Genomic DNA, 286,190 nt, shown 5'->3' with positions numbered 1-286,190 from the left:
TGCCCTGGTGGGGCTTCGTGGGCCTGGAACAATGCTTCTCCTTTTTCACTCCTCATGCCTTTTCTCACCCGGGTCAGGGTTAACATGGCATGGGCTTTTCTACTTGTGGGTGGCCACCGTTGTACCATCGGGGTGGTCCCTGAATACCCTGGGGCATGGAAACCCTACTCCAGGATGAAGGCTAGAGTAAAATTTGTAGCTCCAGGAGGAGCCAGGATTTGGAAGCAGAACTGTCATACACATGCAACACAAATCAGGGCCTGTGACTTGACAAAAGCACACAAAGCCTGTCCTCTCCCAGAGTGCCCAGAGAAGCCCAGCAGACCTTGGCAGCTCGGGTAGCCTGCCTTTGGGGGCCCCAGGGCTGGGCAGCCTGCCTGGCTTCTGGCCGACTGACCAGGCCACAGAGTTTTGCTCCATGCCAGCCCTACAGCCTTTCCGAACCTTGTTCCAGGAGAGCTCAGCCACACCAGTGTCTGCCAGACTCATGTCCACCCAGCCATGTGGGCGGCCCTGGCAGTAGGGGACGGGACAGGGTTTGTGCAAGGACATTGTGGCACCCACAGCAGGGTGTGGGAAAGGTGGTGGCTCACTTCAGGGCCCAGCCAGGAGGGAACCTGGACGTGGGGTGCAGAAGCCACAGCCTCAAGGCTGCCTCAGCTGCTTTTTCAAAGGCTACCTTCACTGTAGAAGCCTATTCCAGGCCTTCCTTTCCTATCTGCCCCTCCCCTGACCAGCCAGGTTGGGCACAGCCCTGCTTGTGGGCCCTGACACTCACCTCTATATATCAAATCTTTTTTTATTTTTATTTTTTGGCAATTTTTGGCCGAGGCTGGGTTTGAGCCCACCACCCACCAGCATATAGGGCCAGTGCCCTACTCCTTTGAGCTGAGGGTGCTGCCCCCAGATCTTTATTGACAACACATTTTGCAAGATGCCATATTCCTGCCAGCTGCTGGGGGAGAGGTAACAGATACAAAGAATGAGATCAGATCAGAAAGGACCTCAAAATGGCATTTAAATTTCTGCTTACCTCAGAACCCTCCCTATGCCCCCCAAAGCTCAAGTATTTAAGAAAGAAAAAAAAGTAAAACTGCTGCAATGGAATCTGGCGCAGGAGTAGGGCCCTGTCTGCTCTACCCTGAGGCAGACTCCACGGACAGAATCCAAACAACCCTGAGCTGGACCAGAGGGGAAACCAGAGAGGTGATGTGACCTCCCTGAGTAAGTTCAAGGCCCAGGCAGATTCAGGTTCAGGTCCAGTGCCCTGTCCATGGCACTGCCCTACCCTTGGGCACTTGTTTCAGAGATCAGCTGGGAAGATGAGGCCAGCTCACCAGGAATAAAACACATGCACACAGGCTGAGGAGAACAAGTGGTTCTAACTCAGAGAAGACACCATGGGAGAGAGACTGGGCCTAAGAAAGCGGGGGCAGGGCGGCACCTGTGGCTCAAAGGAGTAGGGCACCGGCCCCATATGCCTGATGTGGTAGGTTCAAACCTGGCCCTGGCCAAAAACTGCAAAAAAAAGAAAAAAAAAAAGAAAGCAGGGGCACAATTTGCCATAGAGTGTGGCAGGGGTGTGGTGGGTATTAGGTATGGGGAAGGAAGCAATTCCAGGCCCTGGAGAGCAAGAACTGCTATTGCCTGAAAAGAAATTGGCAATCCAATTCCAGGTTCTAGTCCTGGCTCTGCAGTGACAAGCCAAGGGTCCCTGGGCCAGTGGTCCCCTTCTCTGGCTTGTTTCCTTGCATGCAAAGGAGGAGGGGTGGGCTAGCTGGTGTTTCTGTGACTGCTGTGAAGCCTTTTCTCCCACAGGCTGGCCCTCACCTCCCTGCAACCCCAATGTCACCTCCCAGGACACTTCAGTGTGTGCCAGGTGGTTGGAATTGACACTGGGAGGGCACAGCAGGGAGCTGGCAGGCCCACTCCGCACAGGTGCCTGCCCAGAGCTTTAGGGAACTGACAGGCCACAAGATGGCAGGAACCAGGGCAGAACTGGGGCAGGAACTATCTCTCATCTGAGAAGTGTTCCTTCCACCAGACCTCTCTGGAAGCCCATCACCAGGAGAAAAAAAAGGCCAGGCCTTGAGGCTAGGAGGGCCAAGTTCCTTTACAGCCACAGCCTCAGAGTTCTCATTTGTAAAATAGGTTAAAAGAGTACCATAGTAGCCTCATCTGTAGGTTGATGATAGCAGCAACTCAGGTGATTATATGAAATAATGTGTGGTCAGCGCCTAGCACAGTGCCTGGCATAGGTCCAACACATCCCAGAGAGCTGCCTGCTGCGGGGAATTGCAGGGTGAAGCCTGGGGCAGGTTTCTGCCTACCACCACCAACAGAGGACAGGAAAACTGAAGTGGGCTAGGGAAGCAATGTGTGCGCGCCCCCTGCTGGCGGGGAACAGAGGTCCCGCCTGTCTGCTGGGGGCCTTAGGGTGGTGCATGTTACAGCAAGCTACTGCCAGTGGGACCCAACATTCACAGAGCACCCGCAGGGCTTTTGCAGGGATGCAAAATGAATGACAGGTAAACTAGGTTTGGTGATTAGAACACATGTGGATTCAAGCCAAGAGACTACCATTGTCTGTGTGAACGTGCCTTCATTCAACAGAAATGGTTCTGTGTCAAGATAGAGCAGTGAACAAATGTCCTGGCATCTTGTACTTGTGATCATGGACACAGCACATAATTGCTCTGAGCTTTGGGTGCTCCTTTGTAACAAGGAAGACTTCACTACCCCTCACCCTCAAACAAGAAGGTGGAGACCCTTGGCGTGGATTCAAGGTTGCTGTCATTTGTGAGGGAGATACAAGTCACCATCAATAGCCATCTCTTCTCAAGGTAAACGTCATCCCCTTGAATCTGGGACTGTCTTTCATTTGGCTTATTCCAAAGGTGCCCTGTCATGCTAATATCCCCAGGTTTTCTCATCTGCCATGAACCTCAGCAGTACCCCTCCCTGGGTTCTGTTCCAGGGCAGTGATGGGGCCCTAACTTCCAACTAGAGACCATCCGTGTGGATATTTGAGGACCGTGCAAACACTCTGCAAGTTTCCACACTGCACATTCCAGGCGACATGTGGAGATTTCTCCTGGAATTAATGGACAGGTTAGCCTCACAGTGTCAGCCTGGTGGGGACCATTTGTCTGCCTGGATACTTGATCCCTCCTAGAACACTGGGAAAATCTTTTTCAGTTGGTAGGGCTTCAAGGGCTTGAAGATGATAGGAAATATATTGTCAATGATTTTTTTTATTAACATCTACTTGTGCTACATAATCAACAAATTTCTATTTCCAGTGGCCTTTACTGCACACATATACATGTATACACACACACACACGCACGCACAGCAGAGATGAAGGTTGTCAGCTAATCAGTCAGTGCTAGGGGAATGAGGCCAGGCACAGTGGCTCACACCTGAAATCCTCTGGGAACCCAAGGTGGGTAAATTGCCTGAGCTCAGGAGTTTAAGACCAGCCTGAGCAATAGCGAGACCCCATCTCTACTAAAAAACAATAGAAAAAATTGGGCGGCACCTGTGGCTCAAAGGAGTAGGGCACCAGCCCCATATGTCAGAGGTGGTGGGTTCAAACCTAGCCCTGGCCAAAAACTGCAAAAAAAAAAAAAAAGAAAAAGAAAAAAATTAGCTGTGTGTTGTAGTGGGCGCCTGTAGTCCCAGCTGTTCCAGAGGCTAAAGCAGGAGAATCACTTCATTCAGGACTTTGTGTTTGCTGTGAGATAGGCTGAGGCCATGGAAAATAAATAAATAAATATTAGAGGAATGTTCTAAAACACTCTGGGCAGCCGAGGGGTGGATTGCCTGAACTTAAGAGTTCAAGACCAGCTTGAGCAGAGTGAGACCCCATCTCTATTAAAAATAGAAAAACTAGAGGGCCATTGTAGCTGGTGCCTGCAGTCCTAGCTACTTGGGAGGCTGAGGCAAGAGGATTGCTTGAGCCCAGGAATTTGAGGTTGCTGTGAGCTGCGATGCCACGGAACTCTATCCAGGCTTACAGAGTAAGACTATCTAAAAAAAGGAAAAAAGAGATCCTGGGTTGATTGCCTGAACTCAGGAGTTCAAGATCAGCTTGAATAAGAACAAGACCCTGTCTCTACTAAAAATAGAAAAGCTAGCCGGTGCCTGTAGTCCCAGGTACTTGGCAGGCTAAGGCAAAAAGTGCTCTTGAGCCCAAGAGTTTGAGGCTGCTGTGAGCTGTGATGAATCCATGGCACTCTGCCCAGGGTGACAGAGTGAAACTGTCTTAAAACAAAACAAAAACAAAAACAAACAACCCCCCCACACACACAACCCAAGTTGGGTCTAGTTTTATTTTTTGAAGATTTCTGTACTACTATGTCTCACTTTGTTGTGTGTGAGCGTGTACGTGCACTTTTATATTCATTCATGTACCAAACTTGTATTGAGCCAGGTATTAGGGCTATAACAGTAAATAAAAAAACAGAGACAGACACAAATTCCTGCTCCCTTGAAGATTATGTCCTAGTGTGTGTGTATGGGTGAAGTGAAGGACAGAAAACTAAACAAGCAAACAACATAAACGTGGTGTTGGAGGTAATAATGCTATGAAGAAAATCAAAACAGGAGAGGGGTTTGGGGTGTTTCAGGATAGAGAGATTTTAAATGGGGTGGCGGGGAAGGCCTCAATGAGAAGGTGATACTTAAGTAAAGCCCAAAAGAAGATAAGAGAGTGAGCCAGGAAGCTACCTGGTAGAAGGTTCCAGGCAGAGGAAATGTCAAGTGCAAAGACTCTGAGGCATGAGTGTCCTGGTGGGCAGAGGCAGTCCTGGCAGGAACAAGAAGAAAGGAATAGGACATTTGGGCAGAGAGGGAATGGGGTGGGGCAGGAGGTGTTGGGCTGTGGGATCTATTATGGGAACACTGGTGCTTCTGCTGAGTGAGGTGGGAGCATTCCAGGGCTTTGAGCAGCCGAGTGACATCATCTGTCCTGAGCTGGAACCAGATCAGTCTGCAGGGAGCAAGGGTGGCAAAACATGAGGACCAGGCTATCAGAGGGTTTCAGGCAGAGAGATGGTGCTAGACCAGGGTGGTAGTGGCAAAGTTGGTGAGAAGGGATCCTCCTCTGATATACTCTGAAGGTAGGGCGAGTGGGGTGAGTTAAGTGAGAAGACATCCATTTTGATTTCTGTAAGTACTTCTCTGGCATATTTTGCTATTCGTCCCTAAGGTATATAGGGAGAAGGAGTAGTGTTCACATACCACATAGCAACAAATTACAGTGTACACTTGCAAGGCCCCATCCAGCTCCTGAGGGGAGAACTCCCATGCCTTACAGTGAGAATGGTGATGATAGTACTTGCTTTGAAGGCATGATGTGCACCAATACAGTAGCCCCTTACCCAGGGACCACTCAACGGTGGTCCAAAAATATTAAGGTATTTTGAGAAAGAGAGAGAAAAAGAGAGAAACCATATTCACAATATTTTTATCACAACATGTCATAACTGTTCTACTTTATTGTTACTATTATTAAACTCTCTCTCTCTCTTTTTTTTTTTTTTAAGACAGTCTCACTATGTTGCCCTTGGTAGAGTGCAATGGCATCACAGCTCACAGCAACCTCAAACTTTTGGTCTTAAGAGATTCTCTTGCCTCAGCCTCCCAAGTAGCTGGGACTACAGGTGCCCACCACAACCAGAATACCCGGCTGTATATATTTTTTTGTTGTTGCAGTTGTCATTGTTGTTTAGCAGGCCTGGGTTGGGTTCGAACCCACCAGCCTCGGTGTATGTGGCCGTCACCCTAATCACTGAGCTATGGGCGCCAAGCCTATTATTAATCTTTTATTGTGCCTAATTTCTAAATTAAACTTTGTCATAAGTAAACACATATAGGAAAAATGTGTATGTAGGGTTCAGTAATATCTATGGTTTCAGGCATCTACTGGGGGTCTTAGAATGTATCTCCCATGGATAGACGGGTCTACTTTACCTGCAGAGCACTTAACAGTTTCCTTGGACTCAAAAAAGAGAAGCTATTTCTATTGACAAACTATGGTCAAGAGTCTCCCACACCCTTTTCTGACCAATATAGCTAATTTTACTTCTTTTCTTAAAGTTCTGAAATTAAAACCTGTTTTGGAAGCCAGCCATAGCAAACCTCTATTTAGACTTATGGTGGGGAGAGGCTAATCAGGGTAGACTTCCTGGAGAAGAAGGTTGGCAGACTTGCTCAATTTTCAGGTGAAGAGGGCGGTGCCTGTGGCTCAGTGAGTAGGGTGCCGGTCCCATATGCCGGAGGTGGCGGGTTCAAACCCAGCCCCGGCCAAAAAAAAACCACAAAAAAAAAAAAAATTTTTCAGGTGAAGAAACCAAGGCTCAGAGACAGTAAATAATTTGCCTAAGGTTAGAAGTCTAGAGAAAGAGTTACATCTATGCTTGCCTGGCTCAGAAGCCACTGCTGTTAGCCATGGAACTGCCACAGTGACAGGCTATTTCCATTGGAGGAGAATGAAAGCTGTTTTTCTGAGGACCTGGGACAACATGGTCTGAATGGCCATCGAGTGGTCAGTGCAGAGGACAGGTAGGGAAACCTTGGCAGTGCTTAGCTAATAATCATAGATTCTTAGTGGAGCATGAGCAGGGTGCCAGACCCCGTGTATGGGGTTTTAGATACATGATGTCATTTAACTCATTTTGTCAGGCCTAGGAAACCAAGGTCTAAGGAAGATACTGGTCTCACCTGTGATTATCAGAATTGAGAGAAGAACCCAAATGTTTCTTTCTCTCTCTCTTTCTTTCTTTTTTTTATTATTTTTTTGCAGTTTTGGCCGGGGCCGGGCTTGAACCTGCCACCTCGTGTATATGGGGCCAGCACCCTACTCCATGAGCCACAGGCACTGCCCACCAAGTGTTTCAATTATCTATTGCTTCATCACATTTGACTTCAAAAAACAATGGCTTAAAAGAGTGACATTATTTCTCATGATTTGGGGAGTCAGGAATTTGGGCAGGGCTGGGCTGGGTGGTTCATCTGTTCTGTGTGGCATTAGGTAGGATCACTCAACTGCATTAAGTTGGCTGCTGGGCTGGGAGGGAAGGGGCAAGAAGACTTCTCTTACAGGTTTGGCTCCTCAGTGCTCCTCTGTATGGCCTCCCACGTGGCCAGCATGGTGGTTTCAGGGTAGCTGGATTTCATATGTGACAGCTGGCTTTCAAGGGAGTGAAAACAGAAGCTGCCAGGCTCCTTAGGAGGTAGCCCTGGAGTTGGCACAGTGTCTCTTCCACCACCTCTGCCGGCCAAGGGAAGTCACCAGATCATCCCAGATTCAGGAGGAGGGAAAAATAGATTTTGCCTTGTGATGGTTGGCAAAGTGTGTGCATACTAGAACGGCAGGAGATACTTGTGGCCACGTGGGAGACTAACACCATCCAGGCCTCCTCACTGCCAGCTTTTCACCCATGCCCGCTGCCTAATCTCAGGAGGCTGTTTCCGTGGACTTGCTGAAGCCTGCTAGGCCCCCAGCACATGCACATCACCATGTTTTGTCTTGCTTGGCTGTTCTGCCTAATAACTCCTTCATGCTCTGTGCCTGGCTTCCCAGGTATTTGTCTAATCTTGTCTCCTTGAAGGTAGGCATAATTTTTTCCCTACTTTCTGAGGCCTCAGCACCTCAGTTAGCTTGAGCAGGGCTTGTTCTCAGGAACCTGAAAGAACCTAACATGATTTGCAGGTGCTCAACCATCTGAACTGAGGCAGGGTCTGAGTCAGCTTTGCAGACCCAGCACTGAGCCTGTCTCAGAGGAAAAGCCCTGTGAACAAGACTTTTTGGCACCAAAGTCCACATGCGTTTGGGCTTTGAACAAAGAAAGGGTCTTACTTTACAGGACCAGCAGTAGCGGCATCTCCTGGGAAGGTGTTTAGGAAAGTAGATCCCTCCCTCACCCCCCGCCTCGATAACCAGAACTTATATTTTAAAGTGATCCATACATGTGTTAAAGTTTGAGATAAGTAAATTTAGGAGTGCCCAAGGTAAAGAGAACAGGAATGGGTTAAGAAGACAGATGCCAGCTGAGCTCACCTGAAATACATCCAGTAGAACCTCCATAGTTGACCACCTCCTTAAGTTGACCTAGTTTTCATAGACCAGACATGCACCACATTTACTAAGGCCTAGTTCCTTATGTTGACCACCTCCATACGTTGACCAGTTTGTTACAGTGCCTTGGATGGTCAACTTACAGAGGTTCTATCATAATTAGAAAATGGGTCTTTTAAAAATCCAGAGCCCGGCATGTCCCCAAGATCAATTAAGTCCAAATCTCTGGAGGCCTAGCCCAGAGAATTGGAATTTTCTAAAAGTTCTGGGGGTTTTAATGTGCTGTCAGGGTTGAGAACCACTGGGTTAGGGTATTAATTAGTTCTTAAAGTATGCTTTTTCTGCATCCAAATAGCATGGGACGCTTATTAAATATACAGATTCCTGGGCTCCACGCTCAATTTTTTTGAGCCTAAATCTCCTTGAGTGGGGTCCAGGAATCTACATTTTAAACCATCTCTCTAGGGGGTTTGAATGTGCACTGCAGTTGGAAGCCATTGATTTAGTCATGAATAAGTAATGGCAATGGCAATGATGTTTTTAATGCTATGAATAATGTGCAAAAACTACAAAAATAGGTAAGAAAAATAGGAAACAAACAAAAAAAACATCGCCAAACTCCTACTGCCTGGAGACAACTGGAGGTCCCCCTAGTCACCCAAGCCAGAGAAGGAAAGCAGTCTTTCCCCTCCACCAGAGAATCTACCACCCATGGCAGGGGTCGGCTGTGATTTGGGCCCTGCTCTGTTGGCAGGGTGGAACCTGTCATCTGGCCTGGTCAGAATTATTGCCTCAAATTACATGGTTGATTATCAATTACTTGTGTCCATGTGAGAGCATGTGTGTGTGTGAGCATAAGTGTCTTTGCAAATCATTAAGGGTCGTAATTCTGGATTATCGTTGATTAACGAGAGGGAGGCCTAGTACCTCCGGCAGCCGGGATGGCAGTCCTGCAATTATGTCTCAGCTGATCAGTAATTGCGCATCACAAGATGATTTCTCTCTCGGCTGCCTCACCCCAGCCTCTCCTGACAGCTCCACAATTAGCACCATTGCTCATTCCCTTCCCAGCCCAGGCTGAGCTCAGGGGGCCTGCTTTCCAGCAAGGGGATGCTGTGGGGCTGGCTTTAAAGACCATCACCTGAGCAGAGTGGCGATAGCAGTGGGGCAGTGGCAGAAGCACGATGGCGGGGGCGTGACTTTGATGGCGGGGGCGTGGCTTTGGCTTGAGCCCCCCGGCTTCCTGATAATGGGTGCTGCCTGTGGTGCTCCATCTCTCTGCTTCCCAGAAAGCCTGGGAAGTGCTGTCTAGTTCCCTGCCACACCCCTACTGCACAGGCAGGGAAACTGAGACCTAGAGAAGGAAAATTGCTAATTAGGAAAAAAATCCAAAAATAATAATTCCCAGCAGTATGGCAGTGTACGTCTAAGTCCACAGCACCCTAGAGAAAGCAGAGCTGTAGGAGCTCCTGACCATTACTCCTGTCCTTGGGAGGCTGTTAGGTCTCCACTGGTTGTCTCAGTTTCCCTGAAGGACATCAACTTTTATCCTCCAGAGATTGCAAACAGCCATACAAAGCTCCCCAGGGAAATGCGCTAGGAACATGCAAAGGGATGTGGCCTCCTAGCGTGGCCACAGCTTCCTAACTGTTCTCTCCACTTCCAGGCTGGGCCTCCACATACTCTCTCCCTTCCACCCGCACAACCAACTCCCCACTGCAGTCAGCCCAGGTCCTCAATTCTCCCTTCTTTCTCCACCCCACACAACCTCTGCCACAGCCTGCCTGGTCTATCACAGATCCCACCGTGCTCCATCTCCTGTCCTTTGCTCAGTCTGATCCATCCACATAGACCCCCCCTTCCTTACCTCCCACCTTCTTTTCGCTTGGGGCACACAACCTGGGGGTGGCATCCATACACGTGCTCCCTCTTAGGCTCCATCCCAAGCAGTCAGGGAATCTGACCACCCCCATGCCCCTCCCAGGAACCAGCAGACCCAGAAGCAGAAACTTCAGCTACTGTTTTAGAGGGGTGTGAAAGGATGGGGAAGGCGGGGCTGTTCCGGAAACCTGCCACATAAAAGCCTCTCCTGTGGCTGTAAAGCCACCAGGCGGCTTGTTTCTGAGCCTTGCAGCTGTCTTGGCCATTTTCATTTTTATCTACTTAGGGTGGTCAGCAGGTCATGGCAAGCGGGAGACGCAATGCTAATGACACTGGCTCCACGTGGCGACCATTCAGGAAAAAGCTGCAATGTTCTCTCTGCCACATTAATCAGAGAAACACATCAAGGGCTGTTGCATGGAGACAGCTTTCCTCATGGTACCTGCCCTGCATACTAATCACCATCCCCTCCTGGAGGTGAGTCAGCTCCATGCCAGACTGGCAGTGGGGAGGGAAGGCCAGAAACACCAACTCCATCCATGTGGGAGCAGCCAGAGGAGCAGGAGCCAGCCCCCCACCCCACTGTGTGCTGTTATCATCCAGGCCCTGGGGTGGGGGAGGCTGGCACATTCTGGGAAAGTCAATACAAACCCAAGCCTGGGCTACTCCCTTTTCTCTGGGTCTTACCCAAGTCTACCAATGGGAACTCTCCAGAAGCTGATCCCTGGACAAAGTCTGATTAAAGCAAGAGGAACCTCCTTGCCAGGCACTTGGATAACAGTAAGACATCACTTTAGGTAGTACCTAGAAGCACTCTGGGCAGACTGGCTCATTTAATCCTCATACAACCCTCTAACTATTTATGAGCACTATTACTATTCCCATTTTGCAGATGAATGAGGTGGCACACTAGGAGGTTAGGTAACCAACCTAAGTGAGTAGCAACTAGCTAGGTTTGAGCCCAGAGTCTGGCTCCAGTTGAGCCTCTCCCCTAGTGCACACAGAGGGGTATGAGCCAGTACTGACCAAAGGAAAGCCCCTGAATGACTTTTGCATGTATTAATTCATTCATTTGCCCACTCATTCATTCATTCATGCAGCAACTATCTGCTGAGCACCTACCACATACTGTGCTAGGCACCAGGGAGACAAAGTAAACAAAACAGACACAGGCTTAAGAGAGATACTGACAGCAATCTAACATTTTCACAGATTTATAGTCAGTGGCATGAAGGAGTACTGGGTCCCATGAAAATATCTAGTGGGGGGATCTCCTCTGTCTGGAGAGGTCAAAGCTAAATTAAGAAATACATAGATCTTGGATGGCACCTGTGGCTCAGTAAGGCGCTGGCCCCAACGAGGGTGGTGGGTTAGAATCCGGCCCCGGCCAAACTGCAACATCAACAACAACAACAACAAAAAGAAATACACATATCTTATACCAGTGGCTCTCAAAGTGCGATTCCCAGTCTAGCATCAACTTCAGCAAGGAACTTGTTAGAAATGCAGATTCTTGGGACCCCAGACCTACTGAATCGGGAATTCTGTGGGTGAGGCCAAGAAGAAGTCCTTCAGGGGCTTCTGATGCATGCTCAAGTTTGAGGGCAGCTGGCTTATGCAAAGGCCCTCTGGTGGGTAGATGCAGGCACATTAGAGTGACTGGGTGGGGGTGGCTGGAGGTGAGCTGGACAGAGGCTGGGTTACAGTGGCCTATAGGCACACAGAACAGCTCAGCACTGCATCATTTTCCAATATCGGGAGGCCAGCCAGAGGGTCCTCTGCCCTCAGGACGTCAAGGAGTAGCAGGTTACCTGAATCCAGCCTGGCCGCAGTAAGAGGACCCTAGAAGCCCCTGGTCACCTGATCTTGACAATGTTTTGACTTCCAGGAAGCAGTGGTCAGGCAACTTCCTCCATTACTGGGGAAGTGCTTTAGTCCTCAATGCCAAGAAATGAATCCAGGAGGAAAAGTCCTTATCTTTAAGAAGCATTTGCAAAGGGCCAGGGGGGCCAGTTTCCCCTGTGATCAATGCTACCAAGGAAGATAATTTGCCGAGCAAAGGGTGTTTCCTACCCACTCAGGAGGCAAACCAGAAATACACATGTGCAAGACTCTGGGCAGTCCAAGGCAGGTATGGCCCCGCTGAGGAGAGCCAGCTAGTGTGAGCAATGTGAGCTGCTGAAGCCAGGTTCATCAGGGGGAAGAAGTGGCTGCTGGTTCCCTAGCTACATCTGGACGGGCTGGGTGTGGCTATACCTGTGTGCTGGAGGGTGTTAGTCCAGGAATAAATCAAGGTTGGTGACAACCAAGCACAGAGTCAAGTGGCATTTATGGGGTACCTACGATGTGCAAGGACACCGTCTGAGGCCCTCTCACATGTTTTAGCTCTGTCTTAGCACTCTTGGTTTTGTAGATCTCTCCTTCCATCATTTAGTCTACAAATGAGTGTTTGTTCAGGCTTGGTGCATCAAGAGTTGGTGGTGAGCAGGAGAGCTGTGGTCTCATTCCCAGAGCTTCCTAGTGAGGAAGACAGACAAATACAAAAGTGCCGGAAAAGGACCTATTAAGACTTTTGAGGGGCAAACTGTGAGGGTTCTGAGTGTTATTCTTTGTCAAGAAGGGCTACTCAAGGCTGGTTGAGGTGGTTCATACCTGTAGTCCCAGCTACTCAAGAGGCTGAGGGAGGGAGGAAGATTGCTTGAGACCAGGAGTTTGAGGTTGCAGTGAGCTATCATGACACCACATGCACTCTAGCCCTGTCTACAAAGGGAGACCCTGTCTCAAAAAAGAATAGAAGAAAAAAAAAGAATAACATTGTTTTTTAAGGGTCTCTCGCAGGGAGAAAGAAACCAAGAGAAACCGCAGTCAGCCTGTGGTTATCACACTGGCTTTGCCCACAGTTGCTGTTAAACACGGTGTAGAACCTGCCAGAGGCTGAGCACATCCCGTGAGCCAGCCACTATGTGGTGTCTCCACCCGTCTCATTTCCTCTTCTTTCCAGCTGACCCACCTCTCCACAAGGCTTTTCACCAGATAATCAGAGTCCTGAAAACCTGAAGGGAAAGTGGCCCATGGGTGTGGGAGGCCACGGGCTTTGGGAAAAGGTATGGAACAAAAATCCCAAGTCTTTCAAAAGTCCTGCCTCTGTCACGTCCCTTCCTGGTCTCCACCACCACCCCAACTGGCACATGAACTTGCTCTTCCCCCATCCCGCTCTGAGAAAAGCACCATATGGCGGTTTCATCAGGCCCACGGCCTGGATTCCTTCCAGCCCACTGATTTCTTCCCAGCCATGGGTCTGCTGAATAACCCATCCCTTTATGAAGAAACTCAGAGGAAAATGACAGCAGCAAACTGCTGGGCGCTAACCAGGGCTGGGGTGGGCGTCTGATTATGTGTGCCCTAGGAGGGCTGCTGTCATCATTCCCATTTTACAGGGGACAAAACTGAGACACAGAGATGTTCAGGGATGTTCTCAAGGTCACATGGTTAGTAATGGCAGAGCTGGGATTGGAGCCCTGTTAACTGTCAGACTTTGCTGATTTGCTATCTAGAAACCCCAATCTTGGCTAAAAGATGTTGCCAGGAAGGGCTGAGAGCTTAAAAGAGGGATCCTGCAGATGTGGCTGGGGGTGTTATGCCAAAGCAAGACCAACAAGTCCATGAGGCAGGCCAACCCTGTCTGATCCTGACTTTCACGAGCAGGATCTGAGCCTCCCTATGTGAAGAAAAGCCAGTGCCAGCAGGAAAGGGTGAAGGACAGGAAGGCAGGGAAGACTCTGGAGGCAGCCCCCACAGAGGGCTGCTCTAGGGGCACCTGGGAGCCCTCAGGAACCCCTGGGAGCTAGTCTTCCCTGGGGCTGCCCTTGTTCAGCTTAGGGCCTTAACACCGCCCCTTCCTCACCCAGGATCCCCCAGTCACCTCTCCACACTGGCACAATGAAGAACTTTGCCAGGATGATGGCCCCTTGATGGCAGTGGCTACCTCCTTGGAGCACTTAACACAGAGACCAGGATAGCCTTTGTAGTCCCCCAGGGCAACAAACACCTTGAACCTGGTCTGCCGGGCCAACGTCAGTTTGCTTTTGCACCAGCATGATCTTCAAAACCTCATCCTTGAAAGATGCCCCCAGGAAAAAGTCAATGACCTCAGACTCCTTGTTGGGCAGGGAGAAGGGATGGATTTCCTCCAGGGTTTTGAGCTTCATGTCCTTGACCAGGTGACCAGCTTGGTGATGGACATCCTCTCCTTGTCCTCAGCTTTGCCTTTGGGAGTTCTATAGCCTCTGCCCCTGATGTGACCACGACTATGATCTTGGCCTAGAATGCCACTGCCAAAGCCTCCATGGAAGCTGCCACAGCCTTCCCTTCCAGGGCCTCTGGGCCCTCCCACTGCACTGGTTCCATGCACTATTTGGTGTTTTCTTGGAGAAAAAGCCCTCATTCTTTTTTTTTTTAACTTCTGCATAATATGTCACGTACAGATGTAATACAATTGGTCCAACCACTGCCCTCCCATTCCCACCCTCACTCAGCGTCTCATTACCCACCTCTAGGTTGCATGAGTCAAAGGTATTTGTGGTCTGATCAAGTCCAGGGGTTGCCATCCACACTCAGAATGTGGTGGCTCCACCTGATGATCAGATAAGGTGTCTCCAATTTTTATCATACAAACAACTCTGCACCAAGCATGCTCATCACGCCTCTTCGTGCACAAGTGTGAGTGGTTCCCTAGGCATTGACACCTCAAGTTAGAACTGGCAAGCAAAAATGCATGCATCCTAAATTTAGGGGGCCCTGCTGTGGTATGGGAAGGTGGCTTGGGGCTCCTGTACCCGCTAAGCCTGCGCTGAACCAGCCTGCTTCACACACATCCATCACATGGCTGCTGGCTGGGCCGCTGCTTCCAGGAAATCGATTGCAAAGACTGGTGATTGTCAGTGGCTCACACACTGGAGGCCATCCAGGGAGTAGATTAAATTGTATGAGAAAATCGTAGGGGCTTGAGACTGCTTGTAATGGAGACCCCCTGGGTGACCTTTCTGGAGAAGTTAAAGAACACTGGCAGACACATTCTCACTTTCACTCACCCATCCCCCAACCCACCTGCCAAGAGCACAGCCCCTCTGCCTTTGCAGGAGCTGAGCTGCATTAGCAGGCCTCGCCGGAATGTGAGGCCTTGTCCAAGGCTCACAAGGCCTATGTGCATGTGGCCAGTGGGGGCACCTGCTACCCTCCAAAGTGGGCAAGGTTGACCATCAGGCCTTAGCTACTCAAGGTCGCTGAGCTCCATTATCCTGCTGTCCACTGGAAAGGCCATGCGGCAGTCAGGTGGGGTCCTCTGTGACCTGCTTCCCAGCCAGCTGATCCCAAACCCTTTCCTGCTTGTGCACACACACAGGAGGTGCAGATGTCACTGCCTCAGGTCTTATCTGACCCCTGCCCTGTACCCCCAGGAGGGAGGGCCTCTTCAAGGGCAACCTGGAAGAAAGAATTGTAATGTAGACAATTAAACATGTCTCTTAACCGGGAAGGTGACCAGAGCCATTACCTGGTTTCTAAGCAGGCAGGCCCATAAGCCCTACCCACTTACTCCTGATTAGGATTGTCCTCCAGCACACCCACCCCAAATTTCTTCCTCTCTGAACCTCCAGCCTTACATCCCCTAGCTGGCCCTGAAGACAAAACTCAGCCATAGCCATGATGAACTTGGGCAAATATGTTCATTTTCTTTTCGAGACAAATTCTCACTCTGTTGCCCAGGCTAGAGTGTCGTGATGTCAGCCTAGCTCACAGCAACCTCACACTCCTGAGCTCAAGCAATCCCCCGGCTCAGTGTCACAAGTAGCCAGGACTATAGACCCCTGCAAGGTCTCCCAGCTAATGTTTCTATTTTTAATCGAGATGGTGTCTCACTCTTTCTCAGGCTAATCTCAAACTCATGAGCTTAAGTGATCCTCCCACCTCAGCCTCCCAGAGTGCTGGGTTACAGGTATAAGCCACTGTGCTCAGCCTACACGTTCCTTTTCTATACGCAGCTGTCTCTCACCTCTCCCAGCCAACTTACCTGATAATGAGAAAAACAACTCTAGTGACCACAGTGTATGAGAAAGTCGTAGGGGCTCTGTGTATATTATCTTACCTAATTTTCACAAACCCTATGAGATAGGTACCACTACTATTACAGGGGGAAATGGAGGCTCAGGGAGGGTAAGTGACCTGATCAGGTTGCACAGTTGGTAAGTGCCAGAGCCAGGACTAGAAGCCAGGTTGTCAGACTCCAGAGTCTGTGAGCTAACCATTGTGTACCGGCCCCCACTTCGCATACTTCCCTCTTCTGGGTTGTCCCAAAGACCAGGTTGAACTGGCCAATTTCCCAGGCTGCCTCTCATGGAGTCTGTGGGCTTCTGGCAAGGAGACCCTCACACCTCCTCCACCCTTCTCCAGATTCTTTCACTTCTTTCTTCTGTAGCAGACCCAGTCTTACTCTGGGCCAGCAAAACCATTCTGCCTTCCAGGGACCTATTATAACAGTCACCTTCTCTGGCTGTCAGGGCCCAGCCAGCTCAGCCTGAGCACCAGGGGACCTCTGGACAGCACCTTCCTATGTTGGCGCAGGTGAGGTTGCATTTCCTTTCTTCTGGCCTGTTGCCTAGGAGGGATGGCTGGGGCGGGGGAGGCTGGCAGGCCTACATTTCAGAGGACCTTGCTGCCCTCGTGTGGCGTGAATCTGTAGCTGCTGCTTCAGCCTTCCCCTTCCCTCCCTCCTGCTGCCAAGGCTCCACTGGGGGAGGAAGAGTGAAGGTGAAGAGGGAGGAAAGGGAAGAGCAAGGGTTGGAGCAGGAGAGTGAGAGAAATCAGAAGTACAGGAATAGGGAAGGATGTGAGAGGAAGGCGAGGGCCTTCTGCATTACCTGGAACATAGCAACAATAACAATAACCAACCAATAATAATAATTTTAAAGGCAGCCAACCCAGCTAACAGATCCTCTCATTTAATCCTTCCACTTACATCATCGTGATTAGTAGCTATATTTAGTTTCATAGGTGATGTTCTGAGGCTCAATCATTTGTTTGAATGTCCCAGCTGGTAGGTGACAGAGCTGGGATCAGTTCTGGCCCCAGAACCATAACCACAATGCTCCACTGACTGAGTGAGCGGATTCCCCCCTTGTCCCCTGATGCCCAACTGCCAGGATTTTGAGCCACTGGGCATCTGTGCCCTCCCTTCCGTATGGCTTTACCCTCTGGCCCTCTCCTCTGCCCCTTCTTTCCAAGGCTCAAGGGGGCAAGGTCATCCCAAGGATCGTTAGGATCACAGTTCTTTATTGTGGAATAGCTCCGTGTCTTGCTAGTCGCTTCCCCAGTTGCCCAAGGACGAATATCCAGCTCTAGACGTGGGTGTAGGTGCTCAGGTCATTTTTGTCCCTGAGTTGGGGGAGGCAGAATGACAAGAGAAATTACTAATCACCAGACAGAAACACAGCGCCAACAACATCAGTGAAGGTGAAGTATATTTATCTGTTGGCCTGAAAAGATGTCCTAGTATATTGTTCCATTTTTCTAAAACAGCAAGTTATAAAGCTGTGCATAGTAAGAAAACATTTTACTAGTGAAACAAAAGTATTCTCTGTTTCTAAGCATAGAAAATGAATATTTGCCAAGACATTAACAGATGATGTTTGTTGTCTTCTCTTGGCTTATCTGTGTTCTTTATCTTTTTCAATGAACATTGATTATTCACAGATTTTATTTTATGTTGCCCTTGGTAGAGTGCCGTGGCATCACAGCTCACAGCAGTCGCAAACTCCTGGGCTCAAGCAATTCACTTGCCTCAGCCTCCGAGTAACCGGCACTATAGGCACCCACCACAATGCCTGGCTATTTTTCAGAGATGGGGGTCTCGCTCTTGCTCAGGCTGGTCTCAAGGAATCCACCCACCTCAGCCTCCCAGAGGGCTAGGATTATAGGCGTGAACCACCACGTCCAGCCCTATGATTATTCACAGATTTTCTAAAGCAATAAAAATAGATCATTCCCAAACTGATTGTATTTCTTCTTGTTCTTGTCTCTACCCTCAAAAGCTCTCGAAACAACAAAAAAATAACAGTGCTGCCTGTCCGGACCTTCCCTTCTCCTTCCAGTTGGGTGGAGAATGTCTTTACCTGAGTTCCCCTGACTAATGGGAAGAGTGACACCTGCACCTTTGGCACCCCCTTCTCTGGTCCTGAGGTCCTTATACTTTAAAGGAGATGCTGGAGCTTCCTTCCTGTGTTGCTTGTTCCTAGAGGTGACTTCCGGAGGCCAAGAGCTCTAAAGACAGATCAGTCCTGGGGCAGGTGGTGGGATCCTCTCTCTGATGCTGACAATGTTATGGGCAACATCTTGGCAAAAGGAAGAGGGGAAAGAAATTACAGAAGTTCCTCATCATCTGTGAAAGAAAAAGCAGTGCCTCAGGACTGGGCTGTGCTGGCCCCTTCCAGAAGGCTCTGAGGAAACTAGGAATGGGAACTGGCCCTTCCAGGGTCCATCATAGATGGCATCTCACCCCTCATTACACCCGTCCCTCCCAGGGCCATGTGAGGCAACTGAGGCACAGAAAGCACACGTCCATACCACAGCATGTGGGCCTTAGTTTCTTGTGTCTCTGAGGCTTAAATAAGTGGTGTCCTGAAAGAGTCTCTGGATAGATAAATTAGTATGATTTGGCAGTGTCTTCTCTTTCCCATGGGTGTGCTGCCTGGACGCCCAGATGGCCAGTGCCCTGGGGCAATAGAGACTCCTCTACTCAGGTGGGCAGCTAGCCTTGATCGTTCTCAGAGCCAGGCGAGCTAGTTTAATGACAAAAGTTGCTAACTCCATCCTACCTACTTTTAAAATAGCAGTCATCAGGGAGGTGGCCCAGGGAGCCTGTAACCTGGCAAAGCCTGGGACTCAGGGAAGGGAGCAGAGGGCCTTTAGTGTCATCAACCCCATCTTCAATTCACACTCCCTGAGGTGGCTGTTCCCAGAGACCTAGGAACAAGAGATCCAGCTGGCCCGGTGGCTCACGCCTATAATCCTAGCACTCTGGGAGGCCAGGGTGAGTGGATTGCCTGAGCTCAGTTCAAGACCAGCTTGAGCAAGAGGGAGACCCCATCTCTACTAAAAATAGAAAAACTAGTGGTGCCTGTGTCTCAGCCACTTGGGAGGCTGAGGAAAGAGGATGGCTTGAGCCCAGGAATTTGAGGTTGCTGTGAGCTATGATGCCACAGCACTCTATCCAGGGCTACAGAGTGAGACTTCATCTCAAAAAGGAAAATAAAAGAAAAAAGAAACAAAAGATCTTGCCCTTGCTAAGCTTCCTTGAAGCAGGAGAGATGTGGAGGTTGGAGGAAGGAGACTCTGGCATTCTGCCAGCTGTGTGCCCAGCCACCTAGGTTATTTTTCCTACCCCTTCTACTGATATGACATGATGGTGTAGAGAAGGGTTTCAAAGGATGTCGCTGAAGAATAGTCCCCATACCAGCTCTGCCATGAATGGGAATCTGGTAGTAAATTCCACATCCTGGTTATCCTGTTTTGGCTGCAGTTAGTGGAAGTATGATTGACAACGACATCCTGTGGACACAGTGGGTAACTACATGAGCTTGGATGGAAGCCACAGGGTGACATCCAACTTCCCCACTTAGGCTGCGAGAAGCTGATTGCAATTAATCACACACATGACCTTACACAGGGAGCTGTCTTGGAGCTGGGAAAAAAAAGCCCAAACTCACAAAATAACCTTTCAGCCACAGATTTCCCTGCCACCAACCTCCAGCTCTACCCCTGTTTTGTTTACATTTGTCCCTTTTTGAATATTGGCCTGATACAAGAGTTTAGTGGCCATGAAGGGAAAGTCATAATATTACTAGCATAAAAAATGAATAATCCATCTACTTTTGTCATGCATTTCACAGGCATCATTTCATTTACTCTCCCAACATTCCAAGGAGGTACATGCTCTTCCCCTCCCCACAACTTCCAGACAAGGAATTTGAGACTTGTTGCATAAGGGGAAACTGGATTTCAAACCTGGGCAATCAGGCATCAGACTCTGTCTTAGTCCCTTTTGTGTTGCTATATAGAAATCCTGAGACTGGGTAATTTATAAAGAAAAGCGGTTTATTTGGAACATGTTCTGCAGGGTGGGAAAGTCAAGAGATAGTCGTAGCAACTGGTTGGCCTCTGGTAATATGGCAGGGAGGTTAGGGATGGGGGTAAGGGCGTGAACAAATGCAAAGTGGGGAAAATCTGAGGGACAGTTTCCTGGCTTTGTAACAGCTCACTGTCAGGAACTGATCCATTACCTGGGAACTAATTCAGTCTTGCCAGAGTGAGAACTCTCTCTGATTCATGAATGGTACCACACCATTCATGAAGGATCCACTCTCTCAACCAGACACCTCCCACTTGGCACCACCTCCCAACACCACCACCTTGAGGATCAAATTGCAACATGAGTTTTGGTGGGAACAAAACACATCCAAACCATAGCAGACTCCATTCTGTTTAATCACTACTGTATGCAACCTCACTCCTCCAGTGTCTGCCTCCATCGTAATCCCTCCAAGGATGGAGAAAAGCCTACTTCCGGAGGCAGTGGCTTGAATGCCCCAGATTCCTCAGTATCCCTGAGTCATCCTCTATGGCAGTGAGGTGGCGGTGGATAGGAGGACCTTCAGTGTTCCACAGGCCTGGGCGGGAGTCCCAGCTCTGTCCCTCACTAACATTAGCTCTGTGACCTGGGCTTGTTCCTGTATCTCACTTTCCTGGACTGCCAAGTGTGGATCATGACCCCTTGCCTTGAGACAGCATTGTAAAAATCACACACGTCACTTGCTGCTGAGTAGATGTTCTCTGCAAGATGTGCAGTTTGACCCTGGGAGAGGTCAGCCAGGTAGATCTCAGTAGGCAGGAAATTCTGACCAACCCCATCACTAAGAAGGGCTGAAGATTCAGATGGAGATGAAGGTCAGCCTTCTCACCAGGAGGCTTTTGATGTTGCAGAGTGGCCTGCTCATATGTCAAGGTTCAAAAGATCTCCAAAGGGAGTTACTTAGCCAACACAGCAAGGAAGAAACAAGATCCCATAGGGACATTATTACCTAAAGGACGGTGTCCCAGCAGGATTCAAGTCCATGCCTCCAGGTATTTTCAGAGATTGTGGTACCATGAGCTGAAGAAGCACAAATTCAAGATCAGGAGTGGGGTGTCTGGGTCCTGGTTTCAGCTTTACCTCCCCCTGTTGTTTTGGATCCTCGAATTTGGTTCTCTTCTTGCCTCTCCAGGGTTACACCACTGAAGGCTTCTCCTTTTAGTGCCTCAATGCTTCTCTTTTCCCGCCTATGCAAATAAGCGCAGTCCTTCTTGCCCACAGCTGTCTATTAGCAGAGGTATACCACATACCACAACGGCCACTGGTCATGAACACATTAATGGAAGGACTGTTCACATTAATAACCCCAACCCCTAACACAGCATCTGACACGTGGATGGTGCTCACTGCTGACACATGGATGGTGCTCACTGGTGAAGGAATAAGTGGGACAGCTCACTACAAATGGCAGTGGAGCCCATTGCTGGAAACATCCCCACAGAAACTGGCACTGGGGCCTCTAACTATTCCAAGTGATATGTAAGAATTAGAAAGTAGAACTCTTCCAATTCCAGGTTATACTGAGGCCCCAATATGATAGATATAACTATTAGTTATCCATTGTAGCATAACAGAGTACATAACAAACTTAGTTGCTTAAAAAATAATAAATGTTTATTACCTCCTAGTTTTTCTTTTTTTTTTAATTTTTTTTTTTTTTTTGTAGAGACAGAGTCTCACTTTATGGCCCTCGGTAGAGTGCCATGGCCTCACACAGCTCACAGCAACCTCCAACTCCTGGGCTTAAGCGATTCTCTTGCCTCAGCCTCCTGAGTAGCTGGGACTACAGGCGCCCGCCACGGCCCAGCTATTTTTTGGTTGCAGTTCAGCCGGGGCCGAGTTTGAACCCGCCACCCTCGGTATATGGGGCCGGCACCTTACCAACTGAGCCACAGGCGCCGTCCTATCTCCTAGTTTTTCTTGGCCAGGAACTGGGAAATGACTTAAGTGGGTGTTCTAACTAAGGTTACCATCAAAATTTCAGCTAGGGATGCAGTCATCTGAAGGCTTGACTAAGGCTGGAGGATCTGCTGTGAAGGTGGCACACTCACATGTCTGGCAAAGTGGTTCTGGCTGCCGTTGGTGGCCTCAGTTACTTGCCACATAAACTGTTCCATAGGTCTGCTTAACTAGCCTCAAGACATGGCAGAGTGATTGATTCCAGAAAGAGCAAGGAGGCAGCCACATGTCTCCAACAACTGTATTAGACTCCTAGCGCTGCTTTACCAAAGCACCCCAAACAAGATGACTTAAAAAAAAAAAAACAAAAACAGATAGAGGGGAGGGATTGGTATACTCTCAATTAACAGGCACAATGTGGGGTTATATGGCACACCTCCTGGGGGAGGGGCACAACTACAACAGTTAGGACTTTACCTAACTGACCCAAACAATGTAGCCTAATTGTACTCTCATATTAATCTGAAATAAAAATATTTTGAAATCCTAGAAATTGACTCTTTCATAGTTCCAGAGACCAGAAGTCTAAAATTAAGTTGTCAGTGGCTCAGTGATTAGGGCGCCAGCCCCATATACCGAGGGTGGCAGGTTCAAAGCCAGCCCCCGCCAAACCACAACAAAAAAATAGCTGGGTGTTGTGGCTGGTGCCTGTAGTCCCAGCTACTCAGGAGGCTGAGGCAAGAGAATCGATTGCCTAAGCCCAAGAGCCAGAGGTTGCTGTGAGCTGTGACACCACGGCAAAGTGAGACTCTGTCTCTAAATAAATAAATAAATAATAATAAAATTAGAAAAGAACAAATGATCCCATCTCAGGGTAGGCAAGGGACTTGAAGAGAAAATTCTCTGAAGAAGACAGGCACATGGCCTACAGACACATGAAAAAATATTCATCGTCCTTAATCATCAGAGAAATGCAAATCAAAACTACTTTGAGATACCATCTAACTCTAGTAAGATTAGCCCACATCACAAAATCCCCAAACCAGAGATGTTGGCGTGGATGTAGAGAAAAGGGAACACTTCTACACTGCTGGTGGGAATGCAAACTAATATGTTCCTTTTGGAAAGATGTTTGGAGAACACTTAGGGATCTAAAAGTAGACCTGCCATTCGATCCTACAATTTCTGTACTAGGTATATACCCAGAAGACCAAAAATCACATTATAACAAAGATATTTGTACCAGAATGTTTATTGCAGCCCAATTCATAATTGCTAAGTCATGGAAGAAGCCCAAGCGCCCATCGACTCATGAAAGGATTACTATATTATGGTATATGTACACCATGGAATATTATGCAGCCTTAAAGAAAGATGGAGACTTTACCTCTTTCATGTTGACATGGATGGAGCTGGAACATATTCTTCTTAGCAAAGTATCTCAAGAATGGATGAAAAAGTATCCAATGTACTCAGCCCTACTATGAAACAAAGTTATAGCTTTCTTACTAATATGGGGAAAGGGAAGAGAGGGGATAAGGGGAGGATGGGTAAAGGGAGGGTAATTGGTGGGACCACACCTATGGTGCATCTTACAAGGGTACATGTGAAATTTACTAAATGTACAAACTAAATGTCTTAAAACAATAAGTAAGAAAATGCCGTGAAGGCTATGTTAACCAGTTGGATAAAAACATTTCAAACTGGGGCCGTGCCTGTGGTTCAGTGAGTAGGGCGCTGGCCCCATATACCGAGGGTGGTGGGTTCAAACCCAGCCCTGGCCAAATTACAACAAAAAAATAGCTGGGTGTCATGGCAGGCGCCTGTAATCCCAGCTACTCGAGAGGCTGATGCAAGAGAATCACTTAAGCCCAAGGATTTGGAGGTTGCTGTGAGCTGTGACAGCACAGCACTCTACTGAGGGTTAGTGAGCGAAACTCTGTCTCAAAAACAAAACAAAACAAAACATTTCAAATTGTATATAAAACCAGCACATTGTACCCCATGATTACATTAATGTACACAGCTATGGTTTAATAACAAAATAAAACAAACAAAAAATAATAATAAAATTAGGTTGTCAGCATAGCCATGATCCCTCCAAAGGCTCTAGGGGAGGATCACTTCCTGCCTCTTCTAGCTCCTGATGGCACCAGATGTTTTTTTGGCTGTGGCTACATCACTCCAATCTCTGCTACCACCTTCTCATGCCTCCTTTTCTGTGTCCCTGTCTTGTGAGGAGACCAGTCACGGATGTAGGGCCCACTCTAGTCAAGTATGACTCTTGATTCTATCTACAAAGACTGCAAAGATTATTTCCACATAAGGAACTGGGGGTAAGGACTTTAACATATCTTTTTTTTGAGACAGAATCTCACTGTGTCACCCTCACAGCAACCTCAAACTCCTTGAGCTCAAGCGATTCTCTTGCCTCAGCCTCTCGAGTAGCTGGGACTACAGGTGCCTGCCACAATGCCCAGCTACTTTTTGGTTGCAGTTGTCATTGTTGTTTAGCAGGTCCAGGCTGGGCTCGAACCCGCCAGCTTTAGTGTATGTGGCCGGCGCCCTACTCACTGAGCTATGGGCACCAAGCCTTAACATGTCTTTTAGTGGGGACACAATTCAACCCACAACAATCACCTAGCTTCACAAGATGCACAACATGTCTGCAATAGCCAGTGGTTACAAGGATGGGAGAAGACACAGTGATGTGAAAACCAGGAGGTGCTGATAACTGGGGTCAAGCTGGAGGCTAACACACCACCAGACAGCAAACTGAGAATGAGACAAAGGTGCAACATTTACAAAAGAAATGGTGGAGAACTAGTTGCATAGCACTTGGGGTCCTTGGCCTATCAAGAATACAAAAAGGGGGCGGCCCCTGTGGCTCAAGGAGTGGAGCACCAGCCCCATATACTGAGGCCCTGGCCAAAACTGCAAACAAACAAACAAAAAGAATACAAAAGGGAGGCTTTTGTATTCAAAAGTGCAGTGGATCACACTTGTAATCCTAGCACTCTGGGAGGCCGAGGTGGGGGGATTGCCTGAGCTCATGAGTTTGAGACCAGCCTGAGCAAAAAGCAAGAACCCCGTCCCGTCTCTACTAAAAATAGAAAAACTGAAGAAACTGAGGGAACAGATGAAAGATGGAGGCCGAGTAACGGCTTCCCTGCAACTGGGAACAGCGAGTCTGGGGAGACAAGATTCCAGGCATCTCTGGCCGGTGGGATCTGCCTATAATCATCCCTTTGAGGTTACAGGGAGCCAGCCAGAAGGGACTTCTGGACCCCAAAAGGAGGACAAAAACAGTGGAAAACTGGCAAGTGGTTGCATGTGTTTGATTGACCTAATCATGCCGGCAACCGTAAGTACAAGCAGCAGTGAGACTGCAAACCGAAAAGGCCTTACCTGTGAACTGTTTCGGTGTTCTTGGACTTGGCACTCAGTTGAACTGCCTTGGGGAGAGCTTGAGCAGGAGTGTGGAGAACTTTGGGCATTGTCTGGGGCCCCAGACTGAGCCACTGAGCTGGGCGCAGGAAGCCATCGCGAAAGAACTGCCCCAGCAAGCTCCGCCCTCAGGGTCTCAGAGCAAGGATTGGGCGGGTCAAAGTAACCTACTGACTGAGCAGCCTAAAGGTGGGGACTGAGCTGCCTTACAGCCTTAATCCTTAGGGGCAGAGTGAGACGGTTTTGGCACACTGGAGCCTTGGGCTGTTGCCCTGGGTAGAGTGCCGTGACGTCACAGCTCATAGCAACCTCAAACTCCTGGGCTTGGCACCACCCAGACCTCCATAAGAGCTGCGCAGCGACCCCTGATCGGTGACCCGCACCCACCGGGCCTCCGCATTTCCTGACCAGGAACTGCGGGAGCCACGCAACCCTGCGTCCTCCCTCCTGTGTCCTCGCAGCTTCCACACTAGCCCGTTCATCTGGACAGGGACTCTGGTAGCTGCGTGCCCTTTAGAGCCCTCCCAGCCTCTGTGCAGAGCTCTTGTCTTGGCCAGAGACTGCTGGAGCCTTGGACTCTCTGTGCCAAAGTCACTGGACGCCTGGCACTCCCAGAACCGTGCACACCGCCCCCAGCCCTGTTGCTGGATCCAGGTGTGTCACACACCAGAGCTGCTTCCACAACCAGAACTCCCTAGCTAGAGCAGCCCCAGAGGAACTACACAGGGTCACTCCCTACAAAGATCCAGCAACAATAGAGTGATCCCGCTGGGGTCTAATCTTGGACAGACACCTCCCCAACTCTGAGGACAGCCAGAGGCAATGGTGAAAAACAATCGTGAGGCGAAATCAACAGAAAAATTCTGGCAATATGCATAATCAGAGTAGAGCAACTCCCCCAAGGATCAATGGGGCAGAAACAGCACAAGACCCCATGCACAAACAAATAGCTGAGATGTCAGAAATTGAATTCAGGATCTGGATAGCAAATAAGATCGAATTAGAATTCCAAAAGTTATCTCAAGAATTCAACAGATTCAAACACCAAATGACCAAAGATTTCGACACATTGAGACAAGAAGTTGCATCCCTCAAAGATCTTGGAAACACAGTAGAATCCCTCAGTAACAGAATGGAGCAAGCAGAAGAAAGGATTTCTGACATTGAAGACAAAGCTTTCGAATGCTCCCAAACCCTCAAAGAAGAAGAGAAATGGAGAGCAAAACAGACCACTCTCTCGGAGAGCTCTCAGATAATTTGAAGAAAACCAATATTTGTCTTATAGGGATCCCTGAAAGTGACGAAGTGGCTTCACAAGGCACAGAGTCTCTTCTCCATGATATTATGAAGGAGAACTTTCCAGACATGCCAAGAGATTCCGAAATTCAGATAGTAGACAGTTTTAGAACTCCAGCACGACTCAACCCAAATAAGACATCCCCCAGACACATCATAATCAATTTCACTAAAGTTAATATGAAGGAGAAAATTCTGAAAGCTGCCAGACGAAAGAAAACCATTACCTACAAGGGGAAGAATATCAGAATAACTTCAGATCTCTCTGCTGAAACCTTTCAAGCTAGAAGAGGATGGTCATCGACTTTTAATCTCCTAAAACAAAATAACTTTCAACCCAGAATCCTGTACCCAGCTAAACTGAGCTTCATTTATGATGGAGAAATTAAATACTTCAACGACATTCACATGTTGAAGAAATTTGCCACAAATAAACCGGCTCTCCAGGACATTCTTAGACCTATCCTCCATAAAGACCAGCATAATTCTCCACCACAAAAGTAAACCCACCCAAAAAATTTTTGATCAAATTCCAACTTCCACAGTCGCAAAAGGATTAAAAATGTCCACCAGTCTCTCGAAAGGCTTATCAATACTCTCAATTAATGTGAATGGATTAAATTGTCCTCTAAAGAGGCATAGGTTGGTGGACTGGATACAAAAACTCAAGCCAGATATCTGCTGCATCCAAGAATTGCATCTTACATTAAAAGACAGATATAGACTCAAGGTGAAGGGATGGTCATCTATATTCAGGCAAATAGAAAGCAGAAAAAAGCAGGCGTTGCAATCCTGTTCGCAGACGCAATAGGTTTTAAACCAACCAAAATAATTAAGGATAAGGATGGACACTTCATATTTGTTAAAGGTAACACTCAATATGATGAGATCTAATTATTAATAATTATGCACCCAACCACAATGCACCTCAATTTATAAGAGAAACTCTAACAGACATGAGCAACTCGATTTCCTCCACTTCCATAGTAGTTGGAGATTTTAACACCCCTTTAGCAGTCCTGGTTAGATCCTCCAAAAAGAAGCTAAGCAAACACATTTTAGATTTAAACTCAACCATTCAACATCTGGACTTAACAGACATCTACAGAACATTTCATCCCCAAACAGCTGAATACACATTCTTCTCATCAGCCCACGGAACATACTCCAAAATCGACCACATCCTAGGCCACAAATCTAACCTCAGCAAATTTAAAAAAATAGAAATTATTCCTTGTATCTTCTCAGATTCCTTGTATCATGGAGTAAAAGTTGAACTAAAAAACAACAGGAACCTGCATACCCATACAAAAACATGGAAGCTAAACAACCTTATGCTGAAGAATACATAGGTTATAGACCAGATTAAGAAGGAAATCACCATATTTTTGGAACAAAACAACAATCAAGACACGAACTACCAGAACCTCTGGGATACTGCAAAGGCAGTCCTAAGAAGGAAATTTATAGCACTGCAAGCCTTCCTCAAGAAAACGGAAAGAGAGGAACTCAATAACCTAATGGAACATCTCAAGCAACTGGAGAAAGAAGAACACTTCAACCCCAAACGCAGCAGAAGAAAAGAAATAACCAAAATCAGAGCAGAATTAAATGAAATTGAAAACAAAAGAATTATACACCAGATCAATAAATCCAAAAGCTGGTTTTTTGAAAATATCAATAAAATATATAAACCTTTGGCCAACCTAACCAGGAAAAAAAGAGTAAAACCTCTAATTTCATCAATCAGAAATGGTAATGATGAAATAACAACAGACCCCTCAGAGATTCAAAAAATCCTTAACGAATACTACAAGAAACTCTACTCTCACAAATATGAAAATCTGAAAGAAATCGACCAATACCTGGAAGCACGTCACCTACCAAGACTTAGCCAGAACAAAGTGGAAATGTTGAACAGGCCTATATCAAGTTCTGAAATAGCATCAACTATACAAAATCTCCCTAAAAAGAAAAGCCCAGGACCAGATGGCTTTACGTCAGAATTCTACCAAACCTTTAAAGAAGAACTAGTACCTATACTACTAAACCTCTTCCAAATACAGAAAAAGAAGGAATATTACCCAGCACATTCTACGAAGCAAACATCACCTTGATCCCCAAACCAGGGAAAGACCCAACAAGAAAAGAAAATTATAGACCAATATCACTAACGAATATAGATGCTAAAATACTCAATAAGATCCTAAAAAACAGAATCCAACCACACATCAAAAAAATTATACACCATGACCAAGTCAGATTTATCCCAGGGTCTCAAGGCTGGTTCAATATACATAAATCTATAAATGTAATTCAACACATAAACAAACTTAAAAATAAAGACCACATGATTCTTTCAATTGATGCAGAAAATGATTTTGATAATATCCAGCATACCTTCATGATCAGAGCACTTAAGAAAATTGGTATAGGGCGGCGCCTGTAGCTCAGTCGGTAAGGCACCGGCCCCATATACCGAGGGTGGCGGGTTCAAACCTGGCCCCGGCCAAACTGCAACCAAAAAAATAGCTGGGCGTTGTGGCGGGCGCCTGTAGTCCCGGCTGCTCGGGAGGCTGAGGCAAGAGAATCGCTTAAGCCCAGGAGTTGGAGGTTGCTGTGAGCTGTGTGAGGGCACGGCACTCTACCGAGGGCCATAAAGTGAGACTCTGTCTCTACAAAAAAAAAAAAAAAGTTAAAAAAAAAAAAAGAAAATTGGTATAGAAGGGACATTTCTTAAACTAATAGAGGTCATCTACAGCAAACCCACCTCATGATCAGAGCACTTAAGAAAATTGGTATAGAAGGGACATTTCTTAAACTAATAGAGGCCATCTACAGCAAACCCACAGCCAATATCATATTGAATGGAGTTAAATTGAAATCATTTCCACTTAGATCAGGAACCAGGCAAGGTTGCCCATTGTCTCCATTGCTCTCTTTAACATTGTAATGGAAGTTTTAGCCATTGCAATTAGGGAAGAAAAGGCGATCAAGAGTATCCACATAGAGTCAGAAGAGATCAAACTTTCACTCTTCACAGATGATATGATCGTATATCTGGAAAACACTAGGGATTGTACTACAAAACTTTTAGAAGTGATCAAGGAATATAGCAATGTCTCAGGCTACAAAATCAATACCCATAAATCTGTAGCCTTTATATATACCAACAATAACCAAGCCGAACAAACAGTCAAGGACTCTATTCCTTTCACAGTAGTCCCAAAGAAGATGAAATATTTGGGAGTATACCTAACAAAGGACGTGAAAGATATCTACAAAGAGAACTATGAAACTCTAAGAAAAGAAATAGCCAAAGATGTTAACAGATGGAAAAACCTACCATGCTCATGGCTGGAAGAATCAACATTGTTAAAATGTCCATACTGCCCAAAGCAATATATAATTTTAATGCAATTCCTATTAAAGCTCCATTGTCATACTTTAAAGATCTTGAAAAAACAATACTTCATTTTATATGGAATCAGAAAAAACCTCGAATAGCCAAAACATTACGCAGCAATAAAAACAAAGCAGGAGGAATCATGCTACCAAACCTGAGACTGTACTATAAATCCATAGTGATCAAAACAGCATGGTACTGGCACAAAAGCAGAGAAGTAGATGTCTGGAACAGAATAGAGAATCAAGAGATGGATCCAGCTACTTACTGTTATTTGATCTTTGACAAGCCAATTAAAAACATTCACTGGGGAAAAGATTCCCTATTTAACAAATAGTGCTGGGTAAACTGGCTGGCAACCTGTAGAAGATTGAAACTGGACCCACACCTTTCACCATTAACTAAGATAGACTCTCACTGGATAAAAGATTTAAACTTAAGACCTGAAATTATAAAAATACTTGAAGAAAGTGCAAGGAAAAATCTTGATGTAATCGGCCTGGGTGAATATTTTATGAGGAGGACTCCCAGGCAATTGAAGCAGTATCAAAAATACACTACTGGGACCTGATCAAACTAAAAAGCTTCTGCACAGCCAAGAACATAGTGAGTAAAGCAAGCAGACAGCCCTCAGAATGGGAGAAAATATTTGCAGGTTATACCTCCGATAAAGGTCTAATAACCAGAATCCACAGAGAACTCAAAGGTATTAACAAGAAAAGAACACGTGACCCCATCTCAGGGTGGGCAAGGGTCTTGAAGAGAAACTTCTCTAAAGAAGACCGACACAAGATCTACAAACACATGAAAAAAAGCTCATCATCCTTAATCGTCAGAGAAATGCAAATCAAAACTACTCTGAGATATCACCTAACCCCAGTAAGAGTAGCCCACATAACAAAATCCCAAAACCAGAAATGTTGGTGTGGATGTGGAGGAAAGAGCACACTTCTACACTGCTGGTGGGAATGCACACTAATACGTTCCTTCTGGAAGGATGTTTGGAGAACACTTAGAGACCTAAAAATAGACCTGCCATTCGATCCTATAATTCTTTTACTAGGTTTATACCCAGAAGACCAAAAGTCACAATATAACAAAGACATCTGTACCAGAATGTTTATTGCAGCCCAATTCATAATTGCTAAGTCATGGAAGAAGACCAAGTGCCAATCGACCCACGAATGGACTAGCAAATTGTGGTACATGTATACCATGGAATACTATGCAGCCTTAAAGAAAGATGGAGACTGAGAAACCTCAAAGCACTCAACCTAGACCTCCCATTTGATCCTGCAATCCCTTTACTGGGCATCTACCCAGAAGGAAAAAAATCCTTTTATCATAAGGACACTTGTACTAGACTGTTTATTGCAGCTCAATTTACAATCGCCAAAATGTGGAAACAGCCTAAATGCCCACCAACCCAAGAATGGATTAACAAGCTGTGGTATATGTATACCATGGAATACTATTCAGCCATTAAAAAAAATGGAGACTTCACATCCTTTGTATTAACCTGGATGGAAGTGGAAGACATTATTCTTAGTAAAGCATCCCAAAAATGGAGAAGCATGAATCCTATGTACTCAATTTTGATATGAGGACAATTAATGACAATTAAGGTTATGGGGGGGGAAGCAGAAAGAGGGACAGAGGGAGGGGGGTGGGGCCTTGGTGTGTGTCACACTTTATGGGGGCAAGATGTGATTGCAAGAGAGACTTTACCTAACAATTGCAATCAGTGTAACCTGGCTTATTGTACCCTCAATGAATCCCCAACAATAAAAAAAAAAAAAGAAAGATGGAGACTTTACCTCTTTCATGTTTACATGGATGGAGCTGGAACATATTCTTCTTAGCAAAGTATCTCAGGAATGGAAGAAAAAGTATCCAATGTACTCAGCCCTACTATGAAGCTAAATTATAGCTTTCACATGAAGACTATAACCCAACTATAGCACAAGACTATGGGGAAAGGGCCAAGGAAGGGGAAGGGAGGGGGGAGGTTTGGGTGGAGGGAGGGTAATTGGTGGGGCCACATCTATGGTGCATCTTAGAATGGGTACAGGTGATTGCACTAATGTACACAGCTATGATTTAACAATAAAAAATAAAATAAATAAATAAATAAAATAAAATAAAAATAGAAAAACTGAGGCAAAAAGATTGCTTGAGCCCAAGAGTTGGAGGTTGCTATGAGCTATGACACCACACCATTCTACCCAGAGTGACAGCTTGAGACTTTGTGTCAAAAGAAAAAAAAAAAAGGATACAAAAGGGGTCAGAGTGAGGAGAATGGGGAGGGTTTCAAATAGCAATCTTTATTGAAGGCAACACTATGCTATACGCTCCACCCAAGGGAGCTTCACTCCATCTCAAGCCTAGTGATGGAGGCTTCCATTGAGCCACTTAGAGCTGTGGGCCCTCCTGGGCTGGTGCCAAGAGAAGAAGCTGCCCTGGGACTAGGACAGGGGATGTGTAAGTGCTCTCCATGGGCCAGATGTGGATCATACGTGGACCATGGAGAGAGAGAGGGCAAAAGTGGGACCATTTTAAGTCCTCTAGACTTTGCCCTAGAAGGGCACAGCAATCTCTGCAGGAAGAAATTTGGGGTGGGTGGGGTGCTGCTGGATTCCTAGGGGCTGCAGATGGAGTCACAAGTCATTACCTGGAATGAAGATGCAGAATAGGGAACCTCAGAAGAGATGCTCAGAGGTGGGAGTCAAACCAGGGAATCCTCAAAGGAAGAGCTTTTGCCATTTGCCAGGTCCAGAGAGCTGTCAATCATACTGCCAAACGAGAATTGCCCTATTTTCCTGCTCCCCATTCTTAACCCTGCATCCCGCCAACCACTTAGACTCTGAAAGACCAGCAAGTCAGCTGGGTGGGGTGGGTTCAGGCGAGAGAATAGACAAAAGTCCTCCATACTCCAGGCCCTGGAGGATGGCAGCCCCTAGCCGCACATCTTAACTAGGGCAGCAGGATGATTTCTCTCTGAAGGAAGATGAAAAGTGTCATTTAATTTCTTTGACTGGATGCATTAAATCTCTAATCAACAGTGGATCTGGGACATAAAATGACCATATCTAAGCAGGACCAGAAGATGCAGAGGTTCAACTGAGCTGTCATCCAGGGGAAAGGGAAACACTTCCCTTGCTGCATAATTCACATGGACAGAGAGTGACAGGAAAATCGCGTTTCATTCTGATTACATCCCACGTTCGAGGGATTATTTCACTGAACTCAGGCTTGGTCAAGGGACGTTGAGCTTAGTATTTCCTGCCCCTCCCCCTGCCCACAGCAGGGCCTTGACCCACAGGGAGGCTCCAGAAGACGATCCCTTCTCCGCTTTTGTCCAGAATTGAAGAATGTTTACTATTTTTTCCTTCCTATCTGTCTGAAATGACACAGGGAACAACAATAACGAGAACAAAAGAACTCCTTGTTCCAGCGCAAAACACACCCACACCCTCCGAACTCTTCATCCTGTCCTGGCCTGACTTCACCCCAGAAGGGCCTTCCTGGGAGGGTATAGCTGGCCTGGGAACAAAAGCTGTTTTCTGAAAGCTCTGTGGGAATTACTAAGTAGAGGAGAGGTCTGGGCAAAGACAGGAGAGACCAAGGGGAGCGGAGGGGGGATGTCTGTTAAACTGAAAAATTCCCCAGGAATGACTTGTGCTCTGATCAGTCTGTGGCATGTCTTATTATCAGAGGAAAAAAAAACCCTGGCGACCTCTGAGTCACCCCTCTCTCACTGTCCTTGCACCAAGCCTGGGACTAGCTCTTTCCTTTTTTACCAGTTAGGCTTTGTATAGAATGGTATCCCTCTAGTGGAGGTTCCCAGACCAGGGAAGAGCTGGGACTGTGGCAGGTCTAGGGTCTGCAGAGCATGGGCCTGTGATCAGACACCCACCAGGCAGATGCCAGCTCCCAGCAAAGACTCCACTGAGCAAAGGTGAGGGACTGCAAGCCCAGAGGTAGATGGAGAATCCCAGGGGCATTCCACGGTAGGGGCTTGGGCATAGCACAGAGGCTTCAGGGAGTAGAGCCCCTGATTCTCTATATCAGTGGTTCTCAACCTGTGGGTTGCGACCCCTTTGTAACAATGAAAATATATCGCAGCATTAGGAAGGTTGAGAACCACAGCTCTATATGATATCAGCCCAAAGCATGTATCATGCTGATAATGACAGTGACATTTCAGGACCTAAACAAGCCTGGTTTTTCACAGTCTCTGAGAGAGAGGATTTCTAACAGTCATTAAACCTCTCTCCTTAAGGATTTTGAATGCTAGGCCCTATATTAAATCTCCTTGTCCCCAGGCCACCTGTTTTTCTTGCTCTCCCCAACCCTGGTGCCCCAGTAGCAGTCATAATCCCCCATGAGGCAATGGCAGCACTCTGTTTCCTCAAGCCGCTTAATAGAAGCTAAATTGGGCGGCGCCTGTGGCTCAAGGAGTAGGGCGCCAGTCCCATATGCCGAAGGTGGCGGGTTCAAACCTAGCCCTGGCCAAAAACCACAAAAAAAAAAAAAAAAAAATAGAAGCTAAATTGTGAACAAGTTGATATCACTGCCTGCAGCCAACATGCCAAGGAGTCTCAGGGTGTAGCCTTCCCTGGTGAGAACACAGCTATTCCAGGGGTCCTCGTGCTCTCTGAGCAGGTAACTGCAGACTTTCTGAGCTCCATGTGGGGTTAGCAGGATGCTATGGTCTAAATGTTGGTGTCTCCCCAAAACTCACATGTTGAAACCCATCCCTATGGGTTTGTATGAGAATCAAGAGGTGGGAGGTGGCCTTTCACCATTTGGTAAAAGGTGAAAGATTTGTGCGATCTGAAGAGAAAGCAGAGTATGGGAGGTGGCCTTTGGTAAGGATTAAGACTCTCAGGAAAGAGGCCTGAAGGAGCTTGCTGGCCCCTCCTACTATTTGAGCACATACAGAAAACTCCACCTACAAAAAATGAGTCCTCATTAAACACCAAAGTTGCTGGTGCCTTGATCTTGGACTTCCCAGCCCCAAGAATTGTGAATAATAAATTTCTTTTGTTTATAAATTACCTAGGCTAAAGTGTTTTATGATAGCAGCCCAGGCACAGGGCACTAATGGCATTTGGGGTGGATAATTCTTTATGGGGGGAGCTGTATGTTGTGGGATGTTTGGGGCTGTCCTTGCCCCATCCACAGGAGGCCAGTAGCACCCCCTCCTCTCCTCTTTACCCTGTGACAGTCAAAACTGCTCCCAGACATTTCCAAATGTCCCCAAAGAGCAAAATCACCCCTGGTTGAGAAACATGGTTGAGTAGCAGTTCCTACTAGGTGACCAGACTGCTAAGGCGATCCAGGGTTGAGCTGGACCACACATATTCCGAGTGAATTTGCATTCCAAGACCATTCCAAGTCTATGTGGCTTTTGTACCAGTTATTGCCCTCTTGGTTGCATAAGTGACAGAAAATTCACCTCTAAATGACTTAAAATTGTGTGGAAGGATGCTGTCGCATGTAGCTGAGAAGACCAGGGATTAGGCACAGTACTGATACAGGCCAAGCTTGATCCAGGGACTCAAACAATATCACCAGCATTTGATTTTATTTTTACCTCCTGTTTCTGCTCTTTTCCATGCTGTTGGGGGTAAGATGGCTGACAGCAGTCCAGTCCTATTTCTTCCCAGGCATGAGGTTTGTGGAGGGAAAAACTTGAAGTGCTTTTCTTTCTGCAGTCCCAGAAAAAGTCTCATTAGACTTTCTTGGCTCAGATTTGAACATGGATCTACCACTGAGCAAAACACCATGACCAGGGAATGCAATGGTCTAATTGGCCAGGTTGTAATCACACGACCATCTCTGGATCTGGGAGTGAAGTCAACTCTGCCAGCAGGACATAGCTACCAGTCTTTGTCCCAAAAAGCAGCTTATCTTAAATTATTAAGGTGAGAACTAACAGTATAAGGAAGACTTTGCCAAGTGGCAATACCAAAGCCTGTGCCATGATTGACCAAGTCAACCTCCAGGTGACAAACAAGAACTCTCTCAGGCATCTCCAAGACAAACTACTAACCAAAACATTTCATTCAAATGGGTCCCTAAAATGGAGACTACGAGAGTTTCACTAAGATTTTTCCACCCTTCTTCCATAGTAACATATTTGTTCTTGGGTCCATAGCTTCCCTGCTTGGGATATCATTTCCCAACCTTCCTTGCAGTTAGGAGTGACCATGTGACTAAGTTTGCACAATATGGGCAGAAGAGATAAGCATACCTAGGACTTAAGACAGTGGATGTGCCTCATTCGTACTCTTTCTACTTCCCTTGATCTTGCCTGAGACCTAGCTTTGCCATGCAAGTGAACATGATGCCCTAGGGGATGACAGAGGAGGACACAGAGAACCTGAATCCCTGAGTGATCACATGGAGCAGAGCCTCCTGCCAATTTGAAATGAGTACCTCAACTGAGAAAGAAATTTGTATTTTCCAAGCCACTAAATTATTGCATTTCCTCTATTCTAAGATCCAAGTTTTTTTCCATATTCTAATACTTCTAAAATCCATAGTGCCATTTGCCAAGCAGTGGTCATCACAGTCTACAGACCCCAGGAAAATATTTTTTTTGTGTGTGTGTGTAACTCCTATCTTTATAAACAAATTAATTTTTTTTTTTGAGACAGAGTCTCACTTAGCGTCTCACTCTGTCACACTGGGTAGAGTGCTATGGTGTCATCAAAGCTCACAGCAACCTTCAACTCTTGGGCTCAAGTGACCCTCTTGTCTCAGCCTCCTGAGTAGCTGGCACTATATGTTCCCACCACAACACTCGGACATTTTTTTCTATTTTTGGTAGAGATGGGGTCTTGCTCTTGCTCAGGCAGGTCTAGGAACTCCTGAGCTCAAGCAATCTAAGCAATCCTCCTAATCTCAAGCTAGGATTACAGGCATGTGCCAACGTGCTCAGCCAACAAATTAATTTAAAATTAACTTATTGCACAATTCATGGATCCTTTGAGGCATAGTGATTTATCAGTAAAGATTTAGAATAATGGGTAAAGAGCTGCTTGTATTCTCTTGTTTATAGTGCAATCAGTGAAGAGTGGTCAGGTACCATTTCTTCCTGTTTTGATCTAGAAACCATCTCTGCATAATTTCCCCTCTCTCACCATGAGAAAACAATAGCAACTTATCATTATGTTGGCTAAATATTGGGCAAATAATATTGTTTTTTTAAGAACACAACGACAATGTTCTAGTTCAGCTTTTACTTGGCTTTGTTAAATACTATTGTTTGATGTTGACTGAGGCTCTGTCTCTGTTAGTTTGTGTTCCACAAAAATTACATATTGTGCAGAAGTCAGGTTTTGTGTTCTTTTAACAGCAATCCTATGTGTGTCTGTCCCAGATACCTTTTTGGCCAAAGCTAATGTTGAAAGATTTTTTTTTTTTTTTTTGTAGAGACAGAGTCTCACTGTACCGCCCTCGGGTAGCGTGCCATGATGTCACACGGCTCACAGCAACCTCTAACTCTTGGGCTTACGCGATTCTCTTGCCTCAGCCTCCCGAGCAGCTGGGACTACAGGCACCCGCCACAACGCCTGGCTATTTTTTTGTTGCAGTTTGGCTGGGGCCGGGTTTGAACCCGTCACCCTCGGCATATGGGGCCGGCGCCCTACTCACTGAGCCACAGGCACCGCCCTTGAAAGATTTTTAAACAAGTAGCAATCATAATAAAACACTTCAGTTTTGGCTTGGCTCCTGTAGCCCATTGGTTATGGCACTGGCCACATACACCAGGGCTGGCAGGTTCGAACCTGGCCTAGGCCTGCTAAACAACAATGACAACTACAACAACAACAAAAGAATAGCCGGGCATTGTGGCAGGTACCTGTAGTCCCAGCTACTTGGGTGGCTGAGGTAAGAGAATCACTTAAGCCCAAGAGTTTGGGGTTACTGTGAACTCTGAGTCCATGGCACTCCACTGAGGGCAACATAGTGAGACTCTGTCTCAAAAAACCAAACCAAACCAAAACAAAACACTTTGGTTTTTAATTTAGAATATACTTCTACCACAAAAGCCAGTTTCTACGGTTTCAAGGTGTAAAGTTAGTTGCTGACTTGTTTTCCAGGCCTTGGGCAGGTCTCGTTGCTTTTCAGGTCACTGTTCTGCATTGCTGAAGAGTCTTGTATTCCAGTCATGGAAGTGCACTCTGGGGGTAGGCATCAGGGAAGAGGAGGATGGGAAGAGCCTAGAAGTGGAGAACTCTTAGGAAGAGTGCCAGGATCACAAGTGGGGGAATGGGAAGGTGACAGGACTCTCTTCACCCCCTGAACCAAGACCTTCACTCTGGGGACTGTCTCAAGACCATGAAGAAGGGGGCCAGCACAGGAGCGATGAATGAGTGAGCATAGGCTGCAAGATGTGAGAGCCATACTATACAGAAACAACAAAAGGGACAAGGTTCTGAGTGGGAAATGGCAGACAGTGGGACAAGAACCTACGCTAATGGGACATGGATCTCAAAGTCAATCTAAGGCCAATCTTTAAAGACAATAAAAGCTGCTGGGCATAGTGGCTCATGCCTGTAATCCTAGCACTCTGGGAAGCCGAAGCGAATGGACTGCTTGAGCTCAGGAGTTCAAGACCAGCCTGAGCAAAAAAAAGGGAAACCCGGTCTCTACTAAAATAGTAAACTAGCCGGGAATTGTGGCAGGTGCCTGTAGTCCCAGCTACTTGGGAGGCTGAGGCAAGAAGATCTCCTGAGCCCAAGAGTTTGAGGTTGCTGTGAGCTATGATGATACCACTCTACCCAGGGCACAGAGTGAGACTCTGTCTGAAAAAAAAAAAAAAGACAATAAAAGCCAATCCATCTACTATTACAACTCCAATCACCACACAAGACAGACAGCTTCAAAGCCCCGATGAATCAACCCAACGTTTGGGAGGCAGAGAGGGAACCTAGACTTAGAGCTGTCTTTGTTGCTGGCATTGGGTTGGGTGTTGGGGGAGACCAGTCATGCCACAAAACATCTTTTCATGCCAAAGTCATGGCCATTTAGCAACACAGGCTGGACTTTCTGAGTATATGACACAATATGGCATTCCTTTTTGTGTGTATGTGGCGGTGGTGAATGGGCTCCATGTATAGGCTGCGATCTGCTTATCCGGGTTTAAGCAGTTCTGGTGTTTGTCACTTCCTGCATATGCAGGATCCTTCTAGCAAGATCAAGAAAGTGCCAGCATCAAAATTTTAATTTCCAAGTCTGTGACTTGGAAAAAATCCAAGAGATAATAGTAAAATACTCTTTTAAGATGTGTTACATCATCCATGCTCTTGGCAAAAGGAACGTTATTATTGTTGGGGAAAACACAGCAATGATTCTGAGATGAAAAATGGTTCTAGCTGTGAGTGGTGGCTCACACCTGTAATCCTAGCACTCTGGGAGGTCGGGGCAGGTGGATCACTTGAGTTCAGGAATTTGAGACCAGCCTGAGCAGGAGCAAGACCCCATCTCTACTACAAATAGAAAAACTAGCCAGACATAGTGGTGTGGGCTCCCAGCTAATTGAGCAAGAGGATGGCTCAAGCCTCAGAGTTTGAGATTGCTGTGAGCTACGAAGCCACAGCCCTCTACCTAGGGCAACAGAGACTTGGTCTCAAAAAAAAAAATAAATAAATAAAAATAAAATAAAAAAGAAAAGAAAAATGGTTCTGGAGAGTTAGGCTCTGAACGTAGAAGGGGATTTTGGTGCTTGATGTCATTGAACATAAAACACATGTATTTATCACATCCTTATTCCCAATCTCTCTGGGTCTAGGCCTGGCCTCACCAGACAGGGTTGTTTCCATTATGCCCTAAGACAAGGTCATATGTCAGGGTAGGTTCTCTCAGTTCCAGGGCCCTCATTTGTGCTGGAGACCCAGGGTGGGGTGATGTTTGGGCACAGAGCCACGTCTGGGAAAGGCTCTATCAGCCTAGAGACAGCCACGCTGGGGTGACTAAGCTGCTATGATTTCTTCCAGCTAGCCTTTAGAGAATAACACTTTATAGTCCGTAAAGCACCTACATTATCTCATCTGCTCTCATAATTCTGGAAAGGAGGCAGACAATATCATCACTATTTTATTTTATTTTTATTTCAATAGATTTAAGGGGTACAGCGGTTTTGGTTACACAGACGAATTGTAGAATGGTGAAATCTGGGCTTTCTGGGTGCCTGTCACCTGCTAGTGTACATTGTACCCAATAGGTAATTTTGCATCCTTTATTCCATTTCCCATTTAACCCCTTCTGTGTCTCCAGTGTCCTTTACACCACTCCATATGCCTTTCTGTACCCACAGCTTAGCTCCCTCTTTAAGTGAAAACATGACTGCTATTAGGATTTCCGAGTTACTTCACTTAGGATAATGCCCTCCAGTTTCATCAAAGTTGCTGCAAAAGACATTATTTCGGGTGGCGCCTGTGGCTCAAGGTGTAGGGCGCCGGTCCCATATGCTGGAGGTGGCGGGTTCAAACCTAGCCCCGGCCAAAAACCAAAAAAAAAAAAGACATTATTTCACACTTTTTAATGGCCAAGTAGTATTCCATGAGATGCAGCTAGACAGACAGATATACAGATATAGGTACTGCATATTCTTTGTCAATTCATTGGTTGACGAGCACTTAGGTTTGTTCCACATCTTTGTGATTGTGAATTGAGCTGTGATAAATGAATACAGGCATCACTCCATTTTAGACAGGAGAAATATTTTTAAGAGGTAAAGAGACTTTCTCAGGCGATCCTGGCTTGTAAGTGGCATAGCCTGGATTTAACTAAAATCTTTTTTTTTTTTTTTTGAGATAGAGTCTCACTATGTCGCCCTGGCTAGAGTGCCCTGGTATCACAGCTCACAGCAATCTCCACCTCTTGGGCTTAAGTGATTCTCCCTCCCAAGTAGCTGTGACTACAGGTGCCTGCCACAATGCCCAGCTATTTTGTTGTTGCTATTGTTGTTGTAGTTGTCGTTGTTTGGCAGGCCCGGGCTGGATTCAAACCGGCCAGCTCCGGTGTATGTGGCTGGCACCTTAGCCACCGACCTACCTACAGGCACTGAGCCTAACTAAAATCTTTAATGCCATACTCTAAGCTTTGTTCACCATACCATGAAGTCTACTTTTAGGACAATCCTATTTCTGTCATTTGCATAATCTGGATTGAAGTAGTTTTGTAAGGGGTGGTTTCTTTTGGGGCAGTGAACAGTGGATGTTTCTTAGAGTCTACAGAGAAAATTCTTGTAGAGCAAGAATTCTGTTTGATGGCTCAGTGCCTATAGCTCAGCAGCTAGGGTGCCAGCCACATACACTGGACCTGGCGGGTTCGAATCCAGCCCAGGTCTGCCAAACAACAACTACAACAACAAAATACGTGGGTGTCATGGTGGGCACCTATAGTCCCAGCTACTTGGGAGGCTGAGGCAAGAGAATCACTTAAGGCCAAGAGTTTGAGGTTGCTGTGAGCTGTGACACTACAGCACTCTACCCAGGGCAACAACTTGAGACTCTGTCTCAAAAAAAAAAAAAAAAATTCTGTTTGACAACACGCTTTTAAATTTTAGATTCCAACCACTACTAATTTCTCCTAAGATGGCATTCTCACAGATTGCCCATGAGATGGGAGCTTTCCTGCTTTATATTCCTTCTGGAAAGAAGAGATTGACTTCATTTTCAAGTTATAAGAGAAATTCCCCAAACCCCTGGGTTTTAGGAATTATGGGATGAAGTTTACAGAACACCACTAACCTTCTCACGCCCCCCCCACAAGTATCAGTAACTATTTGCATCAGTTGACACACCTATGCAGTATTATTTTTACATGAGAGAGTTTTGTGTTTTATTGATTTGGTTTGTGGGAGTTATTTTGTTTGCATGCAGAGCTCTTAGGGAGAAAGATAAGAGTAACGGAAGGAATTGATGAGCTGTTCTCCTCTATCCTGGCTTGAGAGACTCAAATCCAGCCCAACTGAGGGGAGACTTAGGGTGAGAAATGGAAAGAGCAGCAACCACGTAAGACTTTGACCAACTAAAGACATAAACTGCTTCGCTTTAACACATAGATAATGAAGTCCAGCCGATCATGGAGAATGTCCCCACCACCTCTTCCCACCCTCACCTGCTTAGAGTGGATCCAGGAGAGAAGGGAGAGAGTGCTGTTCTCAGCCGGGCAACAGGTGTGACAAGAACCCCAACACTGATGGGGACCCCTTTCCAAGGGCTGGTGAATAGCAGATCTCAGTGGGGAGGCTGAAGTGGAAGAACACAGCAGACTTGCTCATGAACTCATAGGAGGTATTTCGGGGGCCTCCAGAAATAGCTGAGGAAGAGTTGGCCTGGGTAGGGGACGAGTAGTAAATTCTATAGACATCAGTAGGGGCTCAGAGCTAATGAAATATAGGTCTGGATGTCAGTGTGACTCTCTTAGCACCCACAGGCTGATGAAGTCATGTAGAGGGGTGTTGTGAGACACTGCACTTTATTATTCTCTTCTATGCATTATTCCATTGAAAATTCTGTCTTAAGATGCCGTGGAAAATGCTTACAATGCAGCCTCCTTCTGAGTGCAATCTGGGCAGGTCCCCCTTAGCGGATAGCCATGCTTTCCCCCACCCTTCTAGGGAAGGCCCTTGCAGGGAGGAATCTCTCAAACTGTTCATAGGGCCGCAGTTGGAAAAGCCCAGCTGCAGGGTTTGGGGGTGGAGGAAAGAAGTTTTCTCTATGTTTGGGTAGAGAACCAGATATGACTTGTAAAGGCTTCGGAGTGACTGACAAACTAAGCAAAGATTTTTGTTATTTCAACTAAATTTGAAATGAGAGGAAATATGGCATACACTGCAGCATGAAGGATTTAGATTAGAACAGTAAAGGTTTACCCAACATCAAAGGGCAACAGATGTCTGCTCTAGGTCCATTTTTTTAAGGGTAAACAGAGAGGCCTCCCTTGTTGGCTAACCTCCAGATGCAGTTTAAGTGGCTATCTATGTATTTTTTCTTGGCTCCCACCCTTTACCTAAATAAGTCTTTGTGTGGCCACCATTTTTTTTTACAGCACTTATAAAACCATTCTGTGACATTCTCAGGCATGAAGCCTGACTCTTATGCTAATCCTTAGGAGATACACAGTACACAGGAAATGTGGATTTGATCATAAGTTAAAAACTGCCTTGAGATGAGAATATGCTGGTACTCATGACAGTAATATATGTCAGCACTTTTTTGAGCTTCATCTGTGGAATGGGGCCATGAGGAGCTACACAGGAACTGTTACAAGGATAAAAGAAGGAAGCGCAGGAAAATGTCTATACAATGTCTTGTCTCCTTTCTTCTGACACTGAGTTGGGATGTAAAGGTTAGGGATCTATGTGAAGACAGGAGGTTTGACTGATTTCTTGAGGGATCTAAGGGAACTTAGATGGTGGAGAAAGAACTCAAGAGTCCCTGTGTCCTGCATAGGGATTGGGAAGGCAAGCAGAGAAACCAGTGTGCTAGCCACAGGTGGTGGGGAATTTTGATGCTGTGGTACAACCATCCATAAAAGCTTCCTCTTTTCTTTGTAGAGCCCCCAATATAGTGCAACCACAAGAAGCATCTAATGAATGTGTGCTAATGGTATCAGGAAATGGTATGTTTCCCCGTGCTCTGGCTCCTTCCTGAAGATGAAGATAATGCCAAACTAATTAATCAGACAAGTTAATTCATGGGAAAGAGGCTAGTCAAATCCTAGGCTCTGTCCAGCAACCATCTCCCCAGTGGAAAAGAAGTTAGCTCAAGTAATCACAGAATTCTCTAATGCAAGATACGGGACATGCCCAGGCAGTCCCACTGCTGCAAAATACACAAAAGAAAGGCCAAGACGCACCAGGCGCAGTGGCTCACGCTTGTAATCCCAGCACTCTGGAAGGTCAAGGAAGGAGGATCCCTTAAGCTCGGGAGTTTGAAACCAGCCTGAGCAAGAATGAGACCTTGTCTCTACTAAATAGAAAAAATTAGCCAGGCATTGTGGCAGGTGCCTGTAGTCTCAGCTGCTTGGGAGTCTGAGGCAAGAGAATAACCTGAGACCAGGAGTTTGAGGTTGCAGTGAGCTATGATCATGCCACTGCACTCTAGCCCAGGGCTACAGAGTGAGACTCCATTTCAAAAAATGAAAAAGAAAAGAAAAAAGAGGGCAAGGGCTATAGTTGGGTTATAGTTTTCATATGAAAGCTATAAATTGGTTTCATAGTAGGATGGTGAAGGCTTTTTTTAAATTAATTAATTAATTTTTTTATTAAATCATAGCTGTGTACATTGATATAATCATGGGGCATCATTCGCTAGCTTCACAGACCGTTTACCAAGTTGATGAAGGCTATTTTAACCAGTTTGATGAAAATATTTCAAATGGCATATAAAACCAGCACATTATATTATACCCCATGATTGCATTAATGTACATAGCTAAGATTTAATAAAAAAAAGAAAAAGAGGGCAAGGGGCTTGTTTTGAACTTAAATGTGTAAAATAGAGGCTGAGTAGGCCCTGGCAACAATTATGCAGAAAGACTGCAAGACACAGGGCTGCACCAACCCATCTGACAACATCATGGGCAATGTCATATTCCAACAAGAGCAGTCTAAGAGCTGCTAATTACTTGAATTCTAATAGGGGCCATGTCTTAAAAGTGATTACACATTTTGATTACAGCTCTTTGAACTGATTGCAGCAGTAAGCTATAGAAGCAGGAATCTAAATAAAAGCAAAAAAATCATTTGATCAAACACAAAGGAACTCTTCCAAGTACAAATACTTTTATTTTATGTATGATAGTAATCCACTTATCATGTGTAAATAAATAATTTACACATGTCTATTAAATATATAAGGATCTACACTAAATTTTAAATTCCTTGAGACAAAGGACTAACTTGTCCATCCTTATAATTTTTTTTTTTTTTGGAGACAGAGTTTCACTATGTAGCCTTTGGTAGAGTGCACAGCTCACAGCAACCTCAAACTCTTGGGCTTAAGCGATTCTCTTGCCTCAGCCTCCCAAGTAGCTGGAAGTACAGGCACTCGCCACAACACCTGGCTATTTTTGTTGTTTGGCAGGCTGAGGCGGGGTTTGAACCCGCCAGCCCCAGTATATGTGGACGGCACCCTAGCCACTGAGCTACAGGCTCCAAGCCAATCATTATAATTTCTTACAGTGTCTAGAATGGTGTCTGGCACCCAGAAGATGCATACTGAAATGAATTTAATTGAAGCAATTGTTATATTAATGATTTGATCATAGAATTGTCATTTCCCCCTCAATTTCTATTACCCAATACATGTCTGGGTTTTTTTTTATTTTTATTTTTTTAATTTTTTTTTTAGAGACAGAGTCTCACTTTGTCACCCTCGGTAGAGCGCCGTGGCGTCACACAGCTCACAGCAACCTCCAACTCCTGGGCTCAGGCGATCTCTTGCCTCAGCCTCCTGAGTAGCTGGGATGACAGGCACCTGCCACAATGCCCGGCTATTTTTTTTTGTTGCAGTTTGGCTGGGGCCAGATTTGAACCCGCCACCCTCGGTATATGGGGCAGGCGCCCTACTACCATGTCTGGGTTTTTTAAATTTCAGGTTATTATGGAGTATATGTGATTTGATTACATAGTCCAAGTTGTAGCCGTGTCCTTCACCCAGGAATTGTGCAATATACCCATGCAATGCACCCATTAGGCTATACAATGGTCATTTGCTATGATAATGAACTACTGCAAAATGAACACTGGGGAAAAGAAATACGAAGGTCCATTGTACTAGTCTCAAATCCAGAAAAACATGCCTATTTTTCTAGAAACCCAAATGAAATATGCAAATACATTCTTGAAAGGAAAGCCAACCATTCTACATTACACAACAGAGACCATGTTGATTTTGCTGTGTGAATTGCTAGGCAACCACTTGGTAATTCCCCATGCAACAGGGATGAACCTGTCATTTGCTTTCTTGTCTGTAAGTGACATGAAAAGACAACAGGTAAAGGACGGCCAAGAACACTTGCAATGCCTGAATGACACAATCACTTCTGCTGAAGTATGATGACACTGGAGAAAATCTCCATGCCCTGTCAGAAACTGCTGGAGAGTTTCGCTAAACTATTAGCACAGACATTGCAGTGAATTTTTGTAAAACCTGTGGGTTCAGTTATCCTTTTCCACAAAGCAGGAGACCAAAGCACTGTAGTTCTGCTTGTGGATGGCTGTTAATTCAATAAGGACTCCAGATCAGTATGTCCCATGACTCCAGCTGGGATGAGACTAAAGCAGCCTTCCAAGTTTTTTCTTTCTTTTCTTTTTTTTTTTTTTTTTTGAAACAGATGCACTCTGAAGCCTTGGCTAGAATGCCATGGCATCCTGGGTCACAGCACCCTCACTCCTGGGCTCAAGAGATCCTCTTCCCTCAGGCTCCCAGGTAGCTGAACTATAGGCGTGAGCCACTACACCCAGCTACTTTTTCCATTTTTAGTAGGGATGGGGTCTCACTTTTGCTCAAACTAGTTTCTAACTCCTAAACTCAGGCAATCCACTGGCCTCCCAGAGTGCTAGGATTATGGGGGTGTGAGCCATTGTACCCACCCTAAGCCTTTTAAGTCTTAAAAAGAACACTCACTGTCTCACACCCAAGTTCTGGGCAAATAAACCACATTTTTTTTTTTTTTTGAGAGAGTTTCACTTTGTCATCCTTGGTAGAGTGCGGTGTCATAACAGCTCACAGCAATCTCAAACTCCTGGGCTTAATTAAGCGATTCTCTTGTCTCAGCCTACAAAGTAGCTAGGACTACAGGCACCCGCCACAATGCCCAGATATTTTTTGTTGCTGTTGTCACTGCCGTTTTAGCTGGCCAGGGCCAGGTTGGTATATGGGGCCGGCGTTCTACCCACTGAGCCACAGGTGCCGCCCAACCACACTTTTTTTACACCAGAGGAAAATGCTGTTAGTAATTTGTTTGCAAGTGATTTCTAAGACACTGTAGACCAAGAGTGTCCAACCTGCCCTCCATGGGCCACATGCTGATTTTGTGAGGACCTTTTTTGTTTATCTGTGATGTCAGATATCACAGAAAGTATGCATGGATCTTATTTTGGCTAATCAGCTTTATTAAGTGTGTGTGTTTAATGTATGGCCCAAAGGCAACTCTTGTTCTGCCAATGTGCAGTGGAGAAAAAAAGAGGGTGGACAGTATAGACAAATGAGCTGCCTTATAAAGACACTACTCTACTGTAGATATTGGCACTGTTGCCTTTAAAATGGTAAAAACATGATAAAGCACTGAAGAAAAATTGAGAAATTTCTTTTTTTTTTATTATTGGGCATTCATTGAGGGTACAATAAGCCAGGTTACACTGATTGCAATTGTTAGGTAAAGTCCCTCTTGCAATCATGTCTTGCCCCCATAAAGTGTGACACACACCAAGGCTCCACCCCCCTCCCTCGGTCCCTCTTTCTGCTTTCCCCCCCATAACCTTGTCATTAATTGTCCTCATGTCAAAATTGAGTACATAGGATTCATGCTTCTCCATTCTTGTGCTTTACTAAGAATAAAATTGAGAAATTTCTAAAAGCTTCTCTAACACTAAGCAAGAAAAGAGAACTTTAATTAAAATCCCACATCAAATTTGGAAAGCTAAGTGGACTCATCTTTTTCTTTTTTTTTTTTTTTTGGCCGGGGTTGGGTTTGAACCCGCCACCTCTGGCATATGGGACCGGCGCCCTACCCGCTGAGCCACAGGTGCCGCCTGGACTCATCTTTTTCACTTGAATTTTCGAAAGGATCCCCCATTCAAAAAAAAAGAATATATACCCCAATCCTGCCCTGAATATCATATTTAAGTCTTGGATTCTGGGATCAGGTAATCAGTTGGGGAGAAAGCAGATTCTGAATTGAGATTATCAATCAGGTAGTTTCGACAAACTGGGCCAGTATCTGGTGCCTGTTTATCCAACCTGGTGTGATGCTGACTTGAACAAGCCCAGTTGGCCAATCCCGAGGCCAAGCCTGAGGACCTGTCTCCCTGTCTCCCTGGGGCTGGACAGAGGAGTGCTGGTGTGCGAAGTTCTTGGGCATGTCTCTGCAAAGAATAGCCACTACCTCAGTCATCTCTACTGACTACCAGGTTTTGTAAGATTCCTCATGTAATTCCAAACAGAGTCAGCCATGAGCCAAATCAAATGTTACAGAAGATTCAAGGGCATTCTTGAGAAAAATATCAGAATGGAAATGTTTCTCTCCTCCTTTCAGGTAGGAAAAACAAGAGAGGCTTTGGATACAAGCAAGGAGCAAAATCTGTGGGAGTTAGCAGCTATCTTCATTCCCCCTTTCCCCACTCCAGTGGCCACATAGAGTTGTGTGCAGAAGGCCCAGGGGTGAGAAAGAGCACAGCATGTCAGGGAACTGACCAAAGGAGAGCTCCAGTGTGCCCTTGCACCTGTGGCTGTGGAAGCTCACTCCCCTACTTGGTGGTGTCTTCTCTTTCTCTGGAGTCCTGTCAGTGATGTTTGAGCCCACTGTTAAATGTTCCAGACGTTTGGGTCCCACTGATAGCAAGTTAGTTGAACACCTACCATGTAGGATTTGCTTTATGGGAGAAAACCATTAGATATAAAGCCCGACCTTAAGGAGCTTAGACTCAAGTGGGGGAGACAGACAGGTATTCAAGAAATTACAATGCAAACCAGTCTAGATCAAACTACAAGAGACTGAAAGTGCTCAGTTTTGTGAATAATTAATTTCTGTGTGGAGGCTACTCCTGATTTTGAGCTTTGAAGCCAGCTTCCTGTTACTGGCCCCAATTCCATTTGGCTTTCTGCTATGGTGGCCCCTGTTCCCTGACTTGTCAAGCCCATGCAGGTAAGCCCAGCTGGGATCTGAAGGCTGTTTATGGAAGGGAGGAGAAGCTACAAGCCAAAACTCAAATGGTGCTACACAAAGGGGCAAGTAAACAGCTTTCTGGGTGAGTTTAAATCAAAGATTTCATATTCAGTGGGGGAGAAATGACACTTTTAAAAATTGTCCACTAAAAGATTCTAGACAGGGGAGTCTAACAGCTTCTAAATAGTTTGGGAAGATGGGTGGATACCTGCACCATGTGCAAACTGAAAAGAAAAAGACACTTTGCTGGAGTTGTTTTCTGAAAGGTGTGCCTGCATGGTGCCCAGCCTCCATTCCTGGCACCTTCCCACACAAGTGCCCAGTCAGTGCTTCTGGCTTCCCACTGGCCTCCTTAGCATGGCAAGAAAGGGAATGGTATTATCCATTTCCACTGTAACACAGAGGCTATTAAGCAAAGTGGCTATAAGCAAGGACTCTGGAATTCAAATCCTGGCTCCACCAACTTACCACCAGTGACTTTGGCAAGTGGCTTGGTCTCTGAATCTTAGTTTCTTGATCTATAAAAGGAAAATAATGATACTACACCCATCTCATAAGACCATGGGAGGATTAAATGAATATATCTGGCAGACAGTAAGTACTGTGTTAGTTATTATGACATAATTTGTCTTGAGCTCCTGAGTATTTGGGCACCAATTATATTTACTAGAATTTCAGGTACCAGCAAGAAGATGGAGAGCCATTTGGGAGGGATTTCCATTGGCTCTAAAATCTGTCCCTATACATTAATACTAGCCTGACTATAACCTGAATAGTATCCTTTTAGTATTTCTGTCCTTCCAGATATTCCCTAAGAATATAAGCCAAGAACCAGCCTGGCTAGTGGAGGCCTTGTCACCTTACTGCTGAGGGAAAATAGGTCATGCATCCCTCTATCACTGGTCTATGACTGACTCTGTCATCTGGGACCTGTACAGGCTGGAGCTCTTCCCTTTGTCTCTCACTAACTCTGAGACTCTGGAGCATACATACATTAACATCCCATAAAATTCTCTTTATAAAGTCTATGAAGGGGTCAGCACCAAAAATGCGACATGCTAGATTTAAACTAGAGAATAACTATTTTACAGATGGCCAAACTGAGGTGTAAGAAAATGAAATCAATGGTACCCAAATATCAGCCCAAGAACTGATGTCCGTCCTCATAGTAATGCTTTTAACAGTCCTCGGCAAAACGGGAAAAATAAGAATAATGCAATACATTTTTCATAAAGCTGAAATTGATTTTTAAATTGTGATATTACATCTTACCTTCCTTCCTGTGTATAAGGGGAGGATGGTGAAATGCCCCCTTTTATAAAATGATATTGATAGGAGCTAGGATTTGAAATGACATCTTTTGAATACTTCTATTATGTCCTATTATACCATTTTAATTGCTTTTAAATAAATTTAAAATGACATTAATTTCAAATTCAATTTTATTCGTTTATTTTTTCAAGACAGAGTCTTGCTCAGTCACCCAGGAGGGACTGCCATATCCTCAGCCTACCTCAAACTCCTGTTCAAGTGATCCTCCTGCCTCAGCCTTCTGAGTAGCTTCCTGTTACTGGGACTACAGGCGCCTACCACAATGACCACTTAATTTTTTTTTTTTTTTTAGTAGAGACAGAGTCTCTCTCTTGCTCAAGCTGGTTTCAAACTCCTGAGATCAAGGGATCCACTCACTTCAGTGTCCCAGAGTGCTAGGATGACAAGTGTGAATCACCATGTCCAGCCTACATTCAGTTTTAGATATTAAAATATTTGTTAAACAATTATTTTTATTTGTTTTACAGTACTTAATTTTAAGTATCTTCAAATAAAACTCTTCAAGGTATTCTATGCAGGATTAAAAGCTCAAATCTTCACATGGTCAGAGCAGGTAATAATGAAGAGAGTAGAAAGGAAAAATAAACACTTGTAAATCCCTAAATGGAGCATTTAAGGGGAGCATGTCTCCCTCTGCTGGCACTGGTGGTGACAAACCGAGTCTTGTATCACGATGGTACTGGGGAGGACTCGAATTGGAAAGAAGGACCCTACAGAAAGAACAGTGCTTCAAAACCCACTTTCCAGCATAGGGACCTTACCCTAACCAAGAATAAAGAGAGTGAAAATGAAAGACCTCCTGATACTAGGAAACTGTTAACAGAGATGCTGATTTACAAACCCTGGAAAATTAACAAGGAAAAAAAAATTTTATAGTAGTTTAGATATATAAAAACATTCACTATTTTCATGAATTACTTATTCTATACATCTAATTATATAGAACCATACAGTGAATGATCATAAAAATAATGCCTATCATTAAATTGGCCTGATTCATTTGGTTCCATTACAAAACTTTGTTTTGAAGTTCAAATTATTGAAACAGTACAGCTGTCTGCTCATGACGTAGGTAAAATCAGGGAAGTTTTACTTATTTGCCCCTTTGTAGGACCATGATAAGGCTGTCCCTCATACTTTTATTTCATTGATTCTTTTTTGTCTGGTGTCCATTATGCTCTCACTCACTTCCATTATTGTAAATCTAACTCTTATCTATCATTCTTAATGTTTTATCTACAGGTCTCTTCTTCCTCCAACCACAAACAAAACCCCAATTTTTTTTTTGGAGACGGAGTCTTACTTTGTTGCCCTTGGTAAAGTGCCATGGCATCACAGCGCACTGCAACCTCAAACTCCTGGGCTCAAGCAATCCTCTTACATCAGCTTCCCAAGTAGCTGGCACTCTGAGATGAGGTCTGCTGGCTCAGGCTGGTCTAGAACCTGTGTTCTCAGGCAATCCACCCACCTCAGCCTCCCAGAGTGCTGGGATTACAGGCCAGAGCCACTACGCCCAGCCAAAAAGATTTTATTAATTAGGTTTTGTTCAGAATCTTCTGATACTTACCCCATTCTCTCCCATACTGCTTATTTGAGTATGTTTTATGTCCCCTATCTGAAGGCAGAGTGTTTTATTTTACTTCAAAAAGGGGTAATTAGGCTGAGATGATAGATATGCTAATTACATCACCATGCCCCCTAAGAATATGTACATTGTCAACTAAAAAATAAAATTTAGTTTAGAAAAAAGATAGACTGGGTGCAGTGGCTAATACCTGTAATCCCAACACTCTAGGAGGCCAAGGGAGTGGACTGCTTTAACTCAGGAGTTGGGAGACCAGCATGACCAACAGCCAGACTCTGTCTCTAAAACAAGAACTAGCCAGGCTTTATGGTGGGTGCCTGAAGTCCCAGCTACTGGGGAGGCTGAGGCATGAGGATCACTTGAGCCCCAGAGTTTGAGGTTGCTGTGAACTATGACACTACAGCACTCTACCCTACAGAGACTGTCTCAAAAAAATAAAGAAAATTCCAGCCTCCCACCCTCTGCAGAGGCAATATGGCTTCATAGGTAAAAGCTGGGGCTTAGTTGTGTTCTCATGAGCAAAAACTCTTTATAATAAAAATTGTTTATAATACTGTGTCATACATTTGTATGGGAATGATAAGAGAGCGGATGTAAAGCTTCCAGGCTTACAACTATGTGATAATGTTAACTATTTTTTTTATTCTCTCCATCCCCAAAACAAAAGCCTCATATGTTGTAGGCATTCAATCATTGTTAGTAGAGCTTATCTAATAAGTACACTCATACCCAGTAATACATTAGAATTATCTGTGTCGGGAGAACTAATGTGATTAACCACGATTTAGTAGCGCTTGAAAATGCTTGGATTGGCAATATAAAACAATTCCACATCATCTAGATCAGTGCTGGCCAATATAACTTCCTGCGAGGCTGTTAAAGTGCTATAATCTGCGTCGTCCAATGAAGTAATTATTACTGGTATCCAGAAATGTGACTAGTACAACTGAGAAAGTAAAATTTTCACATAATTTCAATGAGTTACAGCGCAGCTCCAAAATCTGCCTCGCCCCGTCAGCGATCTTTAAACTTTGAAAGCCCGTGTCCTCTTTTTCATCCCCCAGAATTCCTTTTGTTGTTGTTGTGTTTTGGAGACAGAGTGTCACTGTGTAGCCCTGGGTAGAGTGCCGTGCCGTCACAGCTCACAGCAATCTCCAACTCTTCGGCTTAAGCGATTCTCTTGCCTCAGCCTCCTGAGTAGCTGGGACTACAGGCGCCCGGCTCAAAGAATTCTTTAATCTAAGTAACTCTCACTCATTCAATGCTTCACAACTTCGACTGAAGGCCAACCCCCTTTTTCCTGTCGCTGTTACACGTGTCTTCACAGTGAAACTTCACAAAGAGCTGACCTAAGAAAAATCTCGGGAAGTCGCACGGGACACAGTGAGTCAAACATCAAGTGACATGCAATCATCCAACTAAAATAACTCATTGCGTCTCTGCCTCTAGAGGCAGAGTCCGGAGGGTGGACGCGAACGCAAACAAACCTTGCGAAAGGCTTAGCAAAAACGCGGGGCAGCGCGCGGGGAGGTGGAGACCGTTCCCCTCACGTGGACACAGCGCCCGGGCTGCCCGCCCTCCCACGCCGGGGACTCGCCTGCAGGCCCAGCGTCACCCGTCCCGCCCCCACCCATAACTGCGCCGCGGCAGCGAACACCACGAGAGTACTTCCCCCGCTCCCCCGCTGACAATCACGCCTCCTGCTGCATTGCCCTCAAACCCGCCCACCCCGCCTCCTCGAAACCCCGCCCCGAAGCCGTGCCCGAGCCGCTCATTGCTCAAGGCACCGCGTACAAAATGGCGGCGGAGCTCTCAGGAACCAACCATAGAGACGTCCGCCCTCCGCGACAGCGCGCGCCTCCTAGCGACCGCCCCGCCCCGCCCCGGCCTCGCCTTCCGGCGGGGGCGGAGGAACGGTGCGTCTCCAAGGGCCCTTCTAGGAGAACGGCAGGCAGTCTCCATGGTGCTGAGTCGTCCGAGTTTGATCACGTGGGTGGTGAAAGCCGTCTGAAGGCGGGGGGTGGGGGTGAGGAGGAAGGGGCGGGAAGCAGGGGGCTGATCGCGAAAGGCCGGGCGACCACGGGGTTGTCATGGAGCCTTGGGGCTGGGCTTGCGCATGCGCCACCTGACCCACGGGCTTGGTCGTGGAGCTGCGACCCCGGCCTTAGGTGAGAAAGGGAGGACTGGACCCGCGGGGAGGGCGATTGGACAAGGAGCGTGGGAAAGGAGGTGGAAGTAGCGAAGAGAGGGAAGGGGAGCGAAGTAGGCAAGAAGGACAACCGGGACTTTAGGAGGACTGAGGGACAAATGGTGGGGAAAGGGGGTGGTGTGTCCCTCCCTATTTAGTTGGTGTTGCCGTGAGAGGCGGAGCCTGCGTGGGAGAGGGAATCGCGGGTGAGGGGAAGGCTTCTGCAGGAGCAAGTGGGGTGAGTCGGTTAGGGCAGGTGGGCCCTTGTCTAGTCTTGGGGCTAACAGCCAGCCCGGCTCCGGCCGTGGAAAGAGCGCATGGGCAGGTGAGTGGGCAGAACTGGATGACGGTCTGGGGACTCTAACAGGGCCTGGGGCACAGGTGTGCTTTTTTCAGAGACTTGCTTTTACCCACTTTTGCTGGTTATTTCTTCTGGGTGGCCGCTTGCTAGGCTTGAAGCCTAGGGTAGTGGTTTGAGGGAGAGGGTGGGCACTGCCCTGTAAGGAGTTAGTAGTTAATGGGGGGTTGTGGGTGAGCTCTGATCCGGGCACAGGCCGGAGCCAGGCACCTTGTTGTTGCCCAAGTCCTGGCAGTAGACACTGGCTGCGTGTTTGCCCTGGAAGGCTGGTGGCATGCCAGTCACAGCACAGTCCTAGGGTCTGCCCAGTTCTGCCCTGCTGAGCTGGCAGGTTGGTGGATGCATAGAGGGTGCACATGCTGTCTAGCACAGATGCGACGTGGGCTGGTGTGAATGGGTAGGTGGGTACTGTTACTGTGAACTCTTTGCAGCAGGGGATCCGAGAAAGTTCCCTAATCTGATCTCCTCTGAAAGGTGCAGATGGAGAGAGCCATACCTGGTCCCAAACTTAGAAAATTGGATAGAATTGGGTTTTAGGTTCTATGACATGAATTTTCAGCCAAATAGGAGAATGGGAATGAATGTGAAGGGGAGGATGAGTATTAGAGATGTAGGTAGATGGGGTTTTTCCACTGTTGAAGTAACACAGTCTCTCTGGTGTTTCTGAATATGCAAACCAAAAGAAAATAACTTCAGAGAGAACCTAGTAACATGTTTATAATTCTAACAGGAATTACTCATGGTTTTCTTTCTGTGGCCTTATCACTTCATTGTATTGAAGCTTCTGCTTGGGCTTGCACCTAACACCTCTGTCCAGGCATGCATGGTATACACGTGACACATTTTAAAGGGAACTTGAGCTCTCAGGAACCTTGCCAAGAATATAAAAGGAGAGATCTGAAGGCAGCATTTCAGATTCTTTCCTTGTAACCCTTGGATCCCCTTTCTATCGTAAGTGCAGATCTCCACAGAGATTGTTTGTGATTAGACTGACTTTTAATTTGGATGGTGGATTTGTCCCTGAGGTTTCATCTTAGCATAAAGAATAGGTTAGGTATCTGTTTTCTGCATGGAATCAGATCTGGAGTTTAGATCTTGAGGTGACCGTGGTGTTTGGAAATACACCAATCTTGACCTTCAAGCTGTTCAGGTATTTCTGTGACAGCCAAGCTGCTAGAGCTGTGAGGGAGACTCAGCAGGACAGAGATTTGCTGGAATTAATCATTCTGTTGAATACCTCACATGTTCATTGTTGGAAGCTGAGGTTGCAAAGATGAAAAACAACCCGTGAGGTTGAGACAAACAAATAATTAGACTCTAATGTAAGAAGTGCAAAAATAGAAGTAAGAGCCAAGGGCTTTGGAGCATTTGCTAGAAATTTATCTGTTTATATAAAATTATATATTTCTTGATTCATTTTCATTATCAGTTTTAGTGTATACTCTCTTCTCTAGGAAACTTTTGGACAATGTGTTACATACACATGCATAAGAGGCTTAATTAGGGTCACTTCTGACAGTCTGGGAGCTTAATTTAGTCCTTTTAATGCAGAGTAAAATATATGGAGTCTGAGATGTTTGTAAGGCAATGTTAGTGACTTCCAGTTTGTGCCAGGAAGCTGAGAGATGATACAGTGGGTAAGAGCTTAGTAACCCAATTTCAACTAGTCAGTGTGTGAACATTTAACTTTATTGTAAAACAATACCGAGGAGGAAGAAAATCAAGCAACTTCTTGAAGTTTTCAGACTTTGTCGTTTGCATGGCCTTGGGTTTGAGAGACCTACAGTAAATGCCATTACTCTGTTTGCTGCTCTCCTGTCAAAGGCTTCTTAGGGTGCTGCGTGTGAGTAGCTCCATTGTTGGTGGCTAATTGACTCCCTCAGCCCACTTCCAGGAGAGAGAGACTGGGAGGGATGTAACCTTTCCTTCTCCATCTCAGAGGAGCCTCCCTAGCTCGGAGGCTAGGGCTTTCTGCTTAAAGAGAACTTCACCCACGACAGAACCTTTCATAGTTTTAATCATTTTCACATCTAAAATAGCCAACTTACCATTGTAAAGATGATTATGCATGCTTTATTTTCAACTGTCACTAACTCCCCAGAATCTAAAATTTTACTATCTGTTTTCCATTTAAACATTAGGAATGGAAAGATCTGATAACCTTTCTTCACCTATTTTAAGGGTCATGGCTGACACTTACCTGTTCAGAATTCTTCTTGACTTCAGTATAACCTGACAAAAAACAGGTTAGCAAGGAAAAAACATGAGGTTATTTCCTTTCTTTTCGTTTTTAAATTTTTCTATGAGATGGAGTCTCAGTATACTGCCCAGGCTGGTCTTGAACTCTTGGGCTCAAGTAATCCTCAGGTCTCAGACTCCTGAGTAGTTGGGATATAGATGTATGCCACTGTGCCCAGCTCCAACATGATAGCTTTTTTTTCTGGTAGAGACAGAGTCTTACTTTATTGTCCTTGGTAGAATGCTGTGGTGTGTCACACAGCTCACAGCAACCTCCAACTTCTGGACTTAGGCAATTCTCTTGCCTCAGCCTCCTGAGTAGCTGGGACTACAGGCACCTGCCACCATGCCCAGCTATTTTTTTGTTGCAGTTTGGCCGGGGCTGGGTTTGCACCCACCACTGTCAGTATACGGGGCCGGTGCCCTAACCACTTAGCCACAGGTGCTGCCTGATAGCTTTATTGAATCAAAGTTTTAAGATCCTTCAGAAATTAAGACCCCAAAACTCAGGAGAAATTGTTTGTTTTTATGCTTAGGTTCAATGAAGAAATACTGTTGGATGAAAAGGGTATGGTCTAATCTAATGGTAATAAACTGAAGTGGGAAACCCAGCAAAGCCTGTCTGTTCAGGATTCTTCTTGACTTCTGTGTAACAGTTCTTCCTTTGTATATGGCAGGACCTATTCTGGAGTAAGGGCCTTAATGATCCTCTGTCAGACAAGACAGGTCAGAGAATTTTTTTTTTTTTTTTTTGAGACAGAGCCTCAAGCTGTCACCCTGGGTAGAGTGCTGTGATGTCACAGCTCACAGCAACCTCCAACTCCTGGGCTGAAGTGACTCTCCTGCCTCTACCTCCCAAGTAGCTAGGACTACAGGTGCCTGCCACAATGCCCAGCTATTTTTTGCTTTAGCCGTCGTTGTTTGGCGGGCCTGGGCTGGATTCCAACCCGCCAGCTCAGGTGTATGTGACTGGCGCATTAGCCGCTTGAGCCATAGGCACCGAGCCAACAAACTTTTTTTTTTCTTTTTTTGCAGTTTTTTTTTTGGCCGGGGGTGGGTTTGAACCCACCACCTCTGGCATATGGGGCCGGCGCCTTACTCCTTTGAGCTACAGGCGCCACCCTCAGAGAATTTCTTTATGGCCAGCTCTTACACTGAAAGGCAGGAAAGATAAAAGTGTCTATGACCTTCATTGGGAAAGAGGAATTCTAGTTTCTGTGAAGCCTGACAGTTAAGTTTATGAACTCATTCCAGAAAAAAGCACTACATACCTCATTGCTGAAAATCACTATAGTTAACTTCAAAGTACTCCCCTTAGGATGCTATGCATCACCGCCAGCACCTAGTCTACCCTTCAAAGCAATTTGGAACTCTTCTTCTGAACTGGCCACCAACGCTTTCATCATATTACCCTTGATGTCCTGAATGTCATAAAAACATCTTCTTTTCAATATTTCCTTTATCTTCAGGTAAAGAAAAAATTATTGGGGACCAGATAAGGTGAGGAGGGTGTTCCAATACAGTTATTTGTTTACTGGCTAAAAACTCCATCACAGACAGTGTCACATAAGCTGGTACATTGTTGTGATTCAAAAGCCATGAGTTGGGTGGTGCCTGTGGCTCAAAGGAGTAGGGTGCTGTCTCCATATGCCAGAGGTGGTGGGTTCAAACCCAGCCTTGGCCAAAAACTGCAAAAAAAAAAAAAATTAATTAAATTAAAAAAAGAATTACAAAAGCTATGAGTTGTTGGCCAAGATTTTTGGTTAAGATTTTCCTGTTTCCCTATGGATGCTTATTTGGTCTGCTACGCTTCTCACAGTCAGCAGATCATTTTGATACACAATTTGATGAGTTTTTGCAGTGTTTTCATCAGTTCTGCTTGTTATTGGCTGTCCTGACTTAATTCTCATCAGTGACACTTTATTTCCCCTTGGAAAATGTTTAATCCATTTGTACACTGCCATTTTCTTCATGGCATTATCCCCATAAACTTGGACTAACATGTCCCTGATTTCCCTTCCATTCTTGCCATGTTTAACAACAAATTTACAAATGTTTGTTCGTTGCTCTAATTTAAGTTTTGACATTCTTACAATGGCACACAAAAACACTCCAAAACAATAATGAATGGCACTCAGCAAGATACTGCCACATGACATGAGCACAGCTGTGAGACACTGATATACCAAGGTTATGAAACCACCTTGGGAGGCTGAGGCAAGAGAATCGCGTAAGCCCAAGAGTTAGAGGTTGCTGTGAGCCGTGTGACGCCACGGCACTCTACCCGAGGGCGGTACAGTGAGACTCTGTCTCTACAAAAAAAAAAAAAAAAGAAACCACCTTACCAAGTTGTTTGTACAGTGCTGCCAATGTAAGCACACAGTGATAACTTTTATCACTATCAGACTTGGTATGGTCTGCATTGGGGGAGGATGGGAAGCAGAAGGAAGTACAGGAGGTCAGAAGAGACCTTGCTTCTGAGAACCTTCCCGTGTCCTTCAGAGCACAGGACTTAGCATACCAAAGCACTATACTTTGGGATATTATTTTCTGAGTCCCAATAACCAGTTTATCAACATTGTAGTATTTTGAGTCCATGATCAATATTATCTTGCAGAGTCTTGGTAAGGTGAAATAAATTTGTACATCAGTTGGCTACACTTTAACAACAGCAAGACTTTTTTCATTGCTTTATCACAAAAATTGTAGAAGACTGAATTGGGGTGCTTTATCTAAAACACCTATAAAATAATTTTGTTTAGTAAGATGTGAAACTTCATAAAGTTCTTAATTAGTTGCAACTAACATGAGCTACTTTCCTAAACTAAATCAACAACCTGGTCAGACTTGAATTAGTCTGAATGCCCATCCACCCATCCACAAGCTACATCTACTTCCATTTTGGAGAAGGCTCCTATTCCCTTGTGGACCATTATTATTTTAAGAAAATTACATTGTGCACATTTTTGGGGCTTCATACAAAAAGTTCCCAATTTAATTAAAGATACAGCTTTACATTTTAGTCTACTTTTTAATGTGGTTTGTCCATGCTGTCAAACTTTATAGCCATCCAATAGACATGGCTTTTAGGTGGTGCTTTGCAAGATGTGAAGAGCTTTTGTTTATCTTTTGTGCACATAGGGTTAAACGTGTGACTTGTAGAAAGAGCAATTGATTTGGCATGAGTTGAAGGAGGAAACCAGTTCCTTTAAATGAGTTAGACATGGGGCAAGATGATTTTTACTTGGAATTATATTAAAATTCACTCTGGGCCAGGCACGGTGGCTCACACCTGTAATCTTAGCACTCTGGGAGGCTGAGGCAGGTGGATTGCTTGAGCTCAAGAGGCTAGCTTGAGCAAGAGCAAGATTCTGTCTCTACTAAAAAAAATAGAAAAAATAGCTAGGTGTTGTGGTGGGTGTCTGTAGTCCCAGCTACTCAGGAAGCTGTTGAGGCAAGAGGATCTCTTGAACCCAAGAGTTAAGGCTGCTGTGAGCTAGGACACCATGGCACTCTACCCAAGGTGACAGAGTGAGACTCTTGTCTCCAAAAAATATATATAGATATCCCACTCATTCAGTTCCATTTGTCTTCCCTTTAGTCTACTTCTATTGTATGCAAAAGAATCAGCAAGAAGGTTGCTCAAGGACGCTTATAAGCTTCCTTGCTTCAGTTTTATTTTGAATCCTTCTGCTTCTTGGGTAATTGGTGTTCTTTACTACAATGTTAATGTTCTTATATTAGCATAAATCTCCAGGATTAGCACTTTGGGGGTTTCCAGATGCATTGCTGTTTAGCAGGGGGTTGTGTTCTCTGCATTCAGAAGGATAACAGGATAGAGTCATGAGTGGATTGTGAAATAAAACATCACCAGGCTTTGCTTACTTCTGCCCAGTTTCATTATTATTTTTGTTTTCTTTGTTGGCTTGGTTCTCTTTTCCTGAAGTATCCTTTGTGTTCTTATCACGCTGGCCTTACAGTTGCCATTCCTTGGTAACTCAACATGGCCTTGTTAAAGTATCTGAAATATTCTCAGCCTTGGCCAGTCCTTTGAAGGGCCGATTTGTCTCATTCTTGCACTGTTAGTGTAGGTGCGGGTCTGCTCTGGACTAGCTGTGTGTCACTGGAGCAAATCTAGGCTCCTGGGTTCTAGTCTTCTATGTGACTGCCTACTGAGCATATACACTTGGATGGCCTATAGTTGCTTCTGTGTCTTCATGACCAAACTGAGCTAGCTGAGCCACGCCACCCTGCCCCACCCTACCCAACTCCCTTCTGTGGTCTTGAGCTCTCCAGCTGAGAAAATGGTACCACTATCTCCTACTCCCCTATACAATGGCTGGGTCCCATCGAGTGGATGGATCTCCATGTTTCGCTTCTCTGCATCTCTACGGCCACCACCCTAATTCACTTGGACCGCCATGATAGCTTCTGAATAATCTCGAGCCACTCTCCACAATCACAATGCCTCTTTCTACTTTACTCTTAGTGTGGCATCCAAACTGCTTTTAAAATGCAAATCTGATTAGGTCAGATTTTAACTCTTGGTTAAAATCCTGTGGCTTCCAGTTGCTTTTAAGTTCATATCCACGTCTTTCCAGCAGGGATTCCCAGGCACTGCCTTTCCTTTGTAGCATCAGTACATGGCATTCTGTACCCTCTGCACCATGCTGTGGACTTTCAACTCTTTGGGTGTGCCAAGCTCCTTCCTCCCTTGGCTCCTTCCCTCTGCCTGGGACACACCCGCACACCCAGTTACCATCTTTCACCTGCCTAACTCCTAGCCATTCATCCGCCAGATCCCAGCTACATGGCACTTCCTCAGTTCCCCAGACTCTGAGCCCCTTCCTTCATAGCTCTTATCAGTCATTGGCTGTGAGTGCTTGATTAACGTCTGTCCCTCTCTCTCTAGATCCTAAGCTCCAGGAAGGAACCAGCCATGTCTGTCTGTTCACACTGTACCTCATCCTCACACATGCCTGTTTCACAGTGAGCACTTGATAAACATTAAATAACTGAATGTAACTTATCCAAGCCTCAACTTCCTCCTCTGTAAAAGAGAATAGCAACTGAGGAGGACCTTGTGAGACTCAAGTGAGATAACATGAATAGCAATAGTTATGGACTTTTATACTATGTCTTTATTACATATGATCTTATTTGCACATAATAAAGTGTTTTTTAAAGCCAAAAAATAGCATGCATATATAGGGAGTTGCTTTTACTCTATTCAATATTTTATCCAAAGAACTTAGAGGTTAATTTGAAAAACTGTACACTATGGGAGGGGGTAATAGGTCTTGAGCCTGCAAATGTGTGCCAGGAAGGGAAAGCAAGAGGTTTGCTTGCCTCATGGTGTTTCTCCTTTCTATCTTCTCTTTTCTCTCTTGGAGTTGATTTGGTTACCCATTCCAAAAAGCCTAATCAAATGTGCCTTTGTTAACAGTTCACAAAGCTTATGCTGAATGTGGTTTGTGTGCCTTGAATTTGTAATGGATTTAGAGGGCAGCCAGAGGACTGTGAATCTCTTTTTTGGGTGGAAACCATTCTGTTTAGTAAACTAGAAGCTTTTGTCCACTGAGATCTCTGAGAAAGTATAGCTGAAGTGGGCGAGGTCAGTGTTCTTTGCCCTTGCTTTTATTCACTGTTTGAATCACCTGTTTCAGCCCTCCAGGCAATGACTTCTTATGTAATTGTTGTTTTTCATAGGGCAATCTAGATGAAAAGAGTACCAATGAATCTGCCTCTAGCCCAGTAAAACATGGAGAGGAAAAACCCATCCAGAGAAAACCCCAGAAGACTCTCCGCCAAACTAGGCAAAGGCCCAGAGATGAAAAAGGTGGTTCGTCAACTCGGCATGGCTGCTGCTGAATCGGATAAGGACTCTGGATTTTCAGGTTTAAAATATCTGTTCCTTCTGCAATTTAATGAGTGGTTTGCCTGAAAAATTTCATCCCTAAAACTCATTTGTATGATAAGGATGGGACGTTTTTACATACAGGATAAATAACTATTTTGGTGTCTTACAGTGGTAACTCTGATGCCATATGGCAGAGTACCCATCAAAGGCACCACGGGGCTAGAATGATTTGACATCTTTTTTCAACTTAGATGGTCAACTTTAAAGCTTACATTTCCAACTGTTACAGGTGATTACTGGATAGAATAAATTGGGGCAGCGCCTGTGGCTCAAGGAGTAAGGCGCCGGCCCCATATACTGGAGGTGGTAGTTTCAAACCCAGCCCCAGACCAAAAAAAAAAAAAAAAAAAAGTTAAGTACTCAAAATTCTGTTCTTTTAGCTCCTTTTTCATAGTAATTGTAACACTGTAGGAAAAAATTACTATTGCATGTTGTTACCAGATAACACATTTGAGAGGCTATAATTTTATTTATTACGTTAAATAAAAGTAATGCCATACATAATTTAAGATAGCTTATTTGCTAAGAAAATGATTTTGTTGTGTTTAAAAATGTCCTCCACTCCCCCTGCTCAATAATCTGCTCCCCTGCATTTGGACTGTGAGCCACCTGGCCCAATTCTGAAATCAAGTATCTATTAGAGATAAGAAAACAGAACAGTTTTCTTTTTTTTTTTTTTTTTTTAGAACAGTTTTCTTTACCAATTTGTCTTAAAACCTTAACTGAAAGGGCTAGGTGCGTACGCAGTGAATTTTGTGTTGAGGCTCTTTTTATTTCCAGGTTTGAGGGTACTGGCCTGAATATGGTTCTAGCGCCAACAGTTTGGGCCTGGGGATTTAGAGGGGTGATGGCAAGTGATTCTGGTGGAGTTCACATCCTGAGAGTAGAACTGGGGAAAGATTTGTATTTGTATCATCTGAACTCACAGAGACTAATCATTTTTGTTGATTTGTTAATTTATAGTGAGAAATGCAGCTGTTAGAAAAACTAGAACCCTTCCCTCCTTAGACTGGGGTAGTTTCTCCCTGTAGGCATGCTGCATGAGAAGCCAATTATAAATAGACTATTGCTCAGAGAGGAACAGAGGACCAACCAAGGGATTAGATTAAGAGAAATTAGTTGCTCTGCCCAGGGCCTCGGCAGCCCAGGGAAGGTGGGCTGACCTGTAGCCCTTTGGGGTTTTCTTCTCTGTTGCTTAGCACTATTGCCCAAATTTACCTCATAATGCTCACTGTCGGAGTTCCAGCCTGGATTGGGAGTGGATAGGGGAGAGGATGCTGAAGAAATAATGAGATTTTACACCAACATAATGTATAATGTCTAGGTTGCCTGCAGAGGCATACATTGACTCATATGCCAAGTGGCAGATTGAGGCAATGCAGCACCCCTCTGACTCCTCAGAAACCTATTACTGGATCTCTAAGACAAAGCACATGCAAAATGCAAAAGTGCCAAAATAGAATTAAAAGAAATCTCAAGCCCCCAGGAAGATTGGGTAAAAGGCAACTACAGGGTAATCAGGAACATAGGGTAGTGAATTATCAACAAGGGCCAATAGATGCAGCTAGAATAGGGGAAGGGGAAAACAAGTTTTGTCTCCCAGGGCAGACAAACCAGCTTCCCTAATCTAACCGCTGATCAGGAATTCATAGGGCAGGATAGTGACTATCTGGGTGCCTTCCTGCTCCTGGCGTCTTTCCCTGGTCTTGATAAGGAGCCCCCAGGGATGCCCCACCTTCTTGCTTTACTCTGGATTGAGATGCCCCACAGAGATCAGCCTGTCTGCTTCCCACAGCTCACCTGAGGAATTTGTTAGAAATACAAAAAATATATCTGGCCTGGTGGCTCATGCTCATAATCCTAGCACTCTGGGAGACTGAGGCGGGTGGATTGCTTGAGCTTAGGAGTTCGAGACCAGCCTGAGCAAGAGTGAAACCCCATCTGTACTAAAAATAGGAAACTCAGCTGGGCATTCTGATGGGTGCCTATAGTCCCAGCTACTCACAAGGCTAAGGCAAAAGGATCATTTGAACCCAGGAGTTTGAGATTGCTGTGAGCTAGGTTTACACCATGGCAGTCTAGCTTGGACAACAGAGTAAGACTCTGTCTCAAAAAAAATAAAAATACTGATCCCCGGTCCCCTCTCCTGAAGATTCTATCAATGGTTTTGGGAAGGGCTTCAGAATTACAGGCTTTTGTGTGTGTTTTTTTTTGTAGAGACAGAGTCTCACTTTATGGCCCTCGGTAGAGTGCCGTGGCCTCAAATGGCTCACAGCAACCTCCAACTCCTGGGCCCAGGCGATTCTCCTGCCTCAGCCTCCCGAGTAGCTGGGACTACAGGCACCCGCCACAATTGTGTGTGTTTTTTTAAACAAATGTCTCTGGTGTGTAATCAGACAGGTTTTGGAAATATCACTTTAATATCATGTTTGCTTTTTGTCTGTTTTTCATACCTTCCTAGAAGCTTAGAAATTAAGGGAAATACAAAGAAGAAAATAAATGTTAGTTGTAGTCCTACCATCTATTATCTCCAGTACTATTGACTTGTGGATACTTCTCCCAACAACTTCAACGTTGTCAGCCATTTGTTTTAAGAATATTGTGCTTTTCAGACGTAAGTTGATAATAAGATAATCAAATTCATTATGTTCCAGAAAGTGGCCTCAGTGAATGTCACTGGAATGCTTCCAGCCCCTCTTGGGCCAGGTGCCAGTGATTTCCTCATTGCCTGAGTTATCATTCCAGTTACCTTGGAGTAGGATAAAATTTACAAAATCAAGATAGTGTTTTTTTTACAGTTCATTTATTTTCCCAACTTTATATTTTGAAAAATTTCAAATTTATATAAAAATGACTAAATACCTCACATATCTTTCTTCGAAGTCCCCTGGGTGTTATTTTACCATTATTTGCTTTCTCAACACACACGTTAGCATGCAATGCACGCACACACATACACACACACACACACACACACACACGCTGAAGTTTTTTTTTTAATTTGAACATTTTAATGGCATTTAAAATAATTTCACATTTTTCTACATCTTATAAACTCTCATTTCTTTTTTTATTTTTAACTTAATTTTTATTAAATCTTAACTATATACTTATGGAGTGCAATGTGACGATTTGATACACAATCTGGAATGCTTAAATCAAACTAATTAACATAACTATCACCTCATTTTTTTGTGGTAAGACATTTATAATATACTCTTAGTTGTTTTGATGTGTACCCTTGCATTGTGCACCTTAGGTGAGATCCCACCAAATACCCTCCCTCCACTCGGCCCCCCTTCTCCCTCCTCTCATGTCTTTCTTTCATGCTGAAGTTTTTGAATTTGACATTTGTCCCCTAAATATTTCAGTACATACCTCCTAAAAACAAGGACATTCTATGTCCTCATACCTAAGAAATTTAACACTGATAGTTATCATTAGCTACAGTCCATATTCACATTTTCCCATTGTCCCAATAATGTCCTTTATAGCTGTAGTAATTTTGTCTGTTTGTTTGTTTTGGATCCAGGATCCACCTCAGGATTGTGCATTGTATTTAGTTGTTCATGTTTTTAGTCTAGTTTAGAGCAGCTCCTCTATCTTTTCTTTCTTTTCTTCCTTCTTTGTTTATGACATTGCCATCTTTGAATGAGTTATAGCCCTGTTGGTTTGTAGAATGTCTCACACTTGGGAATTTCTGATAGTTTCCCCATTATTAGGATCAGGATAAATGTTTTGACCCAAATACTACATTGTTGATGTTGGGTCCTTCCCATTGCAGTGCATAAAGAGACTCCTAAGTTAGTCTTACTCATAATGATGCTCTGGTTGGTTGATCACTTGGTTAAGATAGTGCATATCAGATTTCCTTATTGCAAAAGTTCTCTTTTCTCTTTGTAATTATTAAGTAATTTGTGGGAGAGTATTTTGAGATTGTGTGGCTGTCCTATTCCCCAGAAAACTCTTGACCAGAGGTAGCAGCCATTGATGTCCTTGCCTGAATCAGTCACTACATTGGTGATTTAAAAGTGGTGATCTTTAAATTCTAATACTCTTTGTACATCATTAGCAGACATTTTCTGTAAAAAGTACTTTCCCTCCACTCCTTTTTTCACATATCACTAATGGATTCATGGAATTCTTTTGTAATACATTTTATCCATCTATTAACATTATTATTTCTGATACTTAAATTGTCCCAAAGTTGGCCAGTAGGAGTCCCTTTTAGATAGCTCCTGTGTCTTTTTAAGACATCCCTATTAGTGTTTCAGCATTTCCTTCCTTTCCGGGACAACAGACTGGCTAGGCTCATCTTGGATCTTCCCTGCCAAAGACATGGAATCTGTTTCTTCAAGGAACACAGATTTCCTTTCTGTGCAGAATGGTGTTTAGAAACCAAGATCCAGGGCGGCTGTGGCTCAGTCGGTAAGGCGCCGGTCCCATATACCGAGGGTGGCGGGTTCAAACCCAGCCCCGGCCAAACTGCAACCAAAAAATAGCCAGGCGTGTGGCGGGCGCCTGTAGTCCCAGCTACTCGGGAGGCTGAGGCAAGAGAATCGCTTAAGCCCAGGAGTTGGAGGTTGCTGTGAGCTGTGTGAGGCCACAGCACTCTACCTAGGGCCATAAAGTGAGACTCTGTTTCTACAAAAAAAAAAAAAAACCAAGATCCAGGCACTAGCTATGTACATTGCTTTTGGGATCATTTGTGATTTTGGACTAATGCACTCTTAACTAGAGTGCACATTTGGATCACTTGTGCTTTGTGAAAATACACCTACCTGGGCACCAGGTAAATCACTTCACTAGATCAAGGGGAAGACCCCAACATCCATAATTTTTTGAAATCACCATTGGAGATTCTAAATTGCAGCTCTATGGATGAGTGTCCTTCTAGTTATGCAACTTTCTTTAATCTGGAGAATATGGGATCGTTGACAGTGCATTTAAATTATAGTTACCTTCCAGTCCTGCTCATTCAGATTACTTTGAGATTCTTCATTAGCATTTAGACTACTCCCAGACTCCTCAATAGCAGGGTACTACAGTGTCTTGGTTTACCCCAGCTGGAATCTAATTATATCTTTTTATATGAAATTTACATAAGCCAACCTTATTCTTTGCCTTGGAGAGCATCTTTGTATCACCCATGGTGCAGGGTCCCCAAAAGGCCACACTCAGCATGCATTCAGGACACCAACAAAGGAGGTGCTTAAGGGGAGAGCAACAAAAAGAAACATTGAAACTTCAGCTTTGATGAACTCATCCAGATTTTCACAATTAGAAAATTTAGGAAGAAGCTTTTAAAATTTCAGCATATATGTAAGTTTTGAGGTTTATAGATTGGTTTTGTTTTTATATTATAAATACATCTCCTGGAGCCCAGAACCTTAAAGGTCTTAAACCTACCTTGGGCCACACACTCCTCTCCCTTCTCAGCAACAGATTGTTGAAAGTAATGAACTGACTTTGAAGCCTTGAATTCATTTTTCCTGTAGACTGGTGATTACTTTCACATGACTCCTAATTGAGGCAGCAGGGGTCCTCAAACTTTTTAAACGTGGGGGGGCCAGTTCACTGTCCCTCAGACTGTTGGAGGGCCGGACTGTAGTTTAAAAAAAAACTATGAACAAATTCCTATGCACACTGCACATACCTTATTTTGAAATAAAAAACAAAACGGGAACAAATACAATCACACTGCTTCAAGTGGCCCGTGGGCCGCAATTTGAGGACCCCTGCAAGAGAGTTAGAAAAGAAGTCAAGCTTGTCCTGGGACCATGATTCTTACTATTTTAGGGGTAGAAGAGACAATTATGGATTCTGTTGAAAATCTAATGGAAGCTTGGCATGGTGGCTTATACCTATGATCCTAGCCCTCTGGGATGCTGAGGCAGGTGGATTGCCTGAGCTCAGTTCGAGACCAGCCTGAACAAGAGCGAGACCTCATCTCTAAAAGTAGCCAGGCATTGTGGTGAGCACCATAGTCCCAGCTACTTGGGAGGCTGAAGCAAGAGAATCACTTTTAAGCCCAAGAGTCTGAGGTTGCCGTGAGCTGTAACGCCACAGCACTCTACCCAGGGCAACAAAGTGAGACTCTCAAAATAAATAAAAGATCTCCTCAGAAAAATTCACAAAAACAAGTCTTAAGTATTCCATTCAATTTCAGGAGGTTCCTAGGAGCTGGCTTAAGAGCCCTAGCCTTGAGACTAAATGAACTGACCATTCTTCTGCCCACCAGATGGGAGCTCAGAATGTCTGAGCTCTGCAGAGCAGATGGAGTCTGAGGACATGCTGAGCGCCTTAGGCTGGAGCAGAGAAGACCGGCTGAGGCAGAGCTCCAAAGCTGCAAACACCTTCCCTAGCCTGTCCCCCATGGTCATCATGAAGAACGTACTGGTCAAACAGGTGAGGAGGACTAATACTGCATATGTATTTGCAAGTAAAAATTTCCAAACTAAACTCTCTCTGCCAAGGGAGAGATTTTAGATACAGGCCAGTAGAATCCTACTTTTCATGTACTTTCTGTCTTTGGCAGCGGATGTTATCTTTCAACTACGGACAGTTTTTAAAAGGCATATAAGAATCATTATTCATTCTCATTTTTGAGAAAGACTGTTTTGTTTCAGTATTCATAGTTTGTCCACAGGGACCTGAAATGGTCATATATAAAGGAACCAAGCAGAAATGGCACCACTTCAGTGGTGCATTCTAACATACAGCAGAGTTTAGAGTAGAAACGAAAGAATCTCTTTTTTATTTGAATTGCTCTGGGAATTTAGGAATGTAGAATACATTTTTTGCTTCCGAAGTAGAGGCAGTTTCCATGTTTCTTATGTTGTGTATTCTGAGCATTTTCTTAATGATCAGCCAGAACCATGACATAGTGACAAAGGTGCTGTTGCTTTAGGTGTGGGGATATCAGCAGAATCCACACAGCATTATGGTGGAGTTAGAAATACCCATTTGGGGGGCGGCGCCTGTGGCTCAGTCGGTGAGACACCGGTCCCATATACCGAGGGTGGCGGGTTCAAGCCCAGCCCCGGCCAAACTGCAACCAAAAAAAAAAAAAAGAAAAAATATAGCCGGGTGTTGTGGCGGGCGGCTGTAGTCCCAGCTACTTGGGAGGCTGAGGCAAGAGAATTGCTTAAGCCCAGGAGTTGGAGGTTGCTGTGAGCTGTGTGAGGCCACGGCACTTTACCGAGGGCCATAAAGTGGGACTCTGTCTCTACAAAAAAAAAAAAAGAAATACCCATTTTGGACTTTATTACATAACTATGTATATTATGTGATTATTGTTTAGGTATGAAAGAAAAGATTGGGATGAAACTGAGAACTCAATCGTATGAACTTGGTTCAGTTAGAAGAGAGAAGTCTGAGGAATAGAAAAAGATTGATTCAAGTCGAAGAAATTTAACCTTATCCTTTATTTTATCCTTATACTTTACTCTGAAAATATATCATAGTTCTCACATAGGACATTGATGAGGCTACTCAAAGATAGTGAGATTTGAAATCTGGCTTTAGTAATTGATCTTTCCAGTTTAGGTAAAAGATTAGAACATCACTTTAGCTTGACAGGAAACTTAAAGTCTTAGCTATTACCTAGTTATTTCTGAGGAATACAAACTGATTTTCAACAAGGTAGCCTGTTGAGTTCTGAAAGCATTTGAAGATTTTTGCTTGGTAAATCACATCTCAGCTGGAAGTACACCTCTCCTTATTGAAGGGAAAAGAGAGAATAAAGACAAGAAATGGAGCCCACATGAGATTGGCCAGCCCCAACAGAGCTGCCCAGTGCTTTTCCTGGGCTTCATTTCTCCTGGCTCTTTTTCCTTCTTTCTTTTCTTTCTAGCTTCCTTGACACTTTCTTGTGTGTCTGTGTTTATATCTCTTCTTTGTTGTAGGCTAGGCTGGCAGCTCCAGAAGGCTGAGAACAGCCCACACACAGTTAAGGAGTGAGTAGGCTTTTCCAGCAGAGCTGCATTCTTCAGGCTGCTGGACTTGAGCAGGAGCTAGGAGGCTTGGGGACAGGCTGACCCAACAAAGTAGTCTAGTAGTTTTGTTTCTTAAATCATCCCAGTATCCAGCACATTCTAAAATTAAAATAATAACACACTTTAAAAAACCTCTGCATATAGTGTAATGTCTTGATAATTAATGCTTGATTTTAGATATTTTTCTTTTGAGAGTCTGATTCCATTTCTGCCACTACACAATGTGATTTTACACACCACATGATTACTTAACCAACATGGATATTAGTTTCTTCATTAGCTTTGTGTGAAATGATTCTGAGATCCTGTCAAGTCTAAAATTTTGTTCCATATTCCCTCAGAGGATTTCAACATGAATAATGTAACTTGTCAAATCTAACGATTAGAACAAATAAGCTAAGTATCTTTTAGACCCGTGAGTATAACTGTAGTACTAGGAAGAATAACCCAGTAAAAATCATCTTGTGAAAGTAATGCATTAGGTACTTTTTGGACCCATTTGACTTATAGGTCAGCCCTTAGGGATAGTGAAAAGTTTTTGCTTCTGACTGAGCTAGAGTAGGCTGATTTCTACTTCAAAAGACCCCAGATTTTGGATATTCTTTGACAGGGAAATGTGGCTTCTGGGCCTAGCATTGGTTGCTTTTGTACATCATAGAGTATATTTGAATACCAACAGGGCACCAGATCATCCCAGCCTCTGCATAGGAGATGAATTATAGCTGGCCTAGAGTTCCCAGCTTCATCTAAGAAGCTGAAATGTGTTCAGAATGCTGTGTGTGTACATGTGTGGGAAGGTGGTCCACAATGTTCTTCACGCATGTCAGATGGCCCCACATGAGAACCTCTGTCAGGCTCACCCTCTGCCTACCTTTATCTACACCCAGATCTTTGGGATGGGTAACTGAATTGGCTTTCAAATATTAGAGACAAGTAGCCAGGTCCTTCGTTAACAGATTTCATCTGAATCAGTACTTGAATTAAAAATCATGTATAACTGAGGAATAATATAACAAAGGCAGTATGACAGAATGGTTCATATGGGCTTTGGAGTCAGACAGCACATGGAATCCTAATGTGCCACTTAGCTTGGTGACTTACAGCAAGTTATTTCACTTTTCTAAGCCATGGTTTCCTATTTATGAAGGGAAATAGTAACTACCTTATGGGATTGTTGTGGGGATTAAATGAGATAACTCACAAAACATCAGATAACTCACAAACAGTGGCAGCCAGCACCAGTGCATGGGAGCTGTTAACTATTTTCAGTGGTTTTCTGATTGTTGGGTGTCACTGCCTTAAAAACAAAAGTCCTTAGATTCCTGACAATATGCAACTTTTATTTTTTTATTTTTTAGGGTTTTTTTTGAGACAGAGTCTCACTTTGTCACCCTTGGTAGAGTGCCATGGCATCATAGCTCACGGCAACCTCAAACTCTTGGGCTCAAGCAATCTTCTTGGCTCAGCCTCCCAAGTAGCTGGGATTACAGGCGCCTGCCACAACACCCGGCTATTTTTTAGAGACTAGATTTCACTCTTGTTCAGGCTGGTTTTGAATTCCTGAGTTCAGGCAATCCACCCACCTCGGCCTCCTAGAGTGCTAGGATTACAGGCGTGAGCCACCACGCCTGGCTAATATGTCTTTTTTTTTTTTTTTTTTTTTTTTTCAGTTTTTGGCCAGGGCTGGGTTTGAACCCGCCACCTCCGGCATATGGGGCTGGCACCCTATTCCTTTGAGCCACAGGTGCCACCCTAATATGTAACTTTTTAATCAAAAGTTGTTTTCAGTGAAAAGGTTCTAGGTGTAACTAAGTGAAGATACACTTTGGTGTAAGTCACATTTGTAGTCTTCAGATTGGCACGTTTTAACTCATGCTATGATATCCATGTATTTATTTTCTCAGTTGCAACCTTAATTATGTCATTATTTCCCCTACCCATAATTTCTTTTTATGAATGATAGCACTTGAATAAAAATAGATATTTCCTCTAGCTTCCCCTTAGTGAAAGTAAAAAAAAAAAAAAATTTATAGACACAAAATGGATTTTCAAGCCATTTCTCTAATATTGTTGACAAGGGCTACTCTATACGCAAGGGAAGCTCTGTCCTTGAAAATGGTTCAAATACCCAGGCGTCTGCTTTGCCCCTTTGACAGAGCGTCACTCCTCTGTCCTTCCAGCAGTAACAAATAGTGTGCTGCTCTTTTCCTTTGTTTTCAGGGCAGCAGCTCCTCCCAGCTCCAGTCCTGGACTGTGCAGCCCTCCTTTGAAGTGATCTCCGCCCAGCCACAGCTCTTATTCCTTCACCCTCCTGTGCCATCTCCTGTTAGCCTATGTCATGCTGGCGAGAAAAAGTCGGACTCCAGGAACTACTTGCCCATTCTAAATTCTTATACCAAAATAGCTCCACACCCAGGCAAAAGGGGCCTCTCCCTCAGCCCAGAAGAAAGAGGAGCAAGTGGAATGCAGAAGAAAATCTGCGCTGAGAGACTTGTGCCGAGTTTGTCTTCCAGTGAGCCAACCAAGACTGGTGCTGTCCCTTCTAGTCCCTCGACTCCCGCACCACCCAGTGCCAAACTTGCAGAGGACACAGCTCTGCAGGGTGTGCCCTCCCTGGTGGCCGGTGGAAGTCCACAGACTCTTCAGCCAGTGTCCAGCAGTCACGTGGCTAAAGCCCCCAGTCTGACCTTCGCGTCCCCCGCCAGTCCCGTCTGTGCATCAGACAGTACGCTACATGGGTTAGAGAGCAGCTGTCCCCTCTCCCCACTGCCAGCTAATTATAGCTCACCTCTGTGGGCTGCGGAGCACCTCTGCCGCAGCCCAGATATCTTTTCAGAGCAGCGGCAGAGCAGACATAGGCGCTTTCAGAATACCCTCGTAGTTCTTCACAAATCTGGTTTGCTAGAGATCACTTTGAAAACCAAGGAGTTGATCCGTCAGAACCAGGCAACTCAGGTGGAACTAGACCAGCTAAAGGAGCAAACCCAGCTGTTTATAGAGGCCACCAGGAGCAGGGCCCCTCAGGCTTGGGCCAAACTACAGGCATCTTTAACATCTGGGTCTAGTCATAGTGGCAGTGACCTAGAAGCGTTCTCGGATCACCCAGACATATAGCACAAAAACATATTGTCCTGTTACTTGTGTGGTTGTTTTAACTCTTGCTGTTACCTACTCCTATTTCTCAAAACTTATGTGAGAGCTTTTCCTTCTAAACTTAACTATGTAGCAGTTTACTTAGGAAGCCATGTGCCAATACCTGGCTGTTAACCTGTGGTCTGGGCACAGATTACATATGTCTCCATTCCACTGAGAACCTCAGGTTTGGAGTGCTCTTGAGTCCCTTTCCCTTAGCCTGCAAGCACTTAGATGGATCGGGGGTGGGGGTGGGGCTGGCAAAGCAGGAGAGGTGATTGTGTGGGGCTCTTCTAGCTATCACCTCCCATCATCCCACTCATAACCAGGATCAAGAGTGTAGTAACAGCAGTGAGCACGTAGGGTGATGCCTGTTGAGCCAAGGAGTCAGCAACTAAAGATACCTTCATGGATCTTCCCTTGCCTGTCTTAGTCACCTGGAAAAATAAGAGGTGTGTTTGCATTCCACAAGGCATTGTGCCAGTTGAGGAAAACCTGAGATGCTTTGGGCATAGGTGGTGCCTGGGTGCAAGCACCTAATCACTTAAAGCTTTGTTTTCTTAAACTTGAAAGTCAAGGGGAAAGGATAGTACCTCTTGACTCATACACTTTCATCACAAGCCAGATTTATCTTCATTTACACTAGTAGGCAAAATACTTCAAATTTCTGATGTATGGAATGGATTCAGAATGATCTGGAATTGTAGTTGATGCATTGCTCTTTTGACTTAGAGACTGAAGAAAATAGAACTGCCCGGCATCTTCTGGTCAAGAGCTGGAAGATTCTGGTAACTTAGGCTTTTTGTCCTGTCTTTTGATACAGTGCAAACTGTTTTATGTCTAAAAATCTTAAGGATATCTTAATGGTTCCTGGAGGCATAGTATAAGTTAACCCTCTGTTGCCACCTTGGTTTTTTTTTTTTCCTTAGTTTTTGTAAAAGGAAAGAAGTGATTATTATGCTTGATAAACTTTGAATTAAATAAAATTGTCTTGAGGATATGATAATACATCCACAAAAATTAGAAAACCATTCTTTTTATCAATTTTCTTTATCCATCCCAAGTTTTCTGTTGTTCCATGCTGTAGTTGACAGAGAGCAATTATAGAACAGAGTCCTCTGCATTTCTTTCGTGTGTTAGATGTTGGCAACAAAGCCAAAGGTGTGATGTTAGTCATGAAATGGAGAATTCCCAGATGATACACATTCTTTTCAACTAGCATAGGCAACTAGATTTCTAAGTAGTAACGTTTAAAATATTCTCTCATTTAAAAATGCCATCCTCTTGAAAATCTTTGTTGTTTACAGTTATCCATGTGACCAGCTTCATCTTTTCTGCAAAGAAAATGTTCTTGAAGTTTTACCAAGACCAGAAGCTAATGATAATATTTACTAGGTAGCTATAACTATCACATAGTTTAAAAATTATACAGCTTCAGATTGCCTATACTTTGTTCACAAACATGCAGTTTAAATATGGCTGATTTAGAAATAACTCAATAACGATCTCTAGACTCCCCGATCAACGCCAAATTACTACCTGCCATTTGCTTTCTGAAAGAATTTCAAAAACCTGAGCAAATGTGTCTTTAAGCAGACTCAACTCCTTTTAATATTTTTCTCATGGCCTCCCTCTGTGCCCCCGAATCTGTATGGTGCTATTGCAGCTCTACTCTGTGCACCATGCTAAGAAGCTTCCTTTTTGGCAGAATATGTTGGCAGCAAAGCTATAGAGACAGGTGCATTCAGAACAGCCTGGGCACCAGTCATGAGTCTTACTGAGTGTCAAAAATCTGAAAACACTTGCTGAGAACCAAATTTATTCCATTGGAAAAGCCCTCTGGAGCTATAAGCCTCTTGGACTTTTCCTTCCTAGATTAAGTCTTGCATTTCCCTTCTTGTCTGGTAAAAGATGATGAAAGCCATTATCCATTCTCACTGCTGAGTGGCAAGGAGAAGCAGCACCACCCCCAACTCTTCTCTAGTAACATAGTGCTAAAGTCTCTCTGTGCTGTTAGCATGGGTGTTCTTTTCCTGATGGAGCTGGAAGCAGATGAACCCAAGTAATGAAGCTATAGATCTTGGAAAGAGAGATCCATTGGGGCCAGAAGCCAGATCAGCAAATGGAGGAACGTCGGAGTTGACCAGAAAGATCTCTGTCAGTTGGACAAGGCTGTAAGTAGTGATGGTCTTGGTGGTGCATGATGTAACTGACTAAGACCCGGTAGCTGAGCTGCTGTTTTCTGAAAGTGAAAAGCCATTTTTAGCTCAGACCAACCAACCCTTAAAAAGAATTTAGCAGATTTTATTGGCAATATTGGAACACATCTAGAAAAAGTTGCTGATTGCATTGGTTATGGGAATGGAGTTTAATGACATTTGTAATTTATTACATTCATTGCTTTTTATTGATTATAGTATTACCTGACTTTTCTTCTCTACTATGGATTCTTTAGCAGAAAAGTAACTCTTGTTCATATGTTGAAGTGGCTTTCCAGCTGTGAATTCTTTAGGGTAAAAATTTATTTAGCAAATGTGAATTCTTTTGAGAAAGTATGAAGTTTTGTAGAAATTGACTGTGAAATGTCAGAGAAAAATAAAAGTCACTTGAAAATTATTTGGCCTTTTTGCTTTATAACTGCTTCACAATACTAAGTAGTGGGCACAACATTGTGTGCCGCTAATCCAAGCTACTTGCTAAGAGAGTGGGCGCGAAGATCACTTGAGCACAGGAGTTTTGTTTTGGGGTTTTTTTTTTTTTTTTTGGAAACAGTCTTCACTCTGTTGCTCAGGCTAGAGTTCCATGGCATCAGCCTAGCTCACAGCAACTTCAAACTCCTAAGCTCAAGCAATCCACCTGCCTCAGCATCCCGAGTAGCTAGGACGATAGGCACCTGCCATAACACCTGGCTGTTTATTTTTAGTTGACACAGGGTTTTGTTCTTGTTTAGGCTGGTCTCGAACTCTTGAGCTCAAGGGATCCTCCTGCCTCAGGGCCTCCCAGAGTGCTAGGATTACAAGAGTAAGCCACTACACCTGGCTGAGCCCAGCAGTTTCTGAGATCAGCCTCAAGAAAAAGAAAGAAAGAAATCTAGAGTAATTGATTTGAATTTCAAACATTCAAACATAGGTACTATGTTTTTTTGAAAATGTTGAGATTAGGTACTGAACGTGTAGAAATTCATTATTCAGACTTTCACTGATGGGAACTTAAAAGGAAATGCAGGCAGTCTTAAAGCAAATGAGTAGGCCAATGTCCCCTGGTATTGGAGGTTTGTACTTGGTAGGTTGGGAGGAGAGAGAAGAAAATACAGTGCAGTGATTTCTCCCATCTGATCTGACACTTCACAAATAGAACTTTTTTTTTTTTTTTTTTTACAAATAGAACTTTTAAATGACCAAACTACACAGTTGTGTACTGGGATAAACTAAAGCCACATGAAGTGAAGTTCTTTCTACCCCAGTGGTTCTCAATCTTCCCAATGCCGCGACCCTTTAATACAGTTCCTCATGTTGTGGTGACCCCCAACCATAAAATTATTTTCATTGCTACTTCATAACTGTAATTTTGCTACCGTTATGAATCATAATGTAAATATCTGATATGCAGGATGTATTTAGACAACCCCTGTGAAAGGGTCATTTGTCCCCCAGGTTGAGAACTGCTGTTCTACAGCAAGTATACCTCCACGCCTTCATCCATGTTTCCTAAATTCACCTAGAGATCTCACCGGGAGACATGTGGAATCCTCTGTGCTTTCCAGGCCAGTCAGGAGCCCTTTCCTGGGATTTTTAAAACACTGGAAAAATAAAAAATTTATCCTTATTAAAAGGATTTGGAGTGTTTTATAGTCTTAGAATTCTTGCAAAGCTATATAATTTTTTTTTTTTTTTTTTGTTAGAAAAAGTCTCATTCTGTCACTGGGGCTACAGTATAGTGGCATCTTCATAACTCACTGCAATTTCCAACTCCTGGGCTCAAGCCATCCTCCTGCCTCAGCCTCCAGAGTAGCTTGGACTATACACACATACCATACCTGGCTAACTTTTTCTGTATTTTGTAGAGATGGGGTCTTGCTCTTGCTCAGGTTGTTCTGGAACTCCTGGCCTCAAGTGATCCTCCTGCCTCAACCTCCCAGGATGCTAGGATTATAGGCATGAGCCATTATACCCAGCGTAATTCTATATAATTCTTATAGTATTATTTCTTTATTTTATTTTATTTTATTTTATTTTATTTTAAATCAGAGTCTCACTCTGTTGCCCTGGGTAGAGTATGGTGGTGTCAGCCTAGCTCACAGCAACCTCACACTCCTGGGCTCAAGAGATCCTCCTGCCTTAGCCTCCTGAGTAGCTGAGACTACAGGCACTGGAATAATGCCCAGCTAATTTTTTTGATTTTTAGTACAGTCAGGGTCTCGCTCTTACACAGGCTTGTCTTGACCACCTGAGCTCAAGGATCCTCCTGCCGTGGCCTCCCAGAGTGCTGGGATTACAGGTGTGAGCCACCATACCCAGCCTCTTGCAGCATTATTGCTGTCCTATAATTGTCTATGTGACTTTTAAAAATACGGCCACTAGAATCAAAGATAAGTGACGATGGCTAGAGAAGGCTTCTCCTAAAAACCATCCTTCCCCGAGAAGTAGAATCCAGAAAAGTGAGGGAGCACAAAAAGCAGAGCCTATGAGGCTTATGAGAGCCCAGTGACTGGAGTTCACAGCTCCTTGCCCTGGGCAGGATTCCTGTATGTCTATGATTTTTCAACCAGTGTACCACAGACACACTGGTGTACCATGAGAGTATTGTAGGTATGCCTGGAAAATTTTTTAAAGATCATTAATTATGGGAGTTCCCATAGCTCAGTGGTTAGGGCCCTGGCCACATGCTGCAGGGCTGGTGGGTTTGAACCTGGCTCAGACCTGCTAAACAAACAAACAAAAAAAAAATAGCTGGGCATTGTGGCAGGACACCTGTAGTTCCAGCTATTATGGGGGCTGAGGCAAGAGAATCTCTTGAGCACAAGAGTTTGAGATTGCTGTGAGCTGTGATGCCACAGCACTCACTGAGGGTGACAAAGTGAGACTCTTTGTCTCAAAATAAAAAAGGTCATTAATTATTTTCAAAAGAAGTTCAAAGCACAGTAAGCATATTTTTTTAATCAACATAATTTAAGTGTCCTGTGAGATAAAGATGGTTGAAAATACTGCTGTATGTAGAGATTCTTGCCCCTCTGGAACTGTCTGCAATATGTCTGTTTAATCCACATCTTTTACGGCATCCCCACAAATAGTAGCCTGGTGCGATGGGGTCTAAAGAACTGCATTCAGATGTCATGTCTATTACTCATTAACTTGGTGACTTTGGATAAGTCACCTCACCTCTCCAGGTGTTATTCCTTTCATTCCCCGAAAATAAGACATCCTCCGAAAATAAGACCCACTCACAGGAAAGATAAGACGTCCCCTGAAAATAAGACCTAGAGCATCTTTGGGAGCACACCTTAATATAAGACACTGTCTTATTTTCGGGGAAACAGGGTAGTTATTTTGAAGGTCCTTCCCAGTGCTAACCTTTTGTAAGATCTATAGTGGTGCCATGGTTGAACCATAAACTTAATAGATTAAATAAAGCAGCTGGGGTGCTTCAAAAAGAGGCTCTAGACCAGTGGTTTTCAACCTGTGGGTTGCAACCCCCTTTTTCCTTTTGTAACAACGTGGCAATTAGGAAGGTTGAGATCTGATGCTCTAGATGCTCCATTGAAATGATTTTCTATTACAGTGTTCTGTCGCATTAAATTCTTTGTATAGAGATACTCTGGGAGAAGCATTTTGACATTCTGCTTTGGTTTTTCATTTCTGGTTGCAGCTAACATGGATTTACTAATTGCCATGTAAAAAACTCTCAAAGAAATCTTATTGGCCCAAAAGGAGAATAGTTTGGGGTTAAATCAAACCATGTCTTTCCTGGTCAGTCATGTGCAGCATTTTTTCCCCTTTCATTTGGGGTGAAAGACATAACTTTTGTATTTTAGAGAGTGTAGGAATTAGCTTTTGATTTCCTTTCAGTCTTTTCTTCCCCACAACCAGAAGTCATGTTTTTGCTTGTGTTATACATAGTAGGAGCCTCTTGGGTTAATCTGACATTATATTTTCACTGTCAGTATAGATGCAATGGTAGTTGGTGAGGTCTTTATTCTGGTTCAAGCCTTCAGGGTCACCTTCTATCCACCCTAGAAGAGAGGTTAGAAATGAGGTCTGCCTGGGTGAAACAGCACAGTCAGGATTGCTGAAAGACGGAGGCAGCAGAAATTAAGGACAGCTCCTGGCTCTTAACCTGTCTCTGCTAACTCAGTTTCTTTTATCAAAAGACAAGGGAATAATCCTTGCCATATACTTGACATGGTGCGATGTTAAAAAATGTCTTGTAAATGTTTCAAATTTCTCCATAGAGCAAGACAGCCTCACTGATCACAGACCTGATGATGAGATTCAAGTGATGGCATTCAGCCCTTACAGGTTGTTATTTGCTTAGGATAATTAAGGCTATCTTTTACCAAAATATCATTCACAGCTAATGGTAAGAAAGCAAATACCAACCCAGGACAGTTACTTTGGGACTGGCTTTCTGGGAGGAGATATTCTCTGAATCCATGTGTAGCCACTTTGGCTTTCTCCTCTCGGAATGCCTCCTTCATTCTTAGAACATATGGCTCTCCTCTTTCTAAAGAATGGTTATGCAAGACAGAGAATTACTTGAAAGAACAGTCTGTATGGTTCCTGCCTCAGATTACAGCAGCTGGAGGAGAAAAGATGAGCAAGAAGGCAAGAAAAGCCCATGGAGTATGAAGTTAACCCAGGGAGTGGGTGGATGCTGTTAGGAAATGAAGGAAGAATAAAAATCAAAAGTAGGATCCCGCGGCCAGCCCGCGTGAGGGCCCCAGTCAGGTTGAATGATTATTACACTTCTGAGTGAGGCCTTCAGAGTGACTTGAACGCGTGAAAGTAAAAATAGCAACCTTTAATTTTTCTGAAGACTCACTAGATCTCAGGAATCACAGTGGCCTTGGAAGGGTGCTTGTTCATTCTGGCGAATGTCTAGGGCCTCTGTTTCCTGGTAACACTGAGCAAGCCTTTGCCTACTGGGTGGGCAGATGGGAAGGTTTGGCTTGGAGCCTGCCCTTCATTTGAGGGTAAAAGTGAAAACCCAGAAGCCTTGAAAAAATCAGGACTTGATGCTACTTATAGATAGTAAAGCATCATTGTATTTCTACAGAGAGCTAGGTTGAAATCACCATCTCTACTCACCCCTGTACCAGTGACTGAATTGCTCAGTCACAGGAGGGGAAGAAGCCGGAAGAAGTTACACACAAATAGAACATCATACCCTCGACAGGTCCAGCATCGTCTTTAATGCAGGACAACCTGGTTCCAGAGGCTTGGTTATGCTCCTGGTGAATGTTTAACTCAGATTCTCCTCTATTCTTCAAGGCTTCTGGGCTTCTCCTGGCTTGTCACTGGGCTGCTCAAGAAATGCAAATGAGTGTTCACTTAAGCAAAACACACAGAAAAAGGGTGGTGAAGTACCATAACAAACAGCCCAGGATACCCACACTCCACAACACAGTGACAAGCAGGGTTCTTTTAGAGCAGTGGTTCTCAACCTTCCTAATGCCACGGCCCTATAATACAGTTCCTGTGGGTCATGACCCAAAGGGTGAGAACCACTGTTTTAGAGTGTATTTTCAATAATGGTCCCTTGGGCTCTGGTAGGCTAAGAAGGGTCAGGATAACCTCAGGTGAAAGCCCTTTTTTTTTTTTTTGCAGTTTTTGGCTGGGGCTGGGTTTGAACCCGCCACCTCCCGCATATAGGGCTTTGAGCCACACGTGCCACACATGCCCTTTTTTTTTTTGGCCGGGGCTGGGTTTGAACACGCCACCTCTAGCATATGGGGCTGGTGCCCTACTCCTTTGAGCCACAGGTAGTGGTGATGTCACTACTTAGCCCATAGCCAGAATGGGCCTCCTGGCCCTCCCCATTGCAAGGGCATTAGGAAATCTGGGTCAGCACACACTGAGTGTGTCTTTTCCACACTGTTTTTTGTTTTGTTTTGTTTTTTCAATTCAGGGGAAGAAGGGTCCTGGCACCCACAGGGTCAGATGAGTAGGAACCAGGCAGCACAGGTCAGCTCTGGGATAAGTCCTATTTGGAGGCCTTTGAATTTTGCAAACATGTAGTTCTTATAACCAATGTTTTACTCTTCTTCAAAAAAAATTTATATTCTCAAAACTTGATCATTTCCCTTCCTCATAAGTATTTTAATGATTCCCAAAGCTTACCTGACCAAAGCATTATCACTGTTACTTCAGGGTAACAAATACATTCTGTTGTTAACGGTTTATGTCCCGGGTACTGGCCAAGTTGTAGGGCATAAAATGGTGGGTGAAACAAAGTCCCTGCCTCTAGTCTGGTGGAGGGGCCAATGACCAACTGTCAATTGCCCCTTTGACAGTTTTGGTCATACAACCAAAGCTGGGTATGTGAATGTGGACAAGGTAATGTGTCCTTCTCAACTTTTACTTTTGTTCCAAAGATCAATGTTTTGACAACCTTTGGGGTTGGCACCCTTTGATTAAGGCAGGAGTCCTTAATGTGCAGCTATTAAGTTGAGAACAAGTGTGGAATAGGCACAATATATTAATTAGATGAGAAGTCCCCCCCAGCAACACCCAAGCACACTAGGAGGCATTCTTAAAAGTGGATTATCCCATCTAGGACACACCTTCAGACTTCTGATCCATCCACAGCAGCTCCTGCAGGTGCTTTCCTTGGGCTTCCCCTAACTACTGCTTTCACTGGCCTCACTTTCATCTTGGCCCTGGCAATGCCAAACATTTGTTGAGGTCTAGGGCCACATGTGGTCCCTGTGCTTGGAGCCCTGGCTTCTGAGCCAGGAGTTGTGACCCCCAGGAAAAGTAGTGCCTGGTGCCCAAGGCAAATGACAGACCAGCACTGCAGGAGCTCCCCAATACCTCTAGAGCAGGCGTTCTCAACCTGTGGGTCATGACCCACAAGAACTGTATTAAAGGGTCATGGCATTAGGAAGGTTGAGAACCACTACTCTAGAGGAATTTGAGGTGAGGTGAGATCTGAGCTCAGCTTGTGAGGAAGGAGAGCAGCCTTTTAACCAAAGAAAGTGCATGAGTAGAGGCATCATTGTGGGATGGAAATATGGCTGCAGAGCTTTTATTTATTATTATCGTTATTATTTTTGAGACAAAGTCTCACTTTATCACCCTTAGTAGAGTGCCATGGCATCATAGCTCATAGTAACCTCCAACTCTTGGGCTCAGGCAATCCTCTTTTGCCTCAGCCTCTAGAGTAGCTGGGATTACAGATACCCACCACAATGCCCGGCTATTTTTACAGATGAGGGGTCTCACTCTTGCTCAGGCTGATCTCGAACCTGTGAGCTCAGGCAATCCGCCTGCCTCAGCCGCCCAGAGTGCTGGGATTCCAGGTGTGAGCCACTGTGCTCTGTGATCCCAGCGAGTTATGTAACTTCTGTGGGCCCTGGGTCCTCACGTTAGGTTACTTACTACCAGCTCTAAAAGGTGGTTGTGGTTGTGTGGGGGCGGTGCCTGTGGCTCAAGGAGTAGGGCGCCAGTCCCATATGCTGGAGGTGGTGGGTTCAAACCCAGCCCTGGCCAAAAAACAAAAAAAAAATAAAATAAAAGGTGGTTGTGTGTGTTTAATGTGCAGTTTCTTGCACAGTGGCCCCATGTGGTGGGTAATCAAAAATAGTAATCATAAGATTGTTAACAGCAGGTGAATCATGGCATGGGAGGAATGAAGACTGGGCCTGCTGAACTGGCCTCCGTGTGAGACCTGCTGCACCCAGAACACAGCCTCTCCTCAGTACACACCCTGCAGAACACATGCCCAGTTGCTCTCCAGCTCTGCCCAGCCTGTCCCAGGCCTGGCTCCTTTAGAGCTATACAGGCAGTGGGTGCGGAGCTATAGAGGAATCAAGACTATTGGTTGTGAGCTCCACCCTAGCCAGGATCCTTAATCTCACACCTGGCTGAGCTCCTAGCTGGTGACTCAGACCTTGGTGTCACGTACAGTCTGTACTCCACACCTGTACCAGGTGAGCTTGCTCACATTACTGCCCTCTCTGGGCACCTCCCCTGCAACGGTTCTAGCCTTGGCTGCATAGCACAGTCCTCCACGGAGCGCTGAAATCCCAATGCCCAGGCCAATTCCATTGTCGTGAGGCTCACAGCCTCCCAGGAAGAAACGCAGTGACGCTGGGGCTGCCCTGTCCTCGCGCTTCCTGACGCCCATTGCCCGGCTCAGGTTGGTTCTGTCCGTTTTACTGACGCGTAGATTGGTCGGGGTGAGACCACCATCCGCAGCATGGGGCAAAGACCCCAGCAGTCCTTCAGTCCCGAGCTTGGCGCCGGGCGCGGGCGCCCTCTTCCGTCGGTGCTGGGGAAGCCATGTGGGGAGCAGCCGGAGCCCCGCCACCCACAGCTCTGCGTGGTTGTCATCACGCGGGTGAGCCGAGGGCTGTGAAAATGCTTCCTAGCGTGCGCGGGGGTCTGAGGAGTCAGTTTTGGGGTTTCGTGGTCCTCGGAGTGCACCGCTGTTACCTGTAATTTAATTTTCTTGCCCGAAAGCGTTGCTAATTAAGTCCTTTCTCGGGAGAGCTGTCGCGCCTCTCCCCTACCCCGCGGTTTATTAATTACCCGACACAGGCGAGAGAATTCTCCGCCTCGCTGCCCCTCGGCTGGCAGCCCCTTTTGCTTCCTTCCTTGGGTCTCAACGCTCTTTCCTCCTGGACCAAGAGAGCAAGCAATCTTTACAGTCTGAACAAATACAAGAACATTTCTTCCCCTACTGCTGGTGACCTCTGCTGCCCGGAATCCATCAAAATCAAAAGCGTGTCCTTTCCCTCCCGTCTTTCCAGCTCTGAAATCCTGTCTCCTTTGTCCGTACCCGCTCAACGTTTGCAGAACTAGACCCCGTGGCTTATGGAGGGTCACACGGCCCATGTAGGAATACAGTTGGGACTAGAACTGAGCGCTTCTGAAGGGGAGCCTTACAGGGTTCACAAACTCAGAAGCCTCCAGGGGCAAAATAGCGAGGGGACAGAGTAGGGTGGCTCTGTGTGGGACAGTGGAGAGAGGGTGGCGTCTATAGCAAGGAACCCTGTGCTTGCCCCTTTGGGGGTCATTAATACAACGTGCCCCCCTTGAGGGCCAAGAGTGTGCAACCCTTGCCAAGTCTGAGAGAAAGTCTAGTGTTCAAGGAGGGTCGTGACCTGCCCAGGGCCACACTAGGACCAGTGGGCACTCTGGATTCACAGGGTGGTGACCTTTCCAGGATACCACTGACTGGGGCTGGGGTGGGGGTGGGGGGGCAGTGGCTAGTGCCCTGCTCAGTTCTGGATACCAACACCCTCCTCCCCCACCCCTCCTGCCTTAGCCCTCCTTCTGCTCCTGCAGGGGTCTCCTCCCCACTTCATGCCTTGGACAGCCCCCCATCTAAAACCTCCTCTTAAGAAAGCTTCTGGCCCACCTCTCAGACAGTTGTCATGCAGGAATTCAAGGTGTTTATTGGCAAATATACAGAATTTGAGGGTTGGGGGTGGGGCGAATGCTATTTTTAAGGAAATATTAATGGTGGTAGTTTTAGGCATCATAAGCGGGCCAGAAAAGAGGCATTAGGGAACAGGGAGGATGAGGAAGAGGTCCCCCCTATCCCCAGGCCTGCCTTCTCTCAGGAAGACATCATAGGATTAGCTCTTTTCACTCTGTTCTGGGTCCCAGATCAATCCCCCCCCACCCCTCTGCATGCAGAGAGCTTTGTGCCAGTGCGGCCCTGTCATTGGAGGAGGGGTACCTTCACATGTGACCCCACTTCACCAACCATCCCTTTGGCCCCTCCAGAGACTTCTTTTTCCCTATATGTCATAGAGGAGCTTTTGCAGATTTTTTCTTCACAGAGGCAACTTTCATTTTAGGGTCTTTGGTGCTTCCCCTGCCCCCACATCGGGTGAGCGCACAGGTGTGCCCAGCTATGCTCAGCCTCTGCCAGTGTATGGTCCCGTCCTGCAGGCCCCCTGACACTGCCTGGGAGGGCAGCAGTCCAGAAGGAGCTACAGCCTTTTCCGTGGCTGGGCACCAGCCTTAAGCCCCACAGACACTCTGCCTCCAGAAGCAGCTGCTCTGGCAAATGCAACCTGCCCAGAGTCCTCAGTCTGGGAAGGACTCGAATACGCCTATTCTCACCTGCTGACTATTTGTTCTGAGAAGGAGCAGCTGGGCCTAGTTCCTTTCTCTGTATCCACCAGTGCCTTGCTGCATAGTAAGTGTGCAAGAAATGTGTTGAGTGAATCAATGAATGAGTGAAAACTTGACTCCTTGTTAATTTTCAACAGGGATTTTATTAGGCATCTACAGTAGTCCACAGTAGACTGTCTAGTGTCTGTGTTAGAAGGACAGACCACGGAGCAGGCAGCCTGGGTTTGAATCCTGGCTATGCCATTTACTGGCTGTGAGGCTTTAGGCAAGTTGCACAACCTCTCTGTGCTTTTGTTTCTTTACCTGGAACATAAGGGTTATACTGAATTGTACCTGTAGGGTTGCTATGAGGAATGAATGAGTTAATACAGGTGAAGTGTGTGTTTGACGAGGGCCTGGCATTTAGGGAAGACTCAGTATATGTAGGTCATTATTGCCACTGCTGAATGACTGTATCAACAATAATGTCAGTGCCCTACACCATGCCAGGGACTGGGGGAAAACAAAGGATACCATCATTTCCATTCCTGCCCTCCAAGGATGTGCAATAGAGCTCAGAGACGAAACCCATGGGAGGGAGGGAGTCAGAGCTACAGAGTGTGCTGAGGGTTGTGGGAGTTGGGGACAGAAGGTTCCCCAGGGGGCTGGCCCAGTTGAGACAGGGCCCTAAGGATAACTGCAATGTGCAGGAAGGCCTGGGAATAGTCTAGGCCAAAGAAGAAGGTGTGTTGGGGCCACCAGGTTACAGGGGCTGAGTTGCCCCCACTCCCCCACCCCCCCGGTACAGAGAGCCATGAAGGAGCCACCTTGCCAATCAGGATGAGGCATTGTATATAATGAAAGGTCACTCCCTATGTTTCAGGGTTCCAGCCTTTCCAACTCTACTGAAGCTCCTGGGAGCCATTTTGGTAGGAATGGTATCCTCCTGTCTCATTTGTTGAGGCTGTGCAGGAAGACAAGTGTGACAAGATCTCCCAGAGGCCCCTCTTTGGACCCATAGAGAGCTCTAGGGATCTCTGATGTTCCCAGTTGAGCCCTTCCGCAGCTAAGAGCTGATTTCCCAGGAAATGAATGTAACCCATTGTCTTTGGTCTCCAACTTGGAGGGCCCTGTGGATCCTTTAGAAAAATGAGACATCAACGTGTGCTTGACTCACCCAAATGAGATGCTGTGACCTGGGGTGATCAGAGAAAGGAGGCAGGGTGCTCAAGGAGTGTGGCCTGAGGACAAATTCTCCGATTGTGGCTGCAGATATGTATTCACACCTCATCACTCCTAAGTGCAGACTTGCAATGCCCAGAAATCACCTGGCGTCTCTGCCTCTGCAGTCCCTCTCACCTCCACTCCCACCACACCCCTGCTTCTCTGCCTGGTCAGCTTCTGTTCATCCTGCACAACCCAGAGGTTGCCTCCTCTGGAAAGTCTTACAGTCCACCCACAGTGGAGGGAATGTTCTCCTCTAGGCTCCCATAGCACCCTGTCCTCCCATCAGCATGCTCATGCTGCTAAACCACAACTGCCTGAAATTTGTCCCCTTCCCAGCAAGCTCCCTGTGGTCAGGTGTTGGGTCTTATTCATCTTTGCCTTCCTGGTTCTTGGCATCATGCCAGCGTAGAGTCAGCATCAGTGAATGAGGAATGAATGGAGCAGCTGGGCTGATACCATGCATAGAGAGAGGAACAGGGCAGAAGCTGAGGCCAACATCAGGAGCAGCTGAGCTACCCCCAGACACCCCACCCCCCACTGGCAGGCTCGGGTTCTGCCTCACCTCTAAAGCATCTCAGAATAAGGCAGGAGAAATGTGTCCTTACTCCCTGCCCATCCCTCCTTACTGCCTGGCAGGAGGGGCTGCTTTCCAAGCATCCTTGAAAGCATGCCCCAAGGTGGGGCAGCAGGGAGATGAAGGGGAATCTCATGAGCAATGAGGCCAGTCAGAGGACACTGGATACAGAGAGGAGGCAGGGCATTTGGGGGACCAAATGGATGGACAGGGACAAGGACAATCAGGCTTCTAGGGGAGACTGGCTAACAGATGGCTCCTGAGACCTAAGGACTGAACATAGGTTCAAATCTGTTCAAGTCTGTCCTCTTCCCAAAGCTCCTTGGGGTCCTGAAGCCTAGAGTGAGGCAGCTCCGCTTTGCCTAATCTGACCATTCAGAAAGTGGATACTCTGCTTTGGTTCATGCCCTGGAATTGGGAACGCAGGGGACATCACAGAGAGGCAGGGAGAGTTAAAGACTTGAGCAGAAAGGGCTTTGAATGCCAAGCTAAGGGACCTGGAATGAATTTGACAGGCAATAGGGAACAACTGAAGGTTTTGAGCAAGGGAGCAAGTCACTCCAGGCCCCCTAGCTTGGCATTCAAAGCCCTTCCTGCTCAAGTCCTTAACTCCCTCTGCCTCTCTGTGATGTCCCCTGTGTTACAATTCCAGGGCATGAACCAAAGCAGAATATCCACTTTCTGAATGGCCAAGTATCTCACTCCCACACAAGGGCCAGAGGATCCATGATCGTGCCACAGGCAGATGGTTCTGTCCTAGCTTTGGGAGTCAGAGAATTGTGCTACAAAATATGGCTGGCAGATGCCTCCTGGACCTCTTCCCTTCCTCCACACAAGGCTGCAGAACAGTTAGTTGAGGTTGACAATGTTGACTACCAACTGATGGGCCAGGGATACAGGCCAATTCTTTGGGGGGCCCTGAACCCCAGCATCATGATATTCTCCCTCCAGTTTTTCCCACTTCAGTCTCCCCTAAGACTCCACTTTCTGAACTCTAGCTCTAATCATGTTGCTCCTTTGCTCCTGAAGGAAACCATCAAATTCACTCCAGGTCCCTTAGCTTGGCATTCAAAGCCCTTTTCTTTTTTTTTTTTTTTTGCTCAAGTCCTTAACTCCCTTTGCCTTTCCGTGACATCCCCTGTATTCCCAATTCCAGGCCTATTCTCTCTCCCTATAAAGCCCACCCTGACCCTCACTGGCTGCTGAAATGTCATCCAGTTTTCCAGACCATGCACAGCAGGGATGGGTTACTCAGGGAATCTGGGCCCTGGTTATTTACCAGCTGGGCAACTATTTTCAGTAATTATTTTAAATATTTGAACAGCTAGTCTGACTGCATCAGTGCATTCAACCCTACCATTCCTGCTACCAGCCACAGTGCCCATATGATTGTATCAAATCCAATTTAAAACCACACGTTTTATTGATGTTCTTCATAGACAATACAGGTTCATGTGTACAAATGCTACTCAAGTCTCATGTCTGGCAACCTCCTTACTGTCTCCCCCAGAGACCAGTCTGCCAGCAGCCAACCCCTGCAGGTCTCCCCTCTGTTCCTCCCTGGGAGTCAGGCCTCATCCCACTGTGCCTCCAGGAGGCTGGCGATGGCAGTGCTGGCTTCCAGGAGACAGCCAAAGACTGAACTGCCCAGGCCTTCTCCCCTCGCCCTCCCATACCTATTGCTTAAGTATGGCCAGAATTGAGGGTGAGGATCATTCCTCCATCGAGACAGCCTAGGCTTCCCCTCAATCCCTCTCTACCATGTCCTTCCTCTCCAAGTGACTTCCCCTGCTGACCATGAAGATGGCAGAGTGACCATTTTTCAGGGGATGTGAATCATTGCAAAGGCGGCGGTGACAAGATGTCTCTGATGGCAGAGATCATGTCATCGTGTTCACCACTGTATTGCCAGTGCCTAGAAGAGGCTAGGAACATAGTCATACTTAATAAATATATGTAGGATAGATAGTTGAATAAATAAATACAGGAGGGAGAAGCATAAGCAGATGGAGCCATTACTACATTAGCCCTCTAGGGGGCGTGAAGGCAGGACCTGAGCAAAGTCCTCCCCAGCTCTGCCCAGAACTCAGGGAAAGGGGCTGAGTTGGGGTTGTTGTGGCCAACTGCGGGACATAGCAAGGCATGAATTCAGTGCTGCTGCCTGCATGGATGTCATACTGGCTTTGGGACCCAGTCAGGAAGGGGTATTGTATTGTCCCTGCTCCGTCATATGCCCCAGGGGTCTGGCCCTCTGGTTTCCAGAATGCAGCAGTGCCCCCATTCAGAGCCACTCATGAACAGGGATGGTCTGGCAATTGTACTTTTATAAGTTGGGTCATTTCCATTCCCCAGCTTAACTCCACCAATGTTGCCCCTCAGAGCATGACCTTCTGGCTTTTCTCTCCCCACCACTGCCCCCACCTTACCTGACACTGCTCCATCTCCCTGACCTCAAATGACAGTCCCCTCAACCATCCAGCCTGTCCTGTCACTCTAGGAAATTTCTCCTCAGTGCCTGGGTTGGGTCCTGAGAGTTGACATCATGAATTTCAGACCCTTCCTGTGCTCACCCTACTCTGCAAGAAAGCAAATAGCTCCCAACCATCTCTGCGCATCTTGCCTCTAGGCCCAGAAACTGCAAAAGGGACACCAAAATCTTGGAATGGGAAGGGATCTCTAAGCTCACCTAGAATGACACTGTGCAGAAAGCCTTCCCACAGCATGCCTGGAAGATGACTGCCTATATCCTGCTGGAGCGTCTCCAGTACAGCACTCACTAAGTCCCCAGGTAGCCATTCAAACACTGAACAGCTTCAGTGGCTGGAATGTCCTTTACACAGGCATAGGTGAGCCCATTTGTTCCTCCCACTAAGCATCCTTCCTCTATTTCCTAACACCGCTCCTTACCACCATCCATCTCTCTCTCTCCCCTCTCTCGTGTCCACTTCCATATGTTCATACCATCATGTGCCTCCCTTATTCCTTGTGAACTTCCTTTTCCTTCTCCCTTCTTTGTCTTCCCAGCATCTGGCAAAGACCTAGAGGCTGGAGACTATGGGGAAAGGCTGGAAGAGTACCAGGGAAAGGAGATACAGAGCTTTTGGATTGGTCTGGGGAGGCCAGCTGGGGCAGGCTGGACAGAGAACAGCAGCTGGAAATACCAGGCCATTGGCTGCTATCTCTCAGAGAAAGCGCCTTGAACATTGTGGGGGAGGTGGGCAACAAGCTACTGAGTTGCCTTTCCCTCCACTGCCCACAATCCCACAGAAGGGATGTGGACACACATCCAACCTTTCCCAACTCCCCTGGCCGTTGGCAAAGCTGACTTGGCTGCCTCTTACACGTGGTGATTTTAAACAATTGCCAACCTACAGGTCCCCAGGAATCTCAGACCAGCAGCAAGAATCCACTTCCCACTCTCAACATGGGGACTGTTGAAGGGCTCCAGCACACAGCGTGATGATATGAGACATGGCAGAGAGTGGATGAGCCAGGCAAAGAGGGGAAACCCGGATCTCAAGGAAAAGAAGCAAAAGCAGAGGCCTCCTGACAGCTAGCAGCCGCCTGGCTGGCCCACGAGGAGCCTAGCAATCCCTGATCTACCAGCCCATGCTGTTCTCTATCGTTTAAAGCACAGGGGTGGATATTAGGACCCTACAAGCACTAGGCTAAAATGAGTCTTGGGTGGAGAAAAGGGTGCTGTGGTCTTAGGTTCAGGAGGAGTCGAGACAGAGAGAGGGAGAAATGATGGGTATGTCTGTTACTTATCCCACTGCTTGGAGCTCTCGCTTCCAACATTGAGCGTGGGAACCAGCAGGCCTAGCAGCCACCTCTTCCCGAAGACCTCCTGTAAGTTCTTGCGCCAAGGCCGGGCCCTCACTGCCACCCCCTTCCGCACCTGGTGGCGAGTCTGCCCCCGGAGGATCAACAGCAGCTGGTGGCAGCAGAAGCCAGCGCAGGCCAAGCCGATGGCAAACCAGAGGTAGAGCATGAGGATGACGAACATTTCAGAACCGAGGACAGCTCCTGGAGGGCAGGGGGAGGGGAAACACCAGAGCCGCTTTACACCCAGGCCACGTACAGAAACGCAATCCAGGCAGCTCTTTCCGCTGGGAGGGAGGGAGATTAATGAGATTGACACAACATTTTGTAGCAATCTCTGCGCTGCAGCAAGGGAGGAAAAGGATGAACTAGTTGCCCTAACTTTTTCTTAGTGCTGATGGCTCCCGAGTCAAGAGGGGAAAACTGGGGGCTTAGGGGGAAAAGGAGGGAAGCTTGATCTCTGTAAGGAGAGCCCTCAGCTTCACATAGGAAACCACATTTCCCTAGAGTTGGAGGTGTCTGTCTCTCTCTGTTTTCTCTTTCTGGGCTGGAAGTAGGGAGACGGGGTTTTTCTCAGGAGGAGAGAGGGGTGAGCTGAGGACCCTAAAGAAGGAGCCGACACCTGGGCAGCCGTCTAGCCTGCAGTTCCTTCTTGCTACCCAGCTGGGTGCACTGGCCGGGAGGACTCAGGAAAGTGACAACTTGATGGAGAACTGGGCCTAGTCATCAAGAATAAGTCACGAGCTGAGTGTCAAGGGCAGCACAGAGCACCGACTTCAAGAATAATTTAGTCATTAATGTTAACAAGAGGACAGTGTGGCCAACAGAACGTTCAGCCAGAACTGTCCTGCCAGTCAAAGCTTGCTAAAGCTGGAAGAGGCCCCCCAAGGTCATCAGGGACAGGACCTTACCTAAGCCCCTCTAAACCAAGCACTGCCTCTGACTAGTTTTATACTTCTACTGAGTAAGAGTTCCCATATCCTTCCTCAGACTGTGGATGGTCAGTCCGTGCCAGGCTTGAGTCTCCCAGCCATGCGGTTTTGCACAAGTTTCTTAACCTCTCTTAGTTGTAGTTTGCTCATCATAAAATAGGTATAGTAATTATTTCAAGGGGTTGTGTGATTCAAGGAAATTGTGTACACAGTGGTCAGCCTCTGATTCCCACTCACTGCAGTGCTCCCTGCTGAGGATCATTTCACAGATGAGGAGACTACATCCAAGAAGGGCTCAAAGTTAACCTCTTAAATCACCAAGCTCTTACCTCCCTTCCTGGGCTTGAAGTCTTATCTGGGCTGCAACTTTGACTGCTATGGTAAAGGCACTTACCTTAACCTGCCCAGCAGCCAGGGCAGTGGGTCCAGGGGAGAACTAAAAACATCCTGTAAGGCAACCCCACTACACCTCCTCCAAGAAGGTAGAGGTACCGGCTCTCACCTTGTAATTATTCTTCTACCCCTGAAAATCTCGATCATATTCCTCCCTTCTCCCAGCCTCCTCTTCCCCCAACCCATGCTGTCTCAGGTCTCTTCAGGCTCTAATTTCCAGACCCCTAAGGACTGGGCTTTCAAAATGTATCCAGTCTGAGCAGCAGTAGACTCAGCAGCCAGGGAGGATGTGGATCTGATTCAGATTTGCTCATTAGAAGCCTCCTCCTGTCTTCATCCCTAGGAGCTTTGGTAGCAGGTTTTTTTTTTTGTTTTTTTTTTGTAGAGACAGAGTTTCACTGTACCGCCCTCGGTAGAGTGCCGTGGCGTGACACAGCTCACAGCAACCTCTAACTCTTGGGCTTACGCGATTCTCTTGCCTCAGCCTCCCAAGCAGCTGGGACTACAGGCGCCCGCCACAACGCCCGGCTATTTTTGGTTGCAGTTTTGGCTGGGGCTGGGCTTGAACCTGCCACCCTCGGCATATGGGGCCGGCGCCCTACTCACTGAGCCACAGGCACTGCCCGGTAGCAGGTTTTTCTTTAGAAAAGTGGAGACAAATAGGTCCACCTGCCCAAGGGGTAGAAAGCTCGCTCCAGCTGCCATTTAGAGCAGTCCCTCCACTGGCATGGAGGCAGCAGTGGGACATGGCTCACAAGTGTGCTGTGGCATCCCCTGACCCACTTCCTCCTTGTCAGCACAAATTAGCTTGGGCAGCCGTGTGCAGGATGCAGGATCCTGGGACCATGGTGCCCTTTGGGCTTGACGGCTGCTGACAGGCAAAGATGGCCCTCGAGCTGGGATATGAGAACATCAGAGATGTCAATCTCAGGCCTGCCTTGTGACACAGCCCCAGGGACCAGCCTGGGTGGATGGAAGCTGTTTCCCACAGAGTTTTTTTCTGGCACTAAATCAAGACATGAGGAAGACCTATGGCCTTTTTCTGGCCCCATGTGGCAGCTACAAAAGACTATTCTGGGGACCTGCTTTCTCTCAAAGTATTTAAAGTTACCTAGCCTGGCTGCTTTAGCTCCTCTCAACTATTTAATAATAGTTCTAATTCTCTTAGAAAATCACAGAATTTTTCTAAAGGGCCTGGAAGGTCACATCAGCCCATCTCCCCTGCCCTGCTTCACACCAAGCATCTATAACACCTTTGACAGACCATCACTCAGCATCTTCTTTAATACATCCAGGGACAAGATGCTTCCTCCCTCCCAAAGTGGCTCATTTGAGAAATAGCTTCAAAGAGACAACCCTATAGAGGCGGTGTGGCATAGTGGAACAAGTATGAAGGCTGGCAGCCCTGAGTCCAAATTTTAGGTTGGAATTATAGCATTGAAGCAACTTAACCTTGCTAAGCCATTGGTGCCTGAGCCTTTAAAATGGGTATAATAAAACAAATAAAATGAATATAATAATACCAACCTCACAGACTTGTCATAGGACTGGATGAAATGAGACCTGCACAGCAGGTGGTGCACAGCAGGTGCTCCATGAACACTGGTCCCCTTTCTCTCCTACTGGCCTTTCAGGTGGTACCTACCATGCTGGCATACTTACCCAGTGCCACAATGTAGGGCAGAAGGTGGCATCCCCACTTCCCAGATAAAAACAAGTTTTGGAGAGGTGACACAACCTGTACTGGTCTCACAAGCTAAAAGAAAGGACAGTCTCTAAAACCTAACTAGCTTACCCCCTCCTTTGGGTGAGGGCCTGTAGGGGGCAGCCACCTCCACTTTGGAAGACCCTTACCACTTTTAGCTGTAAGGGCCCACAATCACACCCTTTCTTCCATGGCTGATGTGACTCAGATCTGTATTGGAAAAGGAGACAGCTCAGTTTCTATTAAGCAACTTGTGCCTTCTTACTCTCTCCCATCCCCCTGTCCTCCTATGCAAATGAGAGAGGGTGAGCTCGCAACTGTTTGGACTGAGAATCAGAGGGAGAGAGATGGGAAGGAGGAAGCTGAACAGGTCGGGTATATGTTGGGGGAGGGGAGAGAACTGGCAATAGGAGAGATGAAAGGTCAGCAAAGGAAGAAGATGAATAGGAGAGTTGAAGATTAGAAATCTTGGCCTCCTTTTCCTAGGGCTGTGGTGGAGCGTGGAAATATAGTGGGACTCATCCTTATGTTGGGACAGGTGTGTGGCCCCAAGGTGGGCACTGACTGGCTCTGTTCTCCCATCAGATCAAAGCAAGAGGCCTTTCTTCCTTTCTTTCCTGTCCCCCAAACCTAGCACATATGGACAGGCCTCAAGCCCAGACTTATCTCAAATCAAGATCCTCCTTCTGGAACCATCCATTTTTATGGTTGGTGAAACTACTTGGAAAAGAAAGTGTAAGCAGGCTCTTTGGCTTTCCTCATCCCTCCACCTGCCTGCACTCACACTCCACCCCCCAACCCGCCCACCTATCCTCCCCCGTCCTGGTTATTTTTGTCCCAGCAGCCTGTATGCCAGCACTGAGATCCAGAAGGCCCAGGAGCTCTGAGTTCTGGGCCCAACTCAGCCACCAGCCCTCAAGGCAACCCCCATGTCTGGGTCCTCCCTGGACCTCTGTGTTCCCACTGCCAAATGGCATGAGAGTTCTGTGTCTGGGAAGAACTGGGCTGCAGCCACAACAAACACTGAAATGATGGCTTCCTCCAGAGTAGAGCAGAATTTTTATGATATCCAAACCAGGCACGTTGATAGTCCTGGGCTCTCAGTGGGAGTAGCTGTGCCCTGTCTTTTTGGTCCCCAAAAGGTCAACAGGGGAGGCAGGGGATATGCTGTAGTCCCTGTGCTACAGAGAAAGAGTGTCAGGCTGTGGTTTAAGGACCTGGAGGCAGGTCAGAGACTGCCATCTAGTAGTAGTAAGACCCCAGGCAAACCATTTAATCCCATCCAAGACTCAGTTTCTTCATCTGAGAAATGGAGATAACAAGGCCATATACACATAACATGCCCCAGCACACTACCAGTTGTGGGACCTAAGTCAGTCGGAACCAAAGGCCAAAAGCCAGGGAGGGGAGAGAGTAGGAAATGAGGTAGGGGCAAATTTCAAAGCCAAGTAAAGTGGTAAGAACTGCCAGCAGAGGCAGAGTCCTTCTAAGGCCAGGTGTCAGGGAGCACTCCTTGGTGGACACTATTTAAAGTGCAGTGCTCAACAGGGTGCTCAGCTAGTGAGCAGCCCACCAGCCTGGTGGTGTGTGATAGCCCACTTACCTGGCTTCTGCAGGTACAAAAGTTTCCTGGAGGGTCAGATTCCATACCAGACCCACAGCTCTGTAGTGCAGAGACGGAGCCATTAAACATAGCTGCATCTGCTATCAGAAGTACCCCTGCCCAGAGCCATCTGCAGGCTGGAGAACAGGTTGGTGAAGTCAAACAGTGGGCAGGGGGATGGGGCTCAGCTTCCTTCTGGTGTTGGCCTGGCACTAAGTTCTATCTTACCGAGGTTGGGTGGCAAGAACTCCGGACTGGAGTTCCGGAAGAGGAAGGTCATAGCATGGGTGTACCTCATGGGGCCTGCCCTGCCTGGCCCAAGCAGGTGCATTGCCTGATGCCACACAAGTCTGTGAGCAAATGGACAGTATGATGGATGAGAGTGGTGAGGGAAAGGGGAGGAGGTTGCCAGATAAAACAGCATACCCAGTTAATTTCCATTTCAGAAAGACAATAGCAAACTGTCTTAGTATGTTTTGTGCAATATTTGGGGCGAAATTATACTAAAAACCCATGAGTTGTTTACCCGAAATTTTAATTTAGAGGAGTGTCCTGCATTTTTATTTGCTAAATCTGGCAACCTTTGGCGGTGGGATTTGGGGTCTGGCAACCTTTGGGGAGGTAGGGGTCTTTGTGTAGAGCCCAGCCTGCCTGCCAAGGCCCACTCACCAGAGAAGAACTGGCTGATGGAGGTGGGTAGGAGCGTGAGGAAGGCCAGGGGGTGGGCGAAGGAGATGGAGAGGACCGCGGAGATGTAGGCCACCCCGGCCACCATGGAGTAGAGGCAGGCCAGAGAGGTGTAGAGGCAGAAGAGGACGAAGTTGCGCATGTTCCTGCTGCCGATGCAGTTGCCGGTGAAGAAACAGTGATGGTCGTGCCTCAGGGTGACTCTAGCGCACACTCGGCAGAAGTGGGTGCTGGGCGAGGGGCACGAAGCCCTCCTGGCCAAGGTCCCCTGGCAGGCGCCCAGGTCGTCTGGGGAGTTCTGGATGACCAGGACGTAATTGCCGAGGGCGTTAGCTGAGAGGAATAAGAAGAGTGCTCCGTGGAGCAGGGCGGGCGAGAAAAGGCGGGCAGCTGCGGGGTCCTCGCGCATGCTGGGCAGGAAGAGGAAGAGCTGCAGCACGAAGGTCACCAGGGAGATGCACAGGAAGTAGGCGGGGGCCACCACGTTGAGCAGCCTCAGGGCCAGCATCCTCGATTACATTCCTGCGGGCCCCACCGAGAGAAAAAGACTGACTGCGGCGTCCAGGGGGCGCCCTGGAGCTCTTCCCAGGCATCGCGGGTCGGGAGGGCTGCGCGAGAATCCATGCCCCCAACCTTTGCCTCTCCGGTCATCTCTCCCCACTTCCCTAATCTGGGACCCTGCAGGCTAGAGCCCCTGGGACCGCAGTGGTCGCTGGGAGCTGTGCCCTACCTCGGGGTGGCCGCTCCCTTGGTTTTGAGCGACCTCTGCGCCCTGGTGCCAAGCACAAAGAGGAGGGACTTGTTCGCAGTCGGTAGGGTTTGGGCAACTGGGGAACAGAGCTGTGCCTTCTGGGGCTGTGGAGAGGAGTCCAGGTTTGGAATTTCTGGTTCAGGAGGAGAAAGGAAAGGATTTGGGTCGGGGGCAGAGAGAACAGCACCATTTGACCTTCTGGAAGTCCTTTTTCACCCCTTTATCATCCCCTCAGCCCCTCCCCCACACCTCTCGGGCTATACTAGGAGACCACAGGTTACTCGAGGCTCTTTGGAGGGGGCGGGGGACGTGTGTGTGTGCGCGCGCGTGTGTGTTTCCTTGTTCATGATCCTGTATGTGTAATCTCTGTGCCGCTGGGTATCTGTATTTGTTTATGTGTATATCTCTGTATAAACACTCGCAGCCGCCGCCACCTGGCTTTTTAAAAAATCAATTAAAACAATCGATACATTCACGCGCGCTCTCAAGCACCAGATGGGGTGTGGGGCGCAGCCGAAATACCTGTGTCAGTGGATCTTGCTCAGCCCATCTTTCCGACGCTGGCTGCCTGGGCTATTTCTTAGCAAAGAGCTCTTTCATTTGAGGCGACGAAATTAAAATACCGCCGCCACCGCCCCCCACCCCCCACCCGGCGACTGCCTCCCGGGAGAAACCCAAACAAGCCCCATGGTGCCCAAACCCTTTCGATGCCGACAAGCCCGCCTTGGGTGCACGAGTGGGTGCTTAGCCAGCCTTTCCGGGGGTCGACCCCCGCCGCCGAGCGCACCCCCCACCACAACCCCACCCTACTCAACACACCACAGCCCGGTTCCTGCCCAGCTCCCGAGCGCCCGAGAGAACTTTTCCGAGGGCTAAGGAATTGGCCAGCTGGAGGAATGAGAAAAGTTCTGGGAAGGCGGCTGCACTCAGGATGGGTGGATGCCACCGGGCCTCCGTCCAGGCTGTCCCGTTAGGACGGGGCGACTGGTCACCTTGGAATCCCCTTTGCAGGTGACAGTGCCCCTCGGGGGTCGGCAGCCGCCGTGGGGAGCGCAATCTCTCTCTGCTGCTGGGGCACAGCGCAGGGCAAGCCCGAGTGTGGTCGCTGGGGGCTCGGCGCCCCCCGGCAGCGCGCCGCGGGAGGCTGCAGGGAGAGCCCTCGGCCTGGGGCTCCGGCAAAGCAAGTGTCTTCCCCGCGCCAGTCGCCAGGGGGGCGCAGGAGCAGCCTCCAGATGCGCCGCGGAGCTGAAAAGGCGAAGGACCGGGGCTGTGGGAGCGAGGGGCGCTCGGCGGGCAGCCGCAGCCCGGGCCCTTCGCAGGAGAAGGGACCGTGGGATCAACCCCGGCGGCCGGAGGGCGCGGGGAGCTGTCCGTTCAGCCCTGGCGCCCGCGGACAGGCACAGCCCGGGCCCCAGCCCGGCAGGCAACGGGGGCGACCGCCGGCTTCCCTGCAACTGCCTGGCGGACGCCCGGGAAGCCGCCCCCCGGCACCGCCGCCGCACCGCAGCAGAAGGGTGGGGAAAGGAACTCACCCAGCTCTGGTCGCCGACTAGAGGAGCCCGGTCGCCGGCTCTCGCCCTCCCTGAGACTGCAAAGTTGTGGGCTCGGCCCGGCTGGCTTGCAGCCTCCTCGCGCTTGGTTTCGGGGACTAGGCAGGTAGCGGGGATGCAGGAGGAGGGAGCAGGCAGCTGCTGGCCTCCCACTTGGGCGCCAGCGAGTGGGGGCCAGGAGGCAGCGGGGATGGCAGCTGGGTACCCCCCAACCCCGCCACCCCTCCCTCGGCTTCTGGGGGCGGTGCTCTGGCCATCCGCCTCAGCGTCGCGGACTTGCCCCCTCTGCTCCGGTCCCCTTGAGCGGGCTGGGCTGCCCTGCCTGACTTCAGCTGCGGGTTCCAGCTGGGAAATGCGATTCAGCCCTGATGTGAGCGCTCCAGCCATCACCCTGTCCTTCCCTCCCCTCTCCCAACAACCTCCTTGCTCCCTGCTCTGCTCGAACTGAAGGAAACCTGGAGGGTTGAGGACTCGGCTTGCCAAGGCAGCACCCTGGAAGATCATTTTCGTCTCCTCGGAAGAGCTGTGTACAGAGGGGCTGAGAGCGGGTCTCTAGGGTCTGTCTGCCCAGGTTTGAATATCCACCATTCACTACTATGAGATCTTGGGGCCCAGTTTTCTCATCTGTAAAATAAAGATGTGAGGATTAAATGACAATGTATGTAAAGCCCTTAAGCAGGGCCTGCCCAGGGTAAGCACTATTTGAGTCTTAGTTCATGATTATTGACACTACTTATTGGGCTCTTACTATGTACCAGGCACTGTGCTAATCCTTTAATGGAAGACAGCTTCATTAATCCTCTCATCATGATCTGGGAGGCTGGATGAGTCCCATTCTGGTGATGAGGAGGTTGAGGCTCAGGGAAGCTAAGTCCCATGTCTGAGGTCGCACTGCAGGTAAGTGACAGAGCCAGGATTTGAACCCAGTAGGAGCACTAAAGTTCTTGCTTTTGGCCACTGCACAGCCCAGCGTCATTTTGGGGCCCGGAGGCAGCTCTGATTTGGGAGAAGGGAGAACAACAGAGAGGTTCATCTAGAATAGAGCTTGAACCTGGAGCTTCTGCTTGGAGCCCCCCCTCCCCATCTCCCTGTTCCTACTTCCTTTCCCTTCTGTAATGCCACTAAGGTGGGTACTGGGAGGCACCAAGAGAGTCAAACTGGGGAGGGAGGCAGCAGAGAGAGTCTCAGAAACACTGCAGGAATATCCAAGCCTTCTATCTTCAGTTCCCTGGGTGTCATAGGTCACCTGCCCACCCAGCTCCACTCCTCTGAGTGAAGGTAAATAATTGCTTATTGCATCCCCAACTGGCTGATTACAATAAGAGCAATGCCTTAAAATGAGGGCTATATGCCTTTCAGCTCAGCCTCTATTTTTGAATCATCAGACACTGTTTTCTCTGTATTTTATCAACGTACATCAAAATAAAAAAGCAGCCAGGAAATCTTTTCATGTTCTAAAAGGATCTTCTATATGAGTAAAAGAATGGTTTGCTCCATGCTGGCCTCTGAGCATTTGGTAGCTCTAGGAGTTCCAGCAGCCCCAGGACAGACAGAAGGAAACACAAATGGCCTTTTCCCTTTGGAGCAGTTTTGTGTCACAGTCATGGCTGTTTGGGCTCTTTCACAGGCTCTGCCTGTCTCTCACACTGGCTTGGCAGGGAAGGAGCCTGGAGTGCTCGGTTAGGGCTATGCTGATTGAAGATCTTCATTCCCCCAGTACCTTGAGAGTTGGGCTGTATTTCTAATTTTATTTGCATATGGGTGTGCAGTGGGAAGGTGTGTGTCTGACTTTGTGTGTGTGAAGGGAGGGAGGGAGAGAGAGAGAGAAGCTAAGCGAATGTGGGAAGATAGTGGGGGAAGGGAATATTCAGCTAGGAAAGAGAAGGATATGAGTGTGGAAACACAAACCAACAAGGACAATTATTTATTTAGAAATATATGTCTCGGCACCTGTAGCTCAAGTGGCTAAGGCGCCGGCCACATACACCGGAGCTGGTGGGTTCGAATCCAGCCCAGGCCCATCAAACAACAATGACAACTGCAATCAAAAACTGGCTGGGTGTTGTGGCGGGTGCCTGTGATCCCAGCTGCTTGGGAGGCTGAAGCAGGAGAAAAGCCCAAGAGTTGGAGGTTGCCGTGAGCTATGACACCACAGCAATCTACCCAGGATGACAGCTTGAGACTCTGTCTCAAAAAAAAAAAAAAAAAGAAGAAGAAATATAGTTTATCAACAGAAAAGGATACTGAAGCTTCAGATCTAAAGCTAATGGTTCTTCAGTCCCCCTTAAGGAATAGAGCAAAAGGAAGTACAGCCAAGTATTGTTCTGTTTTTCTAAAATACATGCTCATCCTTGACAAAATCAATAGGGAGGTCAGCCTGAAACTTCACTTTGCTTCTGGCCCCATCAGAGGTAAGTAGACTAAGAATTTTATTTTATTTTTTTTCTGAGGAGAAGTTCTTTTTTTTTTTTTTTTTGCAGTTTTTAGCCGGGGCTGGGTTTGAACCCGCCACCTCTGGCTTATGGGGTTGGCACCCTACTCCTTTGAGCCACAGGTACCGTAAGTAGACTAAGAATGAGCTTTTTTTTTTTTTTTTTTGCCATTCACCAACTGTGTGATCTTAAGCAAGTCATTTAACCTGTTTGCTCTTGGCATTCTTATCCATTAAATGAGAATTATTATGTGGCTTTGTAGTGCTGACGATCAGGTGGGATAATGTCCTTTAACACCTCGATCCCAGCAGGAGATTGGACAGTGTTAGTTTCTCCCACTTCCTCTTAAGAGGGCTCTTAATCTTTATCCACAGGGCTGTCTTCTCTTTCTAGCTAAAATGAGAGCTTCAAGGACTATGTTGGAAATATTTGGGAGTCTCTTTCTTATCTCCTAATAGGATGATTTGCCCAGAGTGGACACCAAATAAAAGTGTACTAATTTATGAATTGACCCTAGTCTCTCTCAGAAAGGAAAGGCTATATTCTGAAATGTCTGGTGAGGACACATTTGCCGTTGATCTTGCCTCCTGTCACCACCCATCCTGCCTATAATCTCATTCCCTAAACAGTGTTGGAAAGTAACTTAGAAACCACACTCTTCATTGCCCTTGCCCTGTGTTCTTATGGTTGAACTGTGGCTGCATTACCAGGAGGTCCCAAGGGGGCAGGGACAAAAATATGTATCTCCTAGCTGCTGAGCACTTTCTTGGAGATATGCACCTTAAATCTTGCTGTTTGGTGGTGTTGTTTGGATGAAATGAATACCCTTCCAAGTAAAAATCATTCCATTTAGCCTCAATGTTGTGTACAAAGAAATTCTGTGAAGCAAGCAGCTTCTCCCTTGAATGAAGAACCCACCCCTTGTCTGCCAGGCCCTACAACTCTCCATGTGTTTTGGATGGGGACTCAAGGAGCTGCACCTGAAACCTAAGAAGGCTGGTGGGGTTTTTCTTTCATTCTCATGCTCTTATTTCAGATAGATTGGAATGAGATAGGCTGGGGTTTCAAGGTTAACTTGTGCTCTGAAATTAAAATTTTAATAGACATCCTTGGACCCGATGCTCTTTACCACTGACAGCAAGTCATAGCCAGGGGCAACCACAAATTGCTCCTCAGCCCTCAAAAGGCTTAATAAGATTCCAGCCCTGCCTGCCTGGATTTGAAAAACATGTAATCTTCATCTTAGCCGACCAAATACATGAAAGTCAGATTATCACAGAGTTTCTATTTGGAGGTGGTAATTTTCTTTGCTAACTATGTCTTCCTTTTCACAGCAATAACATTGCTTTGAAATAATAAAGTACTTTGCAGGTTACAAAGTACATCCACAAAATTAAAATTTCATTTCATGAGTCTCTCAACAGCCATGTAAGCTAGCTGGGGCAAGAATATTAAACCCATTTTTCTTATGAGGAAACCGAGGTTCAAAGATTTGCTGCATGTTAATTTGCAAGGCTAGCCTATGTTCAATTTGAAATGTGGTTTAATATGCAGTCATCTCATTGATACTTCTGGAGCATGTCACCTGCATAAACGAAGCAGGTATATAACATACTCTCCCAGAGTGAAAGACCACCTGATCGCCCTTTATCGACAACTGCTCTGCTCATTGTCTTGTGTCCTATCTAGTCTGCTGTATTTGTTCTCGACAGCACTTCCCACCTGCTGACATAGTATGCATTTATGTGTACTGTTTATATCTCCCCACTAGAATGTCAATTCCATGAGAGCAGGATTTGGGCTGTTTTATTCACTGCTGTATCCCTAATGCCCATAGCATTAGGTCTGGCTGGCACATAATAGGTGCTCAGCAAATGTTACTTGGATGCTTGAATATAATAGCCCTGAATAAACACGAGTCTGCAGCACATTAATCAGATGCCCGCAGCACTCTGCTGTTTGTGGTGCCAAATTTGGGGAGTGTGTGATTGGGTGCAGAGATGCTCAGCATCACATATCAGTGTTGAAACAGTAGGTCGGGATGTCACACTCAGGGTGACAAGTAACTCCAGAGGTTTCCCTGGTGACTGGTGCATCAATGTGGAAATCTTGGCTCAGCTTGGAGGGGCCCCCTTTGGAGTGGCCAGGCTGTGGAAGAATGGATTTGCTGTCTTACCAATTAGCCTTGGTTTTCAGAGACCACTTAGGCATTCCTGATGGGGATGCTTATGCCTGTGGACCAGCATGCATCTCTACAGAAGTGATGCCGGCAGGACTAATTGGCCCCTTTATCTCAGAGCGGGATGCAGGCAGTGGGAGAAGAAGGAAGAGGAAGAGAGCAGAGAGAAGAAAAGTGGGATGAACCAAGAGAAGAAGAGGGGAAAGGAGAAAGGAAAGAAAAGGAAAGGGGCTGGTGAGAGACTTGTGCTCATTTGTCTGACACATCGCAGTTAACGTCTTCATGATGGAGGAAGCTCCGGAGGCACAGAGTGAGATCAGCTGTCTACACTGAGAGCCCTGCAATGCCAGGTGTCCAGGATGGGAGGGAATGAGGCAGAAGGTTGACATCTCAATTACAGGAAGAGGGGGTGAGACCAGGGGAGTGTTTGGAGACCTCTCAGATAGGTTGTTTTGGTCATAGAGCAGCAGACAGCACAAACCCCATGCACTTGACCCCTCCTTCCTCCCATCCCTCTGTCCCCCCAGAAATGGCCCAGGGCCCAGAAGAGACACAGTGTAGTGTGATGAAAAAGGGACAAGCTTTTGGTGTCTGTTGAACTGAGCAATGCCTGTTTCCCCACTCACTTACTGTATGACCTTGAGCAAGTTCCTTAGCTTCTCTGAGCCTCAACTTCCTTCTCCATTAAACGGGAATTTTAGCTAACTTGCTAAAATTCTAAATTTTGCTGAATCTGTCCTGAGTTTTAAAGAACAGTGATATCAACTCCATAGCACCTGCCCTTTCCACCTGATACATGTACAATGACCCAGGTTTCAGCCGCCTCATAATCCTGCTCACTGCATAGCACTTCCTACCTCTAGGAGCATCTTGTTGGTCTGCATGTCTGTTTGCTTTAGTTCCTGTTTCCTTCTGATAGACTGTCAACTCCCAAGGGCAGGGACTTACCTGTCAGCTTTGTGTCTGTGGCTTAGACCCAGCACAAAGCCTCGGCACAGTGGGTGCTCAATAAGTATTTGAATAAATAAATTATAAGTCCCTCAAAACCTGACCTTTAAAAACAAGGCTAGAGAGAGCAATGCATAAACAGAATTCAACTAAATAAAGATTCATATTTATTGACACCTCATCCATGAAAGGCAGATAAGGGCCAGGGCCTACATATTGGTTATTTTATTTAATCCTTAAAATAACCCTGCCTAATGAAGGTCTGACTTCACATACACAGGCTCAGAGTGGTTAAGAGATTTGCCAAGATTGCAAAGCTTTCTGACAGTAGAAGTAAAACCCATGTCACTTGATTCCAAAGCCCACGCCTCATTCAAGGTGGTCCTGTATCTCTCTTACATCAGCACTCATGAAGTCACAGACATAAACAGCCTATTATCTTTATAGGCTCTATTATGTTGAGCCTATTGTGGCCTTTGCATACAATAATAGGAGAGGAGAGTGGGATGGCATGGGGAAGTAGATTTAATAAATACAGGCTTGTAGAAAGGGGATGGAAATGCCAGCGGGACCAGAGGACGCAAAGGAGTCAAAAGAAAGGGTCCAGAGAGTATTCAGAGAGCGCTATGCAGAGAGTTCTGGGCTAAAATGATCTGGGTTCAGATTTCAATTCCACTAGTCACTTGTGCAACCTTGAGTGAGCCAGTTGCCCTGTGTCTCAATTTCCTCATTTATAAGAGGGTTAATTACAGCTCACACTTTATAGGGTTGTTACATAGATTAAAAGATAAAGAACTTGGAAAAGTGGCTGGCATAGTCAGCATTAAATATGTGATAAGTATTATTAATTATGCTTAGGTTCCATGGCATATGATAGAAATCCTCAAAGAATAGTGGTTTAAACTGCAATAAATGAAGTTTAAGAGGGTCCATCTAGAGCTGGTATGGAGTCTCCACAATTATGCAACACCCATCCTGAGCACATTGCTTCATGGTCCAGAATGGTTGCTTCTCTCCCAACCATCATGTCCGTATTCTGGCCAGCAAAAAGGAGGAAAGGAGAAAGAACAGGCTTCTCTCTTTAAAGACATTTCCTGGAAGTTGCACATAATGCATGCATGCATTTACCTCTCTCTTTGGTCAGAATTTGGCCACATGGCTACACCCACTATGGGTCACGCTGTAACCCTCTCAGATTTGAGAGTTGTGTTGAGAAAGAAGAAGAGGGAAATGAATTTAGAAGATAACATGTAGCTCTTCCTTCTACCATGGAAAAGTTTAGACACATATGAATTATCCTGACCCCTAGGCCTCAGAACTGCAGCAGGATTTTTTTGGTTCATGGTGAGTCAAATGGGGCTACTGCCCTCTGCCCTTTTTTGCCTTCCTACTGATCTTTGCTTTCTTCTCGGCACTTCTCCTCACAGAACAGGCCCAGGAAAGGCAGCTCCAGCCTGTTGAAGCCTTGACCCTTGAGTAAACATGGACAGTGAATGCTGGAAGTGGACTTGATCAGTGTCCCAGACCATCGGGTCAGCTCAGTAAGCTTGAAATCTGGCCCCAGATGAAAGAGAAGGGGAGACAGAAAAGATTCACTTTAAATATTTTTTATTTTGTGTGATCATATGGCAATATGTTTTGTAAGAAAATACACGAACAATGTTAATTAAAAGCAAAGCAGAAATCTTTTTATCTTAAACCCAGAGGTAATTATCATTAACATTTTGTAGATGGCTTTCAATCTTTCATCTATTCAGATTTATTCCCCTTAATTACAAATTTGGGCTCACATCTTTATTCTTTTTTATAGTCAGCTTTCAAAATTCAGCAGGAGGAAGACGGTGCTTCCATGTTGACAAATACATCTCCCAAACATAATTTTTAATGGATAGCTCGTATGTCCCTTTTACCGAAGTGATACTGTTCAGTAGAAGTGCACCAAAATTTGGCTTTGATTTTAGTATCTAGTCAAGTATGCGCTTGAGCTTCACCTTCATCTTGGCCTTAGCTTTAGCCTCTGAAAGCCTGAATAGACAAGTTCAGACGTCAGCATCGTTTCTGGATTCCCTGGACTTGTGCATGCCCCATGATCCTGTGGCAGTGTTATGTGGCCTTTGCATACAATAAGCACAGTAACCTCGGTTATACATATATAGCATACCGTTCAAATGTGCTGTAATAATCCCTTTCAAATATAGACAACTTTGTAGATGGGACTTGTAATGAATATCTTCTTTTTTTTTTTGTGGTTTTTGGTCGGGGCTAGGTTTGAACCCGCCACCTCCGGCATATGGGACCGGTGCCCTTCTCCTTGAGCCACAGGTGCCGCCCTGTAATGAATATCTTCTTTCATGCTCTACGGATTGAAATTCTCAAAGAATAAACGTATATTGATTATTACAAGAGTAAAATGCTATAATCACTCACAGTGATTTTAAATATTGTCCCTTCTATGTACAGAAATAATTTTTAAGAGACTTCAAGGGTTTAAATGTAGAAGGAAACATATTGACAGCTAATATAAATATTGAAAAAGCATGTTAGCTAGATACTTTTAAAAGGTTCTTTTGAGGCAATATTAATAAAATATTAAGGATGTGTGCTGTAGCTCACACCTGTAATTCTAACACTCTGGGAGGCCAAGGCAGGAGGATCCCTTGAGCTCAAGAATTTGAGACCATCAATGAATCCCCAACAATAAAAAAAAAAAAAAAAGAATTTGAGACCAGCTTGAGCAAGAGCAAGACTTTGCCTCTACTAAAAATAGAAAAAAATTAGCTGGATGTAGCGGCAGGCACCTGAAGTCCCAGATATTCAAGAGGTGGAAGCAGGAGGATTGCTTGAACCCAGGAATTTGAGGTTGCTGTGAGGTATCTCTAGCCTGGGCAACAGAATGAGATTCTGTCTCAATAAATAAATAAATAATAAATAAAACATTAAAATAACAATATGAGATTAGATTACTTCAAGGTCTAATTTTTGTAGAATTGTTTGGGATACTAACATTCATGACACTAAACAACATAATGTTTTTAAACCATATACGGGTTTATTTATTTTGTTCAATTTAGGTCATATGTCTTTTTTAGAAAGTCCTATTTGAAATTCTTTACATCTTTTTTTGTTTGTTTATTTGTTTTTGAGACAGAGTCTCACTTTGTTATCCTCAGTAAAGTGCTGCGGCATCACAGCTCACAGTAACCTCAAACTCTTGGGCTTAAAGGATTCTCTTACCTCAGCCTCCCAAGTAGCTGGGACTACAGTCACCCGCCACAACATGGGGCTATTTTTAGAGACGAGGTCTCACTTTGACTCAGGCTGGTCTTGAACTCATGAGCTCAAGTAATCCACCCACCATGGCCTCCCAGAGTGCTAGGATTACAGGCATGAGCCACCGCGTCTGGCATAATTCTTTACATCTTACAAAGATAACATAAAAACAGGATGTCAGCTTAACCGGTCTCATAATTTCATAAAGTGGAAAACCTCTAAAACCACACATAATAATATCCATGGCAAATTGTATTTAACCCAATGTAGAATATAAAGAACATGAAAAAAAGAAGAGATTATTAGAAAAAGTCAAGTATTACATTGCTCCACCATTACCAGTCATAAGTAAGCATCAATTCATTAAAACAAATGTGCATAATTCATAATACAAGAGCAATCTAGCCACTGCTAGCACTAAGAAAATATTATTCTTTCACTATAATGTTAAATTAAAAATTTTTTTTTAATTTCAGATTGACATGAGGGTACAAATGTGTAGGTTACATTGTTTTCCTTTCTAAGGTAAAGTTCAAGTTGTAGTTGAGCCCTTCAGCCAGGGGGCTTAGTGAACACCCTGCTACAATGTTAAATTGTTAGACAGTAACAATGAAATGTACCAATAGGGAAACCGTCATCACAAAAAAATCCCTCATAAAATGTTAGGTGTATTCCTTTATCAAAGGCATTTGCTCTGTGAAGGTGATATTAGGCATTGGTGTGGGCTTTTGCTGAATACTGATACTAACACTTGACCACCTGGCAGTCAGCCAAAGTACGTGTTGCATGAATCTCTAACTTTAGATTATTTCCAGTTTCTCACTATTATTAGCAGCATTGCAATGAATGTCCTATCACAAACAACTCTGTTGGGCCCTATGATTATTTCCTTGGGTGAATTCCAAGAAGAAAAGTGGCCAGATCAAAAGGATCCCTACTGCCAAACCACCCTCCAGAAAGTTCATACCAGCTCCCCTCACACAAGTGGAGTAGGTTGGAATGACAGGCTTGTATCCTGGTTCCTTACAGGTCTGGGACCTGCATTCCCAGCCCTCCATGATGGGGGTGGGTAGAGAAGAGCATCCTTCAGCTAGCCCCAGACACACCCAAAAGCTCATAATTATGATCACAGCTACAATTTATTTTGTGTTTACCTTGTTTCAGACATTGTGGTAGACCCTTTAGGTACTTTTTGCATTTCAATCCTCACAATGATGGACAAAGTAAATATGACTCATCTCATTTTATAGATAAGGGAACTGAAAGTCAAAGAGTTGGGCGGCCCTGCTTTTAGCCCTACTGGAAGTCTCCAGAGGCCTGGCCAGGCAACAGCCTGCAAGCCTATTCCTGCGGTAATTGAAACCTGCAAGGTCCAATCCCTATGACTCCAACTGTTCTGCTCCTTGAGGGATAATGGAGTCTCTTGTTCTCTTAGCCTGAGTCAGTTTCCACCCAGGGCTTAAAGGTAGAAAAGAAGGTAAAAGGCCAGTGCCTATGATCCTGCTCTGCTCTGCATTAGGCATGTCAGATGCATGCATATATGTCCTGTCCATGGCTTCTCAGTTAGTTTTGAAGGAAAATATGCCAGAGCCTGTCTTCCCCAAGTGAACTGCCTGGAGTGTGTGTGTGTGTGTGTGTGTGTGTTGTAACTCAGATTTAACAGTGCCAGGAACTGGTGAAGAGTGTTGTTCACTGCGTCCTCCACCACAGCTGGTTGCCAGGTGACCACTCAAGGGATAAGGAGTATCTACCACTTGCCAGGGACTTTATGTGCATTGTCTCGTGTGAGTCTCAAACCACTAGGTGAGATATCTCCATTTGACTAAAGAGGAGCCAGTGGCTTAGGAAGATGCCCAATAGCTTACAGCTGGTAAATGCTGAAGAACTCGTCTACTAGCCCAGGGTAGTAGATGCTCAGGACATGTGCATGTGGTGGATGGGAGGATGAATGGATCGTACAGGGCCCTGCATGGTGAAACCATAGGAGACAGACTGCTACAGACCCTCTTTGTGAGCCAGGTTCTCTTGGGCAGGAAAGAAGAAGGCAGGACCTGAGCCACGATGAAGGCAGGAGTCCTGTCTGTGTTCATTCTCTCAGGGGAGAGATGTTGTATCTAGGGCTGTTGGTCAGGTTCTGCACTCTACAATTCCAGGGAGCATCATTTTCACACTTGTCATCGTATATGTAAATGATTATTGTCTGTTTTCCGATAGATGGCAGTAAAGCATCTTGAGTTAAGGGCACCTTTTTCTGTGCAAAGGCACTGTTTGGGCTAGTCACAGAGCTAGGTGCATCTGTCTACCAGCCCTGTAAGCTGCTGAGAGGTTGCCTGACACCCCCCTCCTTTTTCTTACCCCTCTTTGCCCCAGGGTCTTAGTGGGGAGTTTAGAGGAGAATGCCATTAGACCCAGAAAGTCCCAACTGCATTCTTTGTTCCAGTGAAGGTGACATTTGTGAGGTTTGTGTGGTTCAAGTCCCGGCTCCTGTATTTCCTAGTGAGTGGTCTTATGCAAGTGACCCAAAAGTTACAGGTTCTTTGCACTCCCTTCTCTCCTAAAAAGAGTGCAGTGATAATCCCTGCCCTTGGGGTTGTGATGAACAAATGCTAGCCTGACTATGGACATGTGTCACCAGCTATAAAACACCCCTCTCCATGAGTGCTCTCCATTGATGAAATGAAGAACTCATTTTCACTGATCTGGGGAGGATAAGCTGCACCACTGGGGGAAGGGTGGGCTGTAAACCACATGGCTCCAGCTTTGTCACCCCACCCCCACCTAATCTTCTCTCCTGGGTCTCTACCTCTGTTCCATCCCCAGGCGTTGCTTTGGCCCATTTCGTCCAATCTCCTCAGTATAGTGCCTCAGTTGGCCAGTCAAAAATATTTCCTAAGCATCTTCTTGGCTCTGTGCAAATCTCTGCCTGCAAGTTGCCTCCAGTCCTGTGAGGGCAATACAGTTAGCATAGTTGCCATCTTGTTTCTGAGTCAGACTTCATCCCATTCCTCTAGGACCCTGAGGAGGGAAAAGGCCCTACCAGGTCCTCCCTTTCTAGTTCCTAGGCCAGTGCATTCCTGGGCACTATCACTGGCCCCTATCTTTGTAGATACTCTCCAGGGTCTAGACCGAGAGAGGCTTAGCTGGGCTTTTCCCTGCCCTCTCATACTAGGGAAGCCTCACAAAGGGAAACCTAGAACAACAACACTAGGGGTTTCATTTAGGATTTGAGTTGGCTGTGAAGGGACAAGAAACCTAAAATAATAGTGGCTTAAATGAGACAGACTTGCAGTTCCTTCCAATGAAAATGATGTCTGGAAGCAGGCATTCCAGAGCCACTCTACAGAGCCAGGAGGGACGCAGCCCCTTCCCAGTTCCCTCTCCCATCATCCCTCAGATGTGGTCTTCACCCTCATGGTGGAGGTGTCAATTCAGATGTAGAAAAGCCCTTTATGAGATCAGGACCCAGGCTTCTTCTATTACATGTCATTTCCCCATCATTCTTACTATGCAGCTTCCACCTCATGGTCTAAAAGAACTGCTCAACCTCCAGCCATTGAGTCTGCATCCCACCAGCAGGAAATAGGGGAAAAAGTATCAGCAAGGGTATAACTTCTTCCTCTTAGAAAATTCCCTGGAAATTACTCATGATACTTCCATTTTCCTCCCACTGGTTAGAACTTAATCACATGAGCATATCTAGATGCAAAGAAAGTTGGGAGATGGGTTTTTATTCCAGGTGACCTTGTGCCTAGCTAAGAAGTGTGAATCCAATTCCTAAGGAAAGAGAAGAGAATAGTTATCGAGAAACCTTGAGAATCCTCTACCACATCTTGATTATGAGGTACCATCTCCTGCCTCCAGAGAATGTCTCTGCAAGCTCAAATTAACTGAGACAATAGCCCAATAACTATAACACCACAGCAGAAGAATTATGCAAATACGGTAATGGGGTAATTTCCTCTTTGCATGTAAATGGCATTTGTGTTCTGTTGTGATTATCAACCCAGCCCACAGTCCTGTGTCTGCCAGACCATGTATCGCAGCGCCTCCCACATCACTGAGACACCCCCATCACTGCCTCCTCCCTCTAGTATGAAATGCGAAGGCCCGAGGAGAAAAGAGGGGGAGGCCCTGTGACAGCAGCAGCCATACAGCGGGGACAGGCAGCGGTTGCCTTGGTGAGTTGGGTAAAGAGGTTTCTAGAATGCTGCTAAATGTATTTTCCTGACCTGTGCCACCCCTCTTTCCTGCTCCGGAGGCACCTCTCGGGAGCTGAGGTCCCTTACTCTCACCTTATTCTCTGCTCTTCCTGTGGGCAGGGAGTAGGGAGCCCTCGGGCAGGGGGTGTGGGTGAGGGATGGGCGCTACCAGGGACTGAGCCCCCAGGTGTTTTCCTGTGCATCCTCACGGCAGCCCTTAGGAGCCCAGTTCCCATTTGATAGATCAAGTCACCGAGCCTGACAGCTGCCACATCGTTGGTCCTGGTCACCAGCTGGCAGGTGGCAGCCCTGGGACCAGAACCAGCTCTCTGACTCTGCAACCCGAGACACCTTTGTGAGTTATCTATCCCAGACAGGGTTCTGGTGACATTTTAAGCAGGCTACCAGATTACAGAGATGTTTGGGGGAAAGAGGATGTGCGCAGCACTGACTATCCCTACCAGCTTTTCAGGGACAAGTTTGGAGCAGGGAGAGATAATCTGACCCTGCTGGTAACGTTGGCAGCAAGCCCCTACCCTGGTTATAGTGTGGGTGGCCACTGGAGACTGAGGGCTGTGGCATCATTGCCAGCCCCCTGCCCTGTCTGCCCCCATTTTTCCCAGGCAGCTTCCACGTCACCCTGAAACCTGATCTTCAGGGACACTTGCTCTGCCCCCTCTCTGAACTGTCCTAGCCCAGAAAAATCATCCCTGCTCTCGGCAACGGGGGCCTCACCCCCATGCTTTCAATTCCCTCATCCCTCCCCTGGGTTCCTGGCCTGGTCTGCTCTAGTCACATCTTCCTCTTTCCCCATTCCTAAGTCCAGGATGCTAGGTCAGGGCAGCCCCTGGGGGTGTGAAAAGGGAAGGGTGCCTTCTGCCTTAAGAGGCCTGGCTTGGCAGAGAGTCCTGCAGTGGGGGGCTTGTCTGGGCAGCCTGCTAGGATTCTCCCACACTCCCCTTCCCTTCCAGCTCCACTCAGCAGCCTGAGAGATGGGGAGAGAATGGGAGGACAGTTAAGGTGCTAAGGTTGTCCTGAGCCACCACCTGGAAACAGGACATGAGAAGCAGAGCTGGACGTTCTGAAAGTTTGCTTGTATACACTTGCTCCTATGCGCAAACACACACTCCCTTGTACTCACACACGCATACTCATGCACACGTATACCCGCTCACCTGCACACCTCAGTCCAAACTCTTCTAGGCAGTCCGCTCTTACAGTTGAGCTATGAGCGCTGAGGTCAGACAGAGACATGGAGTTTTCTTTTACAGCTTGCATCATGGTTTTTAAACAATGGATTCTCATTTTCAGAAGGCCTTACCTGAGATTTGATCCAAACAAAGATGCCATAAATGCAGTGACTTCTCCCTGCAGCCCCACCCCCCTGCTCCCAGTCTCTCTCTCTTTTTTTCTTTTTTTGACACAGAGTCTCACTTTATTGCCCTTAGTGGAGTGCCATGAAGTCATAGCTCACAGCAACCTCAAATTCCTGGGTTTAAGCGATCCTCCAGCCTCAGTCTCCCCAGTAATTGTGACTACAGGTGCCTGTCACATCATCCAGCTAGTGCTCCCAGTCTCCAGTTCTCCTCCCTAAGGACAACCGTTGCCACCAATGGTTGCATCCCCTTTTAGAGTTGGTCTGCAGATGAGAGCCTCTGTGGGGCCGTATGCGTGTACACTCGTATGCAGCAGCCCCCTGGTGTGCTGGCACACTGCTCTGAACTCTGCTTTCTTCTCCATTGATGTACCTTGGTATTACTCAATATTCATGCTCACAAAGAGCCTCTCCTTCATTTTGTTGGAACAGGGTCTCTCCGTGTCGCCCAGACTGGAGTGCAGTGGCGTCAGCGTAGTCACAGCAACCTTGAACTCCTGAGCTCCAGAGATCCTCCTGCTTCAGCCTCCCAAGTAGCTGGGACTACAGGTCTGAGCTACCTGACTGGTTCCTCCTCCTAACGACTCCATAGTGTGACTTCACGGCATCCCATCCTGTAGCTGCACTGCCATTTATGTAGGGGGTCCTATTGGCAGAGCACAGACCATGTTCCTGCTTTGCTGCTGTCACTTAGGGTTCTTCAGCAAGTGTCCCTGTCCAACGGTGTGCACATCTGTCAGACTGTGTATGAATGAGTGGCTGCCCGGTGACTCTGTCCTCTCATCCTGATCTATCTGAGTCAGATGACCCTGGAGGTGGCAGTGCATGCTGAGTACCGACAGTAGCCTCCATCAGTGTCAGCTGTGAGGGGAGAAGCAGCTGGAATGAGGAAGGGTGAGGGAGGGTGAGTGAGGGGTGGAGGCTGGCAGCCCCCTCCTCAAGGCCACCAAGAAGAGATCACAGGAGCCTCAGCGCAGGAAATCCCCTGCCTGTGCGGTTGGGCCCCACCAGTGCAGGTGCCACAAGGAGAAAACGCAGGGGACAGGGGTCAGGAGGCGCAGCCCTGGAGGAGCTGAGTGAGGAGCAGGCCGGGCTTTCTTGCTGAGTCATTCCCACAGGAGCAGGGAAAGGGAGGGCAGGAGGAGGAGAGAGACAGTGTACCTTGTGCCTGCTCTCCCACCTCTCTCTCTTTCCCCTCTCTCTCACACACACATGCACTCACGTGCTCTGTACACCTCCTAGTTTCAGGAGAGGAGACCCTCCCAGCAGAGAGAGGCTCACTCCTCTCCAGATGGGAAGACTTTGGAGACAGAAGGAAGTCAGCCCTGTGACCTGCGCAGCTGTCTCCCCTGCTCCTCCTCCTCCCCCCGCCCCCTGCCTGCCCCCAGGGTGACCAACCATCTCAGATGGCCCTGGACTGAGGGGATCCCCAGGAGGGCACAGGTTCACATTGGTCACCCTACTGCCTTTCCCTTCTGTCCTCACTGTACAGCAGCCCCACTCTGCTGTGAATCAGCCCTGCCTGGCCCCTCGAAGGGCAAAAGCTTTCCTGGCTCTGTGGTGGTGCTTTGATGCCACAGACTTTTGTGACAGGTCCCTGTGCTGCTGGGGATAGTGGTGTCTGAGGCCAGGCAGGGGCCTAGCTGTGGCAGGGACTGACTGCATGGACGTGTCTGTTTCCTTTCATGAAAAGCCACTTCTTACCTCGGAACAAAATCTTGTCTTAGACCCACCTGTTGTCTGATGCTCTGTGCCCTTCCAGGCGTAGTTCTATTCTCATGGATCTGGTTTATGGAAAGGTCTGAACTTGACAGGACTCAAAGAAGAAACATTTCTGCCTTGTCTCTAATCATAGCCTTCAGCCATGCTTGGTCAAATCTCTTCTTCTGTCCCTGAATGATATTCCTGGCAGATTGCTGACTTTCTGGTCACCTTCAGTTATTACAAATCCAGGTTAGTTTAGTCCGATGGATGTGAAAGTTAAATATCATGTGAAATTGTAGGAAGACCCCACCACCACCCTGCCATGTGCCATCAGCTCCAAGCAATGGGGAGGCAGGAGCTTCTCCCCCCATCAGCATCCTTCCATTCCAGGATTCGAGGCTGGTGTGTGCTGGGTTGGGGAGAGCCGGAAGGCAGTGGCCAGAGGTCTTGTTCTCTTGGTCAGCACTGCCTAGTGATCAGTGCTTTCTGGGGACAGGCTTCTGGGGTGCATGGTTGAGTGTTGGGGGGGAGGGCTACTCTGGTTAGATTTTCCCAGCCCCCACTCTGCTGCAGCCCTGGAGGCCCACCACTGAAATTCCTCCCTGGACCTTCTCCAGTGTTCACTGAGCCCACAGGAAACTCATGCACCCTTGCCCAGCCACCTCTGCTGCCTCTGGCTCTGCCTCAGTCCATTCTTCTTTCCATTTATGCCTCCCTTGGGCCATGAGACAGGTCAGCCATGGCATGCCAGCCCTCCCTCACATGCTCCCTCTCTACTTCTGGGAGGGGGGAGGGTAGAGCCAGAGCCCCCCTCATCTGGAAATGGGGTGGCCTCATGGTCATGCAATCTGTACAGTTGGCCGGGGCCTCACACCCAGAAGTGCCTACACTTGCTATATGCTCTTCTGTCTAGAAATTCTTTCCAAATTTTTAAACTAAGAGCAACTCCTCTTCATTTTACACTGGGTCCCCTAAATGATATACCTGGCCCTGCCTGAGACTGACCGCTCTAACCGTTCTCGTCTGAGGACGGTGGGAGTGGAGAGAGCATTGGCAATGCCCCCAGAAGGTACTGCACTCCACAGCAGTTTTCTCCTCTCTTTCCACTGGGTGAAAACGGTGGACACCATGTTGTCCTGCTTTGGGTTCCAGTCACCAACTTCCAGCCAATAGGATCCGAACATTGTATAAACGCCACCGTCCTCTGACTTCCAAACACTCCCTACCTAAACAGGAAATGAATAGACTCAGATCATGTGCTTTTGTTTTTTACAATGAAATTGTGTTGTACATATTGTTTTATAACCTTCTTTTTTTCTTTTTTTTGCAGTTTTTGGCTGGGGCTGGGTTTGAACCTGTCACCTCTGGTATATGGGGCTGGCGCCCTACTCTTTGAGCCACAGGCACCACCCCTAACCTTCTTTTTTTTCACTAACAATATATTGTAAGCATATTTTCAGGTTGAAAATATTCACCTACAATCTAATTGTCAGCACCTGTTTCAGGTACATACTGCTACATAACAAACTACCTGAAAACCCAGTGGTTTAAGTCAATAATGATTTATTGTTTTTCACTGTTCTCTGGGTTGATCAGACAGTTCTGACCATCCATAAGAAACATAGCATCCAGAGAGAAAAAACTGGGTTCCAGTCTTAGCTGAGCCATTTCCGGCTTGTGTGACCTTGGACAAGTTTTTGAACCTCAGTTTCCTCTTCTGTAGAGTTATAGACAATAATAGTGATCTCTCCCTTATCTGCAATATTTTCACTAAATGAGAACTATAATAATAGTATCTGGGTGGCAGGTATGGCTCAAAGGAGTAGGGCACTGGTCCCATATGCCGGAGGTGGCAGGTTCAAACCCATCCCCGGCCAAAAAAAGAAAAAAAAAAAGTAATAGTATCTACCTTGTAGGGTTGTGAAGGGATTAACTTACCTGTTAATTCAGGTAAGTATAACAAATGTTAGCTATTACTATTGTTGTTGTTATTACTTGGAAGTGCCTTGGCAAGGAGCTAGGGGCAGGGAGTTCGCTGGCTCTCCTGCTCATCACAGTGTGAGGCACTAGAGGGAGAGAGGATTTCTGCTCTGAATAGAAAGATCTGAAAGGAAAAAGTGAACAGAGCTGAGAATATTAAGCATTGTTCAGCCAGAGGGGAATTGAAGGCCAGGAAAGAGTGATTTCATTGCAGCCTAAAGGCACTTAGTAATTAGCTATCCTGTCCTGCAAACTTAACATGCAGGTGAGGAAGTCAGGGGCCATATACATGCAGAAGCCGGTAGTACCAGCTTAGGAGCGCCAGCCAACTCATGCCCCAGGAGTGTCCACAGCCTCTATTCCTGCTCACTCCACCACAGGAGCCCTTTGGGATGTTTCAGGGAACCAAGGCAGCCTCTTTGAGGAATAGGAGAATCTATATCAGGGAGCCCAAATCTAGATCCTGATGGTTTTCCAACCCCAAATGTTTTATTTCAATTCTTTCATTTTCCCTTTCAGCAATTCTGATATGTAGAGGCTCATGTCCTTGTGTCTTTTTTTTTTTTTTTTTAAACATTACATAATATTTAAAACAAACAGAAAGGCCAGGCAGGGTGGCTCATGCCCATAATCCCAGCACTCTGGGAGGCCGAGGCAGTAGGATCACTTGAGCTCAGGACTTTGAGACCAGCCTGAGCAAGGGTGAGACTCCACCTCTACTAAAAATAGAAAAATCAGCTGGGCATTGTGGTGTGCACCTGCAGTCCCAGCTACTCGGGAGGCTGAGGCAAGAGGATTGCTTGAGTTCAGAAGTTTGAGGTTGCTGTGAACTATGACACCACGGGCACTAAAAAACTAAAAAACAAACAAACAAAAAGATATAAAAAATAATACACCAAAACTGTGTGCTCTTGTCACCAGCTAATACAGTCAAATTGTCCTTGATGTGGGTCTCGTCACCTTCTCCTCCCATCTCATAAGAGGTAACCACTCCCCTGAACCTAGGTGTTAATCATACACATGTACTTTTTGAAAATTTCTCAAATACATAAGTCATTCTTATGTATTTGACAGAAAAGATGCCTGGCTTTATAGAGATTTGAGTTCAGGGAAATTAGGCAAGAAAAAGAAAGAAGGGACAACCAAATTGGAAAGGAAGGAGTAAAACTGTATCTGTTTGCACATCACAGGCTCTTACATAGAGAAGCCCTTAAAGAATCTATAGATAAAGCAAAGACTACTAGAGCTAATAAAAAGTTCAATACAATTTTAGGATATAATATCAGTATACAAAAATAAGCTGCATGTCTCTATACTAGGAATGAAGAATATGAATACCCCAGAGACATGGCAAGAGCTCACACCGCCTTCTTCCTGAGTGCAGGGAAAGGCTTTCAGTCTTTCATCATTCAGTATGATGTTAGCTGTGGGATTTTAATATATTCCTGTTATAGACCCAACAGTGTTCCCCCCAAATTTGTATGTTGAAGCCCTAACCCATAATGTAATTGTACTTGGAGATAGGGCCTATTAGGAGGCCATAAAGGTTAAATGAGGTCATAAGGAGGGGTCTTAATCTGATAGAACTGATGTCCTTATAAGAGACACGAGAGGTTTCTTTCTCTCCACAGGAGCACAAAGGCCAGGCCACATGAGGACACAATGAGAAGGTGGACTTCGGGCCTGGTGCTCGAAGTGTAATCCTAGCACTCTGGGACGATGAGGCAGGTGGATTGCCTGAGCTCAGGAGTTCAAGACCAGCCTGAGCAAGAGCAAGACCCTGTCTCTAAAAATAGCCAGACGTTGTGGTGGGTGCCTCTGGTCCCAGTTACTAGGGAGGCTGAGGCAAGAGGATCGCTTAAGCCCAAGAGTTGGAGGTTGCTTTGAGCTATGATGCTACGGCCCTCTACCAAGGGTGACAAAGTGAGACTCTGTCTCAAAAAAAAGGTGGGGGGAAGGTGGTCTTCTACAAGCCAGGAAGAAAGACCTCACCAGAAACGAACTCTGATACCTTGATTTTGAATGTCTGGACTATGGGAGAGGGAGAAAATAAATATCTGTGGTTTAAGCCACTTAGCATATGGTACTTCGTTATGCCTCAGCAAACTAATGTAATGCCCTTTATCAGACTGGGAAGTTCCCTTCTGTTCCTAGTTGGTTGAATTTTTTTTTTTTTGAGACAGAGTCTCTCACTTTGTCACCCTGGGCAGAGTGCTGTGGCATCATAGCAACCTTGAACTCTTGAGCTTGACTAATTCTCTTGCCTCAGCCTCCTGAGTAACTCAGATTACAAGCATGCACCACTATACCTGACTAGTTTTTCTATTTTCAGTAGAGATGGGGGTCTTGCCCTTGCTCAGGCTGGTCTTGAACTCCCGAGCTCAAGTAATCAACCCACCTTGGCCTCCCAGAGTGCTAGGATTACAGGCATGAGCCACCACGCCCGGCTGTTGAGTGTTTTTTAATCGTGAAAGGGCCCTGGATATTTTCAAATGCTTTTTTTGCATCAATTGAGATGCTTATATGATTTTTTTCTTCAGTCTTTTAACATGGTGTAGTACATTGATTAATTTTCAACTGGTGAACCGTGCTTGTAATTCTGAGATGAATCCTACTTGGCCGTGGTATATAATCCCTTACATGTGCTTCTGGATTTGGTTCGCTAGTATTTTGTTAAGGATTTGTTGTTTTCTTGTAATCTATCCTTCCACCTTAAGAAATTAGAAAAAGAAGATCAAACTAAATCCAAAGTCAGAAGAAAGATTACAGGGGAGATAAATGACAGAGAAAATGAACAAACCCTTGTGACGTCTTTGGCTTTGGTATCAGAATAATATTGACCTCACAGAATGAGTCAAGAAGTATTTCATCCTGTCCTTGTTTGGGGAAGAGTTTGAGAAAAAAAGAGTGTTAATCTCTTAAACTCTTGGTACAATTCACTAGTGAAGCCATCTGGTCTTGTGTTTTTCTTTGAAGTTTTTTGGTTACTAATTCAATTTCTTGTTACTGACCTATTTATCTTTCAATCATTTCTGGTAGAATTTGTGTCTAGGAATTTGTTCATTTCATCTAGGTTATCTAATTTGTTGGCATATACTTGTTCATAGTATCCTATTATAATCCTTTAAAAAATTCTATGAGTCAGTAGTAATGTCTCCACCTTCATCCCTGATTTTAGTAATTTGAGTCTTCTTTTTCACTTCTTCAGCCCAGATAAAGATTTGTCAATTTTGTTGATGTTTTCAAAGTATCTACTTTCGGGTTTGCTAATTCTCTCTATGTCACTTACCTCCCCTGTAATCTTTCTTCTTACTCTGGATTTAGTTTGATTTTCTTTTTCTAATTTCTTAAGGTGGAAGGATAGATTATTAATTCGTTGTCTTTTTTTATTATTATTAAATCATAGCTGTGTACATTAATGCAATCATGGGGCACCATACACTGGTTTTATAGACCATTTGACACATTTTCATCACACTGGTTGACATAGCCTTCCTGGCATTTTCTTAGTTATTGTGTTAAGACATTTACTAAGTTTCACATGTACCCTTGTAAGATGCACCGTGGGTGTAATCCCACCAATCACCCATCTTTGTTCTTTCTTAACGCTGGCGGCTACAACTATAAATTCCCTTCTGAGCACTGCTCTCACTACATCCCATAAGTATTTTAGTCTTCATTCATCTCAAAATACTTTCTAACCTACCTTATGATTTCTTCTTTGACCCATTGGTTATTTCAAGCTGTGTTATTTAATTGCAACTATATTTGTGAATTCCCCAGATTTCTTTCTGTTATTGATTTCTGATTTTATTTCACACTGTATGAAACCAAACTTGGTATGATTTAAACTATTAAAGTTTATTTATTTATTTGAGACAAATACTCACTATGTTGCCCTCAGTAGACAGCCATGGCATCACAGGTCACAGCATCCTCAGACTCTAGGGCGTAAGCAATTCTCTTCCTTCAGCCTCCCAAGCAGGTGAGACCACAGGCGCCCACCACAATGCCTGGCTATTTTTTATTGCACTTCCCATTATTGTTTAGCTGGCCCAGGTTGGATTCGAACCTGCCAACCTTGGTGTATGCTAAGGCGCCGAGCCACTATTAAAGTTTGTTGAGAGTTGTTTTATGGCCTGACTTGTACTAGAGAACATTCTGTGTGCACTTGAGAAGAATGTTGTTGGGTGGAGTGCTCTAGTACACAGAAATGGCTTGTTAGGTTTAGTTGGTTTACAGTCCACGTCTTCTATTTTCTTGGTGATCTTCTGTATAGATGTTCTATCTGTTATTTAAAGTGGACTATTAAAGTCTACAGCTATTATTGTTGGACTGTCTATTTATCCCTTCAATTATGTCAGTTTTTGCTTTCATGCATTTAGGGGCTCTGTTGTTGAGTGCATACCTCTTGATAATTGTTGGTATGGGTCAATTGATGGATTGACCCTTTATAATTGTTGGTAAGGGTCAATTGATGGATTGACCCTTCTATCATTATATAATGTCATTTGTTGTTTCTTGTAACAATCTTTGTCTTAAAGTCTATTGCTCTTTGATTATTACATGTCTTGGGGTAGTCTTATTTGGGTTAAATCTGTTTGGTATTTTAAGACTTTCCGTACCTGGATATTTTTATCTTTCTCAAGTTTTGGGAAATTTTCTCTTATTATTTATTTGAATATGCATCTGCCCCTTGCTCTTGCTCAGCTCCCTCTTGAACACCAGCTATTCTTAAATTAGGTCTATTGAGGTCATTTTCTATATCTGTAGGCAGTCTTCATTTCTTTTCGTACTTTGCTCTTTCTTTTTCCTCTGTCTATTTTCAAATAGGCAGTTTTCTTTTTCTTTTTTGTAGAGACAGAGTCTCACTTTACCGCCCTCGGTAGAGTCGTGGCATCACACAGCTCACTGCAACCTCAAGCTCTTGGGCTTACGTGATTCTCTTGCCTCAGCCTCCCGAGCAGCTGGGACTACAGGCGCTCGCCACAACGCCCAGCTATTTTTTTGTTGTAGTTTGGCCAGGGCTATTTTGAACCCACCACCCTCAGTATATGGGGCCGGCGCTCTACTCACTGAGCCACAGGCGCCGCTCTCAAATAGGCAGTTTTCAAACTCGTTCTCTCCTCTCCTTGGTTCATCCTCCTGTTGAGAGCCAATAAAGAGTGCTTCAGTTCACCAGGTGTATTTCTCAGTTCCAAGATTTCTGTGTTATCATTATTATTATTTCAATATCTTCTTTACATTTCTCTAATAAATTTCTGAATTGGTTTTCTTTATCTTAGAGATTACTGAGTTGTCTTAGAATTGTTATTTTGAGTTCTTGGTCACAGATCTCACAAACTCATTACGGTCAGTCACTGGATTTTTGCTTTGTTCTTTTGGGGAGGACATGGTTCCCTGTTTATGGTTGTTTCTTGTGGGTGTATGACTGTGTCTTGCATTGAAGGATTAGTTATTTATTCCAGTTTTCTTTGTCCAGACTGTTTTGGTTTTTATTGAATATATTTGCTTATTGAATCTTTATTGCTAGGTTACTATCTCCTTTTTAGCTCTAGGTGGTGCCTTAAGCTCAGGCTTGCTTTGGTTCTAATAAATGGTTGAAGTGCTGCCTGTCACAAGTGAGGAAGCCCCAAAAGGATTATTCTGGCAATGTGGGAAAGCTGGCTCGGAGTTCATGCTCTGGAGACCAGAGGGACACACATCCTACAGCATGGTGCTTCCAAACAGCCACTCTGATGTGATGTCCTCTTTGGCTGAATTATAGAGCAGACTTTCCAGGGCTGGTAATACCACCTCTCTCCTTTGTCTCAGTCCTCGGGAATATTTCTCCCTTCAGACAGTCACGATGCTGCCTATGGATTAAGGCAAGAACAAAACACTTGCCAGGGAACCCAAGAAGGTGGAGTGGCTGGTTGACCACCTCAGTTTCACCTTACCAATATAGAAAGTATAAAGTGGGGGAGATTTTCTGTGTGCTTGGTGCTGGGCAGAATGGAGGGGGTGAGGCATCACCGATGTGGAAGTCCAGTTCTTCTTCCATCTTTTCAGAATTTTTCCACTTCTCTGTGGCCCTGGGAACTGTCTCATGCTCACACTTGAGCTCTGGGATGTTGCTGATGAAAAATCTCAGTACTGTGCGTACGTTTTTGGTTTTCTCTGTGGGATAGTGTAAAGGGGAAAGATTAAGCCAGCTTGCCTTTCCACCACCATTTTAGAAATGGAAGTCCCTGTTTTCTGATATTAATATATCCACTCTAGCTCCCTTTGATTATTTGCATAGAATACCTTTTACCATTCTTTTACTTTTCACCTGTTTGTATCTTTGAATATAAAATGAGTCACTTATAGATAGCATATAGTTAGATCTTTTTGAAAAAAATCCATCTGTTGTAACTGCTTTTTTTTTTTTTGGCCAGGGCTGGGTTTGAACCCACCACCTCCAGCATATGGGACCGGTGCCCTACTCCTTGAGCCACAGGTGCCACCCTGTAACTGCTTTTTGACTGGAGAATTTAATCCAAAGTAATTACTGATAAGGAAGGGCTTACTTTTGTCATTTTGACATGTATTTTGTTTGCGTTTTACGCCATTTTTGTTCCTTATTTCCTCCATTACTCCCTTCTTTAGTGTTACATAGATGTTTTATGTTTGAATTTTCTCATCATTTTTTTACTATATGTTCTTGAGTTATTTTCTTAGTGGTTGTCCTGAGGATTATAATTAACATCATAATTTATAACAATAAGGATTTTGCTCCTATGTAGTTTTACCTTCATCTTCATGTTGCTTTTGTCACAGATTCTATCTTTATACATTTTGTGCCTATCAACATATTCATAATTTTTGTTTATCTAGTTGTCTTTTAAATAGTATAGGGAAAATGAAGAGTTACAAACCAAAAATACATTAATACTGACTTTTATATTTACTGATAGAGTTACCTTTACCAGTGTTCTTTATTTCTTCGTGTGGAATCAAATTACTGTCTACTGCCCTTTCATTTCAGCCGGAGAGACTCTCTTTAGCATTTCTTGTAGGACACTATTATATACATATAGTAATGAATTCTTTCTGCTTTTGTTTTGTTTTTATGACAGGTCCTCTCTCGGTGTCACATCACTGCATCTTTCAATGCCTGTGTTCAAATGATCCTCCTGCCTCAGCCCCCCACATAGCTACGACGATAGCTGCCCACCACAATATCTGGCTAATTTTTGCTATTTTTTTTGTAGAGACAGTGTCTCACGGTGGTTCTCAGGCTGATCTCAAACTTCTGGACTCAGCCTTCCAAAGTTCTAGGATTACTTTATCTGAAAATTTCTTAATTTCTCGTCCATTCTTGATTGGTAGGCAGTTTTGCTGAATATAGAATTCTTGGTTGATAGCTTTTTTTTTTTCTTTTAGTACTTTCAATGTATCATCCCATTGCCTCCTGGCCTCTATGATTTCTAATAAGAAATCAGCAGCTAATCTTATTAAGCATCACCATGTAATAAGTCATTTCTCGTTTGCTGCTTTCAAGGTATTCTCTTTGTCTTTGTCTTTCAATAGTTTGATTTTAATGTGTCTCAGTATGGATCTCTTTGAATTTATCCTAGTTGGAGTTTCTTGGATATGTATATTAAGGATTTTCCTCACATTTGGGAAATTCTTGCCCAAATAATTCTTCAAGTATTCTTTCTGCTCCCTGCCTCCTTCTTGCACTCCTATTAAGTATATGTTGATATGCTTGATGGTGTCTTTTAGGCTCTGCTCATTTTTCTATATCTTTCTTTTTTTATGTTCCTCAGAATGAGTAATCTCAATTTACTACCTACCTTCACATTCACTGACATTTTCTTCTGCCTGCTCAAATCTGCTGTTGAGTCCCTCTCATGAATTTTCTATTTCGATTATTGTACTTTCAAATTCCAGATTTATTTTTGGCCCTCTTTCATAATTTTTTCATCTCTTTATTGATATTCTCTATTTGTGAGATATCATGTTCATGGTTTCCTTTAGGTCTTTGAGTATATTTTAAATGATTTATTTAAAGCCTTTTTAGAGTAAGCTGTGGCTGGGCTTCCTCAGGGATAATTTCTATTAATTAGCATTTTTCTTATGTATGGGCCATTCTTTTTTGTTTCTTTTCATATTTCGTGTTGAAAACTGGACTTTTTAAACATTATAATGTGGCAATTCTGGAAGTCAGGTTCTTCTTCCTACTCAAGGTTTGTTACTATTGCTTATTACAGTTACTGGGGTTTGTTTAGTGTCTTTTCTTAACTAATTTTTTAAACTCTATTTTTGTGTGTGTGTGTGTGTGTGTGGCCACTGAAGTCTATTCTATTAGCTTCATGGTCAGCTAGTGATTGGGCAGAGATTTCCTTAAACAACTGGTACAAAACCACCAAAAATCGCATTTTTATAGATAGATTCTGTGTGTATGTTGGGGCATGCTTTCAGAATTCTGTCAGGTGGTTCACAATATTTCCTTACTCTTCAATTTCAGTCTCACACAGAAACTTAGGGCCTTCTCAAGTGCTTCCTGGTATGCATGTAGTCCTGGGCATATATTTGCCCTCTAGATTCCCTGGAATATGTTGGAGCTTTTAAAAACCCTTTTTGAATGGAACCTTACAACATGAAAGAGAAGATATCTTCCTGGAAAGGGATTCTGGGTGAGAAAATAACATTTAGAAGCTCTTAACAGATTACTTGGCTCATGATCTGTGCGTGAGTTGAAGGAGAACAACTGGCATCTCAGAGGTAGCTGCCATGTCACAGTGATAGTGACAAAGTAGTCAAAAAGCAAAGAAGAGAGAAGTTTTTCTAGTACTGCTTCCACACCATGTGTTCTAATGGGGCTAGAGTGTGAAAAGAAAGGTTGCAGAATGAAGATGCATCAGAACTATCTGGAAGCAACTGTCCCTATTCCAAGGAGCTCTCAGCCATAGCTCCAGCTTGATCAGTCAATAACCTTGATGGAAAAAATTTTAAGCCATGATTTTTTGTGAAATCATTGTTGCATATTATTTCAGTGTTATATAGGCTTTATATAAAATAATATGGACATTTTATTTCTCTTTCTATTCTGTGGAACAGTTTACATGGCATTGAAGTTATCTGTATCACTCATAAAATTTCTCTCTTTTTAAATGATTCCTTGCTTTGCCATCTTTTTCAAGTAATCATCTATGTTCTGGTCTTAATGTCCTCAGATAAGGTATTTCTATAGTATCTAAATTTTTTATAATAAACATGTATTACCCTGATAATCATAAGGGTATTAAAATGAGGAAATAGGCCAAGGTGCAGTGGCTCGTGCCTGGAATCCTAGCACTCTGGTTGGATTGCCTGAGCTCACGAGTTCAAGACCAGCCTGAGCAAGCACAAGAACCCATCTCTACTAAAAGTGAAAAACTGAGGCAAGAGGATTGCTTGAACCCAAGAGTTTGAGGTTGCTATGAGCTACGACACCAAGGCACTCTACCAAAGGTGACAAAGCGAGACTCTTGTCAAAAAAAAGAGGAAATAAACAGAGAAATGTGATAGCATCAATCTGAAAGAAATTTCATATAGCATTATTTATAATAAAAACAAAGAAGGAAGCAACTTAAAGTCTAAATGTTCATAGGAAACTGATTAAATCAATTATGGCATTTTCTATACAATAAAATACTATGCAGCTATTGTAAATGATGTTTGAGTAAGGCAGTGATTTTCAAATGGTGTGCTATAAAACTTTTTAAAGATCATTAATTAAATTATTTTTGAAAGAAATTCAAAACACATTATATATATCCTTTTTTTTTCTTTTTTTGGTCAACATAACTTAAGTGTGCTGCGGAAGTTTAACTATGGTTCAAATTTTCTGTGAGACAAAAAAGGTTGAAAAACACCGGGGTAGGGGATGTCAGCTGAAGAATGTGGAGGTTCATAAATCTTGAAAGTGGGATTTTATTTCTCATTCAGGGTTATTAGCTTTAGGGTGGCCATTCTGATAGGCTGGGAAGAAGCCAAGAGCATATACTTTCAGGGAAAGGCAACTGAAGCAGAAATTTATGCTATGTGGGTTGGCCAAATATACATATTTAAAAAACTATAGGAGGAATCATAAATATTTATGCAAGGAGAAACATACACATGTGCAGTTGAGCTTCATGGTATGTTATGGGATCCATGTTCAGAAAATGACAGGGTCAGCATGATCTGAGAGCGGAGGTTTTGGCCCTCTGCTGTCAAAAGGTGAAGCAGAGAGCACAAAAACCCTCACTGTGGTTTCAGACTGGTCAAAACCACTCCATGGTCAGTAGTCTTTTATCAGGAAGGAATGCTAGTCAGTAGTTTAGACAAAACACACAAAAGGGAGGAGCAGCATTGGGCTTGATTGAAATCAGGAGTTGGGCAAATCTTTTCAAAAGACTGGTTCTGTTTAACCCTTAAGGAAGAAAGTCTGATGGTTAAGGAGAAAGGGGATATAACCAGATATATCTAACCTTCCATCTCATCGTGGCCGGGAACTTAGTTTTTTTTTTTTTTTTTTTTTTTGTAGAGACAGAGTCTCACTTTATGGCCCTCGGTAGAGTGCCATGGCATCACACAGCTCACAGCAACCTCCAACTCCTGGGCTTAGGCGATTTTCCTGCCTCAGCCTCCCGAGCAGCTGGGACTACAGGCACCTGCCACAACACCCGGCTATTTTTCTGTTGCAGTTTGGCTGGGGCTGGGTCTGAACCCGCCACCCTCGGCATATGGGGCCGGCGCCCTACTCACTGAGCCACAGGCGCCGCCCGGGGAACTTACTTTAAGGTTTCCTTGGAGTCCTCTTGGCCAAGCAGGAGTTCATTCACTGGAGGCTTAGAATTTTGTTTTTATTTCTCAGGGGAAAATAGAACCTATTGTGAACAAATCTGTCCACCTCGGTTTGATAACCTGGATAAAATGGACCAATTCCTTGAGAGAGACGATCTTCTAAAACTCACACAAGAAGAAATAGACAATCTTAATAGGTCTATGTCTAGTAAAGAAATTTGAATCAAGAACTAATAACCTTCTGAAACAGAAAGCATCAGATCTGCCTGGGTTCACTGACAACTTGTATTAAACACTTAAGAAAGAAATTATATGAACATGCTATAATCTCTTTCAGTAGGTAGAAGCAGAAGTAACACGCTCTAACTCATTCTATAAGCCAGCAGTACCTTGTACCCAAACCAAAGACACTGAAAGAAAACTATAGATCAATATCTCTCATATATATAGATGCAAAATTCTCCACAAAATATTAGCAAACCAAATCCAACAAGGTATAAAGGTATTGAACACCACAACCAAGTATATTTATCCCAGGCATGAAAGAGTATTTTACCATTCAGAAATCACATCAACAGGCTAAAGAAAAAAAAAATCAACTGATTATATTAGTAGATGCAGAAAAGCATTTAGAAAAATCCAATATCCATTTATGATTTTTAAACAAACTCTTAGCAAACTAGGAATAGAGGGAACTTCCTTAACTCAATACAGAACATCTACCAAAAAATTTACAGTTAACTCAATACAGAACATCTACCAAAAAATTTAACTTAATGGTGAGAAGCTTCCCCACTGAAATCAGAGCAAGGCAAGGGTGTCCCTCTCAAGAAAAGAAAATGAAAGGTATACATGTTGGAAAAGCAGAAATAAAACTGCTTTTGTTCACAAATGATAAGATTGTCTACATAGAAAACTGAAAAAAATCAACAAACGAAAACTCCTAAAACTAATAAGCAATTGTAACCAGGTGGCAGCATACCAGGTTAATATGCAAAAGTCAATAGCTTTCCTATATATGTGCAAACAATGAACAACTAAAATTTGAAACACATCACCATTTACATTAAATTTCAAAAAATGAAATACATAGGTACAAAACTAACAACATATGTGTAAGATGTGTCTGAAGAAAACATAAAACTCTGATAAAAATATTAAAGAACATCTAAATGGAGAGATATTCCATGTTCATGGATAGGGAGACTCAATCTTGTCAAGATATCAGTTTTTTCCTAAGATGATCCATAGATTCAATGCAATCTTACTAAAAATTCTAAAAAATTGTTGTGTGGATATTGAAAAATTGATTTTAAAATTTATATAGAGAAGCAACTTATATTGAAGAACAAAGTTGGAGGACTGACATTATCTGACTTTAAGATTTACCATAAAACTACAACAATCAAGGCAGTGTGGTACTGATATAAGAATAGACAAATACATAAACAAAATTGAATAAAGATTCCAGAAATAAACTTACATAAATAAAGTGAACTGGTTTTCGACAAAGGAACAAAGGCAATTCAATGGTACAAAGGATAGTCTTACAAGAAATGGTGCTGAACAACTAGATATCAATATGGGGAAAGAATGAATCTGAACACAGACCTTACACCCTTTACAAATACTAACTCAAAAAGGATCATAGGCCTAAATGTAAGTGCAAAACTATAACACTCCCAGAAGATAGCATAGGAGAAAACCAAAATGACCATGGGTATGGCAATGACTTTTTAGATAAAACACTAAAGATAAGACTTTTTTTTTTTTCTTGGCCCTAGGGCATAGGTGGCCTTTATTTCCTCTCTCGGGGAAGGAAGGGCAGGGGAGCTTTCCTGGGCACAGCAGGCAACGGAAGGGGTGGTTGTAAGAGGTGGCTATGCCCCCAGAGGAGGGGGCTGGAAGGGCCTGACCACCTTTCAGAAGGGCTGGTCCTTGTCCGCTTCCTGGCACTTGTCTGCAGGGTGTGCGTGAGGGAGTCACCCCCACCTTGGGGTGGCAGCTCCTGCATCAACGCAGGCACAAGGAGGTATCTGCTGGTGTTTAAAATGAGGGAGGGAGGGCAGGTGCCCTGAGTTAGGGAGCAGCGGGCTAGGGTGGCCGATCCCACGCCAGACACCTCCCCAGTATGGTAACTTTCATAAGGCCTGGCTGGGGTGACTCTTCTTCAGAGAAGGGCCCCTGAGAGGCCCACAGGCAATGCTCCATCTGCTGGCTGCTCCTTTAAATGTCCATCTCAAACTGTGACTTTTCACTGCCCGTCCGTTCTCTTCTGGGCTGTTGCACAAGTGGTTCTGGCTGGCTTCCGTGGGGGGCTCTTCACTGGCAGGGCTGGTGACCCCAGGTATGGTGGGAAGATCCCTCGGGGGTGTTTTGGTTACAGGTGAGTTCCGACACTCCATAAGGAATTTCCGGTCATAGATGATCCTGGTACCTCCCGGGGTGGTGTTGTAGTCCCCTGGAGGGAGCTGCGCACTGTCACCGAGGACCACCCGGCGGGTGGTGGGGATGGACCGGCTCGGGGTCTGGCTGCAGCTGCTACCCCCGGACATGGTCTCCTGCTCAGCGCCCCCGCAGCCCTCTAAAGATAAAACTTTTTATATATAACACAACATCATGGTCCACGAAAGAGACAACTGATAGGCTGGACTTGGTCTTTTTCAGAGCAGAAGTTTCCAATTTTAACAATATCAAACTCTCTTCCTTGGTGCAACCTATGGAGGTGGCAGCCATCTCCTATCCAGCATCATGGCTGCCCTCAGACCCCTTGTGAAGCTGGAAAAAAGAGGACCAAGAAGTTTATCTAGCAGCAGTCAGACCCATACCTCAAAATGAAGTGTAACTGGCAGAAACCTAAAGGTACTGACAATAAGGTTCAGAGAAGATTCAAGGGCCAGATCTTGATGCTCAACATTGGTTAAGGGAACAAAAAAAAAAAAAACGAAGCTGGGCAGTGCCTGTGGCTCAGTGAGTAGGGCACCAGCCCCATATAACCAAGGTGGAGGGTTCAAACCCAGCCCTGGCCAAACTGCAACAAAAAAATAGCCAGGCGTTGTGGTAGGCACCTGTAGTCCCAGCTACTCTAGAGGCTGAGAGAATTGCCTAAGCCCAAGATCTGGAGGTTGCTGTGAGCTGTGACACTACAGCACTCTACCTAGGGCAACAAAGTGAGACTCGTCTCAAAAAAACAAAAACAAAAAAACAAAGCATATGCTGTCCAGTAGTTTCTGGAAGTTCCTTGTCCACAATGTCAAGGAGCTGGAAGTGCTGCTGATGTGCAACAAATCTTACTGCGCAGAGATTGCTCGCGTGTCCTCTAAGAACCACAAAGCCATTGTGGAAAGAGCAGTGCAGCTAGCCATCAGAGTCACCAGTTCCAATGCCAGGCTCTGCAGCAAAGAAAATGAATAGACAGCTTGTTTGCACATTTCATTTGTGTTTAAATAAAACCATAAAAACTGCAAAAAAAAAAAACCCCACAAAACAATATCAAGAGGATGAAAAGATAAGCCTCAAAATGGGAGAAAATAGTTGCAAAAAACACATCTGATAGAACACTGTTATCCAAAATATATGAAGAATTCTTAAAACTCAACAATAAGAAAATGAACAACTCTACTAAAAAATGGGCCAAAGACCTTAACAGACACTTCACCAAAAAAGATTTACAGACAGCAAATAAGCATATAAAAATAGGCTCCATGTTTTATGTCATCAGGGAAATGCAAATTAAAACATCGACATGCCACTACACACTTACTAGAATTGCCAAAACCTGGAACACTGACGACAGCAAACAATTGTGAGGATTTGGAGCAATAGGAACTCTCGTTCTTTGCTGATGGGAATGCAACTGGTACAGCCACTTTGGAAGACAAAACTAAACACATTCTTGCCATACAATTCAGCAATCGCACTCCTTGGTATTTCCCCAATTAAAATGAAAACTTTTGTCTCCACAAAAAACCTGCACATAGATGTTTATAGCAGCTTTATTCATAATTGCTAAAATTTGGAGGAAACCAAAGTGTCCTTCACTAGATGCATGGGCAAATTATGGTATATACAGACAATGGAATATTATTCAACACTAACAAGAAATGTGCCATCAAGATGCAAAAATACATGGAGGAAACTTAAATGCATATCACTAAGTGAAAGAAGCCAATCTGAAAAGAAGCCCATGCATACTGTCTAATTGTAACTATATAACATTTTAGAAAAGGCAAAACTACAGAGACAGTTAAAAAAAAATTAGTGATTGCCAGGAATTAGCGAAGAGGGATGGATGAATAGGCAGAGCAAATGGGATTTTTAGGCAGTGAAATTTTTCTGGAGGATACTGCAGTCGTGTATACATGTTACTATGCATCAAAACCTGTGGGATGGGGGTTGGGGCAGCCCCTATGGTTCAAAGGGGTAGGGCGCCGGCCCCATATGCTGGAGGTGGTGGGTTCAAACCCAGGGACCGGAGGTGGTAGGTTCAAAGCCAGCCCCGCCCAAAAACTGCAAAAAAAAAAAACAAAAAAACCCTGTGGGATGTACAAAGCCAAAGTGAACCCCAAAGTAAACTGGGGACTTTGATAATGAGTCAGTGTACATTGTATTGGTTTTTAAGTATGAAATGTCCCATTTCCTTAAGTACTAACTTTGACAATGAGTACTATGACATTTCATTTTGACACTTTTTTTTATTGTGATGGTACATGTTCCTTCTTTCAAATGCATATTTTGGCTTGTGATTATCTTTCAAAATTTTTTTAGAGCAATTTTTGTGCAATCATGGATAAATCAAAACTTTGTGTTATTTTTGGATATGAGTTCTGTCATGGAACTAGTGCAGCACAGACAGCTCAAAATATCAATGAAGTGTTTGAGAAGCATGTGGCTCATGAATGAACAGAACAAAGAAGGCTTAAGAAATTCCATTCTAGTGATATCAATCTTAAAAATGAGCCACGTGGGCAACCTGAGACCAAGGTGGATAACAAGGAGCTGAAAGCTGCAGTGGAAGCGAATCCATCCCAAACTCTGTGTGAATTAGCAGCAAGGTTCGACATTACTATTCCAACAGTATTAGACCATTTGTAACAAATAAGCAAGGTAAAGAAGGTGGGTAGATGGGTTCTGCATGAATTAAACAATCATCAGAGGAGAAATCATCTCAGAGCTTGCCTTTCTTTGCTGTCACAGCATAAAGGTGAGCTATTTCTACACTGTTACATGTAATGGAAAATGGATTCTTTTTGACAATCATAAGCATTCGACACAATGGTCAGATATAGATGACCATGTGCCTCATCTTATTAGCAATTCACAAAATGACACTACTACGCACCTGCCAGAATGGCAACAACTAAAATCCATTAATGCCATATATTGAAAAGGAAGTGGGATATCCATTGCTGGTAAAGGCATAAATCGATACAGTTTATACTTTGAGAAACACCTCAGCATTGACTAGGAAAGCTGAAAATCCACACCCCCCAGTGACCTCACATTTCACTCCTGGTCTGTAGAAACTCAAGTACACATGTACCAAGAATAGTGATACTCATTGGGAAAACTGCCTTAGCCTGTTTGTGCTGCTACAACAAAATACTATGGTCTAGGTAATATATAATAGAAATGTATTTCCTACAGTTCTGGAGGCTGAGAAGTCCAAGATCAAGGCACCATGAATTTCATTGTCTGGTGAGGGCTGCTCTCTGCTTCAAGATGGAATCTTGAAAGCCGTGCCCTGTGGGTTAGAGTTTACCTATGAGACACTGCCAGGGGTCAGGAATGTTCAGCTGTTTAGATATAGATCTATGGGTCAAATGCTGGAAAAGGCTCAAAGGTTAAAATTGCTTAAGGGTTAAGATATATATAGATTAGAGCATAGAATAGGGAAGTTAAAGCTTACCCCTGAGGTAATCTTATGATAATCTCTTCTGTCTCTTTCCATTGTTTCCTCAATTCACTGATGTTGCAAAATTTCTTTGTTTCTTACTATTTATAATTAACTTTGTATGTTCTGTATGTTTTGCTTAGATAAAAGACCCTTGAGGTTTTTGTTCAGGGCAGCACTTCCTTGCTACCACTTGGCATGTGAAGCTGCTTGCCTCTCAGAGCCTCATTGGTTATTTCTTTGAAAATAACTGAGTTCAAGAGTTTACTTTTCCTGCCATCTCTTTGCCCTTTCATCCCTAGGAGAAGAATGGACAACAATGCCCCATATGACAGAAAGTAGAAAGGCACAAAAGGCCGAAGGCTATGTAAAGCCCCTTTTATTAGAGTCTTGATCCCATTTGCAAGGGAGGAGCCTTCATGACCTAATCACCTATTAATGGCTTCTCTCTTACTACTGTTCCATTGAAGATTAAGTTTCAACATGAATTTTGGAGAAGACGAAAACATTCAAATCATAGCAGTAACTCACTAATAAATAACTAGAGATAACCCAAAAGTTCACCAACCAGGATTAGTTAATTTGTGGCATAATCAATGACAATGAATAAACAACTGCATACCACAAGATGGATGAATTATAAAAATATAACGTTGAGTAAAATAAGGCCAATCTGAAAGTATATGATATATACTCTGATTCTGTTAATGTATACTTAAAAAACAAACCAAAATAAACCATTTTTTTTTCTCGGTGGCAAAAGTACAAAGCAAAGCAAGGAAAGGTTGCCACAAAGTCAGGATGGTGTTGTGTCTGGGGAGTTGGAGAGGAAGGAGTGGACTGGGAGACAATACAGGGAAACCTCTGGTGATAGCATTCTATTTCGTGACTCAGTAGTGGTTACATCTATTTCCTTTATGATTATTCACTATACTGCAACTTTGTGTTTTGTCTATTTTTTCTGTATATGTATTATATTTCACAAAGTTAATAAAGGTTATAAAACAAATAAAAGCTTCATTGGTGAAACAGACACCAGCTCCCAGTGAAATGAGTATAACAGAGCTGATTTCAAGAGCCTGGACCTGGGGCCCTATAGAAGCAAACCTCACTTTGTAAGCCAGACAAAATCCAATAGGAAAGCCCTATTTTTGCCCCATGAGTATCAGCTTGAGGGAGCAAAGGGGTTCTGTGTATAGTGTCAATTAAATCATTGCAAGGACCCATGCGTTCTTTAATGACCCAATCCTGCAGGGCATCAGCTAGGCTCAAGATAGAATTGAAGTAAAGCTGTGCAGGCTTCAAGCCCCCTGATGTGTCTGAAAATGCTCAGTTCAGCTCCATCGCCGGTGAGAAAACGACACCAGAATTCCAGAGTCCTGGTGCAAACAATGATGCTTCCTTTGTGATGTCATTAGCAACTGCCTCTGACCTCACCCACCAGAAGTTTCTAATATTGATACGTGGTGCAAGCTGTTGGTGGTAGGTGATGATGACCTTCCACCAGTCATGAATTTACCTTCTTCCAGGAGAGAAGTAATAGCAAAAGAGACTGTTACTGGCTAAGACTACCTACCTGTTTGGGCCTTGGTGAGTGGGGCCCAGCCTGAAGCTAGGGATAAGAGGGGACAGGAAGATCAGGGCTGCCCCAGGAAAAGAGAGGCCAGGATTCTCTGTTTTGGAGGCCAAGTGATTAAAGGCCCCTGACTTTTCCACTCTGGCCCCATCAACCCGAGGAATGCCAGCTTCCAATGGGGCAGTGCTGTGTGCCTTAGACCTAAGCCCAAGGTCTTCTCTCTAGAAATCCACAGCCTCATGTCTGTTTTAGACAGAATACCTGGAAAAAATGGTTTTCCATACCAATCCATTGCCCCTCTACCTTCTGCACAAGAAATAAAGTTCCCTTCTATCTGGAAGAGCAGGTTAGAGTGTATGATAAAAGCCTGAGCTCCCCAAATAGACCCACTTTCTTAAAGAGGTTTTATTTGGCTCTTGGGGTTGGGGGATACCCTAGTATCAAGATCGTCACTTAAGTGTGAATAGTACCTTGGTTCTGCCTTGAAAATACTATCCCTGGGAGTGGCTAAGTTTATATTTTGGAACCTATAGCCTGTCACCTCCAGGCCCACTGCCCCTGCTCACCCCTTGCTTAACAGCTTCACCTAACACCGGGCCTTGGGCTGACGGGAACAATAGCATGTGGCTCTCCTGTCTCAGGACCTAAATCATTAGAGTCAAACTGATGAGAAATAGCAGTGATCACACCCACCTGACTCTTGTCTGGGCCTCTTGACTTTTCCCTCTCATTTTGAATTTTTCTGAATATCTCAAATGGGCAGTGTAGAAAAGCCATGTACAGTTGTGTAGGTTGTGCACAATTTTGCTTTTTTTCAATTACAACAATTCTACAATGAATATCCTTGTGAGTGTAGGTATCTAGGAATTCAGATGAGTGTTTCTGATGAAACGATTTCTAGAAAACAGGTACCAGTTCCCAGGGTCTTGGGACTATGGGCTCAATAGACTATGAAAGTTATGCCCCTGTGGTTCTTCACTGGGCTGGTTTTAGGACCCTCAGTTTCACCAATCAATACAAGAAGGTCCCCAACTTACAACAATTTGTCTTAATGATTTTTTTTTTAATTTACCATGGTGTGAAAACAATATGCATTCAATAGAAAACATGCTTCAAGCTTCAAGTATCCATATGACCATTATGTTTTTCAATTTCAGTATATTACTCAATAAATTACACAATAGTCAACACTTTATTACAAAATAGGCTTTGTGTTGGATGATTTTGCCCAACTGTAGGCCAATGTAAGTGTTCCAAACACATTTAAGGATGGCGAGGCTAAGTTAGGATGGTTGACAGGTTAGGTGTATTAAACACATTTTCCACTTAAGATATTTTCAATTTATGGTGGTTTTTTTGGGATGGACACCATCTTAAGTCAAGGAGCATCTATATTTTTTTCTTCTTCCTCCCCTTCCTCTCCTTCCCTTCCTCTTCTTCCTCTTCTTCTTCTTCTTCTTTTGTCATCACTCTGGGTAGAGTGCCATGGCATCATACCTCACAGCAACCTCAAACTCCTGGGTTCTAGCAATCTTCTTGCCTCAGTCTCCCGAGTATCTAGGACTATAGGCACCCACATGATGCCCAGATAGTATTTCTGTCTTTAATAGAAATGAGTTCTTGCTCTTACTTGGGCTGGTCTCTAACTCCTGAGCTTGAGCAATCCACCCACCTCAGCCTCCCAAAGTGCTAGGATTACAGGTGTGAGCCACCATGCCCAGCCTGAGCATCAGTTAGTGGGACTCTTCCTAAGCGCTGCCATCTAAGGTAACACATATTTCACCCCCTCGGCCATTAAAAGGTATTTATTGAGCCAGGGTACTTAAATACTAGAAATAAAAGGAAAAAGAAGATACAATACAGACTTAAAAGGATTTATAATCTAGTGAGGGAGAAGGTAGATATATACAAATGAATCAAAATCTCTGCTTTCCAGTTCTTGAGGAAAGGTGCAATTTTGGATGACTGAGTTTTCTGGATACCGAACTTTTCTCTATCATACAAACTTTATTTTAATAATTATTTTTAATTCTTTTTTATATTTCAGATTAATAGGGTACAAACGATAAGGTTACAATGTTTGCATTTGTTAGGTAAAGTCCCTGTTGTAGTGTCCTGTACCCAGGAGGTGTGCCATATACACTTTAGGCAGGGGAGCACACCAATATCCCTTCCTCCTCCTCTCCGCCCCCGTTCCACTCCCCCCAACTTGAATTGAATTGAGTTTTCTTCCATTTTTTTTTTTTTTGAGACAGAGTCTCACTATGTCACCCTCAGTTGAGTGCTGTTGTATCACAGCTCACAGCAACCTCAGACTCTTGGGCTTAAGTGATTTTCTTGCCTCAGCCACCCAAGTAGCTGGGACTACAGGTGCCCGCCACAATGCCTGCCTATTTTTTGGTTGCAGCTGTTACTGGTGTTTGGCAGGCCCTTTGAACCTACACCAGATTCAAACCCGCCAACTCTGGTGTATGTGACTGGCGCTCTAGCCACTGAGCTACAAGCACCAAGCCTAATTGCCTTCCTTTTAAAATAAAATATTTGTTCAATGACTTAACCTTCTCCCAATGATACAGGATTTTTCTGAGCATATTTCCACGACCACCCTACACTACAATAACACCTTCAAGGCTTATTGGAAAGACCCTGTGTTAAATGACTCCAAACTTCTGAATTTGTTATACAGTTGATCTCTCTCTTCTCTTGCTCTTAAATTTTATTGTTTTTACTGTATTTGCTTTCTAATAAGTCCTTTCTCCTTTTAATGTGCTCCTGCCCTTCCACTGTGGGGTTGAAAATCAGGAAACAAGGTTTATCCTTTAGGCTATTGGTTCAGCTACTATAAAAGAGACCAAACATAGTGACTTTACAAGGTTTATTGTTCTCCCATGGAAAAGTTGGAGGTGGTCAGCATTCTAGAGTACTTCTTCAGGTCATCATGTGACTCAAGTTACTTGGTGAACCCCAGGGAGTTGTCCTGGTCAGCATCAAGAAAGCTGGCCACTCCCTGATCCATCTTCACAAAGGAGAAAGAGGAAGTGGAGAGAGGCAGCTTCCCTTTAAGGATGTGGCCCAGAAATTAAACACTGCATACACTCACATCCCACTGGCTAGGACTTAGTTAGTAGCTGCATCTGACTGCAAGAGGGGCTGTGATATAACTAGTAGTTTCTAGCTAGGGTAGGTAGTCATGAATCCAGGTTTAACCTTAGGATTGCTACTGCAAAAAAAGCGAGGGAAAGAAAGGCTATAGAGGACCCTTAGCGGTCCACCACACCAAATCTGCTAGAATTATGTGTGGGGTAAATGAAGTTGGACTCTAACTGAAGGCATGAGTGCTCTTCTGCAGAAAAATCATCTGACATTGTGAGACAGTTCCTTCTGTCTGAGTTGCTCAGAGTTCTTTTGTTTCACTTATATTGTTCTGGTTTAGCTTCCCAGATAAGACATTGGAGGTTAACAATGCAGAGTGGACAATCCAGGCCAAAAGCACTTTCATCTCACTCCACACGTGTGAGAGCATAAAGTGTTCAGAAGGGCCTTTCCTTCAAAAGCCTCATTTCTTCATCCCCATATGCCTTTACTGGAACCTTCTAGAAGCCTGACATCTAGGTGGGTGGTGTCGAGTTGGCTGGGACACCGGAGTCAGCTCTTTCACCACTGACAAACCCACCTGACCGTTCTGTAGGTGGTTCTTCCTCTTTTTTTATCGTAGGTCCTCAATGCATATCAGGGCTGTCTTCCAGGAGCTGGGGTGGGTTAGACGTGGACTTGACAACAGCTTCTGTGACAAGAAAGCAAAGACAGGACAAACTGCTTTTGTCCAGGTTTGATTCTCTCCCACCAGACTGAATAATACCACAATCATAACAACAGCAACAAATAATATTTACAGAGTATTTACTTTGTATACAATATTTCATTTAACCCTGGTAACCACCCTTTAAGGTTATTATTATTTCCTCCATTTCACATATGCAAAAATATGAAACTCAGAGAGGTTAAGTCCTATATTTAGGAGGCCTGGCTGGAACTCAGATCCAGGCAGGTAGAGTCCCTAAACCTATTCTTGTGTTTATCTGGTGTGTCTTTGTACCAACCAGCCCCTCCTGGAAGACAGTAGTGAAAATACTAGGGCAGAGATGCCTCAGACTCTGACTAGCCCAGCACTCTCAGGATTTACAGATCAGAAAGAACAACAAAGCCAGAGAGATAAAGCAGCTACCCAGGACTCCACACCATCATAAGAGCTGAGTCAGAGCTAGAACCCAGACCCCAATGCCCTGCTGCCACTGCACAATATATACAGGGTCAAATGCCTTCCTGTTCAGGAATGAATAAATAAATGAGTGAGTGGGTGAGTCAGAGGATAGATCTTGATAGAACCTGTCTAGTGCTCATCCTTGATTTATCACGCAGTGGCTGGGTCAGAAGAACCAGGGTGTGGAGTGATGGGTGGTGGCAGATGCGTGGCAGGAGAAGACATAACCAGCCTGGCAGGGCTGCGTGGAGGAAGGTGCTGTGCAGCTGGTTATGGAGGAATTGGCCCATAGCTACCCTTTGGCCCCTTCCTCTATTGGCTCATGACCTTGTATTCAGTTCTTCCTCTATGGCTTCTTCTATTAGCTATTTATTGTGCTGCAAGTGCTGCATATTAATATCTATTAAATAATTGTACTTGACCCTGCCGGGGAGAGAGAAACCGTTTACTACTGTCCCTTACTGACCTTTGGGGATTTGAACACTAGGTCAAAATCAGTGCCAGGACTTTGATGAAACTCTGAGATCCGCAGGAGTGTGGCTTACTGCAAACTGGAAATGACCCAGCTCCAACTCCCTTGGGCGGTGGCCAATTTGTAGATCTTTCCGGCTGGGGGTGGGGGCGGGAAACCTAGGTACCAACTGGGTACCAGCCACTGCTGGTGCCAGGAGCTGGTCCTCTGGTGGGGCAGAGCACTACCTTCATGGGGTTGTGTGTCTTTTCTTGCTTCTGGCTGGGGGATTTGGGAAGACTTAGAAAGGGACGGTGCCATAGAGGAGACCTTGGGAGTGGCGGGCAGGTGCGCAAGGAAGGCACCAAGACCTAGAGCATCAGTGAGAGATGCAACCAACTGCAGCAAGGGACCAGCGGCCTTGTGCGTTTGAGATTGTAATTTGCAGATGGTCCCTAGTAGCGACAAGATCTCTGAGGCGGAGCCTGGGTCTCCGCATTTGATAATCCAGCCTGGGTTCCCCGCGGGTCAGAGCGGCCTTGGGGCGGGGCCAAGGTTGGCTCCTGCTAGGGAGGAGCTGGGATGCTGCTCCCGCGGTGATACGGAGGGGAATTTGCTGACAGTCCCTTGCCAGGTGGGGCTGGCTCCACCAGGCTGGCGAGGAGGACCGGCAGGCAGTCTCCTCCCAGGTAGGAGCGTGTAGCCTGTCACTGCACCCTGGCGGCCTGAGCTCCTTACCTGGGGCTGGGGTCCTGGCGCTGAGGGCGCAGATGTGGTGAGCACGCGGGTGGTGATGGGGCGCAGAACCCGGGTCCTGGGGTGCCGGACGGGGAAGGATGCCGGCTTCTGTGCCTTCCCAGACCTCGGATTGGAAGGGATGGGGGTGGGGGAGATTGCGCCACAGTGCCTTGCCACGCTCGCTGTCCCCAGTATGTACCCAGGGAGGGGTGGACTGAGCCGCCCACCGGGGAGGGCGTGGCTTAGTAGACCTGTCTTCACCGGGTGGGGGAGGCTGGAGGAGTGCAGGAGGATTGCCTAGGTGGTCCCTGCCTCCTGCCAGACAGCCAGGGGGAGTTACCACCGGGGCTACCCACCCCCACCCCAAGGATTGGGGGGGGCCTCTGCCGCCCACTCACTGGGTCGGTTGGGAGGGAGCAGTCTATTCCGCCTTTAAGGGTTATGGCAACGTCACTGCTGCCTCACTGCTGCGCTGCTGCCCGGCAAGCTGTGCTCCTGGGCCCTCCGGGCAGAGGATGCCATCTTTCCCCCACGTGCTTCCAAAGAAAAGCTCTTGCCTCCAGCTTTACCTTGGCCTTGAAAGAGAAACATTGAGTTTAGATGAAAGCCCTGGGGGAAACTGAGGCCCAAGGGTGCTGTGGCTTGAGCAAGATCATTTAGCAGGTCCTACAGAGCTGGCCTTCCAGGCATCGCCTTAGCTTGAGGCTGTCTGGAAGGGCAGGGACCCTTCTTGCTTTCCAATCTGGTCCAATCTGACCCCCTCACACACACCTCAGGAACTCTTCATCCCTGAGGATGCAGGGAATTAGGACTTCTGCATGTGGCTTCAGCGTGTTATGGGTGTGAACCTCGCAGGGATCAGAATTGTCTGGGGACAGGAGAAAATTTGCTCATGAAAAATGTTCATCTGAGCAGAGCAGCCAGAGGCTGTGCTGTCCTCGTGGGTCCAGGAAGAGAATGATTTGTCTTTGGGAAGAGGAAGGCCCTGGGGGCAGCCCAGTGCCCAGCTTCAGCCCCTGTACCAGCCTTGAAGGAGGCCAAGTGAAAGTTCCCCGGCTGTCATGGGGAGGGAGGTGCTGAAGGGAACAAAGAGAAGGACTTTCTCCTTTAATGGCCTGTGACACTCTAGAAAGAAGGGTCTGGGGAACATGTCGGTGGGTGTGCCTGTTCTCAGCCTCACCCTCTGTGTTATGTTGTATCTTGTTCTCTCTCTGACTCCTGTACCCCTGGAGAACTGGATGACATTTGGTCTGTTGCCCTTAGAAGTGAACTTTTCCTGAATTCACCCTGTCCTCTTCCTCCCCAGGGCAGATGCCTTTCTCTGGAGGGAAATCAAAGCAGAAAGAGAGCCTATAGTATTTTAGAGCTGGAGCCGGCTGTTTTCATTGTGCACAAGAGGAAATGAGGCACAGAGGGGCAGCAAGTTGCTCCAGGTCACCTACCTACGTGTAGATCTCATCACAACACCCCCCCCCCCCCGCCCCAGCCATCTCAGGGCAGACTGAAAGGGCCTTTTCTTCTCACCTCCTGGCTCCGCAAAGCCCCAGTCCCGGCAAGGTGAGGCTGTGCGTGCCTCTTGACAGGTGTCAGGGACATTTTCTTTTCCTTTAAGATATGTTTTCTAGTTACTTGGAAAGGAAGCATCTTGAAGAGGGGAAGTGAAGTTATTTGGTGACCTTCCCATCAAACCCTCATAGGGGATATACAATTTCTCTGGGCCTGTCAGAGCCCAAGAGCAGATGTCCCTCCTATCCTAGTGCCAGTAGCCGTGACCATAGCCAGGGAGCAAGGACCCATAGTACAGGCACAGCGTCTCAGGAGGAAAGGTTCGACCAGCACATTATTCCATGTGAAAGGAGTTACTCCATGCCTAGTCCCTGAGTTGATCTTTTCAGGACACCCTATGAGTATAGAGCCCCTGAAGCCAGCTCTGGTGACTTCACAGCATGCCCTGGGTCTGCATGACGATCACCAGGAATTGCTGGGGGGACCTATGGGGAGGCATGAGGCTCCTAGTAAGCCAGATGGGAGCCAGCTGCTTGTGGAGGGGCAATGCAGTCCATAGAGGAGAGGACCCACCATATTAGTGTCACCAGCTCCTCTGCTGGGGTCCCCGTGGTCCCAAGAAGCTGGTGGCATGTGTTCCTCCTGGCTAGCAGAGGCAGGCTCAGGCCTCAAAGAGGCCCCTGGGTCATGGAAGGAGAACCAGACTTACAGAGCAGAGGACCTGGTTCTGGATCAAGGGCCCCTATTGCTTGGCACTCTGCCCTCAGTTTCCCTACCTGACAGCTGGATGCAAAAACACCTTCTCCAGATGGATGGGAGGGCCTTGGAAACTTGCCAAGTGTTTATTACAGAGGAGAAGTGTTACTCCTGGAGACTCTGGTCCAGATTGAAGCCCATCTGTTTCCTGCCTCAATAGGGGGAAAATGGTTGTTCTCCGACCGGAGGACACCCTTTCCCATTGTGACTAGGGCACCATTCTAGGTTTGGAAGGCAGGCCAGCCTTCCCCAACCCACTTCACATTGTGTTTTGGCCCCCGAGGAGTTCTTTCTCCCCATCCCCAGCTATAATATTTGGCATATTTAACAGGATTTTTGCCCCGTTAAATGCTGGTGTGTGTCCTCCCCACTTAACTCTAGAATCACATGGACTCTCTGCTCCGATTCTTCCTGAAAAGTGGCTGGTGGAGAAACCATAAAGATAATGGGTGTAAAGTGCTGAGCACTCTTTGCACAGTGTCCAGTTTGCAGGAATCCACATGGCATTCAGGCCAGGGGCAGGCTCACACTGGGGAAGCTATAATCAAAGTGCTTAGGGAAAGTGCTCAGCTTCCAGTGAGATCAGCAGCTTTTAGTGCCCTGTTTTGCCTGAGGTGGGGCCATGGTGCTCTCTCCTCTTCCCTCTCCTGGGAGAGCAGAGAGAGCAGTGGTTTTTGCAGTTTACTCACAGTCAACATGGGTGGTGTAAATGGAACTCCACATTCTTGTCCAAGAGTTGGCTGGTGCAACTTGTGCAAAGTAGCATTGCAGGAGGAGCTGAGATGGAACGTGGGCAGCTCTTGAAGTATGATGGATCCTTGTTCTAGATCTGTCTGGATTGCTCAGGGCCAACCGAGGGTGGCTCTTAAGAAGAGCAACCTGGAGCCAGAACTCCATGTTCTGTGTTTCTAGGGCAGGATATACACCCAAGCTCCGCGTTCCTTGCCAGCACCCTTGGGGCTGGGGCTAAGACGTGCAGAGGAGGGCAGGAGGGGTGGGGGAGGCCCACTGTCACCTCTGGCATCCTCCTGGTCATTAGTAACATTCCCAAAAAGGAAACTGAAGTAAGGACTCACTTAGGAAACCAGGACCAAGACCCTCGTGTCCTGGGATCCCACTGCCTGCTTTCCCACTTTTTCACGCTACTGTTTCACAAGGGCACCCACAAGATGAGATGGGAAAAGCCAGGCTGGGGCAGGTGAGCTATGACCCAGCCCTGTGCCTACAGGCCTTTGTTCCTGCCAAGTCAGGGCTTCTGGTATCCTCAGAGGATCAGAGGCAGACAGGGCAGCTGCTTCCAGTGGGAATTCAAGCTGTCCCCTCCCCATTCCTGAGTGGCCTGGCCAAGGAAGTTCCTGGAAATGGGAGCCTCCTCTCTCTGGCTGAATCTTCTCATAATCTTTCCCAGCCAGGGGACTGGCCTCAGGCCATGGGGTCCCAGTAAAAGAGCAAGGGACTTCAAAGTCTTTGCAGATACAGGTGAGCAGGATATGACTGTTAATTGGGGTTTTGATGTTGTATCCTCATTGCCTTGGGGCATCTGCGGGGGCTCTCACCAGGTCTCTGTGGGGAGATCAGCTGTATTTTGATGGGGAACATGGAGTGTGCAGGACCATCATACATGGACCCACTCCTGGGGGCCCTTGGGGGTGGGATTCCCACAAGAGGTATGGGAGAAAGCATTTCTTGGTGACTGAGTCCCCTTCCTACCATTGGGTTGTCCTTTTCGCCTTCTGAGTGGCCGCTGCCCAGGGATCTCTGGGGTGGCTGGCCATACTTTGGCAGTAGCAAACAATTCCCCCAAATGGCTGCCCAACAATGTCACCTGCTCCAGGCACTGTTAGGGCTGAGCCATTCCCAGGACCTGGCAGAGGGAGATCTTCTCAGAAGCAGAGTGGGTGTGGAGGTGTGTGTGGGAGGGGCAGGAATGTCCTTCAGGGTAATGAACAAGCTGTTGCTGGACTGGGAACCCCTTCTCAGCTGGGGCTTCAAATGCCCAGGCCTATAAACTAAGCCTGGCTTGGGGAGACCTTCTCAGGCATCTGAAGGCCAACAACCTCAAAGGTGAGACAGTCCGAGATCCTGGAGCCACTCATGTCACTTGTCTTACTTTTTTTTTTCGCCATTACCTTTTATCTTCTCTATATCTTGGGAGAGAGGTTAAAGCAGGTGTGAGTAGCCCAGCTGTCAGATGAGAAAGTCGAGGCTCAGAAGTTGTGTTAGCCATAACCCCACTCACACACAGAAGCAGCAGAACTCACACTGGGCCGTGGCTGACCTGCATCCAGGGATGTCATTTGGCAGCTGCCTTCATAAGCACGGTGGACACAGCCCAAGCTCACCCTCCTATTGCTGCGGCTGGTGGTTTTGCTGAAGTTGCTTAAGGCAAAAGGACTTGGAAGTGAAGGTTGTGCATTTCACCCCTTCCCCTGCACTTGGCAGGGTGCCCAGAGCTGGGATCTGTGCTGAAGGACAGCTCCTGTCACATGAACAGGGAGCACAGAAAGATAGCATTCCCATCCCACCCCACGCCTGCGTTCAGAGATGCTGATCTGAAAGAAGCAGAGGCAGGGGACTCAGGTCAGCCGGCCAGGCCCGCCACAGGAAGGGGCACCTTGGGGCCCTGGCCCAGGCATGGGCAACGTGTAAGATCCTGGCAGAGTGGAGGACTAGAAGGCGCTGCCATCCCAGTGCTCTCCTGAGGGCCTGGGGAGGCCAGAGCAGCCCTGATCTTTCCCCAGAGACAGAGGAGGGAAGAGGTGTGGCAGAGCAGGCTCACTGAGCCAGGCCTGATTCCCAGGGCAGGCATCCCAGACTTTGAGCTCTTCTCTGACCCAGAACCTGCCATCAAAGACTCATCCTAAGTTAAGCTTTCTGGTAATGTTCCTTCCCACACTGTGGCCTTACTAGAAGGTCTTCGTGTGCAGGAGGCGGGGACGTGTCAGATCACCTTGCAGTTTTTACAAAATACTCATGCCCAGCTTTCTGCCCCGACTCACCCCAACTTGGCTAAGAGCGGTTGCCCTGGAAAATCAGACATTGCTCTGGACCATCTGCTCCTACCCCTGTTTTTGTCATCATCTCCATCCTTATCTGTTCAGTCTCTCAGTCCTAAAGCCCAACTCAAACGCCACCTCCTCCATGAAGCCCTCCCTGGACCTCAGCCAGAGAAGATCTCAGAAGCCTTTCATGGACTTATCACATTATTTGAGGATGTCTCCTCTGCCAGACAGTGAGCTCATCCTTTCATTATTCAAGTGTTCATTGAGTGCCAGTCATACATATGTTCTCTGGTAATTCATGGGGAAGCGGGTAGGTAAGCATGGAAACAGCTTGAGAATAATAATAATATTCTGTGATTATGGCAGTACAAAGCTCCAGGGGACATTCTGGCCAGGGCTGATGAAGCTGAAAGTGCACACAGTTTATGACCAAGAGTTTCACATCCAGGTATATCATTACCTAGAGAAAGTTATATGTGCACATAAGCAGACATTTCCAAGGGTGTCCAGGACAGCAATGCTTGAAGTGCAAAAAAAGAGGTCTTGACCTCAATATCTGTGATAATAATGATGAAAACTTGTGATATTATGTAGCAAATTATGTATATTTGGAGAATTTTATTTCATATAAATTATATCTTAATAGACCTGATCTCTCCATATACATATATATATACACACACATACATAAACATCGTCTATTAACATGAACAAATCTCAAAAACAGTTTTGCAAAAAGAAAGAAATTGCAGAATAAATTCCATTAGTGAAAATTTAATTTTCATAAAAATCACAAAGTAGTCCCAGCTGTGATTTATGAATTTATTGATTTCTGTTGCAATACCTGCCAAGTTCATGCCTCTGGTGCCTCTGAGAAGAGAGGTAATGGGGGTTGAAAGGGGAAAGGAGGGATGGCTAGCTTATCCCTAGTACTTCCTTCAACTAAGAAGATCTGAAGCAAAAATGGGAGGGTGTTAACATTTGTGGATTCAGTTGGTTTTATTCTTTTGCCTTTTTGTGTTTAAATTAGTTTTTCAAAATTAAAAAAAAATAGTCATCTGGGGTCTGAGGAAAGGTACTGACTTCTCCTTGGGAAGTCAGGACAGGGTCCAAGAGGAGATGACGGTTGGGTGTTGAAGGAAGGGGGGCATTTGGGGGAAGCTGGAAAAAAGAGGTGCAGGGTGTTTGAGCCCAGGAAGTATATGGGCAGGCTCTTTGCACTTTTGAAATATTTGTTGAATGACTTGTGTTTATCAAGCTGTCCTCAAATGCCTTCTCTCCCCTTCCTTAATTCTCCTCTATTTCTGGGTTGTGTACATAGTAAATAGGGTCATAGAGGAAAAGCATATGTCATTTGATGATTTTTTTTTGAAGAATAGATATTCTAAAAAAAAAAAAAAAAAGAATAGATACTCTGACAGGGGTGGAAGAGGAAAGAGGCCAATATAAAAAATTAAGTATTAAAATAGAGAAATAGCCATTGATACAGAAAAGTAGAATTTTTAGAGGATGCTCTGTTTGACCATATGCAAATTGAGTTGAAAACCAGCTAAATCTGAGAATTTTCTGGGAAAACATAAATCATCAGTTGGACCCCAGAAGAACTAGAAAACCACACTAGACCAATAATCATGGAATAAACTGAGTTTTCATACAATTCTTATCAAAAGAAATTTTTTTAAATTCAGGTTTAGAAAGCTCCTAATTTCTATCAAACCTCCAAGGAACAGATAATTTAAATGTTATTTAAAATGCACACTATACCAGATCACAGAGAAGAAAATATTCCAAATTATTCTAGGAAACCAGCACAACATGATACCAAAACTTGACAAAGAGGGCACAAAAAAGGGAAAATGACTAAAAAATCTGGTGTATGAATGTTGGTGCAAAATTCATAAATTAAATAGCAATAAATAAAATCACCCAGCATTATATAAAAAAAAATGAATATATCAGTGGCTCGGCGCCTGTGGCTCAAGCGGCTAAGGCACCAGCTACATACACCTGAGCTGGCAGGTTCAAATCCCGAGCCCACGGCTGCAACCAAAAAAAAGAATATATCACAAGCCAGTGGGGCCCTATTAAAAAAAAATACAGATTCAATACTAGAAAAACTATTACTGTAAATGAACAAACTAATAGTTCAAAAGAAATGAAAAAATCCTATAAGTAACTCCATAAGTGCTAAAAAAAATCCCTAGAATACATTTGATAAAATTCTACATGTGTCCCTGATTTTAACTCTTTTTTAAATAGGAATAGATGGATAATGCTTAGTATGATCATGTGTGCATATGAGCGTGGGTATAACGACATAAACTCATACAAGGAAAGAATGATCACCATTAGATCACCTAATTCTTTACCACTGTTATAGAAGTAGAAGCCAATAAAATTTTGAAAATCGAAATGAACTCATGAAAATCATAGATAGGATTGACTACCTGGAGAAAAAAGAACAAGACTGTCAACTGAAACAACTACTAGAAATAATAAAAGAATGTACTAAGATGACTGGTAGTAAATATTAGAAATAAAAATGTGTACCTTCTCTCTAGGTAAACATTAGCCTCTTTTAACAGGCGCAGCTCTCGTTACTGTTATTCACTCCTGGCTCCCTATACTTGGAACAGGGCCTGATAGACATTTGCCAAATGATGTTATAGATCAAAGTACATTTAATATGCAGTATTAATGACAGTGATTGCCAACATGTAGTAGTTCCCATGTGTGGGCACTGTCCTACACCCTTTACCTGTGGCCTAACATGTGGTCTATCCTGGAGAATGTTCCATGTGCTCTTGAGAAAAATATATACCCCGCTGCTGTTTGGTGCAGTGTTTTGTAGGTCCACTTGCTCTACCAAGTTGTTCAAATCCTCTGTTTCCTTATTGACCTTCTGTCTGGCTGTTATCCATTATTGAAAGTGGAGTATTGGAATCTCTTACAATTATTGAGTTGCTGTCTATTTCTCCTTTCATTTCTGTCAATATTTGTTTCAGATATTTGGGTGCTCAGCTAGGTGTATATACAGAGGGTACCAAAAAATATATACATATTTTAAGAAGGGAAAAAGCTGTATTAAAATCATAATACTTGACTTCTACAATTACAAGAGATACAATATACAAGATAACCCATGTTATCAGTGTATTTAGAGAATTACAATTTTAATAGTTTTTTCCTTTCTTAAAATGTATATATATTATTTTGGCACCCTCTGTATATTGATGATTGTTGTATCTTCCTGGCAGATTGGCCCTTCCTCATTACATAAAGTCCTTCTTTATCTCTTCTGGCATTTTTTAACTTATATAAATATAGCTATCCCTGCTGTCTGGTGGTAGCCATTTGCATGGAATATATTTTTTCATCCTTTCACTTTCAACCTGCAGGTGCCTTAAAATTGAGGTGCACTTCTTTTTTTCTTTTGAGACAGAGTCTCACTTTGTTGCCTTTGGTAGAGTGCCGTGGCATCATAGCTCACAGTAACCTCAAACTCCTGGGCTCAAGTGATCCTCTTGCCTCAGCCTCCCCGGTAGCTGGGACTACAGGTGCCCGCCACCACAATGCCCGGCTTCTTTTTAGAGACTGGGTCTTGCTCTTGCTCAGGCTGGTCTCGAACTCCTGAGCTCATGCAGTGCACCCACCGCAGCCTCCCAGAGTGCTGGGATTACAGGCGTGAGCCACCACACCCAGCCTAAAGTGCACTTCTTATGTGCAGCATATAGGTGCATCTTTCTACACCCCTTTCCTGCAATAACTCTTTTAATCTTCATAATAACTCCATGCAGATGGTGTACTTGTTCCCATTTGTAGGTGAGGACACTGAGGCAGAGGAAGGTTACTTATCCTTGGATTTGGAATTTGGACTTTGACTCTTGAGTCTATTGTGCTCTTTGTAGCCATTCTACTGCATAGTTAAATTGAGATTTTGATTTTAGAGGGAGGTGGTTGGGGAAGGGAGCCAGACATGGATTATTCAAACATGACTTTAGGACAACTGTCTGGCCCCTTGAGGAATTTTTTTTTTTTTTGATGTAATGATTGTGGCCCCTAATGATTGTGGTAGGGCCACAATGATTGTGGTAGGGCCACAATCATTACACCAAAATAAATTCTAGATGCAGCAAAGATTTTAAAAAGAAGGAAACACTAGCAATGTAAATGGAAAATATGGGCAGATATTTTTGTGATCCTCAAATGGGAAAAACTTTACAAACAAGTCCAAAAATCCAGAAACCATATCGAAGAAGACTGATAGTTTCAACTGCAGAAAAATCTGAAATTTTTGTAAGCAAAATATGCCATAAATAAAATAAAGAAGAGCTGAATGACTATTTGCAATACACATGACAAAAAGTTAATTGCCTCAGTTTAGAAAAACTTCTTAAAAATCAGTAAGACAGACTAAAAAGGGCATAGTTCACAGAAAAAATAAACACAAAGGTCAATTGACCAATAAACATGAAAATAATGTATGTCTATATTTTCTGACCATTAGAAAATTACAAATGCAAAGAAGATACCATTTTTCAATTCATTGGCAAAGTTTAAAAATCTGACAACGCATATGGTATTGTGGGTGGTGAGAAACAGGCACCCCCATGCATTGCTGGGGTGACGAAGACCAGTTCACCCTCAATGGAGTACAATTTGGCCATCTCTGTCGGAATTTTAGCTCCACGTCACCTTCGACCTAGGGGTTATCCTACAGCTAACCTCAATGTATATGCACAAAGACTATTATAATCAGAGATGTTCATTGCAGCCTTGTTTGTGCAGCAAAAATGTGGAAATAACCTAAATATCTGTCAACAAGGACAGATTTACATAAATTATAGTGCACTGGTTCAGCAGAACACTGTGAGCTGTTGAAGGAATAGCGGCAACTGTCTGTGTTGACATATAGAGCATTGAAGTCTACTAACAAAACCAAGATAAATATGGGACTGTGTTTCTGATTGGGTTATTTTAAACCCATATTTTTGGAAAAATTCTTGTAGAAAACCTAAACAGGAAACTTGACATTGTTTATGTTTGGGATTTGGGCTGTGGTCTGAGATGGCAGGGCCGTACATACCAGATTTCATTTTCACTGTGTATTATTTTGAATGGCTTGAATTTTTTCTAGAATCATGTTATTTCCAGAATATAAAAAGTATATTTAAGAAGAAGCCAATTATAGAGTTTAAGAGGCCTCACCCTGGACTTTCTTTTTAAATTTGTTTCTCAGAGGGTTCACTTCTTCTTGCATTCACAATTTGAAATCTGGAAGGGCCTGAGAGATCATCTCCAATCTCCTTTTTGCTCATGAGGAAAATGAGACATAGAGAGGTTTTGCCAAGTTTTAGCTGCCCTCCCCCCCCACCCTCCAGCTGCTCTGTCCTGCAGAGACTGAGCTCTCATGATGGCTGCTCTTTCAGGAAAGGGACCGTGAGCCCTTTGTGTGTATTATAAAATCTTCATCCTTGGACTTGTCTGCCCATTTCCAGCATGTAGTCCGTTGAGTCTTCTTTCGTGTACATGGATGTGGGGGAACTTATTTAAAATGCAGGTTCCCAGGTATCTTCCTGGAGATTCAGATTCAGTGGGTCAGGGTAGGGCCCTGAAACCTGCATTTTAGCAAGTTTAGGAAATGGCTATGAACCCCTCTGACCTTCCTTAGCTCAGCCCTGCTGGCATTGTCTTGCATCTGGACTGAAGCCCCTCACACTAGCAAGAGGAAGTGGGGAGCTCAAGCTCATGAGAGGGCAAGTGACAGAGCCAGTGCTTAGACTAGCTTGGAAGTCCAGCGCAGTGCTCCGCCCATCTCCCCTGCCCCAGGCCCTGCTCAGCTGAGATGATGGTAGCTCTCCAGTTCACCCACCCCAGGGGAGGGCACTGACTGGCCTGGATTTGGAGGTGAGGGAAGGCTGGGGGTCATGGGTGCATCTGGAGTAGCCCTCGCTCCTCCGTGCTCCGGAGGCAGGCCTTGTTGGAAGATGCTGACAAGCATGTTGGACCTGGGAGGGGCCTGGCCTGCTTGGGCTTGGGAGGAGCCATAGGAGGCCAGGAAGGACTGGCATCCACATCCACCAGCACTGAAAGATTCTGTTGTCCCTGTGCCCTAGAGCCTTGGAGGAGCCACCCTCGTGGTCAGAAACTGAGCTGAGACGCAGCCGGGCACTCAGAAGCAACTTTTCCTGAGGACTGATCAAGAGGAAGGGAGGCTCAGTAACAGTCCTGAGGCTCTTTGGGGCTTAAGCCCTAAACCACACCTGCTGTTCCAGGTAGGCCCTCTGCCATCATTCCCCTCCCCATAGGCGTTAGGCCCTAGTGCCATCTCCTGCCTCAAGCCTGGGAAACATGACCATACCAGCTGCTCCAGGGCTGTGGCTCTCCAGTCAGCCCTCCAGCAACAGCCCTCCCTAATCCCTTCTAAACCCTCAAGCTGCAAGGAAGGGGCAGGCACAGCCCAGCCCCCCTCTCTAAAGGGGCACTGTTCCAGCTGACCCTGCTCCTGAGACTTGGGAAGGAGGTAGAAGACCATTTGGCTTTGGTTAGGATGCCCTCTGCCCCTCAGAAACACCCCCCAGACTGAGCTTCTAGCTAGGGGTCCCTAGAGTGGTTCTTGCCCAGCTGACCCTGGCTTGGGGGAGGCCCTGAACCTGCCAGACAGGGCTCTTCCGAGAGTTCCTTAACTCTTGACGCTTTTCCCTCATGAAAAGATTAAGACAGATGGTGTCTTCATAGCCTGTCAGAGCCAAGGCATCTGAGTGGTGTAATCCAACCACAATCTCCTTCTACTTCCCAAGTATTACTTATATCAATTAGTGTAGTTTCTGGTGCTGTGTTCAAACATCTCAGAGGAATAGGGTGTAATCTTGTTAAAATAGCTCCGGCAGCCCTTTGGCGTCACACAGCCCTTCCTGGGTTCAGCTGCCTCCTCCCTGCCCCTCAGTCCTGCTTCTATATCCCCTGACTGGCCCCTTTCCCTTTGGTTAGCTCTAGCCACTCATCCCCCTCTGCAAAAGGGTGACTGGCAGTGATGGGACAGCCAAAGCCAGGTCAGCATCTCCATGACGCCTTCGTTCCTATTTAAGAAGGTAAATAAGTTAGTAAATAAATAAATCTTTGAGAAAGGATTAGATAGTCCAGAAAGGTTTTCAGAGAAAGCTTACTGAGATAAGATTCCTCTATCTGAGAATGTCTAAAATCCCTCTTACATGAAAGAACTTGTTCTGTGTGGGCGGTTGGCCAAGTATTGGTTGGCCAATACTTCTGCCATTACCCACAGAAGTAATCTTGGAGATAGTTCTTTTCTGCGCAGGGCAAATTGCTTGATGTTCATCTCTCTCTTATGGTTTCTTGGTCCTTTCCCAGGAGAGCCCTCGAGGGCAAGGAGCTCAGCCACCAGCCGTATCTCACTCTGTCCCCTCCGCCATGCCCAGTGCCCCAGCCCTGTGCCAGGCCCTTGCTCTTCTATTTTAGACTCCTGTGAGAGGCAGCACTGCAGAGGTTAAGAGCTCAGGCTCTGGAGCCAGAAGGGTTCATGTCCCAGCTCAACCCTGTACTAGCATTATCACTTGTCACCTCTGTGCACTTTAGTCTGTCTGTAAAAGGGGGACAACCATGAAGATGAAATAAGTTAATATCTGTAAAGTGCTTGAGAGAACACCTAGCACCCAGTAAGCGCTTAGCATGCTAGCTCTGGTCATTACGAACGTCTGTTCCCTCCCTACCATAGCCTGCTGCCTGCCTGACCTCCCTGAAGCACAGTGCAGTCAGCTCACTCCCCTGCTCCACAACCGGCCGTGGCCCCCACTGCCTATTTAATGACTATGCTCTAACCTGCCCTTGAAAGGTCTTCAAGGCAGACACAATATGTTGTTTACCTTGCACATAATAAAGGATTAGTAGTGTTGGGTGAGAGAGAGGGCTTCCACCCTCAAGGAGGGTGAACTAAGTTCCTGAGGAATGGAAGTGCAGCCACCTACAGTCCCACACCTGGGGGTTTAGTCCAGGCTCTTCTGCCTCCCTGACCATAGCCAGGTGAGCAGACTTGGATACAGGGCGCTGGATCTGCTCACAGAGGTGGGTGCGGTTTCCCTTGAATCCTCTGGGTCTGCAAATGCTGTGAGCCCTGTTTTGGACTCCAGCCCTGATACGCGTCAGAGTGAAGAGAGGACACCTGGCCATTGTCCAGAATGGGCAGTGACCGCAGTATAGCCTGTACTCTTTGATGAGTTCAGGCCAGGTAGCAGACATGATGTCATTGTCCTCATTCATCCCAGGGAGTGGGGGGCACAAAACCTCCCATAACTCAGGTGGGAAGCCTGAGGCCCGCAGAGAGTGCCTGTGGTCTGGTGCATTGGACAGAGAACTCGGCAAGCTTTACATCCTGCATCTCAGCTGCTCCTCTGGCAAAAGAGAGGAATTGAGCACTGGGATGAAGAAGAACAGAATTTATAAACCAGGCTCCTTATCTGGAATGGAGACCTTGGCCATGTCAATGAACTTCACAATTTTTCCATCTATAGAAGGGGAAAGATAATAACCCACTTCACAGGATTCATGCGAGGCCAGAATGAAACAAAATGCCCAGAGCCCCTGCACATGTGGGTGCAGTTATTCTGATCACATCATGATAGAGCTGCCGCAGTCCTGCAAACTTATCTCCTTCCTTAAGTGAAAATTTCCTCGCCTGGCTTCCACTCCAAGATTAAAGAATATAGTAGTGGTTTTTGGCTGCAGAAGAAAGGAGCAACAGCTTAAACCTTCTCAGACTCCTGGCGAGGGTGAGAAGTACAGGAGGGAAGCCACACAGCTCTGTCTGGCTCTCTGAGTGAGATTTTTCCTCTCGGAGACTTGAGGCTTGGGGTGCTGCTGAGCCAGGAAGCCAGGAGTGAAGTGACAGGGAGGCAACAGACAAGACCATGCTGGTCCCTGCAGGGTGATATTTTCTCCTTTTTCATTGAACAAATGAATGAGTTTGTTGGCATTGCAGGTACTGTGCTGGGAAGTAGCAAGAACAGACGTGGACCCTGCCCTTGTAGGGACAGATGATAAACCACATGAACTATGGACGCAATGTGTTAGAAAGAGATAAATGCAAAAAACCAAAACAAAACAAAAAAACAGAGATGTGTAGCGAAATCAGGAATGCAGAGGAGCTGGGTTATTAAATAAGGTCATCAGGAAACATCTTACTGAAAAGGTCACGTTTGAGACACACAAATTGTTTGCTCCCCTGGGAATTCCTAAGAAGCCCGGAGGTTCAGAATCAGGGCCGGTGCCTTTCCTGAGATCCTAGGATTGGAGCCAAATCTAGAACTCTTTTAGTCCCAGACCAGTTAATCGCATGCCCTCCCTCTGAAACCTTCAATAGCTGCCTTGTTCATGGGTAAGTGAAAACCATTCAACCTGAGATTCAAGGCCTCATGATCTGGTCCCAATTTGCCCGTTATCTCATCAGACCCTTCTCACCCCACCTGTGCAGCCATGCCAGTCTGCTTACCATTTCTGGAATATTCCACTCTCTGCTTCCCTCTTCCACTCATTTGTCCCCTCTGCCTGTCCCCACTAGTTTCTGTCAGTCTGAAACTCCACCCACCTTCCAAATGCCACCACTCTGAAGCCTTACGTGACCCCTGGGGCTGTGTTCCTTGGCTTGTACCTTTCTTGTCATCACGTGGCCCTTGCTTTGCCTTGGGTTTAGGCTCTGGTTTACTTGTCTGATCTCCCAGTGCCCTGGCCAACATCTGGGCACCTTCGCCTGCAGCAGGTGTAGGACTCAGCAGACATTGGCTGAATTGTGTCCAAGCTCAAAGGCTCCCAGTGACACTGGGACAAGCCAGGGGAGGCTTTGGCCCATTCGGACAATGAAAGCAGCAGTGGAAAGTGAACAGGACAAGAGAGAAGACACTAAAATGTAGGGGAGAGATGACAGAGGAGCATGAAGGAAGGGGAGGGAGGAGTCCCCACCATACTTTTTCCATGCAGGCACACTGTCACAGACCGAGGAAAGTTGTCTCTTCCTCCCCAGAAAGAGCTACTAACTCCCTTCAACATCTCAGGCCAGTACGTCCATGTGTCTAACTAGAACATCCCTTGCTGCAGTTCATTTTCCATGGTTGCTGTTCAAGTCCTTATTCCCCCTAGTGACTTTTCTAAACCCCCCACCCAGAGGGCAGGAACAAGGTCAGAAGGAGGCTTCCCCTGGCCTGGGCTCTTGTGCTCTAGTTAAGAAGGCCAGCAACCCCCTGAGCCACACAGAGGATTGTCCAGGGCTAAAATGCAGGGCCACCATAAGCCATGGAGGTTGTGCCAACCATCGGCCCTCAGCCCCTTAGCTCAGCTTCCCCTTGAGGCTAACTTCATCCCAAACAAATCTGGGTGAAAAGAGAATACCCAGGGAACAGAGAACAGTGATTCTCAAACGCCTCATGTTCCTGCTCTCTGCGCCTGTCCAGGCCCTGGGAGGCCATGGCAGCCAAGCCCCAAGTCTGGCCATCTGGCTCCCACCCATCACTACAGCAGCTGTGCTCAGCCCACGAGGCTGCCAGTGTGGCTCCTGCCCTATTTCACCAGATGGACCCAGCCTGCAACCTGGCCTCCCTCCATCTCTGCTGCCCCTGAGGGTGGTGCATGTCCTTCTGGGAGACTCAGACTCCCCTAAGGAAAGCCTGAACATACTGGGCCCACCTCTTGTCCTGCCCCTCTTCCCATATCCCCCTCTGCTCCTGTGCATGCCGTGGTTTCCTCTTAGAATGTCCTTCCGTGGTAGGGAGCCCATGTGCCCTTAGGCTAGGAATGTGGCACTTTGGACTAGGCTCAAATCTCATTCAAAGATAATAATTCTCGGGCAGCGCCTGTGGCTCAAGGAGTAGGGTGCTGGCCCCATCTACCGGGGGTGGTGGGTTCAAACCCGGTCCCTGCCAAAAACTGCAAAAAAAAAAAGAAAAGGAAAGAATTCTCATCTTGGGTATGTTGTGAGGGCTCAAAGTACTGCTCATGCTTCCAGAGTCTTACTTAGCATGATGCCTAGCATGTAGCAAGCACTAAATTAATGCAAATGAATGACATTCAACTCTTAAGAGTGGCCTTGGCTAGTACCTCCTCCAGGCAGCCTTTCTGGATTGCCCCGGGCTGAGGCAGGTGTTTCTCCTTTGTGCTCCCAGCACCCCTTGACCCGGTCTCCAGAGTGCACCTGTGCAGTCTTGTCCTGGTCTGTCTAGGGGTCTGTGTGTCTACCAGACTATAGCCACCTTGAGTTCAGAGAACAGAGTCTGGACCACAATTTGCTGAATAAATGATTTAGTGAGTGACGAGAGGCGACTGCGGGAGAGGCAATGCGATTGAGAGAATTGGATTGCGCCTACCAGGCTGACTTTTCCAGGGCCTTTCCTAAAAGACCAGGCTGCCCATGCCAAGATCTGGGGGTTGAATGAGAAGGGTGAGAATGACGAGGAAACTCCATTTGCTGTTACATGGTCCAGCATGTGATTCTCAAAGTGTGGTCCCTGATCCGATGCTATTGGCATCCCCCAGGAACTTGCTAGAGATGCCGATTATCAGGCATCACCCCAGCTGGGGTGCATCAGAAACTGGGGTGGGGCCCAGCAATCTAAGGTATAACCGACCCTCCAGCTGCTGCTCACCTGCCACAGGTTGGGGCCCAGTGCTCTAATGTTTCCAAGTAGCTCATTCATTTTGCAGTAAACTAGCCTCCGAGGAGATAGGGTCTCTCTGAGGGGTTGCTGCTCTGCTGCAGGCTTCTAAGAAGGCCCATAATCTGGGCCCCCAGGACATGGCTTTTGCTAGACTCACACTCCTGAGCTCGAGACCGTTTTGCTGACAGGGAAGGTGCAATGGGGATACTCCCCCTGCGGACACACAAGATTCCCCTTCCCACTCTCAGGTGGCCTGTACCTGAGAAGACGTTCCTCCAACCTGGCCTTGAGTCTACTCCATCCCCATGCCTTGGGCCAGCATCTCCTCAGGGCCACCTCCTGCAGCAGGGGTAGACTTCTGGAGTGATGGAGCGAGGTAGACCCTAGAGATCATTGGCTACACGCACACATGGTCACACACACACACTGAGACACGCAGGTCCATAGACAGGCACAACTCAACATGCACACAAAACACATCAATGTGCACATGGCCCAAAACACATGCAAGCATCCAAAGCCCAAATCATAGTCATAAACACATTCCAAAGCACACCAAAATGCTCCCCCAAACACACACAGACACTGACACGCATGTCAAAACACAGAAACACAAATGCACAGACTCACTATATTACTTTCCTATGCCAGCTGTGGTACCAAGTACCACAAATTACATGGCTTAAAACAACACAAATATATTATTCTCTTACATTTATGGAGGCTAGAAGTCAGAAATCAGGATGTTGGCAGGCCCATGCTTCCTCTGAAGGCTCTAGGGAAGAATCCTTCCTCGCCTCTTCCCAGCTTCTTGTAGTTGCTGGTAATTCTCGGCATTCCTTGGCTTGTAGTTCGTCTCTCTCCTCACCTGCCATTTTTATAAGTCTTTAAACTTAAGGGCCATTCTAATCTCGTATGACCTCACTTTAACTAATTATATCTGCAAAGACCCTATTTCCAAGCAAGGTCACATTCTGTGGTTCTAAGTGGACGTGCATTTAGAGGGACACTATTCAACCTAGTAGATCTGCATGTCCCACAGCTCAGAGATGCAGAGGCAGACGGACAGGCAGGCGTGCACACACTCACCCCTTATAGATGAGGACTCTGAGCTCCTGAGAAGAGAGAAGAGGCCCCCCAATGTCAGAGCTGCCAGCCCTCCTCTCTGGACACCCAGCACAAAGTAGTTTACAATTTTTACTCCAGCGCTTATCACATGGTGCTGTCTTTCATTGTCTTGGTCTGTTTGAAGCCATTAGGTGTGCATAGAGTACGAAATTCAGAAGCCATAAAGAGAATACAGTGAAAGGAAGCCCTCCTTAACTTGCTTCTGTTGCCACCTAGTTCCTCTCCCAGCAGGCAGGCACTGTGTACTCTTCCAGAAAAAATGTCAACACAGGCAGGCACACAGCAGCGGTGGCATTCCCCATGTGCTGCCTGCATGCTGCCTTTCACACTTGACAATGCATTCTTTGCTCTTTCATGCCCAGGTCTCCCGCACCTGACTGCAGGCTCACAGAAGGCAAGGCCTTACATTATTGCTCTTTGCCTTCCCATTGCCTGGCTGGGTTCTTGCAGGAAGCAGGCATTCAGTTCAGGCTGCTTCTATCTACACATTAATGACTTGTCAACAGCTGGTGGGGGCTGAGTGGGACTAGGGCTCAGCATCCCAGCTGCGGGGCCTTGGTCGACCAGAGCCCATCCTGGCAGCAGAAAGAGATGGAATGGGATGCCCCCCCCCCCAACAACGTCTCAGCTGTTTGCTCCTGCTCGTGGGCACCTCCCCACTGGCAGCCTTCATCCCAGCTCTAGGTGGGGCTGACTCTGGGACCAGGGCCTCTGTTGCTGCTGCATCCTTGGGAATCTCCTCCCCTCCCTCTCTTCCCCCCTCCTCACCTCCCTGAATCCTGTCAGGGGAACCTGTCAGGGGAAGAGGCTGGGGAGAGAACCACACTGCCAGCATCTTCGCCCAGGAGGGCCTGCTGATGAGAAGCCGAACCATTGCCCAGTCTTGCTGACTGAAGGCTGAGAAGGGACTTGTTACCACGGAGACGAGAATTACAGCAATAACTCAGGGCTGAGCTGGAGCTTGCAGCTTCACCCAGCTGTGGTGAATGAATTTGCTCCACGACACTCAGAAATGTGATGCGCTACATTTTTTTTTTCTAAATCAAGACAGAAACAGTTGCCTCAGTGTGAGATTTTGCCATTTCCTCTGTCAGTAGGCTTTGAGCAAAGCCCCAAGGGAAGATGGGGTAGGCAGGGACTGACTGGCCCTTGTGAGGCTGGAAGCCAGGAAGCTGTCAGCCAGCAGCTCCTTTGCCATCTGTGGAAGGAGGGGCTTAGATTAGAGATTTGTAACATCTCCTCCAGCCAAAACACTCTGGGTTTCAGATCACAGGGCCATATGAGTCCCGCCCCAGCCACCTGCCAGAATTTCCTTTCTTCAACAGATGTCTGTAAAGCACTCAGCCCTCCCCAGCACAGCAGAGAAAATAATCAGTAAATACAGCCATGAGCTCTTGTCGTCGAGGAGCTTTCCCTTCGTGGGGCGGTGAGGGGGGCGGGGATCAGCCATTTGCTATGCCATCCCGTAAATAACATCAAATGCAATAGATGCTAACAAGTAAGATAATACTTTATTGAACCATCGCTATGTGGTAGCACCACTGTACATGTGAATTGGCTCAGTTAATCCTCACCTCCACCCAATAAGGTAAATGCTATTATCATCTCCATTTCACAGATAAGGAAACTGAGGCATGGGGAGGTTAGGAAACTTGCCCAAAGACATGGAGTAGCAAATAGTAGAGGCAGGATTCAAACCCAGAGAGTCTAGCTCTAGGAGCCCACACTTAGATGCTACCATATATCTGCCTCCTGAGATGCTCCTAGGCAGGGGATGTGGGGGGCTGGACTTGGCCTGGAGCTCTTTCCTATGGAAGCACAAAATGAGCTGGGATTAACTAGATGGAGAATTAGTCAACTGGGTGAGGAGAACCTTCCAGGAAGTGGGACTGGTATATGCAAAGGCCCTGTGGCAGGGGGGAGGGTGGCATGCTCCAGGAATCGAAAGGCCTAGGAGGATGGACCTGAGGATGGAAATGGAGGGAGTTCAGCAAGATGAAGCTCGAGTGTGGGTAGGACCACACATGGCAGGCCTTGTTGGCCGAGTTAAGGAGAGTGACAGAAAACCCTTCTATCTGGTTCTCTCACAGCCTTGTGCAGGAAGCCTCCCTGAACACTCCACGTTGGGTTCAGGGCTGTGTGTGTGAGCCCCCTGTTCTGCAGTAACCCTCCTCACATGCTCTATGTTATCACTCTCCTTCTGGAATGAGCTTGGTGAGGAGAGGAACACATTTCTTTCTCTTTAGCACTCACCACACAGTATAGAACTACAGGAGGGAGGGTGAGAACTGTAATCTGAGGGTGCTCCAAGAAGGCTGCTTGGAGGAGGCAGAGTTGAGCTGGACCTCGACAATGGAGCATTCTTGCTGGGGGTGGGGGAAGTGGAGGTGGCAGAGAAAGCCAAGGCCTCTAAGGGGCAAGCAGCCATCTTCTGGATCCGAGACTTCTTTTTTTTTGAGACAGAGTCTCACTATGTTGCCCTTGGTAGAGTGCTGTAGCGTCACAGCTCACAGCAACCTCAAACTCTTGGGTTTAAGTGATTCTCTTGCCTCAGCCTTCTGAGTAGCTGGGACTATAGGCGCCCGCCACAATGCCCGGCTATTTTTTGTTGCTCTTGTCATTGTTGTTTCGCTGGTCCAGGCTGGGTTCCAACCCGCCAGCCTGGGTGTATATGGCTGGTGCCATAACCACTGTGCTACAGATACCCAGCCAAGCCAAGACTTCTTATAGGGAATTGGGAGATGAGAGGCTTCAGGAGCCAAAAGTGCCCTCACCACCCTACCGCCCCAGCTTCTGCCTTGGGACAGGCTAGGAGCCGAGAGCTCAGCTGTCAGAAGGAGCAAAAAGCTGCACAGATGCTCAGGCCTTGGCTTCAGACCCCAACCTCTGCTGCACCCCTGCTAGCTTTGTGACCTTGGGCAGGCTACTCACACACTCTGGGCTTTAGAGTCCTCATCTGGAAAATGGATATAGCCATCTCCTCTGCCCTGGCAGAACTGTTGGGGACTCCAGTGAGATAATGACTGTAAACAGACTTCATAACCTGGAACAAAGGGTACACCAGGCCCTTAGTCAGCCACCTTGGAGAAAATCCAGAGGCCAGGCCCATTTCAGGCCCCCTGACCCCCAGGAGGCCCCTGGTTCTCTTTTGTTCTCCTCCCCATCAGAGTTTAGGCTTAGATCACCCCTCAAATTATAGGGGCCTCAGTGGCCACCACCCTCCACTAATTAATTGAGAGCAGGGTGAGAGCAAGGGAGGGACTGGGCAGGTGGCAGGGCATCCGGCTGCTCCTTGCTCTGTGAGGGCTGTGCTGGGCAGGTCATGGGGACCCTCCCTGACCACTGCTCCTGGGTCTTGGTGCTGCCGTCAGCATGGTAGTACAGCTGCCAGGAGGAATCATTGATTGTGGTGGGGGGTTGCCTCTGGCTTCTGGGCAGACTCCGAGGGGCCTGGTGGTGGTACAAGGTCAAGCCTTGATCTTGCACCTGACCCAGCTAAACCCTGACGGGGGAGGGGAAGGAGGTGGCATCAGATTCAGGCCTCAAATCTTCTTTCTTAGCAGGCAGCCTGCACAGAAACCGCTGGGGCCACATATCACCGGGAGGGCAGCCCCACTCCTCCCATTGACAAATGTGAGTGGGAGCTGGTCATAATGAGGGCTCTGGAGGAGGGAGAAAGAGGATTTGGCAGAGAGAGGAGAAAAGCTATAAAACAGAGGCACCGATTCCTACTTCTTAGGCTGCTACCTCTCAGGAGCTAGTGAGAAATAAGTGGTGTTTAGCAGGGTAACTTTAAGAAGGTGTCTCTACCATACACAGCCTGTCACGTGTCCACTGAAGCCCTCTCAGGGGCTGCCACTGCTTAAGTCTGAAGTGTGGTCCCAGTGGTCCCTGCCAGCATTGCATTTTCTCCACTAACTTCTTTCTTGAGCCTGGGGGCTTCATTCCTGTTTGTTGTGATTTTGTTTGTTGTCTGGCTTATGGATGGCACACAGAAAAAAAAAGGAAGGGACTTGGAGTCAGCCCCAACCCCCACCCTGGCTCAGATCCCGACCTCACTGTTACTAGCTCCCTGCTCATGCAAGTCTCTCAACCTCTCTGGGCCTGGGATGATCAGAGAACCTCTCTGGTCTGTATAGGAAACAAAAACCACTCTAAGCATCTTAAGTAAAACCAGGATTTAATACAGGAAATTACGTTCTTTCAAAATCACTGTAAAGGTTAGAATCTGGGTCTCCAAGACAGAGCAGAACTGTCCCACCAAATTGCTCCTCACCTACAGTCAGGAGGACCAATCTATCCCACACGCAACCTGATAAGTTTGTTCATCTCGGCGACACGTAAAGAGACTTGGCACTCATAAGTGTCAGCTCTTCTTCTTCTTCTTCTTCTTTTTGAGATAGAATCTCAAGCTGTTTCCCTGGGTGGAGTGCCATGTGATATCATAGCTTGCAGCAACCTCCAACTTTTGGGCTCAAGTGATCCTCTTACCTCAGTTTTTTGTATTTTTAGTGGAGACAGGGTCATGCTCTGGCTCAGGCTGATCTCAAACCTGGGAGCTCAAGAAGTCCTCCCACCTGGGCCTCCCAGAGTGCTAGGATTACAGGTGTGAGCCACGGCACCAGTGTCAGCTGTTGTCCTTAATCTTGCTGTGGAGCCTGGACACCAGTGAGTGCTGCCCGGCCCAGCCCACCAGCCCCGACAGACAGAAAAGCAGATGTGGAAGCGGGCGCTGTCCTTGGTGCTGAGCGTCCTGCCTGGCCGGCTGGGGCTGCCTTACTGTTTGCTACCCCAGTTGCAGAGTGGGCTTGATGGCAAGGTGAGACTCCAGTCTACTCACCACATGCTGAGGCTTCAGGGGTGACTAGCGGGGGAGTTGGGGGGAGCTTCTGAGGGAAGGCTGACTTCAACACAGGAAGAGGATAGCAGAGACAACAACTACCATGTGTGGCACTCACGTTTATAAAAAATACCTTTGTGCACTACCTTCTGTAACTAACCCTCACAGCCACCCCGGTGTGGGCAGGACGGACATGATGATATTCATTTTTTAGGAAAGAAGGCTGAACAGCAAGAGGTTAAACAGCAGCAAGTAAATGATAGAGCCAGATTCACACCCAGTCTCCTGACCCACAATGGTGTGTTCCCTTCACTTCGTGCTGTCACTTAGGAGGGAGACTTGGTAGCCAGTGATGTGCTATGTGGAAGCAAAAATTCAGGACACAGGTACTCTCTGCACACTATGAAAATATGTACAAATCACCTACATTTTATTTTTTCCTACTCCCAAGTGTGGCTCTGGGTAAAGGCCCATCTATCTTTCATCAAGGCCTACTACATGATGGTCTTTGTGGGAGAACCCTGGAAAGTTTTATATTTGAAAAAGACATGTATCCTGCCATCAAAAAGCCCACAGATTTGGGGGTGGGGGGAGGAACTGGCTGCTTATGTGGATGGGAAAATGAGAGGCTACTCCCAGGCAGTGGCTGCAAGACCAGCTGTGTAAAGAGGGAAAGAATAGGTATAGACAGGGCTGATCATCTGACTCAAGTGGCTAGGATATGAGCGGAGGCTAGGTCTCCAGCTCAGCACAGGGGGAAGTGGCCCAAGCTCTGTAGGGCTGGGGCAAGAAGCTCTGAGACAAAGTAGGGAGATGGGACAGAGGCTTCTAGGATAATGGGAGAAATGCCAGAGCCTGGAGATCCCAGTGACTAGGTAGTCTAGGCCCCTGGGGATCTTCAGCCAACTCTCCAAGATTCAAGTCAGTTAGGAGGGGTCAGGGAGGTCTTATGGGAGGAGGATATAAGGACAGTCCCAAGAGCTGCCCCATTGTGACATGATTGAGTAGGCACTGAGCTACCATCCTGTATCCCCCAGACCTCCCTATCCTCTCCCCTGGGAGTCATAAAACTTTTTGGGTCTTCAAGAACTCCTTATCTACATGCAGATAACCTGCAAATCTTCAGTTAGTGGTTCTCCATCTTGGCTGCATCCGAGAATGAACTGGAGATTTTCATTCTTAATGTGTGGGGTGGGGCGAGAGTATCTGGACCTACTAAACTCCTTCCAGATGATCCCAGCCTCCCCCCCCCCCCGAGGCTGAGGAGTCACTAAGACCACTGAATGGGGAGCCAAAAACTCCAGTTGTCCCAAATCTATTACTTTCCCCAGCCATAGGCTGATCTCTGTCTGCTGGAGATTTAGTTTATTCATAGATAAAATTGAATAAACCATTCTTTGTTGTGAGGATCTGAGGACAGTGAGGACAGCTTAGAGCAGCGGTTCTCAACCTGTGGGTTGTGACCCCTTTGGGGGTCTCCTGCATATCAGATATTTACATTATGATTCATAACAGTAGGAAAATTACAGTTATGAAGTAGCAATAAAAATAATTTTATGGTTGGGTGTCACCATAACATGAGGAACTATATTAAAGGGTCACAGCATTTGGAAGGTTGAGAACCACTGGTTTAGAGCAGGGAAGGGCTTACTGATACTTCCAGGAAGATTCATGGCCAGCTAACATGGCAGGCGAGAAGGACATGAACCAGAACTCTTCATTCTACTGACACCCTCTTCCTCGCCTCCTCTCCTCCCAAGAGTGCCCAGCCTGCTAGCTCAACTGGAGAAGTCCTAGAGAAGAAGGGGAGGTGGGTGGGCGCCCCTGGCCAGGAACTCCAGTTTGTGGAGGTAATCTTTCCTGTTGTTAACAAAGGGGTGATGGACTATCGAATAGACTAAAAAGGCAAGGGGGGCCAGGCAGGGTCTTTATGCTCTCTGGTGGAGGGGAGTTAAGGATGGTACCCCATCCTAGGACATGGCTTATGGCTACAGTGATTATCTCATCCAAACCAAAATTCAGGCCCCATAGACCATTCCTGAGAACTCGGGGTGGTGGAGTAGACAAGGCCTTGGGCAAACGCTGGGGAATGTAGGCTAGGGGACTGCCAGAACCAACCTGGATTCCCAGCTCCGCCATGAGCTACTCACAGCATTGCTCTAAAAGGCCAGGAAAGCATCTGCCCCTGAATGAGGGCTTGAACAAGATCATCCCTTCCTCTGCCCTCTGTCTAGCACAACCAGCTCAGCAGAGACTCAGAGGGCCCAAGAGGCAACAAAGCAAAAGGTTATAAGCTGCCTGGGTCCAAGGGACCTCTACCACTTACTAGCACTGTGATCTGGGGCAAGTTGTGCCTTAATAGGGATGATTCTATAAACCCAGAGTACTGGTGAGTATTAAATGAGCTAGTACCACATACTTAAATAAGAAGTAATTAGCCCATATCAAGTACTTGGTAAATGTCAGCTATTAATAAAATCGGCCCCATGCTATAGGGTCTCCTGGATCATCCTAACTCTGGCCTCACCCTGACATTTGGGTTCCCCATACAGAAGACTTGACCTTGAGATATCCAGCTCATCTGGAAGGAGCTGGGGAGCAAAGTGCCAGCCTGACTAGTCAGGGCAGTGGTAGATGAAACCAGGCTAGATCTGGAGGCCCAGTGGAATGGGGGAGTCAGAAAGACAAAGCTAGTTCATTTTGAAGCCTTTGCCCAGGTGCCAAGGAAAGCTTTTCCTGTGCCTAGAACTGCTAAGCTTCCAGCATCTTGCATGGGAAGCAAGGGGAGAAATAGGGCAGGAAGGCCACACACTCTCCCATCAGGTAAGACGTGCAGATGGGTGAAGACCCGAGAACCCTGAACCAACCAGCATTCGCATCATCTCCCGCTGCGCCTCTTTGGCCCCAAAGCAAGGCTGACATTTGCTTTTCATACACAGGAAGCACAGCAGTAACTGCCACCTACCGGCTGCAGTCTGAGGGATAGTGGACAGTCCTTCCCACCCTCACATCTCTCTTTTTGCTTGTGCCAGAACAGAGAAGGTGGAAGGAAGGAGTCTAGGGATTTCAAGGCCGGGCCTCTCACCACATCTCACCAATCAGCTGGAGGTGATAAGGATGATGGGAACCGGCTAACACGGAACACTGTGTATTTCTCAGACACTGTGTGAAGGGCTTTATGTGAATTCTCTCACTTTACCTTTGCAAAAACCCTGCGAGGCAATACTGTTTTTTACACCTATTTTCCAGATGTGGGAACTGAGGCTCAGAGAGGTGATGTCACTGTCCCTGGTGACAAACAAAGGTGGATCTGATTTAAGTCCAGACTGTGGCTTCAGAGAGCCCCATTCTCCCTATTATACCCAAATATTTTCCTTGTCCTCGGCTGTGAAATTGATGTCCAAAGAGATGAGTTCCTCCTATCCCCGGGCCAGGGAAGGTGGCTGCCCCTGCTGTGTGCTCCATTAGCTCCCTCAGATTTCAAGCTTCATCTCTCAGTGCTCATGCTTTGGTCTCCAAAAAGCCAGAATCTGGGCTTTCTGCCTCTTCATCACGTCAAGAGCCAGCTCTCCCTCCTGAAAGAAGGAAAGTCTGGGGGAAAGGCTTGTGCTGCTCTAGGTATCCAAGCAACAGCCTCCCTCGTTACTACCTATGCTTGCTACCCGAGAAAGCGGGGAGGGTGTGAGGTGGGAGAGGGTGAGGGTCCCCTCTCTTTTCCTCCCTCACCTGCCCTGCGGGCTGGGCAGCCAGGCTGAGCTGAAAGCCTATACCTGACCAAACTCCCCTTTTCTAGTGGCTCAGGCCAAAGACCTGAGGGTCACCCTTGGCTCCTCCCATTCTTCTACAGTCCCTGTCTAATCTGGTGAGAAATCTTTTTGGTTTCATGTTCAAAATATTTCCCAGCTCTGCCTACATGTCCTCATCCCCACTGCTCCCACCCCAGTTGGGCTATTGTTGTCTTCTACCTGCATCCAACCTTCTGTTTTTTTCTATTCTCTGAACCCCATCTAGTCTTCTTACAATGATCACAGCAACCTCTTTAAAACCAGTCATTTCACAGCATGTGGGCTCACCCGCTGTGCCCTGTCCAGGCTTCATGGTCTGCCGGCCCCCACAACACTCTGGGCATACTCAAAGCCTGTAACCTCCTCCTCTGCTTAACACGCCCTTTCCCTGGTAGCTCTGTGGTCTGCTGCCTCTCAGATGCCACCATCTCACCATCCCTGCCCACCCCCTTTACCACTCTAACCTCACCCTCATCCCTCCACAATTTCTCCCCACTAGAAGCTCACAAGGGAGAGATTTTTACTTTTCCTGTTCACTGGCGTATTACCAGCATCAGTCTAGCTCAAAACAGTTGTTCACCAAACATTTGAATGAATGAATGAGTCAATGAATGAGATGACTTTTCTTGAATGGTAGTGAGAAGTTTCTAGGGTGGGGCCCAGAGCCAAGATGAATGACCTTTTGAGATCAGACCGACCTTGCCAAGAAGTTCAAGCAGCTCCCAGAGGCCCCTGGTTTCTGCTCATGCCCATGCCTGTGGTGTGGGAACCGGGGTTGTGCATTGGCATCCTCCCAGAATTCTCAGGCTCACTAAGTTGGCTCAGGCCCCTGGGCAGGTGCTGGGCTCTCTGGTTCAAATGCCAGGTGAGATGGGACCTTTACTGGGTCACTGCTGTGTACCAGGCACTGTGCATCCTTAGGAGCTATTGTAATTACCCAGAACTGGATCAGAGGATTGTAGAATGTAGAGATGGCCATCAGTGACCCTGTCTGCATGGGTGTCCATGAACACAGTGCTTTTGTCTCCAGCCCTAACATTTCTACTCTGGGGTTTGAACCATCTTTGTGAGATGTGTTCGTTTATATACAAGAAAAGTTTCCCAAAGTAGGAATAAGAAGATCCATTTGGATGTCCTTCTTATACCCATCTTATACCTCTTTTACAGAGGTCAAGTATAAAGAATGAGAACTTTCCAGGGAATCTGAGCTATTCTGGGATCATGGCTCTGGATCTGAGCAGCTTTGCTTCTACAGGGTAAGGCTGCTGGCATCTCATGGGCTGACCCTCCTGCTTTCCCCAATCACAAACCTACCATCCGGCCCTAGGTCAAAGCACCCAGGCTCAGCCTGGCTGTGTGCTCCATGCCCAACCCCCCAGCTCCCCACAGGCTGTGTGGGGGAGCCCTTGTGTCTGACTTGGAGACCCCTCTGTTCACCAGGCAGCCTCCCCGGACGCCAGCCCCGCTGAGCAACATGAATGGGTTAGAGAAGTTAAAGAACATGACGGTGGATGAGTGCTTCCAATCTCGGAGCACAGTCCTCCAGGGGCAGCCCTTCGGGGGTGTCCCCACCGTGCTGTTCCTCAATATCGGCCTGTGGGTGGTGAGTCCTGGGCACTGCAGGGAGCAGGCAGTGAGACCTCAGCGGGGTGGACAATCAAATTTTCACAATTGATAATGGGGGCCCCCATACTCCAAAGGACAGCCACAATGATGCAGGCTGCCAGAATGTCAGTCCTGCCTGGGGGGCCCGGGTGAGAGGCCCAGGGGACCTCGGGGAGAAGGGGCTGGAAGAACAGGCAGAACACCTGGGACCCTCTGCTATGCATTGTCACCCAAAGGTCCACCTGGCTGGTCCACCGGGGACCTCCCTTCTCCTTCTTGGCTCTGAGTGTCCACTCTGTGCCCAGAAGCTGTTGGCACAGAGTTGAAAGGGATGGCCCTAGCCTGACAGAGCTCACCTTCTCCGGGGAGCTCCCTGGGGACCTCAGGGACAGGGTCTCCCCCTTGGGAATGCAGGGGGCTGGCCAAGGGACAGATTCTCCTGCCTCACATGGCTTTTCCTGGCCTGTAGCTCGTCCTTCTGATTTACTCCTTCCTCCGAAAAGCTGCTTGGGACTATGGGCGCCTGGCCCTGCTGATACACAATGACAGGTGAGGGGCAGGGCAGGGTGGGCGGGGGGAGGACGCAGCTCTCCCTGGTCACAAGCTGCAGCAGGCATCCTGTCAGCCCGCAGCATCTCAGCACCTTACCCTGCCCCTGTTCTGCCCTCCCTTAGGAGGGGATTTGGGGGGCAGCCATCTTTGGGTACCAGGCTACTCTTTCCTCTGGTCTCAGACTTTCTGCTGGATCCCATGGCTGGACTTCCAAGGTGTGCTGTGCACCTGGCTACAGGCGTGATTGCTGCCTGTCCCCAGAGCCACGTGCTCAGCAGAGCAGCTGAGGCGCACCCCCTGCAGGGCAGGGGCACACAGCAGCCTGCTGCCCAGGCAGGATCTGAGGCCTCTTCTTTTCTTCTCTGCCTCCGGCCACCTTTCCTGGCTGGCAGCCTGACCTCACTGATCTACGGGGAGCAAAGTGAGAAGACATCTCCCTCGGAGACTTCTTTGGAGATGGAGCGCAGGGACAAGGTGAGTGCTGGAAGTGGTCTGGACCCTGGAGCCTTGGCCTTGGACACACAGCCATGGTGTTCCCAGGAAGGAGAAGGCTCAGACACTGAGGCTCTGCAGTCAGCCAGACTCAGCCACTTCCAGAAGTGTGACCTTGGGCATATTCCTCAGCCTGACCATCAGAAAGATGGGGCTGTTAGCCTTACCTTCCTCCTAGGGTGCCAAGTAAGTATTAACTGATTATAACATCTATAATTTTTTTTATTTTAGAGATTATTTAAAAGTCATTTTTCTTCTCTTCTCCAATCTCCAACTCTTCTGACAGTCGTGATCCTGCCCTCATCCCCAGCCCTGACTCTGAGCCAAGATTTACCTCCCATTTCATGTAGAAGATTCAAGTCACCCAGCAGGGATTCCCTCCCCTTCTGGCTTCCTGTCCCCACACGATGAAGCCCCATCTGTCTCTCCTCTTTCCTGTGGAACACTAGTCCTCCCCCTGCACCTGTGGAGCCCCTGCTATGGGCCAGCCACGGGCTGGGAACTGGGGGTGGAGCAGAGAGCATGGGGGACCAGATCCCGCCTCTTGGCACTTTCTTCCAGGGTGGAAACCCAGCAGATGCACATACAATGGTGATGAGGAGGAGGGAGGCTGAGGGGAGGAGCTGCGTAACAAGGGTTACGGGGCTGGGGTGGGCATGACAGATAGGCCCTGAATGCAGGAAAGAGGAGTGCTGAGGAGCCCTCCCACCCCTCCCACTCTCTCCTCAACCTCCATCACTCCACCCAGTTAGCCCCCAAGGTTGGTGGTCCTGCCCCAAATCCAACAGCCTTCCTCAGCTTGCAGCTCGCCTGATCTCTTAGAACCACCTGGCCCTGCCAGGCAAGCATCTTCCCCTCCTGTGCAGGCGCTCCCAGGGGCTCTCTGGGTTTCTCTTCCACCTCTCTGTCTGTTCCTCCCCAGGCTCCCCAATCCTAGAGCCTGCAGCTGATCCCAAGCCCTCCTTCCCTCTCTCCCCCTCCTCTCTCTCGGGCAGTGACACCCATGCTCCCCTCATTCAGCTACTTCATGATGCAACCTCCTTCTCTCCACCAGCTGTCCCAGGCTCCTCCCTCTCCGCCTCCTCAGGGGTCCATCTCCAAGTCCCCCACCCTTTAATCAGATTTCTTAAGCACCACTTCCCCAGGGAGCCCTGACCACCCTGCCTGGGCCCAGATCTCGTGTTACATACTAACAGAAAGTACATTCCTTCTCTTCAACATGCTCAACTCTGCATATGGGCCCCCCAGAACTCGAATTTGGTCACCCTGTCCCCCAGCATCCAGGCCAGCCTGTCCCATAATTAGCATCTGATTCATATTTGTTAAATGTAGTAAGGAGAACCATACTCTTTCCATATCACCCCTTGAGAGACTGGGTCGCTTGCTTGGCAAGGGTCTACCTGTACAAGTGCAGAGCCACAGACAAGTGACTTCATCTCTTGGAGGCTTCACTGGTAGCATGAGGACAGCAACACCTGCCCGTAGGTGGCTCTCAGGTTTATCTTTAGAAACATCACTTTGATTTGCTTTTTTCCACTTTTACAATGACAAAAAGATCATTTTATTTTTAAAAACCTAAGAAGATAAATCATTACGGCACCAGTGAGGAGGTCGAACTGAAGAGAGAGCGCAGCGAGGTAGTCCCTGCGGCGGCCAGCCGGGATGGTGGGGCCTCGGCCGGGTTGGCAGAGCAGGCAAAGCGAATGCTCTCACCATAGCGCCCTGAGCAAGGCAGGGCTAGGATCTTACCTCAGTGGTGGGGGTGGGGATGGCAGGAGACTGAGATAGGCCCACGGACCTGACTGCTGTCACTGCCTCCTCTGCTGAGCTGGCTGCCAGGAACTTGTGGCCATTTTCCACAGGGGCAGGGAGAAAGGGGAGGTGGTGTCTGCCTCTCACGCTGCTGTTAGCTGCTGAGTCTCTGAGTGGTTTGCGCCTTCAGAGCTACAATGTATGCGGGGAGTGCGTGAGAGAGGTGGGTCCACACAGGCTCCCACATCTGTGTAGTTTTCATGGGCACATGGGCCACACTACTTCTGATGACTTCTGCCCTTTCCTGAATGAGCTGCCCTGTGTACACATCTGTGCACCTGTTGTGGCAGGGGCAGACATGCATTCCCAGGAAGGTGCGTCCTCACCTATGCATAACGTGAGGGGCCATCAAGAAACGGCTTGTTCCCTTAATAAATCGGACCTCTGTCTGCCCAAGGTGGGCAGTGGAAAATGACTTTGCACGCAGGGAGGGGTGGCAGGACCTCTCAGTTCAGCTCCTGCCCCACAGGTCACCCCTCCCTGGGGATCTTCCCCACTGCTACTGCCACCACCACGCTGTCTCCCTTCATTGCTCTGACTGAATACCTGAGCATTTGACCTTCATTTAGCTCCCCAGGACATAGCTGCAGAAATGGTGCCCCTGCTGTGAACGCCCCCAGCTGGCCATTTCCACAGTCAGCTAGCCTGACACAGGGAAGGGGACTTAGAAGGTGGGCCTTCTGCTGAAAGGAGCAAGGGACTCTTATTCCTTTTCCACCTGTCCTAGTTGCTTTGGGGAAGTGTCCTTCCTCTTGTCTATGTCGTTCTGGGGGACTATCATTTAAGTGGCGTGCCTGGTTCACAGATGTAACAAGTGACCCAAATTGGGCCAATCAAGAGTTGCAGCCTTATCCAAGGGTTTGCTAAGCCCCCTGGATTCCCAGAGGAAGCGTGCACCAGAGTAACTTACCCAGCTACCAGCTCTGGCAGCTTTTAGAGCCATGGCCCCTATCGCCATCATGCACACCTTCCCAAGTTGACTCTTTTTTTTTTTTTTTTTTTGTAGAGACAGAGTCTCACTTTATGGCCCTCGGTAGAGTGCCATGGCATCACACAGCTCACAGCAACCTCCAACTCCTGGGCTTAAGCGATTCTCTTGCCTTAGCCTCCCGAGCAGCTGGGACTACAGGCGCCCGCCACAACGCCCAGCTATTTTTTGGTTGCAGTTCGGCCGGGGCTGGGTTTGAACCCGCCACCCTCGGTATATGGGGCTGGCACCTTACCGACTGAGCCACAGGCACCCCCCCCCCCCAGAGTTGACTCTTTCTCTAGCTCCCCACCAACCTCGCTATGACTACAGCTACCTTTCCCCACCACCCAGAAACTAGACAGCAAGAGTCCAATAAAAAGGCATCTTCAACTGGACAGGACTCTCAGATGCAAGAGAAGAAACGTAGTTCAAACTAGTTTTAAGACAAAAGGGTAATTCATGGCTCAAGTTGGGGAAATTTCAGTGATTTCTTCAGGCATAGCTAGATCCAGGAAGTCCCACAGTGCCACCAGGATCCCTCTCTCTGGTCCTTTCCATGCTGAACTGACTTTCCTTAGACACGTTGTCTGCATATGGCCTCAAAGGTGACACCAAGCTACTCTGGGCTTCCTGGTATTTACTAAGGTGCAGGAACAAGAGTGAAAAGGAGAGAAGAGACCCTCCTTTCCCCAGCACCCATCTCAGTCTTCTTAAGGGAATTTTAATGGGCCCCACTTTGGTACTGCTCGCATTGGCCCACCAATCCTGGAGGCAAACTCCTGCTTGGTAGACAGCACACTGGATGCCCTGCATCCAGAGAGAGGCATCTTCCAGAAGGAAGCAACAGGGACAGAAGAAAGCAGCAGAGACCACCCCAGAAGGAGTCCCTTCCCCTCTCCTGCCCAAGGGCCACCATTTAAGCCCCCTTCTGTAATAGGAAGGCAGAGATGTCCACTCATATGCTGGGAAACATCCCCCTAGGTGGTCTCCAAAGTTCCAGACTGAGCCTTCAGGCTCTTTCCTGGAATCGAGGCCCCTTCAGACACTGCTGTTGCTGTCTCAGGTGACCAATGGGCTGCCTGGGTTCCCAGGGCTGGGCAGGGCCAGCAAGGGCCTGAGTTTTCTCACATTTCTCTCCTTTTCCCCCAGGGCTTCTGTTCCTGGTTCTTCAACAGCCTGACCATGAAGTAAGTGCCTGAGCTCTGTGAGCTATGACAGTGTTGCCTGGGGCTTGGGGCTGGGGGTGTGGCATCTTCTGGCAGATTTAGCAGCCCCCATCCTAGGATGACAGGCCCAACCCTGACTCGCCCACCTACCATCTTGGCCTGGCATGGGCAGGGTGAAGTGGGAACTGGACATAGCCCTGCACCAGTGTTGTCTCTGCCATAGCCTTCGGGGAAAAGAAAGCCCCCCATGTACTATTTCCTTGACTTCTGTGAATATCATTCATCATATTTGTTAAGAGAGGGAACAAAAACATCGGGCAGAAGCACAGGCTTCCTCTCTTGGCCCAGACTGCAGAGGGACAACACTCACCTCCCTCATTGTCTAGATTCCTGTAGTGCCAGACCGCATTTGGCAAGCAAGTGGGCCCCAAGTCACCTGTTTTCTCCTGATTCCCCAACACTAGGCAGACACTTCCCCTGAGCATACGCTTATCAAAAGTCTGTCTTCCCATTACATGAGTGTACATGTGCACACTCACAGGCACACTTGCCCATGGATGCAGGCGTGCACCTGGCTGTCTCCACCTCAGAGCCCTGCACGCCCCTGGCTCTCCCTGAATATCCCCTGTCTGCCCTGCCTTGCCCATCCTCCAACCCCCGCCCCACCCAAAGGCTCCTCAGGGAGGTCCTTCCATTGGAAATCTCCTATCTGGGAAGGCAGGAAGGCAGGACATTGCACTGTATGTCTAGCTCCTCTGAGAGTTAGTCATAGAAGATGGCTTAATGCATTTACTAGGCAGGGACGAGTCAACCACAGTCCTGTGCACAAACCCATTTGTTGAAGAAGCAAAGGTTAACAAGACACCTTGCATAGCTTTCCTGGTGGGGAGACTGTTACTGCTGCGTGAAGGGCCTTTGGGAAAGAGAAAAATGACTTCCAACTGCAGGTGCAGGAAAGGTGCGGTTTTAAGCCAGGACTTTAAGGACAGGAAGGATTCAATAGGCACGATGGGAAGGAGGATGTAAAAGGTTGCTGCAGAGAAGAGGAGGGAGGGAATGTCCAGAAGTGGTAAATCTGGTAAACTAGTGCCCAGACTGGGTTAGTGGGGAGGTGAAAAGATTGGTCTGGAAGCTGGGCTCTTGACTGCTATCTGGAGAACCTTGGGCTTTGATCTAGAGATAGTAAGGAATCAAGGAAAGTATCTGAGCAAGAAACTCGGGATGGTATCTACATACAGGCAGGAGTATGCGGTGAATAGCAGTTAAGGAAAGTCTGAACTCAAGGTGAGCAGCTAAGGAGGCTACTCCAGTGGTTGAAGTCGGAGGTGGTGGTGACCTGACCTGGGGCTGTACCTAGAGAAACAATGGGAGGGGACAGATGGGAGGGAGATCATAGGGTTCCACTCAGTAGGTCCAGACCTGGTTAAGAAAGAGGGAGAAATTGACATCTGGTTTCTGGGGAGGACAGGCATGCCATTAGGTGGTAGAGAAAACAAAGTAATGAGATGTTGTCAGGGCAAGAATGTGAGTTGACCATCAAGCTATTGAAAAATAGGATTAAAGCCTAGTACAAAGGTCAGACAGAGCTAGAGATTTAGACATGGGAGATGAGTGCACAGAGGTTGTAGATGAAGTCATGGGAGTGGATGGGTGGTCCAAGGAGGGACGATCAGAAAAGGCCCAAGGGAGAACTGAGGGAGGAGGAAGAAGACGAGTCCTCGGGGGTATAGGATTCCTGAAGCCAGGCAAGGATGAGGGTGGGGAAGGCAGCTGCCCTCAGGACACAGGGGTTGAGTGGAAGGAGAACTAAGGACAAGACACTGACTTTGGGGAGCTGGGTCTTCATTGGGACAGCAGGTCCAGGATGAGGAGATGTCCAAGAAGAGGAGGCAAAGAAGAAAGTCACCTTTCTTAAGAGGTGGGTGGGAGGAGGGGAGGTGAAAACATTGGCAGGAACTCGAAGAGAAACAGGTCAGGGAAAAGATGAAGGAGCGCTGATGCTTGGGGAGTTGCTGGAAGGTCCCAGAGGCCACACTGTAGAGAATAGTGGAAAGAGAAAATGAGCCAATGGCCAAGACAGGACTTCCTGGCCTGGGAAGGAAATTCCGTGATCTTAGTGCAGCCCTTGGTTCTCTCCACCTGATTGGAGGCTCTGGAAGCTCCCCTGCCTCGGGGATGCTGTTTCCGTCGTCCTTCACAGCCTGCTGCGGGATGCCTCCTGTCGTCCAGCACTCAGCCTTCATTTCAGTTCTCAGCCATCTGACTCTTGGCATATAATTCTCAAGTCCAGGACAGGAAATATTTGGGCTGCTCAAAGTAAAAACTGAGCAGAAGTTCTGGATACTTCCCTAAATGGGGTTATTAAAAATGTTGAAGATGTCCTTTTTGTAGTTTTAAAATCTAAATCATGGGCCGAATGCTAAAAGTTGCTTACAACCTAGAAGCCTGACCAGAGGGGTGAGGGTAGGTAAACTATGGTTACCGGCAGGGCGGTGAGGAGGCCCGCAAGGTGCTGGGCATGAGCCAGTGCTGTGGAGATGGAGGCCACTGTGACCACTATGCAAAATGTCTCAAACTGGCTTAAGATTAAATGCCAAGCAAAAGAGCAGCACAGCAAATGCCGTTTGGAACTATGTCATGGAGTAAAAGCCGCACCACAACAGGCAACTAAAGGAAATCAACCCAGTGGCAGCAGATAGTGCCAACCATTCTCTAGCTTGGCTGGACTAGTGCAGACATGAGCGCAGGAGAGCTCCCAGGGCCCCACACCATTGCCAACACTTGCTGTTGTCCACTTTTTTAACGTTGGCCAACCTGGCAGTGTAGAGTGATGATCTCATTGTTCAGTTTAAGTAATTAAGTAACTTTTTAAAAATAGGATGTATCTTCATATCACTAGCACTTTGTCTGATGCCTGCACCACAGCAAGCACTCAAAATGTTTGAAAAAGTAATAAAAGGAAGAACAAATGCTGGATTACAAGAGGGCCTCTGGGTTCTCATGTATGTGTGACATAGTCTCTCTCTTTGACACATCTGAGAAATTCAGCCAAATACACTTTAAGCATAACAGAGGCTCTGAGAAGAAGGATGATATTTTCCAAAAACTCAAAACTTGAGGTGGAGGGGATAACCTTCCCTCCCTTTCCTCCATCTGCCCCTAGCGTAAGCTGTGGCCACACTGGCTTCTGAAACCTATCCCTATTTGTGTGTCTTTTCCAGGGACGAGGATCTGGTCAGCAAGTGCGGGGATGATGCGCGGATCTACGTCACGTTCCAGTACCACCTCATCATCTTCATGCTCATCATCTGCATCCCCTCCCTGGGCGTCATCCTGCCCATCAACTACACTGGGAATGTTCTGGGTAGGCAGAACTCAGCAGGCCCTGGGGCCTGGCCGTAATACCTAAGAGCTGGGAGTGCTAGAAATTTGGATTTCAATCCCGCCTCTGGAAGCTTGTTGTCTTGTGACCTTAGACAAGTCAGGCCTGGTTGTCTGGTATGGAGACCAGAGATGACCCCACCATCACAAGTGTGACTCAGGGCCTGGCACATAGCAGACATGTCATACTAATTCAGTTTGGAGCTCAGTTTTTATTTGTGGGCCTACATTGTACCTGGTGCCCAGGGAGGCCCTTCTGTGACATGTGACCCACTACACATGCCCAGACCCCCTGGAATGGACACAGCACTATAAGTGCAGAATTTGTTTCAAAGGGCTTCTACCCACATGAAACAGCACCACTGGGATATCCTTCCTTTGGACAAAATAGCACTGGGGATGAAGGCTTGGCTTTCAAGACAGAAAAAACTTGGCTCCACACTTTTGTCCATATCTGCTCCTCAGAAGATACCTTTGCCCCAGCTAACAAACCATTTAATCTTATATTTGGTAAGTCAGTTTTTCTAAGCCTTGGTTTCCTCACCTGTCTTGGGACTTGGAGACAATGTGCAGAATGCCTAACACAGGGTCTGACACTGATGAATGGCAGCTGCCAGTATTTCCCTTAGAATCATGAAGGTGGACTGATCTGTAGAAAGGCTGTGCGGCGGGTGGTACAGAATAGCACCTGGGATGTCCAGGTGGCAGCCAGATTTACCATGATTCCTCGGGTTTCTACTTGTTTCAGCCAGAGGTGACCCTTAAATAATTCAGTGTAGCACTTTGAGCGTCTGTGCCGCACAGTTCCACCACCAGAGTAAATAATGTGTGAGTTTTGTCTTTCTAATTCTCATCCTAAGAGCTGGTGAGCTGCCTGAACCAACAGACTGTCATGCTTAGCCAGAAAGATTTACTCTGTTTGAATGAAGCAGGGTCACATTTTTGGAGTGATGATAGTGTTGCTAACATCATCACTCTGCTCATAGCCAGATAGCCAGTTCTTTCAACGAGCAATCACTGGGTGTTGATTATGTGCCAGTTGTGGAGATACACGCAAAGACTTGGTCTCATTTTCCCACCAAGAGCCCCAGTCATCAATGCCAGGGAAACGAGGACGCTGAAGTTTTTGCTGGAAGCTGGGGACAAGCTCTGGGGCACCAGAAGAAAGAACAGGATCTAGGAAAGCATCTCTAGACCCCACGTGTCAACCAGAAATCCTGAATTCTGGTGCCCCACAGCAATCAAAGAGCCAGGCTCAAGGTCGGCAACTTTCTTCTCTTTCAGACTGGAGTAGTCACTTTGGTCGGACCACTATTGTCAATGTCCCCACAGAGTAGGTACCTGATCTTCTTACTTCCTGTTCCACTGGCTGGGGGCATTGGTGGGGAGCAAAGATCTACAGTGTCGGTTTGTAACTCGGGCACCACTTGGCTGATGAGAGAGACCTGGTTTCCCAGGGAATCCAGGGCCTCGGTGGGATGCCAGAACTGCATCCTCTTTGTGCCTCTGTGTTGTCATCTGTCATGAGTGGAACTGCTCATACAGGCTACTCCTGAAGATGAGGAAGAATGATCCTTGTTGCTTAGTATGCCCAGCTCCGAAGAGGCAGAGTCCTTGCACAGAGAGAGGTTTGAGATGTTGTTTCCCTGCCCACCTGTAGGTTCAAGTCTGCCCTCACATAACTGAGTTACTGAATTATGCAGCTGTCAATACTCCCCCTTTGAGGCCACATCTGAGGGACTAAGGACTCAGAGCCTTGGATTCATGCCCACCTCTGCCATTACCTGGTGCTGGATCTGGGCAGCCCACAGATAGGATCTGAGCATTGGTCCTCATCCATGTCCACAGTGAGGGAATAGCTGTTGGCCATGATCTCTAAGCCCATCCCCCTCAGGAACTAATGGGTTTCAACAATGGCCAACCTGATCGGGGGCCATGGCAATTTGTACTGAGCCAAATGTGGCCCTGCTGGTCCATGCTGAGGCCCACTAGATATCTGAGCCAGGCTTGGCTGACTTTCTAACAAAGCTACAGAAGTAGTTCAAACAAGTATGAGTAGGGGTTCACACACCCCTGCCAGGGCTATACCCCCACCCCAACCCCTCTGGTTTCCACACCCCTGGGATACACCTTGGAGAAGAACGGCTTCACCAAAACTCCAAAATCAGCAGAACAGGGCCATGCATCCTCTCACCTCCCCTCTCAGCCATCTCCTCCCCTGAGAGCTGCCAACCAGAGCAGGCCACTGGCTTCTCCCCTAGGAGTGGCTGGCCTAAGTGCCCACACCTTACCAAGAGAAAGTGCATTCTAACAGAGCAGCAAAGAACCTTTGCTATCCATGAATCCATTTTGGCAGAGAGCTAGAATGTTCCTTAGGGCCCAAGTAACCTTATTCCTCTGTGGAAATGGGGAACCGAGGCATCTGTCTAGCTGGGAACACTATGGTGTGTGTCAGGCCTGGGCCAGGGAGTGGGGCCGCTATTTTGAAGCAAGGTGGGCCTTGCTTTCTTTCTCTTATCAAGCCACACCAAGTAAGATGGGCTTTATTTCTGAGCAGTATAATCCTGGCCAGATGCCTTGGGACAGCATCGTGTGAGTCCAAAGCAGGTGGCCCACGAAGCCCAAGTGCCATCAATATTCCCCTCCCAGGGGAGAGGTAGTGAATTGTCTGGCCCTCCTCCCTCTGTGCCTGCACATGGCCCCAATCCCCTCCTCACCTGGCCTGCTGGGCAGTGGGGGGAGGGGGACTGAGCCGTGTGGCAGGATGACAGAGTGGTGATGAGTCTAAGTACTTCAGCAGCTTTGGTTCACCTCCTGGTCCTGCCACTGCCATGGGCCCACTCTGGCCCTCATTTCCCTGTGGGTAAAAGGAGGATAATCCAGTACTACCAAGCATGGCCATGAGAGTCTAATGAGAATGTTCATGTAGACACTCAGTCCCACCCTGGATCTGCCCACGGTGAGCACTCAGTAAATGTCAGCCCTTATTAGCCTGGGTGGCCCCGCTAGACATTCATGTCCCCTTCCAAGGTACATGAGTCTGGACTCCAAGAGGATAGTCCTGGAAAGACTGCACGTGGTGTGGGACGGGGGTCCAGGAAGGCTGATGTGTTGGAGACGAGGGTCTGGGGAGACTGGAGTGTGGTGGGGTCTGGGGCTCTGTGTTGGGAGGGAGTGCAGCCTCCCTGACGCTGTCGCTCCTCCTCCTGGCAGGAGCAAGCTGCTCTGGCTGCACAGCCTCCTGTCTTTCCTGTACTTCATCACCAACTTCTTTTTCATGGGTCATCACACCTTTGGGTTTTTTCCCAAGAAGAGCCAAAAGGTGAGTAAATGCACCCTGCCAGAGTGGCCCTTCCCAGTGGAGCCCCGTCCTGGCCAGGCCACCCAGCCCAGCCTTCCCAGCTGTCCTACCTTGGTACTTCCTGAGAGGTCCCTCTAGCAGGGTCAGCTCCTCTCCTCAGCCCTGGAGGACAATCACCTGCCCCCACTTTTCCAGGCCCACCCCCACTGAAACTTTCCAAATCGGTTGCCAAATCGCTGCTCCCCAGTTGCCCCCATCCTTGCGCTTCTACTGGCCCCTCTCCAAGGACCCCTGCACCTCCCACCATCCACAAACTAAAGAGTTAACAAGGCCCCAGGTCATTGGGAGGTCACCTTCCTAAGTGGCCAGGGACCCCTGCTGAATGCCTGGCCCTGCCCACATCAACTGGGTCTATTCCTTGCCCTTTTCTGCAATCTCCCCGGAGGCCAGAGAGCCCCGCCTGTCCCACCCTGCAAACCCCACTGTCTCAGTGTGGGTGACCCCACCCCACCACTCAAGCGGACCCTGAGACAGAGATTGAGTTGCATTCATATATTTGGGAGATGGTCTCAGAAAAGGCCAGTGGGGAAGTAAGGAAGTGAGATGGGGAAGAGAAGGCAGACAAGACCTGGGAGTGCTGAGTGGCAGGCCCCTTGCCATCTCAGGCAGCTGGAGCCCAACCCCACTTAGAACTCCGGGGGGTCAGCATAGAACACATGCTCCAGAATTTTCCCATCCTAGAGGTATTTTTCCATACTTAGGATATTTTCTCATGAACTCCCTGTCCACCACTGTTTGGAGACTTCCTTTGGGGGCTTTAACTCTTCTCATTCAAGTTTTTACCCTGCACAAAAGCCAAACACATCCCCCAAGGCCAGGAAAGAGCACTGAGCCAGGGCTCAGCATTTCCAGCAGGCGGCTGTCTTTGGCGTGCAGACAAATGCTCATGGTGGGCCCTGGCAGTGCCATTTGTCTGGCCCAGCGCCCAGGCTCTGGTAGGTAAGGGCAACAGTGACAGTGAGGATAACATTCTTTGCTCCCATCCTCAGCCCATCAAAGGTGCATTAGAGTAGGGTCGACTCCTTGGAGGCCATCCATGCAAAAGGACTGATTCCCTTTAAGCCCACCCAGAGTGCAAATCCACATACCCTGAAAAGTGTCCCCGAATGCTTCAGCCTGCCAAGCATGGAGGCTTGGTCTCGCTGGACCAGTCTAGATTCAACTACTTCAGTTTTCCTTATTGTCACTAGAGGCTTCTGTCCGGAGACCGAATCTTGCAGCACTGTTTACTAGACCATCATCTTGAACATGATGGCTCAGAATAAAATACAATATTAAGTTTTGGGCAGGTTTCCCCATCTTCTCCCCAGAGTACCACTCACCTCCCAACCAGCCTGGCCAGTCTAATGTTAGGGATTTCCCCAGTGATGTAACACTTTATGCCAGAACAGTGGGAGTTGCAGAGACTAAAAGTTGTTGTGGGCAGCAAGTGAACGTGAGCTGCCCTTTCCACTCGTGGTACTCTGGTCCCCCACCCAGCCTGTCTGCGGACTCCCAGCCCTCCTGCCCACAACCATCCACGGCAGGGGGGCCCATAGCAGGGGCACAGACAATCACAGAGGCATGGTTTGCTGATCTCAGAGCTGCCGGCTCAGCTGTCACACCATAGGCTGGGAGGCTGGCACATAGCTTACTCACAGGGAGGCACTGGCTGGGCATTTGACAGCCTGGTGTGAACAGCAGCCCCAGCCCCCAGAAGACCCACATATCTGGAATTCCTATACAAGCACCGCTTCCTTTCTCCATTTACCCTTCCCACTCAGGTCACAAGGACATTAATGATCACCTATGTTCCCAAAGACATCCAAGATCCAGAAATCATCATGAAGCATTTTCAGTAAGTGGGTCAGGATGGGCTGAAGCAGGGATCGCCTCCTCCTGGCAGCCCTGCCTAGGTGCTGAGGTGGGAATGTGTTGGAACAGCAACACCCCAGGTGGTGGCTCTCCTTGAGCTCATAGACGAGGGAGGGGCACCGGGGCTGGAGCAGGGTTTCTGAAGTCCAGGGTTTCGTGCACATCATGGTGTGATGTGCATGGTGCTACTTCTCCTTTCCCCTGTTGCTCGTGAGTCCAGGGAGCCCCTGGACCACAGCTATTTACAGCAGATCATCTGGAGACCTCTTTTGTGACCCGAAGTTCCTGTCCCCAGGGACACCATCCACCGAGCTAATTATCTCTTTGTGAACAACTCTCTGCTGGGTTCTCCAGTAGTTGGAGCTCTGTCCCCGGCCCTGTTCTGAATCATGTAGGAGGGATTCGGCAACTCTGAGATTATCAGGGTTTGAACCCTGAAGTCTGGCCATAGGGGCAAGTGTGGACTCTCCCCCAGGCCATTGCGCTGCCCAGTCTCAGGGCTATTACAATGGGTAGAGGGTAGGGCAACACATCCTCGACCCCATAGGCTGACTCAGCACCCATGTTTGTGGCTGTAGCGAGGCCTATCCAGGGTGCGTGGTGACCAGAGTCCACTTCTGCTATGACGTCAGGACCCTGATCGACTTAGATGATCTGAGGTGAGCTCACAGCAGGGCCTTCCAGGGTCTGGAGTGGGGATAGAAGTGGGGGCGGGGAATGGGTCTCTGCTGGCCCCTGACTAAAGGTCCCTCCCCCTCACTTACTACTGGCAGGCGCCACGCCATGCGGGGCCGACTCTTCTATACCGCCAAGGCCAAAAAGACCGGGAAGGTGATGATTAGGACCCATCCTTGCTCCCGCTTGTGCTTCTGCAAGTGCTGGACCTGTTTCAAGGAGGTAACTGGCGTGGGCATGGGTGATGGCCTGGGGTTCCAGGCCCTGTGCTCTTGCCTGCATCCTCAGGCCCCAGGCCTCATTCAGGTCTGCTCTGGGGCCCCAGCCCCTGGCTCCTCCCTCCCCTTCCACAGTGCCCTGCCTCCCTGCTGAGCATGCAGAGGAGACTCAGCCTTGGGTCACCTCCATAGCAGTCTGGGGAGGCTGGGCTCAGAGAACATAGTTGGCTGCAGGAGGCTGTCAGGCCTCAGGCTTCCAAAGAGACAGGACAAGAATAGTTGAAGGCCACCATCCAACCACTATGTCTGGTGGGGACCTTAAGACTTGGAATCCGACAGGACTAAATCCCATCTAGTCTGGAGAAAGAATCATTCCCTCCTCCTGAAAACATACCTTATCACCTCTCTCATGTGTACCCCAAGTCTGAAAGCACCCCCCTTACCCTCAGCTATGCCTCACTTTCCCTAGATCTAAGGGCAGGCAGCAACTTGTTCTTATTCTAGAGGTGGAACTTTAGAGTCGCTTAGGGTCCTGAGCTCTTTGCCAGGCTTCAAGGTCACACACCCCTGGGCCGCTGAGGAGAGAGGCACCCCTGTCCAGGGCTCTGGCCTCTCCAGCTCTGAGGGCGCCTCTGGCCCTAGGTAGACGCAGAGCAGTACTACAGTGAGCTGGAGGAGCAGCTGACTGATGAATTCAATGCTGAGCTCAACCGTGTCCTACTGAAGCGACTTGACCTGATCTTTGTCACCTTTCAGGACTCGAGGATGGCAAAGCGGTGAGTGCCAGGGCAATGGCTTGCTGGACCCACCCAGCCCCAAGCATGGCCCTCTGCTCCTCTGACACTATCCTTTCTCACCCTCCCTCCCAACCAAGGGGTGGAGGAGTGAGTCTCCCTCTGTATTACTATATTCCGACCTTCCCTCAGCCCTTCCATGCCCCCCAAGGGCTGTAGGCCTCTGGCTCCCCAGTGAGATGGCTGATCAATTCCCCAGCTGCCAGGGACAGCTGGTCCCTAGGGATGCCCAGCCCTGGCCTCCTCACTCCCATACGTCGCTGCCCAGCACAGAGGTGGTCAGAGTAGCCTTGGACCTTGTGGTTCCTCTTTCAGCCTAGACAAGGATGCTATCCATTTTCTCCAGGTTGCCTTCCTCTGCTGCTGCAGGCCTCCCCCAGTTCAAAGGCCTCCGGCTCCTCTCTTCTCTGTCCAAGTCTCTAGCAGCCCCACCTCAGCAGGGAGTGCATTAGGTCTACTCTGGAATGTTCTAGAAGGCTCCTTAGGACTGGGCCAAAGTCCTAAGGGAGGGCTGAATCAGTCTCTTGAAGACTGTGGAGCCTTCCTCTCCCTGGGGCAGGCTGACCATGCACTTTGTCCTCACCCAGCCCAACCCTACCAAGGGATAGGGGAGCAGCCTAGATTTTAGTCACAAACAATGGTACTCAACTGTGCAAGTTATTTGCATTCAGACTTCATATCTGTCAAATTTGGTGACTGATATCTGCCCTGACCACCTCCCAGAGGGTTGACAAGGGATACGTGTTCTATTTAATGTGTATGTGTGTATTGTATAAAGCAATACACCACATAACATAACAGTGTTCATTTTCAGAGACGTCATTTCCAGGTAGAGCAGACCTGAGGCTTAACCACGGCATAATATGAGTTAGAAGGCTGAAGGCAGGGCTCCAAGGCCAGGGCCTGCCCCTCTTCACTGTGTCTCTAGGCCCCTGGATGCAGTAATTGATGTGATTGAGAATATATTAATCACCAGGGTGCGGAAGGAAGAATTCAATAATTGAAGGATTCAATTATTGGTAGTCACTGATACTAAAATGAGGCTAAGATTAGTACCACCCCCTCAATCTCAAACAAAGAACATATCTGTGTCATTAGGGAGGAAAGGCGGAGACTGAGAGCTGTGTGTACCCCTCCCTTTCCTGGGCAGCCTATGCACCCCTGAATGACCCTTCCCTCCATATTTGGGTCCTTAGGAACTATCCACCCGTAACATCCTGGGAGACATAGGCAAAGCTTTAAGAATCCCCAGGAAGGATACGAGCTCCCCTGTGTGGGACGGCCATAGCAGCCCTGGGACAGGGGCTGGAGACCCTCCTCAGCCCATCCTCCCACCCCCAGACCTCTGTCTCCTCCTCCTTTTCTATCTCTGCAGCGTCCGGGAGGATTACAAGTACATCCAGTGTGGCGTGCGCCCTCAGCAGTCCTCGGTGACTACCATCGTCAAGTCCCACTACTGGAGGGTCACTGTTGCCCCACACCCCAAAGACATTGTCTGGTATGCCCCCTCTCCTCCGAGCAGGCAGCAAGATGGGGGCCCCCTCTCCCTGGACTGGACTGTGCCCAGTGCTGTTCAAATTTGGCCCCCAATGGGCTGTGTCACTGACTCCCCCGAGCATCAGTTTCTGCCTACTCCTAAGCTCCCTCCTATAAGCACGGAAGATGCCCAGTGCCCAGATCCATTTCTGGCTCACCTGTGCAATATATTTAGAGCCTTTTCAAACTGCTGCACTCAGGTCTGGGCCCAGGGACCTGAATTAGAGCAGGGAATCCTGGGTCCACAGCTGGCATGCAGGAGATCACATCTGGGCTCTCTGACACCTGTCTCTATGTGTGCCTCCCCACCCACCCCAGGAAACACCTCTCTGTCCGCCGCTTCTTTTGGTGGGCCCGCTTTATTGCAATCAACACTTTCCTCTTCTTCCTCTTCTTCTTCCTCACCACGCCTGCTATCATCATGAACACCATCGACATGTACAACGTCACCCGCCCCATCGAGAACCTACAGGTGCCTCCTCTGCTCAGACCAGGCCCGGGGACCCCAGGGAGATCAAGGAAAAACTCAGGAGATGATGGGCTGGGGGACCCAGATACCCCAGCACTGTGGAGGTGGCAGTGGTGTAAATGGTGGGGCAGAGTGTTCTTCTGAAGGGATAAAGGTGGCTCATCGCCCATCTCAGTGATGGGGTTGGAGAGGAAAGGAAATGAGGGAGCTGCAGATGGTTCCTGGGGTGAGTTTGGGGGATGGGTGGTCTGGTCAGCATGGGCTCAGATGGGGTCATCATAGGCTGGCTAGGAGTGCGGAGAGTGTGGCCAGTGTGAACAGATCCATTCTCTCCAAGTTCCCTAGGGTGGGAAGGTTCTTGGTTTGAGTGGTAGGGTTGAGGGTGAGGAAGAGCAAGGTAAGTCCCCACACAGCCCTGTAAGGGAAGTGGAACTCCAGACCTGTCTCTACCTGCCCCATGCTTAGACACCTCCCCTCCAGACTGGGAGCCCTTGGCCCCTCCAGAGCCATCCCTGAAGGTAGAGGACATCTCTTCCTGACAGTGCAGCTCAGAGGAAGCGTTGGCCCATTTTCCAATTCTGTAGCTTCAAGGCCATTACAAGGAACCAAGAAGGCTCTTCCTTCTACACTATCCTCATCACCATTCCCAGAAAAATACACACACTCGCACGTAAAGTCAAGTCAACAAAGGCTGCTGCCTTTTGTTCCCCTTAGGCCCCCAGCAACACGCATCCTGGGAGCACCACAGCCTTCCCTGAGGGCTCTCCTCCCCGACCCCGCCACCCCCCTGCTTACACATTGTCACAGCACAGTGTCGTCCCCATGTGGGAGACAAGGGACCGTAGTTGGCCCTGAGTGAAGTGCTCAGATTGCCCCTCCAGTGACCTTAGTGTAGAAGCCTTGACCTCTCAGGGACTCTGCTTAATCTTGAAGTGTCAGCCTCTGTATGCCCCCAGCCAAGCAGACCCCTGGGCAGGAATGCATGGAAGGAAAACCTGGCCCCTTCTCGGTCTCTGGGAAGGCAGCCTGCCCTGGGATTGAGCTGGAGGAGAAGAGGGGTACAAGAGAAGCAGGGCTAGCCTGCAAGAGGGACAGTCTCCTAGCACTGACATCTCTCCTGCCCTCCTTCCCTCTGACCCACAGAGCCCCGTCGTGACCCAGTTCTTCCCCTCCGTGATGCTCTGGGCCTTCACGGTGATACTGCCCCTGATCGTCTACTTCTCTGCCTTCCTAGAGGCTCACTGGACCAGGTGACCTGGGGCCTCCTTTCCTATTCCCCTAGCCACTCCCGTCGGCCCTAAGGAGGAGAATGGATCTGGGATGATCTTAATGCTCAAATCTGCCCCCAAACACCAAAAGGTGTTTCCCACTTTGGAAGGAGGGCCTGGGTTGTCTCTGGCCCTCCATCCTCAGAGATGCTGAAATGGGGCCACTATCTAAGGTGTGAGAGGCCAAAACCAATCCCTCCGTATTCTGTTCCCTCAGCACCCAGTCAGACACTGCAGGGAGGGAGCCGTATTAGGGGCATGAATTAGGCAGGGCCAGGAGTTCCAGGCAGAAAACACAGGATGTAAAGACTTATCCAGGAAATGTCAAGTGGGCTGCTATGGCCGTGGCAGAGGCCTGTGAATTCAATCCGACTATCAACACATTTGGCCTTTGCACTGCCAACATTTTAAACAGTCGGGAGCTTTTCTACTTCTTAGCCCTATAGCAGTAGCTAATTGGGTAGAAAACATTTACCATATCCTGGGCAGACGGCATTGCCTTGGCCTGAAGGCTGTATGTGTCTCAAAAGTTATCTCCTGCACCAAAGTTCGTACCACTGTGCCAGGCAGCAAGCCAAAAGTTTTGTCCTAACAAAAAGCCTTGCTGACCTTTCCTCTGGCTAAGAACAAGGCTTATAAGAGTCACTGAAGCTCCATGGGGATCTGAGAATCATGGGTAAGGTCTCTTTAACACAGAGATGTCAAATATAAGCTACCTCTGTGCCTTCCACTCCTTCCTGTGTCCAGGGCAGACATCACTAGTTGATTGTGCTGTCCTTCCCTACTGCTCCCAGATGTACACTGCTCAGGGCGCTCTGTGGAGCTAGCATTGGTCTGTACAATCAAACCAGTTTCCTAGCCCAGACAGTTGTCTCTTTCTCTCTCGAGTGTGTACACACACAGAGACACATATGTGTACAGATCTCTCTCTCTCCATTGTGTAGTTAGGCCTCTGGTTCTTATTACGTCCCACACATTGATGAATTTCTCTGTTTCCTTCCAGATCAAGTCAAAATCTGATCATAGTGCACAAGTGCTATGTATTTCTGGTGTTCATGGTGGTCATTTTGCCCTCTATGGGACTGACCAGGTATCTCACTTCCAATTATGCCTCCTCTCTCAGCCAGGCTCACCTTAGGGTTAGACTCTCCTCTTTCAGACACTGTAGGCCTACCTGTGGTTGGTGCCAAGTCCAATGCTCAAATGACAGTCCTGTGCCTGTCATGGGCATAGATAAACCAGGTATCATGCAAACTCTAATGTGTCAGCCATGAACTCTACCCTCAAAGAGTTCATCACAAGGCCAGCCTGCCAGTGACACATGGCCCAGGGTAGAAAGGATGCAGCCAACGAGCGGGAGAAATTCAGAACGGGGAGCGAGCACAGTGAGAGACATGGCTGCTAAGGTTTGCTGGAGGAGGTGGCCCTGAGCTGAGAGCCAAGGGTTCAAGGCATGGGGGTGGCCCAGCACTCAGAAAGGAGAGGGACTGGCTGACTAGAACAAGGCATAGAGCAGGAGAGGATGGAAAGAAGGAAGCCAGGCAGAGATTCTTTAACTAAAGGGCTGGCCCTGTTCTTGCTTCTAGTTTGAATGTCTTTTTCCGCTGGCTGTTTGACATCTACTATCTAGAGCATGCATCCATCAGGTTCCAGTGAGTACTCCCATGGGTGCCCCAGGGGGTCTCTGTGCTCCAGAGGGGCAGATATGGGTGCCCTTCCCAGGGTCCAACACCTGATTTGCTCACAGAGGTATAGACAGATGCGTGTGAGCACTCTCATCAGGCAGCATTCTAACCTTCCCTGTGCTAGGATCTCATAGGCAATTTGGGAAAGTCCAGGAACCTCTTCTCAAAATGACATTTTTGGAAAAATTATGAATTCACAGATGTTGCCAAAAAAAAAAAATGTGTGGGGGCAAGGTACATCCCGTGTATTCTCACCCAGTATCCCCCACTGCCAACATTTTGCCTAACTATAGCATGGCATCAAAACCAGGAAATTCACATTGGTACAATCCACAAAAAAACTTACTCAGATTTTGCCAATTTTACGTGTACTCTGAATGATGTCTTTAAGCGTGCAAAATACACGGATTGCAAAGAAAACAAATTATACCAACATATAATTATCAAAATATTTTTAAAAACAAATTTGTGACACAGACTTTCTAACACAATCAGTAACAACATTTTAAATATAGGAAAGCTAAAGTTACATTTTATTGTTTAAAAAATAGTGTGAATGCAGATCTTACTTATTGGAAAAGAACATTAATTTAGAGAGTGATCTTTGGTTAGGCAACGTGCATATCATGTTAGACATGTAGCCTATTTTGATTTTTTTTTTATTTAATTTATATTTAATATATAGACCTCTCTGTGTGTTGGTAGAGCGTTGTTGGAGAGTGATTTTTTTTTTTTTTGTAGAGACATAGTCTCACTTTATGGCCCTCGGTAGAGTGCCGTGGCATCACACAGCTCACAGCAACCTCCAACTCCTGGGCTTAAGCGATTCTCTTGCCTCAGCCTCCCGAGTAGCTGGGACTACAGGGCGCCCACCACAACGCCCAGCTATTTTTTGGTTGCAGTTCAGCCGGGGCAGGGTGTGAACCCGCCACCCTAGTTATATGGGGCTGGCGCCTTACCGACTGAGCCACAGGCACCTCCCCCTATTTTGATCTTTTATTTTTGTGGTTACAAGTGTCGACAAGCTCAGTTTTCAAATATATGTTGGGCATGACACGCAAGTTTCCATATCTCACTGTATAAGGGAAGGACCAGAAATCTCCAAAGTTAAACTATCATTATATTAACTTTTTATTTCTAAGATAATTGAGTTCATCTTTGGCTAGGCCGGTATCTTCAATACAGTTTACATATGAGAAAGAAATGAGTTGTGAGTTTATGCCTCAACTTAGATGCCGTTAAGAAAGAAGAGCTTTTGAAGGAGTTCTGAAATATGCTCAGAAGCTTGCAGGTATCTCTTTTGGAAGACAGAAAGAAAGTTGATGGAATTTTGTCGATGAGGACAGTGGAAAGCAGCAGAGGTAACAGGCAATCTGGCCATTAGGTGGCTGAATAACTCCTAGTTGAAGTTGACCAACTACGTCAAATACACATCTGTAGCCAGGAGTTCAATGGTGTGGATTTTAGCAGCATGTCTGATACACGTACCTACCATCATTTTGCAATGATGACGAATACAAATGATGTTGTAAGATGCCAGGAGTAACTGCAACAGGACAAGAAAACATCTGACTTCAAGTGGTGATAAAGTCACATCAACTGTGAACACCCCTGGGATTTGCTGCCCATATTCTTAATGGAAGGAAATGCTAAATTTCAGTTAGAGGTCAATGAACACAAATATAGTCTATAGGCAGGCGAAGGCAGGAAGGGGAAGGGGGGAGGGGGAAGATGATTGGCAGAAGGAGGGAGGGCATGAGGTGGGATCTCACCTACTCACCTAATGTGCACGTTGTGAGGTTGTACAACGCACCCCCTGGGTGAGGGGCTCTTTTACTTCTCCCTAAAAATGAGAACAATGTAATCTAAAAATTTGTACCCTCGTATTAATTTGAAATTTAAAAAATAGAGATTCGTGAAAATAAAGATGTAATTTTTTTCCCATGCAAGGTCCACAGAGCCCCAGATTCTCACTCATGGACTGCCCAGGGTCTGTGGACCTGGGTCAGACACCCTGCTTTGAATCAAGCCCATGCATGTATCCCCCAAAACATCCACACTTGTGGTCCATTCCCTGCCCTGCTCAAAGGACTTCTTATTAACTTAAATTGGGTTGGGGAGACCTTGATCTATCTACCATCTATCTATCTGTGTATATGAAACTATTCTCATGTGTCTTCCACTTCCTGTGCTGATTTTCTCTTCCTCTCTCCTCCTCCCTCTCAACATTTCTCCCCTTTCCCTGCCCCCTGGCTGCTTTTGCTGTCTCCCCCCACCTCCCACCCTCTGCCTAGGTGTGTGTTCCTGCCTGACAATGGTGCCTTCTTCGTCAACTACGTGATCACGGCAGCTTTCCTTGGCACAGGCATGGACCTGCTGCGCCTGGGGTCACTCTGCTGGTACAGCACCCGCCTCTTCTTCTCCAGGTCGGAGCCAGAGAGAGTCCACATCAGAAAGGTGAGGGTCAGGCCCTGCCCTGAGCACAGCCCTCAGTGTCTCTAGGGACAGTGTCAGGGAGGGGCCTGCTGGAGCACTGAGTGGCCTGAGGTTGGAGGGATGGCGTGGACGGCTGGCCGTGGCAGGGACTCCAGGGTCAAGAGGAAGGCTGTCTCCAGCTGCCAGCCAGCACCCAGGTGGCCTATGAGAGGTGCAGGGGTAGCCAGGCCAAGGGGACTGGGCAATCTCCAGGTGACCCTGCCTTCTGTCCCAGAACCAGGCCATAGACTTCCAGTATGGGCGGGAGTACGCGTGGATGATGAACGTCTTCACCGTGGTGATGGGATACAGCATTACTTGTCCCATCATTGTCCCTTTCGGTGAGTCATCACTGGGGAACAACCAGGGCTGCACATTCTCACGACTGGAGGAGGAATTGAGACCCACGGCATGAGGCGGTGTCAGGGCCAGGATGGCGGGAGGGAGCCGAGGTTAGATGGCTGCTGCCGCAGAAGTTTGTCAAATGAACGCGTGCGTGACTGCCTCTAAAGTAGATAAGAACACATTCTGGGAACTCTAGGGAAGATGCTGGACCCATAGGTCAGCATCCCAGAGCTGGCTATTGTCTTTGGCTCCTGTTACTTTGACAGTCCCGAAGGTGGCTTCCTGGGCCTGTGGGAACATTGGGGTGGCAGGCACAGGTCCCAGCCGCTAAAGTAGCCCCTGAGGACGTCTCTGTCTTCCGCCCCCGCAGGGCTGATCTACCTGAGCCTGAAGCACTTAACAGATCGCTATAACATGTACTACTCCTTCGCACCCACCAAACTGAACGAGCAGATCCACATGGCTGCCGTCTCCCAGGCCATCTTCGCGCCACTGCTGGGTCTGTTCTGGATGCTCTTCTTCTCCATCTTGCGGTTAGGTAGGTACCCTGCTTGCCTGGCCATCTCCCCTCCATCTGTCCCCACTGCTCTGTGAGCTCCTTAACTCTGACGCTCTGGGAGGGGGAACAAGACGCTGCTTGCTGGATTCGGCCATGGCCAGTACATGAATCAACATCTTGACAGAATTTTGAGGCTAAGGGGAAGGCCTGGACACATATGGTCCAAGTTGTCTAGATTTGGGTTCCAGCCCTTCAGGGAGGGAAACATCAAATTCCTTCATTCTGATTCCAGGCTGGCAGGAAATAGAACAGTAGCTATTTGGGGCTCAATGGCCACGACATTTCCTCTAGTGTCTTAAAAAATGCCTGGTTTCAGCTCAGCACCTGTGGCTCAAGCGGCTAAGGCGCCAGCCACATACACCTGAGCTGATGGGTTCGAATCCAGCCCAGACCTGCCAAACAATGATGGCTACAACCAAAAAATAGCTGGGCGTTGTGGCAGGCGCCTGTAATCCCAGCTACTTGGGAGGCGGAGGCAGGAGAATCGCTTGAGCCCAGGAGTTAGAGGTTGCTGTGAGCTGTGATGCCACAGCACTCTACCCAGGATGACAACTTGAGGCTCTGTCTCAAAAAAAAAAAAGCCTGGTTTCATGGGCTGTGGGAAACTTTTTGGCTATACAAAGCTGCTCCACCTTCAGGGAGCGCAGAGGGCACATCATAGAAGCCTCAGAGGAGAATCTCCCAGCTCAACCCCCTGGGAGGGACTCATGCTCCCAGGCAGCCCCCAACCCCACTGACCTTCCCTCTGGATGCTTGACCTTAACCTTCCCAGTGGGGTGGTATACCATCACTTGCTCCTACAACACACTGCTATGAACAAAGGGAAGCAGTGGCCTAGTGGCCTTTGACTGTAAAGAGTCATCATTGATATTTACCTAGTTAGAAAACTGCTACCATAAAAGGGAACCAAATATACCCAAATGAAATGTAAATGATTTTTGCATTCAGGATTCCTTGTCAGTTCCATAGCACGAGTATCTGAGTGTGCTCACTTGGGAAGGGCTTGCAGGGAGAGGTGGAGGGTGGAGATTGGGAGTAGTGGCAGAAATGGGGACTCAAACAGACTTCCCAGGGGTAGGTCAGAAGGACATGTTTCACGGGCACTTAAGTGGGTACTTTAGTCAATCAAAACTTTTTTTTTTGAGGCATTTATAAGATGCGAAATTCTAAACTGATCAAGTAGAACAGTTCTCAGCCCTTGCCAAGTGCTGAGATGATCCCCAGGGATCTGTTGGTTGGGGTGACATCTCAGCTTGCAGACACCTACCTGTGGCCTTTTCTTCTCCTTGGCAGGTGTCCTCCACACCATCACCATTTTTTCCATGACCAACCTCCTCATTTCCACAGTAGTTGCTTTTTTTGGCATCTTTCTGGGTAGGTTTTGGATGAACACGGACATCCAGGTGAGTGGCCAACCTGCCCTTCCTTACTGGTTCTCCTGGCCCCTGGGGGACACAGCTCTGGGACACCCTCCTGGCCTGCGCACCCACAGTATTGCAGGAGGAAAGAGTCTTGCCTTTCTCTCTGGCTGTGCAAGCCCCGTGCAAGCTCTCAGGTGTGCACACACACACGCGTACATGTCTTGCACTAGCTCAGGCCCTGCCTCCCACCCAGAAGATAGCTGCCCTCTCCTTTTCTATTCTATGACCCTTCCTCCAAGCAGTGGGCTCTATGATGGGAGTCCAGTCCAGCCACTGAGCTGTGAGCACCATTCCAAGGGCTGGAGGGCTGGGCAGTGAGGTTCTGGCTCATGCCTGTAATCCTTGCACTGTGGAAGGCCAAAGTAGGAGGGTCTCTTAAGCTCAGGCGTTCAAGATGAGCCTGAGCAAGAGTGAGACCCTATCTCTCCTAAATATAGAAAAATTAGCTGGGTGTGGTGACTCAACCCTATAGTCCAAGATACTCAGGCAGGAGGATCACTTTAGCCCAGGAATTTGAAGTTGATACCATGGCACTCTAGCCTGCGCAAAAAAAAAAAAAAAAAAAAAATTTCCAGGCTATTGAACTTGCTAGTGAACTGACACCCACCCACCCCCCCCACCACGGCCTGTGCCTCCTTTAGCTCTTTGGGAGTGGGGTCCAATCTAATCAGTAGGCTGCATAGGAAGAGAGAGGGAGCCAGTCCACACCTCCTCAAAGCCATGCCTACATCATGTTCTATACCAGCATTTCCCAAAGTGGGTGGAGGAAAACACAGCTTTTCATTTCTCACAGTCACATTTTACTTTTAAGTTTCTGCTTATAGCAACCGGCACAGGTTGTCTGTTTACAATAGTGATTGTTTCCTTTTTAAATGAATTTATATAAAGAAAAGACAATTGATTTTAAGTACTGACACCCTGCTGAGTCAGAAGAGAAAGCATCTTGGAGGAGGCTCTTCTTGCTTCTGGTGTCCCCAGGACCCTGGGACAGGCACCTGTGCTCTCCTGCCTGGCCCTCATCCTCCATCATCGGGCTGCAGTGCCATGCTAGTGAGGGGCCAGTGAATGACCGCCCCCTGCTCTGTGTTTCTAATACAATGATGTCATGTGGCCTGGTTGCCCAAGTGTCCACTCTAGAAAAGGAGGACAGCTGGGGACCTAGACTATATTGGCTTAGGACAAATTCCAAATATGGAGAGAAATCCCAGGAAGAAAGAACACAATGTCAAAGTCAAGGTTTTTCCTGGAGTCAAACAAAGCAGGCTCCCCTTTAAACTCCAATTTAAATGCTGCTTACTTCTCCCCATGACAGTCTTTTGGAATAGAACTTTCCAGAAGAGATTCTCTAGCATCCCAGCCCTCTTTAGTCCTGCTGGCTAAAGGTTTGGACAGGCAGAATATGAGTTGAGCTCAGGGTGATGAGAGGCCCAGTTCCAGGCAGGAGGCTCCTCTGCATGTGGGGAGGGAGGGACGCAGAGCTGACACCCCCATTCTGTGACCACTTCCCCTCTCCCTGCTGCAGACTGAAGAGGAGGAGATCCAGACAGTGTTTGACGTGGAGCCAAGCAGCACCTCTTCCACACCCACCTCCCTTGTGAGTCACCACCTGTACCCCGGGGACAGGCTGGGAGGGCAGTGCCCACAGGGGTGGTCCGCTCCAGTGGCACTGTGGGGGGCACCAACATTTGGTGTTCACCCTGGGTACTGGGGAGGAGCTGGGGGACGCCTTGGGCTCCCCTCTCTGATGCAGCAGGACTTGGCCCAGGTCCAATTACCGCCGTGGCCCTGGCTGAAGAGTCAGGAAAGGAGAAGAGCCAACCGGACATTGTCTGGAAGGTCCTCAAAGAGGAAGTACGCAGTCCAGAGGACCTCGTCCTCACAGACTTCAGTCGTGTAGACGCGAGGGCATGCTGAGGCTGGGCCTCAGGACCAAAGGCTGCCTCCCAGGGCACAGGTGCAGGCAGAGCGGCGCAGACAGAGCTGCAGGGAGCAGTAGCGGAGGTCTGCTCTGATGGTAAGGCAGGAGTGGCGCGGAGGAGTGAGCCCACCAGCCTGAAGAGAGAGGCAGACACAGGGTATAGGGACCCAGCAGGAAGGTTGGACATTAGCTCAGCCTTGAGGGGCGTGAGCACTCGCCCCATCCCCGCCACAAATGTGGGTGCTCAATAAGCTCCCTGGGCTGGGTACAAGGCAGCCTGTGCCTGGATGCCAGGGCAGCTCAGAGGAGCATGAAGAAGGGCGCCAGCCAGCCTTGGCACTCACAGAACCTGTCCCAGAGGAGGACACATCTAATGTGACCCCAGGAACAAGAGTAGGGGTTGCCAGGTGAAATAGGGTATCCAGGAAGAACATTCCAGAGGAGGAGCAGCCTGTGCAAAGGGAAACTGAAGACAGTTGGTCTCGGTGCAAATGCAGAGTGGGCGGCCGGGCCCAATGGAGAGAAGGCTTTCTTTAGCCATGGGCAGAATTGGGTTAAAGTGCACAAGGACCAGGCATGGACAAAACAACAGCAGGGGACGTGCCCACCCAAGGTGCAGACACAAGATGTCACCAGAACTCCAGGTTTGCCCCACTTGGAAAAGAATCCTGCATATAGGCAGGCAGATGGCCTCTGAGGGGCAGGAGAGGAAGTGCTTTGGTACTGGAGAGATGACAAAGATTTCCAACCAGGAAAGTCTCTCTTTTTCCTGGGACCCTTCCCATACAAAGGGTCGCCAGCCTCTCTCAAATGTCATGAATTTTTGAAATCTTACGGAACTGATGCTTTGCCGTTCTCTTAATCTTTTGATAAGTGCACACAGCAGGGATTTTTATCCACAACCTGGGGCTCAAAATGTCAGTTAATATAGACCCCAAGTCGCTGAGCCAGGAAGTGGCAGAACAAAGTTTGAAATAGGCCCAATTGACTTGAAAGCCTGTGATTTTTTTAATTACTAGAATTTATTTTTTAAATCTTTCATTATTATAATAGTGATATATGAACATTATAGATAATTGTAGGAAAAAAAAGATAATCAAAAATAAGAAAATAAAAAGTTCACATTCTCACCCCCTAGACATTACCAATAATCTCGTGTATGCCTTGGTGTTTATTCTTCCAGATATTTGTATATTATATATCTCAGATAATTTATAATATATATATTATAAATATATATATATTATATATCTCCAGATAATTTTATATATATCTTGTAGCTTTTTAAAATTAAATAATACTATATATACTGTTTCATAATCTGTATTGAAGTTAACCTCTGTCTTTCCATATTTATAAATTTTTCAACTCTTCAAATACCCAGTCCTTATTCGAATCACCCTAAAATCTTTTATAGTTTGTCTAAACCATGATCCACCTGGTGCCTGTGGATTGGCTGTTATGTTAGCATAATCACTTTTCATGACTTGCCAGAGAGACCAAACCAGTAGTTTTGCGGAATGTCCTGCCTTCTGGATTTTTCTGGCCATTTCTTTATGGTGTCTGATAACAGTTTCCATGATTGCCTGTATTCCATAAAAACTAGAACTCAGATCAGAAGGCTTGATATATTCAAGTTCAACATGAGGACTAGAAGGCATTGTGCCACTACCAGGAGAGATACGATATCCAGGTTATCCCCATTAATGATGCTACTCTGACCCCCTGATTAAGGGAATGACACTGGTCTTTTCAGCTTTCCCTTTACGACCAAAAGGTCACCTTGGTGTTTACTTTGGCACCATGAGAATGTCTAGTTTTTTATTGGAAAATTGTTTCCTCATCAACTGGGGCTGTTTAATTTCACTGAAATAAACTCTAATGAGAAAGGTTTCGTTATATTCCATAATTGCCTGTTTTCAAGGTAAGGAGTTGGTTTAAAAGCCACTGCCAAAGATGACAAATTGCTCTCCTCCCTGATACTTGCTGTATGTTTTTAGTCTAGAAATGCCCAGGCATTCATAGGACTATCCCTGGGTTTGACAGGCCACATGGCCAAGGCCTCAGCTAGCAGTCTCTGTTCCAAATCTCAACTCATTGGCCAACCAGTGACATCCCCCAAGTGAGTTCTGGGTGCACCTCTGAAGCTGCTTTAGAAAGCACATCTGACCAGGCAAAGTGGCTCATAACTGTGATCATAGCATTCTGGGAGGCCGAGGCAGGAGGATCACTTGAGGCCAGGAGTTTGAAAACAGTCTGGCCAACAGAGAGAGACCCCATCTTTACAATAAATAAAGGAAAATTGCTGAGCAAGGCCGTGCACACCTGTAGTCCCAGGTACGCAGGAGGCTGAGGCAGGAGGACTGCTTGGGCCCAGGAGTTGAAGGTTGATCATATCATGCCATTGCACTCTAGCCTAGGCTGCTACAAAGTAAGACCTTGTCTCTAAAATAAATAAATAAATAAATAAAAATAATCTTTAAATAAAAGAAAGAAAGTGCATTGGTACAACAACAAGGGTCTCTCCTGATGACCTGAACCTCAGGTCATCTCCCCTGGGTTCAGCCTGACTTAGAACCAGAAGTGAACAGAACATGTTTTGAAGGACAATGACTGGGTGTGGGGAGACCCCCAACTCAGCCATCCTTGGGAGTCCCTGGATGCTCCTTACATGACCCAGGACAATGAGGCAGGTGGGATGGACAGGGCTCAAGCTACTGGGAAGAAGGTTTGATTTGGAAGGAACAGTGGTGATGGGGGTGGTATGTGAGGGAGAGGGTGTGCCAGGGCCTCGCCTCAGATGTAACCTTGCTCTTGTTTTCCTTCTATCCCAAGCAGCTGTATGTGGCCACCGTGCTGCAAGAGCCAGAGTTGAATCTGACCCCAGCCTCCTCCCCAGCCAGGCACACCTACGGCACCATGAATAGCCAGCAGCCAGAAGAAGGCGAAGAGGAGAGTAGTCTGAGGGGCTTCTCAAGGGAGCTCAACTCAGCCCAGTTCCAGGAAGGGCTGGAACTAGAGGGCCAGAGCCAGTACCACTGATGAGGACCCCGGCCTCTGCTGGTGACCCAGGGGAGGGTCTGGCAGGGGGAGGTAGGAAGGTGGCCTAGATCTCCCCACTACCTGCTGCAGACTTTGGGAAGCCCCCAGTAGAGAGATCTGCTCCCCAGCCACGGCTACATGGAGGCCCCTCCCTGCTGACCGGTTGGAACTGGAGGTGCTGGGCAGGACTGAGGGAGCCTGCATGAGATGGTGGATACAGGCAGGCACTGTCTTGGGAGGGGTGGCTGAAGCTGTGCTCCCTTCCTGGGGTCGAGACGGAGGAGGCACGCACCAGGGAGGAGGCGAAAGGAAGCCTACCGAAGGCTCTCCAGGCTCATCACCAGCTGCCCTGCCCAGGAGCTTCTGCAGCTGCTCCCCCTACCTCCGACCCCTTCCTCCCCAGCACTGGCCTCACTATGAGACACAGATGACCATCTGGGAAGAAAAAGCTTCTGCACCCATCGACCTGCAAAGAGGTGACTGAGCCCCTTCCTGTTCCTCTGCCCCTTGGCAGACATCCCCAGGAGCTGCGGAATAGATGCCCTTCTCCTTTCCATTCTTACAGGGGTAGATGAGGTCACCTGGGGCTCATTAAATGAGACCTGTGTGCATTTTGAAGAAGGAAGCCTTGGCTGGTCCTTGCTCTGGGTACTGTGAGGTGGGGAGGGACAGAGACAATTTTTGGAGGGGGGTCTTCTTCCCCAAACCCTGAGTGGTAGGAAACCAGACATACTTCCTCAAGCCCCAGGGTCTAATGAGAAGATCCCCAAAGCCAAGGATGTGGCCACTAAGAGCTTCTCTTGCCTCATACTCCTCTGAGTGCCTAGACCCTCTGCTTGGCTAAGATAAGCAGCAGCTTGGGTAAGAAACTCATGTTTCCAACAGGACTGGCCACCCCCCTTGCCCCAAGTATGTAGGACCCTTCATCTCCTCTCAGGGCTGCCCCGCACCATGCCCTGCATCCAAGTGGCCTCCAGTGTGGCCCTAGTTCAGACACTGCAGATGCTTCAACAGTGACATCACCCCCAGGCCTGCTAGGGGTGGGGTTGGGTGAAGAAGCCCGTTCTGGTGAAGCAAGGCCACCACACCCCCAGGGCTGCCACCACCTGAGACCTAGCGGAGCAGAATCCTGTGCAACACTGGTGACACCCAGCACCTTCGCCATAGCTGGCAGTGGACAGGCCTGCATTGGGACCACCAGGAAGCCCAGCTGAGGAGGACTTGGAGAAGGGCTGGCTGGGGTCTCAGTGAACCAGAACTCACCAAGTTGAATGGGGCTGCATGTTCCAAAGCCCTCCCCAAGGTCTGGGTTCCTGCTGACAACCTGCTGGTGGTGGGCCAAGGCTCACCTCACCTGAACATTTCCACCAGGCCCCAGGCACATGGCTGCCCTAAACTCAGATCACCTAGGCCTTGTCCTTGTACCATCTTTGCCAACATCCCAGCCCCAGAAGCTCCAAGCTCCAGCACAGATGAGAAATAGTGCTCAAGGGATGGATATTGCCAAACTTTGGCATGGGGGACCTTTCCAGAGAAGTTGGGTAGGCTGGGGAGATGGCTGTCTTTCTCATTCCTTGGCCAACTAGGAATAAGGGAGAACTTATATCCAGCCTGGCCCTTACACACCCAGGTCCCATAGGGCAACCTCCTCCCAGAATTCCACCAACCAACAAAGGGAAAGGCCCCTTCCATAGCAGAGCATCTGGGCCCAGCAGAGAGTCTGCCCACAGTGGGGAGATGGCCAACTCCTGGCCTTGCCCAGCCCTATAGTGTGAATTGGGTATGGGGGGGTCATGCCAGAAGTTGGTCTGGGGCGCCTCCTTCTCTAGCACCTCTTGCTGGCAGCTGCCCAGTCTCTACTGGTTCTGCCCTTCGTCTGCTGCCCACCTCCCCCTGTAGCCCTCAGAAGCCTACATATGGGAAGGGTCTTGGCGGCTGGGAGCTTCCATTCTGGATTTGGGTCGAGCGTAGTCTGGCTCTGAGAGGAGGTGGTGCCAATGTTGAAAGTTCTAGTGTCCACTCTAAAGCAAACTAGGAGTCTCCACCATAGCTGGCTCTATCTGGGACCTCTCATGGTCCCTGCAGAGTGGTGGTGGGGAGTTCTTTAGTTCCCCCAAGACAACACATACAAGCCCTCTCAGGAACCCCCTCCCTCAGCCCACACTTGTCTCACCTGCTGGCCTCCACTACCACACTCTCCCCTCCCCAACTTCTCAGCCTCCTCCAATCCATCCACCAAAGCGCCCCAGATGTGATCCCTTCTGGAGGGAGCTGCTTCCCATGGGGCCTCCCAGTATTATCTAGACTAGGGCCTCTGAGGGGGCCTTCCTGGGGCCTGAGCAGCCCCACGCTTGCCTGCCCAGCCTCCAGCTGCCTCTGGGGGCAAAGTGCCTCTCAGCAGCATTTCGTTCTCAGAGGCCTCAGTGGGGGGTGTGGACTAACTTTGGCCACCACCACTACAGGAATGTGCCAGAATGTTGAACCTTCTTGTTATTAATGCTATGACTGTGCCTTGAATAAACAAGTCCCCCTGACCCTGCAGCCTGTGCCTCTGCCTCTGGACTGGCCCAGCAGGTCCTTCCCTCCACCTGGAGAGAGCAGAGTTTCTAGGGATGACTTCCCTCAAGTCACCAGGCTGCAGCCACACCTTACCTCATAGCTTTTGCCCCTGGGGCCAGAGCTGTCCCTTGTGGGATCCCCTTGCCCCTGAAGGCTTCCTGGGTTCATATCCCCATGGGAGTCAGGCCTGGTAAGTGCTACCTGGTCTGCTGGTGAGACCAGAAATGACCACTTCACTCTGCCATGCAGTAGGTAGAAATTTCTGGCCCCTGAGCTTCTCTGGAAGCCAGCAGTGACGCTTCCCCTGGGCAGCAAGAGCCCCTGCTGAGTGCTGAGCCCTGTCATTAGGTCACAGGCTAGTGGCCAGACTTAGAAGACATAGATTTCAAGTGAGGTCCCCAGAAGAAGCAGTAGATAAGGCTCAAGTCCACACCAGGCTGGGTGGAGGAGATGTAGCTATGTGGGGCATCCAGGTCACACCTGTGGCAAGGAGGACACAGAAGTCCTCTGACCTGGGGGACATGTCTCTGGATCAGGAGACCTAGTTCCTGCCCTTCTTCTGTCAGCTAGATGGCCCAGGATGGTCACCTCATCCAAAAAGCAGGGGTAGGAGGGTCCGAAGTCAACCTTCTTACTGAAGAGGGCAGATTAGGGAGGCTGGGGACCTCTTCACCCACTGCTCCCTGTGGCAACAGTGGATGACAGTCTTGGGGCAGCTGCCAAAGACTGTTTCCCACTACCCCCCTCACACTTGCACAATCCCTCCATGGTCATAGGTTCAGAGCCCTCACAGGATGAGCATGGGCACAGGGCCAGGGCCCAGCCTTGTGGCCTCTCTCCCCTCAAAACAATCGTTTTCCAAGTCCAGTCAGATGAAATCCAGAAGGGCTGCTGTAGGAGAGGGGGGAAGTTATGACCTCTCAGGGTCTCCTCTCAGATCCAGCAGCCTCCAGGGTCCCCCAGATCACTGGGCCACTCTGTGGTTCAGCAGGCCTGTTGGGGGCTTCTCCTCAGAGACAGAGCAGTGGGTGGTGGCACTGCAGGGCTTGGAAGGAAGCAGGAGGGCCTAGGCCGCCCCAAGTCCAACACTGGGGCAGTAAGGGCAGGACACCCGGGGAAGCTCAGGTCTCCTGGGGAGCTTCCTAGCTGGTCCAACTCCAGGTTTCTAAGTTTGCTTTGTGGAAACCCCTTGGGAAGTTGGGGGAGCCTGGTTTATGGGAAGACAGGTTCCCAGGTTTTCTCAACAGAGCTGCTTTCTACACACGTTGGCCTAGACAACCAATAGCCCAGCATTGCCCAGGCCTCAATGTGGGGGGCTCACCATCCCACCACAAACGGGAGTCTCCTGAGAGATTTTAAACAATCCAAATGTTCCAGTCCATTTGAACATTCAAGTTCAAATTTTGAACAACTCAAAATTTCTGCCAGTCACCTCTATTTCACAAAAGCCCCCAGGTGACTACAAAGTGCAGGAGGGGTGAGTGAGTAAGGGAACAGTCCAGGCCTGGTCCGCCCTCAGAACCTCAGTGTCTCCCCATCTGAGGCTCCTAAGTGATGAACACCCAGCTGGGCAAACTGTTGTTGTGATTATCCTTCTTTGCAATGACTGTGACTACTGTGTGGGCCAGAGAGCCACACACAGGCCTCAGAGGCCCTTCTGGCTACCTTGGAGCCCAGAGTGGCTTCCACAATAGCCTGCTGGCTTCTGCAGTGGAAGATTACAAGTGCAATAAGCTACCATGTAGGGTAGCATCACATAGGTAAGGGCAGGGAGCGTCTAGAGGTAGGCGGGGCCAGCACAAGCTCTGTGGATGGAGAAGGGAGCAAGCAGAGGGTCTGCGGGAACATGTGCAGGGCCTGAGGGATGACAAGGAAGGAGGCCAGAGTGGCTGGAGCAGAGATCAAGGGGAGGAAGGGATGAAGGTGCTGTCTGAGAGGATGCTGGGCTATGTAGGCCACACAGGGACTCCAGGTTTCACAGGGAAGCTGCTGGAGAATTCTGGACAGGGAGGAGTGACACAATCCCTTTATGTGTCTTTTTTTCACATTTTTATTATTATTATTTTTGCAGTTTTTGTCCAGGGCCAGTTTTGAACCCACCACCTCCGGTATATGGGGCCGGCATCCTACTCACTGAGCCACAGGCCTACCTTCTTTTTTTTTTTTTTTTGTAGAGACAGAGTCTCACTTTATGGCCCTCGGTAGAGTGCCGTGGCCTCACACAGCTCACAGCAACCTCCAACTCCTGGGCTTAAGTGATTCTCTTGCCTCAGCCTCCCGAGTAGCTGGGACTACAGGCGCCCGCCACAACGCCTGGCTATTTTTTTGTTGCAGTTTTCCCAGGGCTGGGTTTGAACCCGCCACCCTCCGCATATGGGGCCGGCGCCCTACTCACTGAGCCACAGGTACTGCCCGGCCCGCCTTCTTTTTTCAATTTTTTAAAAAAATTATGGTACACATAACATTGACCATCTTAACCATTTTTAAGTGTATAGTTTAGCGGCACAAAATACATTCATAAGGCACTAGTCATCTCCACAACTGTTCAACTGGGACTCTGTACCCATTAAGCGGGAGCTCCCATCCCTCCTTCTGTAGACCCTGGCAACCACCTATGTAACCTCTCTCACGTACCCCTGTGTAGCCAGGGTGGGACAAGAGGACATGGAACAAGTGGATGCAGAATGCCCAGCGGGGACTCTTCTGGGGGCACCCAGGGGAGAGGGGGTGGTAGCTTGGATCAGGAAGGCCTCAGAGGGAGGAAGAGAGTAGTTAAAGTTGGAATAGGGGCTGAGGTTCAGGGACAGTTATGGTTTTGGTCCTTAATTGGTCATGTTACATTTGAGATGCCATGCAGGGATATGGAGGAGGTGGCTGGATACAGAAGTTAGGCTGGAGGTGTGGATGCCAATGTTATCGGCATCTGGGTGGTGGCTAAGGCTGGGGCTGCCGAGACCTTGGCAGGAGACAGTCCAGGGAAGAGAACCCACAGGGAGAGCAGGAGGGACTCACAGAGGAAGGGGAGCCCTCAGTTTCAGCTGCACCTGCCAGTGTGGGCCTCAGATGAGCACATCAGGACGCCCCAAGGAAGCTTCAGCCCAGAGTGCTAGATAGGCTATTAGACAAAGGATCTGGTTTCTCCCACAAATCGATGGCTTGAGGGAGAAGGGGAGGAACGCTGGTGTGGACTGAAAGATTGAAGAGACATGACCAGGTGCAAATACACACGTGGGCCTGGTTTGCAGCCTGAGCTGAACAAACCAGCTGCAGAAAGACGTCAGGGACACTGGAACCTGGACTGGGCTGGTGAGGCAGAGCATTCATCTTGTTAGGTCTATGTGGGAAAAATATCAGCTCAAAATTCATGTGGAAGAATTTATAGGAGGGAGAACATGAAGCCTTGGATTTGCTTAAATACTCTCCAGCAAACAAAAAAAAGGGAGGGGGAGATCTTGAGTTGTTCTTCATTGTTAGTGAAAGTTACGTGGAGATTCCTTAGACAACTCTTGATTTTTGTTCATGTTAACATTTTTCCCACAATAAAAAGTTTAAAAATAAAGCAGTGACCAACTCTTTTGGGGGCTGCTGAGCAGAGGAGGATTAAGATGTGATCCCTGAATTTGGCAAGATGGAATCTGTGGGTGACCTTGGCTATAGCAGCTTTGGAGTGGGGACAAAGCCTGGTTGAAATAGGTTACCACTGATCCACAGGAAGTGAGGAAATGAAAACGGTGAGGAGAGGAGACCTTTCTGAAGAGCATTGCTATCAAAGGGAAGTAAAGAACCAGAGCAGTAGCTGCAGAAGGAAGGGGGTGAGGGGAGCCATCTAGGATGTAGGATCTTGTATAGGATGATAGAATGGGAAGGAATGAAGGAGAGAAGGGGAGAGGGGATGACAGGGCAGGATCTAGAATGAGGAAGAGGGAAGAAACTACTCCCTGCGCACACACACTCACATGTGCACACACATTCACACCAACATGTGGAAGGGTGGCCTTCAAGAGAGGTGAAAGCACCCATGCTTAAAATGGCTTAAGACACAAGTCAGAGAAGAGTGTCTGACCTTTCCAAAGCCATGTCACCCTCCCTCCCCCCGCCACCTGACTAGATGTAAAACTCTCGGGAGCTGTAGGCCAGGCGTGTATACCTGAGTCGGAGCCATCATTAGGTCAGGTGGGGCATGAGGCCCTGTCCCATGGAGCCTGTGGGGGTCCAGAAAATTCTTTCAGTGCCACAGTGGGGAAGGCATCACTAGCATGCCATAGACCGTGTGTCTGCAGTCACATCATGTGCCAGGCCTAACCATGTGAGCCTAACAAAAAGAGGCGCCAGATGGGTGGTGGCTCACGCCTATAATCATAGCACTCTGGAAGGCTGAGGCAGAGGATCGCTGGAGCTCAGAAGTTTAAGACCAGCTTGAGCAAGAGTGAGACTGCATCTCTATTAAAAACAGAAAAATTAGCTGGTGGTCGTGGTATATGCCTAGTCCCAGGTGCTCAGCAGGCTGAGGCAGGAAGGTTGCTTGAACCCAGGAGTTTGAGGTTGCTGAGAGCTAAGGTGATGCCAGTGCACTCTAGTCTGGGCAACAGAGTGAAACTCTGTCACACACACACATACACACACACACACACAGAGAGAGAGAGAGAGAGAGAGAGAGAGAGAATAGGTCTCAGCTGAGAAATTGGCACACCCTATGTGGCCATTCCAGGTCCAGGTCCAGGCCTCCCTTTGAGACTGAGAGTACCAGGATAGCACCAAGCCTGCTCCCATGATACTCACTCTCTAACCCACCAGCCTCTGGATTGCTGTGGGGGCATGTGTTGTAGCCAACCCCAAAACATATAATGGCACAAACCAAGAGATATTTAAGTCTCCTTCATGCAAAATTCAAAATGGGTAATCCTGGTCAGTGGGCACCTTCCTCCAAGCAGCAATTCAGGGACAAGGCTCCTTTCATCTGTAGCTCTGCTATGTTTAGTATATGGGCCTCAAGGTCACTGTGAGGTTTACATCAAACCAGCCAAGGGATATCTGTGTGTGGAGGAGAGTGGGGGAATCTTGGGGACCAGACCTGGATGGGGCACACATCTGCACAGTGCATTGGCCAGAACTCAGTCACACACCCCACCTGTTATAAAGGAGGCTGGGCAATGTGGCCATTTATGTCCTGGAGGAAGAGCAACTGGCTTTGGTGGCCTGCAGCCAGTTTCAACCACAAGCCCTAGCTCCATCTCCATCCCTGGCTCCCGCCTTCCCAGGCCTCCCCCTTCTTTTCCACACACTCGGGCCTTAGCCTGCCCCACCATGCCCCATCCTGCCCTGAGCACCAGTGCCCTTCAGCTTCATCTACCACAAGCTATGACACAAGAAAAGACCAGTCCTGGAGAGTCAGACAGGCAACAGGTTTATTCCTCAGGAGTTTATAGAACACACAGAGCAAAAGAAGACAGGGTACAGACGGCTTGGGGTGAGGGCAAAGGGTCTCCTGCCGCCTTCTCTTCTATCTACCTGCCTGAGCGCAGGGAGCTGAGGGCGCTCTCGAGTGGGTAGTGAGGAAGGGCCCGGGGACCCTCGCCCGCCCCCATCCCCACCCTTACCTGGCTGGCTGTCTGGGGTCCTACAGAGCAACACTCACAGGGATCCCACAAAAAGTGCTGAATGAGGGGAGGGGGACTGCAAAGGAAAACGACTTTGCCAGCTGGCATTTGTGCAGCTCCAGAGGCGCCCCCACGGAGACCCAGGTGCCCCTCCCTCCCTTGGCACCTTTCCTGACTCTCTGCTCCCCTGCTTATGACTCCACCACGCAGGCCAAAGTTTCTCTTTCTCCTTATTTGTGAAGGGCAAACAGCCTTCAGGTAGGAAAGCAGCGAAGGGCCTGGGCAGGCAGGAGGGGAAGGTATCCACTGGGGCTGGGCTCACCCAAGAGGCCCTGCTGGACAGAAGGCCCCATTGCCTCAAGACCCACAGCTTCCCGGCCCCATGCCACCTCTGCCACCAAAGCTCTGCTCCTCCTCATGAGGCAAGGGTTTGCAAGAGAGGGGGAAAGGCAGGCAGGAAGGAGGCGACTGGGGGTGGGGGGAATCCAGAAACCCCCTCCTGAAGGAAAAGCTCCTCCTTCTGCAGTTGGAGAGGGGTGAGACAGACTCAGCCTTGTGTCGTCACCTCTCCAGTATGGCCAAGGGGACAGGACCAAGATGCAGGGAGGCCTGGGAGAGCCTGGGCTACAACAGACACAGACAGAGGCCTCTGGCAGGGGTCGCCTCTCTCACTGGCCATCCCAGCCCCGACTCATGGCCTGCACCACGGTCTGATAGAGCTGGCTCCAGGCGGCCCTCGTGGCTGGGGTGAAGGCAGGGCCCAGGCACTTCTCCAGCATGTAGAGCAGGGACTCACCCACTGTCTGCAGAGGCAAGGAGCACCTTGTCATTCCTGAGGGCAGGAAGGCACGGCTCCATTTCACAGGTGAGAAAACTGAGGCCTGGGGCTAGTAAGGGTTCCCAGGCCTTTCTTCTCTCCATGCTTCCTGAGCCGAGTTCTGACCAAATCCTTGGGTACCACATTGTGCCCACCTTTCCCCTTAAATGTGAGGCTTACAGTGAACAAACCATTTCACCTGAGTCTAGTCATTCAGCCACTTGGGGAGTAAGGGCTGGGTATTGGCCTCCCAGCTCAGACCAAACCAAGCCATTGCCACCAAACTTCAGTTTCCTCATCTGTAAGATGGCAGTTATGTGGGTAAGAGCTTAGGCTCTGGAGCCAGAAGACCAGAGTTCAGATTCTGACTCCATCATTCATTAGCTGGGTGGCCTTGAGCAAGTTAGGTACCCTCTCTGAGCCTCAGGTGCAAAACAGGGAGAGTAAAAGTTCCAACTCATGGGCTTGTTGGGATGATTAAATGGGATAATCCAGAAAAAGTTCTTAGTGTAGTATCTGTATACAGGAAGCCTTCAGCAATAATAATGGCTGTCACTTATTATTAATTATAATAAAATAAGTTGCATTTACTCCACAAGTATTTACTGAATATCCACTTAAAACCAGGCACTGTGCTAGTGTTGGGTATGAAGAGGAGGACAAGACCAACATGGCCCCTATCATCTAGCAAGGTGATAGGACTGTGTGGCAGACTGTCACGTCGGTGGCCCATCTTGAGTAGGGTCCTCCCACATTGACGTTGGCCTTATCCATGAGTCTGGCTTTGGCCAATGGAACATTAGCAAGAGTGAGGCAAGTAGAGGCTTTATAAGTACTTGCACACTGGACCACGTCCTCTCAGAATATTTCCTCTTAGAACTCAGCTTTTATTCTGTAAAGAAACTCAGCTTTACGACAGAATGATAAGAGGTCACAGGGAGGGAGAGCTCAAAGGCTGGCAGGCCAGCTGGAACACTCCAGCCTTGGGTGAGCTCCCAGCTGAGCACAACACACAAGTTAACTCCGGCCACACCACATGGAGCAGAACTGCCAGCTGAACCCAGCCACAAGAAATCAGAAGTCATGGTTTAAAGCAAGTTTTGGGGTGATCTGATACACAGTGATAGAAAACTGAACAGAACAGATAATCCCAAAGGCTCCTTTATGTTTCTGGTTTTAAAAGAAGCCATACCATGCTGAGCATGGTGGCTCATACCTGTGATCAGCATAACTTTGAGAGGACAGGGCAGGAGGATTACTTGAGGCCAGGAGTTTGAGGCTATCCTGAACAATACAGTGAGACCCCCCTTTCTGTAAAAAACTTTAAAAAAAAATTAGTCAGGCATGGTTCCTGTGCCGATAGCTCTAGCTACTTGGGAGGCTGAGGCAGGAGGATTGCTTGAGCCCAATAATTTGAGGTTATAGTGAGCTACAATTATGCCACTGCCCTCCAGCTTGGGTGACAAAGCCATACCTTCTGTCTCAACAACAACAAAATAGAAGTCATATCAGAGAAGAGAACTTGGAGGTTCAGAGAGGTCAAGCCAGTGCCAGAGTCACCCAGCAGGTAAGTAGCAGATGCAGGCCCCAAACCCTGATCATCTGAGGAGTAGGGAGAGAGAGCAGGTAGATAAAGGAGGATGGGGAGAGAATGGCGGCCTCAGGACAGGAGCTCTGGAGAGAAGAAGAGCCCCTTTACCCACCGAGAAGGAGCTGAGCTTGACACCTGCTGCCCGGTGCTTTCTGCCCAAGCTGGCAAGGTACTCCTCCAGTGAGGACAGGTCCTCCACATTGGTCACTGCAGCATCAATCACAAGCATCACCTGCCAAGACCAAGGCAGCAGTGAAACAGATAGGCCATTGCAATCCCACCTCACAGTCACAGCCCAGAACCCGAGGACCCTCAGAGGCAAGAGATGCCAGCAAGATCCTCAGTTTTTTAGGACTAGGGATCAAAGGCAGCTCATGTCCGCATACAGTGGGCATTCAACATGTAGTGGCCACACTACTAATGCTACACCCATGAAGGAAAACCCTCTCCTCTGTGGGTTTCCAAGCCCTAAATACACCTGATAGATAGTGTTGTTTGCCTAGGACCAGAGGAAACTATACTTGATCTCAGCCAAAGGCTGAGAAGTAATAGGACGAGGGGAAACTGAAGCCCGGTGGGAGTCACAATCCTCCAAGAAAACACTTGCCTGGTTTTACCAGGCAGATGGCACTCAATGGCCAGATCAGCACCAGTACAACCTATAGAAGCCAGGGGATAAGGCTGAGGGCAATGACAGAGGCTGGGATCTGCTGGCTGGGCACAAGGTGGGGAAGGAAGGTGACTTTGATGTACCAGACCCAGCCCAGTCCAGAGGAAAGAAGCAGACGGCCCTGCACAGGGAAGCAGACAGAAGGGAGTAAGCCAGACCTGGGGCAGGAAGTAATTTTCCCTGTCCCAAGTCCCTTGTCTCCCAGGAAGGTGTTCTGCTGGATCCCAGAGGCCACAGCAGCTCCACCTCACCCTCACCTTCCTGATGTGGTCCAGGAACTCAGGGGAGGAGAGACAGTCCTCTGGGCTGGAGAATTGGCGGCAGTTGTACTGGAAGAGGGGCAGCAGGTCAGGCTCCAGGTCAAACAGCCTGCGGGGATGAGGCCCAGATGTCAGCCCTGTGGTGTGAGCCCCGGCAAGCCCTGGCTGTCCAGCAGTCAGGAGCCATTGCAGACTCTCCAGCCTGGCACAGGAGAGCTCTGCCCTCCTCCTCACCCCTTTCGCTGGCCCTGAGAGGTGTCCTGGAAAGGGCGATGTGTCCAGGCCTCTTACAGTGCCTGGAATACAGTAACCCCTCTTCAGCAGCTGAGGGGTGTAGCCTGGGACAGGCAACTTGGAGTTACACTGTGAGGAGAGGAAAGTGCATCCTCTGTCCCTCTCTCTCCTGCCCTTGGGTCAGAACATCCTAGGCTCATCATGTCTGAGGGGCTCTGAGCTGCGACGGTAATAACACCAGGAATGTTTTGCACGGAGCACTCTACAAGTGGTTCACTTGTAATTGCTATTCCTCCCAGCCCAAAGCTGCAGGTGCAACTATTAATCTAATCTCACAGAGGAGGAAACAGAAGCTGGGAGAGGCTAAGTAACCTGCCTAGTGTCACACAGTTGGAAGTAGTGCAGCCACAGTAGGTGCCTGAGAAAAAAGCAAGCCCAGGGAGAGCCAGGAGGCACAAGCAAGTGTGTGCCGCCACTCTGGGGAGGGCTCCTTTAGGTTTTGAGCAACTCTGTGAATTTATTCCTCTTTTGTCTCCGGGGAGGTTTTGCAAAAGCCTGGTCAGAAGTCCTGGGCCAGCCAAAGGTGCCCAGGCTGAGGAAACCATGTTGAAGAGGGGAGCACTGCCCCGTGGGTGACGGCAGAGGAGTTGCAGAGAGACGCTGGAGCTGAGGTTGAAGACTGGCCGCTCTTCTCCCGTGGGTCTTGCGCACCCTCTTACCTCTGTCCCTGGCGGTGACACTTGGGCCTGTCATCCCTTCCGGGTGGTACTCCGGTCTTAACCTGGTCCTTTCCTTGGAAAGCGTTATCCCTCATTCGGTTGCTGGAGTGCTCACACCTGGGCCCCGACCCGTCCGTTCACTCGCGGCTCACCCGACGCACCTGTCCCCACCGGCCCTCGGGGCAGCGGCGGGCACCCCTGTAGTCACTACCCAGGGAACACTCGGGACAGGCCGGGGAGGGGACTCAGCGCCAGACCGGCGTCCACCTGCCCGAATGTAAGGAGCTCCGGAGGACCCCCTCCCATCCCTAGGGAGCCCAGCTGGGAGCCAGGTGTTCGGGCCCCAAGGGCAGAAGGCGCTGCGCCACCCCGTCGCCGCGCCCGCTCCTCTGGCGCACATCTGGCAGACGCCCCAGCGCCAGGGCGGCGGGCCAGTTTTCCCTCCTCCGTCGCGGTCCGGCCGCCCCAAACCCGTTCCCAGCGAGGCGCCCTTCCACCGGGGCGCTCGTGCAGCCCTCACCTGGCGAACAGCACGGTGCCGTGCTCCAGCGGGCTGCGGCTCACTGCTTGCCAGCTCTGCCGGATCAGCTCCGGCTCCGGGCGCTCCATCCTCTCCCAGGGACCCAGGGCGCAAGGCTGGCACCCTCGGGGCGCGGGCGCCGTCACCGCACGTGCCGCGCCATCTCCGCGGCGACGCGAGCTACTTCGTACTCCCTAAGGCCCCCGAGCCTCGGCCAGGCGGGGTCCAACAGCCGCTCCTTCCCTGGCCGTAGCCCAGAATATATGCGTGCGGTCCCTAAGTGGCGGCGCCCCTGCCGTGCCGGCCCGCTAGCACTTCCGGGGACCCCACTAGGCCACTGGGCCCTGCATCCAGCACCTCCGTGAGCCGCCCAGCCCCGCGCTACCCGGGCTGGGACGCTTTAAAGCAATCGCCGCCCCCGCCCCCTCCCATCCAACAAGGCGGCGCCCCCCTCTGCAGTCGGCTCTGGCCAGGGATGACCAGGGATGACCGGGTGGCACAGGAAATGCCTTGGCTTCAGAGCTTAACAAAAATCGTAGAGTTTCTCATCCCGAGCCCGAGGATACTGTGTTGAATTTGGGTGCCTTGGATGGGCGCCGCCTGAGCCACCTCTCCACGAACGCACTCGAACATTGCCTAAAGCATTTGAGTTGCTTATGCCTTTGGCACAGTCTCTGTTCCAATCGTGCTGGAGTGCTGTAGCTTTCCTGCCCTAACCCACGTCCAGTTAGTGGTGCCAGATCACCTACCTGTGGGTGTTTGGGGGCCACTGGTTATGAATAGCCCGTGACTCTTAAGCCCAGCTGGAGTGCTGAATCCTGGCCTTAAAAACTTCTAGCCTTCCTCAGGACTGAGGGCTTCAGCAGAACTCTTCTTTTCTGCTCCCAGCCAAGCCCCATGAAACCACTTCTCTGTCCTCCCTCTTCCAAAGGCTCGGGAGTTTGGGGTACATCTTATTCTGCTCTTCCCCATCTGCCCATGTCTCTGGGCTGGAGCAGGAAAGCAAGGGAGGAAAGCCTATGTTCTGGAGAGCTGGGGAGGCCCCCAGGCAAGAGCACAAAGGGCTGAAAGGAGAAGTGACTAAACTTCCAGCTTAGGAGGTGGTGCGTGGCCCTGCAGCCAGTGTGCAGCAGGTCACAGGAAAAGGCCACATGGATCTCTGGTGACCCTCCCCTTTCAGTGCCCAAATACCCAGTGCTCTGGCTAATCTAAGGCTTTCTCCCCACCCCTCCCAGCTTGAGCTTCCTGCAGACAGTATACACCCAGGACCCTTCTTGCTTCCTTTCTCCTTCGGACAGAGTCTGGAGTCTGGACACCTAGCCAGTAAGTGATGGAGTCAGCATGAACCACAGCTTCATGCCTTGCCTTCCTAGTGCAAGAAGGCAGGAGAGCGCTAAGTGCACTCTAACCTCTGCTCCCCTCGAAGAAAGGCCTCTGCAGCAAGAGGGTGGATTCCAACAGACCAGGGTGTGAATCCACATCTGAGGGGTTGGGGAAAGTCACAGGACCTCTCCTCCTTACAGGCCATCTGTCCAGGACTTGGATAGGAGGTGATAATCTAGAAGAAAGTTCAAGTAGTACCCTGGAGCCAGTGCAGTCACTGAGGTGGATTTACCATAAATAATAAAGAACACTTATTGCTGGACACAGTGTGCACCTGTAGTCCTAGCTACTTGGGAGGCTAAGGTAGTAAGACCACTAGAGCCCAGGAGTTTGAGGCCAGTCTGAGCAACATAGAAAGACCTGTTTATAAATAAATAAAAATAATTTTCAAAATGTACGAAAGAGCTAGCATTTACAGCACATTCAGTCCAGTCAAGGCACTTTACATGACTCTTTTCATCCCCTCAGTGACCCTATGAGCAGGAGCTTATTATTCCCTTGTTTTATATTACAGTTGAAGAACTGGAGGCAAAAAGATTAAGTAAGTAGCTAAAGGCCACATAGTATGAGGTGGGGCCAGGATTTGACCTCAGGTCTCTTGGGCCCATCCTCTTGGCCTCCGGGCCTCCCTTATGCAATGGGCTGTGACCATGGTCACTGGGTCTGGGTCAGTGTTGTGTTGGAGCCAGCTCTTACATACATGACAGCCAACAGTCTGCTTTTCTTTCCAACTTCTTATTCAGTGACATCAAGTAGGTAGCTTGAAATAGGCCGTGGTGGGAGCATTTACACTACAGAAATAGCATATTCTATAAATTAGGGCTTTTTTCTTTCCAGAAAACATGTTGTTAAACATCTACCACCACTGGTGTGGCACACCTGGGGGAACCAAGGAAAACTAGGCCCTAGATGAGCTGCTGATACATTAAGCTGAGTGTGCAAAGGAACAGGCTGGGACAGGACACTTCGAACTCAGTTTTCAGGCCAGGCTGCTCTGGGAAGGCGTTTCTAATCCCAAGACTAAAGAACTGGAAAAAGCCCAACCTGGTTCCGAGTCCTGGTTCTACTATTAACTATTCATGGGACCTTAGACAATTAATCCAATCTATTATGGACATAATAAGGACAAAATATCACTGACTTCACTGGGCCTTTATGAAGATTCAATGTCACAGATGTGTTGAGACTTTGTAAACTTAAGCTTGCCACTCAAAGAAGAGTTATTTGGTCCTTTTCTATCCTGCCTGTCCTGGGCATTTTCCATCCCAGAATATCCACACACTTTGCTCCTGCTCATGTGGCTACCCCTGGACCTAAGGTGGGGTGAGGCAGTCCAAATGCACAAGGCAGTGCTACTGCCCTCCTTCCCCTCCTGTCCAGCACTCAAGTCAGCTCTTACCTCCTTCAGATCCTTAACATCATGCCTGGTAACAGAGGCCCCATCACCATGGGGGCCACTGCTAAGCAGAAGGGCAAATTGCTACAATGCTGGGCCACTAAGCTGTGTAAAAAGTGGAAAACTGTTACTATTCCTCTCCCACTCCTTTCCATACTGAAGAAAAATAATAGGTCCAGCTTCCTACTTATTTTGGAGTTAATTTTAAAACTGAAATGACAACCAATATTATTCCAGTAACCAGGCACATGGGAAGGTCCAAATGCCCCTGGGATAATCACACTCACCTGCCCAGCCCAAGGCCCCACCTGGGATTAGAACCCCTCAGAAGACACAATGGAATGGTTCTTGCACTCAAAACATTCTCCCCTCCTTAGGGAGGCTTTTCTGGGAGCCAGAGGGAAAGTCAGATTCAATTAAGTACAAGAACATGGTATTCAAAACAAGCACTATTTATTATAAAAGTAAATGGCCTCCAATTAGCTCTGGAAATCTTTTTTTTTTTTTTTTTCTCCTGTTAAATAAGATGTGGCTCAAGAAGCTGGCTAGAGGTTGGGCTGGCTGAGAAATGTCTTCCTCCTCTACTAGTAGTTTATAGGACATGTCACGTTTCTGCCAAGTCCTGGGGGCTGGAGTGCATATTCAGAGCAGCACCCTGATAGCCTCCCTCCCCAGCATCTTCCAAACAATAGAACCTGAGCACTTGAAGCTGCATCAACCCATATGGCCTGTCCCCAAGAAAAGTATCTGCCACTTTGGGGATAGAGGAAAACAGAGTAGGCAAAGAATTCTTCTTTCATCCCTAGAAAACAGTGTAAGAGACCAAAGAAGCTTTTCTCCCCAGAGGAGCTACAGAAGGAGGGAAGGATGAGTTGGAAGCTTGCTGAGCTTTCTCCTTCCTCGCCCTTACTCAGAGTGGCTGCCCCCTTAGGTTCTTCAGAGCTCTTCCCTTCCAACAAGTTCCTACTGGGAAGTAAAAAGGCACAAGGGAAAATTAGCCACCCCCTGGATGTCACTGATTCCTGCATTCTACCTGTAGGGAGAGCCCACCCAGACAGCTGCCCCCACCCAGCTCTGCTTGTGAGGAGAAGGGAAGGGCAAGCAGTGGGCTGGAAGTGGGAGCAGAGCTTCTCCATCCCTCTCTCCTTCCCTGCCAGAAATGCAATTAAGCAAGTGGCTCAGACTCAGCACTGGAGCAGCGCTTCCTGCTGGAGGAAGTCAGAAGGGCTGTAGCCCTGAGAGAGGGAGGTCATCAGGCCCCAGATCTAATTAACCAACCTGCCTTGCTTTTGACATTGCTGCATTTCCTCTATTAACATTAATGATGGCTGGTCTTAACAGCCAAGCCCGGCCAGAAGCTTCCCTCCCCACCACCCAGTAGGTAGCACAGCCTGTCCCTGGGACCAATTTCCAGTCTCCGTGGCAACCACCTCCTGAAGATGCTTTAAAGAGCTCTGACCCTGTCAGAGTTGTTAGGAGCTGAGGAGGAGGAAAAATTGAGTGTGGCAGAGATTCATCATTAAATCTTGAAGCATCAAAGTCCTCTGAGACAAAATAAATAATTTGTCATGCACCAGGAGGAAGCAGGCAGGCAGAAGGGCTGACCTTGGGTAGGTTTGGTTCTGACTGAAGGGTTTTCTTAAACCCCTTTGGAGAGAAAGTGAAAGGAACAGCTCTGAGCTTCTTGTGTAAGCTTCAGAGTGACCAGAAAGTAGATGCTGTCCTGTGTTTCTAGGTGCTTTGGGTCTTTGGGGAAGAGATGGGTGAAACAGTGACCAAGGGAAAGAAAATGCCAATGAGGTGAGGGCGGTAAGCAGGGGAGGACTGGAGGAAGTTCAACAGGTAACAGGAACATTTGCCCAGACAGGCCAGAGCACCCCATGCCCCAGCACCCCGCTGGGATCCCAGCCCAGCACCACAGATTCCCTGCTGTCTCATCTACCTCAGCTGTTAGGAAAGGTCCCCAAGGCTCTCCATCAATCAGGAGAATGCACCTGACCCCAGAGCTCATGGCCAGGCCACACACACAGAGAAGGGGATAACAGTCTGGCACTCAAGACCTGGGAACACAGAGTGGCCAACGACAAGATGCTGCTTCTCTACCCAGTCTCACAGTGTGACATTCCCAGAAAACAAGGAACCAAGGCCTAAGGTGGGACGACCAAGGGCTGGAACATGGTGTTCCGTGCATATCTGGAACCTGGCTGCCTCCCTTCCTGGAACCCAGTGTTCTGTACATATCATAGGCAGGAAGTCCAGCCGCAGGAAGTCCAGCCACAGAAGTGGCCACAGAAATCACTTGCTGCAGCAGCCACTCCAGAAAGCAGTGGGGAGCCAGGCCCCCAAATCAGAAAGCCCACTTTCTGCCATAACTAGACTCATTTATGAGAGGAAGGCAGCAGAGCTTTGATGGCCCCATCTGCTCTGCCTCTCGTGAGGGCCCAAGGTGAGGTCAGCACTCTCAGCCCTCAGGGAAGTTTTGATGGATCTTACAAACCAAAACCAAAGCAAATTCAATGTAGAAAAAACACCAGAAGATACTACTATAGCCCTGGACTGTTTCTTAGTGTTTATGTCACTGTCCACAGTTACACAGAGATACAATGTCCCCTCACATGCACACACTCCTATACACACACCTTTGTGCACACTCATCCTCCCCTGTGTTGTACACTTAGGAAACAGGCCTGAGAGACACTGTTCTCTCTGTAGGCGCTGCAGACAAAGCTGTGGCTCTCTCTAGTGTTGGGTTAAACTCTGGGTTCACCCCAGAGCCTGGTCCTGATAGGCAGCAGGATTCTTGAGGCTCCTCAGGCAGCTTCTTCCACAGCTGGAAGGGTCCAGGAACTGGCTCCACAGCTGGCTGTCCCTGAGCAGTTCCTGGACCTGGGCTGGAGTCCTTGCAGTGGCTTCAAAAGTCCCATGATTCCAGCCACCTCAGTCCTGCCATTGGACTTTTGGGGTCCTGGGCTAAGGGACCTACCATCCCATAAGCCAGAGGGTGGAAGAGGTAGAAGCTGTGAGAGAGAATCCAGAAGGAGCAGTTGGCATCACAGCATCTCAGTGGAGCTGTGAAGACAGCTCCTCCTCGTGGCACATCAGTCTCTACCTCTGAGCCCCATGCCCTTCCATGACCACGTCTGTCTGAGCACGCACACTATTGTCTGAGAGCTTAGTAGGTGCCAACTTAATGACAATAAAGGAAAGGGCTCTTCCCAAGAGGCCCAGAAGGGGGACCTGTCTAAGGGTTTGTTTGTGGGCTATTTTGCCCAGAGTGTTTGTTAAAATGGGAATTTAACCCTCTTAAGATGGATACGTGCTCATAGCTCTCAGGCCCCACCATGAAAGCCAATGAGTCTCAGCAGGAGATCTGTGAGGCCTGCCAGAATCTAGGCAAGGGGGCTATCCAAACAACACCGTCCTCCCCGCTGTTCTGAGCTTCACCCCTACCATTCTCACTCTTCCTACCCTGTCTTTCAGACAACCCTTCAGGCTGTCCTGGTAGAGAGCCCCTGTGACTAAGGAAGGGTACCCTTCCAAGTGTGCTGGGATGGTACAGAAGCTGGGAACCATTGGTATAAGGAGAGAAAGCAAAGAGGCAGCTCTCTGCTTCTCCTACGTGGCTACAAATCAGGATCACCTGGTGGGGGGGGGGCTCTGAAAACTGTGGCCCCACCCAGACCCAAATGAAAAGGTACCTCTGGGGATAGGGCCCAGGCACTGGCACACTTTAAGAGCACCCCAGAGCAGCACCCTTAGAGTCCCTTAGCCCAGGACTGCACCCAGGGCTGAGTCCCTATTGGGGGTACATGCAAGGGGCAGGGAGGAGCTCACCTGTAGGCAGTTCCCAGAAGCAGGCTCAGGACTCCCAGCACATGTATGCCCCTGGCCAGGCACGGGGAGTCCATGCCCCAGGCACAGAGCCGCAGGAGGGTGTCCCACAGAATGCCTAATAAAGGGGAGAGACACCTGGAACCAGCCTGTCAGACAGTGACTTCTGGGGTTCAGCAGAAACGACCCACCCCTGGTTAGGGAGCAGAGATTCACTCCAAGCACTGCGGCTCCATGGCGGTATCTTTCCCCGTCTCCTCCACCCCATCCTCGCTTTGTTTCCGAGTCCAGCTGGGCAGCACTAACCTGTCAACATGCTCGAGAAGAGCATGGCTGGGAAATAGTGGTGGAAATAGAGGATCCGGCCCATCAGGAAGAATGGGAAGTAATGAAGCATCCAGCCGAGAAGAACCTGACCGCCGCCTTGCAGAAGGACCTGGGACAGTCCTGGGCCCCAAGCAGCACAACCCCAGTTAGAAGATGGGAATGGGCAGAAATCCTGGTTTCCAAGCCAGCCATGCCCCTTCCTTGCTGAATAAGTCACATCGCCTCACTGGGTCTCCCTCCCTCATCTGGACCAACCCAAACCGCCCTGTGGCAACTGGAACAAATGGGTCTTGAGAGCCCTGGTCACTACCCAGCCCACTGAGGTCTCAGCACCAGTGGCAGGCACGCCAAACACCAGCAGGAGGTCTGATGCTGGTGCCTGGGCAGGAAGTAGCCCAGCCTCTAAAGAAACTACACTCCTCTACATCTATAGACAGCCTCCCTCCCACCCCCTTCCCATGTCTTGCTGCCACACAGATCTTTGCGGTGGCAGACAGGGGTACAGGCGAAGTGAGAATGAATAGGGGAAGGAGTGAGTATGTAGGATTATGACTGCTCAAACAGAGAGTCGCAGAGGCCATTGCAGAGGACCAATGCTATGATCTAGGCCTGGCAGCTCTAGTTAGGAGCAGCACTAGGATAACCTGTTGACTGTGCCTTGTAGACCCTTCTCTATCCCACTTGAGGACAGGGCCATGGAACAAGGAGAGGGCAGCAGAGAAAAGATGGGAAGACCTGTATATATAGCACAGGAGTTAAAAATGAAGGCTCTGAGGTCAGGCTGTTTGGGTTTGAACCTCAGTTCTATCACTTACTAGCTACAGTCCTGGGACGGGTTTCTTAATCTCATTGTGCCTTGGTTTCCTATACCATAAAATGGATGTAGTAATACCCTACCTTACAGGGTTGCTGGGAGGATGTTTAGTAACATAACACTGGGTATTTCGTGACTGTCAGCTTTCAAGAGCAGAGGAGGAGGGAAGGTGTGGGGTGGTCCTCAGCAGGCAGGCCAGCCCACCTGGGAGCACAGCAACCCTGCCAGCTGCTAGGTTGTGGGAGGGAGAGCTCAGGGAGCTGACCTTCAACCTCCGCTGGCAGCTGTGCCCCTCTCTGCATAGCCACAGCAAGGATGCTTCCTGAGAGGAGGTAAAGGACAATGCTCAACAGATTCAGCCACCAAACCACCTGCATGGAAATGAGAACAGGCAGATGAGAGGAAATTTCGCACATGCCCAAGGGCCTAAGCTGGGAATGTTCGGGCACTCACCGGGTTGCCAAGCAGATAGACTCGGAAGTCTGTATCATTGATCCCTGAGAAGCGCAGACCCTGTGGAGCAGAGAACACTCCACTGATCCAGGGCCCACCTCACCCCCCCAGCCACACGCCTCCTAAAGGGGAGACGGCCAGTCACCCTTCACGGATAAGGAGCCTCGATAGGAAGCCCAGAATGTATGAAGTCTACCTGAGCTCACTGGGAAGCCAGGGTCAGAATCAAGCCAGAAAACAGAGCCCCACGTCTGATCAACCCACCCCCAGCAAGGCCTCAATCTGTCACCTAGCACACTTCTTCCTGGGCTCCATTTTCTGGTAGGAACCACAGCTTTGGGCCCTACCTGATAGTTGATAGGCCAATGCCAGGGTTTGGAAGTGAACTCATTGTCCTTGGGTTTGAGGCCATTGTTCCCCTGCAGAAAGATGAAAAAGAAAAGATAGTCAAGACAGAGATCTAGAGAGCTGACAAAAATATGAGGCACAGGTATCCCTGATACACAGTCAAGTTTATCTCCTCTCCCTTGCAGGGAAGAATCAGATGCTCATGCCCAGCCACTGCCCACCTACCTACAGCAACTGCCTTACTACCGTACTTCTCCCATACAGGGACAAGCCTTCACGTCCCATCAGAGATGGTCCCTTTGGACCCTCTAGCCAGACAGAAAGAAGAGAGAGAGGAAGAAGGCACTTGCTCCAAGGGCACAAAATATATTCCCATCTGACAAGGTGTCACAAGGGGAGGGGTGAGGAGGGATAGAAAATCAGGCTTACTTATTTACTACCTTCAGAGGCCAACTTCAAATAGAAAAGTAGGAACCTCTGATGAAGGTTTTGACTTTAACATGCTTATTTTAGCCTAGTGTTTCTCAACATTATTTTTTCATTATTGCCCTCCCCCTACAAACCAGGAACCTGTTCAGACATTTCTTTTAAACACCCTTCATGAGACTATTTTGTTGTTGTTGTTGTTTGTTTGTTTTGTTTTGTTTTGAGACAGAGCCTCAAGCTGTCACCCTGGGTAGAGTGCCATGGCATCACAGCTTACAGCAACCTCCAACTCCTGGGCTCAAGCAAGTCTCCTGCCTTTGCCTCCCAAATAGCTGGGAGTACAGGAGCCTGCCACAATACCCGGCTAATTTTGGGTTATAGCCATCATTGTTGTTTGGCAGGCCTGGGCTGGATTCGAACTCGCCAGCTCAGGTGCATGTAGCTGGCGCCTTAGCCACTTGAGCCACAGGTGCCGAGCCCATGAGACTGTTTTTTTAAGAGCAGGATGTCAGAGAACCTCCATGAGACTTTAACACCACAGCTATCCTGTATATCTGTTTATGTACTGTATGAATACTTGTGCTTTATACATAAAAAGGTAAGATGTTTTTGCCCTTCAAGAACACACTTCCCATTAGGAGGGAAATCACACTTTAGCTTGAAGGACCCAACTTAGCCCCTCTACTCCAGTAGCCAAGAATATGCAATAACCTGTCTCCATAGGGTAAAATGAGGCCTTTGCTAGAACAGGAAGCAGTAAGGTGAATATTTCGGTATTGGCCACCAGGACTAGTGTAGGCCTTGTTATCAGGATAAACTGAAAAGGCATTTCCTCAGAAGCAGTCATGCACTGAGTTAGGTCAGAGATTCCCAACCTCAGCACTGCTGACATTTTGGGCTGCAGAAATCATTGTTATGGAGCCTCCTGTGAACTGTAGGATATTCAGCATCCCTGGCCTCTACCCCCACATCCACCCATTACACCAGCCCTAAATTTCTCCAGACATCGCCAAATATCCCCAGTAGGCAAAATCACCCTCAACTGAGAACCCCAGGTCTAGCCCAAGAAAGATCCAGAAGGCTTGGTTCAGTGAACTGCCACCCAGTTCCTTACTAATCGGACTCATCAAGGTGTGGGAATAGTTTGCAAGCCTCTGTACGATGGATGAGTTGCTCTCCTAGAATCAAAAGTGCCATGGGTGCTGTCAACCCACACAGGCCAGCTGCACAGCCCCTGAATCACTATGGCTGCTTTGAAGGGCCTGGGGATGAGGAATGAATGATTCTGGACCCCTGGAGCAGTTGCTGAGGGCAATCAATTTCCTTCAAACCAATACAGTTTAGTCCTAAATCTCAGGGGACTCCATCCAGAGCTGTAACAAGCGAGGGGAATCCTATTCACTACATTAAACTCTGAGAACTCTTGCTCCTCTACTGAACCAAAGACAAAGGGAAGAAAAAAATCTATAACCATTACAGGCATATGTACTTTAGAATTGTTATCTATGTTTAAAAATCTAGATGGGCTCATTCCAGCTAACCTCATCAGGCAACCCAGGCTTCTCTTGTCTTAGGCCTCCACTCCACTGGCAGAAGGGTTCTGCCCTTATAGTTTCTGTAGTCTGGACTCAGTATTTGGGTCTCTCTTCCCTCCCTGACACTACATTGACTGAATAGGAAAGCTCTCTTTTCTTCTTTGACTCTCTCTCCTAGATAATGAAAGATGATATAAAACTCTTTAGATTTAGTCTTAAAGTTCTACCCAGACCCAGAATGATATTCCGACTGACAGGCAGAGTCAAAAGTGGTATGTCATCAGGGCACAGTGACAGCTACAAGCAAAGAGTCAGAGAAAAAGTGACCCAGAGATCATGTAGTGTCAACTCATCACCTCCCAATGTGTAAAAATGACAAAATTTGAATTTTTAAAATTTAATTTGATGAAATAAGTCAACTACACTGACTGAGTACTGCTTACATAATCACTTCCAGGAAAGTCCACTTGACACCCGCTCACCAAGGGAAAAATACCAACTGCTAAACCTACCTACAGCCCTGTGGGTGGAAAGATAATCTGGCTTGAGATACAGTGATCTTTAAACATCATTCTTGCAGAACACAGGTTTTCCCATGAGCCAGAGTAAGGGGCTTTCCCACTAAACATCAAAACTGCAGCAGGATTTCCCTAATTCATAGGAAGCAAATTTAAGCCAGTGGGTAGGATTTTCTCAATTTAAAGATTTCCACTCTCAATTTTTCTTAAACCTTTAATGCTACAACTACTGTCAGTTACTAATGATAGTGAGTGTAAACAACGGGTCTCAGAAAACCTTTAAAAAGAATGAACCAAGTTCCCTAAACAGTTTCTATCCAGGAATATGAGTAGGCTCATGGTTGGGATTTTATGCTGCATATAAACAACACACTCGAATTAGCTGTTCATCCTAACTGATCCTAATTTCATAGGATGGAATGAACTATCAATGTCTCATGATCTTCAACCAAGAGTGTTATAATTTTTAGGGGCTGTGTCCTTTGAAAAGATTTGAAAATCATTCAGAGGCAGAGGAGTGTAGTGGTAATTAGCACTGATGCTGAAAGCCTACCAGCCTAGCTTAGAAGTCTGGATCCACCTATTACACTTAGCTGTGTGAATCCTGGGCAAGATCTTAATCTGTCTGTGCCTCAGTTCCCCCATCTGTAAACTGGGAATGACAATAATTTCCAAAAGATTAAGTAAGCAGTAAGTGTTAGATGAATTAATATGAAGTACAGAGCGTATAGTATTGGCTGGCACGTGAGACCTACAGATGTAGGAAGTCCTCCACGAGGGGGCAGTGGATCTATACCATGGATATAGTTTTGGGCTTCAAATCTGTGGCTGCCCAGGAACAAACAGAAGCGGTAGAATGAGAAGGGACCACAGTACCCGGATCATGACCATGTGGGACTCCAGCAAGATCTCAGGAAAACTTGGCTGTAGCACATCTAGGCTGATGTTTGGCACTAGAAAAAAAAATGACAGAAGAAAAGCCTTTGTCACATATTTTCTCATCACAGTCTATCAACCCATGGTATCCACATTCCCACCAGAGTCCAAGTGCAGCTTTTCTGACAAGCTGATGACAAGTAGGGGAGAGTGTTGAGGAGATGGAAGAAAGTTTGGCCCAATTCTTGTTCACTTATTCAGCTTGTATTAAGCACTCATAAGGCATCAAGAGAAATTCAAAGGAAACAGATGACAAGGCCTCCGCACCATCATTATGGTAATGGTTCAATCAAATGTTGCTGTCCTGTTAGGGATAAGGTCCGTGGGGACAGGGACCAAGTCATACAGCCCCAATATGGCTCTGGCATACTCAACAAAGAGTTAATAATTTATATCAAAGTTATTTTTTTACAAAAGAGTTAATTAGCTGGTTTGGCTAAACGAGGTGGTAAGAATACCACAATGGAAAGCACAAAGAGGAGGAGAAATCAAGCATATGCTTGAAGGAAAACAGATGATGAACCCAAAGACTTAGTGAGTTGAAGTTCACACTCGAGTGGAAATATAAAATTGGACCCTGGGTGTAGAGACGTGGGGATTAGATAAGGGTTGTAGCCATTGCTTTCTGTAAAGGTGGTGGCTGGATACAGGGAGAGAAGGAGCCCTACACAGGGACACAGGCCAACTGCCAGCCTGCTCCAAGCCTTTAGGCTGGGGAGATGCCCATAGTGTAGGGGAGAGAAGAGTCCAGAGGGAGATAAGACAGATGGACCTACAGATGGTCACTGGTCATTTGAGGGAGAGGCATTTAAATAGGGAGCAGATAAGAAGAAAAAGGAGGTAGTTACGTAGTTACAGACAACTCACACGGAGGATTAGTTTTAAAAAAGGAGTAAAATGGCAAGAAGAGGAAATGACAACAGAGATTATGAAGGTTTCTTTTTCTTTTCTTTTCTTTTTGAGACAAGAGTGTCACTATGTCGCCCTCAGTAGAGTGCCGTGGCATCACAGCTCACAGCAACCTCAAACTCTTGGGTTTTAAGTGATTCTCTTGTCTCAGCCTGTGACTATAGGTGCCCACCTCAATGCCCGGCTATTTTTCTGTTGCAGTTGCCATTGTCGTTTAGCTGGCCAGCTAAACTGGGTTCAAATCCGCCAGCCTGGGTGTATGTGGCCAGTGCCCTACCCATTGAGCTATGGGTACCACCTGAAGGTTTATTTTTCTAAGATAAGAATTTCTTATAAATGTTTCTCTTCAGAGCCAGCCCAGAAAGTGACCTCACTCACATTTGGGATTGATGTGGTCCTCTACATTCCAGATGGAGTTGAGGGTTTCTTTTAAGTATGGATTACAAGTAACTTCCAGCTGCTCCCAGCCCCTGTGAAAAGTAGTCACAAATGATTCTCAGAAGACCTAAAATTTACCAAAGAGTAGCATTCTCTTCTCTCTCTTTTCAACATAGTGGCCATCATTTTTTCAATTTTACACTTTAACTATCCCAGGAGTACCCTAGCATATGGTAGTCAAATTTTAGAAAGAGACATAGGCCTAGAGAGTTATTACCATGAGCCAGATATATAATGTTCAACTATCAGAATGCAGAACCCTAGAGCTAGCTACCTTGGAGCCCTGTGCTCCATAATACACTAATGCCTTTTCTTCTTCCATCTACCACTAAAAAAAAAAAAAAAATGAAGTGAGCATTGACCACTAGAAAATGAAAACTTCGGGTATACTCCTTATAGAGCGAAAGGAAAAGCACAAGTTTTGACTGGGATGTCAAAACCCCAGAGACTTACCACTTGGGCAGCATTTTTCCTGACGAACCCAGGACACAACCTGTGACCAGATGGATGAAGCGAATTCGACTTCTCAGCACTTTGATCCGGTTTCCAAATTTTCTGTTTACAACTTCAATCCTCCAGAAATCATTTGAGTCCCCTGTCCCATTCTGCCACATAAATCAAGAAAAAAAAAAAAAATACCAAAAAAGTGAGATAAATTTAGAGAAAAGGTGTCAGAATGGGAAATGGCCACGCTTTCAGATGCTACTATGTTACAAAGGTGAAAGACCAAATCAGTTTCAATATTTGACATGGGAAAGGTATCAAGAAGACAAGCTGGACCTTACTGGCTCACACCTGTAACTCTAACACTTTGGTTTTTGGCTGGGGCTAGGTTTGAACCCGCCACCTCCGGCATATGGGACCAGCGCCCTACTCCTTGAGCCACAGGCACCGCCCGCAACCCTAACACTTTGGGACACTGAGGTAGGAGGATTGCTTGAAGCCAGGAAGTTGAGACCAACCTGAGTAACAGCGAAACTCCATCTCCACAAAAAAACGTAAAAATTAATCATATATGGTAGCTCATGCCTATAGTTCTAGCTACTGAGGAGGCTGAAGTGGGAGGATTGCTAGATCACTTGAGCCTAGGAGTTGGAGGCTGTAGTGAGCTATCATCATGCTACTGTACTCCAACTTGGGTGATAAGAGTAAAATCTCACCTCTTTCAAAATAAAAAAGAAGACCATAGAAATATCCCAAATGATTGGCATTGCCCCAGCACTCACTATTACAACAAAAAAAGGAATATAATTCCTGGAACTAAAATTCCAGTTCTTCACTTTATAGGACTAGAGTTTAAGTTCTAAATAGATATTTTTGCCTCCAAACCAAACTCAAGACATCACCCAGATTCAACAGAAATAGATCCAGGCCATTTGTGTCTATTACACTGGTTATCTGGATCCTCATCTATGGAAGCCAGAAGGGTCTGGCCTGGATATTACACTTTGGAAATTCACATAATTATGTCTATTCTCCTTAGAAGATGTCCACAAGAAAGTTGAAGACACAGGTCAGAGAATTGGCTCTAGTACAATGTGAGCTGAGCAAACAGAAAGAGGGCAGGGGAATCCACCTCAAGGAACCCTGAATCTTTATTGAAGCACCAATGAATGGCCTGAGAAGGGAATGTAACTGATAGTCATAAACATAGTTTTCCACTAGTAGTTTTTGTCTTTAATTATTCCCCAAAGGTCACCATAAATAGGAAAAGTTAACAAATTCACATTTTATATTATACTTTATTTTTAAATATTTTTATACCCATATATCAACATGTAGAAAAATTTTTGTAAAATTTTATAGTAAATATTTGTAAATAAAGGTATATTTAGCTACAATTTCCCATTTTCCCTGCAAATGTATGGATGGTGACTTCTAGGACACCCTGTGTCTCTCTGAGATAGTAAAATACAAAACCTATACAAATAATACCCCTCTGAAGAATAGGGAAGTGATCCTTAAACATGAAGCCAATGAGAATTTGGGATCTGGCAAAAGATAAACTTATGTATTCATCTGAGGCTGTACTGCAGGTCCTCGGCTTCTATGTCCAGCATGATTTTAAAAGAGATCCAAATAGGATCTGTGGCTCAGTGGGTAGGGTGCCAGCCCCATATACCGAGGGTGGTGGGTTGGAGCCTGGCCTGGGCCAAACTGCAACAAAAAAATAGCCAGGCATTGTGGCAGGTGCCTGTAGTCCCAGCTACTTGGGAGGCTGAGGCAACAGCATTGCCTAAGCCCAGGAGTTGGAGGTTGCTATGAGCTGAGACGCCACAGCACTCTACTGAGGGCAATAAAGTAAGACTCTGTCTCTTTAAAAAAAAACAAAAAACGAAAACAGAGAGAGATCCAAATAGTATTCATAGTTGACATTTATTAAGTATCAGAATATCTGGGCTTGGCACCTGTAGCTTAGTGGTTAGGGCGCCAACCATGTACACTGAGGCAGGCAGGTTTGAACCCAACCCGAGCCTGATAACAATGACAACTACAGCAACAACAACAAAAAAACAGCAGGGCATTGTGGCAGGTACCTGTAGTCCTAGCTACTTGGGAGGCTGAGCCAAGAGAATCTCTTGAGCCTAGGAGTTTGAGGTTGCTGTGACCTGTAGATGTCATGGCACTCTACCAAGGGCAACATAGTGAGACTCTGTCTCAAAAAAAAAAAAAAAAAAGTATCAGAACATCCAAATGGCATGGTTATTATGCAAGGAGAGGGATGGAGACAGACTTCGTAGGCTTTTCCACAGCCAGACTAGCTGAAAAGCTCCCAAATGTCAAGAGAGTCCCAGTGCAGCCTCTAATCCTTAGGAACATTCCAGAATTCTGAAAGGATGATCTCCTGCCACATGCCCCTGAGGCAAGCCCTGCAACATGGTCACACCCCAGCTGCTCACTTACTATGCCATAGCCAGTGACTTGATAGTGTTTCCGGGTCAGGGGGGCCTCATGATAATGACTGTGTAAGTTCCGGGAAGTCCTAGAAGTTAGAAGAGAGAGACGTCATTATCCTGAAGAAAGGAGATGTGCAACATCTCTTTTTTTACCAAGGATATTCAGAGTGATCTGTTAGGATAAGAAAAATTAACATCTAATCTATTAATCCAACATATCAGGAACTTATTTCCTATTTACTCACAAGAAATATCCAGAGAATTGGAGAAGAGATTTGAGCCCAAACCAGGAGAGACAGATGGTAGGAGCACTGAACCACATGCCAAGAAAGGGGCTAACTTTAGGTGCTGGCGGGGGAGTGGGGTAGGGGGATGACTTTCACACATTTAGTAGCTTTGAAGCACATAGCTGGCCTGACTTAAGAGGCAGGTTTGGAGAGAAGAAATTTAAAACTTATAATCTACATATGCCTAAGATAGGTAACCTCCCAGCTCCCATTTACTCTCTCTACTCCCATCACCAGTTTTTAAAAGTAGAGGTCTGTGGGGGATGAGAGGAATTTAATTTAGCTTTTATTTATTCAGCTTTTTGTAACAATGCTTACTTTCTCCCATAATGAGAGATAGACATTCATTATAAATTTTTTGGAAATTTCCAAAATTAAAACTTAATTATAATAAATTTTAACTTATTAATGATAAAATGAAATGTACTTAATGATAAAAAATGTATTATCAAAAATCGAACTGACTAGAGAAAATACTAATTGCTTATCTTTATATATACATCTAACTATATTTGTATAAAAACACATACATATACATACACGTCCTTAATTTTTTTTAATCTGCACCTGATAATTACAGTGTATAAAATTTTTGTGGGGCTGCTTTTGTTGTCTATTGTTTCTGCTTATTTTCGCACATGGTGCCCTATTTCCTCGTGTGCTCTGTTATTTTTGACTGTGTTTTTATTCACACTGTTGCTGAGAACCTATTTACGGGAATGGAGGACAATGTCCTTCCCAAAAGAAGACTTACATTTCCTTTTAGCCAAGCATCTAGGAGACGTTAACACAGTATTATATTCATTTAAATTCAGGGCTTGAAGATTTTGAGACCACCCAGGTGAAATGAATTCAAGTTGCAAATCCATGTGAAGATCAACTAGTAGTTACAACTTCTCAGGACCTAGGGATAGTTCTCCATCCAACTTCCAACATTTTGCTTGGGACCAATGCAACTTTCCTGGGTATAGATGGACAGGGCAGATTTACCTTTACTCTAAGACTTTTGGGGTTGCAAATTTTGAGAAAGGATCTCTTACTATATTTATCACTTTGGGTGAGCCTAGAGGCTTGACTTTAAAACCTCTTCTCTCAAAAGAGCTAAAACAAAAGACTAAAAACAAGATTGTAGGATCAAGGCAAAAGTGGCTTTAGTGTCTCACTTGTTTCTCTGGATTCCTGTTTTCACTTGGATTTTGGCCTGGTGACTCTTTAATATTTTGTCAGCTTTTTTATGCTTTTATAAAAAAGTCTCTACGTTATTCTAGCGTTTTTAGTCATTTTCAGTGAGAACATAAGCTAAATAAACTAGCTCGCTGTATTCTCAGAAACAGAATCCTACATCTTTCTATAGTGAGCCACTCAAGCAGCAGCTTTGGGCAACTCAATTTTTCTCTTTTTTCCTCTAGGAAATGGGAAACTGAAAGGTACTCTCAAAGTTCAAAGCTCCCCAAAGTCAAAACAGGTAGGCAAAGACTGGCCTGCTTACTTCAACCTTCACAAAATGCTTCTCCTATTCTAGCACAGCAGCTCTGTTGCATTTACTAAAGCCTCATCTGTGGGAGGTGGACAGATAGGCTGATCTCTCTGCAGGCCCTCCAATTCAGGGTAAAGCACGAAGGCTGGCCCTCCCTGTAGCTCCTTATCAAGAACACTGATGATGAAAGAAGCCTGGAGACAGCCCATCCCTCCTGGAGAATCAGCAGGCAGGCAGGCTAAAACCTTTGAACTCCTAATTCACAGTTAGATTAGGGAAGCTGGTTTGTCTGCCCTGCAGAGATGAAACTTGTTTTCCCCTCTCCCTTTCTCAATGTTTTATTGTTGACAATTTATTATCCTATGCTCTTCCACCCAACCTGGGTGGGGGTGGGGTTGGGATTCTTTTTTTCCTATTTTTGAATTTTGACACCTTTGGATTTTTTCATGAATGCTTTGTTTTAAAGATCAATAGAAGGTTTCTGAGGAATTGGAGTGCTGCTGCATTGCCTCAGTCTGCCACTCTGTGCATGAGACAACGTACACCTCTCTAGGCTTCTCAGACTTCATGCCTTAAGTTGGTGTGAAATCTCCTTCTTCCTTCTGAACTGTCTCCCTTGTCAGCCCCCAGCCCAAGTTGGGGTTGCCCTGGAACCCTGACACTCATCCAAACCTGACTTCTGTTTGTTTCTTACAAGAAGTCTCTTGTAACTCTCATCTACCCAAACAGCAAATTTACTTACTCTTTGTGTTCTAGTCGAATGATGTCTCCATGTCTCACAAACTCTACTGGGAAGGAAGGGTCTAGAGGATCTGCAAGAAGAAACAGGCATTGATGTCTGACATCCTCCACTAGGCTAGTATTAACTGAGAGCCTCCCAGTAAACACGGTATGTGCCAGAGGGACCAAAGACAATGCTTGAAAAGACTCTTAAAGAAGGGGAAATCTTTATCAGGTAAACAAGTAGGGGAAAGGCACTAGAAGTGTGAAAGAACAAAACTCATTGATGGATGGCAAATGGTTTCATACTATTAGAGTGGTGGGGACAGGAAGGAGAGTGGGGACAGGAGATGAGGCTATAAACAAGTGGGGCCACACTGTGTAGGCCAGGCTGGGAAATGTGGCCTCTTTCTGAAAGGCACTGAAACCTCCACTGTTGCTTAAGCTCAGAAGCTAATGATTTTCCTTTTATTATTATTATTTTTGAGACAGAGTCTCATTTTGCTACCTTTGGTAGAGTGCCGTGGCATCATAGCTCACAGCAACCTCAAACTCTTGGGCTCATGTGATTCTCTTGCCTCAGCCTCCCAAGTAGCTGGGACTACAGGCACCTACCACAACGCCCAGCTATTTTTAGAGACGAGATCTTGCTCTGGCTCAGGCTGGTATCAAATCTGTGAGCTCAGGCAATCCACCTGCCTCAGCCTCCCAGAGTGCTAGGATCACAGGCGTGAGCCACCACACCCGGCAAGATTTTCTTTTTAGTAAGAATAATAATTAATTCTAAAAATTAATTCCATGCAAATGACCATTTGCCCAGCTCTCCTCAAAATCAAATGTTAAATCCTATAAATTTTTCCAGTATTATCTTGTCTCTGGCAATATACTTGCTAGTGTGAAGTGAAGAAAATGATAAAATGATGAAATGATGAAAGGAACTACTTCTGTATCATCAGGAAGTCAAGACCTGATGATCTAGAAAGGCAATGACATGGAAGAGGAGCTGGCAAGAATCACAGCAACACAGAACTGATCCTTGCAAGATTGAGACACTAACACACTATAAACAGATTAAGGTCAGGAAGGATAAATTTTCCAGTGCAAATCACCAGCTCTCAAGAGAATTAGAGAAGACAACTGCAGAGATATCCCTTCCTATGCTGCCTTTTAAGGTTTCTTAGAAAGATTAATTAGTAAGATGGTAAGTCAAGTAAGTCAATAAGGAAGTTTTATTACATATGGATCTAGGAGAGGGAAATTTATAACCATCACAAACACAATATACCTTAGTCTATAAAATTTTCACAAAACCTTTAGCCACTTAGGTGAAATGCAACCTTCTTAATTCAGAAGACACAAGAGAATAACAAACTGAGGGCATTCAAAGATTTGGTTCATGCCCACATAACTTAGAAATAAAGCTGCTCTTCCCTCATAACTCTTCAATGTGATAAAACACTTACGTTTGGCCCGTTGGATTGAAACACAATCAACAAACAATTATTGAAAGGATAATTGAGATCATAAAGATGTCAGAGATGCTCAGAACCTCTCTTTTGAAGGCATGAAAACTGTTAAGGAGGACTCAGAGTAATAACAGAAGCAGTATCAGTTCCTGACCACATTACCTGAGTTTGCATTGTGTTTCTTGATAATCCACAGGTTGTTGTAGTCCTTGTGCAAATACGTGGTGACCTGGGTTGGGGTGGATGGGATGGGGGCAGAGGAGAGAGAGGAGGGAGAGAGAATATCATCACTATCAGCACAGCTGGCCAAGGACAATCAATAGCAAATCAAAACTGCTTAAGCCTCTTTCAATGTCCTCAGCCTTTGGGCCTGGTAGATGGTTCATGTCTGTAATTCTAGCACTTTGGAAGACACAAGAAGGAAGGTTGCCTGAGCCAGGAGTTCAAGATCAAAATTCCCAGCCCCTGAGAAGCCATGCTCCCCAACAGCGTTCAGAAGTAGCAACAATGAGTCAGAGTCTTTTCCTTCCTTCTGCATTTAGAAGCCTTGTCTCACAAGGGCTTTTTTGAGTTTGTTGTTTTTGTTGGTTTTTTTTTTTTAATCTTTCTGCATCTCCTCCTTAAATTTCCTACCTTCTAGAAGAAGGAACTATGTTACCTTGTCTTAACAATCTCTAACACACAAAGAAGATTTAGTAGATTTTTAAAAGTAATTAAGACCATTCCTCAAATTTTATAAATAAAAAATTCATGCTATTATATTTTCTATAATGTGGTAAAATGAAACTAAAAACCTTCATATATATCCTGTCCTAGGGCTTCCCCTGGCCATTTTTGTACACACTGATTTAAAAAAAATTGTGTACATGTGTTCACTTGCACATATCTATAATGCCACATGCAATTAATTTAATAGCAAAAATCCGGAAAGAGCATGAATGTTTAGTAATAGAGAAATAGCTCAATAGTATGTCCACTACCATGCAATATTATATGGAATATTACATAGCCACAAAAAAGTGTTTCAGAGTATTTTTTAGCAATGTGTGAAAAGTCTCATGAAATGCTGAGGCTGCAAACAGCTACTTATTATCGGGCCCTGTTCTAAGCAATGGGCAAGTCTTACTTAATCATTAATCATTATTACAGCTCTATGCTGTAGGTACTAGGATTATCCCCACATTACCTATAAAGAAACTGAAGTTAAATAATTTGTTCAAGGTCACACAGCTTAAGAGTTAGGGAAACAGGGTTTAAAGCAGGGCAGCTAACTCCCCAGGACAGAGACTATATACACACAATTATGCCAGTTATGTAAGCAAGCAAAACAACACCTGGAAACAATAGAAAGTTTGTGAGTTTTTATAACCCCAATTGGACAAAATGTGACCAAGTCATGTGCCACATAAAGAGATTTCAGTCAGGGACAGAACACACATACCAGGGTGGTCCCATACCTATTCCATGTTGAGGTGCATTTAGATAATATAAACACTTACCACTGACATGCCGTACAGGTCTGTAGCTAGTAGCATTAAGCTCTACCTATGGCCTAGGTGTGTAGGAGGCTGTACCACAGCCTCTGTGACTTCACACAACAACAGTGCCCAGCAGGCATTTCTTACAATGTATCCCTGAACTAAGCGCCTCAAGACTGTCCTTACAGAGACTTGGAATTAGCATTTATGGGAATAATTCTTTTGAGTGTGTCCTGGCTCCTTCATTTGAGCATCTTTTGCTTTGTTTCTTGCCGCACCCCCGGCATCAAGCCGTGGCGGGATGGCTCTGTCCGCGTTGTAAAAACTGTGGTAAGGCGGTGAGTGCTCCCCGGAGCGTTGCCCCCGGTCCCCCTGGCCTGCAACAGCAGCGCATAAGTTGCCTAGCATGCCTTTTAGTGAACGTAAGAATTCATGAGGTGCGGCATAAAGGCCTGAATAACCTTTACCCTGAAACCTGTTTGAAACTTGTTTGTTGGGTTGAATGGTTAATTGTTGCTTGAATGTCCTCAGAAACTAAGAATAAACATAATGACTTACTAATCCATGACTTCATCTATACAATGGAGACTAAATGTCTCCAAGGGAACACGTTCCCACCATAAAGGTCAGTTAATTGAAACAATGTATCAAGAGAATGCAGGGATGATAAGTTAAGATGTTCCTACCAGATACCCGCTCCCTCCGGTCTCTTATCTCTACCTTATGTCCCTTTGAAACTGTTTCTTTGAAATAAGTTTTCTATGAAATTGCTTTCTCTATAATTTTGTCACTATACACTTAAAACATATACATAATTCACTATCAATTCACTAACAACATAAAAATCATAATCAAATATAAAAATATAAAAATACAAAATGTGAACAAAGCAGTTTTACAAAGAAAGAAGGTTTAAACATAGATAAAGAGAAGTAAAAGAGTAACTGCTGATAAGCAGCAGTCCTTTGTTCCCCCTTACGGGCAGAAACATTGTCTAAGAAAAGACAGTTGACTACTCCCATCTACAAAACTCGATAAGAACTTTGTAAGCATCAGCAAGTCATAAAAATATCTTTTGTAGTTTGTAAGACATTGTCAAAAATGTATAAATACCATGCCTAAAAATCAGTAAAGTACAACTGCTTTCTTCATCATCCTTGGTGTGTGGCAGTTTGTCATTTTCCTGCGTCGCCCTTTCAATCAACCTGAGCCGTTCTCGCCCTGAAAGCCCTCGGACTGAGACTCATTCGACTGGCGGTCCGCGGCAGCTGGCGCCTCGAACAGGGACCTGAAGGACAGGTGATCTTTCTTTTTCTTTCTTTCCTCTCTTTTTCAGATTGAAGGCGACTCTCACCAGGGAGCTGCAGTCCCGCCGGTAAAGGCTGACCGGTTAAGTGTGAGTAATCCGCAGGACAACATGGGGCATACATTGGGTAAGGAAGAACACATGCTCAGTGTCATGATACAGCGTTTATTAGAGAAAAATGGTTTTCATGTGTCTCTCAAACGGTTGGAGGAGCTTATACATTTCATAAGGTTGGTAAGTCCTTGGTTTCTGGAGGAAGGCTCTCTCTCTCTCTCCGATTGGAAAAGGGTGGGACGCGAAATGCGGAAATACATGCAAGAACATGGGGAGAAGGTCTTGCCCCCTCAGGCTTTTCCTTTATGGTTACAAGTTAGAGAACTTTTAGCTGACAATACCTTTTTAGAAGCATTTATAAGAGAAACTGATTCGGAGGTTGGTGATCCTGAATCTAAAGGGGCACCGATTCCTGATGAGGTTCCCCCCGAGGTTCTTAAAGATCCTGAACCGGTACCAAACACTGAGAGCGTTGTCCCTTCGGCTCCAACGCTCAAAGACATTCTACCACCACTCCCACCGGTCGATAATTCCTCAGACAGTGACGAGTGGGATGTGGTCGATGAATTTACTAAACCAGATGAGAGGGACAGAATGAATGATTTTATTCACCCCCGCCGAGCTTACCCGGCTGTTCGTGTCCCAAAAGTCACATCTAAGACAACCTCACAAGCTCCGCTTCCCCGCGTACCTCCTTGTCTCCCTCCGCCGCCCGCGGGCTTTCAAGCGGCGGTGCGAGAAGCCCGTCAGCAGGGAGATTTTACATTTGCTTTCCCGGTACGCTTTCCCACTGAGGATAGGGCACCACCCACCTGGGAACCTCTGTCGTTAAAGACGCTTAAAGAACTGCAACAGGCTGTCCGTACATCGGGAGCTTCTGCCCCTTATACCTTACAAATTGTGGAATCAATTAGCAGTCAATGGCTTACCCCGTATGATTGGCAGCAAACGGCCAAAGCCACGCTTTCCCCAGGTGATTATATTTTATGGAGAACAGAGTATGAAGATAGATGTAGAGAAAGTATTAATCAACATGTAGGAAGAAAAGCACAGCCCACGCTGTCCATGCTTCTAGGGACAGATGAATTTGCTTCTTTTGAAAATCAAATTAAACTACCCCGACAATTTTTAGAGATAGTCAGCCATAATGCAGTCTCCGCTTGGCGAAAAATACCTCCTCCGGGAACCAAGGGCACAACTTTAGCAGGCATAAAACAGGGTATGGAAGAGTCCTATCCTGACTTTATTTCTCGCCTGGAAGAAGCTATTAATAGAATGCTTCCACCATCAGAAGGCACAGAATTATTACTCAAGCAATTAGCTTGGGAAAATGCAAATACGCTGTGTCAGGACTTAATACGTCCACTCAGGAAAACAGGTACCTTACAAGATTATATTAAAGCATGCATGGATGCCTCACCAGCAATTGTCCAGGGAATGGCGTTTGCTGCAGCTATGCGGGGTCAAAAATTTAGTTCATATGTTAAAGGTGCTTTTGATAGAGACCCCAGTAATACATGTTTTGGGTGTAATCCCCCACATGACTTGCCCACTTGTTATAACTGTGGGAAGCCAGGTCATATACAGAAGGATTGTAAGAAATCCACCGGTGCTAATAATAATAATAATAAGTCCCGTGGATTACCCCCGGGACCATGCCCTCGTTGTAAGAAGGGCAGGCACTGGAAAAATGAATGTAAATCTAAATTTCATAAAGATGGAACCCCCTTGTCAGACAAGGGTGCTAACTTTATTGATACCAACCAGACAAAAAACTAGATAAGGGGCGTTCTCCTAGCCCCGACTCCAAGGGAGAGTCTCCTGCTCCTACCGCAGTACGACCTAAGTTAGAGCCCACATCTACTATTAATTGTATACCACCTGAATGGACAATTCATGATCTCCCACGTGGGACTCCTGGCAGTGCAGGCTTAGACCTTGCCAGTTCTAAAGATATAATCATATCCAAACATGATGGTGTTGTGTTAGTTCCCACAGGAATAAAAGGAAAGTTATTACCAGGTACTGTTGGTGTTATATTGGGACGAAGTTCCAATTACACCAAACATTTTGAAGTTGTTCCAGGAGTAATCGATTCTGATACTGAAAATACAATTAAAGTCATGGTAAAGTCTCTAGTAGAAACTACACAAATTCATAAGGGACAAAGAATTGCTCAATTACTATTGTTGCCATATATACCACTCCCCACTTATCACTTACATGATGCCAGGGGAGAGGGACAGTTTGGATTTACTGATAAAGATTGTGTGGCTCTTATACATGATTTATATGATAGACCGATGTTAAAAATGAAAATAGAAGGCAGGCCCATTAAGGGCCTGATGGACACAGGCGCTGATGTAACCTGCATTGCTGCCTCCGACTGGCCGAGATCCTGGCCGGTTCATCGAACTGAGTCTTCTTTAGTTGGTCTCGGTTCTGTTTCTGGTGTCATGCGTAGTACATCTCATTTGTTATGTGAATATAAGGACAAGAAAATTTACTTTCAACCTTATGTGTTACCCTCTCTACCCTATACTTTATGGGGACGAGATCTTTTACATGTCCTAGACATGAAACTAGTCACAGGGGATCAACTGAACGATCAGTGTTTTTCATAGGGGCCACTGCAGAAAACTATGCCTGTAAGATAAAATGGTTAACAGATGTTCCTGTGTGGGTTAGTCAGTGGCCCCTAACAACAGAAAAGTTACAGGCATTACAAATTTTAGTACAAGAACAATTAGATAAAGGTCATTTAGAGGAATCCACTAGTCCATGGAACACTCCTGTGTTTGTCATTAAGAAAAAATCTGGCAAATGGAGACTTTTACAAGATTTAAGAGCAGTAAATGCCATTATGGAAGACATGGGCTCCCTTCAACCTGGGCTTCCGTCTCCTGTAGCAGTACCAGAACAATGGTCACTTATAATTATAGATCTGCAAGACTGCTTTTTTACTATTAATTTACATCCTGAGGACTGTCCTCGTTTTGCTTTCAGTGTTCCTTCTCTAAACTTACAGGAACCGTTTAAAAGATATCAGTGGAAAACTTTACCACAGGGCATGAAAAACAGCCCTACCTTATGCCAAAAATTTGTGGCGGCTGCATTAGCAGCACTGAGAAAACAATTTCCTAGTGCTTACATAATTCATTATATGGATGATATCTTGCTAGCTCATCCTGAGCTGCCAAAAGTACAGCTAATGCTAGAAAAGGCTATAGAACAATTAACTAAATTTGGCTTAGTTATTGCCCCAGAGAAAATTCAGAGAGATAAACCATTAAGTTATCTGGGACAATGGATTCACTCTGACTATATTGCACCTCAAAAGGTGCAAATAAGGAGAGATAAATTACAAACTCTTAATGATTATCAAAAATTACTGGGAGAAATAAATTGGATTCGACCTTTTCTGAAGATTACTACGGGAACCCTTAGTCCTTTGTTTACTATCTTACAGGGAGACTCTAATCCCCGTTCCCCTAGACATTTAACTCCAGAAGCCTTGCAGGCTTTACAAGTTGTTGAACAGGCTTTAACTCAAGCTAGGGTTAAACAAATTAATTATCAAAACCCATGGTCTTTACTCATTTTTTCTACTGAGTATACTCCTACAGCTTGCCTATGGCAGGAAGGTATTTTAGAATGGATTCATTTACCACATGTTCAGACAAAGATTGTTGCTGATTATCCATACCTGGTGTCTTTATTAATTGATAAAGGAAGAAAAAGATCACGGGAATTATTTGGTAAAGATCCTCATGTAATTGTAACTGCTTATAATAAAACTCAAGTGGAACAACTATTTCAAAATAATGATGATTGGGTATTGGCCTTACAAGGCTATGCAGGTCAAATCTTATACCATTATCCTAAACATCCTTTAATTGAATTTACAAAAACAGTTTCACTTATATTTCCTCTTATGTGTTCCAAACAGCCTCTGTCTGACGCAATAACCTTGTTCACAGATGGCTCCTCTACAGGTCGAGCTGTAGTTTTTAGCCCAGGCCTGTCTCCTCTTATTAAAGAGGTCACACAAGCCTCTGCCCAACAAACAGAATTATGGGCTCTAATCTCGGCCTTTAATAATTTCAAACAAAGGTTTAACTTGTACACAGATTCAAAATATATTGCTTCTCTTTTTCCAGCTCTTGAAACTGCTCTTTTAACAGGAACCTCAACTATTCTACCTTTATTAAAGAAACTACAAACTTTAATTCAGCAAAGGAATAATCAATTTTATATTGGTCACATAAGAGGACATACTAACTTACCTGGCCCTTTGGCCCAAGGAAATGCCACTGCAGATTTATTAACACGTACTATAGTGGCATCAGTGGCCGACGCTGAAGAAAGCCACGCCTTACATCACCAAAATGCTAACGCATTAAGAAAAATGTTTCAAATTACTAGAGAACAGGCAAGACAAATAGTCTTAAAGTGTAAATCCTGTCCTGTTACACATCATCCTTTAAAATTTGGTGTTAATCCTCGGGGTTTACGCCCCAATGTATTATGGCAAATGGATGTAACACATGTGTCTAGTTTTAGAAAATTACAATATGTACATGTTACTGTTGATACTTTTTCTCATTTTATCTGTGCCTCTGCAAGATCTGGCGAGGCCTACAAAGATGTTGTACAACACCTATTTTACTGCTTTCAGCAGCTAGGTGTCCCTCTTCAACTAAAAACAGACAATGCTCCAGCTTATACCTCTCGAGCATTTGAACAATTTTGTATACAGTGGAAAATTGCTCATTCTACGGGGATCCCTTATAATCCTCAGGGTCAGGCGATTGTTGAAAGAACTAATCAAATATTAAAATTACAAATTGAACGCCTTCAAAAAGCTCATAAATATTTCTCTCCTCATCATATTTTAACCCATGCTTTATTCGTCCTAAATCACCTTAATGTAAACTCCAACAATTTAACCCCTGCTCTCTCCCATTGGCAGCCACAATCGGCTGCCACCCTTCCTAAAGTTCTTTGGAAAGATTTATTATCGGGCCAATGGAAAGGCCCTGATGTATTGTTAACCTCCGGACGAGGCTATGCTTGCATATTTCCACAGGATGCCGACTCTCCCGTCTGGATTCCAGACCGGCTCATCAAACCGGCTCCTCCGGAGACCCCGGCGCAGAAGACAACGCCTGCGGCGGATGAAGATCCTATCTGCACAAATGAGGACGACTGTGGAAATTTCACCGAAACCCTCCAAGACCACGTGGACACAGATCCGTGCCCTGGTGAAACAAGCTAAACAACTTCTCATATCTCAAGGAAACCCTCTAACTCCTACAATGTACTTTCTTGCGTTTCTATCACTAATCTCTACTCCTAAGGTAGAAACTGCAGCTTATTGGTCTTATGTGCCTAATCCTCCTCTGCTACACCCTGTGGGCTGGCTAGATCCAGACCCCATAAAAATTCTTTCTAATGATTCTATCCGCTTAGGAGGTTTAACTGACTCAGAATCCAGACATCATGCTGCGGCTTTGATTAATTTCACTGGCAAAGCCGACTCCTTGCCTAAGAGGCAACACACCTCCTTTTTGTTTACCTACTAGCTACAGGGTATTTTTAACTGATGCTCCAGATCCTCATGATGCAAATAGACGTTATGTTTGGGAATATGAGTTACAAACTATTGGAAGTCCTAATTATAATGAAACCTGTTTATCTGTTAACTCATTACCTCTCCCTAACTGTAAAGAAAAATATAGAAATAAAAATCAATTCTGGGAATCATCATTAACTAAAACACCTACTTGGCTTTCCTGTGGATTCCCAAATGCTGCCAACAAGCATTCTCCTATAAATTCAAACACAGTCATCTGGGATTATTCTCCTACTTCTTGTTTTGATCATAATAAATATTTCTCGAACCAATTAGATAAATTTCATCAGTATCAGTGGTCTGGTACTCCCCAACCAATACGACGATGGTTCACACCTGGTCTAGTTGAGCCCATATGGGTAGCTCAAGACAAAAATAAAACTCAAATACACTATGATTTATTTAGACTTGTTGCTGCATCCAACTTAATTTTAGAAAAGAAACCTAATATGCCAAAACCAAATGCAATGTCAGTAAGAACTTGTGTTGGATATCCATATGCTCTACTTTTAGCTCCAAATAAGTATTTAACTATTACACAATCTAAAAACTCTTATCATATTTCTTGTACCGCTTGTAAAGTTACAAATTGTCTTACTTCTACTGATTTATTCAATGAACGCTTGTTTAATTCTGTTTTAATTGTTAAAAGACCCTCTTATGTACTATTACCTGTTGATTTACAAGATGATCCTTGATATGATAACTCTGCTTTACAAGTTTTACATACTGTTAATCAGTTAATTCGACCTAAGAGGTTTGTAGCTGCTTTGATTCTCGGTATTTTAGCTTTAATTTCTATAGTCACAACATTTGCGGTAGCCACTACTGCTTTGGTTCAAGAAGTTCACACAGCTCACTTTGTTAATTCTCTCAGCAGCAACATAACTCTAGCTTTAATGACTCAAGCCAGCATAGATAATAAACTTGAAGCAAAACTTAACATCCTAGAAGAAGTAGTTTTAGCCTTAGGACAAGATATAAAGTTTATACAACATAAACTTCAAACCAGATGTCATTCTGCCTTTCCTGCTATTTGTGTAACTCCTTTACCTTATAATATGTCCACTTCCTGGGACAAAACTAAAGCTCATCTACAGGGTGTCTGGAAGGACAATGATATTACACATGATTTACATACTCTTCAAAAAGATATCACTGCCATCAGTGAAGCTCATTTACCTAGCACTTCTCTTGATTCACTGGCTCAATCCCTCTCTGACAATCTTAAATCTTTAAATCCTGTGTCCTGGATTCAGTACATTGTGTTTATTGTCATTATTGGATGCTTGATATTCTGTGTTGTTTTACTGTTACCTTGTCTCCTTCGTTGTGTCTTTTCCTCCTTAAAGGCTGTTCGCCAAGACCTCTTTGAGCTACGTTTCATTAACAAAAAAGGGGGAAATGCCGCACCCCCGGCATCAAGCCGTGGCGGGATGGCTCTGTCCGCGTTGTAAAAACTGTGGTAAGGCGGTGAGTGCTCCCCGGAGCGTTGCCCCCGGTCCCCCTGGCCTGCAACAGCAGCGCATAAGTTGCCTAGCATGCCTTTTAGTGAACGTAAGAATTCATGAGGTGCGGCATAAAGGCCTGAATAACCTTTACCCTGAAACCTGTTTGAAACTTGTTTGTTGGGTTGAATGGTTAATTGTTGCTTGAATGTCCTCAGAAACTAAGAATAAACATAATGACTTACTAATCCATGACTTCATCTATACAATGGAGACTAAATGTCTCCAAGGGAACACGTTCCCACCATAAAGGTCAGTTAATTGAAACAATGTATCAAGAGAATGCAGGGATGATAAGTTAAGATGTTCCTACCAGATACCCGCTCCCTCCGGTCTCTTATCTCTACCTTATGTCCCTTTGAAACTGTTTCTTTGAAATAAGTTTTCTATGAAATTGCTTTCTCTATAATTTTGTCACTATACACTTAAAACATATACATAATTCACTATCAATTCACTAACAACATAAAAATCATAATCAAATATAAAAATATAAAAATACAAAATGTGAACAAAGCAGTTTTACAAAGAAAGAAGGTTTAAACATAGATAAAGAGAAGTAAAAGAGTAACTGCTGATAAGCAGCAGTCCTTTGTTCCCCCTTACGGGCAGAAACATTGTCTAAGAAAAGACAGTTGACTACTCCCATCTACAAAACTCGATAAGAACTTTGTAAGCATCAGCAAGTCATAAAAATATCTTTTGTAGTTTGTAAGACATTGTCAAAAATGTATAAATACCATGCCTAAAAATCAGTAAAGTACAACTGCTTTCTTCATCATCCTTGGTGTGTGGCAGTTTGTCATTTTCCTGCGTCGCCCTTTCAATCAACCTGAGCCGTTCTCGCCCTGAAAGCCCTCGGACTGAGACTCATTCGACTGGCGGTCCGCGGCAGTTTCTCAGAAAAAAAAAAAAAAAATAGGGATGATGGTATTTAGAATATACAAGAAGTTAAAAAGTTTTAGTGGTCATAGAGAAATTTTAAGAAGTCCATACTCATGAAAAAAGCTAGATAGAGTCCACCCAAGTTGGCTTGGCCTGGGATATTTGGTTTTGTGGTACTCATGCATGAACTCTGTATGAATGTGTGCTGGGGGGTGGTTTGTGCTTGCTTTACAAAAGCCATTATTATTAAAATTCCTACAAGAAAAATTATCATGAGTATAGTCAGTGGTCCCTTTTTCCCTTGAAACATTTGCTTTTATACTAAAGTTTTTTTATAATACGAGCTATCCTAGGAACATAGGTTTCCTGTAACAGAACATTGTATGTTGAAATATTTGGATAAACACTGATCCTCTGGGATTTCATGTAGCTTTCATTTGCTTTTTATCTCTTTTCCATGTTTTTCAATTTTATTTTATAAATGTTATGCTTCAAACATATCTTAAAATCAACACCTAGCCACATTAACACGAAATTGAACTGCAGGGCAGGGAAGGCCACCAGAGATTATTTACTCCAATCCTCTCAATTTACAGATGAGGAAACAGGATGAGAAAGGCTAAGTGAGTCAGTCAATGACAAGGCCAGACACTTTTGTCCCTTTGCCCAATGCACTCTCTTCATACCACCACCACAGCTTCACACGTCCACACCTGGACCTCAAGTGTTTAACACTAGCTTAATAGGGTCTTTGAGAACTTGGCCTTTCTCTCCCTTTGCACAATGTAGCTGTTCCTGCTCACCACGTCTGTGACTGCATTATCTTCCACATGATAACCGCAGCAATTTATCACCACAGAAGGGCTAGCTGTTTCTGCCCTGGCTGTACATTAGAATCATCTGGAGAGCTTTAAAAAACGCACAATGCATGGGCCTCACCCTAGGTCAATTAAATCAGAATCTCAGCAGGGAAGCTCAGGCATAAGAATTTTTTAAAACCTCTCCAGTTGATTCTAAAGTGTAGCCAGGGCTAAAACCACAGGACAAGAGAAGAGTGGAGAATCAAGGGTGAGAAACTGAAACTAAAACCCAACACCCTGGGTCAACTTTCTAGCAACTAAAAAGGAAATAATAAATAGAAAGCACTGTGGGAAGCACACTTTTTGCAAAGTAAAGATAACAGTTGTTCCATAAGAAACTTCCTTTCCAAGCTTCTCAGCCTCCACTTCCACACCTCCCACTCACTCCGTAAGTGGCTGCAGCTGGGACCCTCCCGATCCCCTGAAACTATCCTCATCAGAGTTACAGCCTGCTTTGCCATCCAAAGGCTTCTCCCAGGCCTCAGCTTCTCTGAGGTTTCTGTAGCACCTGTCCTGCTGACCATCTCCTGTTTCCATGAACTTTCTTTCCTTATATTCTCCCCCAACTTCCCTTCTAACCTCCCCAGTCCCTCCTCCCTTCTGAGCCTCCTCTGGTGGCTCCATTCTGAGTGGCTTTAACACTGCCTGAAATGCTTTTGCTCCCCAGGACTCCGTCACAGGCCCTCCTTCCTTTGGAAAAAGCCCCCCCGCAACTGCGCACTGACAGCCATACACTGCCCACTTAGATCTCTCTACTGAGACAAGCCCCACATCCAAAAAGGAAAGGAAAGGAAAACCCTCCCCACCCATCTCCAAAGCTATTCTTCCTTCCGTTTCTGATTATGGTGAAACAGCGTAACCACACATACACGTCCTCCCAACTACAAACCTGGGCGCAGCTCTTCCCTGACATCCTTTAGTTATTGGGGCCTCATATTATACCCATGAAGTGTTTCCTAAATCAGTTGCCACCTTTATCTCCATGGTTTTTGCCTCCATTAACCATCCTGTGTAATAATTATTGCCTCCTAACTGGTCCCTTGCAATCTAACACATTCCCCCTGAAGTTATCATCCTAAACTAGAGATCTATGAGGGCATCAGCATACCAGATTTTAGTCTGTACTACAAAGCCATAGTGGTCAAGACAGCATGGTACTGGCACAAAAACAGAGACATAGACACTTGGAATCGAATTGAAAACCAAGAAATGAAACTAACATCTTACAACCACCTAATCTTCGATAAACCAAACAAGAACTTACCTTGGGGGAAAGACTCCCTATTCAATAAATGGTTTTGGGAGAACTGGATGTCTATATGTAAAAGACTGAAACTGGACCCACACCTTTCCCCACTCACAAAAATTGATTCAAGATGGATAAAGGACTTAAATTTAAGGCATGAAACAATAAAAATTCTCAAAGAAAGTACTGGAAGATATTGGCCTGGGGGAAGACTTCATGAAGAAGACTGCCATGGCAATTGCAACAACAACAAAAATAAACAAATGGGACTTCATTAAACTGAAAAGCTTCTGTACAGCTAAGGAGACAATAACCAAAGCAAAGAGACAACCTACACAATGGGAAAGGATATTTGCATATTTTCAATCAGACAAAAGCTTGATAACTAGGATCTATAGAGAACTCAAATTAATCCACATGAAAAAAGCCAACAATCCCATATATCAATGGGCAAGAGACACGAATAGAACTTTCTCTAAAGATGACAGACGAATGGCTAACAAACACATGAAAAAATGTTCATCATCTCTATATATTAGAGAAATGCAGATCAAAACAACCCTGAGATATCATCTATCCCCAGTGAGAATGGCCCACATCACAAAATCTCAAAACTGCAGATGCTGGCGTGGATGTGGAGAGAAGGGAACACTTTTACACTGCTGGTGGGACTGCAAACTAGTACAACCTTTCTGGAAGGAAGTATGGAGAAACCTCAAAGCATTCAAGCTAGACCTCCCATTTGATCCCGCAATCCCATTACTGGGCATCTACCCAGAAGGAAAAAAATCCTTTTATCATAAGGACACTTGTACTAGACTGTTTATTGCAGCTCAATTTACAATCGCCAAAATGTGGAAACAGCCTAAATGCCCACCAACCCAGGAATGGATTAACAAGCTGTGGTATATGTATACCATGGAATACTATTCAGCCATTAAAAAAAATGGAGACTTTACATCCTTCGTATTAACCTGGATGGAAGTGGAAGACATTATTCTTAGTAAAGCATCACAAGAATGGAGAAGCATGAATCCTATGTACTCAATCTTGATATGAGGACAATTAATGACAATTAAGGTGGGGGGGGGGGAAGCAGAAAGAGGGATGGAGGGAGGGGGGTGGGGCCTTAGTGTGTGTCACACTTTATGGGGGCAAGACATGATTGCAAGAGGGACTTTACCTAACAACTGCAATCAGTGTAACTGGCTTATTGTACCCTCAATGAATCCCCAACAATAAAAAAAAAAACAAAAAAAACTAGAGATCTAATCACCTCTCATCATCATTCTGTATTTGCATTGACTCCCTAATGTCTTTGAAACAAAGTCAAATCTACTGTAAATCTACCGTAACACGGGCCTCTCCCGAGTCTGTCCCTACAACCTCTCCAACATTCATCAGCATCTCCCTCTCAGGCACTACCCACGACAGCCACACCTAACACTCCTTAACAAGGAAACAGTGTCATTCACTTATTCAGATGATACTCATGGCTAACCCTTGTGTGTTAACGTTTATATATTACCTCATTTAACCCTCACAGCAACCCTATGATGGAGAGAAGTAATATTCATTTTCTCCAATTTAAAGATGAGGACTCTGAAACATAAAAAGATTAAGTTGTCCAAAATTGCACTCTGTATGAAACCAGGATTCACACCCAAATAATCTGGTTTGGGTTCTGGGTCCGTGTTCATAACCACCACACTTTACTCACCATCCACTCATCACCCATCCACTCATTACCCAGCCTGTGCCAGGCACTGCGTGAGGCCCTCAGCCTGCCAGGAGCAGCAATCATGTAGCAAAGGGACAGAGAAAGTAAGCGCTCACAGTTCAGTATGAAAACAGCACACAAGAGTGCAGAGGATGCCGAGAAAGCTCCTCAGAGGGGCGGGTCACAGCTGTCAGAGAACAACATCTAAACTGAAGCCTAAAGAGGCCAAGGTTAGCCAGAGGGAAGAAAGAAAGCGAATGGCAACCCTGACGGCAAACAGCTCTGTGGTGCTGCTAAGATGTGCACAAAAGGCTCACTGACCTGCTGTTGGCGCGCGCCGATGCCCTCGGGGTAGAGGTGTCTGTGGGAGTGCAGGTAGCCAATGGCCATCCGCAGGTTCTTCACAGTAATCACAGAGCCGTAGGCCAGGTCTGGGAGGAAAGGGAACAGCAGAGGGGTGAGCAGCACAATGTGCAAGAGGCTGCCCCTGCCTCAGAAAGGCCTCTGAAGGCAGAAGACTCAACTCTCTAAGAGACTCCACTGCCTAAACCAGGAAGACAGCTGCCTTCTCACTCCAACGGGGCCAACTCAAGAGCAAGTTCTCTTCAAGAGCAAGTTCACTGAAGGGTCTTACTTGTGTGCCTCACCCCTCATCCCCATCCCCTGCCTCCAGAGGACTTTGGATGAAGCTGAATGTTAACACCGTCATCAAAGCCCTGTTTTTTTTTTTTTTTTTTTTTTGCAGTTTTTGACCGGGGCTGGGTTTGAACTACCACCTGCGGTATATGGGTCCGGCGCCCTACTCCTTTGAGCCACAGGCGCTGCCCCGTCAAAGCCCTATTTGTAATACCAAAAGATTAAAAGCAACTTGTCTTGCAGTGAAGGTCTATATGTATATTCAATGGGATAAAAAAGAAAGAAGCATGTTATGTCTTGGGAATGTTCTCCAAAATAGAACATTGTGACAGACTGTTTTTTCACTCTATATCCTTTTGTGTCTTTTGAATCTAGTGTCATGAAATAACTGTTCAGTTGTGTTTGGGGTGTTTGGGTTTTTACTCTGAAATTTTAAAAAGCTACACAGAGTAAAACCACTTCCCAAGAGCATCCTCTCCTTCTCAGGAGGCCCTGGGTTACTGTTACTTTTCTCAATCCCCGGTGATCGGGCTGCCCCACCATTCACCACTGCACCAACTCAGCTCCCTCTCTCCACCAGTGATGGCCTCCTGTTTTCCCTGGTTCGTTCAGTCAGTCAATAGAATGTATCAATTACACAGTGAATCCAAAGGTGGGGGAGGCCTGCCTGTGGCCCCAGAGCAGCCCTGTCTACAAAGAAGAAGGCTTCACATGCTGACTAGTATGAGACAATGGGCAAGTGCTACACAAAGGTGTGACGATGTGCGACATGGCAGGAACCCAGAAGAAGGTGGATGAATTCTCTCCCAGGGAATAAAAAAGAGGAAGATGTGATGCTGAGCTTGGTCTTGCTCAGTTTTCCTAAGTTGTCAGGCAGGCCAATGCCTGTGGCCCTGCACACTGCTGACCATCTTTGCTTCCTAAAACGCTCTGTTCCCCCTTCACAGGTCCCACACTCCCTCACAGACTGCTCCTCCCAGGCTCCTTCCTAATTCCCCTGCCTCCTGCATTCCCCAGTAACCCAACCTCAGCCCTGTTCTTTTCCTCCTTCACACTGTCCTTATGAGTCACGGCCACTTCTACAGTAACCATTATGCTTTTACCTGGCTGATTCCCCTCCAACAGCATCAACCCCAAACCTGCCAGCCCCATGGCATGTTTTCCCAAGCAGCTCAAAGTCAACCTGTCTAATATAGAACTCAGTATGTGTCCTCCCAATCAACTTTTTCCTGCTTCCCTGTTTCTCATTCTGTCCATAGTCTCAGAGGGCCCACTGTGTTCTAGGCACCGGGCAAGACCCAGGGAAGACTAAATTGAGTAAGAGATAGTCCTTGCCTCCAGCAGGCAATCACCTGTACTCAAGGCCTAACTGCCAAGTCTTTCTTCTTCTCTTTCCATGTCCGAATCTCCCTGTACATGCCTATCTGCCTTACCCTGGTAGCTGCCACTACTGCCCAGCTCAAGTCCCTGCAGTAGCTTCCCAGAGGACATCCCCTGCTTCCCCCTCCTCAGCCATCCTACTTTCTTCCACCAGCTCAGAGACCACATCTCCACTGCCTGTCTGAGGAAGTCAAATACCTCACCCAGACATCTCAAGCCCTCACAGTCTGGGCCCAACCTACCTTTTTAAACTTATCTTCCAGGGCTTTTCTATACACAACCTGTGCCTTGAATTTTGCCCTGTCTTCGGCTTAGATCTTGTCATCCTTTCCCCTGGTATGGCCTCTCCTCCCCTACCTGTTGAAATCCACCTGTCCTTCCAAGGCCCAGCTCTAATGGGACCCACTCATGTACCACCTCTGATCCCCTCCAACTGCCCAGCAGCAGTGATTTCTCACATCCCTCAATTCCCAGAGCTCTGTGTTCCCTCCCTATGTACTTCACACATTCAGTCATATTGTGTGAAGATTCTCTATTCTCTATTTCTGGAGGGTGAACACTTGCTCAGTTATTATCTGTGAATAAGCAAATGGACATGAGTCTCATAATTCTGTGGTGGAAACTAACAATTGGCTTTGAAAGGCCTTGTTCTGTATCCAGATTCTCTCTGGCCTTCCCACAACCACAAATGAGATGTTCTTCCTTAGGGCCAAGGAGCTCACAGCTCAGAACCGATTCCTTTGCACTGTCCCAATGCACACTCTTGTGTATTCTTGCTAGATCTAGCTGGCTCTTTCTCCTACTTTGCCATCTACAGGCTAAAGTAAGCTATCATACTTGTCTTTTCCAATTCGATTCCCAGAACCCCCACCTTCCCTTCTACCTTTGTAAGGGCCCAAAGAAACTCACGTTCAGGGATAGAAGCATTGTGAAGGTTGTTCCCTGAAAGCCGAGACTGGAAGGCAGAGCTGAAGAAACCATCACCAGGACCACTATGGGGAACGAGGGAGCAGAAGAGAGTCAAGTTAATGGAGTGGAAATGTGATTTCCCAGGAGCCTTGGGAAGAGCTCTGCTGTTAGAATGGAGTGGAATCAGAGTGGCAGTGTGCAGTCAGGGGACAGATGTTCGTGATGGAATCAGAAGAAATAAGGTCAAATCTCAACTCAGCCTCTTACTAGCTGGATGACCTTGGGCAAGATATCTAACCTCGTTTAGCCTTAGTTCCTCATTTATAAAATGGAGATTTAAGAAAAAACAAAGGAACTCACAAATAGCTCCTGACACTCAGTAGCTATTTAACATGAGAGCTGCTGGTGGCAGAGTTAAATATCATCCCCACTCCCACTGCCCACCCTACTGTTGCCCATCCCTGCTTAGTGCAGGGAACTTTGGGGATAAACACTATTATCTTTGGCTATTAGGAAACTCTCCTCTTCCTTCAGGTCAGGGTGCTGGCTTTTTTGAGCCCTTGGGATACCCAAAGGATAGAACATAGGGGTAAAAAGATAGGCCCCCTTCCTATCATCCTAACTGCAGACCTAGGAAATCACAGGGCCCATCCATGGACTTAAAAGCAAAAGGAAGACCAGAAGTGAGATTCTTGAAAAGCTCTGGCTGTACCTTTTATTCAGCACCAAGAAGTGAACAGCAAAAGTGGCCGTGTAGAGAGCCAGGGGCAGCACTATGAGGCACAGGACTCGAGCAGTCAGGTGTTTTCCCACTGTCACCTGCAAACAGAGGCCAGCGCGAGGTGCTAGGCATAGGGGCCTCGGTAAGCCTTATACTTATATGTGCACTGTAGACATCTAAGTCATAATCATAAAAAATGACCAGCAGGAGAGAACATGTAGAAACTCTAAGTCTTTCCATAATACCCACCACCCAGGCACTGGAGGGATGAACCCAGGCCAGCCCCGTGCTGCCTCTCCAGGCCCTGCATCCAGGACCACAGATAAGGCACCACCTACATCGGCAGTGTCGCTGCTCACAGTTCTCTCCACGTTCTGGTCACTGACCTCCTTGCACTTGCACTTTCCCAATGTGCTGTGCCATCACATGGCTAACTTCAGGCCCCAGTTCCCTCCCACAGTTCTTCCTGGATCACCAAAGATTGGCCAAGTGTCCTCCTCTGTTCTCAGAGCATTTGCTGGCTGGACTAAAACTATTTATTTATATCTCTTTCTGTCCCTTGACTCTGGGGGGACAGGAATCATGTTTTACTCATCGTATATTCCCAGCATCTCATGTTTAGTAAATCGCCTCTATGTAATTTCTGAAAAGATAAATAAACTTGTTGGGAGTTTGGTTCAGAGGTGATTGAGAGGCATGATAGCAAAGTAATTGAAACTTGGAGTCAGCCTAACCTAAGAATGAGCCCTACAGGCCGGTGCCTATAGCTCAATGGTTAAAGCACCGCCCCGTGCACTGAGAGTGGTGGGTTCAAACCTGACCCTGGCCTACTAAACAAAAACAAAACAAAACAAATAAGCAAACAAAAACAATTCTACTTAGGCCAGGTGTGGCAGCTCCTGCCTGTAATCCTGGCACTCTGGGAGGCCGAGGCAGGTGGATTGCTTGAGCTCACGAGTTCGAGACCAGCCTGAGCAAAAGCAAAACTCCGTCTCTACTAAAAGATTAGAAAAACTGAGGCAAGAGGATTGCTTGAGCCCGAGTTGGAGGTTGCTATGAGCTATGACACTACGGTATTCTACGTAAGCCAACAGCTTGAGACTCTGTCTCAAAACAAACAAACAAAAAAAATAATGAACCCTACAGCTACATCTTACTACCTGTATGACCTGGGGAAAGTTATTGACCTCCCCAGGTCTCAATATCCTCATTTGTAAAATCAGGGTGATAACTACCCAACTCACAGGATTGCATAAAGGGTAAATGAAATAATGAAAGCAAAGCATTTTACACAGTGTCTGGTACAGAATCAGACCTTAAAAAATAGTAATATTATAATAAACCCTAAAGGCCCTTACTGCCCTTCAAATATGGAGATCCTAAGTCAGGAAAAGAAAATTGTGAGTTCAGAAAATCATCCCATCCATTTTATCTAAGGTCCCATATAGGCAGTGTCTGCCACACAGTTGGCATGTGCCCTGCTAGAGAGAATCTCTGGGCTCTGTAGTTTGTAGCATTTAAACGATATTACAGAAATAAATGCCAAAAGAGAATTTCAAATATTCCAAGGATGTTAGTCTATCCTCTCCCTTTACACCTCTCCAGTCTCTCAGGCTGGCCCACTTCCTGATGTCCTGCTGCCTGCAGAGGGAAACTGGGTCCAACCCACCCAAGGCCCAGAGCACAGCCACTCCACTACCCACAGCAGAGGCAGGGAAAGGCCACTGGCTCCTGACAAGCAGCCCTCGAAGCAAAAACATTTCTACAAGTACTTGGGTTCTCACCAGTGAAAGACTGAGGTCTCCAAGCAGGTGCCAAAGATCTGAGATGGTGTTCAACCCCACATGCAGGATAATAAAGAGGCCAACAAACTTAACCCCTAAAGCACCAGCAAGACTGATGCCAGTCAGGCTGAGCCAGAACCACCAGGGAGCAGAGAAGGGCCTGAAAAGCAGAAAGACACAAAGTTCAGTGTGGTAGCTGGAACAAACTCAAAAGCAGCAGCAGCAGTGGGATAGGGCAGAGGTTCTCTGACTCTGAAAGAGTTCTGCTGTGCCCTCAGTTCTGCTGTGCCCTCTGTCTGGGAAGTGCCTGGCCCCAAGATGCTGTAGCCTGACTCTAAGAAGGATGTGGTCTATGAAGCCCCTGTAAAGGCAGGCAGACCACAGTATAAGAGTGAGTAGCTTATTTTGCTATGGAGAGGGTCCTGACTAAGTATAGGGTTTGAGTTAAAGGAGGCTCATTCTTCACTAGTGACCAATCCAGTAGGAGTAAAAGGAAAATCCAGAGAAGCCTGCTAGAGCCAGTCTCTCTGTCACCTCTGGACCTGTCAAAGGCAGCATTTGCTGAGTGCTTACTATGTGTCAGGCACCATTCCACGTACTGTACACATATTAATTCTCCTAACTTTCACTGCAACCCTATGAAATAGGTCCTATAATTATCCTCTTTCTACATATAAGGAAGTCAAGGTACATAAAGGTTAAGTAACTTGCTGGCAAGTAGTGGAGCATAGTTCTAACCCAGACTGTTAGGTCCAAAGTTAGTGCTGCTAAAAGTTTTGCTACACTTAGCAGCACCTAGTACACTGCACTGCAGTTTTCTGAATACCTGGCTGACTCCCCTGCCAGAGTGAATTCTTTAGTAGCCAAGACCTGTGTACTTCTGTACCTCCAGCTCCTAGCACAGTACCTTCCATGATAGATGGAAGTGGATGTGTACAAGCAGAAGATAACCCAAAGTCAGAGTGAGCTGCAAGTCCCTGATCAGCTTTAATTAGCATAACGTACCTTAATGAGCTTGGTCATGGGTAAACCCAAGCTGACTTCTGGAAAAGCCCAGGAGGGGCCAACTTTTTTGGTTTGTCTAACAGAATGACATATTCTACTCTTAGAAGCAGAAGGATAATATGGAAAGACTATTCTGGAAATAGACCAGACCCTCCAGGATCAGCTTTAGAACTGACCAGGGCCTGGAAGGATCCTCTTGATTGGTATGGACCATTAAAACCAACCCACTAGGTCAGGACTGGATACAACCACTGAGGGCAAGGAGAAAAATAGGGCCCAGGCACCAAGGTACCCAAATACCCTAACACACCCCCTCTAGGTCAGAGAGCGTGAAGGGTAAACCTGTCTGGGATCTCCTAACCAGCACTGGTGCCAAGGGGCAGCTTATAACTGGTGTGGGGGACAGCATTAGGATCCCTCCATAACATCCATAAACCCCTACCCAAATTTACCCCATTTTAAACACAAGATGTAATAATACTCTTAAAAAAGACAACTGACATTTTCTCAGTCTTATGTATAACAAATAAAAAAGCATCTATAAAAAAACTTTTAAAATCTATTTTTAATGATATAAAATGGACAATCTAGGTTAAAAAATAAACAAAACATATGCTTGCCTTAAACTTAGCTCAGTGATAATCCTCTAGGCACCACCCTAGCCCTGGCCACTACAGAAATTCTGAGGCGGCCTATCTTCTGACCCTCCCCTCCTGAAGATGGTGGTTCTGACCTGTCAGCGCAGGAGTTGTACTTGACCATGCTCAGCATGGCAGCCATGATGAAGAACATCAGGATGGGGTCAAGGAGGATGTACTGGGACAGAGTGAGGCATCCTGTGTCTGAAAAACATGAGCTCGCTGGTGAAAACATGGAGTCAAGAGCGGGACCCCTTGAAAACCAAATACCCCAAGAATAGGAAACAGTCCCCCTTGCTGTTTAATCACACGTAAGCACTTGTAAAGTCAGGAATATATGGGCCACAGAGTCATCCCTAAGTTATCAGGAAGGTGGAGGGCCATGGCTTTGGGGTGTATCAAAGCCCAGTGATGAAAACCAGTATCTCACACTGCTTCTAGATCCTTGGTCCAGTAAGGGATCAGTCAGAGCCTCCCTGAGGTGAGGTCTCTTCCTCATTTTCACCATCAAAAAGGGAGTTTTGTGACTGCTTATGTAGCCATAAACCATCCATACCTATGATAGATTCTTATAGTATATGACATCTCTCTTGGGGGGTTATTCTCTATACAGGAGCTGGAGTGACTTTTTCAAACTTTTTTTTTTGCAATTGGATCTCGCTCTGTCACCTAGGCTGGAGTGCATGCAGTGGCAAGATCACAGTTCATTGTAACCTCAAGCTCCTGCCTCAGCCTCCCGACTCGCTGGGACTACAGGCACATACCACCATGTCTGGCCATTTTTAAAATATATTATTATGTAGAGATAGGGTCTCACTATGCTGCTCACTATGCTGCTCAGACCCCTGGCCTCAAGCAATCCTCCCACCTCAGCCTTCCAAAGTGCTAGGATTACAGGCATGAGCCACTGCACCTGGCTACTTTTTTAAAACCTAAATCTCATCACATCATGCTCCTTTTAAACCCTCCAATGTCTTCCCATTTCATCCAGAATAACAAATTCTCATGACAGCTGCCAAAGCCTGTACAGTCTCCCTAGCTTTCCAATCTCACCTCCCAACACTCTCTGCCTCACTCACTGTATCCTCACAATACTAACCCTCCGGCTGTTCCTTGAACCCACGAAGCCTTGCAATGGGACTATGCACACATTCTTCCCTCTGCCTGAACACTCTTCGATCAGCTCTCTGCACGGCTGGATCCTTTGCTTTACTCAGGTCAAAGCTACCTTCTCAGGAAACTCTCCACTGACCACCCTACCAACATAGGATCCATCTCCATTATCCCTTCTTCTGCTTTACTTTCTACACTGCACTTACTGCTTCAGATATCACATCACAGACTCATTAATTTATTTGCTTTATTTACTGTCTGTCCCACTGGACAGTAAAATCTGAGAGCAGAGTATCTCATCAGTGTATCCTCTGAGACCAAGAAAACTGGCCTGGCACAGGGTAGGTGCCTGAGAAATAATTGTTGAATGAAAAATAAAGAAATGACTGAATGAATGAATAACTGAAGAGGAAAATTAAAGATACAAGGAAAAAGCCACCTATCTTCTACAGAGAAAGCCTATAATCTGGTAATGTATTTGTTAAAAAAAAGAAATGTATCTGTCAAAGCAAACTCCTAAAATACCCACCTAAATATTAAGTTCCACGAGGTCATAAATTCATTTCCATAAGAACAGGCTAGCTACAGGATTGACTTCTAAATTAACTCTCATTTATCCACATAAGGATTATCCACAGAAAAGTTCAAGTTCCCATATTGCTATCCCCTGCCATCCAGCTACTTGTGGAGTATTTATCTTTGCATTAAGTTGAAATTGGTTTAGGAAATGCAAAACTTTAATATTAAGCTAAGAGAAGTAAAATTGAATTATAAGCTTCCTTCAAACACACACGCACAAATTTATCTTATTATGCATTCCAAACTCAAGCATTAAGAACTTGGAGATGATCTATCCCACAGGATTACCCATGCCAACTCTCTCTTCAATACAAAGGCTGCCATATATAAGTATTTATATATATACACATACGTATTACCAGTGAATAAAATGAGACTTGTAATCCACTTTACCCAATCCTAAAGTTAATTAGGAACTGGGCATAGATAGGACTCTTGAACATACTGATTTCCAGCTACATTCACAGCATGGCAGCCCATTTCCCAAAAACTATGGTATATGTAAGACAACTTACCAAAGGTGAGGAGGGCAGCGGTGAGTAGTGCTGCCGGGAGGGACTTGGACAGATCCAGTACAGTGAGGTAGGCAAAGGGGATCAGCCAGGAACCAAGGAATGCACAGAACTAGGGAAGGAACAGCAAAGCTCTCAAATAACAAGCTAAGTTAAACATCAGTGATCTACTTGACTTGGTACAAACTAGTGTTTAAGATAGAGGGCCGTGATGAAGGCATGACTTTGGTAGCCCAAAGAGTAGAGTATCCATAAATAAGAAAAGGGTGAGGTAACAGTGAAGAATCAAATCAAGTAATATATATGTTCCCACTGAGCGACAACGTATACCCATCACCACTAGCTCATCTCAGCCTTCTAATCTATGTAATGTGAAACATAAAGAGTTCCTACATCATTAAGTTTATTCTGAAGATTAAACACTTGAAAGTGTTATTAACACAGAGAAAGTAATAATGAACATAACTTCTCCCTGGGCGTGGTGGCTCACGCCTGTAATCCTTGCACTCTGGGAGGCCAAGATGGGTGGATTGCTTGAGCTCAGGAATTCAAGACCAGCCTGAGCAAGAGTGAGACCCAGTCTCTAAAAAATAGCCAGGCATTGTGGCAGGTGCCTATAGTCCCAGCTACTCAGGAGACTGAGGCAAGAGGATTTCTTGGGCCCAAGAGTTTGAGGTTGCTGCAAGCTATGACCCCATGGCACTCTACTGAGGGTGACAAAGTACGACTCTGTCTCAAAATAAAAAAAAAAAAATTAGCTTCTATTATAAAATTATAGGTACAAGTTGAGAAAGACCTTTCTGAAGGTATCCTAACATTTAAGAGGGTTGTTACTTTTTTTTTTTTTTTTTTTGGAGACAGAGTCTCACTCAGTCGCTCAGTTGAGTACCATGGTGTCATAACTCACAGCAATCTCAAACTCTTGGGCTCAAGTGATCCTCTTGCCTCGGCCTCCCAAGTAGCTAGGACTAGAGGTGCCAGCCACAGTGCCTGGCTATTTTTGCTCTAGCTCGGGTTGGTCTCGAACTCATGAGCTCAAGCAATCCACCTGTCTGGCTAGAATTATTATTTCTAACATTATTTCTTATGTCTCCCTTGGTTCTTTTCTTCAGTCAGGCTAGAAACCACTATTTACTCTACATGATGTGTATATTTTGATTTTAGAAAAAAAGACTGCTTGACACTTCAGTACCTGGAGGATTGTTTTGTTCTTTGAATTTTTTAAATCACCAGCCCTCTTCCATCCCCCTACCTTTTCCATCAAAATAAAAAGACAGAGAATGCGAATTTCTCACATTTAGGTTGTCACTTTTTGCCAACAGAAAGCAATGAGCTCTAGTGTGACAGGCTGTTATAGTTGGCCTCCTCAATTTCCATAGCAGGTCCACAATGAGTCAGGCCTATTCAGAAGTCATTAGAAAGACCGTGAATCACTTCAGAATATTAACTTGGGTAGAAAACGCTCCTTGTTTAATATGGCATGATAAGAACACACAAATCATCCAATGATTAGCCCAAATAAGAATATAGTCATTTATCTTTTGTTGTAAGATCCTCAAGGAAAGAGGCTAATAAATGCAAACTTCTCTGTATGCCCCTCATCAAAGGTCATTTTCTGCAGGTTTCATTCAGCTATAAGTACAGGTGCTAGGGATCAGGCACAGAGGGCCTAGAACAGCCTTAAATAAGGCTGGAAAACTCCTTGTGTGTCTAAAATCTTCAGAGGAAGAGAAGAAGCTGGTGACAGGAGAGAGGGGATGCCAAAATTTCTTTTTTTTTCCTTTTGCGACATGGTCTAGCTCTGTCACCTAGGCTGGAATGCAGCAGCGTAAACAGCTCACTGAAACCTTGAGCTCTTGGGTTCATGGTCTCCTCCTGCCTCAGCCTCCTAAGCAGCAGGACTACAGATGCACCACTATGCCCAGCTAGTGCGTGCGTGCGTGTGTGTGTGTGTGTGTGTACAGGGGTGTCTCTCTGTTTTGCACAGGCTGGTCTCAGACCCTCCTATCTTAGTTTTCCAAAGTACTGGAATTATAGGCATGAGCCACCATGCCAACTCAAAACCTTAAGAGAAGATTCTCAGGGGTAGGCTGTTGCTTCAGGAAGGAAAGGTCTGCAGTACACAAGTGTACTGAGGTGATGATAGGGTGGCAGGAGATTCTGACTGCCTAGGTCCAGGCTGCTCCCCAATGTCTGACACTAGACATGGGCAGGGAATAGATGACAGTGTGTGTGTGCTCCCATCTATGTCATCTCTCTGTTACTCATGGCTTCCCCACCCTTCTTCCCTACCTCAGTTTTGAATTTCTACACTACATCATCCTCCCCTTTTCCCAGCATCCCAAAGTTCCTTTCTCTATACCTGCCACCACTCTAGGGCTGCCTACTGTAACATTTCTGATTGAGTGTGGCCCCAGGGTTCAGTCAAGTCTATATCAAGTCAAAAGTCTTACTCCTCTCATTCCCATGTAGCTGTGATGCTCGTATTTGTCCCCAGGCTTCTGGAACAAAAATGTACCGTCATATCCACTCAGGTAGCCCGCAAGGCCTATCAGCATCTGAGGAGAGAAGGAGAACAGAAAGATGAGAGGCCTTTGGGAAAAGATTCCTCTGCCCCCTGAACTTCCTTCCAGCTGTACCCACAGACTTTAGCTTCCCTTGACAACTGTCCACAGAAATAGTTGTCACTGTGACATTTTCTTCTGCAGCTGTTACAGAGCAAAGAATCTTTTGTTTACAGATCTCACTGCTTCAGACAAATCCTCTCTTGTGTTATGGCCAAGGGAACAGTGCAGACTAAACACTTGGGAAGAAAAAATGACCCAAGATTTGAAGGGCAGAGACAGTGAGGGGCTCTCTCATTCTGCCTTCTTTTATCTGTTATGAAACATGACAGCTACTGAAGTCATGGGAAGATGCTGATTCCTGAGACTGGCCTTTTGAAAGGAAAATGAGGTTCCAGGTCACAGTGAGGAGGGAGAAAAGTGACCAACTAGCTATAACCATGAATAGAGAGGAAGGAAGGAAGTGTGAGAGAGGAATGCAAAGACATGCACTTGCCCAGAGGGGAAGAGAAACAATGCCAACAGGCCAGAGAATGGCTTCTCCTGTTTCCAAACTGCACAGAAAGGCAAACTCGGCACCTCCAAACCAGAACAAATCAACTATAAACTGAGACTGAGTTGTGAGTCCTTGGAAATTTTGAGATCAGCCCCTCCATTTCTATATTTCTCTAGCCTCAACACTGTAAAGTTCTCTTTTCCATGCAAGCAACTAGAAGAACAAGGTATAAAACTTTTCAGCAAATGACGACCCTCTGTGACAGCCCCGGGCTGCTCCAGCCTGACCCCTGGGCTCTGTCAGGCTGTGTGCAGGGACAGAACACCCTGGCTGAGCAGGGAAAGCCCCTCCTAGCAACACCGCTTGGAGGGGCTTGGATTTGGACCACAAACCAACTCACTTTTTTCTTTAAGTAGTTCAAAACAGAGCCATTCTCTACAGTTCTCAGTCAGAATAAAGAAGTCAAACTTTGGCAGTAAACGATTATGAAGGCCTGGTTTAACCTTTTGACTGCAGAGAGCTCAGAAAAGAAACTACCAAGTGAGGCGTGCAGTGATGGCACCAATCCTTAGGTTACGTGGTGCGCTTACTGGATATTCTTTGGTTTCTTACTAATCAAAATAATTCATCCAAGTTGGTTTCAGTTTCAATATTTTATTATATAAAAAAAGTAATGTGCAGGCTCAGCACACATAGCACAGTGGTTACAGCGCCAGCCACATGCACCAAGGGCAGCAGGTTCGAACCCAGCCCAGGCCAGCTAAACAACAATGACAATTGCAACAAAAAAACAGCCCAGCGTTGTGGCGGGTGCCAGTAGTCCCAGCTACCTAGGAGGCTGAGGCAAGAGAATTACTTAAGCCCAAGAGTTTGAGGTTGCTATGAGCTGTGATGCCATAGAGAGGATGACATAGTGAGAGTCTGTCTCAAAAAAAAAGTAATGTGCAAACAAAAAATTAATATGAAATGATAAAGCTTTCCCATATCAATAAAAATTTAACAATCCTTTTTGTATGGTACAACTCAAAGCACGGTTCTATACGTAAACCAACATGACACTGTAGGCACGGACACCGTGTTTCACTTTGCTTTCTGTGTTTTGTGCAAACAACACATCTCCAGGGGGCATTTTGTCATATTCCTGTTGGACCGCTGTACTTTGATGTAAATGCCTTTCCGTGAGATGGAATGGATGGTTATCAGAAACAGTTCTTCCTCCAGAGTTGTACAATATGATTAACCAAATGTGCTGAGCAGACAGCTGGAAGACTACTAAAATCGATGCTTTGTAATGAATACTGGGCTTTATTCCTGATACAGTGCCATTAAAATCATACATTTTGGGATTCAAATTTCCTCTCCATTGAAGTTGCAGAGGATTGACATTTTTTAAATTTGAAATAGATTCTACACTTTTGTTTTCCAAACCAGATTCTAAGGTATTTGATGGTTGATGTTTTTTGTAAGAAGTATTTTTAAAGGTTCCTCTATATTGTTTTTTCTGAGACAGAGTCTCACTGTGTTGCCCTTGGTAGAATGCTGTGGAGTCACACCTCACAGCAACCTCAAACTCTTGGGCTCAAGTGATCTTATTTCAGCCTCCCAAGTAGCTGGAACTATAGGCACCTGCCACAATGTCCAGTTACTTCTTTTTTTTCTTTCTTTTTTAAGACATGCTGTCTTTTGCTCAGGCTGTTCTCGAATTCAGAAACTCAGCCAATCCACCCACCTCGGCCTCCCAGACTCTAGTTTGGCTGTTGAGAATCTTTCAGACATACAACTATACAAAGGTGCCTGCACAAGGATATTCACTACAGTTACCTTTTATTATAGCTAAAAATTGGAAGTAGCATACATGCTCACCAATTGAAGAGGGATAAAATACTTTATGGTACATCTGTATAATGGAATGATATACAGCCATTAAAAAGAATGAAGTAGGGCTTGGCGCCTGTGGCTCAAGTGGCTAAGGCGCCAGCCACATACACCTGAGCTGGCGGGTTCAAATCCAGCCCGGGCCCGCCAAACAACAATGATGGCTGCAACCAAAAAATAGCCGGGCCTTGTGGCAGGCACCTGTAGTCCCAGCTACTTGGGAAGCTGAGGCAAGAGAATCACTTGAGCCAGGAGTTGGAGGTTGCTGTGAGCTGTGATGCCACAGCACTCTACCCAGGGCAACAGATTGAGGCTCTGTCTCAAAAAAAAAAAAAAAAAAAAAGCAGGACACAGTGGCTCACGCCTGTAATCCTAGCACTCTGGGAGGCTGATGGGGGTGGTGGGGTGGTGGTGGTGGAATGCTTGAGCTCACAAGTTTGATACCAGCCTGAGCAACAGTGAGACCTCATCTCTACTAAAAATAGAAGAACTAGCCAGGCGTTGTGGCAGGTGCCTGCAGTCCTAGGTACTTGGGAAGCTGAGGCAGGAAGACAACTTGAACCCAGGAGTTTGAGGTTGCCATGAGCTAGGCTAAGGCCATGCCATAGCACTCTAGCCTGGGCAACAGAGTGAGACTCTGTCTCCAAAATCAAAACAAAAGAAAAAAAAATTTCTGAGAGGAAGGATATATAAGATACTATTAACAAAGCTGACTATAGTTACCATTGAGGAATAGAAACATGGCAGAGTCTTTCTGATCTTTTACTTCCTTCAGTACTGATCAAAAATTTTATTATGTATAAACATTTTTAATTTTTTTTAATTCCTATTTTATTGGAGCCCCAGGTACAGAGAGCTAGAGGCCAGTGTGAGGGGGCAGATATCAGCCTCAGAGAAAACTTCCTACTTGCCACTTTGAGGGAGTTTTTGATTCTTTGACTGGCTTGGCCACAGAACTAGTGGAAGCTATTTTGCTGTCTCACAGGTTTCCAACTTTCTCATCACTCTCTTTTTTTTGTAGTTTTTTTTTTTTTGACTGGGGCTGGATTTGAACCCGCCACCTCCCGTATATGGGGCTGGCGCCCTACTCCTTTGAGCCACAGGCACTGCCCTCTAACACTCTCTTTCAACCAGATAGAACACAGAACCATCAGAAGGTAAATTACCGGTATAGACGGGCCACATTCCCTGGGAGTACCTCAGAAAGAAGCCTCACTTTTCTCCCTTCAGCTGTTGAGGAAGGAGGCCTAAGTAAATTAAAGATATCAGCCAGTCTCTTCCACACGTCCACAGTGTGCTGACACTCCATAAAAGGATAGTCAGTCCCCAGCTAAGACTGGGCTGGCTCAGTGCCTATAGCTCAGTAGCTAGGGCACCAGCCACATATACCGGAGCTGGCAGATTCAAACCCAGCCCTGGCCTGCCAAACAACAATGACAACTACAACAACAACAAAAAAAAATAGCCGAGTGTTGTGGCAGGGGCCTGTAGTCCCAGCTACTTGGGAAGCTGAGGCCAGAGAATCACTTAAGCCCAAGAATTGGAAGTTGCTGTGAGCTGTGACGCCATGGCACTCTACCAAGGGTGACGTAGTAAGACTCTGTCTCAAAAAAAAGACTGGGCTGGATTTCCTGTGAAAAATCTCCTCTATTATGCAGACATCTGGTTCCCAGGCTAGCCCAATGCAAATACTGAACAGATTCTGCCACTTACTTCTATAGTAGTAACGACATAGTCTTAGACGAGGCGCTGCCATGAGGCAGTGTGGCGCTGAGAGCAGGCTCTAAGCCAGTCTGATTCCACCACTTATTAGCTTTGTTCCCCATGGCAACCTACTTATCTTTACTTATCTTGTCCAATTTCCTCATCTGTACTGTAAAATGGGGATACAACAATATCTACTTCACAAGGTTTTTGTGAGGCTTACACGATACATGCATCTAAGACGCCTAGAATAAACTAAGTATTTAATTGCTGTTCTTTTTATTGTTTTTAGGTTATAAAGGAGGCATGAAAGAACAAAATATTTTCTACTCTTTCCCTGGACTCAGAGCCAATTTTGAAATGGGCCACCTGTCCTACCTTCCTCTCACCCCTCCCACCTGCAGGTCCCTACCCCATGTTCTCACGCTTCCGTAAGTCCACCAGTAACAGATGGCTATCCCTGCCTCCTGCCACCTCTGCCTCCATCCCAAGTGCTATGTGCCCGAATCACTTCACAACTAATCACAGGCAAATTCTTGTCCCATTGGTGCCCAAAATCCTAGTCTCCAGTTAGAAAGAAAGCCTTGAGTGAATTATAGGGCCAATCCATTAGCCTTCTCAGAGGTGTTTGGTTTTTTTTTTTTTTGTAGAGACAGAGTCTCACTTTATGGCCCTCGGTAGAGTGCCGTGGCCTCACACAGCTCACAGCAACCTCCAACTCCTGGGCTTAAGTGATTCTCTTGCCTCAGCCTCCCGAGCAGCTGGGACTACAGGTGCCCGCCACAACGCCCGGCTATTTTTTTGTTGCAGTTTGGCCGGGGCCAGGTTTGAACCACCCTCGGTATATGGGGCCGGCGCCTTACCGACTGAACCACAGGTGCCGCCCCTAGAGGTGTTTGTTTTTAAAAGAGTAACAGGAATTCTAATTCGTGGAATTTCTAATTGTAAAACATCCGAAAGGAACAAGTCAAATAACGCACATGGAAGGGAGGGGTTAGCTCCCATGTTGACAATAAGCTCCCCCAAGCTATTTCTGCATTATGTAATCCATTCCTTCTATTTTTTTTTAATTTAGATAAAACTTACATAAAATTTAACATTTTAAAGTGTACAATCAATACTTTTAAGTAATATTTACAGGATTGTACAATCATCACCACTACCCACTTTTAGAACATTTCATCATTCCAAAAAGAAATCCCATACCCATTTGTATTCACTCCCTAATTTTCCCTCTCCCCATATCCTGACATCCACTAATTTACTTTCTATATTCATGAATTTTCCTATTCTGAACATTTCATATAAATACAATCATATCATATGTAACATTTTGTGTCTGGCTTCTTCCTTTTAGAATGTTTTTAAGGTCCATCCACGCTATAGCATGTATGAGAACTCCCTTCCTTTTTATGGTTGAATCATATTCCATAGACCACCTCGTGTTCATCCATCCCTTAGTTGATGAATTCTTTCTCCATTTCTAAGCTCAGATACTCTTAAAACATGAATGATTTTCCATGAAAGTAACTGGTCTACAATGTCAGGGAATTTTTTCTATAGTCCAAGAATTAAATCCAAACGAGAGACCTATCTCTAGCCCTGAGGAACTATCTGCCCAGATTAGAGAGCTGCTCACCTTTCCCAGAGGTGGGTGCACATCAAAGAAAAAGGTGCGGTTGATATAGTAACTTCCCATTTTCCCAAAGTGAGTCTCATCCCAACTGAAGGAAAAAAAGAGAAACAGTAATGTTTAAATTATCATAAACACTAAATAGCCTTAATAAAGAATGGTTAAAATTAATCTTAAAACCAAAGGCTATGCATTTCCAGCAATTACTGAAAAAGTTTGAATTTTTAAAATACGCTTTTGACAAAAGTGATTTGAGAGAGCAAAACCTCAAGCTGTCATTAGCCTTTACTTATGAGAAAGGTTAACAAATATTTACGAGTCAGTTACCATAAATTTAAGTTAAATGCTTCTGTACTTACTCTGTATCTTGAGTTTCTATTTATTTTAAAAAACAAAGAGTTTTCCTGTAATATGAAAAGGTTTGTAGTACATGTTCTTCCAAATCTGTTAACTTCTGAGACTACGTTTGCTATTAGAAGGTACATTCCCACATTGTTGGGTTACTGATCAGAGAGAGACTGTACCAGGGGTCCTCAAACTACGGCCCGCAGGTCACATGAGGCGCTGTGATTGTATTTGTTCCCATTTTGTTTTTTTTTTTTTACTTCAAAATAAAATATGTGCAGTGCATAGGAATTTGTTCATGGTTTTTTTTTTAAACTATAGTCCGGCCCTCCAACCGTCTGAGGGACAGTGAACTGGCCCCCTGTTTAAAAAGTTTGAGGACTTGGGGCGGCACCTGTGGCTCAAGGAGTAGGGCGCTGGTCCCATATGCCGGAGGTGGTGGGTTCAAACCCAGCCCCGGCCAAAAACCACAAAAAAAAAAAAAAAAAAAAAAGTTTGAGGACTCGTAAGCCATGATTTTTACAGGAACCTGATTTTGCTCATCAACCTATGATAAGTAACCTTCTGACTATGATCTTATTATAATGAACTAAATGAGAACATAAAAATTGAGGGTTTTCCTACTAAGTTCAGAGTGAAACCTATCCCATTGCATAAGTTATTTTGCAAGTAAGTAAGTGCTTCTAACACATCAGCTTTCGAATACAATGCAAAGTCCTGTTCTTCTATACAAGCACATAAACCTCTTTATACTGAGGGCTTTAAGAAGGCAGCCAACCATCAGGCAGAGTCTGGGCATTTCTGTTTGTTATTTTCTCCCCGCAGCTCAAAAGAAGGGCTACTTTCTAGTTACCATCAATCCCCAGGTCAGGAGCAGTCATTACCAACCTACCACATTAAGGGGCAAAACACACTTTTCAAACAAAGGTAGGGTTTTATTTTTGTCTTTGTTTTTCTCAGCACGTCTAATAGAAGGGCAGAACAGTAAATCTACGTCTACATCTAGTAAGCACGCTGCTTGACAGGGGATGAAGACAGTGGCATGGTGGCATGTAATGTCAAAGAGAGGAATAACTTCAAAGCAGTGTGACAAAACAGGTTTGCAGGCAGAAGAGAGATCCAGTCCCAGCTCCACCACTTACTAACAGCATAATCTAACAAAGCTGCTCACTCTCTCCAGACCTCTTTTCTAACCTACACAATGAAAACAATGACATATCTGCCATGCCCACCTGCTAGGGGGTTATTAGGGCTTACTCAGATAACACATGGGAAAGAACTCCAGAAACTATACAGACCACGTATACTGGCCACTATTTAGATGGCACCAACATTTGTGGTTAGTTTGAAAGTAACATCCTAACAAAAAGCCAGGAGATTTTTACTTCAAAATTTTCTCATGTAAAACCAGTAGCAATACTCATATTTCCTCTCAGCTTTTATTGCTTGTTTGTGTTGGGAGAGACAGTCCTCCATGGCTCTCTTGTACTCCTAGGGGCCTTGTCAGGTACGCCAAGAATGCAAGGTCCTGACCCTCTTTACCAGGCCATTTCTCAGGGTTATGTTTGCAGCAAACAACCTCGAGGGAAGAGTTAGTGTCTCCCTCTGGGACAGAGAGCACTCTTGCTTATTGCTTGCTATTAAACACTGAATTCCCCAAACTCAATAATCTTCAGCTGCAATGCAACCCGTCGATGTGCAAGCATTCATGCAGACCCACAGCATCGCCTGGGACTCTGGGGATAAGCAGCACTGATGCCAACATGCTGATGTTTGCCCTGCTTGCTGTACCACAGGAAATAAAGCCCTTGATCTCTGACCCAGCACCTTGTCTTCTACCAGCATCCATAAAACAATGACAGATTAACTTATCAGCTTGCAAGTGGGCTAAAATAAAAGCTCAGACCCTGATAGTTTGGGGGACAAGCATAGGATGGTGAGAGCTAGAGCTTATCAAACGAGGGCACCTATGGGCAGACAATGAGGTATTAGAGTCCCCCACTGTCCAACGTATTAAAGAAGTTGAATGGAGACAGGGTGCATTGAAACCAGCCAGAATACTGCCTTGGTTACTGCTATCTGTCCTCTGGGCCAATAAGGAAGAGGTATGAGCATGACAATGGGGAGGCGAGCTCAGCAAGCCCAGCCAAAAAGCAGTATGGATGTGCTGATGAATCAACAAGTCTCCAAAGTTTAAACAAATGGCAGAGAAACAAGGATCCAATGTACTCAGTACTATTATGAAACCAATATATAATCAGGACTTCGAGTAAAAGGAAAACCCTGAAAGATCCTTGGGTGAGCGGCATGCTCAAGCCAAAAGTGCATGTGCTTTGCTTACTGGCTCAGAACCACTCTCTCCTCTGTGCCCCTTGATCCCGCATCCTCTACCACAACGTCAGCTGCTTTAAAGAAAAAGAAGCGCCTGTAGCTCAGAGACAAGGGCGCCAGCCACCACACCAGAGTTGGCGGGTTCGAATCCAGCCTGGGTCTGCCAAACAACAATGACAACTACAACCAAAAACTAGCTGGGCACTGTGGCAAGGCGCCTGTAGTCCCAGATACTTGGGAGGCTGAGGCAAGAGAATCGCTTAAGACCAAGAGTTTGAGGTTGCCGTGAGCTGTGATGCCACTGCACTCTACCCAGGGTGACAGCTTGAGACTCTGTCTCAAAAAAAAAAAAAAAAAAACACAAAAGAATAAGATGATTAAAGGTGGGGCCAAAGTCTCTGTCTGTGTCCCCAAAAGGGACTGAGGCCACACTCACTCACCCTAGCATGCTGGGGAACACCAAGGGAGAGATGGACTTAAACTCAGGGCTCTGCAGGATACAGGGGCCACATCACCCCACCCAGCCCCACAGGGGAGGATTTGCTAGGCACAGAGGTCACCAATGCACTAAGGACAGCAGGAAGAGCTGCAGCAGTGTGTACAGGGACTAAAAGAAAGGGGGGTCCAAGCCCCAAGGCTCACCAGACCCAGGCAACAACAATGGGGAGAAAGTGGTACCAAGCCCAGTGACCAACTAAAGGATGAAATAAGCTTCTCCCACCTCTGCGTGCAGCACTTCCCTCACTCTCCACTGGGAAAGGGCATAATCAACCTTTGGGTGGCTGTTACTATGGCCCTGATGTGAACCTATTAGACTCATTAGTTCAAGAGGAAAGTTTCCAAATTCAGCTAACAGGGTCAGAGTCATGTTCCCAGTGGGAAGGGAACATAAAGTGACCTTGCAAGTAGGGCTCTTCGGGCCACTTCCATGTGGCTTCCACTGCAGAACGCATAGCTATATTGATCCCATAGGCATCAAAGAGGATTATTCCGTTCATGAACTGTTGCATGTAGAGGGGTGATCCTGTTTCTTCCTGAAGGTCCAAGAGAAATAATACAAATCCGTAGAAGAGAAAGGGAAATCACAACTTAAAAAACTTACTGGCTAGACAACTCCAACAAAAAAATAGCCAGTCTTTGTGGCGAGCACCTGTAGTCCCACTTACTTGGGAGGCTGAGGCAAAAGAATCACTTGAGCCCAGTAGTTTGAGGCTGCTGTGAGCTATGACACCCCAGCACTCTACCAAGGGCAACATAGTGAGACTCTTGTCTCAAAAAAAAAAACAAATTTCGGGCTGGAGTGCTAAGAGGCCATTCACCAGGATAACAGCACCACCTCCTGGCCATAGGTACCAAGTACATCCTTTTCAAAAGGTCAGGGTGAATAAGGACTACGCAACTCACGTTGAAACTGACTGCCTCAACCATGAAGGCCTTAGGACTCTCTGGCCTAATAGTCCTACTTTGGAGTGAGCTTTGGAATCTACTGCCAATGGGGGAAGGGCTCAACAAGACTCACTGGTCTAATGGAAATCATATATTCAAGAATATAGCCGGCCTAGCCCTAAAGGCATCTCCGTTTTATATGAAGAACTGGTAGATCCCCCTTTGGGAGAAACTATCTTCCACTCCACTACCTGGAGAAGAAACATAAGCACTGACTTGGGATGGGATAGAGGAGGGGGAACTTGATTCAGAAGGATTTCTCTAAATGTCTATGCCTGGTCACTGTTGGTTAAGCCACATTAAATGCTAATGATGTTCAAAGGATGGCAGCAGCCAGCCAGCCCCTGACAGCTCTAGATGGCTGACTGCAGTAAAGGTTGAAGCATCTGGTATGGCTTTGGAAGACTAAGTACTGAGCAATTACAGATACTCTTCTGGAGCTGAGAACTGCAGAAACAAATCACTACTGCCTATCGATGAGACAGTCTAGATCACTCACATAGATGTCCACAGTAAGGGCTGGTACTCTGATGACCCTGGTTAGAATCAGGCTGCTGATCAAGGCCACACCATCCAGATAGCTGCCATAGCCACCTTGGTTCATCCACCCACCAGGTGTGGAAACACGTCTACCATTATGAACTGAGCACAAACGACATGTTTGTGAAGCAGAAGCTACCACTGCGTTCCAGAATTCTGACTCCTGCCAAAAGTTGGCCTGCTTATCTTACAGTAAAGGAAACCACTAGGCAGTGGCCCTGCTTATGCCTAGGAAATTATTACATTAGGAATTTGTTGCCTTCTTGGGGATATCTTTGGTATTTTGCTACTGCTGAACTTTTTCAGGTTTCAATGTTGATGATGCTATTCCAGTCCAATCATTTGACTCTACATATACCACTGTGGCCCCTGAAACTAAACTCTTCATGTTTTTAGTGTTCCGAACCATCTACAATCTAACAACAGTACATCTTTTTTTTTTACAATGGCTACCCAACCATGGGCCAACAGTCAAAGTTTTCAGAGGAACATTCCACACTCCCTACTATATATAGGCAGCTGATATTGTCAAACACCGAATAGTCCCCTCAAAAAAAGTCAACTCAAAAAGATTTCTGACTCGACTTCCCTCACCTCCTCCTGGTCTATACACTTTAGTAAAACAGTTCGGTCACCTAATGCAGTCATCCTCAGAGAGGGCTCTTTTCTTGGCCACCAAAGAAAAAGGTGTGGAGGGTTATATAAACCTATTTTGAACATTTGAGATTTTTCCCTGACCATTTCTGAACATGATTTGTCTTTCTTTTCCCCATCAAAAACAAACAAGACCAAAAAAAGGCGGCGCCTGTGGCTCAGTGAGTAGGGCACTGGCCCCATATACGGAGGGTAGCAGGTTCAAACCCGGCCCCAGCCAAACTGCAACAAAAAAATAGCCAGGCATTGTGGTGGTGCCTGTAGTCCCAGCTACTCAGGAGGTTGAGGCAAGAGAATCCCCTAAGCCCAAGAGCTGGAGGTTGCTGTGAGCTGTAACGCCATAGCACCTTACCAAGGGCGACAAAGTGAAACTCCGTCTCAAAAAAAAAAAAAAAAAAGATCAGCTGGGAGTGGAGTGGTGGTGTCTACAGAATTTAAACTTCATTTTAGTTTAGTTGCTTGGATTGTCTTATTGGAGTCACATGGTCCTAAAGCATAAAGATAACGATCACTTGGTTGAGTACACTGCTTTTCTGTCCCCCAACAGTGGTTTACATGTGTCAAGGTAGGAGATATCATGGGCCTCTGTCAATTTTCTAACAATGTCCTTGGCAAAAAGGTCTAAATATTGATAGGAGGTAATTGGAGAAAGGATGAAGTTGTAGGTACTAATTATATGGCAGTAGAAAGAAAGAAACAATGGACCAATAGTCAAGATTTTCTTTTTTTTATTATTATTAAATCATAGCGGTGTACATTAATGTGATCATGGGGTACCATACACTGGTTTTATAGACCATCTGACATATTTTCATTACACTGGTTAACATAGCCTTCCTGGCATTTTCTTAGTTATTGTGTTAAGACATTTATATTCTACATTTACTAAGTTTCGCATTTACCCTTGTAAGATGCACCGCAGGTGTAATCCCACCAATCACCCTCCCTCTGCCCATCCTCTCCCCTCCCTCTCCCTCTTCCCTGTATTCTTAGGTTATAACTGGGTTATAGCTTTCATACAAAAGCCATAAATTAGTTTCATAGTAGGGCTGAGTACATTGGATACTTTTTCCTCCATTCTTGAGATACTTTACTAAGAAGAGTATGTTCCAGCTCCATCCATGTAAACATGAAAGAGGCATAGTCAAGGTTTTTCATGGAACACCTTAGACATAAAGAAAAGGGAAACAGTGTCCCTCAGACTAGCACCAAAGACTGGCAAAACACTCATGGGTTCACATAAGTTATGTGGCAACTGATGTAGCATTCTGACCTGTAGCTGTGTTTGTCATCCCACTATGAAAACAAAAACTCCTGTGGACATGGCCAGTCTTGAACTATTTCCATATGTCTGATGATAACAACATCAAGTGCCAAACATGGACCTGATACAAATTATATGCTTCTCCTGACATCCTAGAAGCTCTTGGGTTATGCTTTGTATGGTGATTGAGTGATTGAGGCTGCAACTATTCATGGACAATGCCCATGTGACTGTGATGGTAATCTAAATCAAACTTGATGGTGATCCAAATAAAATTTAACAAAAAATCCTGGAGTGACTTGAGCTCTTTTAGGTAATATGCTAGTATATAAAGAAGAATGGGCCAGGAAATGTCTTTCCACTGGGTATAAGAGTTGCTTTATTTTTTCCGCATAGGGATGTGTGTGTAAATTATTGGCAATGGCACCAAAGATGAGAGGCAAATCTAACCTGTGCATAGGTTATTAACAGATTGCCTTAGACTGCATCCCAGCTATCTGAAATGAGCTTCCTTGGTCCCTCCAGGACTTATTTACAGATGGCTGAATCCAGGACCCCAGAGAGCATGGCTGAGGTAAATACTGCAGCCTGCTGCTTAGAGTCCCACTGATAAAAGTCTTAATTAAATGCTGCATGAGACAAGTCGAACATATTTGGTCCCTACCTCTGTCAGCCCAGGTAATCAGATTAGCCAAAGGAGTTGCATGTAAAAATCTGCTGGAAGCCAAGACAGTGTAGGATGGTGGGGTAAGACAGAGTGTTGGATGTCTCATACATCTACACATCTTTCTGGGAATGCAAAGAATGCAAGGCCCTGACTGTATTTCACCTAGACCATTTTTCAGGATTGTTTCTCAAGCAACCTTGAGAGATGAGGTGACATACTCCCTCCAGGAGAGAGAATAGGTATGTTTACTGTATGCTATAAACCGTAGATTCCCCAAGCTTCTTATTCCTTTGCTTCGATGCAACCCACCATGTGTGCAGTTGTCCATTTGCGCCCTCAGCATCACCCTGTGGGACCTGGAGGCAAGGGAAACTGCCTCCAATAAGCTGCTATTCATCCTGCTTCCTGTAATCAAGTCTTTTGTCTCTAACCCAGGGGTCTCCTATCTTCTGCCAGTAGTCAAAACACAGTAACAGGCTAATTGCTTAAATTCCAAGTAGTGCAACCCTGACAGTTTGTTTTCTTGCTTGTTTTATAACATCCTCTACACTAACTTTCTTCTCAGTGTTACTGAGAAAACCTGATTATCACTTGTTGGCCAGATAAACCAGCAACTTTCAAATTGTATAAAACTTTTCCTCCTTCCAACCAGAAACCAAATTAATACTTTTAATGCTCCGCTAATAAACTTTGATTATGCCTCAACCTAGCTTCTGAGCAGTACAAAATAAAGCTTTTTAAAAAATAAATCTCTTCTCCAGAGGACAACCTTCGATCTGCTTCCTGGAACTCCGTCACCATTCCTGGACACCCAAACTATCTCTGCTCTAAAGGATGAAGGCACCCAGTTAGGAACATTCCCCTCTGCTGATGCCTTCAAACCACCGTGCAGAACAGGAACTCAGGCCTTGGTAAATTCTGTACCAGGAATTTCCCAATTCTTTGTGACATTCAAAGCACCTTTAAAAAACCACAATTTGGGGTGGCGCCTGTGGCTCAAAGGAGTAGGGCGCCGCCCCCATATGCAGGAGGTGGCGGGCTCAAACCCAGCCCTGGCCAGAAACTGCCCCTTCCCAAAAAAAAAAACACAATTCGACAGCCAGGTGAGGCACTCCAGTATAACCTGGAAGAAATGAGCATTGCTTCCTCAGATCCTAAGAGCTCCACTATCCCAACCAGAACACAAGGACTCTTCTTACAGCGCCCACACTTCGCGAGAGGGCAACCACTCGAAACCTCAATTTCTCCTCCGCCTAGGCCCCCGCCCCACCTCCAGTGAACCCCCGCCCCTTCGTGCCCTCGGGCCAATCAGAGGGCGGCGTTCTTCCCTCCCGGTTGCCATGGTGCCCGCGGATTCCCTGTCACTCACCAGATGTGCCGCGGCTCTTCCAGACGGTGGAAGCGGGTGGCAAAGGACAGTAGCGTCACCAGGGCCAGTAGGGCCCACCAGCCGGCCGCCTCGAGGCGCTGCGAGCCCAGAGCAGACCGTTTGGGGCTTGGCGCTGCAGCCTCAGCGGCCACGTCCCGCCTCGCGGGCCTAGCCGCCGGGGGTCCACAGCGGCCCCTGCGGGCACGCAGCTCGGACCCTGCCAAGCCTCCGCCAGTGGCTGGCGGCATCCTCCCCCTCCTCAAGATCACCCTCCGGCCCGGAGGCACACTAGGTCTTGTCAGCCGTCCCGCCAAGAAGTCACGAAATGGCGGCTCGGAGTGCTCTGGAAAAAGTAGTTCCCTGCGCCGGCAACGGAGCGCAGAGCCCCGGGCGCCGGGCGGGGCGGACAGCGTGGCGGCCGCCCGGGCCGCTAGGAGGCGGCCGGTGGCGCAGAGCATGTCGGGACCGGCAAGGCAGGGAGGCCCGGAGGCCAGACGGGAGCGGGATGGACTCAGAGGACTGCAACTCCCAGCAGCGCCGGGAGGCGGGGCGTGGCAGGAGGGCTGGGCCGGACGGAAGCGACGGGAAAGATCATTCTAGTCCAGTCGCCCTATCCGGACGGCAGTTAAGGGTCTGACTCATCGGGGTGTCGCTGGGTCTTACTCGTGGACGAGTCTCAGGCGCAAAGTGCGAGATGCAAGCGGGGAAGGTCTGTGCCACGCATCCGGGAGAGGGACGCTAGTTAGGAACACGAAGAAGGCCTGGGGGGGCGGGGTCAAAGGTGAGCCCCTCCGCCGGCCCGCAGCTGACGACTCCCAGCGTGCAATGCGCCGGCCAAGCGCGCTCTGCGTCTGCGCGCTGTTTGTAGGTGCAGGGGGTCTTCGGGAATTGGAGGAGAGTAGGTCCCTGGTGAAGTGTGTTGGGCAAGGCGGCTCCCTGTTACCACTGCACAACTTCCAAACGTCAATCCTCGCCTCCCAGATCCGCACAGCCGTACGTGCTGCTCTTTCGTCCGATGCGTGTTTGCATTTTGAGAGAGCTCGAGGGGCGAGGAGAGTAATCGCAGTCCCTGGCTGTAACAAGCACTTCCCGGGGTCCGTCCCAGAGCCATCGTGTTAATTCTGATGGAACGGCCCGAGAATCTGTGCTTTTGTTAAGCTACCCAGATGAGTCTTACGCGCACTTTGAAATTTGAGAACCGCTGTCGTAACACGAAGGAAAGCTATGCGTTAGGTGAGAGATAGCGTCACCTTAATAATGTATAGCCCTCCAACTTCCAGATGAGATTTTAGGAGTCTTTTTCTAAACTCACATGTAAGAGATGTTTAAAACCTGAGCTCAGGAGTTGGAGATCAGTCTGAGTAAGAGCAGATCCGGTCTCTAAAAATAGCCGGGCATTGTGGCGGGCGCCTGTAGTCCCAGCCATTTGGGAGGCTGAGACAAAGAAGATTGCTTGTGCCCAAGAGTTCGAGGTTGCAGTGAGCTATGACAGCACGGCACTCTACCAAGGGGGACAAAGTAAGACTCTCAAAAATAAATCCTGACGCGGTAGCTCACTCCTGTAATCCTCGCACTTTGAGAGGTCGAGGAAAGGAGGATCACTTGAGCTCAGGAGATTGATACCAGCGGAGGAAAGAGACCCCATCTCTTCTAAAAATGGGAAGAATTAGCCAGGCTACTTAGGAGGCTGAGTCTGGAGGATCACTTGAGCCCAGAAGTTTGAGGTTGCAATGAGCTATGATGAGGCCACTGCACTCTGGAAGGAGGGGGTGGCGCGACAGAGCTAGACTCTGTCTCAAAAAATAATAATAAAATTAAAAAATAATGTAAGCGTTAGTAAACAGTATATAGTTGAATTGGAAACACGATTCTTTCCAAGAGTGGTGATAAGATAGATACTTGGGCTTAAAATTTAGTTCTGTAAGTGCAAAAAGGACCAAAGAACTGTTTATGTAGTTATCACTGGTAAGAGAACCAACAAAAATTGCCGGCTCCGTTCGGCTCCAGCCACATACACGAGGGTGGCAGGTTCCAACCCAGCCTGAGCCAGCTAAACAACTGCAACAAAAAAATAACTGGGCGTTGTGGTTGGCGTCTGTAGTCCCAGCTACTTGGGTGGCTGAGGCAAGAGAATCACTTAATCCCAAGAGTCCGAGGTTCCTGTGAGCTGTGACGCCACGGCACTCTAGTGAGGGTGACATAAGTGAGACTCTGTCTCAAAAAAAAAAAAAAAAAAGAAATTGCCTAACAGTTCAGGTTTCCTACTTAAGGGGCATAATGGAGAACAGTGACATTCACCATGCCTCTGATCACCCTCAGTACAGGTCAAGGGTGTAGCATTTAGTCATTAGGTAAGGCATTTCTTAAGGATTCTAAGCTAATGTCTGTCACTTTCTAGTGGTCTGTCCCTCACCAGCAGTTTCTTTCTCTTGACCTCAGGGGTCCCACCAGCTAAGCTAGGTAAGGAAAGGGATGTGTCTCCAAATAAAGAAGATCCAGTTGTGGCCACCCAACTGTTCCTCTTACAAAGGACACTTGCCACCTATTGCCTGATATCTGTGCCAGAAACATCTTTACTGTCCCCATAAAAGGTACCTTGAGGACAGATTGGGATTCCTGGGCTTGGAAACCACCTTAGGAGGGCCTGTGTTTCCATTTGTGCCCTTGCCCACCTAGAAGACTAAATTATTAGTGCAGGGATAGTGAGAGCAAGATCAGATAGCAACTTGGTGTGCAGTGCAGGGGCAGGGGTGGGGGGGACAGGGGGTGGTGACAGAGGGAAGAGGGGGTCTCAGAAGAGTAATAGGAGTGATCTGAGAAACTCCATCAAGTCCTCCCTCAAGGATGTTACATATGTTGGGAAGATTCATGAGTGCTGATCACTGGCAACTCTTTCCCTGGGTCTTGCTTTGAAATACTGATTACCCAAGAAGTACCAGAGAAATTACCTTTGAGTCTCTTAAATTTTCGAGGTCACACACTCAGCTGCCTCCACGGGCTTGAAGGTTAAAAAATTGAGAAAAGTGGGCCAGGCATGGGCAGTGGCAGACCCAAGAGGGCATATGTAACTGGCAGGGGCCATTAATCTGCTCCAGTCAATTGCTGCTACTCAGGAACCCAAATCCACTGTCTCCACATATTTTAAAGAAAAAACAAGTCAGGTGTGCTGTGTGTACCTACAGTCCCACCTACTTAGGAGGCTGAGATAGGAGGATCAGTTTAGCCCAGCAGTTTCAGGCTACAGTGAGCTATGATGATGCTGCCACACTCTAGCTTGGGCAGGAGACCTCATCTCTTAGAAAAAAAAAAAAACAGACAACAGAATTTATATATGAAAGGTCCTGATTTATAAACATTGATAACTAGTTGAAACACTTAAACTTCTGTGTAGACTAAATAGGACACTTCTGAGGGCCAGATAGGATCCCTGTGAACTGCCAGCTTGCAACCTCACCTTTTTGGTGAATGGGTATATCTGTAGCTGTTTTTACATGGCCAGCTGAGAGTCTGGAGGACTGATAGTTGGAGGAGAGGTTGAAGGAGATGGGCACCAAAACTTAAAAAACTAGAGTGTTTTGTTCTGCCAATGCTGGAAGGAGCCTATGTCATCATAGAACTGGACATTAAAGCTGGCATACCTGCAACCAGCCACTCTGTCACACACACCACTGCCTAAAGCCAGGCCATACTGTCTGCCCAGAACACCAAACCTGGCTCCACCAGGAGCATAAGAAACTTCCCAGGAGTTGGAAAGAGATGCCCTTTCCACCCGGAATCAAAGTTCCCCTGACGCCTGTCCGGTCCAAATTCCCCATTGGCTCATGGGATCCAACCCCTCAGGCTTCCTTCCACTGCCCAGCAGCTTTGTGAGAGGGGACATTCCCTGAGGAGGCCAAGGGTAACAACAGAACCATGACTGAGTCTACCAAGGTAAGGAAGGCTCTCGCAGGCTACCCCTTTGGGGACCACTCAGCACAATTTGAAGCCAAGGGACTTCCCATGACTCCCAGGGGAAATCAGGCCTGAGTTGCTCAGACACAGGCCTACAGAGGAAGTTCTGGCCGAATGAGAGGAAGCAGTATGGGCTTGGAGCCCCCCTTGCCTTAGGGCTGATTCCTCCTCACCAGCGGGTGCACCTGAGGCTGAGAACTCACCAAACACGGATTAACGTGCCCCTTTGTCCTCTCTCTCCTTAGCCTATCCTCTATTCCTATTTCCGGAGCTCCTGCTCATGGAGAGTGCGAATTGGTAAGAGCTGTACCTCCACCCACCTGGGTGCCTGGGTGGGGTGGGATGGAGTGGGGAAGCCCTGGGTGCGGAGCCCAGGGATGGAAAGGGTGCTACGTCAGGTAAGACTTTCCCCCAGCAGCCAGCATCCCCTCTCTCCTGGAGCCTCCATCCCTGAATGGCACCTCTTGGAAGGGGTAAAGGGGTTGTTTTTCCTCTTGGGACTGCCTCTTCTCCCAACACTGCTGCTCTCCAGAGCCCTTGGCAATGATGCTTAAAGCAGGATCACAAAATCCAAAGGTCCCTGGTAACTGACAGGGAAACAGCTGGCCTCCTTCAGTTTTTATTTGATCTGGCAAATTAAACAGAACTGAACAGTGGTCAAACACAGGCTTGGGGGAAGTAGAAACTAGGGCCCTCTGGTTTAGTCTCTAGACCTTTCCCTCCCTCAGCTACAGCCCTTGGCAAAGGTCTTAGTTGTAGCCGCTCGCACTGAGAAAAAGCTCATGTTCCTCAACCCTAGGAGGGAGGGACTATTACTGTTCTCATTGTACAGATGAAAAGACTGAGGCACAAGAAAGTTAAATAACTTGCCCAAGATTGTTCAGCTACTAAAAGGCAGAGCTGGAATTTGAATCTCATAGTCTGGCTCCCGAATCCACGTTTTTAATTACTGCTTGTCAGATGAGGAAACTGAGGCTCAGAGGCCCATGAAAGTACTTGCCCAAGGCCACACAGCTAGCAACTGAATGGGATGAAATTCAAACTGGGGTAACCTGCCTCTAGCACCACCAGGCCCTAACTGCAGAGCCATCCTCCATGACTCTTCCCCTACCCTGCAGTCACTTGGTTCTTTTTTTTTGAGACTGAGTCACATATGTCACCCTGGGTAGAGTGCCATGGTTGCCACAGCAACCTCAAACTCCTGGGCTTAAGCGATTCTCTTGCCTCAGCCTCCAAGTAGCTGGGACTACAGGCACCCGCCACAATGCCCAGCTATTTTTTGTTACAGTTATCATTCTTGTTTAGCTGACCAGGGCCAGGTTGGAACCTACCACCCTTGGTGGATATGGCTGTCAAGTCATCACTTGGTTCTTTCTGAAGTCAGTAAGCCAGAGCCCTGGATGCCAGAAGAAACTTTCCTACAAGAAGGCACCCCTGTCCCTGGATCCCAGAGCCTCTGCTGTAGGACCTGCGTGCTGTGGCCTCTCCCACTCGGCCTCAACCACCTTTCAGAGTGGTTTTTCCAGAGTGGAGATGACAAGCTTGAAGGGGAGCCTGATGTCCTCCAGTCCCCCAGGCTCTCTTCACACTATCACACATCTCCTTCTACTCCCCTCACCCTTCTGCCCCTGCCCAAGACTGGCTGTCACCACATTTTAACTCCCAACATGCTGGCACACATAGGCAAGCACACATTCAGTGTTATGTGCTAGGGGTGACCTAACCTTTTTTCCCCTTAGCTTGCCAAGGGAGATTACCAAAGGGGATAGAGAGGAAATCTGGTCACTGAGGTCACAGAAAATGCTCCAAGACCACCAAAGAGCCTGATGCCCCTCTGGAATTTATAGTAAACAACCCTGAGAACAGAGAGAGTGGATTGGAAGGACCAATAAATAAACCACTACACCTGCACATGAGAGAAAAACACAAATTCAGGTGGGGGGAAGTGGGAGGAGGAAAGAGGAGAAGGAGGGAGGGAGGGGAATGGGTGTGGTCTCACTTAATGGGTACAAAGCAAGGGTGTTCAGCACATCGCCTGGGTGAAGGACTCAACTACAACTTGAACCTTACCTAACAAATGCAAACAATGTAACCTAATCATCTGTAGGTTAACATTAACCTCATATTGGCTTGCTGCCTGTAGCTCAGTGGCTAAGGTGCCAGCCACATACACCAGGGCTGGTTCCAACCCAGCCCAGGCCTGCCAAACAGCAATGACAAAAACTACAACAGCAACAAAAATAGCCAGGCGTTGTGCCAAGTGCCTGCAGTCCCAGCTACTTGGGAGGCAGAGGCAAGAAAATTGCTTAAGCCCAAGAGTTGGAGGTTGCTGTGAGCCCTGACAGTACAGCACTCTACGGAAGGTGACATAATGAGACCCAAAAAAAAAAAAAAATTCATATTAATCTGAAATTTTAAAAAAAGAAAGATTTTTCTCCCTCCCAAAAGGGATATACTCTGTGTGATCACCTGAGTGACCTTGGCCCTTAGATACCTATTGAGGGAATAATTGCACATCTCCAACAAAGACACTCTTCTCACCATTGTTTAAGACCCTAGAGGGCCCTGGAGGGGTGGGGGTGAACAGAACACACCCGTGCTGTCCTCTAGGAGCCCACAGTGTGCCAGGGCACACACCTTTAGAGCACCACCCGGAGGGCATGAGGTCCTGTTGGGGTTCCAGAGGGCAAGAGCTCCAAGAGTCAGAGGTGAGCGAGGCAGAGCACCACGTACCTGTGGTAGGGGGTCAGAGGATGTCAGAAAGCTGGAGAGAAGCTGGGTTCTGACTACATGGGGGTGTTGAGAAACCTCCCCATGTACAGGCTCATGTCCCCCTGGAGTGGAGCCAGAGGCTGTCCCCTGACTCTGCTGTCTGTGGTCTCTCCTAGCTCTGGCCTTGAAAGGCATCGACTACGAAACGATGCCCATCAACCTCGTAAAGGACGGGGGCCAACAAGTAAGGAGGCTGTCCCCAGGTCACAATGTGGGAATTGGAGGCCTTGGAGTTGTATCAGGTGGGGGTGGGGAGGTCTGCCCCTTAGAAGTGAAACTGTGTCCTGTGATGCCTCTGATTGGAGCTGGCTGCTGGCTCTCCCTTGCAGGACAAAGTGGGATACTCTGCCACAGTAGGAGCCTTGTGAAGGGTGTAGGTTCCCGGCTCTGTACCACAGCCTGGGTGTCCGGGGCCAGACCCCTCAAGGACAGATGGCAATTGGGTCCTTGCCCCATGCTGGACCCTCTGGCTGGCTGGCTCGGGTAGGTGCCCGGGTGGCCATGGTGGGAAATGCACATAGCTGGGCCACCATGGTGAATCCTGTAGCTCAGCAGCTGCTGGGGTTTGGGCCTCTGCGTGGATCCCCAGGGAAGGGTTCTACGCTAGCCAGCCCAGGCCCGGCCACCCAGCCCACTGGGGCCTTGTCTCTACAGTTCTCCAAGGAATTCCAGGCATTGAATCCCATGAAGCAGGTGCCAGCCCTGAAGATTGATGGGATTACCATCGGCCAGTCAGTGAGTGCAGAGCCTGGGGAGGCCTGTCCCCTGGGGAGGCCCCTGGGTAGACCATTGCCCTCAGTGAAGACACCTCATATCTCTTGCTGGCCCGTGGGCCGCTAGGGTACCTTGCACATAGGAGGGGCTCCATAAATACTTGTCGAGAGAGGCACAGGTTCAAGCACACGGGCACCCACATTCTGCCAGATAAGGTCCAGAAGGGCTCACACGAGTATGGGGAGTGTGCTGGCCCTGTCCTCCCAGATCCAGGAGTCCCGACCCTCTCTCCTGCCTCACTGCTCCCCTCTGGACAGCTGGCCATCATTGAGTATCTGGAAGAGACTCGTCCCACGCCACGACTTCTGCCTCAGGACCCAAAGAAGAGGGCCAGTGTGCGAATGATCTCTGACCTCATCGCTGGTGGCATCCAGCCCCTGCAGGTGTGGCACCTGTGAACATGCACCCCATACCCCTCACACACTCTTACCTGGACACTCAAACCACTGGTGGCAAGTGAGAGGCTGCAGTGGGAGTAGGATGACCGGGGGACAGAGAGGGACTCTCAGGGGCTTCAACCTAGACCACATGGCAGAAGGCAGGAGGGATCCCAGAAATCAGCCACCCAGTGGGTCTCCAGTTGCATTCTGAGGAGCCATAAGTTTCCAAGGACACATCTAGAGGTACTCGAGGTGGGGAGAGGGCCAGGGTGGCAGGGGGAGGGCCTGAGCAGTCTCTAACCTGAGACTGTATCTGTCATATACTGGGATTCTCATAGGACATTTTTTTTTTTTTTTTAAGTTTTCACCAGTAAAACAATTCAGTATAAGACAGTTCATCCATGCTAACTCCTGACTTTGAGAACAAGGAAATAGCCCCAAGAAGATGGAGTGACTTTACTGAGTCACACAGCTAAGTGGTAGCAGAGCAGGGACCAAGCCTGCACCTTGGGACCCATGCACCTGTGTCATTTTTTTTTTTATCAAAGGAGGTTGAAGCAGACAGACATCTCCATTTTATAGATGAGAAAACTGAAGTCTGGAAGTTAAAGGGCTCCAGGGGTGCAGAGATAGAACCAGAATTGAAATTGATGAGATCCTGTCCCATGCACTTCCCTCACCCTCCTCCCCTGGCTTACCTTACTTGTCTCCTCAGGAGGAACCAGGCAGGGGAGGAGCACTGGGTACAAGGTTAGGGCCACATAGTCATCAGGTTAGGGCCACATCCTGTGTTCCTACTCTTACACATCTCTGACAGAATCATGTGGGTTTCAGACTACCAGGGCATTGGGGCAGCTGGGAAGGTGGCTGCTGGGTAGGCTACCTCCTCCAGCCTCAGGGCCCTGATGGTAGGAAGGAGCTCAGAGTCCAGGTCAAGGGATAGGTGTACAGCCAGGGGCAGATGGAAGGAGCTTCCTGAATGGGCTTAGCCAAAGGGAAGCCTGGCTTCCAAAGCAATCACAGATCTCTCTTGGGCTACCCAGAATCTGTCTGTCCTGAAGCAAGTGGGACAGGAGAACCAGCTGACCTGGGCCCAGAACACCATCACTTCGGGCTTCAAGGGTGAGTTCATACTCCAGAAAGTGCCCCAAGGTGATGCCTCAGAGAAATAGCCCTCAGGTACCTCAACCTCCCAGGCTGCTTTGGCCTTGACAGTGGCATGGATGAGGGCAATGCTGGGGAGGCAGTGGACTGGCCCGGCATCCACACCTGGCCCCAAGCTCCAGCACTTTCAGGAACCTCAGTACCTGGGGCCCACAGCCCTGCAGAGCTGCCTGTCCCCCCTCTGCTTCACCACCCATCCCATGCCAGCCAGGAAGCCAAGGCCAGCACAGGCTTGTCCACTCTGGTGGGGGGTGTGGGGGCTGGACTTGAGAAGCCTGAGGGAATACCAGCTACTTTTCCTGAGACTTGGCGCCACATTCCCACCAGCACTGGCCTGTCACTCAGGCACCCATTTCATAGACATGGAGGCCAAGGCCTACTGAGGCCCATTTCTCCTTTCTGTGCCCAGTAACATTACTCACATGGCCTCCCCATAGCTCTGGAGCAGATCCTACAGAGCACGTCGGGCAAGTACTGTGTAGGAGACGAGGTAAGCTGTCCTGCCCACCCAGACCTGCCCACAGCATCCTCCTGCCTCATACCTCTGGCCATCACCTCTACCACTTACACTCCGCCATCTCTCTTCTTGGCCAGGCACAGTGGCTCATGCCTATAGTCTAGCACTCTTTTGTGTGTGTGTGTGTGTGTGTGTTTTTTTTGGTTTTTGGCCGGGGCTAGGTTTGAACCCGCCACCTCCGGCATATGGGACCGGCGCCCTACTACTACGCCATCTCTCATCACTGCCTGGCAGACAGGGTTTAGAGAAGGGGATTGTAGGGGGACCTCTGTGCCAAGCAGAACTGACTCCTAGAGAGCTGCTGAGCTCACCCCTATAAGACCATCTTAGGAGGGAGAGAGGTCCTCAGATAGAAGGCTGTGTCTCCAAGATGACCAGGGGAATCTAGGCATCAGTTGTGGAGCTAGAGGAAATGATTTTTCAGTTTCCTTCCAACTCTGAGATTCTAGAATCCCGTGCCCTTTACTCCGGCAGGCTAAGGCCCTGGACCACCTGTGGTTCCAGGGTTCCATTCCAGTTCTACCTGCCCCTAGGTGTCTCCTCTCTGTTGGGGGCCCTCACTCAGTGCCTGGTGATGGCAGTTCTTAATAAGCACAGTAACATCCACCAAGGCAATCAAACCTTCTCTGGCTACCCATAGAGCTGGTTGTCAGGGCAACGGGAGAGTGGCCAGGGAGAATCCTTTCATCTCTGGAGGACAGACCCAGGCAGGGCAAGGGCAGACGAGGGTGGGGGGGTGAGTGTAAGAGCCAAAGCAGAGGGGAACAACAGGGGCTGGCACTCCCTCAGCGAGTGAGTCTGGGGTGCTGACCCTGATGCAACACCCCCCCAACCCTCTTTCAGGTGTCCATGGCTGATCTGTGTTTAGTGCCTCAAGTGGCGAATGCTGAAAGGTAAGAGAGAGCCCCACCACCCTCCCCTCCCTGGCTCTGCCCACAGTCAGGGCCCCTCCTTCAGCTACTGACGCAGCATCTCATGCAGATTCTTCCCCAGCTGACCAGTGAGCCTACTATGACAGGCCACACCAGCCACTTTGGCCTGGAAGAAATGAGTGCAATGCCCTTACCATGCCCACTGCAGCTCAGGGTTATGTATATAGACAGCCCCTGCTTCTAAGAGGTGGCGGCTCACCTGGTGTACTCCTAGGAGCACCTGCCACTTGTCTCCAGAAGTGATGTGTCTGTACCTGGCAGTGAGCTCTGCCTCTGCTTTTCTCCATCAGCCCTCCAGCAGGGCACAGATGAGTACCTGTCTGCAGAAGGCCTCATGCTAGGAATTAGGGATATGGAAATGTGTGGCACATTCCCTGTCCTCAAGGAGCTCATGACATGGGGAGAAGGACACTCTGTATATGTAAATACCTAACAGTCATTGCTAGATAGGAATAGTAGGTCATAGAGATGCCAAATGATAGTTCACAAGACCCACTCATCCCAGAGAGCTACCTATGAATGCGCCCCGCACCCCCCCAGCAGAGCTGCTTTCCTTGTCCTCTGGACAGCCCCATGGACCTCGTCACACCCTGCCTGTCTGTTCCCTCATTGCCCATAGGAGACAGTCTTCCTGTGTCCCTGAAAACCTTGGCTTAGAGCAGCAGTTCTCGACCTGTGGGTCACAACTCCTCTGTAACAATGAAAATACATCGCAGCATTAGGAAGGCTGAGAAGCACTGGTTTAGAGGGTGTTTCTCTTCTACAGGTTCAAGGTGGATCTCACCCCCTACCCTACCATCAGCCGCATCAACAAGACGCTCCTGGCCTTGGAGGCCTTCCAAGTATCTCACCCCTGCCGGCAGCCAGATACACCTGCTGAACTGAGGGCCTAGCTCCTAAACCCTGCCCTGTTGGCACAGAGGCAGGAGAGGAACACAGAAGCAGAAGCTGGGTAGGCTGACAGGCTGAAAATGAACACGTCATGACTGGGGAGGCAGGACACTTGAAGTCTAGCCCCTGAATTTGAACTCTAGCCCTAGACTGCCTTCTTGCTGAACCTCATCTGCTTCAGTCCCCTCATCAAATGCATGTGGGATGGGAGTTGGGAGATGTCAGGAGCAGGGTAGGCAGAAACATTATCTGCTCTCTGTGTCATGAGGTGTCAGCAAGAGGAATGTGGATTAAAGTGCCTGGCAACTATACCATAGCCCTCTTATGCCTGACTCCAAAGAACATCCAGACTGAAATTTTGTCATTAAATTGAAACCCAGCCCTCCACCTTGTTTAAGACTGAGCTGGGTTCTGCAAGATGAACACTGTCCCTACCTGGAACCCCCTTGTGCCTAGACTAGTAGAGGAAGTCAGCTACCTTGCCTACCCTGTCACAGGCCTGGCCCCTGAGACGTAAGGGCAAGGAAAAGAAATTAGCCCAAAAGCCTGTCTGGAGAGAATCAGACAAGGTCTGGAGAGAGGACAGAAATAAGAAGCAGGAAGGAAAGCATCCAGTAGCCAGCTGAGCTCCCAGGGCCAGGAATGGGCCTGACGTAAAGTATTCTACTCCAGCACTGAGAACCACGCTGGCCCTCAGCTCAGTCCCCACCTACAGAGGCAGGACTAGGTACTCGTGAAATCCGGTCATGAATGGTCCTGGGAGTGAGAGGCAGGGTCCCCCCTGGCACTGTGAATAGCTGCTGACCAGGCCAGCTCAGGAGACCAACCAGGCAGCAGTTTATCAGGAACTACCCTGGAGGGAGCTGGTTCCCATGCTTGGCAGTGTTCATGTAGAACCAGGGCCAACCTGTGGCAGAGATGTTGTAAGGAGATTGGGGTGGCACCTGGGGTGAAACAAGATGTCCTTTTATGACCCCCCACATGAGATTTCATTCACCTGCATGGCTGAGGTAGACAGGGAATTAAGGTCTGTGTGTCCGATCAAATGGAAGCCACTTGTCTCAGCCACAAATCTTTTTACCCTAGCCCCAGTCCCAGGGCACTGAGTTCGCCCCTCTCATCCTAAACTCCTTTGTGGCTTCCTTTTCTCTCTTAGTGGACCTGGATTCCAAGCTCTAGACTGACCAAACCACTCTTTTTCTTGAGGCAGCTTTGTCCTGACAAAGCCAAAGAGAATTCAAGCAAAGGAGGTGGGTGAGACACAGCAGTGATGAGGGAGACCTACTGGTACCTCCTGTCTGCCCTGCTGCCATCTGAACCCTTCTCAAATTACTCCAGACTCGCCCAGCTGGATAAGGCTCACC

At 47.0% G+C, this 286,190-nt stretch overlaps 6 protein-coding genes and 2 pseudogenes across 20 annotated transcripts; 4 read left to right on the top strand and 4 right to left on the bottom strand.

Annotated features, from left to right (window-relative positions):
* Window positions 1–53,912: 53,912 nt before the first annotated feature.
* Window positions 53,913–76,465, top strand: CIPC (CLOCK interacting pacemaker). Of its 5 annotated transcripts, none has more exons than XM_053601800.1 (4): window positions 53,913–54,013; window positions 62,518–62,705; window positions 68,970–69,136; window positions 72,946–76,465. In XM_053601800.1, exons 2-4 carry the CDS (start codon window positions 62,570–62,572, stop codon window positions 73,837–73,839), a joined length of 1,197 nt encoding a protein of 398 aa, XP_053457775.1. In that variant the 5' UTR covers window positions 53,913–54,013; window positions 62,518–62,569; the 3' UTR covers window positions 73,840–76,465. The 5 variants fall into 5 exon arrangements, with proteins under 5 accessions (XP_053457775.1, XP_053457773.1, XP_053457778.1 ...); XM_053601798.1 differs by having other exon boundaries at window positions 53,953–54,192; XM_053601803.1 differs by lacking the exon at window positions 53,913–54,013 and adding an exon at window positions 54,216–54,450.
* Window positions 76,466–84,092: 7,627 nt separating this feature from the next.
* TMEM63C (transmembrane protein 63C) lies at window positions 84,093–201,995 on the top strand. 6 transcript variants are annotated; one of them, XM_053601792.1, is made up of 25 exons: window positions 84,093–84,213; window positions 152,569–152,727; window positions 169,030–169,118; window positions 169,303–169,465; window positions 169,937–170,016; window positions 170,412–170,493; window positions 174,443–174,480; window positions 177,681–177,823; window positions 179,125–179,173; window positions 181,054–181,162; window positions 182,965–183,038; window positions 183,634–183,714; window positions 183,829–183,952; window positions 184,591–184,724; window positions 186,118–186,240; window positions 186,597–186,750; window positions 187,891–187,997; window positions 189,019–189,105; window positions 189,602–189,667; window positions 191,995–192,157; window positions 192,411–192,516; window positions 192,891–193,058; window positions 194,373–194,482; window positions 196,023–196,094; window positions 199,254–201,995. In XM_053601792.1, exons 3-25 carry the CDS (start codon window positions 169,084–169,086, stop codon window positions 199,458–199,460), a joined length of 2,475 nt encoding a protein of 824 aa, XP_053457767.1. In that variant the 5' UTR covers window positions 84,093–84,213; window positions 152,569–152,727; window positions 169,030–169,083; the 3' UTR covers window positions 199,461–201,995. The 6 variants fall into 6 exon arrangements, with proteins under 6 accessions (XP_053457767.1, XP_053457771.1, XP_053457770.1 ...); XM_053601795.1 differs by having other exon boundaries at window positions 84,095–84,213; window positions 199,257–201,995; XM_053601794.1 differs by lacking the exon at window positions 84,093–84,213 and adding an exon at window positions 141,000–141,139.
* Window positions 91,320–99,503, bottom strand: ZDHHC22 (zinc finger DHHC-type palmitoyltransferase 22). Of its 3 annotated transcripts, XM_053601804.1 has the most exons (4): window positions 99,368–99,503; window positions 97,815–97,968; window positions 97,067–97,606; window positions 91,320–91,968 (listed from the first exon to the last, which is right to left on the bottom strand). In XM_053601804.1, exons 3-4 carry the CDS (start codon window positions 97,590–97,592, stop codon window positions 91,703–91,705), a joined length of 792 nt encoding a protein of 263 aa, XP_053457779.1. In that variant the 5' UTR covers window positions 97,593–97,606; window positions 97,815–97,968; window positions 99,368–99,503; the 3' UTR covers window positions 91,320–91,702. The 3 variants fall into 3 exon arrangements, with proteins under 3 accessions (XP_053457779.1, XP_053457781.1, XP_053457780.1); XM_053601806.1 differs by lacking the exons at window positions 97,815–97,968; window positions 99,368–99,503 and adding an exon at window positions 98,828–98,950; XM_053601805.1 differs by lacking the exon at window positions 99,368–99,503 and having other exon boundaries at window positions 97,815–98,388.
* LOC128593639 (uncharacterized) lies at window positions 98,775–99,942 on the top strand (annotated as a pseudogene).
* On the bottom strand, window positions 130,496–130,824 carry LOC128593641 (eukaryotic translation initiation factor 4E-binding protein 1-like; annotated as a pseudogene).
* A 5,407-nt stretch (window positions 201,996–207,402) lies between the features above and the next one.
* NGB (neuroglobin) lies at window positions 207,403–212,560 on the bottom strand. Its single transcript, XM_053601141.1, has 4 exons — window positions 212,428–212,560; window positions 210,952–211,063; window positions 210,137–210,256; window positions 207,403–208,419 (listed from the first exon to the last, which is right to left on the bottom strand). The coding sequence occupies exons 1-4, from the start codon at window positions 212,514–212,516 to the stop codon at window positions 208,285–208,287; spliced, it is 456 nt and encodes a 151-aa protein (XP_053457116.1). The 5' UTR covers window positions 212,517–212,560; the 3' UTR covers window positions 207,403–208,284.
* A 5,527-nt stretch (window positions 212,561–218,087) lies between these two features.
* On the bottom strand, window positions 218,088–274,014 carry POMT2 (protein O-mannosyltransferase 2). Its single transcript, XM_053601130.1, has 21 exons — window positions 273,446–274,014; window positions 264,836–264,920; window positions 259,011–259,115; window positions 256,561–256,669; window positions 254,449–254,557; window positions 252,711–252,870; window positions 250,918–251,024; window positions 250,206–250,288; window positions 247,602–247,711; window positions 232,751–232,817; window positions 231,145–231,214; window positions 228,646–228,724; window positions 226,195–226,346; window positions 225,682–225,773; window positions 224,335–224,411; window positions 220,979–221,050; window positions 220,632–220,691; window positions 220,444–220,549; window positions 219,344–219,484; window positions 219,041–219,155; window positions 218,088–218,223 (listed from the first exon to the last, which is right to left on the bottom strand). Exons 1-21 carry the CDS (start codon window positions 273,901–273,903, stop codon window positions 218,118–218,120), a joined length of 2,463 nt encoding a protein of 820 aa, XP_053457105.1. The 5' UTR covers window positions 273,904–274,014; the 3' UTR covers window positions 218,088–218,117.
* A 3-nt stretch (window positions 274,015–274,017) lies between these two features.
* On the top strand, window positions 274,018–285,135 carry GSTZ1 (glutathione S-transferase zeta 1). 4 transcript variants are annotated; one of them, XM_053601137.1, is made up of 10 exons: window positions 274,019–274,154; window positions 277,286–277,375; window positions 277,642–277,693; window positions 280,285–280,352; window positions 280,823–280,903; window positions 281,200–281,325; window positions 282,366–282,444; window positions 282,924–282,976; window positions 283,847–283,896; window positions 284,702–285,135. In XM_053601137.1, the coding sequence occupies exons 2-10, from the start codon at window positions 277,358–277,360 to the stop codon at window positions 284,826–284,828; spliced, it is 654 nt and encodes a 217-aa protein (XP_053457112.1). In that variant the 5' UTR covers window positions 274,019–274,154; window positions 277,286–277,357; the 3' UTR covers window positions 284,829–285,135. The 4 variants fall into 4 exon arrangements, with proteins under 4 accessions (XP_053457114.1, XP_053457112.1, XP_053457113.1 ...); XM_053601138.1 differs by having other exon boundaries at window positions 274,088–274,226; XM_053601139.1 differs by lacking the exon at window positions 277,286–277,375 and having other exon boundaries at window positions 274,018–274,154.
* The last annotated feature ends 1,055 nt before the right edge of the window (window positions 285,136–286,190 follow it).

The sequence above is a fragment of the Nycticebus coucang genome, chromosome 9 (assembly GCF_027406575.1).
Source record: "Nycticebus coucang isolate mNycCou1 chromosome 9, mNycCou1.pri, whole genome shotgun sequence".
Lineage (NCBI taxonomy): Eukaryota > Metazoa > Chordata > Mammalia > Primates > Lorisidae > Nycticebus > Nycticebus coucang.
The sequence above is the reverse complement of the archived record's forward strand: the minus strand, read 5'-3'. Positions and strand labels throughout refer to the sequence as shown.

Bases quoted from the DNA above. Each gene is read 5' to 3' on its own strand.
- ZDHHC22 (XM_053601804.1), bottom strand. From the start codon at position 97,592: ATGCTGGCCCTGAGGCTGCTCAACGTGGTGGCCCCCGCCTACTTCCTG. The intron at 91,969-97,066 runs GTGAGTGGGCCT...CCTGCCCTCCAG, and splicing joins CATCAGCCAGTTCTTCTCTG to GAGCTGTCCTCGGTTCTGAA.
- NGB (XM_053601141.1), bottom strand. From the start codon at position 212,516: ATGGAGCGCCCGGAGCCGGAGCTGATCCGGCAGAGCTGGCAAGCAGTG. The intron at 211,064-212,427 runs GTGAGGGCTGCA...TCATCCCCGCAG, and splicing joins GGCACCGTGCTGTTCGCCAG to GCTGTTTGACCTGGAGCCTG. The intron at 210,257-210,951 runs GTGAGGGTGAGG...TGGTCTTGGCAG, and splicing joins TCCTGGACCACATCAGGAAG to GTGATGCTTGTGATTGATGC.
- CIPC (XM_053601800.1), top strand. From the start codon at position 62,570: ATGGAGAGGAAAAACCCATCCAGAGAAAACCCCAGAAGACTCTCCGCC. The intron at 62,706-68,969 runs GTTTAAAATATC...TCTGCCCACCAG, and splicing joins TAAGGACTCTGGATTTTCAG to ATGGGAGCTCAGAATGTCTG. The intron at 69,137-72,945 runs GTGAGGAGGACT...CTTTGTTTTCAG, and splicing joins AGAACGTACTGGTCAAACAG to GGCAGCAGCTCCTCCCAGCT.
- GSTZ1 (XM_053601137.1), top strand. The intron at 280,904-281,199 runs GTGAGTGCAGAG...CCCTCTGGACAG, and splicing joins GGATTACCATCGGCCAGTCA to CTGGCCATCATTGAGTATCT. The intron at 281,326-282,365 runs GTGTGGCACCTG...TGGGCTACCCAG, and splicing joins GTGGCATCCAGCCCCTGCAG to AATCTGTCTGTCCTGAAGCA.
- TMEM63C (XM_053601792.1), top strand. From the start codon at position 169,084: ATGGCTCTGGATCTGAGCAGCTTTGCTTCTACAGG. The intron at 169,119-169,302 runs GTAAGGCTGCTG...TCTGTTCACCAG, and splicing joins AGCAGCTTTGCTTCTACAGG to GCAGCCTCCCCGGACGCCAG. The intron at 183,953-184,590 runs GTAACTGGCGTG...CTCTGGCCCTAG, and splicing joins GCTGGACCTGTTTCAAGGAG to GTAGACGCAGAGCAGTACTA.
- POMT2 (XM_053601130.1), bottom strand. From the start codon at position 273,903: ATGCTCTGCGCCACCGGCCGCCTCCTAGCGGCCCGGGCGGCCGCCACG. The intron at 231,215-232,750 runs GTAATGTGGTCA...TTCTTCTTGCAG, and splicing joins GAAACACAATGCAAACTCAG to ATCCTCTAGACCCTTCCTTC. The intron at 219,156-219,343 runs GTTAGTGCTGCC...CCCCTTTATTAG, and splicing joins CTTCTCGAGCATGTTGACAG to GCATTCTGTGGGACACCCTC.